The sequence below is a fragment of the Carassius gibelio genome, chromosome B19 (assembly GCF_023724105.1).
Source record: "Carassius gibelio isolate Cgi1373 ecotype wild population from Czech Republic chromosome B19, carGib1.2-hapl.c, whole genome shotgun sequence".
Lineage (NCBI taxonomy): Eukaryota > Metazoa > Chordata > Actinopteri > Cypriniformes > Cyprinidae > Carassius > Carassius gibelio.
In genome coordinates, this window is record NC_068414.1 from 8,254,277 (window position 1) to 8,542,634 (window position 288,358).

The 288,358-nt window shown below is 40.2% G+C and overlaps 12 protein-coding genes, 2 long non-coding RNA genes, 9 other non-coding genes and 1 pseudogene across 35 annotated transcripts in view; 9 read left to right on the forward strand and 15 right to left on the reverse strand.

Annotated features, from left to right (window-relative positions):
- The window catches only part of LOC127979581 (uncharacterized), a 15,920-nt gene extending 5,359 nt beyond the window's left edge, over positions 1-10,561 (forward strand). The window contains exons 5-7 of the mRNA XM_052585120.1: positions 9,089-9,298; positions 9,627-10,030; positions 10,478-10,561. Coding sequence (XP_052441080.1) covers positions 9,089-9,298; positions 9,627-10,030; positions 10,478-10,561 — 698 coding nt within the window. The remainder of the gene's footprint in view (positions 1-9,088; positions 9,299-9,626; positions 10,031-10,477) is intronic.
- Positions 3,817-3,890, forward strand: trnai-aau (transfer RNA isoleucine (anticodon AAU)). The gene has a single exon. It is a non-coding gene; the product is annotated as a tRNA-Ile (tRNA).
- Positions 10,562-29,343: 18,782 nt separating the features above from the next.
- On the forward strand, positions 29,344-34,915 carry LOC127979236 (sperm acrosome membrane-associated protein 4). Its single transcript, XM_052584572.1, has 3 exons — positions 29,344-29,509; positions 33,526-33,636; positions 33,722-34,915. The coding sequence occupies exons 1-3, from the start codon at positions 29,458-29,460 to the stop codon at positions 33,946-33,948; spliced, it is 390 nt and encodes a 129-aa protein (XP_052440532.1). The 5' UTR covers positions 29,344-29,457; the 3' UTR covers positions 33,949-34,915.
- Positions 34,916-38,011: 3,096 nt separating this feature from the next.
- On the reverse strand, positions 38,012-39,980 carry LOC127979246 (uncharacterized). The gene is made up of 3 exons (XR_008158763.1): positions 39,834-39,980; positions 39,065-39,346; positions 38,012-38,889 (listed from the first exon to the last, which is right to left on the reverse strand). It is a non-coding gene; the product is annotated as an uncharacterized LOC127979246 (long non-coding RNA).
- lye (lymphocyte antigen-6, epidermis) lies at positions 39,406-47,491 on the forward strand. Of its 3 annotated transcripts, none has more exons than XM_052584549.1 (4): positions 39,407-39,989; positions 40,052-40,277; positions 40,356-40,745; positions 44,855-44,911. In XM_052584549.1, exons 1-3 carry the CDS (start codon positions 39,859-39,861, stop codon positions 40,740-40,742), a joined length of 744 nt encoding a protein of 247 aa, XP_052440509.1. In that variant the 5' UTR covers positions 39,407-39,858; the 3' UTR covers positions 40,743-40,745; positions 44,855-44,911. The 3 variants fall into 3 exon arrangements, with proteins under 3 accessions (XP_052440508.1, XP_052440509.1, XP_052440511.1); XM_052584551.1 differs by adding exons at positions 46,106-46,216; positions 46,755-47,491 and having other exon boundaries at positions 39,920-40,745; positions 44,855-45,012; XM_052584548.1 differs by having other exon boundaries at positions 39,406-39,989; positions 40,052-40,745.
- Positions 47,492-53,293: 5,802 nt separating this feature from the next.
- Positions 53,294-58,687, forward strand: clic1 (chloride intracellular channel 1). Its single transcript, XM_052584553.1, has 6 exons — positions 53,294-53,603; positions 55,628-55,737; positions 55,906-56,031; positions 56,125-56,231; positions 56,840-57,021; positions 57,095-58,687. Exons 1-6 carry the CDS (start codon positions 53,565-53,567, stop codon positions 57,254-57,256), a joined length of 726 nt encoding a protein of 241 aa, XP_052440513.1. The 5' UTR covers positions 53,294-53,564; the 3' UTR covers positions 57,257-58,687.
- LOC127979235 (protein Bouncer) lies at positions 58,571-62,944 on the reverse strand. Its single transcript, XM_052584571.1, has 3 exons — positions 62,519-62,944; positions 60,753-60,875; positions 58,571-59,528 (listed from the first exon to the last, which is right to left on the reverse strand). The coding sequence occupies exons 1-3, from the start codon at positions 62,571-62,573 to the stop codon at positions 59,314-59,316; spliced, it is 393 nt and encodes a 130-aa protein (XP_052440531.1). The 5' UTR covers positions 62,574-62,944; the 3' UTR covers positions 58,571-59,313.
- Positions 62,945-65,221: 2,277 nt separating this feature from the next.
- On the forward strand, positions 65,222-73,006 carry ddah2 (dimethylarginine dimethylaminohydrolase 2). Of its 3 annotated transcripts, none has more exons than XM_052584545.1 (6): positions 65,222-65,372; positions 66,765-67,282; positions 67,349-67,537; positions 68,645-68,764; positions 68,845-68,988; positions 72,413-73,006. In XM_052584545.1, the coding sequence occupies exons 2-6, from the start codon at positions 66,992-66,994 to the stop codon at positions 72,527-72,529; spliced, it is 861 nt and encodes a 286-aa protein (XP_052440505.1). In that variant the 5' UTR covers positions 65,222-65,372; positions 66,765-66,991; the 3' UTR covers positions 72,530-73,006. The 3 variants fall into 3 exon arrangements, with proteins under 3 accessions (XP_052440505.1, XP_052440504.1, XP_052440506.1); XM_052584544.1 differs by having other exon boundaries at positions 65,328-65,467; XM_052584546.1 differs by lacking the exon at positions 65,222-65,372 and adding an exon at positions 65,422-65,761.
- An 863-nt stretch (positions 73,007-73,869) lies between these two features.
- Positions 73,870-73,999, reverse strand: LOC127981073 (small nucleolar RNA SNORA3/SNORA45 family). Its single transcript, XR_008160054.1, has one exon. It is a non-coding gene; the product is annotated as a small nucleolar RNA SNORA3/SNORA45 family (small nucleolar RNA).
- An 8,726-nt stretch (positions 74,000-82,725) lies between these two features.
- On the reverse strand, positions 82,726-82,855 carry LOC127981076 (small nucleolar RNA SNORA3/SNORA45 family). Its single transcript, XR_008160057.1, has one exon. It is a non-coding gene; the product is annotated as a small nucleolar RNA SNORA3/SNORA45 family (small nucleolar RNA).
- A 209-nt stretch (positions 82,856-83,064) lies between these two features.
- Positions 83,065-83,194, reverse strand: LOC127981080 (small nucleolar RNA SNORA3/SNORA45 family). The gene has a single exon (XR_008160061.1). It is a non-coding gene; the product is annotated as a small nucleolar RNA SNORA3/SNORA45 family (small nucleolar RNA).
- Positions 83,195-87,126: 3,932 nt separating this feature from the next.
- LOC127981074 (small nucleolar RNA SNORA3/SNORA45 family) lies at positions 87,127-87,256 on the reverse strand. Its single transcript, XR_008160055.1, has one exon. It is a non-coding gene; the product is annotated as a small nucleolar RNA SNORA3/SNORA45 family (small nucleolar RNA).
- Positions 87,257-87,465: 209 nt separating this feature from the next.
- LOC127981081 (small nucleolar RNA SNORA3/SNORA45 family) lies at positions 87,466-87,595 on the reverse strand. The gene has a single exon (XR_008160062.1). It is a non-coding gene; the product is annotated as a small nucleolar RNA SNORA3/SNORA45 family (small nucleolar RNA).
- Positions 87,596-90,709: 3,114 nt separating this feature from the next.
- LOC127981075 (small nucleolar RNA SNORA3/SNORA45 family) lies at positions 90,710-90,839 on the reverse strand. Its single transcript, XR_008160056.1, has one exon. It is a non-coding gene; the product is annotated as a small nucleolar RNA SNORA3/SNORA45 family (small nucleolar RNA).
- Positions 90,840-93,699: 2,860 nt separating this feature from the next.
- Positions 93,700-93,829, reverse strand: LOC127981077 (small nucleolar RNA SNORA3/SNORA45 family). Its single transcript, XR_008160058.1, has one exon. It is a non-coding gene; the product is annotated as a small nucleolar RNA SNORA3/SNORA45 family (small nucleolar RNA).
- Positions 93,830-94,038: 209 nt separating this feature from the next.
- On the reverse strand, positions 94,039-94,168 carry LOC127981078 (small nucleolar RNA SNORA3/SNORA45 family). Its single transcript, XR_008160059.1, has one exon. It is a non-coding gene; the product is annotated as a small nucleolar RNA SNORA3/SNORA45 family (small nucleolar RNA).
- Positions 94,169-101,491: 7,323 nt separating this feature from the next.
- Positions 101,492-103,549, reverse strand: LOC127979201 (zona pellucida sperm-binding protein 4-like; annotated as a pseudogene).
- LOC127979239 (uncharacterized) lies at positions 103,118-111,311 on the forward strand. The gene is made up of 2 exons (XR_008158754.1): positions 103,118-103,248; positions 111,011-111,311. It is a non-coding gene; the product is annotated as an uncharacterized LOC127979239 (long non-coding RNA).
- LOC127979200 (zona pellucida sperm-binding protein 4-like) lies at positions 109,248-111,317 on the reverse strand. Of its 7 annotated transcripts, none has more exons than XM_052584489.1 (9): positions 111,053-111,317; positions 110,726-110,926; positions 110,469-110,656; positions 110,303-110,400; positions 110,074-110,231; positions 109,808-110,000; positions 109,588-109,735; positions 109,436-109,508; positions 109,248-109,357 (listed from the first exon to the last, which is right to left on the reverse strand). In XM_052584489.1, exons 1-9 carry the CDS (start codon positions 111,288-111,290, stop codon positions 109,281-109,283), a joined length of 1,374 nt encoding a protein of 457 aa, XP_052440449.1. In that variant the 5' UTR covers positions 111,291-111,317; the 3' UTR covers positions 109,248-109,280. The 7 variants fall into 7 exon arrangements, with proteins under 7 accessions (XP_052440449.1, XP_052440447.1, XP_052440448.1 ...); XM_052584487.1 differs by having other exon boundaries at positions 110,726-110,968; XM_052584488.1 differs by having other exon boundaries at positions 110,726-110,884; positions 111,011-111,317.
- Positions 111,318-112,767: 1,450 nt separating this feature from the next.
- On the forward strand, positions 112,768-114,454 carry LOC127979229 (zona pellucida sperm-binding protein 3). 2 transcript variants are annotated; one of them, XM_052584562.1, is made up of 8 exons: positions 112,768-112,951; positions 113,027-113,308; positions 113,393-113,516; positions 113,588-113,762; positions 113,858-113,978; positions 114,058-114,139; positions 114,197-114,288; positions 114,356-114,454. In XM_052584562.1, exons 3-8 carry the CDS (start codon positions 113,510-113,512, stop codon positions 114,392-114,394), a joined length of 516 nt encoding a protein of 171 aa, XP_052440522.1. In that variant the 5' UTR covers positions 112,768-112,951; positions 113,027-113,308; positions 113,393-113,509; the 3' UTR covers positions 114,395-114,454. The 2 variants fall into 2 exon arrangements, with proteins under 2 accessions (XP_052440522.1, XP_052440523.1); XM_052584563.1 differs by having other exon boundaries at positions 113,190-113,308.
- A 3,801-nt stretch (positions 114,455-118,255) lies between these two features.
- On the reverse strand, positions 118,256-126,828 carry ppt2b (palmitoyl-protein thioesterase 2b). The gene is made up of 8 exons (XM_052584543.1): positions 126,479-126,828; positions 123,281-123,434; positions 121,230-121,325; positions 121,043-121,150; positions 120,250-120,333; positions 120,082-120,166; positions 119,905-119,959; positions 118,256-119,388 (listed from the first exon to the last, which is right to left on the reverse strand). Exons 1-8 carry the CDS (start codon positions 126,617-126,619, stop codon positions 119,245-119,247), a joined length of 867 nt encoding a protein of 288 aa, XP_052440503.1. The 5' UTR covers positions 126,620-126,828; the 3' UTR covers positions 118,256-119,244.
- Positions 126,829-128,263: 1,435 nt separating this feature from the next.
- Positions 128,264-141,830, reverse strand: cratb (carnitine O-acetyltransferase b). The gene is made up of 15 exons (XM_052584471.1): positions 141,527-141,830; positions 141,059-141,277; positions 139,590-139,708; positions 139,339-139,392; positions 138,990-139,155; positions 138,249-138,423; positions 137,962-138,052; positions 137,760-137,847; positions 137,245-137,345; positions 136,898-137,017; positions 134,342-134,464; positions 134,112-134,247; positions 133,048-133,110; positions 132,830-132,967; positions 128,264-129,006 (listed from the first exon to the last, which is right to left on the reverse strand). Exons 1-15 carry the CDS (start codon positions 141,575-141,577, stop codon positions 128,803-128,805), a joined length of 1,848 nt encoding a protein of 615 aa, XP_052440431.1. The 5' UTR covers positions 141,578-141,830; the 3' UTR covers positions 128,264-128,802.
- A 7,737-nt stretch (positions 141,831-149,567) lies between these two features.
- LOC127979206 (SH3 and cysteine-rich domain-containing protein 2-like) lies at positions 149,568-222,830 on the forward strand. 2 transcript variants are annotated; one of them, XM_052584524.1, is made up of 12 exons: positions 149,568-149,763; positions 150,417-150,717; positions 151,825-151,919; positions 152,857-152,929; positions 154,575-154,637; positions 170,851-170,963; positions 171,275-171,350; positions 186,477-186,523; positions 187,695-187,774; positions 187,921-187,972; positions 213,666-213,803; positions 221,803-222,830. In XM_052584524.1, exons 1-12 carry the CDS (start codon positions 149,701-149,703, stop codon positions 221,899-221,901), a joined length of 1,200 nt encoding a protein of 399 aa, XP_052440484.1. In that variant the 5' UTR covers positions 149,568-149,700; the 3' UTR covers positions 221,902-222,830. The 2 variants fall into 2 exon arrangements, with proteins under 2 accessions (XP_052440484.1, XP_052440485.1); XM_052584525.1 differs by lacking the exon at positions 154,575-154,637.
- Positions 222,831-249,928: 27,098 nt separating this feature from the next.
- 42sp43 (P43 5S RNA-binding protein) lies at positions 249,929-252,761 on the reverse strand. The gene is made up of 9 exons (XM_052584527.1): positions 252,469-252,761; positions 252,286-252,386; positions 251,980-252,076; positions 251,795-251,880; positions 251,631-251,704; positions 251,157-251,237; positions 250,820-251,049; positions 250,568-250,621; positions 249,929-250,353 (listed from the first exon to the last, which is right to left on the reverse strand). Exons 1-9 carry the CDS (start codon positions 252,604-252,606, stop codon positions 250,114-250,116), a joined length of 1,101 nt encoding a protein of 366 aa, XP_052440487.1. The 5' UTR covers positions 252,607-252,761; the 3' UTR covers positions 249,929-250,113.
- Positions 252,762-288,358: the final 35,597 nt, after the last annotated feature.

Consider the following 288,358-nt stretch of genomic DNA (forward strand, 5'->3'; position numbering starts at 1 on the left):
TGTGGCAGAACCTGGACAAATTTGATAAAGACAGGGTGGTGTATGCTGCTCGTCATCAAGACAGGCTACTTACAGGACATTTTAGGTCCCCAAAAAAGAAAGCTGTCTTCACTCCTGGTGTCGACAGCACAAAAAGGTGTGTTTTGGGTTCTAGCGGCTCTCCAGCACAGTGGCCTAATTGCTGTCGCCTTGTTGAAATGATTTTCATAAGGTTATGTAACATCCACCGAAGCACCAAGAAACAGCTGACAGAATCTCTGTCTAGATGGGATCTCATTCTTCGTGATTACAGAAAAATTCGGCAGCTAATCCTGAGCAATGGAACGGTGATGAGTGACACAACCCTTCAGCTAGTTGAGGTAAATCAGAGGACCCTTACGACATGGCACAATATCCGTTTAAAGGGTCAGGAGGTCTACTTGCTGTTGCAAGGGCTGGACCTTCCAGAGGCACGTCCAGTGGCTTTGGATGCTTTGCCTCCAGCACGAGTACAGCCTGTTGTGCCTCCACAATATAGCCACCAGTTGCATACCTACCAGATGCCACCAGACACAGCTGGACAGGCAAAGACAAAGTTTAGAAAGATTGCGCCCTCAGCTACCTGTACATCTGCCACAGCAACTTCAATCTGGCCATCAGCCGTACACCCTCAGCGTTCAGCCACGTCCAGCCAGCTAAGGACAATTTGTCCCAGGCCGACAGCACCACACCCATTGGTTCCTGACACACCCACTGCCCCTGTTGTTTCTCAGATGTTTCTGGTGCCCTGCCCAGCCCCATTTTCCACCATTAACCCTGGAGCAATTTCCTCTGACCCACCTGCAAATGACACAGCCACTCCAACCAAACGGTCGTACAATCGCACTGTAAAAGCAAATTCATGCAGAAAGTGTGGCCAATTTCGTACTCAAGAAACTGGCCATAGCCAGTACAAAGGCAAAATATATTGCCCTAATAAAGAAACAATTACGAAGGAGCAGTGGTTACAGATTATGAGAAGATAACTCATTTATTTATGTGTGATACATTCATTTTGTTCTCTTGGTTGGATCTATTCTGTTTTTTATCTTCCAGCCATATTTAATGTTAAAGAGTTATACTGTGCACTTTTTTTATCGTGTATTATTATTATTATTATTATTATTATTATTATTATTAACATGTGGGTATGTATATGAATACACTATAATACATATGGAAATATATAATACATATTAAATAAAGTTAAACTATTATTATTATTATTATTATAGAAAGGTTTATGTGTAGAGGAAGCAGTATAAAGTAAAATACCAAAATGTGTATATTTTGATGTATATATTTATATTTTTTGTACTTATTTTATATAGCGTGTGCACATAAAATTCTTAATTTTATATTGAATTTAGTACTATTCCTACATTTTTTAAAATATGTATATAGTTAAAAAATATATTTCTCTTTGACTGGTGTGTTGTATTTATTTGTTTTATTGAATGTAAATGGCATTCAGTTTACAGTTAAATTCAGTGTCACATGTAGCTTTGCAGTAAGTAATATGATACAATAAAGTGTGAATGCCGTAATAAGGAGGTTAATTTGTCCCTACTGCCACAGGAAATGATTGCCTTAATAAATGCACTTGGACTAATGATAATGATAATGAGGATAAAATAAAAATCAATCTTAGAAACGAAAGAATCATTAAATCAAAAACATTACTGTCAAAATCAATCTTAGAAAAGAAACAATAATTAAATTAAAATACATTACTTTTAAAATCAAACTTGGAAACGAAACAATCGATTTACGATTTTTAACAAATAACTTTAAATAACTTTATGTGACAGCGTGGATTCGAACCTGCGATATCCTGAATTTCTCGCACTTCTCTTCCTCCCTCTCCCCTCTTCTCCCCCTTCTTATAGAAACATTTGTACCCCAGCTTTGGTGGAGTTTGGAGAGTGTTTGACTGAACGTCTAAAGGTCCCTGGTTCGATCCCGGGTTTTGGCGAAATCTCCCACTCTTTTCCGTTTTTTGAGGCAGGCCAGTGATCAAAAATCACTGGGTTCCAACTTTTCTGAACGACTGCTTCCCCGCTGCCACAGAACTATCTGTTTCCCAGTTGGCCACAAGCCAAGCGGTTTTGTTTCCATGGTGTAATGGTCAGCACTCTGGGCTTTGAATCCAATGATCTGAGTTCAAATCTCAGTGGAACCTGTTTTGCAACCAATTTGCGCAGGACCGTGTCTGAAATACTTTTTGGCAGCTGTGAGCCCCAAAAAAGCTAACGTGGGAGTGTCGCAGCCTTGCGTCAATACTCAGTCGGTCTCTTTAGGGCAATGGTTTTCAAACGTTTCCTGGAGGCACTCCTGTCCTGAACATTTTGTATGTCTCCCGTATTAGACACACCCAAATCAGGTCTTGCAGTCTCTACTAAAGAGCTGATGATTTGAAACAGGTGTGTCGGATGAGGTGAAATGCCAAATGTGCAGGGCAGGGATGCGTACAGGACAGGATTGTAAACCACTGATTTAGGGATGTGTGAGTAAAAGGGCAGGAGCCAACTTGGAGAATGCGGGCATCGATCCCGCTACCTCTCGCTTGCGCCTACTGCTTTCCACCGACTGAGCTGAAGTAAGCCCAAAGTAAGCCCACATGAGCCAATCGCGTTTCGCCTGTGGCTTACTTTTGACCAATCGCGTTTCGCCTGTGGCTTACTTTGGACCAATAACGTTTCGCCTGTGGCTTACTTTTGATCAATCGCGTTTCTCTTCCGGGGCTTACTTCTGATCAATCACGTTTCTCTTCTGTTGCTTACTTTCCTCCAATCGCGTTTCTCTCCTGTGGCCTCCTTTTGACCAATCGCTGGTCGTTGTTATTGTCATCTTTGTTAAAGGTAAGGCTGTTACTTCATTCATTGAAAACTGGTCATTATTTGTTTATATACAGTGTGTATTTTTGGAAAATGAATCGTGTCAGTATAGCTAGCTAGCATGTACAGTTCATGCTTTCTTCAGTACCTGTGAACCTGTAACTTTTCACGTGATAAATGATCAGATAAGTTAAATTTATCGACCGTCAGCTAATTAAGCTATGCTACTGTCAACAATGATGTGTGTATTGTCTAAGAAGTCGTGGTTTCTATGCCCTATGAATGAAAATAATGATTAAACTATTTACATTTATATTTGGCCATAACACATAATAACAGACACACATTTTAATTGTAAAAATCGTTACCAAATTGTTGTGGAGATATGGAAAACTGCATTTACCAAGAAATAAATTTATATTTTCTAAAATAATGTAATAATAATGACTTTTTTATAAATAAATAAAAAACGTTGAGAGTCTTAACTAAAAACAAAACAAAAAAGGACAAATGTATCCATATGGGCCAAAGTATGTGGGAATAGTGCTAGAGATTTTATGAGGTAAAAGCACCTGGTGTAAACCTGGGGTAAGATGACCACATTTAAAGTATGACATATTTCATGTAATATTTTGTAGCCTGGTGTGTGTGTAGTCATGGTTTAAGATGACAGCATTGGAAATAAAAATTTCAGCTGTCCTCCCTAACATCCCTCTACATGTTAGATACAGCCACATTTTTAGGTCAGTTAAGAGGCCAACTTGCATTCGTTAGCCTTTCACACTGTCTCGAGGCTTATTGGTCTAGGGGTATGATTCTCGCTATGAGTGCAAAAGGTCCCAGGTTCAAATCCCAGACAAGGCCTTGGCCAGGTTTAAACGTGAAGCTTTGTTCTCTCATTGCGTTCACAAACATTGAGGCAGGTTTTTATTCAATCGGGTAGAGGAAGATGGCTAAGCCGGGCCGGTTAGCTCAGCTGGTTAGAGCATGGTGCTAATAACGCCAAGTTTGCAGGTTCGATCCCTGTATTGGCCAGCTGTTTTTATTGTCTGGGGGCTCTGCTCTGCTCTTCTCCTCTGACAAAGAGTAGGGTGATCTCACTGAAATCCCTGCTTGCTAAGCAGGGGTTTGTTGTGGCCGAAATAGCCCTACCTGACAACCACAAGTCTGTAAAATTAATCCAATAGTATGCCGACTTCTATCTTTTATAAACCAATCACATTACGACTTCTATCTTTTTAAAACCAATCACGTTACGACTTCTATCTTTTAGAAACCAATCACGTTGCAATCTCTATTTTTCCGCGTCCAATGAAATGGCAAGGTCTTTTTCTCACACACCAATCATGCACGTCCTCGCAAATTGCATATAATCTCCGCTCAGTTAACATTAAATTATTTACATTTCGCTCATGTATGTTATTTATATCTTGATATGAATGAAATGGTTTAAGATTTTTGTTCTTTAGGAATAGCAAGATTGGCCATGTAAATTAGCCTATGAATACCGCTTGATAGACTACGTATGATAGTCACTGATGTGTAAATACTATTACGACCGGAGCTAACGTAACTGTAAATATGTCAAATTTAACCGATTAACAAGTTTTCTCTCTGAAAAAAAAAATGCTTTTTATTTAATTGTCATAAGGTTCCATAACTTTTTCCACATGCGGCATCTGAACACACAAAATAAATCTGGATAATGTTAATGTTTTGTTTAACTTTTACACATATGTTATATGTTTATACATATGTTATGACCTGTCAAAAGAAGTGAATGGATAAGTTCAGGTTCAGGTACATTCAGGTTCATGCCCTTATCACATGGACACAGTTGAAAGAGCACAATATGTTTAATCTGAGTATTTGTTTTAGTCAAATTAATCCATAATGCTATATATATATTTATTTATTTATATTCAAAAACGAGTTGTATGAGCCTAGGTCATTGAGACATACAGCCATAATAGAAAGATCTATAGCCCCTGCTGCTGACATGGCATTAAATGATAAATAAATAAATCACAACATGTTATATGTAAGATAATATATGTATTATAATGGATTTATAATCTGCTATATTATGGCGGTCGTTCTGGACCAGGAACACAACTAGCTATCATGAAATGAACACAACAGGAGGGTAAATGCTACAGGCTACAATGGCAGTTAGTGTAACGTGTTATGTAGTGTTTCAGGCAATGACATTGCTTCAGCTAAGTCTCACAAAGGCATGAGTAATGCTGAATGGCTTGCGCGTCTGGAGAGTTTTGCCCAAACAGGAGTTTGGCCATCTACGCAGGGGAATAGACCTTCTCCCCGACAAAAAAGATGGCATGAGATATATCAGAAGGTAAGTTATGCAGCTAGATTCATGGGCAAACTAACAAACTTTTTTGACAATACATTGTGGTATTTTTATTTATATGTATGGTTAAGTAAATACATACCATGTAAATACAATGTTATATTGATATAATTATGATGACTTATGGCTGTTTTGAGATCCAGTGTCAGAGGTATAATTCATGTTCACAGGTAGAAAAGTGCCCTCTGCAAATGAGGGGACAGACCACTCTTCTGAAGGAAGCACAGACATGTATTTGTGGATTTCACAAGGTAACTTCAATTAGCCTGGTTCAAGTTGCATAAATAGATAGATGTGTTTGCAACATCAATGTGTCTTTATATCTAAAATCACATTAGGAAGATTTTTTTGTACTTTATGCATGTGTCACAGGTTCATCCACCAGTCACAGTGGAAGCATCACAGAGCACCCCGGCCCAAAGCACACCCTCTGTCAGTGATGTGTTGTGTCCTGCAAAGAGACCTAAACTGACATTGTCAATGGTAAGCAGACCACACTATTGCATGCATCACTGCAGATATTGAAACATCTCAACCTTTAACTATAGTGTTAGGGTTTTGTTATCACTAACCATGACAAATCTTTTTAGTTTGAAAAGTCAAGGTTTGGAGCACCCAGAGGAAAACCTCTCAGGTTAATATTAAAAGACATCAAGACTTTTATAATGACATCATGACTTTATCACTATGTAATTTGAATGTATTAAAAACACGGCAATCCCCTTAATAGATTAATCATAATGTTTGACTCCACAGATGTTAGAGCACTCCAGTTCAGCTACAGTTTCATGTCCACCCTCTGATCCTCATCCTCCTCCATCCCCCAAACCTCATCAGCCCGTCATCCAGTCCTCCTCTTCCTTCTTCCTTCCTCCACCTCAGAGTTCACAACGCATCAAAAAAACAGCAACGCCATCAACTGTTTCTGAGAATACTGTTGTGAGGAGCCCAGTAAGATCTCATTCAAAATATATACATGTCTTCATCATTTAATGCTCTCTTAGCTTTTATTTAAACCAGTGTTTTTGATAATATCACTAGGTCTCATCTCAGCCAGAAGATCTCCCCCTTCTGTGGCAACAGACAATGCCACAGCAAGACCAGAAGTGGGTGTCGGAAGCACTTTTTAGGGTTGGTGCAAAGGGAAAGCTGGAGCTGTGTGAAAACCTACAGTTGTGGTATCAATCAATCAATCAATCAATCACCTTTATTTATATAGTGCTTTAAACAAAATACATTGCGTCAAAGCACTGAACAACATTCATTTGGAAAACAGTGTCTCAATAATGCAAAATGATAGTTAATCAATGATAGCAATCAAGTCAATGATATCGCTGTAGATGAAGTAACCCCAACTAAGCAAGCCAGAGGTGACAGCGGCAAGGAACCGAAACTCCATCGGTGACAGAATGGATAAAAAAACCTTGGGAGAAACCAGGCTCAGTTGGGGGGCCAGTTCTCCTCTGACCAGACGAAACCAGTAGTTCAATTCCAGGCTGCAGCAAAGTCAGATTGTGCAGAAGAATCATCTGTTTCATGTGGTCTTGTCCTGGTGGTCCTCTGAGACAAGGTCTTTACAGGGGATCTGTATCTGGGGCTCTAGTTGTCCTGGTCTCCACTGTCTTTCAGGGCAGTAGAGGTCCTTTTTGGGTGCTGATCCACCATCTGGTCTGGATACGTACTGGATCCGGGTGACTGCAGTGACCCTCTGATCTGGACACAGACTGGATCTGGTGGCCACGGTGACCTCGGAACAAGAGAGAAACAGACAAATATTAGCGTAGATGTCATTCTTCTAATGATGTAGAAAGTACGGTGTTATGTGAAGTGTTTCCGGTTCCGGTTTACCTAATTAATGCAGCCTAAAAATCCTTTAACGGATTTGGATATTAAAAGCATATTAGTATGTTATGTGTATGCCAGGTTAAAGAGATGGGTCTTTAATGTAGATTTAAACTGCAAGAGTGTGTCTGCCTCCCGAAAAATGTTAGGTAGGTTATTCCAGAGTTTAGGCGGCAAATAGGAAAAGGATCTGCCGCCCGCAGTTGATTTTGATATTCTAGGTATTATCAAATTGCCTGAGTTTAGAGAACGTAGCGGACGTAGAGGAGTATAATGTAAAAGGAGCTCATTCAAATACTGAGGTACTAAACCATTCAGGGCTTTATAAGTAATAAGCAATATTTTAAAATCTATACGATGTTTGATAGGGAGCCAGTGCAGTGTGGACAGGACCGGGCTAATATGGTCATACTTCCTGGTTCTAGTAAGAACTCTCGCTGCTGCATTTTGGACTAGCTGTAGTTTGTTTACCAAGCGTGCAGAACAACCACCCAATAAAGCATTACAATAGTCTAACCTTGAAGTCATAAATGCATGGATTAACATTTCTGCATTTGACATTGAGAGCATAGGCCATAATTTAGATATATTTTTGAGATGGAAAAATGCAGTTTTACAAATGCTAGAAACGTGGCTTTCTAAGGAAAGATTGCGATCAAGTAGCACACCTAGGTTCCTAACTGATAATGAAGAATTGACAGAGCAACCATCAAGTCTTAGACAGTGTTCTAGGTTATTACAAGCAGAGTTTTTAGGCCCTATGATTAACACCTCTGTTTTTTCTGAATTTAGCAGTAAGAAATTACTCGTCGTCCAATTTTTTATATCGACTATGCATTCCATTAGTTTTTCAAATTGGTGTGTTTCACCGGGCTGCGAGGAAATATAGAGCTGCGTATCATCAGCATAACAGTGAAAGCTAACACCACGTTTCCTGATGATATCTCCCAAGGGTAACATATAAAGCGTGAAGAGTAGCGGCCCTAGTACTGAGCCTTGAGGTACTCCATACTGCACTTGTGATCGATATGATACATCTTCATTCACTGCTACGAACTGATGGCGGTCATATAAGTACGATTTAAACCATGCTAATGCACTTCCACTGATGCCAACAAAGTGTTCAAGTCTGTGTAAAAGAATGCTGTGGTCAATTGTGTCAAACGCAGCACTAAGATCCAATAAAACTAATGGAGAGATACACCCACGATCAGATGATAAGAGCAGATCATTTGTAACTCTAAGGAGAGCAGTTTCAGTACTATGATACGGTCTAAATCCTGACTGGAAATCCTCACATATACCATTTTTCTCTAAGAAGGAATATAATTGTGAGGATACCACCTTTTCTAGTATCTTGGACAGAAAAGGGAAATTCAAGATCGGTCTTTAATTAACAAGTTCTCTGGGGTCAAGTTGTGTTTTTTTTATGAGAGGCTTAATAACAGCCAGTTTGAAGGTTTTGGGGACATATCCTAATGACAATGAGGAATTAATAGTAGTCAGAAGAGGACCTATGACTTCTGGAAGCACCTCTTTTAAGAGCTTAGATGGTATAGGGTCTAACATACATGTTGTTGGTTTAGATGATTTAACAAGTTTATACAATTCTTCCTCTCCTATAGTAGAGAATGAGTGGAACTGTTCCTCAGGGGGTCTATAGTGCACTGTCTGATGTGATACTGTAGCTGATGGCTGAATGGTTGCAATTTTATCTCTAATAGTATCGATTTTAAAAGTAAAGCTGTTACCTGTATCCAAGACCCTCCAAATGTGCCGCTCTATACTGAAACTGGAACTACAAACAAGGGTGGGGTGGTTCTAAAAACCTATCGTTGTGCCAGAGGCTCCACATCCCTGGAATCATTTCACTGCCACCTAAGCAGATTTATTCCAGGTTTGTCATGTCAGAATATACCACATTTTGTCATTAATTCCTGTTTATCAAGATATTTGCAGATTAAATTTTCTGTTTTGCATTTTCTCAAAGCAATATTTGGCTTTCTATTACTTTTTCTAGGGAACAGCGCAAACAGCCTGAACTTCCAGATTTATCTCCTGGAAGGTTTATTACGCTGGAATCAGGACCGGGCTGAAGCTGCTGTTGCAGATGGAGGTTCAACTCTGCGCTCTTACACATGGGAGCTGGTTTCCTCTGTCAATAAGAACTACAATAAGTTGTATGGCAGGAAATTGGTCCCTAGCTTCACTCCACCTGCAGTATACACAGGTAAAAATATTTTGATAAATGCAGCTCATGATGTAGCATGTTTTTGGTAAAATTACAAGTGCTTTTGGACAACAATAATGTAATTTTGACATATCAGAGAAAAATTATACCACCAGAATATTTGTACATTATTCTGTGTTCTAGGTTTCAGGGCAGAAAATAAAATACATAGTAGAATATAGAGTAATCCTGTCTTTTTATGATACCCTCTGAATTATATATATATTGTTCATACAGAAGTGGACAACAAAATATTTACTGCATTTCTAAATAAACCTTTCTGCATAATTTCCATTAAAAATATTTCCTGTTACAAATATTTCCTCAGGGGAGCTCATTGGAGTACAGTACTTGTTGAGGCAGAATAGTCAGCCCCTGGAGGACATGTGCCCTACCTCTGATAGGACCTCTCAATTGCTGGAGGAGATAGATGTGGAGGAGCAAGTGGAAAAGGATAAGGGCTTCATTGATTTCTTTGGAGAGGAAGCCACAGTGGCAAATCTTGTGGCATCAGATGACTTAGTCCTTTCAGGTCCACCAGTTCTACCAGCTGCACCAGTGCCCAGTGTCCAGGCTCCTACAGCTGCACCACTGCCCAGTGTCCAGACTCCACCACTGCACAGTGTCCAGACTCCACCACTGCCCAGTGTCCAAACTCCACCACTGCACAGTGTCCAAACTCCACCACTGCACAGTGTCCAGACTCCACCACTGCACAGCATCCAAACTCCAGTGTCCAGACTCCACCATTCCCCAGTGTCCAGACTCCACCACTGCCCAGTGTCCAAACTCCACCACTGCCCAGTGTCCAGACTCCACCACTGCCCAGTGTCCAAACTCCACCACTGCACAGTGTCCAGACTCCACCACTCCCCACTGTCCAGACTCTACCACTGCACAGTGTCCAAACTCCACCACTGCCCAGTGTCCAGACTCCACCACTCCCCAGTGTCCAGACTCCACCACTGCCCAGTGTCCAAACTCCACCACTGCACAGTGTCCAAACTTCACCACTGCACAGTGTCTAGACTCCACCACTCCCCACTGTCCAGACTCCACCACTGCACAGCATCCAAACTCCAGTGTCCAGACTCCACCATTCCCCAGTGTCCAGACTCCACCACTGCCCAGTGTCCAAACTCCACCACTGCCCAGTGTCCAGACTCCACCACTGCCCAGTGTCCAAACTCCACCACTGCACAGTGTCCAGACTCCACCACTCCCAACTGTCCAGACTCTACCACTGCACAGTGTCAGTGTTAATTTCGTTGACGAAGACTATGACGAAATATATTCGTCAACTAACCTTTTTCATGGATGAAAACTAAATAAAAACTAAATAAAAAGTCAGATATGATGACAAAAAACGTGACGAAATATAACTGACACTTTAGTCAATGAATAAAAATGAGACGAAAATATATGGGAGGGACGAATGGAGAAGAGATCCAATCAGAGGGAATCTTTGAGGGTAGGTTGATCTATTCAGAAGCAGCCGAGCCATTTTAAAAAGTCACGGCAAATGCAAGCGCAACAGCTAAACAAACGCAGCAGCAGTTACACAGAAAAGATAACAAAGATGAGTTTGCAGAAATTCACAGTTTCGAGGACGTTTTCATAACAGTTAAGTACACAGGGAACTACACTGCGACCAAAATGGTCGCAGATGCGACCTTTTGAAATGCCATTGCGACCAAAATTTTTATGGGGTCGTAAATGTATCACTGATTATTTTTGTACCTGCTTATGTGTAATGCTATGTTTTAATACGAGCATTTATTAAAACAGAAATGTGTATTTTAAGAATATGTTTTATAACGTGCTCCGAGCATTCAACACATCAAGTTGGCTTCAGCCCCGCGATGCGGGAAAGTTGAACTGAGCAGCTGGTTACTCGCACAACACTGAACCGAGCTCTCCTTCAGGACGTTTGCGTCCTCCTGCACCTGAACGAACAAATACAAATCGCATTTTAAATAAACATAAGAAAAAGAGTGAAAAGTGAAAGAGCTCAATTCAGCAGCCCGGTGGTCTGGTGTTCAGGGAGCAAGCAGAGACGTGTCTCAAAGTCTTCTTGCTTTTGTACCGACAACAAATACATACTAAATATGTTGAAATACCCGTCTTGGAAAGTGTGTTCGAAAAAGTCTGTGGTTATGTCTTCAGTGAAAGTAAAGAGTTGGAAAGAAATCGGATGTGTATCAATCAATCACCTTTATTTATATAGTGCTTTAAACAAAAAATACATTGCGTCAAAGCAATTGATTGATGTGTATCTCTATAATGGATGCATTTGTCTCTTAAAGTGACCGCGCCTAATTTACTAGCTCTGCTGTCAGTGTCTTTAATGTATGAAAATGAAAGTAAATCACTCACTGCTCTTGATTGAATTACTTTGTAGTTTTAACAAGAATTTATCCAAAGTCAATCCAAAAATCAGATAGAATAGATTATAGACGGTTTCATCGGGCGCACGCGCCTGGCCCTAAGTTAACTTCAGGTCTGTGTTGTGTTATATCGGTCTGGCTGCGGTGCCATCTACAAACACAGTTAAAGCCAAGGTGATGAGTAGACTGAAGTTGGGCTCAGGTGGTTGTGCTGCGGGATGTGTTTCCCATACATTTATTTATTTTTGGAGACTCGCCACAATTTTAAAACGGATCGATTTTCAAAAAGGCTTTGTTAAATAAACATGAGTAACGTTATGTTACGTAACGTACTGCACGTTTAATAATAATAATTCCTTACATTTATGTTTAAATATCAAAACGAGGCACGGGTGTTTTTATATCGCTGTATTTCTGAAGGAAAACTTGCATGTTATATGCCTGATAGCAGCGTATGAGCGTAGCTCTGCTTTGTTTACAGCTGTTACTGGGGAAACCTCTATTTCTCGCGCTTTATGTCTATGCTTTAAAACATCTCCTGTTGGCAAATAATGAATTTGCATTTTCATTAAGTCCGCCTGATCCACGCAGCAAACATATTTTGTTTGTTATCAAAAAATATCTACTCTAGAGGGACTTGGCTGTTGTTATTGATTCTATTTGGAGTCTACCGGAAGTTAAGTTAGGTCCACAAAAGCGATCACGCTCATTAACTATTTGTTTATGTTGATGCCGTTGAAACCGTCTATATTGTTTTACTAGTGACAAAAAAAAAAAAAAAAAACAATTATTAGGGACCTGACCATGTTTTGCTTAAGTGTTTCTTTCTTTAATTGCTAATGCAACCTTTTCACACCACAGACTGAACCAAATTAAGCATTGCATCCGACATTATCAAGATGAATTTGTTGTTCTGACACAGTTTAACCCTGAGTTATTGTCATATTTTATTACCAATTTCTAAACTACAGCAAATAAACTGTGATATTGTAAGAAACGTTGAAGGTGTCTGAATACATTTTGGTTTGATTGTGTATTTTATTTTACAGTGAAGACTATGCAGTGCTATTTTAAATGAACAAAAACAAATGTAAAAAAATGTAAACTTTGTTTAAATAGCACAAATAAAGAAATAGAATGAACATACAATACAAATTAAACCCTTTTAAACAGGGCCCACTGCACAACCTGCACCGGGGTCCCTCTAACCCCAGCTACAAGACGGAGCAATGCACTGTGTGTACTGTAAGAAATAGAACAAGGCATGTGGTTTAAAAGATGGTAAGTAAAATAAAAAGCACATCTGTATGCAATACAGTTTCATTATTGTTGATTGTTATCCAGTAATTACTATACTATAACTAATTTGTGCGACCAAATCATGTTTTGCGCCATTAACTGAAAAAGTTAGTAGCGCAAGTGCCACCAATGGAAAAAGTAAGTGTAGTTCCCTGTTACATTATATTTAGTTGTGGTTGCACACGTAGTTACACAGCTTTGGGTGATTTCAGTTGACTTTTTTCATTAGCAACACGCTAACGTTTTACCGTGCACCTGGTCCAAGAGCAATGACAGAACAGAAATGTCAGAGCTAATGTTAGGTCTAGGACGAAAACTTTTTATTGTTTTTGAGAATTGTACTTTATTTTTCTTAATGTTTTTGATTTTGCACAGACAGTAGAAGACAGTAAGTTTAGAGTTAGGTGGTTGTCTATTTCAATAATACTGTACTTCATCTTGAAAGAATGTCATATGCATTGCATATCATTCAGGACGAATGCATATCTTTTTCAGAGAGCATGTATATTTTACATTGAGAGCAGGCCTTATGTTTATTTTATAAATACCATTCCATAACAGACTGATGGAAACATTTTGGTCAAATCAACTAAGTTGACTTTGTTCTACTAAAAAAAAAACTAGACTAAGACTAAAAGACTTAAGACTAGACTAAGACTAAGGGCCCTATCTTGCACCCAGCGCAATTGACTTTGCACACCGACGCATGTGTCATTCCTATTTTGCACCCGCGCAAAGCGCGCTTTTCCCTCCACAGAAGCACGTCGCTAAACTAGTGAATGAACTTGCGCTCCCTGGGCGGTTCAGCGCAAAAAAGGAGGCGTGTTCCGGCGCAAACAATCCCTGGTGCTATTTTGCTGTTCCATTAAACAATTGCGCCACTGACCAGAAAAAACCTAGTCTAAAGTCAGTGGCGCGTTGCGCGTTGTTCATTATGCTATTTTAAGGGCGCATGCTTGACCATAATGTATAGCGTGCACAACGCGCATACACTTTGCTCATGTAATCTACACAGATGCAACAGTTATTTTTGCAAATCATAAATTGTTACACTAAAAAAATATTAACACATGAGATGACGGAAATCATTGTGGTGTGCCACGAAGATGTGACAAAATAGGCATAAATCTAGCTTACAAATTATTCAGGCTAATTGTAGTAATTAAGGATCAGACCTGTTTGAGGTCATATATGTATATAAGGACATCTGACAAATTGGTTTGTCCGTTAAGAACCAGGAAAAAAAATCGATGAAACAATTGTGGCTATTTCCTCCCACGCCAGTTTAACCGACGCTATTTTGGGTGGGTTTCTCCCATCGCCATACAACACAACTTCTCTGTCTTTCACTGCTCTTACAAGAACATCAGTCTCCTCGGCTGTGAACCGCTCCTGGCGTGCGCCTGGTAAATACGCCATAATAATAGCAATCCATAATGGAACTTGCGCACCTGCTTTTAAAGGGAATGTTGGATGACGCTCTGATTGGTTTATTTCACGTTACGCCCAAACCACACCTATGAATAATGAAGCTACTTCAGACCAACCCATTTTAGATTTGCGCCGGGCGCAAGAGCCATTTATCCCGCCGGGAAAATAGCAACAGCGCCGAGACCCGCCCACAAACTTACTTGCGCTTTGCCCTTTGACACTTGCGTTTCAGATCGTTAAAATAGGGCCCTAAAACTCTTATGATATTTAGTCGACTAAAACTAGACTAAAGCCCTATTCGGACGGGACTAGTTTTACAGGGGGTCGTTAGAGAAATCTGCGTTTCACAGACGTACTTGGTGATTTTAATCCCGTCTGAATCTGCCACGTCTGTGTTTTTCTCACACAACCTCTGTGATAATTCCAGAGCAAATTACCTACCGTTTTTCAGCAAACTCTGTGATCCTCTGAGAAAACTAATCCCGTCCGAATGCGAATGTCTGTGATTGCCGGTGATATTTTATTTCACAACGCGTTTCCTTGTGTGTTTTGGCCAACGTGAATTACCGTAGATCGATGCTCTTACCACGCGGATGTTTGATATATTTGCTTAGCGGCAAATAAATAATAATAAAAAAATAAAAATAAAATCAAGAGCAAGTTATTGATGCAACAGTTATTACAGTTAATACCGGCTACTGTAATATCAGCATCAGGTAAGATTACTCAGGCTCATTTATGTACTCAGTTACATAATGTTTTAATTACATTTAATTAAAAAAAAGGAAAACAAGTTAATCTAAAGGAACCACATATTAACATGGTTTTGTTATACTAGCCATTTAGTATTGATTGTGTAATAATACTAAGGCAATCATTCTGAATGAATGCAATGCACGCATACATCACATGCGTGATCTCTGTGACGCCCAGATGCACAAATCGGACCCTCCCACCTCTGTAATAAACACGGCGATGTTAGTCCCGTCCGAATTGGTACATGAAAATCACAGACGTCAGGTAGTAAGAATCGAAACTCAAACGTAGTTTAGAAAACTAGTCCCGTCCGAATAGTGCTTAAGACTAAAACATTTCAGATGACTAAAATGTGACTAAAACTAAATGGTGTGTTATTCAAAAGACTAAGACTAAATCCGAATTTGCTGTCAAAATTAACAATGCTTTTTATGTTGTGTGTCTGCATGTGCATGTTATTTTTAATAAAACATTTTGTATATATTACTTAGGCCCACTCTTTCACATTATCCTTTTTATATTGTGTGTATGTACAGTATGTGTTTGTATTCATTTTAATAAAAAAAAAAAATTTGATCAGATAAAAAAATCTGCTAAATCATATCAATCAAATCATATCCACACACACAAAACATATTTAAAGAAACGTTTTTATTAATTTTATTTAAACAAAAACACGTAAAATGCTTTTTTAAAATAATACACACACACACAAATCTATGTAATATAAAATCAATCAATGGTATGTCATAGATAACAAAATAAAAGTATCAGTTTATTGCACGCTTAACAATACACGTCATGGACATATGACTTCACGGCTCATCTGAGAGAGTACGGGTTCGAATCCAGGCCACGGAGGGTAGAGTTGTTTCACATGTAATTACAACTCTTCAAAACGCAGAGAAATAATACCCCCAGTATTGCAGCAGGGGAAATCCTTCGGCGTTTTCACGTGTTCTGTGTCTTTTTCACTTGCGTGCGGGGCTCAAAGATTGGACCCCTTCCTTTGCGCAGCGAGCGCTCTACCATTTGAGCTAATTCCCCTGGCCTTTCAAGAATGACGAGCATAGCTGCAAAAGACACCTTCAAAGAGCGACCCTTATCCTAACGGGCTTGATGCAAAGAGGCCGTCCCTCTTCTGGGCTTACACCTTTGCACTGGCATTGATTGTGTTGTCAAATGAACAAAGAGATTTTTCTTTTGTTTTTAAGGACCTTCTCGGTCTTGTTACGCCAGTATCTATGTGTGGATTCTTGTATTATGTAGGCTACCTTGGATTACTCGGGTCACGCAGACAACTTCTCACCTCTTTTTCTCACACTGACTTAAAGTCTAAGGAAGCGGTTCTCAATTCCAGTCCTCGCTCCCCAAAGGTCTGCATGTTTTGCATGTCTCTCTTTGTTAGCACACCTGATTCAGATAATCAGCTCATTAGAAGTGAGCTCCACTGCGACTGACATGGTCCCTACACAGTGTTCATTGCTCCCCACTCCCTGAGCAGGGGAAATCCGTCGAAGTTTACTTCACTTTGGAACATTGGTTCACGGATTTGCGCCGCGCAACATTTTCACACATGGAGAAGTGTGACATCATATACCTCTATACACCTCTGTATTACTCACTTTGAATTGAACGTATACATACGCTTTGAACTTGAATCACCGAGGGATGTCATGTGATGTCCACTTCTCAGGGCACTTACGTTCGAATGGAAGAAATGTCTGAAGCCATACGAGAAACATACAAAATGTGAAGAGCATGAGGCGCGAGGATTGGAATAGAGACCCACTGGTCAAAGCGACATCTGACCGTTTCAGCTGTCCTCCCTAACATCTCTCTACATGTTAGATACAGCCACATTTTTAGGTCAGTTAAGAGGCCAACTTGCATTCGTTAGCCTTTCACACTGTCTCGAGGTCTTTGATTGCTTCCACGTTAGTTCATGTTCCTTCTTTTGTTGTTGCTGGAATAGCTCTTTTTTCTTGGCCTTTTTGCAAGTGAAAAAGGAAAAAAGAAACACCAGATACTAACACATGTAACACAATCATCTGACATGGAACAGCATCAAAACTGTAACTTTATGGAATAAAATGTTGACTGATGAAGAGGAAATAATTACAGTCAAGCTTTGGGATGTTGATTGACTCCATCTACATTTTGATTATCATACTGGATCCAATTCATAGTCTTTTGTCAGTTTTTTTTTTTTTGTTCAAAATGTTATTTCTTTATTTTTTTATGAAACACATTAAAGTGTTTAAAAAAATAATGCCTGAACTACAATAAAACGTTTTTGTTTACAAGCAGATACCCTGTTATTTATCTGGATATTTTGTATGTTCAGATATTCATGTAACAAAATATATACACATTAAAACCTAAATAAGGACATAGTAGTATACTTAAAGTATGATGTAAAGTTCACTTAAAGAAAACTTATGAGTATACTTGCAATATAAAACTACTAAACTAGTAGTTTACTGAGAAAAGTTTACTTTTAGTATTATTGCAGTGTAAACTACAAACAGAGGTAAACTAGTTGTTGTCACAACCACACCTGCTACACTCCCAGGATCGGACACTCACACCACACCCACTCGTCCCCAATCACCAGAATTCTAAACACCTGTGCATCATCACCAGCACCACATATAAAGCCACCAGTCACCATCACTCAGTGTCTGGTCTTGCACCGATCTCCTCACTACCTGATACGCCTTTCATCTACCTACCTGATCTGCCTTACCCTCTTCGTCCTCATCGGAATTCCCTCCACCATCGTCTTCGTCTGAGTCACCATCTGTACCACCATTCACCTAAGGAAAGTTGTGTTGTCTCAGTGTCTTCCACGTGTCAAGATTCACCTGTGTCTGAAACCTCTGATTTATATTAAATACTGTTTCACTGAATCCTCTGTGTCCTCGTCTGTGTCTGATAGAAGACCAGACCAAATGCAGAGCTCTCCAGATACAGGCGAGGACCGCACCGCGGATCCCTTCACTGAACTGGTTCACGCTGTACGGTCCTCACTAATACAAAAAACTCAACTTTCTGCACCTACTCTCAACAGTTCTATCACCTCGACACCGCCGGTCACTTCTTCAGTTGCCCCTGCGAGTCCCATGGCCAAACCTGCGACATACAGCGGCACGGCGGAGGATTGCAGCGGGTTCCTACTACAGTGTTCCCTCTACATGGAATCCAACGCTCATTTATTCACCACTGAATGCAGTCGAGTCGCATTCATCATCAACCTGCTCTCAGGTAAAACTCTTCAATGGGCTCAATCTCTCTGGGACTCTAACTCCTCAGCCATCGGATCAGTCACAAATTTCTGTTCTCAGTTAAAATCCGTCTTTGGAACAAACTTCGGCATTATCTGTCCACGATCAACTATTTACAATTCGCCAACAGAGAGATTAATCCGTGAGTGATTATGCCGTACGCTTCCGTACACTCGCTTACATAAGCGGCTGGAATGAGACTGCCTTAATTACAGCATATCGCCACGGTTTGTGTGACAAAGTACAAGGGTTGATTGTGGTATATGAAGACTCACTGGGACTTGAGTGTCTAATCCAAAAATCCATTAGAGTTGCCCAGAGACTCACTGCCTGTCATCAGCTCACTCCCGCTGTACTTCCTCCGCCCGCTATACCATCTGTCGCTCCTCCAGCACCTGAGCCCATGCAAGTGGATTCTAACCACCTATCCACATCGGAACGTCAGCGGAGGATTAACACCGGGCTGTGCCTCTACTGTGGGGGAGATGGACACCTCTTACCATCCTGTCCAGTACGACCTCCACGCCCAGCGGTGAGTACCATCCATATTCCACCTCTAACTGCTCCTTTGACTAAAACCTGGGTTACTCTAAGACATCTCCATTCTTCCGTTTCAGTACAAGCCCTCATCGACTCCGGTTCGGCGGGGAACTTCATCAACCGGCAAACATTAACTCGTCTAAATGCCAAACATCATCGAAGCCCCGTCGAACTCAAGATAACGACGATACAGGGAAAACCGCTGGGCAAGGGTCGTGTCCACTATTTCTCCCCCACAATCATCCTCCGCGTGGGACTCCTGCACGAGGAAGACATCACATTTATGGTGCTGGAGGAATCCACCGCAGACATCATCCTGGGACGCCCCTGGCTAAATCAACACCAACCTCACATCCATTGGTCCACTGGTGAGATCCTGAAATGGGGGCAATCCTGTCATCTTACCTGTATCACTCCCCCAGCTAAAATTCCCAAGGTCGTTCCTCCCATTAAGAAGTCATCCCTACCGGTCCAGTCCACATCAGTGGAAAGCCCCGACACCAAGGCTGATCATATCATCCCTCCTGAATATCGGGCGTTCCAGGATGTGTTCAGTAAGCGGTTGGCAACGAAACTTCCACCTCATAGGCCATGGGACTGCGCCATCGACCTCCTGCCTGGAGCAACCCTTCCTAAAGGACGAGTCTATCCACTGTCCATCCCGGAGCAGAAGGCCATGGAGGAGTACATACAGGAAGCCCTCGCTCAGGAGTTCATCCGACCATCTACTTCCCCTGCCGCTTCCAGCTTTTTCTTCGTGGCCAAGAAGGACGGAGGCTTGAGGCCGTGTATCGACTATCGCCACCTCAACTCTCAAACCATCAAATTCAGCTATCCTCTTCCCCTGGTCCCAGCGGCATTAGAACAACTACGCAGAGCCAAGATCTTCACAAAACTGGACTTGAGGAGCGCCTACAACTTAATCCGCATCCGGAAGGGGGACGAGTGGAAGACGGCTTTCATCACTCCTTCCAGGCACTATGAATACAGGGTCATGCCGTATGGGTTATCCAACAGTCCATCCGTCTTCCAAAATTACATGAATGAAGTCTTCAGAGAATACCTTAACCAGTTCGTAATTGTCTACATCGACGACATCCTCATCTACTCCACTTCCAAGGAGGAACACATTCAACATGTCACACTCGTACTCCGAAAACTCCGGGAACACCACCTCTACCTCAAATCTGAAAAATGTGAGTTCCATACACCCTCAGTCCAGTTCCTGGGATACATCATCGACCCACAAGGCGTGAAAATGGACCAGGGGAAGGTGGACGCCATTACACACTGGCCTCAACCCGGTTCCATTAAAGAACTCCAACGCTTCCTGGGCTTTGCCAACTTCTATAGAAGATTCATCAAGGACTACAGTTTACTCAGCTCCCCTCTAACTTCTCTCCTCCGGAACTGGCCCAAGTCTCTGTCCTGGAACCCCGACGCCACAGAAGCCTTCCACCTACTCAAGCAGGCCTTCAAGACTGCTCCGATCCTAGTCCACCCTGATCCCAAGCAACAGTTCATTGTGGAAGTGGACGCCTCATCAACCGGGGTCGGAGCAGTCCTATCCCAGCGGCAGGGGGATCCTCCAAAACTCCATCCATGCGCCTTCTTCTCAAAGAAGCTATCCCCGGCGGAGCAGAATTATGACATTGGTAACCGTGAACTACTGGCCATCAAGCTGGCTCTGGAAGAATGCCGTCATTGGCTGGAGGGAGCCCAGTTCCCTTTCGAGGTAGTAACAGACCACCGGAACCTGGAATACCTCCGTGATGCTAAGAGACTGAATCATCGCCAAGCCAGATGGGCCTTGTTCTTCACGAGATTCAACTTTAAGGTCACTTATCGTCCTGGCTCCCTGAACAATAGAGCCGATGCCCTCTCCCGTCTTCATCAAGCAGATCCTGAACCCGAATCTCCGGAACCAATCCTCCCTCCAGCCATGATTGTAAGTCCTATCCAATGTAATATTGATCATCTGATTGAACAAGAAAACCTTCAACACCCTGCTCCGCCGGGAGGTCCAGGAGGGAAACTCTTCGTCCCTCCTCAACATCAGATTACCCTCCTGGACTTAGCTCATACCTCTCCGGGATCTGGACATCCAGGCAGGAGGCGGACCCTCTCGCTCCTTCAACAACGTTACTGGTGGCCATCGATGGCTCGGGATACTGTCCGCTACCTCAAGGGATGCTCCGTCTGCGCCATAGCAGACACCCCTAGAAGACTCCCGGAGGGTAAACTGGTGCCTCTTCCCATTCCTGAACGGCCATGGACCCATATAGGTATAGATTTCATGACTGACCTCCCTCTTTCACAAGGCTGCACCTGTGTGCTGGTAGTGGTTGACAGGTTTTCAAAGTCATGTAAACTCATCCCTCTCAAAGGGCTTCCCACTGCATTTGAAGCGGCAGAGGCACTGTTCCACAATGTATTCCGCCACTTTGGCATTCCTGAGGACATCGTCTCCAACCGGGGTCCCCAGTTCATCTCCAGAGTCTGGTCTGCTTTCTTCCGTCTTCTAGGGGTGTCCGTCAGCCTCTCTTCTGGATACCATCCACAGACCAACGGCCAGACGGAGCGTAAGATACAGGAGCTCGGGAGGTTCCTGAGGATATACTGCCACCGTAACCAGGACTGTTGGAGCCAGTACCTACCCTGGGCCGAATACGCTCAGAACTCCCTCCAGCAATCCACCACCGGGCTCACCCCATTCCAATGTGTCCTCGGATACCAGCCTCCACTCTTTCCATGGTCAGGTGAGCCCTCGGAGGTCCCAGCGGTAGATCACTGGTTCCGACAGAGCGAGAGGGTCTGGGACTCGGCTCACGTGCATCTCCAGCGGGCAGTGCGGAGGCATAAGGAGCAAGCGGACGCTCGTCGAAGACCTACACCGCAATACCAACCTGGACAGCGAGTCTGGCTCTCGACGAGGGATATCCGCCTCCGGCTGCCCTGCCGTAAGCTGAGTCCCCGATACATCGGACCATTCACAATTGAACGGCAACTGAATGAAGTGACCTATAGACTCCAGCTACCTGCACAGTACCGCATCTCACCCTCATTCCATGTTTCTCTCCTCAAACCCTTCACTGAACCTTTGTCTCCTCCATCCACAGAGCCTGGTGATGATGCCGTACCTCCTCCTCCAGCCATCGAAGAAGACAACGACATCTTCCGGGTTAGAGCTATCCTCGACTCTCGATGACGGGGTCCTCAATTGGAGTACCTTGTAGACTGGGAGAATTACGGCCCGGAGGAGCGTTGCTGGGTTAATCGTAACGACATCCTGGACCCCAGCCTTCTCACTGACTTTCACCGAGACCATCCAGACCGCCCCGCTCCCCGTGGCCGAGGTAGACCCCATCGTCGTACAAGATCCCAGCCGTCAGGAGCCGCCCGTGGAGGAGGGGGTACTGTCACAACCACACCTGCTACACTCCCAGGATCGGACACTCACGCCACACCCACTCGTCCCCAATCACCAGAATTCTAAACCCCTGTGCATCATCACCAGCACCACATATAAAGCCACCAGTCACCATCACTCAGTGTCTGGTCTTGCACCGATCTCCTCACTACCTGATACGCCTTTCGTCTACCTACCTGATCTGCCTTACCCTCTTCGTCCTCATCGGAATTCCCTCCACCATCGTCTTCGTCTGAGTCACAATCTGTACCACCATTCACCTAAGGAAAGTTGTGTTGTCTCAGTGTCTTCCACGTGTCAAGATTCACCTGTGTCTGAAACCTCTGATTTTATATTAAATACTGTTTCACTGAATCCTCTGTGTCCTCGTCTGTGTCTGACAGTTGTGTACTCAAAGTTTGCTACTGTTATACTTAAAGTATACTTAAAAGTATACTTTTATATAGTAGAAATTGTGCCAAATTAGTCCCACGGAGTACTGAAACAGTATACTTACAAGTATACCACAAGAACACTGATATTTGTATACCTGCTACATAAATTATACTTAAAGATATACTTGAACTTTACTTAAGTATACTTTGTAAAATAAACTTGAAGTATTTTACTTTTTGTAAGGGTAAACAGACCATGGGATCAATCACAGAATCAATGATGCAAAAATAGATGAAAACCCATGCTGGATGCTCCCTGTTAACTGAACAACAGTTTCTAATGGAAACATATGAAGAGGTTAAACATATAATATATAAAAAATGGAAATACAGCTGCTATAATGAAACAGAGAGAGTTTAATTTATAGATTAGATCAAATTAATTAGATTGGAAAAAAAAACTAAATAGAGATATAGATGCTGTTCATATAATTAGAATATCATCAAAAAGTTGATTTTATTTTACTAATTCCATTCAAAAAGTGAAACTATTCATTCATATCACACAGACTGATATATTTCAAATATATCAGTCTGTGATATATCCCAATACTGAAATCCCAAATTCAGTATCTCAGAGTATTACAGCCAGTGACCCTCTGATCTGGATACAGACTTAATCTGGTGGCTATGGTGACCTCAGAACAAGAGAGAAACAGACTAATATTAGCGTAGATGCTATTCTTCTAATGATGCAGCAAGTACATCGGGTGTTATGGGAAGTGTTCCCGGTTCTGGTTTACTTAAATAAATCGTGGCCTAATGGTGAGAGAGTTGGACTCACAATCGAAAGGTTTTGAGTTCGAGTCTTGGGCTGGCTGGAATTGTAAGGTGTGGTGAGTGAATGTAAAGTGCTCTCTCCACCCTCAATACCACGACTGAGGTGTCTTTGAGCAAGGCACCAAACCCCCAACTGCTCCCTGAGCACCGCAACATAAATGATGAACACTGCTCCAGGTGTGTGATCACTGCACTTTGGATGGGTTAAAAGCAGAGCACGAATTCCTAGTATGGGTCACCATACTTGGCTGTATGTCACTTTCAGCTTCTTCTTTGCTAACTGTGTGAAAAGTTTTGACATTGTGACTAATGTTTTTTTGGAGATGAATTTAAAACCAAATGTTAGCTAAATCGGACAAAACTTTTTTTAATTGTAAAAAAATGCAAGTCTTCTGTTAGGGTTGGGATGTGGATTACACCTAGGTTGCAGTATTTATAACTATATATAAAACATTGGAATTCCATGGAATGTCCCTATTTACATAGCTAAGTACATGTTTGCTTGTGTGTGTGTGTGTGTGCGTGCGTGTGTGTGTGTGTGTGTGTGTGCGTGTGTGTGTGTGTGCTTGAACATTCCAGAAACCTGCAGACATGTAAAAATCATGCTTTAACATGCTTTATTATCTGAGACAAAAGTCAACTCAGTCAGTACATACTTAGATATATTTTCCACAGGTATGAACTAGGCTGTGTGTGTTATAAATGGTTGATTTTTATTTTTATTTCTGGACTGCTTAAATGCATTGGTTAAAACTGACGTCAAAGCTCTCACAGTCAGTGATATAGTCATCTTTGGACAAAACTGTGAATATTTTTTGGTAAATGGTTTCCATAACCACAACTTAATTGTCCTTTCATTCAGAGTAGAATAGTGATTTTACATGTAAAATGCTATATATATATATATATATATATATATATATATATATATATATATATATATATATATATATATATCATATATCAACACTTTGAAAAGCTTTTAAAACTGTTAAAACACACTAATAATATAACAATAATATAACTTGAAATAATAATAATAATAATAACAGCTAATTGTAAACTAAACTGAAAACCTACTCAGGTGTCATCTTTGCCATCTTCTTTTATAAAAGGGAATGGCTTTAAAATGATTTTAGATCCTCAGGTTGGTGGGGAAAGAAGAGTAGGGACAGGGATGATCAGAATCCTTTCAGTACTCTACAGAGTCCCAGCAGTCCCTTAGCATGGCAGATCCTTTGAGGTTTACTTTACTTGACAGAATGCATTCATTCAAATCACTCTGTATTGTCTTCACACACAGATGGAACTCCAGTAGCGCTCATTAGAAACTTTTGAGGTATGATGACACTTTTACAGAACAGAACTTTACATAGATCTCCTTACCAATTTTCCATTTGGAACAGCAGTAAATGTCACATCCAAATGGCACCAAAACCAAAAGTTATTCTTCCATAACATGTTTTCACCCAAGAAAAATAATTGGTCACTCATAAAACACTAAAACACACTAAAACACTAAAACAGGAAGCATTATACAGTGTTTTCTTCTATAAAATATCTTTACAAAACAAGGATGATACACCTCTGTAATGTTAGATTTCACTGCATTATGTTACACTACACAATGTCACTGGCTTCCTTATAATCAAACCCCATCTGATTTTACCCATTACAGCTCCTTAGATTCCATGACCTGAAAGGGATGGATCAGATAAAGGAAACATCCAAAATATGTACAAAATGCCTCCAGGGAAATGGTTGGGAAACACAATAGAAAAATGTAAGATAATAGCATCATGGGATGGGCTGACATGCCCTGCACATGGGACACAGCATTGTCCTGTTCAGTTGTTCAAATGATGGCCTATATTTCCTCACCGTCTTCCTTTACCTGACAGAACATGACCACTTTTTCCTCAGTCTCTTTGGTGCATTTCTCAAATCAGAAATGAAATTCTCAAAACTACTTGTACAACCTCCTCATCATCTAGTCATTTATACACATCATAAAACAAGTTTTTCATTCTTTTGAACAAGTTCCTTTTGTACATTCATGTACATTTATCTGCAGTTTCCTACATTATCAGTTGCTCATGTCATGTCGCTCAAAATGTATTATTCAGTTTTCTGTGCAATAGTCTTACCCCTCAAAACATAGTCTTTAGTTCATCGTATAAGTCATTAAATGCAAAATGGTTAATCTAGTTGTCATAATCTGCCAAGCACACTTTTTATTTTTATTTTTACAAATTATTATTAGACTTTTTGTCAATTTGGCATAAATTGTGTAAGTGAATATTTACTAATGAAGAGAATGTAGATGATAAACCACTGATAAACCAGTTCTCTGAAATAGCTCACAGGTTCATCTCATGAATCTTCAGTTGAAAAGCTTATACTGTAAAGACAGAGGACAACACAAGAGTTACAAATTCTGAAAATTGACTTATTTCCATCTTTGTGCCCATATTTCTTTTTCCTTTTCTATATCACAATGGCATTGTAAAGGTGTTTTTTATTGTTATTTTTTGGGTCAGACCACTGGTAAAGATGTAACTGGGAATTCAATCCAGTCTCTTTCAATCAATATCCCACATACAGTAATGTGTAAATTTGTACTTTTGAAATGGATATATGGCATACATAAGCATATGGCATACTGTTCAATACAGTAACTGTCATCCAAAATGTTGCCATAGTTTACATCAGAACATCCCTCCAGAGTACACTGTTATATTGACAACATGACCAAGCAATTTGACTGTCTTATCCGTAAACTATGATACAAGGACTTGTCATTCGATGGCACTGACATGTTCATTGACACAGATATTTACTTTTGAGAGATGAACTAAGGATTTTGAGCAGGTAATCCATGGTGTTTTGCTAGTTGTACGAGTTGTTTTGAGAAATGCGCTTACTGTTTTGCAAATCTCAAGGATGATTCGAGAAATGTTCCTAACTGACTGAGAAAAACTGTAAAGAGATGGAATAGATGGTGTGCTTGTATTCACCTGAAAAGGGAACTAATGGTTGTAGAACTTGGTTGTTCATATCAATGTTTTACCTATACTTCATTCAAGCAATTCAGAGTCTTTGAAAGGATGGATTCGCCATTTGAGAAGATTCTACGTCCGCTGTTTTGCAAGGAAGGACCTTGACTATGATATGGCCATAACCAGCTATATGAAGAGATGATTCTAAGGTGTATTTTACTCTTCTCTGCAAAGGTTTATATACTAATGTATGATTGTCAGTGCAAAATGCAGTCTAATTGCAACAATGTACTTAAAGATTCTACAGTGTGGGGAGAAATAAATATTTTCGTGAATGTGAAGTGCTTGTCTCATATGTTTTGTTTGGTCAATATATTCATGTACTTTAACATTATCTATATTTAAAAAGAACTGCATCAAAATGAGAAATGTTAAAAGTGTTTAACACAGACACAGGGTCTAACACAGTGCTGTGCCAAGCAGTGTCTAAGTGGTTCAAATGGAATCAACTGTATGAACCATATGTGTGCCATATAGTACCAACATTGGGTTTTGTTGAATTATTGTAAAGTTTTGAATGAAGTGCTAAGTCTTGCAAAATATTTTACATGTTATCATACTTGTGTGTGTGAATGTTAATTATTTGTAGTGTTTTGACAAAATGAGCCTTGTTTTTAAAATTGTGTCTAAGCAATTGTAAAACTGATGACAGACAGGTCAGAATCTCAGGATAATATGAACAAGAGCACAGCTTATTGTGACTTTTGGAATGGGAATCATGGTAGTGGGAGACAAAGAGGAACTGGAGAGGAAAAATAAAAAAGAATGGTAGGAGGTCAAAGGTCATTTGTTCCTGGTGAAATACAAATCACTATATTTGACCATGTTCTGCATGGACTGACCATGAGGGAAGTTGGCATACAGGTTCATCTAAAAGGTTTCAATACTACTTACACAATACACATACAATATAATTACACGTAGCAGCAGTACTTCAGATGAGAGATCTTTCATTATTCTATTTACATTATTCCCCCAACTGAGCCTGGTTTCTCCCAAGGTTTTTTCTCCATTCTGTCACTGATGGAGTTTCGGTTCCTTGCCGCTGTCGCTTCTGGCTTGCTTAGTTGGAGACACTTCATTTACAGAGATATCGTTGACTTAACTGCACAGATACTATTTAAACTGAACTAAGCGTATTTATGACATCACTGAATTCAGTGATGAGCTGCCTTTTTGCTTTATTGACATACTATTTTCCTATTTAATGTTGTTCATTTGCTGTCACAATCTTTATTGTTAAGTGCTATATAAATAAAGTGGCGACTTGACAAAAGAGAACATGTTTTTGACTAAATTATTTGATTTTGACGTGGAAGTTTGCATAAATTGGTGTATAGTTTTGAGATTTGTTTATAGGTGTGAGAAAATATTGAATTGTTTAATTAATTGTGTGTTAACAATCGAGAAAAAAGCGTTGTTACTTTTGAGTTACATTTTGAATCTGGGCAGGGCTTGCTTAATTTGTATTGTTATTATATAAAAAGTTAACAAATTCAAAAACACCTTTTCACATCAAAAATGAAATTAAATGTAAATGAATGTCTGAACAAAAGAAGGAGCAGTTAAAAATGCATTAAGAATATGATGCAGCAGAAGACATTTAGACACTCAACAATAAAAAAATGAAACAGATGTGTCCTTTTTTCTTATTAGTATGGTTAAATTGGATCATCAAAAGTCAGTAGCAGAGACACTGGTTAATAAAATGGGATCAATTCAACATAACATTTTTAACATATTAAGATAATGTTAGTATTCTATATAATAGTAAGATTATGTTCACACACAACACTCTGCACTTCTGATTTCTCTCAACATGAGAACATGAGAGCTGTCAGTCAAGACATGGGAAGCAAAGTAAATGAAGTTTCTTGTTTGAAAAAAGTACCTCTGATATTTCCTTCTAAATTAAAAGGAATGCATTAATTTACTAGTTTCTTAAAGTAAAAGTAATCTGGTTTAAAATTAAACCTTAAACTGAATAACACAGACAAAATACATATTATATTATATTAAATTATAACACATTTTAATACTATAATATTTTATTTTCTTAAAAGGCAATATGTATTTTATAAAACATTTCATTTAATTGTTTGTTAAATCAAATCTTACATTTTTAACTACACTAACCGTGAAATACATGTAGCCTATTTACAAGTGACAAGTGATTTACTATGACATATGCTGAGAACATGCAAATTAGGTTACATATGAAAAAGTGTATATATAAGTTTGTTTATTCGCTCTTATAATACATCTAGGACCGTTAACGGTTTATTTAAACTTTTGAAAAGGTTTTTTTTTTCTGGAAACTCCTTGTTTATATATATATATATATATATATATATATATATATATATATATATATATATATATATATATATATATATATATATATATATTGTTAACAACTTAGTTGAATATTTTGGTGGGGCGCTAACCCACCTGCGCCCCTATAGAGGAACAGCGGTTGCCCTTAATTATCAGTCCATGGTTTAATGTTAGTATTCCCACAACAAAAAGGGCATGTGTGGGAGAGTGTTTTCCGACAGCAGCGGTGTTTTGTCGTTTGTCATGTTCACCGCGCCCTGGAGCCTCAGGTGTCCGCAGGGCTGCGCTCCATCGCTTCCTTGTTTGGGCGCGTAGTGGGCGGCTGTTTGGGTGTGGATCTATAAATATAGCGGATCACGACAGTCTGACGAGAGTCTAACGGTCCTCTGCATCAACTCAGCTCACATACATCAGGAAACATGAACAAAATCTTGCTCGGAATCTTTGCAGTTGCGATTTGTTTCGCAGTCGGTAAGATAGTTTTTACATTATTTTCCTTCGAGTCAAAGCCTACTAAACGATATTTAATAACTTCACACTGTGAATGTAACTTCGAATAGCAACTAGAATTTTTGGTAGATTATTTTTAATTGAAGATTATTTGTAATTGTAGATTATTTGTTGCTTATTTCTGTTTGTTTTATTTGTGTGATGAATGAGCTTTTTCATTCGACATTGTTCCAGTCATTGTGGGACACAGGGATCTGTGAGTCACGAACATATTACATTTAGAAGCCTGTGGTTTATGAGTCATTCTCCTATGATTATTTAATTATTGCTTCTATTGGGTCTACATCAAGCTTCTGAAAATAAATATTCTGGATTCTGAGCACTTCTTTTTCTTAATAATGCAGTAGCCTAATGTAACTTATTAGAACATTGTGTTTGGAAAGCTTGTTTTATTTTATTATTTCATGCTCTTTGTGTACTTGTTCTGTAGAGAGACACAGATTAGTTTAAGGCGGAGAGACCCACCCAGTTGACAAAAGAACTTGACTCAACTTGCCCACTGTTTGTTCTTTTAAAATCTTGCATCATATCGCTGTAGATAATGTTATCTCATTTTGTGTTTTGGTTCTGGTCCCTTTTCTTGGCTGAAATGAGAGCTGACAAAAAAAGAAAAAGAAAAAAACACGAAATATCTGCCTAACTGCAGGTTATCACACACCCAAAAGCACATAACATTTCCTTACATAATGACATAAGCACACTTCATCATTTGCACTCCATTAAAACAAACAGTGAAGCTTTTTCAGTGCTGGTCCTTCACAGAGATTTGATTAAGGATGGTCTTGTCCCTAACCAATTTTAGGAAAGTCAAATGTGTAATTCTGGCAAAATAGAATAGGAGTGAAAAGCAGAAGAAAATTAAATTGTGAAACCAAATGCCAACTTAAAATACCAGGCGATGCATTATTTTTCTCACAGATAAAAACAGAAAATGATGGAAAATGTACTCATTCTGTCATACTGAAGGATTATTTGTAGAGTACCCTCATGGGAAAATGGGTTCAAAATAACATTCCATATAACAATACAGCGAGTGTTTACACCAGGGGGCGCTGTTGGCTCAGTTATCAGATGAAAAAATAAAAGTTACCTTTTAGAGAGAGAAAAAATGGATCGCCCATACAAGCTGCATGCACTAGTAGAAAGGCAATGTTTTTTTGTTTTTGTAGTTGATGTTTTTCTTGGTCATGAACCATGTTGCCTCAAGGAGTATGACAAGCTTTATACTGTTTGCATTGTCTTAGTAAATATAATTTGACAAACTGATGCTGTATTGTTTGTTCACTCCTCCATTTTAAGCTCAGTCATTATGGAAAAATACCTTAATAGTTAAATAGTCTAAACCAGGGCTGGGCCGTCCTGTTCCTGGAGATCTTTTTTTTGTTTGTTTTTTTGTTTTTTGCAAAGTTCAGCTCTAACCCTGTTCAAACTCAACTTAACCAACTAATGAAAATCTTCCGGAGCACTTGATCATCTCAGACAGGTGTGTCAGGTCCGGGCTGGGGCTCTCCAGGAACAGGACTGGGCAATCCTGCTCTAAACAATCACGTTAAATCACTTCGAAACTAAGTTTGGGTTGCTTTCCCTATCCAGTCTTCAAAGAGTAGAAAATGTGCACTTATTTGTTAAACAGAGTCCCTGTCAATAAATATTCTGTCATAAAGATGTATAATGAACAATTAACTGTATAGCATTTGTTCATATTTGATATATATTGATTATTTTATGAACCAGACTCCATCCTCTCATTGCTATGCAAAAATGCTAATAAATAAATGGTCTGATGCTTCTGATAACGTTGAGCTTCTGAAATGCAAGCAGCACCTTCGGGCCCCAGCTGGGACAACACGCTTTCAGTCACTGCTTCTGATCTTATCTGTGACTCAAAACTGTGAGTCACTGACTGTGGAAAACTGTTTGCCAGCACATTTTCTATGGCTTTTATTTTCCGTATTGAATCTAGAAATCTTGAAGAGATGACGCTGTCTCAGCAACCGCTAGGTTGGTAACCAAAGGACTGTTTGTTTTGAACAGTATCGGGCAACTTTCTGTGTCAAAGTCTCTGTAACCTCCACACACCCTACAGCTCTAAAGAAGATCAAAAGATCCAGTGCAAAACAGGCTGGACAGAGATTTATGAAAGGCATTTCACAGAAAACTGGGATGAACATCATAATTATCTGAACTGTCACAAAGTTAGGCTAATGCTTGCCCAGATCTTACAAAACCAAAAATAAACCCCAAGTACACCTGAATCATCCTGCATGTTGGAGAATGACAAATTATGTGTTTATTTATCTCAGTTAGTAGTAACTCATTGTGAAGCAAAGTGGTGGTTTGAAGAGTTTAATGGTTCAGAGAATTTGCCTCTTCACTTTGTCCTGTGCTGCCTTTAACCCACTTGAATGCTTTGCTTTAACTGCTTCATGTTTCAGAAACTGTTAGTGAAATGGGACTGGAATTCCTGACTATACAATAAGGAGCATTTGCTGTGTGATATGAATGTCTTCATTCTGTAGAATGTAACGTGTACGTGTGTGTGTAGACAGAGGGTTAGTGTAGTGTGGGTGAGGTGAGAAATTGTTTCCAGAATGAAAAAGTCAGAAAAGGTAAATATGTATATATATATATATATATATTACATTTTAAAAAAATGTAATATTGTGAAGTATTATTACAATTTAAAATAATTGTACATTTATTATACTTTAAATGATCATTTATTTCTGTGATGCAAAGCTGAATTTTAGGATCATTATCACATGATCCTTTAGAAATCATTCTAATATGATGATTCATTATCAAAGCTGGAAACAGTTCTGCTGCTTAATATTGTTTCAGAACGTGATACTTTTTTAGGATACATTGATGAATAAAAAGTAAAAAAAAAGAAGAAGCTATGTTTTTAAAATATAAATATTTAGTAATAACAATATACACTACTGGTCAGTAATCTGGGGTCAGTTTTATTTTCTTTTTTTTAAATAAAATCTATTCTTTTGTTCAGCAAGGATGTGTTAAATTGATAAAAAGTCATAGTACAGAAAATATTTTAGTAGAATATATATTATTATATATTATATAAAAATAATGACTAAATATTGGTAAATAATGTTTTGGTCTACTTAGTGGTTAGTCTGTAATTGTTCTCTTAAAAACGACTGCACAAGAATCCCTGCTGTAATGATGAAGGTAGGTGTGGTGGAAAGGAAGGGTCGCTTCTGTAATCCTTGATCCTTAAAAGGCTTTAACTTCCACCCAGGGTGTGACCGAAACCAGTCTGTGAAGATTTTCATTTCTTTCATAAGACTGTCAGCTATATTCAGTTTCTGCTTGTGAGTGAGTGAGTGTGTGAGTGTGTACCAAATACCCTCACAAAGGGGGATAGGTTTAGGTTTAGAGGGATAGAGATGACTGTTTGTACAGTATAACAACCATTACAACTACGGCTGTGTTCCAGATATTAAAGTATGTAAAACGGTTATCTCATTCCAAAATGAAAATTGTCAACATTTCCTCTCACTCCATCAATGGGTTACAAAATTAAACATTTATAAACAACTTTTTGTATGTTAGGCTGAACTAATATTGTTGATGAACCCTTGAATGCTTAAATGTAATGTGTAATTCTTCATCCCTCTGCTGCTGTGAATGACATCATTTAGCAGAGATGTGTATCGCCCCAAAGAAACCAGACCAATCCAGCAAGGATTTATAGTGGTTTTCTTCTTTTTACATGAATATTTCACAGAATCTAGAGCACACAGATAGGAGAAAGGGCTGTTGAGAAATGTTGAGAAGTTTACTTATGTTCCTTATTTGATCTATGTGAGAAGCATGCGCAACAGGCATAACTTGGTCTATAACTTGTGTATTAATTTTTATACAGCAGAAACGTTTCTTTTTTTCGTGGTATTTGAATACATTTCATGATGTTACTGACAGTTTGAATTTTCCATGAATCTTTTATCTCTCAGGTCAAGCTCTGCAGTGTTATGAGTGTAAACTGGGAATTTGGGACCTTTGCATTACATCCGAAAAGAAGTGTAATGATGGTGAGCATTGCTTCAGCGGAGTAGGGACAGCTGGTAAGTTTATGCTCTTCAAAAGCCATCGAACACTTTTTTATGGGATTTTAAAGCTTCATCTGTTTTTCGTATATCTCTGTTTCAGTTGGTTTAGTGGATATCAAGACAAAGGGATGTCTGGAATTGTCCAGATGCAACAAAACTGAACAGACGAATTTCCCGTCCAATTCAAGCAACAAGGTGTACCAGCTGACGAAGACGTGCTGCTCTGCTGACCTGTGCAACTCTGCTCCGGCTCACTTCCACATGTCTGCCGTCAGCGTGGCCTTCGCTGCCATCAGCGCGGTGTTCACGGTCAAATACCTCATCTGAGGAGGCTTATTTCAGCTCACACACCATATACAGTATATATATATATATATATATATATACACACACACACACACAACATCGCTGAGCAAATCCTGTGCACTAAACAAGCCAAATTAATTTGTTGAAAAACAGTTTATGGAATAATTACTCAAAATAGGTCACACACTGGAATGTGTAACATTTTCAATAGATTTCCAAGTAGTGACACGTTCAACATATTAACAATTTACAATTTTTCTGCATATAACATGGCAGTAATTTTTTTTATGTCAGCAATGAAAACAATTCTGGCTATAGATAAGCACTTCACCCAGCTAACCTTCAATAAAACCAGCAATATACCCAGGTTGTTTACATACAATTACACACACACACACACACACATCATCATCATCATCATGCATTCAGACAGATTGTTTTACTATTTAGGGGAGTTTGAATGATACCCTAAATAATGAATAATACCCCTAATAAACCTTTTTTCGATAGCAGTTTGCTGTGTATTTTTAATATTTTATTTCTCCTGTCTGCATTTCACTTATAATACACGGTCTGCCAATAAGACCAGGGGGTTTGACTGTCAAATCATAATTGCATTAATTGCATGCTTATGAAATCATTTAGTTTAATGTTGGGGTGGGGGGTTATCCACTGTATCGTGCATGCCTATTCATTTACACAGGACATTCTTCATTTTCAAACATAAGGTTTATCAAAGCCATTTTGGTCAAATTTCTAAAGCTGTCAACATGGTGTTTTATATTTTGTGGATTTGTTTGATAAAGATGATTCTTTATTGAAATAAATGTACGACAAGGGCAAGAAGGAATGTGTTTCTAGAGGTCTGCCGTCAGTAGTGTCCACAGAACCCCTGTGGCCTGCTCTGACAAATGACCTGTTTTAGTTGCCGTCACAATGTGTGTATAAATTGCAGATATAAGACCAATAAAACTGGAATTAAATTGTTGATCTCCTGTGGTTTGTTATTGATGTCTGTGTCCTTCATGAGTTTCGCAGTGACCAGACGAGTCCTGCAAGTTCTGTTTGAATATATTCATGAACTGACGAATATGACCACTTACATTATAAGACGTAATACTTGCGCAAGGCATCCTTAATCAGCAATCAGCAGGTATTCATTACATCAGTTTGTCAGCCACTGACGTTTTATACAATGGCTCAGATCCACTTAAGCTACGACGTTTTGTTGCCTACATTGACAGAAATCAATGTGAAAACTTTTTTATTTTACATCTTATTTTATAATTCATTTTATTTAAGATGCAAGACTGATAAGTTGAATCATGTGATGAATGACAGTATTTTTCGTTAGCTCTCTCCACGTGAGTTGAAGATGGATTGACGATTGTGACATACACATTCTAATATGCAATCACATGATTACGTTTGTTTATGGTTTCTTAGATACAGGGAGTGGCTCATTTAATCTCTTTCTCAATTTACCTCATTCTCCCCTACAAGAAAAAATGGAAAAACACTTTACAGTGCACTTTAGACAGGAAGTGCCTCCGTGTCAGCTAGCAGTCACTAGAGTATTAGCAGACTGTCTGCTTGATATCTGCCAACACTTTATTGTGATGGGTCCACACCAGTGGTGGACGAAGTACACAAATCAAGTACTTGAGTAAAAGTACAGATACGTATAGTAAAATAATACTCCAGTAAGAGTAAAAGTACTCCTTTTTCAATTTTACTCAAGTGAAAGTACAAAAGTACTCGATTTTTTATGTACTTAAGTAAAAAAGTACTGAAAGATAGATGTTTGCAATTTTATATAGGCTACTTAATTTAATTTTATATTAGCACATATTTTTTTTTAATAATCCTACTGCTCAAAATACCTAGGATTTTTTCCAAAATAACCACTATATGGAGTCAAGATATATGTTTGTTGTTGATATGGACTACGCTGAAGAGAGTAATGTTAACTGTGAAGCTTACACTGTGATTTACCTGAGAGAAAACAGAGATGACCCTCTGATCTTCACCAGTAAGAACAAAGTATTTTAAAGTTTGTTGTTTTACAGAACATCACAGTTATATACAGTATTGTTCAAAATAATAGCAGTACAATGTGACTAACCAGAATAATCAAGGTTTTTAGTATATTTTTTATTGCTACGTGGCAAACAAGTTACCAGTAGGTTCAGTAGATTCTCAGAAAACAAACAAGACCCAGCATTCATGATATGCACGCTCTTAAGGCTGTGCAATTGGGCAATTAGTTGAAAGGGGTGTGTTCAAAAAAATAGCAGTGTCTACCTTTGACTGTACAAACTCAAAACTATTTTGTACAAACATTTTTTTTTTCTGGGATTTAGCAATCCTGTGAATCACTAAACTAATATTTAGTTGTATGACCACAGTTTTTTAAAACTGCTTGACATCTGTGTGGCATGGAGTCAACCAACTTGTGGCACCTCTCAGCTGTTATTCCACTCCATGATTCTTTAACAACATTCCACAATTCATTCACATTTCTTGGTTTTGGCATTTTTGATATCACCCCACAAGTTCTCAATTGGATTAAGGTCTGGAGATTGGGCTGGCCACTCCATAACATTAATTTTGTTGGTTTGGAACCAAGACTTTGCCCGTTTACTAGTGTGTTTTGGGTCATTGTCTTGTTGAAACAACCATTTCAAGGGCATGTCCTCTTCAGCATAGGGCAACATGACCTCTTCAAGTATTTTAACATATGCAAACTGATCCATGATCCCTGGTATGCGATAAATAGGCCCAACACCATAGTAGGAGAAACATGCCCATATCATGATGCTTGCACCTCCATGCTTCACTGTCTTCACTGTGTACTGTGGCTTGAATTCAGAGTTTGGGGGTCGTCTCACAAACTGCCTGTGGCCCTTGGACCCAAAAAGAACAATTTTACTCTCATCAGTCCACAAAATGTTCCTCCATTTCTCTTTAGGCCAGTTGATGTGTTCTTTGGCAAATTGTAACCTCTTCTGCACATGCCTTTTTTTTAACAGAGGGACTTTGCGGGGGATTCTTGAAAATAGATTAGCTTCACACAGACGTCTTCTAACTGTCACAGTACTTACAGGTAACTCCAGACTGTCTTTGATCATCCTGGAGGTGATCATTGGCTGAGCCTTTGCCATTCTGGTTATTCTTCTATCCATTTTGATGGTTGTCTTCAGTTTTCTTCCACGTCTCTCTGGTTTTGCTCTCCATTTTAAGGCATTGGAGATCATTTTAGCTGAACAGCCTATCATTTTTTGCACCTCTTTATAGGTTTTCCCCTCTCTAATCAACTTTTTAATCAAAGTACGCTGTTCTTCTGAACAATGTCTTGAACGACCCATTTTCCTCAGCTTTCAAATGCATGTTCAACAAGTGTTGGCTTCATCCTTAAATAGGGGCCACCTGATTCACACCTGTTTCTTCACAAAATTGATGACCTCAGTGATTGAATGCCACACTGCTATTTTTTTGAACACACCCCTTTCAACTAATTCAACTAATTGCCCAATTGCACAGCCTTAAGAGCGTGCATATCATGAATGCTGGGTCTCATTTGTTTTCTGAGAATCTACTGAACCTACTGGTAACTTGTTTGCCACGTAGCAATAAAAAAATATACGAAAACCCTTGATTATTCTGGTTAGTCACATTGTACTGCTATTATTTTGAACAATACTGTATGAGATGATAAGGCCTGAAGTTAGGAAGAACATTTTAAGGAAAATATAATTATATTTTCATAATGATTTTTTCCCTCTCAAATCTTGTCTGTGGTGTAAAAACACCACTGGCCAAACGGGGTGCATCTCTTCCCCTCTTTGATAATTACTGTAGTTACCATGTTCTGAACATCACATCCTTACTTTTCTCCCTAGATGTAATCTATATATATATATATGTATGTTCTGCCCAACTATGGCTACATGTTTGATGACAATTATTGTAAATTGTAGGTTAACACCGTAGTGTATGTGGGAGTTTGATTGCAAGAGACTGGACAAGATTCACATTTATGCTTTTACTGTTTGTATTGTAATTCGTTGACAGACCATGTCTTTGCGATACAGAAAGGAAAAGACAGCACTGCATAACACAAGGGAAAAAACTAAAGTAGAAATATGTCCATAGTCTCCTTAAGGAAAACTGTACAAAACTGTACAAAAATGTACACAAATTCTCATCCACATCACAATGAATATCTTCTCTTGTGATAAAATGTAAGCCACTCTGTATTGTATGGCCCAATAAAGGGAATATGCGTTAGCACACCATTCTCAGAAATAGCTGCACCCATGGTTATGTTCCCGCCTCGTTGGCCTGGCACATCAACTGTAGCTCTGTGGCTGATGATACTTCCATCACGCCTTCTGCGTTTCGTTAGGTTGAGGTCAGTCTCATCCATGTAGATGAAGCTGTGCGGTGGTTCACTTGCTTCCAGTTCCATTATACACTATATCCAGAAGACACAAAATTAGATTTATGAATGACCTTCACTTTTTATTTTGGCCAAGATACAGTTACATCAAATGTATACAGCACATATTACATCTTCGTTTTTACAGCCATAGCAAATGTGTAAAGGTCGCACTTACTGTACTGTATATCACTATAGGATGTTGTACTGTTTACTGTGAAGTACAGTTGCTGCATGCTCATACATGTTTTACCTGTACATACTGCTAGCACATCTCCTTCACTATTTCACACTTTCTTTCATATGAGACCGTGTACAGCTGTTTCACATTCATTTGGTGTCTTTTCAGCACCCGGTCAATGGTTGAGATGCTGACTGTTTGGATGTTTTTAAAGATGCTGTTGTCCTCTATAATGGCACTCTTATCTCCATTAGTCTTATATGACATGGTGCAAAGAGCCTCCTCCTGTTCAGGTGTGAAGAGGGGCCCTCCGCCACACCTGTGAAGTTGCCTTGCAGTCCTATATGGACAAAAATATAGTAATGCAAAACACAAAATTGAGTAAGAAAACATTTCACTGTTTAAAGTATACTTACTGTATGTTGTAAAATGCAAGTGGACTGTTGTAATATTGTATGAAGCATAACAGAAAGTATACAGTATTACAGTACAGTGCCTATTGTTAGATTACATACCCGTTCTGTCGACAAAAAGTCTGAATGATTGAGGACATAGTTGTTCTCCCAACATTTGGCTGCACCCTTCAACCAGTGATTGAGGACGAGTGTCTCTTATCTCATCAGGAACACACATCTGTCCTCTTCCTCCTCCACCACACAGCCTCACTCCTCTTCCTCTTCTTCTTCTCTCTGGCTGTTGATCCTGTCCTATTCCTTGTACTTCCATTGTCAGACACTGAAACATTGTTTTGGGCTGTGGCTATATATACTTGCCAGTTGATGGTTCGTGAGATGCACCTTCATTAGAGAAAATCAAGATTCACCTGGGAGCAATTTAGCAATGCAGGACTGATTTAGAAAAAAAAGCCTAATGGAAATCTATAAAAAATATGATTGACATATTATGACAACTTTTTCAACCATTTGGCATATAAAGACTTATACTAGGCCTACTGGATGAACTAAAAGCGTTTAAACCCGTCGTCACTTCCTGTTTGTTGTTGGCGGCTGTACTGCGTTTGAGCTCCGTCACTATATTCTTTTCATTGACTACTTTTAACTTAAAAATCTATTTTATACATCATCGTTTCCGTTTATATAACGTGTGAATATATCCTCTATTGTATTCTACAACAAAAACAATCAGAGCGCCTCGCCATCACTAGTTTTATTTTGATCTCCCGCTATTAGCTTTTAGCCCGTTAGCATCAGCAAGCGTGGTTGCTGCTAACTGCGCTTACATTGCTAATACTCTATTCTCACACATTACCACTGCTGTACTCACTGTTACTTGCTTTAATGGCGGATGAATGTCTCCACTCTGTGCAGCTCGAGCTCGAGGCCGTGGGGAAGCAGATTCGCGACCTGGAACAGAGGCAGGACCAGCTGAGAGCGGAGAGCCACGCTGGAATCATCCCGGGCTGATGCTCACAAGTCCGGGGTAAGTATACAGCGTGCTGTTAACAGTCCCACCACGTCTACTCCGTGTGTTTCTCTGCACAGGCCCGGTGCACCCAGGACGCGATCTTCCCAGATGTCCTTCACTGCGACGCCGGGACACCACGGACACCACGGACCCTGGGTGCATCCACAGCGGAGGACGCGAGCTGGGTCCCGGGCGACGACTTCTCCCCCTCCTGCCTTCGAGATCTCCATCCAGAACCGCTTCGCTCCCCTCCGCGAGACAGGACGCGACGCTGTGATCATCGGAGACTCCATCGTCCGACACGTAAGTGCTACGTTAGCTGAAGGTAAAGTGCACACTCATTGTTTGCCTGGTGCTCGTGTTCTCGATCTTTCTGCGCAGATACCCGCGATCCTGAAGGACGACGAGAGCCCCAGAGCGGTCGTGCTTCACGCCGGGGTTAACGACACCACGCTGCGGCAGACAGAGACGCTGAAGAGGGACTTCAGCAGCCTGATCGAGACGGTTCGCAGCACGACGCCCGCGGCGACGATCGTCGTGTCAGGACCACTGCCCACGTATCGACGAGGACACGAAAGGTTCAGTAGACTTTTTGCTTTAAATGAATGGTTGTTGTCATGGTGTAAAGAACAGAAACTGCTATTTGTTAATAACTGGAATCTTTTCTGGGAGCGTCCTAGACTGTTTCGCGCTGATGGATTACACCCCAGCAGAGTCGGAGCGGAGCTGCTCTCTGACAACATCTCCAGGACACTTCGCTCCATGTGACTAGTACGTCAATTCTCAAATAACTATTATGATGAGTTTTGTTCCACCCGCTTAAATTATAAAAGTACTTGCGCTGTAAAAACTATTAAGACTGTGTCTGTTCCCCGAATAGTGAGGTCAAAATATAATGTAGGATCTAGAAAAAATCTTATTGTGATTAAACCAGAAAAATGTAAAGTAAATGAACAAAAACTATTTTTAAAGTTTGGGCTCATAAATATTAGATCACTCACACCAAAAGCAGTTATTGTAAATGAAATGATCACAGATAATAGTTTTGAAGTACTCTGCTTGACTGAAACCTGGCTAAAACCAAATGATTATTTTGGTCTAAATGAGTCTACTCCACAAAACTACTGTTATAAGCATGAGCCCCGTCAGACTGGTCAACAATATATAGTGATATTCTCAATGTTACCCGGAAAACAGGATACAGGTTTAACTCTTTTGAAATACTTCTGCTAAATGTTACTCTGTCAGACATGCAAAAGAAATCTAATGTATCTCTTGCTCTGGCTACTGTGTATAGACCACCAGGGCCGTATACAGAATTCCTAAAAGAATTTGCAGATTTCCTCTCAGACCTTCTAGTTACAGTTGATAAGGCGCTAATCATGGGAGATTTTAATATTCACATTGATAATGCAAATGATACATTAGGACTTGTGTTTACTGACCTAATAAACTCCTTTGCAGTCAAGCAAAATGTCACCGGGCCCACTCATCATTTTAATCATACACTAGATTTAATGATATCGCATGGAATCGATCTTACTGCTATAGATATTGTACCTCAAAGTGATGATATTACAGACCATTTCCTTGTATCGTGCATGCTGCATATAACTGATATTATCTATATGTCTCAGCGATACCGTCTGGGCAGAACTGTTTTTCCAGCCACCAAAGAAAGATTCGCAAATAACCTGCCTGATCTATCTTAACTGCTATTTGTACCCAGAAATACACATGAAGTAGATGAAATTACTGACAACATGGGCACTATTTTCTCTAATACATTAGAAGCTGTTGCCCCAATCAAATTGAAAAAGGTTAGAGAAAAACGTACTGTGCCATGGTATAACAGTAATACTCACTCTCTCAAGAAAGAAACTCGTAGTCTTGAACGCAAATGGAGAAAAACTAACTTAGAAGTTTTTAGAATTGCATTGAAAAACAGTATGTCCAGCTATAGACAGGCTCTAAAAACTGCTAGGGCAGAGCATATACACAAACTCATTGAAAATAACCAAAACAATCCAAGGTTTTTATTTAGCACAGTGGCTAAGTTAACAAATTACCAGACGCCACCTGATTCAAATATTCCACCAACGTTAAATAGTAATGACTTTATGAATTTCTTCACTGATAAAATAGATAACATTAGAAATACAATAGCGAATGTAGATTCTACAGCATCTAACACTTCAGTTTCATCCATCGCACCCAAAGATAAACTGCAGTGCTTCACAACCATAGGACAGGAAGAGTTAAATAAACTTATCACTGTATCTAAACCAACAACATGTTTATTAGATCCTGTACCCACTAAATTACTGAAAGAGCTGTTAGCTGTAGCCGAAGAACCGCTTCTCAATATCATTAACTCATCGTTATCTTTAGGTCACGTCCCAAAACCATTCAAGCTGCCGGTTAACAAGCCTCTTATTAAGAAACCAAAACTAGATACTAGTGTACTGGCAAATTATAGGCCTATTTCAAATCTTCCATTTATGTCTAAAATTTTAGAAAAAGTTGTGTCTGCTCAATTGAGCACTTCCTACATAAAAATGATATGAAGAATTTCTGTCAGGTTTCAGGGCCCACCATAGCACAGAAACTGCACTTGTTAAAATTACAAATGACCTGCTCCTTGCGTCAGATCAAGGCTGCATCTCATTTCTAGTCTTACTTGATCTTAGTGCTGCGTCCGACACCATAGATCATGACATACTCATAGATCGATTACAAAACTATACAGGTATTCAAGGGCAGGCTCTAAGATGGTTAAGATCCTACCTGTCCGATCGCTACCATTTTGTTTACTTAAATGGGGAGTCATCTCATTTATCATCAGTAAAATATGGAGTGCCACAAGGATCCGTCCTAGGTCCCCTTCTATTTTCAATATATATGTTGACCCTTGGTAATATTATTAGAAAATACGGAATTAGCTTCCACTGTTATGCTGATGATACTCAGCTATATATCTCAACGAGACCAGATGAAACTTCCCAATTATCTAAGCTAACAGAGTGTGTTAAAAATTTAAAAGATTGGATGACACAATTTTCTCCAATTAAATTCGGATAAGACAGAGATACTAATTATTGGACCAAAAAACACTACACAGAATCTTGTAGATTACAATCTGCAACTAGACGGATGTACTGTTACTTCCTCTACAGTCAGAAATCTGGGTGTTATATTAGACAGCAATTTGTCTTTTGAAAATCATATTTCCAATGTTACAAAAACTGCATTCTTCCATCTTAGAAACATTGCCAAGCTACGAAACATGTTATCTGTTTCTGATGCAGAAAAGCTAGTTCATGCATTCATGACCTCTAGACTGGACTATTGTAATACACTTCTAGGTGGTTGTCCTGCTTCGTCAATAAACAAGCTACTGGTAGTCCAAAATGCAGCAGTTAGAGTCCTTACCAGGTCAAGAAAATATGATCATATTACCCCAATTTTACAGTCTCTGCACTGGCTACCTATTCAATTCTGTATCAGTTACAAAGTATCATTACTTACCTATAAGGCCCTAAATGGTTTAGCTCCAGCGTACCTAACTAGCCTTCTACCACGCTACAACCCATCACGCACCCTAAGGTCACAAAACGCTGGACTTTTGGTCGTTCCTAGGATAGCAAAGTCCACTAAAGGAGGTAGAGCTTTCTCACATTTGGCTCCCAAACTCTGGAATAGCCTTCCTGATAATGTTCGGGGTTCAGACACACTCTCTCTGTTTAAATCTAGATTAAAAACACATCTCTTTCGCCAAGCATTCAAATAATATATCTTTTAAATTGTGGATTTACAGGATTTACATCCCGTGTAAAGTTGCTTTGTAACAATTTGTATTGTAAAAAGCGCTATACAAATAAACTTGAATTGAATTGAAAAAACTAATGCCTAAATTTTGTGGGGGGTGAGACTATTAAACAGAGACCCAATATCATACATTTTGACCAACATAAGCAATTGATAATGTAGGAAAAAGCAGAGAATTGTGCCAAATCATTTGCATGGATGTACCATGGCATTTGCAACTTGTTCAAAGAAATGAGAAACTGCTTTTTTGATGAGCACAAGTGACACGATGTGAAGATTGAACAGGTCATTCTGAGATTTGAAATGTCCCAAAGTGACTGAGAAAAACTGTAATAGCATCAATAGCATTAACCTAGTTAATTCAAATATACAGATGTCAATATTTGCTTGAAAAAGCTTCTAATGGACATCAATTAAAACTTGAAGGTGGTCCTTCATTCATGCTTGTTCTTTTTTATTTATTTTTTTAGTGGGTGCTGGGAAAATGTAATAAAAATACTGTATGTATTTGTACATTCAGTGTTGAGGCTTCAACAACACTACCAGCGTGTTATCAACCTATCACCTTCCACCTGTGTGTACTTTATAATCAGATGATTATTGAGACAAAACAAAAGATCTTGATCAAGGAACACAGTGTACAAAATCACAGTGTGTGTGTGTACCTACTGTATTACTGCTTCATAATATTAGCATGTTTGTATGTTAGACGATGTTGTATTTAGAAGTGAACTGATTCTGCCAAAGCCTCTCCAAAACTTCTTTTGAGTACATTTATTTTCATGGTAAGAATATGTTCTTTCAGGGTGTGGGTTAGGGTTGGTTACAGCATTTATAACCAACTTCAAAAAAAAACAAACATAAAAAACAATTGACGTCTACAAAATGTACTCATAGCTAAGTACACATGTGTGTTTGTATGTGTAAATAATGAGGTATCTCTTAACTCCCCAAACCAGATTGCTCTGTTCATTCTTCACATTCAAATGCGTCTTTCCACCTGCATATATCCATTGTCACCCCTATGTCAAAAACCCCACCCTCTCTATCAGCGCCATATATCTGGACAGATTGAGACCAGCATCCAGTGTGCTTGCTGTCCTCCCAAGAGCTTCTCTGCAGTCAGACTTCAGTTCTGTTGGACACGTCGTCAACATGATGATCAGGATTGTGCTTGGAGTCGTTGCAGCCATTGGATTCCTCACTCTCAGTAAGTCCACAGAGAAACAGGGTTTAATTAATTACATCCTTCTGATTCTTTAATGTTTTTAAAGAAGGATCTTCTGCTCTCCAGGCTGCATTTTCTTGATTAAAACAGAATAAAAGCCATAATGCTGAAAACTATTGCTATTATTTAAAATAACTTTATATTTGAATATTTTTTTAAAATGTAATTTATTCCTGTGATGGCTTAGCTGAATATAGTACATTATCCATGGCTGGTATTTGGCATTACTTTGTTGTAATGATGGCAATTTATTTTTCAGTGTGTGTTTTAAGTGTATTTGTAAAAGAAAAAAGAGGATCAGTTAAATTAAAAAAAAAAAAAAAAAAAACATTGTTATGGTTATTAAGGAAGACTTTAACTGTAATGTTTTTGACTTAAAACACACCATTCACCAACAGAGCTTTTTGTTAACACTTTAGATCAGGGAACACTATTCATTTAAGTAGTTATTTATAATCAGGCATATTAATAGCATATTAGCAGTTTATTAGTATTACAAAGCACATATTAAAGTGACACTCCGCCCCAAAAGGAAAATGTTGTCATTAATCAGTTACTCCCATGTCGTTCCAAACCTGTAAAAGCTTTGTTCGTCTTCAGAACAAAATTTAAGATATTTTGGATGAAAACAGGGAGGCTTTTTACTGTCCCATAGTCTGCCAAGTAACTTACACTGTCAGTGTCCAGAAAAGTCTGAAGAGCATTGTCAGAATATCTCATCCGCCATCAGCGACTCAGCTGTAACGTTATAAATACAATTAAAGTAAAAGAAATAAAGTAGATATTGTTGAAGCATCAGAAAAATGCTTGTGATAGAGGGTGGAAATATGTTTAGGTTACCCACACTGACACGTTTGGTTTTCAGACAGATTTCAGGAAACTCAGCATCAACATAGTAACATTCTGACCGTGCTGTGCTGCTCTGTTTGAAGAGCTATCACATTTCTTTAGCATTTCTATATGTAGTTACTGAATTACTCAATCAGGATAACCCAGACCTTTTGGGGGAGGGATTTGCCCAGAAGTTTACAATAATGCTAATTATATTTCCTGTTGTCGTTCTGTGTTTCTCCAGGTGAAGCCCTGACGTGTAATTCCTGTAAAGTGGGCATTCTAGGCAAATGTTTATTCAGTTCTCAAGTGTCCTGCGCTGCCTCCGAGAACAACTGCTACACTGCCAAAGCAGGTCAGTCAACACACACACACACGAACGCACACACACACACACACACACACGCACACACACGCACACACACACGCACACACACACACTTCATTTAGTGATATTTTTGGGTTTATACTGAGATGGTGATATTTGCTGAAGCCTAACCCTCACTCAACCCAATCCTAGGCCTAACCCTCACACAAACCTGTTGGTATTAGTGAGGTAGATCAAATAAAACATGATTTAGCAATTCATGATATTTCCATATAGTTAGGGGCCACTTTAGATGCCTTCACAAGTCAGTTTCAGCAACATGCTCACACATATAGTAGACATTTTAATGGGGAGAGCCTTCCACATTTTATTCCTCATTCCAGTTTGTTTATTATCACATAAAGCTATAAAGACTACAGACCTATCTGTAAAAGAAAATCAAAGTCAGGACTGTCACACATTGATGAAAGTTACTAACACAGGCTTCTGGAAAACACTACTGGTTTTATTAGTAGAATAATCAGTCCTGACATCTTGCTTCTGCTCCTCTCTAATGCTCTCGCAGAGTTCAATGTGACTGGGTTTTTGAGCCTGTCCTCCAGTGGCTGCACCTCTGATTGCAACAACACGGCCGGAAGTGTCCTGGGTGCGGGCTACACCGTGACCAAAAGCTGCTGCGCTGTGGATCTGTGCAACGGAGCGAGTGCTGCGCAGCTGTCTGTGGCTGGAGCACTGCTGGCCTCCGTCTGGAGCAGCTCCTTCCTCTAGATCTCACACCTCCGTGTCTGTGATCAGTGTTAGGTTCACACAAACTGAACCGGAATCAGTGAAGATATCAGCTCTAGAATGTATAGATGCCATAACTTTAATCGTTTACTCCACTGTGTTTAGCTGTCTATATAAATAAACATTCAATTACAATATAAAACATATTTAAAATTTCAAAACTTATATATATATGTGTGTGTGTGTGTGTGTATGTGTGTATATCTAACCTACATTTGGATGCACACTGTGGAATAAGGTGATGATATTTTTGAGGTGGAACTGAATATATTTCACAGCAGTGACTCTGGGTTAGGTACTGTACTTGCTCTGCTTTTTTATATCTTTTAGTAAATTATGTCAGTTTGAATTTTTGGATGAACTCTACCCTGACTTTATCGTATATTCTAGCACATTGTAACATTAGTCTAGATTAATAAATATGAACTGAAAAAAAAATTATTTTCGTTATGTTTTTGTTTACTAGTGCTGTCAAATGATTAAAAGCATCCAAAACAAATGTTTTTGTTTACATAATATATGTATGTGTACTGTTTACTTATTACGTATACATAAATACACACACATTCAGTATATGTGTGTGTGTGTTTTAAGAACATATATTTTTCTGAAATATATAAATGCTTGTGTTTGTGTGTGTGTATATATATATATATATATATACAAACACAAGTCACTTTTTTTTTATATAGAACCAGTATTTTTTTTTTTTTTTTTTGATGTGATTAATCTTAATTCATCGTTTACTAGTATTAACTGTTATTGTTAATACTAGTAAACAATCTTATTGTAAAGAGTTACCATTAAACAAACTTAACATACTTCAGCCTTTTTGAGAAGATATTTTATATACATTTTTAATTCATCATAAACTTTAATATAAGTCAGACATTTGTTTAATCTATAAAATTAAATATTCAAACAATACTTATATTATTTATACTTATAAAAAGGTAAAGGTAAGGGTAAAGGTAAAGGATTTTATTGTCATTCCAAAGCATGTACATGAGCTGGAACGAAATTAGACACTGAGGCCCGGTTAAAACCATTCACAAAAAATAACTAACTACTCACTCATCAATAAATACAATAGATAAAATAACAAATAATACAAGCCCATATAAATATATGGGTACAGTCTCTCCACACACTAAAAACCCTTAAAAATTAGCAGCATAGTAATAAAGTTAGTGCAATCTAATTTAGGACAGCAAGTTCAGTTCATCAATTCTGTAGTTATCAATATTAAAAAGTCTCACGGCTTCTGGATAGAAACTGTTTTTTAACCTTGATGTCCTAGCTCTGATGCTGCGCAGCCTCCTACCTGAAGGAAGAGGGTCAAATAGTCTATTGGCAGGGTGAAAGAAGTCTTTCATGATACTTGCAGCCCTAGTCTTGCATCTGTTGATGTATATATCTCCAATTGCAGGGAGACTACAACCGATGACTTTCTCTGCCGTCTTAACCACACGCTGTAGGGCCTTCCTCTCTGTTACAGAGCAGTTTCCATACCACACTGTTATACAAGATGTTAGGACGCTCTCCACCACACACCTATAAAAAGATGTGAGAACTGTAGTTCCCAAGCCAGCCTTTTTAAGCCTCCTCAGAAAATACAGCCTTTGATGAGCCTTTTTTACGAGACTATTACAGTTGGATTTCCACTTTAAGTCATCGTTGATATGTACTCCTAGATATTTGTAGCTGGAGACAACTTTCACCTCAGATCCCTCAATACAAATGGGAGGGGTGTGCCTCCTATTTGTTTTTCTAAAATCCACAATAATTTCTTTAGTCTTTTCCACGTTAATCCATAGGTTGTTGTCCTTGCACCAGGCCACCATTTGTTCCACCTCTGATCTATAGGCTGACTCATCATTCTGAGAAATGAGTCCCATCACCACAGTATCATCTGCAAACTTGACAACATGATTATATTATCTTTAGTCAGATATATGCATGGTCTCCAGTCCTAGCATTCGTGTTGGGTCTGAGTCGAGTCCTAGTCTTTAACCAACTGAGCATAAGTGAGAGACATTTTTATCTTCATTTTATTTATTTATTAAATAAATAAAATGAATATTTATTTATTAAATGTACATTAATCGGCAGTCTTGAATGTAGATGTACCCAAATTAGCCTGAAGGCTACTTATCATTGCTAGTATCTTTGCCAGAAGTTATTAAAACCTAAAAATAAAAAATAAAAATAAAAACCTACAAAAAGAGAAAAGAAAGAACTGTAACAATGAAATAAAACCAAAAATATAAACAACTCTATAAAATACAATTAAACAACAGATTATACAAAATGACAATAAAAAATAAATAAAGAAATAAAAAATAAAAAGAAGCTTATCAAAATAGATAAAGCAACATTAATGTTCACAATAATGTTGCTTATGAAGAAGCCATTTCTTAAAATTATACTTAAGAGAAAAAAAAGCTTCTATGTTGCTTTTATGTAGTGACTTGGTTTTATCTGTACTGGTATGTTCATAGTGACATAGACTCGTCTGTACTCTGAGAAGTGTATTCTATCATTACGAGTTCATCCTAGTATCTCAGCTCTAAACAGCTGATACAGATTCAGGCTTTCCCAAACAGAGGCGTCTCTGTCAGTGGACTGTGTCGGTGGAAAAGTGGAATGAGAGAGAGAATAGGAAAATCCCTGTTAGCTGTAACTCAGTTTGCTGGTAAACACAGAAAGACATGCACAGGGACAGGGAATGCACGTCTGTATTAACTCACAGTTTCCACTCCTACTAATGACTTCACCCTGTCTGAGTGCTCTCACCACACCTAAAACACCCCACCTTCCTTTTACAAGCTTGGTGTGTTGTGTCTTCACACAAATAAATGACAGCTTGTCAGATGGTGGAGATAGTAAGAGTAGAGTGCTATTCGGAAATCAGACAAAGGAATGTATATAATATGTATGTAACACAGCCTTGCTTTGAACAGAAAAATAGTTTATCTATCCATCTATCTATAGAAAAAGGCACCACGTCCAGCACCATGGTCACAGAGCCCACTTTTTTTTCTATGGTTACATCCTGTCAGCTAGTGGGAGAAAAGTGTTGGTTCCCACATTCTCAAGAATAGGCCTAGCATGAAGCAAGGAACGGGGGAGAACATCAATAAAGAGACTTAAATAACATCAGGGAAACCAGGAAAACACAGGTAGCAGATACGGTGACCACCTGCTAATAAGCCCAAGGGGGGACAAGGGGTATGTTACTGAGGGACAATTTAGGACACTGTTTGCGCGGTGGTGCCCCCACCCCATGGGCAGACTCACTGATAGTGGTTTACCCATTTCTAGCACATACCACCTTACATGGTATATTAATAATGCCCTATTCCCCTAAACGTGTAACTGCTGATGTATGTATGCTCATGACAGAATTGACAGATGCACTTCCACTTATGATTTACTTTAGCTATTTAATTTTATTTATTTTTATTACAATTTATTCACTTTAAATAAATTATAATATAAACTTATAGGATTAAAATGAATTGTAGTTGCTCAACACCACAGGAACAGTTAAAAAAAAGTCTAAACTCACAACTCCACAGAGGTTCATGAGGAGGAAGGATGGTGAACTTGCATGTTAGTAAAGGAAGGGGCATGAGAGAAAACAAACAGTTTGAAACAGGACACACCTTCTCTTTTTTAATTGATGATGGCGGTGCCTCAGAGTCTCTTTCTCCATTTTTTCGAATCGTAAAGCGTGCATCTAAAGTTCCTTCCCAGTGTGTCTGGTATGCACGTGCGTGCGCTGTCATGACAACAGCCTAGTCAGCAGTTCAACTGAGGGGTGTGTGTGGCAACAGTAGCGGGCTGAACTCTCAAGTAATGTTCGTTTGGCTGCCTGGGACTCGAGGATATAGAGCGACCAACTCTTTTTGAGCAAGCTTTGATTATGCGTGACACAGTCTCAATTTGTGGGACGCATGAATTGGGCTTCAAACGCCAACGCTGGACGGTTGGTCACCCTAGTAGCAGAGGAGGTTGACAAACCATACCGAAGGATAAACTGAGATCAGGATACACTTTATATATACATGACATGATGAGAAATGTTAATATTTCATATTATTACCATGTATATTGCTATGATCGCAATTCATTTTGTGACATGCTTTAATGTAGACACAAACTATGCCAATAAAGTACATTAAACTGAATAGAAAATCAGACTTAAAACGCACACATCATGTAACTGTGCAATAAAAAAAGATATTGCATTGGGTTTTCCATTTATTTTTATAAAGAACAAATCAACCAATAAAGAGTGAGTGTATAAAGTATACAGTCTGTAAGAGAAACGTAACAGATAGACACATCATGTAACTCAATCATAAGAATGTATTACAGATGTGAAAAGAGCAGTACCACACTAGTCCAAATGATGATGCACTGCAGTATCAGTCCTCTCTGGCAGAATATAATAGTAGTGTGAGGAGCTGGGCATGATTTAAGTTGTTAAATGCTGAAAATACTATCCTGATCCACTCTCTATTATAGATCAGTGTGTGTCCCATAGTAAACCAAATAAATATTACATGATAACTACTCTCTCTCTCTTTGTTTTCATGTAAGGATTCTAAGATTATTTGTACCAAGAATAATAATATAAAATGTAATAAAATTATAATTTAATGCACTTGACTGATTTGCTCAATTTTTAAATGAAATGTTTCATTCTGTTTTGACTTGCCATTTCAAAGACTACATTTTAGCAATACTACACTTCATTAAAATGTATGTGATCATTTAACCATTATCATGCAATATAGTATTTATCTTGTTTATCATGGGTCACATGATATGCTGCCAGATCTTAGCCTGACCTGGGCCACACTCCTCCCATCAGCTATCGGCCCTGGTGTTGTTTGCTGGATCCCCGCCGGGCGTGCGGTCCTTGGGCTGAAAGGGTACATGCCATTGCCGACAGGAGGCCAGCAGTGCCACCTTCAGGCCACATGTGAGCCAAGTCCGTTCGCTATGTGGGCAGTGGCATCCTCATCCAAACCACCCCAGAAACAGTGCTCCACCGCTCAAGGGAAGTCTGCTCAGAGCAGGAGAGGAATTCATGGATATACTCTTCCAGGAGATAGCCGTCTTGATACACGAAACATAACCACTCGAGGGGATACATTTGAGAAAAAACAGAAGAAAACATTGAGAGAAAAACAGGAAAATAAAGGAACAGAGAATTGCAGTCAGGGAGAGAAGATGAAGCTTTTCTCTGTCTTTGAGATGAATCTGATGTCGCTAACAGCGGTGATTAAACTTAACAACTGCTTAGCTTATATCACATCAAACCGTGACAATCTTACATTTCTTTCTTTTTATTTTTAAATGCTTAGACACCGTTTTTGAAACTCCATTTCTCAAACTGTACACACAAAACCACAAAACATACAAAATGTCACACACATATTGCAATAGTAAACACTTACTATGAAAACTGTTTAAACTTTTCTAAAAATGTATAATTATTTATTTATTTATTTTTCTTTGCGTAGTAACTCTACACACAAACATAAAATAATTAACCACATACATGCCAAACTACACACAGATGTGAAAAATGTCAAACACTATGTGTGTCTTTTGCTTGTCCAGTGCGCAGTGGAGAACAGGAGTATATATATATATATATATATATATATATATATATATATATATATATATATATATATATATATATATATATATATTTATATAGTATTTTATTTTTTTATATTATATTATTATTTGACTCATCATTCTAATACTGCCTAATTAGGGTTAGGGTTAGATTGATAATGTACTCATTTGAAATGATCATGTTTGAGTTTTCTTCCACTAGGTGTCAGAATGACGTTGGCTGTTGAAGTGATACTGTCCCTTTAAGCCAGAAACAGTTAAAGCAGTGGTTCTCAAACCTGTCCTGGAGTACCTCAGACAGACCTACTGTCCCAGCTCGGGATGCCATTTGATCGAAATAGTTACTTAAAATTAAAACTAAATAGACATTACAATTAGGTTAAAGTAAAATAATAAGTTAAATGTACTAAATTATTTTAAACTACTTAAAATTAATTAAAAAATGCAGTTCTCATAAAATATCCAATACACGAGTGTCTTTATGCTTATTGATCAGCTCACTAATTTGTGTGCAAACGTTTGACGTAGCGGGTTAAAAATAGCGCAGACGGAACAAAAGAAGCTGAGCGCTGTAGCATCACACAACAGTTATAATATGGTTACAAGTTAGAGGAAGTTCAAATCAGGAACTGAGAGAGAGAGAGAGAGAGAGAGAGAGAGAGAGAGAGAGAGGAAGTAAGGCTGATCTTGCAGTAGGCGTTATTGATTTCGATACTTAACGCGAACAGCAGACATTCATACAGTTTATAAGATACTCGGATATTCAGACACTTCTTAGCGGCGTTTGTTTGGACTTTCTCCAAATTCGAAATCCATAGCTCGAGGGGGTAAAGCTGCACACAGTTTGAGTGTTGAGGGTCCAGCGGAAGTGCGCTCGGAGGAAGAGAAGGCGCTCGTCGGTGAAGCTGTAGCTCGGAGTGAGTCCAGCATGAGTGAAGACAGACCTGAGGTGGAGCTGTTCGTGAAGGTGAGTGTCTGGACCACTGCTGCTGCTGCTGTCCATCCGGGAACTAACCTCAGTCTAATAAACAATGCGTTACTCACATAATAACATGTCCATGTATTGATTGGCTTAAACATGACAAAATCGCGAGCGTATAACCTAATAACCTTTTTTTTTAAAGTGATATGAAATCACCAATGTGTTTTATGAAAAAAAGAAAAGAAAAATATATTAACAGTGGTTTTCCTTTCTAAATATAGTTTTAAACTACCTATGAAAAACTCAACAGATTTATATATTCATTCATTTATTTATTAGTATTTTTGTTGACGATGTTGTTGTTTATTTTATTATTTCAGGTTTATTTGACAGGGTCAATGCACATTAATAATACTAGTACATTGTGCCAGAAGGCTAATTTGCATCCCTGGACTGATGGAAAATTGTCACCCTAAAAATATAAAATAGATAATATTTACTCCAAAATACATTTGAATGTTATTAGTAATAATAAAATTTCCGTCAAGTCATCTTTATTTATATAGCACTTTACACAACAACACAGATTGACTGAAAGCATCTTTCGGGCGATGACCTCCACGTGTCGCCGGCACAGCTTCAGTGCTGTTCTTCCACGAGGTCTGCTTCTGTGTTTGATGATGATACTGAAGAGCACGGTCTAACTCAGTCCATAATCTCCCATAAAGATGTTCAACTGGCTTGAGATCTGCTCAATGCAAAGATCATTTATATATCAAAGCCTTTGGTGACCCCTCATAGCTCTGGATTCTGGAAGAGTTCACTCTCGTGAGGACAGACGTGTCACATGTATAAAGAGTCAGAGAGTAGCACAACATCACAACTGATCTGCGGTGCACATCTCCTATCACATCTCGTGTGGGCCTAAGCTGTTTCCACCACGGCAAGATGGTGAAACGTCAAGAGCTTGCGTTAGGTTTAAAAAGTCAACTACACTTTACTTCTTTGTTTTAAAACGTTAAATCTGTTTTGGGGCCATAGCAAAATAATACCACAAAATTTGTGTAATTTGTATAAAACTCTTTGACTTCCCAATATAGCTTAATGTGCTCTTCAGTTTTTGTTGAGAGAAAACAGTGTTCAACATAAGTATACTATAAGTTGCTACCATGTATTTAAAAATTGTTTTACAAAATAATCTGTTAAATCTCATTATTCAGATGATAAGTCCCGATGAAGTGGCTTGATAAGAGCAGGTTTTTATTTAGCATTTATAACTAAAATGTGGCAGTTCCTCTATAGTGCTTTAAGATCCAGTGTTTTAAAGAGCACAGCTGCTGTGGTTGACCTGAACACCCTCCAGGTCACAATATATATCACCCCATATCTCTCATTTAAACTGTGTGGACAGTAGATCTGAGTGCAGTCTCATTCGTAGCAGTTCTGTCTGATAGATCTGATGGGGAGAAAAAATATGGGTGCTAGAAAACCCCCTAAATCATAATAATAATAAAAAGAACATGAACTTTATACAACATCAGAAAAATGTGCACATCTTCATCATTTTCAGAAGTTTACACCCCTGCTCCTAATGCATAATGTGATCTATCTGAGCATGAATCTTTGCATATTTTGTGGTATTTGCGTTGGAGCCCCTCAGCAGTCCTCGGTGTGTATAGACGGATCTCAGAAACTGCAGTCACAGCTGCGAAGGGTTCGAATAAACAGAAGATGCTGGAAAACCAAAGAGTGTGCAGCACCCGGAGCACTGGACGCCTCGAGACAAACAAGAAACTCACACAAAACATGGATCATGCAGATAATGATAAACACTGTGAAGAAACAAGCTTATAAACCATCCCTCTTATTTTGTTAAAATAACATTTTGCGTGGTATAGATGAAATGTTTAGTTCTATGTTTATTTGTCAGTACTTCAGTTTCTGGGTAACTTATCCTTCCTCATGAAGGAATCCGACTTTTTTAAATATACTTTATATACTGCCTCAGGTGTTTAAACAGGTGTTTCCCATGTGATGTGTTTTAAAGTGATCCTCTGTTGTGTGTGTAGGCAGGAAGTGATGGTCAGAGCATTGGGAACTGCCCGTTCTCTCAGCGGCTCTTCATGGTCCTGTGGCTGAAGGGCGTGACCTTTAATGTGACCACCGTGGACATGAAGAGGTGGGGGTCTGTGCATTCATGCATCTAATGCAGTCACATTCAAGTAAACCTGTACTCCAGTTCTGTGCAACATTGTATTGACACTGTATTCCAAAGAGAAACCGGTGGTCCTGAGTAGCGTCTGTAAACAGGTGATGTGCTACTCCTCTTTCTCTGTGTTGTGAGCAGGAAGCCAGACATTCTCAAAGATCTGGCTCCTGGCGCTCAGCCTCCTTTCCTGCTGTACGGCACCGAGGTGAAGACGGACACCAACAAGATCGAAGAGTTCCTGGAGGAAAACCTCTGCCCTCCAAAGTAACTCTCTTCATCCACACATGTGCTATCTGCTGTTGTTTGTGTCTTCACGCTTGGTTTGCCATATCCTCTTCATCCCTCTATCCACCACAGATACCCTCGGCTGGCAGCTCGCAACCCTGAGTCGAACACCGCAGGTCTGGACGTGTTCTCCAAGTTCTCCGCCTACATCAAGAACTCAAACCCGCAGATGAACGACAGTGAGTGTTTGCATGCTTTTAGATTTGTTAGAAGACTGTCTAAGGTCTGAAAATCCTAAATCCACACACATGTGATTGTGTTTCATAGGTCCTGCAGTCTCCTTTTTAAATCCATATTTCAACATATAATACAAACATTCAGTCTACTCGGTTTTACTCAAACAATGCATTATTATATTCAGCTAAGATGTGACAGAATGACATGTTGATACTGTGTCGGTCACTTGTCTTCAAGTGTTGTGGATTCACAGCTCGGTTCATATTTGTTCTCGCCAATTCACATGAATATAAATGGAGTCAAAGAAACATAAAGTGTATTGTGAGTGAAACAACAGAGAGAAACAGTTTGAATGAGTTTTGTAACTGATTGATTGTGTTGCATCACATTTTCGTCCACATTGGTCTAAACGGATAAATCTTTGTGAATATCAGATCCTTGTTGGTGTGAACAGGCCACCAGCATAGAAAATTATGGTTTAACAGGCTTTTTAAAAATAGGACAAGCCCCTACTCAAACAGGAAATCCATCATCACAGGAAATTGCGCCTGTCAGGTCATGTTGTGGGTTCTTGACTAAACGAAGCTGTGTGAACCGTTTGCTCGCGCAGATCTGGAGAAGGGTTTACTGAAGGCCCTGAAGAAGCTGGATGACTACCTGAGCTCTCCTCTGCCGGACGAGATCGATGAGAACAGCGCTGATGATGATGTCACTTCCTCCCGGCCCTTCCTGGACGGTCAGGAGCTGACTCTGGCCGACTGTAACCTGCTGCCCAAGCTGCACATCGTCAAAGTGAGTCAGACCGAGCGATGCTTTAGCAGAAGAGCCGAGGGACGCGGCTGATCTTCTCTTTCCTGGCTCTCAGGTGGTGTGTCTGAAGTTTCGAGGGTTCTCCATCCCTCGCTCGCTGACGTCTCTGTGGCGGTACCTGGACGCGGCGTATGCCCGAGAGGAGTTCTCCTCCACCTGTCCCAGCGATGAGGAGATACACGTGGCCTACTCCTCCGTCGTGAAGGCGCTCAAATAGAAGAACACACACTCACACACACACACACACACACTCCTTCCAGATTGTCCCAGTGTTTCACTTGTATGTTCCTCATGAGGTCTCACTTTTCAACTAAACCTGGTCTAAATCATGCTGCCTTCACATGCTCTCTGAATTATGGCAAATATGAGTTTCATAGAAAAAGAGAGCACATGAATTCAATTATTCTGAAGGATTTGGGCTGTGTGTGCTTTATTAGTAGATTTACCTGCAACAGCTTCATTGCCTTGTCATTAAAGTAGTAGCTTATCTAAATATTAATAATCCTTTAAAGCATATTCTATTTTTTATACACAGCGAAAATAGCATGCGTTTCACCAATATTCCAGAATAGAATAGAATAGAATAGAATATCTAGGTGCAGTAAAACTATACGGTGGGAAACTATGTCCATTTCAGTCTGAAAGCAACCTTAACTTGTCTACATAATGCTTTAGTTGTGAATGTGGTTATTAACAATGGCATCCTCAATTCTTGACAACAAAGCACCTGAACACAACAAGCTCGTAATCAAACTTAAGAAGTGCGCATGATCATATTTCCAATAGCGTGTGAAGGCAGCATTATAGTTCATATTTCCTTGAAGCAGCTGAACACATACAGTACAATAATCATCAAATGTTTCAGCTTACCAATAGTGGGTGTTTTTCAGTGGGTTCTGGACGAGTGCATTGCTAGCCGTTACAGACAGGAAGTTGTTGCCTCATTCCTCCCATTGCTGTCCCTCCCTCTCGCTCTGCCGCTCTGTAATGACAGCTTTTTGCTCACAGCTGCTTTGGTCACGAACATTTCAGAAACTGTTTTAAGCTGCTTTTACATTCCATATATGACGTTACAAAATCATGAAGAAATCATAAAAGTAGCCCAAATGAATCCTGTGTAAAGGTTTATACTGGTTTATATGTGAGAAGTAAAAATCCCAGTCGTCTCATCTCGTAGCTATATGATCCGATGTATTTCAAATTTGAGTCACTAGAATATTCTTCCATCTCTAATTATGACTGAAACTTCCACATTGAGAAAACTCGTATTTATTGTCTGGGGAGAGTTATGAAAAACATGCACATTTATTGTCTTCTGAAAAAATAGGAAACCAGTGACAGCAACAACTGCTGCCTTTTTAAGTTGATTCGGCCTGTTTCTAAGATGACCTTAACACAATATTTCTCTATGCAGTATCATGCTTTATCCCCAGTCCTCTCCCGTGCACTTCTGTTCTCACTTCCTCTGAAACACTGGTCCTTTCCAGATCTCTCTCTCACTCAGATGGACAACACAACATCAGGCCAGATATTGATTAGTTAGGATTTTATTGATTAGAGGGATGTTACAACAAAGTCACTTTCTTCCTGCATTTCTAACATTGTTATTCAGCAATACAGTTTATAATAAAGTTCAAATAAAAATAAATGCTGAGTACATTTTTTCTTGAGCCTTCATTTTTAGATCAGGTTTAATATAATATATATTGTTAGATTAATTCAAAGAGTAAAAAAAAAAACTTGAAAAATAAGTTTCAAATATAGTTATGTGCTCCACAGCCTCTGGAACACAGTCTGTCCATATGAAAAATATGCATTAATGTTTCTAGAATCAATAAAAATGACAAAAAAAGTTACTGTCATTAGTATTTACAGCAAAAATTAAGCAAACTGTTAGATTTAGCAGTTGTGTGGGTTTTATATTTAGAAGAAGAGTTTCAGTATTTTGAGCATGCATGACTCATTCTCATGAGCCTTGACTCAGTGGGTGTGTGTGTGTGTGTGTGTGTGTGTGTGTGTGTGTGTGTGTGTGTGTGTGTGTGTGTGTGTGTGTGTGTGTGTGTGTGTGTGTGTGTGTGTGGTTGCAGGCACTTCCCTTCAAGCAAGGCGTTTGCAAGAAAGTGCGTAGAGGGACTTACAGTTTCAGTCTTGTGTGCATGTCAAATTTGAGTGGATGCATTGGTTTTAAACCGACGGTGTTGGTATGTGGTGGTGTTTCTGAACGTCATCCTTTGCTGATGGTGTCGTAGCACCTCGTGTGAGAGCCAGAGCTGCTCATCCCAGCTGGAGCAGGAGAGCCAGACCACAGAGGCGCAGCACTGCTCCGGTCCAGCGGGGGGAGCTGATGGGTGCAGCAGTGTTGCAGAGATCCGTGTCACAGCACTCATTGGTGTAGTTGAACTTTATTCCTGCGGCCTGTTTCTCTCCGCTCTGGTCACACTGTGAGGGCAGGGCACAGCTCCGCTCGTACAGGACAATGGACACTGACCCTGGACACACACAAACATCATATCTCAGTCAAGGGACGAGGATCACAGTGTGCCATTCACAACAGTTAGCACATGATAGTATTAACATCACTGATGATCTGGTTTTGCACCAACAAAGTTACCAAAAAAATCAATAAAAAATGCAAGAGGTCTTGCAGAAATATTAGAGCAGACATGAAGCTGAATGCCACATGCAAGTGAGAACTACTCGTGATGTAGTTTCCAAATGCTTCTCGAGTGAAATCAGAGTAAACTACCGTCTGACTTCACCGAGCGAATATTCAGACTCATGTTGTGATTATACAGCCAGAGCAGAACTAAACTCTTTCCACCACCACACATTTACCTTTTAATGTTATTTGCTTCATAAATGGATTTGACATAAATTCTGAAGTACATTTTATTACAATACTTATGACCTAATTTCAGATCTTGTACACGTTTGTTTTGATGCTGAAATTAACATCTTCAGTGTTGCTTGCCTGTTAAATGTCACACAGGTAATATTTTTTTACAACTAATCTACTTTGTCCCCTGAGCATCGTGTAAATCTGTGAATTTAGGTAAGAAAAGTGTATGTGTAAACAGAGACAGCGTCCAGAAGTTCACAGATTACAGGTGTTTTGCAAATCACTTGACTCGGTTATTATCAAGAAAATGTCAACAGGACATGAAAAAAAACTGCTGTATGATTATTTGAACAAGCTACAACATGCATCATGCTGGACTGTTATTGTGCCTTCAGCAGCCACAGGTTTTCCTGCCACAAATAAATCACCTGTCGCTTATCATTTCACATATTTTTCTGATCATCTATTTAATTGGCAATAAAGTGACAAGATGTACTCAACTTTGTTGATAGTAAAGACCCTGCTTGCAAAACTAAACTTGTGACGCAGTGTTACATCAGGTTTGCAGAATCCGGTCCAGTCAGCTTTATTAGGGAACACCCTGTTACTCACTCACGAGGACAGAACTCGCCTTAGAAACAAGTCCACGTCCAAGTCCTCTAACTCCTACTCAGAATACACCTCCACTCCTACTTTCCCACACCTTACATAACACACACACACACACACACACGCGAGATGTAAGTATCATGTGTGTGTGATGGTGTGGGAAAAAAAATCAAATCAGGATCCCACATTCCCACAGACTGCCGATTCATTCTTGTGCTGTTTTTGTTTCAGTCAGCAGAACAGTGCAGTGTTCGGTTCAGGTGACCTTTAACTCCTACAGCTGTGCTGGCAAGACATCTCTGGCCCACGGGACACTCCTGGGGGAACTTCAGACAGTCCAGAGGAGAGATGGCTGGAAACATGCATGTGTAGCATGTCAAGGACAACACTGCAAGAGAGGGACGACAGTCAGTGAATCTTTCAGAATCAGCATCGGATCCATAAAACGCAGACTAGTCCTCTAATGTTTTTTCTTTAAAGGGGTCGTGAACTGCCTCTGTTTTTATTTGTGTACTGTTCTCTGATGTCCACTAAAAATATTATCACATTTTTACATAAAAAACACAATTAAGAAGTAGTAGTCTATTATCTGTCCTGTTTTAACCCTCATCAGACGCTGTGTTTGAATAGTCATGGAGGATTGTAGACTCTGAAGTGTTGTGATTGGATAATAGTGTATGATTGACAGCCTTCATCCTTCACTGATGGACGCTGCTGTGAATTAGGCTAAAAATGCATAAATATTCCTATCAACAAACTGATTAACAGATAAAGCCATAGTGATCACTTGTGTTTTGCGACATTTTTGCGACTTCTGAAATGAAAAGGATGTTTTAATAGTACATTGACCTCTTATAAAAGATGAAGGGAATTTTGTTTTCTCAGTTCATGACCCCTTTAAACTGGTCAATTGACGTTGGTTCCCTAAAAACTTTCACTTGTGTCATCTGAATAATAAGACTCACTACCCCTTGGTGAACTGCGAGTTGGTAACATTACTTCTTAAGAAAATCTTAGCATAGAGACTATAGGACTTGATTTACTCAAAACAAAAAGGCAAATTAGCGTGAGAACACAGTCTGATAAAAGCGCTGACGGGAGTGGAAAGTCCTGCGGGTTACTTACTGAGAACACGGATATCATTTCCATAAAGACCAATGCAAAACAAAGAGCATTTGCATAAGATTTGTGTAATTATATGTTCAGATAATGTCTTCCTCTTGCACTCCAAATAAATTCATTATCTCCCTTCAATCATGTCTCTGTCCTCTGTGGAGCCTCCTTCTGGCATCAACAATCACAGCCGTGGGTTAACGCAGGATTTGGGCTGGTGAATAATGGAGCAAATACCAGTGAATTAACTTCTGCCAACCATAGATAATCAGGTTGTGTGATTCCTGTAAATACTCTCTGAAAGGGCGTCTGAATGGGCCACTTCTACAAATGCATATCCAATAAGGTCAGCCACACAGATGTCTACATGGCCTTTGCATTGCAAATTTTTCACTACACATCTTTAGTAAATCCTGACAGTATTTTATTTATTTTTTTTTACGGCGAAGAGGGTTTGCACTGGCAAAGGCTGTTAGAAAATCAGGCTCTAAATTTATGCAACTGATCCCGTTCACCCTTCCTCACCCATGCTCTTTTAGTTCAATTCAGAGGTTTCTCCTGACACAGAGTTGAGAGTCAAAGCAGAGGAGATTCTAGAGGACACTAGATCTGAATAGCCACATGCAATCTTTAGCAGTTGTTATGGGATAGAGTTGTGGATGATTCAACTAAGAAGATATTGATGAAGTTAGGAATATATGCAAATCTTAGTCTGTACTCTCTTTCATTAGGCCTTGAATGGCAGAAACATCGAAGTGATGCTTTTATACTCAGAGAACAGCTCCAGCTTAAAGCAAGAGGCATTCAGCACTGCTCCAACCAAGCACATGTCTTCAGTGAGGCGACATAAAAATGATTCGAAACACAAGTGTCTTTGGTTGAATGAATTCTAATCTCCATGTTCAGATGAATACTTACCTGCTAAAGGCAGACAGCCGATGAGGATGAGGAGGGATCCGTTAGATTTCATCATGATGGTCTCCTCTGATCACCAAAAAGACATAAGAGTCTCCCAGATCAAATTGAGAAGATTCCCGTTCCTAATCCCAGGCATGTAATACTGAGTATAATGGAGTCCGAATCTAAATGACTATGAAACTCCCACATTTTTTAGTTTGCTGTTGTCTAGAGCTGAATAGATTGTGGAGGGCTTTGGACTCCACCCTGAGAGTTTGATTAGATTTGGTGAATAGAGCTAAACTGAAGTCAGGACATCGGTTATAGGCCAATACACACTGCACTGACAGACACAGATCCAAGTCCCCACAAACACAGACTGAACATGATCAATCAATGAAAACAAATGCAGATCAGACAAAGCCCAGCAGACGTCTGCGTCTGTCAGTGCAGTGTGAACTGACCGTAAGAAAACATCTGACATCTTCTTTTGTAATTGTTCTGATCTGGTGGTGCCACTACTATATTTTAAGAAGGAGTGTATATGTGTGTTTCTGAGCACAACAAAGAACAAATGCACAGCCTGTTTGTACCAAATTACAGGCATGCAGAGCAGCAGGGAAATCAAATGACAGCAACCTTGTGACACAAGCGTGACACACAGTCACGATAAACGGTTTACTACTGATTATGGCATTAAGGCACACACACACACACACACACACACACACACACACAGCAATGCAAACCTCAGACAGAGCATGGAGATATTTCAGGGTCTCTACTGGACTGACGGCTCACTCCCAACAGAGTCCTGCACATACATGTGCAGCCGAAGAGGACATGCCTGTGTGGCTTTCGTGAGGCTGTGCATACGAAGCTGGTTTAGCTTCAGAAACGAGGGATGGACAGATGGTCTGTTCTTTAATCCCGTCTATCCTCTGCTAGTCTTTGTCTCGATCTGTTCTCCTTTCCTCTGCAGTCATGGCCGTGTCATCTTGAGCTGTCTGTGGATCAGTGGCCTTACACAGGTATCACGTCACAGCTCCTTCAGATCCTAAAAACAAACTACACTCACTGCGGTACTACTACAGACAAATCATGATCTTAAGCTTAAATCACAGGCAGAATCATTAAAGTGCTGGTGTCCAGAACACTGTGGTCAGATGTTTTTAAATGATCCGCAGGAAACAGTGCTCATGAACCGCTGTTGAGATAGCATTATTAGCATACCTCACAACCAGAGCCACAGCACGGCTTGCTCGTGTATTGCTTTAGCAATCCAATAAACAAGTTAGTGATGAGAGAAACAAAAGATGGCAAAGTGTCTCAGTGACACACCACAAGCGTGTCAGAACAGCTTAAACATGCATAGAACATGCTTTATTGAAAGCTATTCTCCTCAAGCTCATTAAAGCAGGATGGATTCTGATTAACTGATTCTCATCAATGTTTTTATCATTCATTAGCTGGGGTGAAAAAAAATTGTTTTAAAAGTGAATGCAATTATATTGTTCCTATGTGCAATTATCATTATAGTTGTGGTGTGGCCTCTTCTTTTAAATTAAGAAAGATTTTTAAAACTATATGGTTAACACTGTAGTAATTGTTATGGTGTTAATGGACCTTCAGTCACTAGATGCCACCTCCTGGCACAATGATGCAACTAGCAGAAAAAATCACCTGAACCTCCAAAATCACCATCTTCCTGTCTGAAATGTGCAAACATAAAACATGGAGTGATACAAACAGCACAGTCCCGGTGCTATCGGACCGTATCAGCACCAGAGCTCACTGTTGTGTATAATACAGCTCTTTCAGTGACTGACTCGTTTCATTAAAATCACCTCAACAGGTCTTCGGTTTACTGCAGGGTGTTCAGATCTCCAGCGCTGCACACTGAGGATGTTTTCCTTCTCAGACTCTGATCTGATCCTGCTGAGAGAAATGCATTTCCTCTGAAAGGGTGCGACACTAAAGGACTAAGAATTAATTATATAAGATTTGGTTTACTTCACAGCCATGAAGCAAGGTTGCTGCTTGTGGGAGTGATATTCCTTTGTGAGAACTTTTTATTGTACAAATTTAGACACACCCGCAAGTGCATGAGTGAACATGAGAGAGCATTGTAGAAGATTTCAGGGAGAGAACATGATACATGAGAAATGCTGTGTATCATCACATTGAAATGTGTTATCTGCTAAAAGCATTTTTATCAGCGTAGATGAACCTGGGAACTAATAGCCACAGAACCCATATATGCATTTCATGTGGTCTAAAAACTTTACTATTTCTTAAAATCCACCCATTCCATGTATGAGGATTGATGAAGCAGAAAAAAAGCAGAATTCAGTGACGTCATCTCAGTTCAGCTTATACAGTGTCTGTGCAATCATTTGCAATCATCAAAACAAAAGTGTCCTACAACATTGGGTTTTTAGTGAGAAATCAGCTTTGTAGAATTAAAACCAGTTTTATTATTGAAGGAGGTATGATCTCTTAATTGTGCTCATAAAATGCACCAGAAAGATGCATTTAACTAAAACAGACAAACAGAAAATGATTTCATAGGAAAGCATTCCACCAAATCCTCCTGAGGGTCTGAGGTCACCCCACCACACCAGCCCATAACAGCAAAACAACACATTTATGAGGCCGAGGACACAGCTAAACCTGACCTACATATTAAAAGAGTGGATTAGGGAACAGCTGCAGACAACAGAACACAGACGAGGGCTGCTTAACTGTGTCACAGCTCAGAATCCGCTGAACACTCAGTATTTAACATGAATAAAAGAGTGTGCCTCCATACTTCCCCCATCTTTAAGTTTCCAGTCCGGGAGCGCTGGGGGTGTGGCTGTAAACAACAGGGCTGGTGAGTGGAGGATCCTGAAAGATGGTCGGGAATGACTTTAATGTGGATCAGAGTTGGGCAGATTTCTAGAAGCGCTGTGTCACTTTGACTCAGAGGTAGGCTGATGTTACTAAACCAGTGTAAAACCAGTGTAAGTGCGCTTCCCTGACATCTGCTCCGAGTGAACAAAGTCGCGATGAGTAGATCCAAGGATCGCTTATGGTCAGACAGGAGGGAAGCACAGGGACTGGACAGGATGGATGGATGGACGGACTGAGGGGGAAGGGAGAGAAAGAGAGAGAGAGAGAAAGAAAGAAGAGAATAACGGTGTGTGTTTGTGCGAGGCGGCCAAAACTGCTCAGCGCGTGCACCGAAACAAACCGAGTTAACGCGTTTCATCGTGTCATAAGGTAGGATTTTGGGTTCTAGAGTTCAGGGCGTCAACTTTGGCAGCGAGACACTTTTGACAACTGTTGAACCGCTTTTGTGTAGTTCATCGACCACTTCACTTCACACAAACACTCAGTGTCTTTGAATCTCGGGAAAAGTGCGATGAATTGGTGTTTTCTGGAAGTTTGACCGTTAGGTTTGTGTGCTGCTGCTCTGTAAACACCGACATCGACTGTAGAGATGTTATTAGCACAGTTACCCAAACAAACGTGTTGTTCCTAGGGTGTTCTCGTCTGTTTGGAAACTAACGTTACAGTAGGAAATATTTACTGGTAATACTCTACACTTCCAGATTCAGCCGTTTTATCAGTTTTGTTTTCCCTGAGCAATGTGGATACAGTTGTGCTCTTATCCGCAGTAACTTTTATATGATTTGTAAATTATTTTAAAATACAGATTATTTCCTAAACTGTTTGTTGTTGAACAGAACTAAAGTATGAGTGATCTGAAATGATACCAGGAATTCTCCCACATTCTGTTGTTGTTGTTGGGATAAGTTATACACACACACACACGTTACATAATTTGTCACACGTAAGTTATGCCAAAATATTCTCCATACCATTTACTCGAAGTTCAGTTGACAACATTTAATGTGCATAATCCACTGACAGAGCTGTTTAACTTTTTTTTAAAACATATACAAGGTTTAAAAACAAACAAAAACCGTTAAATTATTTGTACAGTGTAGTTGAATGGTTTAAAGCTGCTAACTTGATAAATGTGGAACATCAGAAGATCTTTGAGTCCGCTTTAAAGTCCAGGTAAAAGACATTATTTATTAATTATATGATCCGCTGAAGGTTTTTAATTTAGCTCTCAAGTGGCATCGAGTTGATTAGTTTGACTTTAGATCTAGAGGTTTCCGAGACCCAAGGATTCACACATGATTTGGTTTGGTCTATAGCTCTTTAAAATGTTTTTTGTTCTCTCTCTCTCAATTTTGTATTTTCTCTGTCTCAGGCAGTATTAAAGGGATGATGCTCCTGGAGGTTTCTTCCCTGGGGATTCAGAGACATCAGGAATGATTTGCTGATCCAGTTGCTGTTGCCAAAAGTTTCCAATCACTTCCACTCCAAGACTATCCTTCATAGACTTCAAACCTGCACACACACACACACACACACACACACATACACACACACACACAGTTGAGCCTACACAAACATACCATTCATATACACGCCGTCATGGCCAACATCTATCCGTACGGCTGCTTCACGCATGCTGTGGTCAGAGGTATCCCAGAATCCTTTGGGAAGTTGGCGGAGGGTGGTGAAGGGCTTCAGACGGACCTGGCCAAGGCCCAGCGTCAGATGGGGGTGCTGACGGGTGCTCTGAGACAGAAGGTGGGGCTGCAGCTGATCGAGATCCCAGCAGTGTCCGAGCTGCCCGAGAGCTGGAGGATCGAAGACGTGGCTGTGATCCAGGGCGACACGGCGCTCATCACCCGACCCCTCAAGCAGCAGAGGCGCGCGGAGGTAAGGGCCGCTCGCGGGCTGCGGGACACTCAGACGTGACTGGGGCTCAGAGCTGTGTCTTCACAGGCGGAGGCCGTGCGGCGCGTCCTGAACGAGCTCAAGCTGACGGTGCTGGAGATGGGCGACGAGGAGGGCCGGTCTGCTGGAGCCACTCTGGAAGGAAGTGATGTCCTCTTCACCGGAAAAGAGTTCTTCGTGGGCATTTCCAAACACACCAATCACCGTGGGGCAGAGGTTTTGGCCGACACCTTCAAGGTGAGTGTCGTGATTCGGTTGAACTGGGAAACACAGAATCTGTTAACAAAATAGAAAAACTGAATTTAATCATCATAATAATTTAAAAAAAAAGTATTTGAAAAGAGCCCTAAAAATTTTATCTTTGTTAGACTTTTAGTAAAGTGTTTTTAACTTTCATTATTTTAATCAATTAGACATGGTTTTTGGTTAATAAAAATGTCATTTAACCATTTAAACCGAGTCCAGAAAAACAAAAGGAAACTTGGAAAATTGAAAACACTTCATAGGGTCCTGATTTTTACACCAACTACTTAAAGCTCTTTCAACTCGTATTATATTTAATTTTACATTATATTTTACAGTTTGTCAATTGATTTAAGATTTTGTAGGCTCTACATACATGTGTTCACCCCACAACAATTATTTTATACTTGCATTTAATAATTTAGCAGACACTTAGCTCATCATCGTCAGTTCAGTTCAAGTTTATTTGTAAAGCGCTTTTTACAATACAACTCATTACAAAGCAACTTTACAAAAATATTACGTTCTACAATATTAGTAGTAGCTTATAAGTGGTGACTGTCAGTTTGTGCACGTATGACAGGATTTTAAAAAAATTAATACAAGACATAGTCACCCAGACGATGAAGATTATTAACAGCAATTATTATATGATGCAGTCACACTTGGAGCAATATCTGTTAGTTCTGTTTGTTGATTCAGGGGTAGCGTCATTATTGTTTAATAATGAGTTTAATTTCTTTTAGCTTTGAATTGAATTCTTGCTCTTTAACTTTAACTCTTTATTGCAGTAGTCTACTCATCATAAGAATGTCAGCTCACAGTCATTAGTATCACAAACTCTTTATTTGGATGGTCTCCTCTTTGCAAGTGCATTCTACTGTTATTCTCCCTAACCTTGATCATCTACTGACACTCTAATGACATGGAGTCAGACTCACTTATAGTATGTGTAAAGTGGATTACTGCCAGAGTATAACAACATAGAGTAAAACCACGCAGCATGGGATGCTAAGATTCAGTACTTGGGGTTTGCACTAATAATGAGAGGAGATGCCAGCACAAGGCAGCTAACGGTGCTGTGGTGCGGCGTGTGTTCAGGACTTTGCGGTGTCCACCGTGCCGGTGTGTGGAGGCTCTCGTCTGAAGAACATCTGCTCCATGGGCGGCCCTGACACCATCATCATCAGCAGCAGCGACGGGGCCAAGAAGACCCTCCGAGTGAGTGTGTGTGCATGTCAAATACCTGACACAGTCGCTTCGTGACGGACGGCTTTTCTGAGGAGTGCTTGTGGTTTCAGATGATGGAGCAGCTGACTGACCATCACTACGAGATCTTGACTGTGCCCGAGGATGTGGCTGCTAACTGCGTTTACATCAGAGGTCCTGCTAAAGTGGACTTCCTCCTGCACCCCACGGCCGAGGAGTGTCCCAACAGTGTTCCCGTGAGTAACAGAGCGTGCACAGTAAAACAGACCATACTCAGCAGCTCTCGTTGGCATTATGTCATCCCACTGTGATTTCAGTGTAACATATTTTTGGTGGAAAGCATACTATGTTACCATTCAAAAGTACCATTAAAAAACACACTTTTATTTAACAAGGACAAATGAAAATGATCAAAAGTGACACTAAAGGCATTTATGTTACAGAAGATTCATTTCAAATAAACGCTGTTCTTTAAGACATTCTACTTCCTATCAGTAATTTACAGTCATTACAGTGTGTGCATAATTATTATTATTAGTTGATTTTCTCTGTTTTCTGAGGTCATGCCTTAACTCTACAAATTCCAGTATTGCATTAGTTTTGAACATATCTCGTGGCATTACATTTTTTCTTACTTTACCATCTGAGGTGTATCTATTTTCGGCTCATTTTATCTGTAAAAGAGACCCTGCTTAATAATTATTCACACCTGAATACAAGGTGTTTTTCACTTTCAACCTTCATAGGCAAATATATACTGTATGTGACCATGGAGCACAAAAGCAGTCTTAAAGGGTTAGTTCACCCAATAATCAAAATTATGTCATTAATAACTCTCATGTCGTTACAAACCCGTGAGACCTCCGTTTATCTTCTGAACACAGTTTAAGATATTTTATATTTAGTCCGAGAGCTCTCAGTCCCTCCATTGAAGCTGTGTGTACGGTCTACTGTCCATGTCCAGAAAGGTAAGAAAACATCATCAAAGTAGTCCATGTGACAGTTTTTTGAAGCATCGAAAATACATTTTGGTCCAAAAATAGCAAAAACTAAGACTTTATTCAGCATTGTCTTCTCTTCCGTGTCTGTTGTGAGAGAGAGTTCAAAACAAAGCAGTTTGTGATATCCGGTTCACAACGAATCATTCGATGTAACTGGATCTTTTTGAAACAGTTCACCAAATCGAACTGAATCGTTTTAAACGGTTCGCGTCTCCAATACGCATTAATCCACAAGTGACTTAAGCTGTTAACTTTTTTAATGTGGCTGACACTCCATCTCAGTTAAAACAAACCAATATCCCAGAGTAATTCATTTACTCAAACAGTGACTGACTGAACTGCTGTGAAGAGAGAACTGAAGATGAACACTGAGCCGAGCCAGATAATGAACGAAAGACTGACTCTTTCTGGACATGGACAGTAGACCGTAGAGTTGGGTCCGAGTCCACCTTTGTCGAGTACGAGTCAAGACCAAGTCCACAAACATCGAGTCCAAGTCCGAGTCCGAGTCCAAAAGTGGCCGAGTTGGACTCAAGTCCGAGTTCTTAAAGGCCGAGTCCGAGTCGAGTCCGCCCGAGTCCAGAAAGTAATTAAATTAAAAAAGATTATAAATTGGTATTGTACATTTTTACATTCTATTAATATTTTAACCTTTCAACCCATTAAACCAATGGCAATATAAAAATGTAATTAAAAAAATACCATTGTTACATAGTCATTGCCATTGAACATTTTTATTTTATGTCAACAGAACTAGTTTCCTATCAAAAAAGGTTTCAAAGGTTTTATTGTATTACAAGTGCATGAAAATACAAATTAACCTATTTTATTATTGTATCACACTATATTGTCCTCCAGTTAAAGATGACATTTCAGTTATTTAATGCCTCTCCCCCACATTTGACAGAGGTAAAGTGCAGCCAATGAGGAGATCCTTAATGATGACATTAGGAATTTCCTGTTGTCTTGGGAGAACTTGCATCATAAAGTAGCACTGCTTGTTTGGTCAAATCTAGTCTTGCAAATCCTGCAATGCTGAGCTGTGCAGCATCTGTTGGTTGCTGCTGCTGTCTTTGGTAGTCGGTTGCATCGGTTTTCGGATCACCAGTACACTGAACCGAAAACCGTTTCTTTCGGACGCGTCCGATTCGAGAACCGAGGAGCTGATGATACTGCGCATTCGTGATTCAGCATGAAGCCGACTGACTCACAGCGCGTCTGAACCGAACTGATTCTTTTGGTGATTGATTCTGAACTGATTTTGTGCTAATGTAATGAGTGCGGGTAAACCGAGGGCTTGAATGAAGGGCAATCTGACGAAACGTAAGTTCATTTAATAACAAATACATCGCAATGGATTATGTATCCCGTGAACTGTTTTTTTTTTCAACCGGTTTATTGAATCAAACCGTCCGAAAGAACCGGTTCGCGGAAAAGAATCGAACTTCCCATCACTAATCCACACTGATATCCAGTGAGTGGTGCGTGTGTTTCGTCTGCAAGCAGGAGACTTCTGCCTGCCGGTGTGGTGCAGTAAAATGACAGAAGGGGAGACATTCATTAATTTATCATTTCAATTTTATGCTGGTTTTATTGTTACACACGCGGACTCGACTCTACTCGGAATATTTTCCGAGTCCAAAATGTTCAAGTCCGTGTCAAGACCGAGTACAAATTCACCCGAGTGCATGACAAGTCCGAGTTCATTCAAAATTGGACTCGAGTCCGGACTCGAGTCCGAGTCCAAGTTCGAGTACCCCAACTCTAGTAGACCGTACACACAGCTTCAATGGAGGGACTGAGAGCTCTCGGACTAAATCTAAAATATCTTAAACTGTGTTCAGAAGATAAACGGAGGTCTCACGGGTTTGGAACGACATGAGGGTGATTTATTAATGACATAATATTCAATTTTCGGTGAAATAATCCTTTAAGTGTTTGGGGTATAGTTTTAGCAATAGCCAAAAATACATTGAATGGGTCAAAATTATACATTTTTCTATTCTGCCAAAAATCATTAGGATATTGTAAATTGTATTAGGAGTAAAGATCATGCTTTATGAGGATTTTTTGTATATTTCTTACCATAAATTTATAAACTTAATTTTTTATTAGAAATAAGCATTGATAAGAACTTAATTTGAACAACTTTAAAGATGATTTTCTCAATATTTAGATTTTTTTGCTCCCCCAGATTCCAGATTTTCAAAGAGTTGTGTCTCAGACAAATATTGTCCTCCGAACAAACCACACATCAATGGAGAGATCATTTATTCAGCTTTTATTTCTATTTTTTTATTTAAAAAAAAATCTCACTTAAGGATTTTTGTGGTCCAGGGTCACATATCACTTATAATACACAACTGATTGAAGTTATTAAAATTGATGTTGATTTGGCATTGGAAAATTGTGCTTGGTAAAAATATGATCAGAATATCAACTCGCCTAAGAATAATGCATGCACACAATGAGTTAACTGAAGCGTAGTTGAAAAGCTACTTCTAGTTAGTGGGATGTCTACGGACTTGCCTTTCCTGTCAAAGTATTTGAGTAAATGCAGATCTCACGGTTGATTGTCCCATTGGCTTCAGCTGTCAGCTGTGTTTCTAGAAGTAACAGAAACCTGTTTTCTTGATAGCGTTTGCATCTTCTGTTTCAGGCTTTCCAGCGCTTGACCGACTACACCCTGCTGCCCACCGCCTGCAGCGAAGCCTCCAAACTCGGGGCGGCGCTGTCCTCCCTTTGCCTGCTCATCAACAAGAAGCCCAACTATTAAAGATATTCTCCTACAATCACCGCATAATCATTCACTTTCTATACCTCTCGCCTTTTCTTGTGTTCCCTTTAGCCTGAGTTTTAAGGGCTGCAACTGTCCATATGTTTCTCTTATGCTTTAATTTCTTGGCTGTTTTATGCAGGTTCCTTTAGATTTGGATAATGGACACACATTACGAGAGTATTATAATAAATGGCCTTGAAAATAGTTTTATTTACTCCTGTTCCAATCCAGGGGGTTTTAATACTGCCCAAACACACGGTCTTTACAGCAGTCCTGAACACTTCTGCTCAGGTCCGCTAGTTCATATGTGTTTGAACAGGACGGGGGACCTCGAGGTCTCAAGAGTTTAGAAGACGTGTCGTTTCATGGCTTCTCTGCGTATATTCTGCTATTAAAGCTAGTCATGTACAATCATTTTTTAGTATATTGTGTTTTTCCCTCAACTGTATTGACAATAAAAATAAATAAAAAACATTGTTTGCTCTTGTGGTTTCGAACAGGAGCGGTTTAGTTTTACATGATTCATTTAAAAGAAAATAAATGCCTTCCTCTCCAAAAACTCAGTTTTGTTTGGACACATTCAGAAACTGCCCACAGGTGTGAGACAGATGGGTCATCGGTCTGTCCAGGGGGGTCCTCACCTGCGACCCTACAAAGGACAATTCTGCTGTGAGCTAACTTCAGTTTCTGATTAGTGAGTGGATGTTATATTGACATTTTGTATATAAATGCTGTTCTTATTAAACAAGAACAAAAGTTAATGCAGTGGTACAGACAATGAGGTAATCTTTTTTTAAACATGCTGGAGTAGACGCCTTAGTTTGGTTAAAAAAAATCAATTTATTTTTTATTAGGAAAATACCAGATACATAAATGGGCTTTTTCTATACCACATTTCACATTTTATAAAAATGACTGAAACTTCACAAACCTTTCAGTACAAATGAAAAACACCACCACCCTGTGAACATGCAATGCTAAGATAGCGCTTACATGTATGAGGTTTTTAAACATTGCTAAAATACCTCTTGTTGTTGCACGGAGTAATTATACACACACAAATATATCCTAACACATGATAATGGGCCTGTTGTGCTGTTGCCTCCAGTATATTACAAGAGGGAGTACAGCTTAAACCACACCTGCACAGCACACAATAGCTGTGTGTATATATTCCATTAAACATTTCAGTTATATCATGATTTATTCATGCTTCTAAAACAACAGATGTTCAACAGTTGGGCTTCACACTTTCCAGCTCATCTTCAGTGGTTTGATGATCCCTGAGACAATAAAGAACAGCTGTTAGACATCAGCCTGTGTTTGTATGAGGTGATGCATGTTTCTGAGCTGGTGATTGGCTGGGCAACAGAAAGCAGCAGCCAATGAATAAGCAGAGAGTTACTCTGCGAGGACTATAGCACACCAGGACCACGAGCAGCATCAGGGTGTGACTCTAGTCTCGCTCTTCACACATTAAAGCAGGAATCATTTAGATCTGAGTAATGGACCGCAGCAGCAGTACCTTCAGTGTGTGAACTCTCCTGCGGTCATCAGCTGCTGTTATCTGTGTGTGTCTGGAGCAGCCGAGTGGAGAAAGCAGCTGGCGCTCTTCTCATTCAGGATTACATCACTGTCAAAGAAGAAGAAATAACTGTTTGATCCAATCAAGAAATGAGTCACTACAAACCAAGTTCAGGAAAATACAGAGAAGCTCAAGCTCAACCACGTGCAACAAATGACCAGAAAATAAAATAAGTACAAACCCCATCTCTTCTAGTAATCTGAATCTGGCTTTAATCAACAAACCACAACAAGCAGCAAGAAGGGTTGGGTATCATTTGAATGATCAATTCAGATTCTGCTTATTGAGCAGATTAATCCTCAGTTTTGATTCCAATACAATAAATAAATAAAAATGAAGTCAAACCTTTAGATATCCAACATTAGTTGCAGTGGAATACCATGATCAAAAATCAGCTCATTTAGGAGCTCTTTGTGTGCAAAATAGAGCTGCATGACTCTGTGAATCTAGGTTTACTTGTTACTAAAGACAGACTGGTGTAATCATGTAATCAATAAATCTTCATTTGAAGCGTCAAATTACTTATAAAAGGTGACTTTATTTTGACTGCTACTGTATACATCAGTGTTTAATTCTGAACTATAAACTTTTATTGTAGTAACTACTGTGTACTGTACTGCATTAGCAAATCTGTGATTATTTGAATGTAACAAATACAGGTCCTTCTCAAAAAATTAGCATATTGTGATAAGTTCATTATTTTCCATAATGTAATGAATCTAAAATATATGAAAGTTAAATTTTTATCATTGCAGACCAACTGAAATATTTCAGGTCTTTTATTGTTTTAATACTGATGATTTTGGCATACAGCTCATGAAAACCCAAAATTCCCATCTCAAAAATTAGCATACCATGAAAAGGTTCTCTAAATGAGCTATTAACCTAATCATCTGAATCAACTAATTAACTCTAAACACCTGCAAAAGATTCCTGAGGCTTTTACAAACTCCCAGCCTGGTTCATTACTCAAAACAGCAATCATGGGTAAGACTTCTGACCTGACTGCTGTCCAGAAGGCCATCATTGACACCCTCAAGCGAGAGGGTAAGACACAGAAAGAAATTTCTGAACAAATAGGCTGTTCCCAGAGTGCTGTATCAAGGCACCTCAGTGGGAAGTCTGTGGGAAGGAAAAAGTGTGGCAAAAAACGCTGCACAACGAGAAGAGGTGTCCGGACCCTGAGGAAGATTGTGGAGAAGGACCGATTCCAGACCTTGGGGGACCTGCGGAAGCAGTGGACTGAGTCTGGAGTAGAAACCTCCAGAGCCACCGTGCACAGGCGTGTGCAGGAAATGGGCTACAGGTGCCGCATTCCCCAGGTCAAGCCACTTTTGAACCAGAAACAGCGGCAGAAGTGCCTGACCTGGGCTACAGAGAAGCAGCACTGAACTTTTGGACAAATTGTGCATGTCATTCGGAAATCAAGGTGCCAGAGTCTGGAGGAAGACTGGGGAGAAGGAAATGCCAAAATACCTGAAGTCCAGTATCAAGTACCCACAGTCAGTGATGGTCTGGGGTGCCATGTCAGCTGCTGGTGTTGGTCTGCTGTGTTTTATTAAGGGCAGGGTCAATGCAGCTAGCTATCGGGAGATTTTGGAGCACTTCATGCTTCCATCTGCTGAAAAGCTTTATGGAGATGAAGATTTAGTTTTTCAGCACGACCTGGCACCTGCTAACAGTGCCAAAACCACTGGTAAATGTTTTACTGACCATGGTATTACTGTGCTCAATTGGCCTGCCAACTCTCCTGACCTGAACCCCATAGAGAATCTGTGGGATATTGTATTGGAGGAGATGATGAATGTCCCCGCCCGAATATACAGTATTGTTCAAAATAATAGCAGTACAATGTGACTAACCAGAATAATCAAGGTTTTTAGTATATTTTTTATTGCTATGTGGCAAACAAGTTACCAGTAGGTTCAGTAGATTGTCAGAAAACAAACAAGACCCAGCATTCATGATATGCACGCTCTTAAGGCTGTGCAATTGGGCAATTAGTTGAAAGGGGTGTGTTCAAAAAAATAGCAGTGTCTACCTTTGACTGTACAAACTCAAAACTATTTTGTACAAACATTTTTTTTTTCTGGGATTTAGCAATCCTGTGAATCACTAAACTAATATTTAGTTGTATGACCACAGTTTTTTAAAACTGCTTGACATCTGTGTGGCATGGAGTCAACCAACTTGTGGCACCTCTCAGCTGTTATTCCACTCCATGATTCTTTAACAACATTCCACAATTCATTCACATTTCTTGGTTTTGCTTCAGAAACAGCATGTTTGATATCACCCCACAAGTTCTCAATTGGATTAAGGTCTGGAGATTGGGCTGGCCACTCCATAACATTAATTTTGTTGGTTTGGAACCAAGACTTTGCCCGTTTACTAGTGTGTTTTGGGTCATTGTCTTGTTGAAACAACCATTTCAAGGGCATGTCCTCTTCAGCATAGGGCAACATGACCTCTTCAAGTATTTTAACATATGCAAACTGATCCATGATCCCTGGTATGCGATAAATAGGCCCAACACCATAGTAGGAGAAACATGCCCATATCATGATGCTTGCACCTCCATGCTTCACTGTCTTCACTGTGTACTGTGGCTTGAATTCAGAGTTTGGGGGTCGTCTCACAAACTGCCTGTGGCCCTTGGACCCAAAAAGAACAATTTTACTCTCATCAGTCCACAAAATGTTCCTCCATTTCTCTTTAGGCCAGTTGATGTGTTCTTTGGCAAATTGTAACCTCTTCTGCACATGCCTTTTTTTTAACAGAGGGACTTTGCAGGGGATTCTTGAAAATAGATTAGCTTCACACAGACGTCTTCTAACTGTCACAGTACTTACAGGTAACTCCAGACTGTCTTTGATCATCCTGGAGGTGATCATTGGCTGAGCCTTTGCCATTCTGGTTATTCTTCTATACATTTTGATGGTTGTCTTCCGTTTTCTTCCACGTCTCTCTGGTTTTGCTCTCCATTTTAAGGCATTGGAGATCATTTTAGCTGAAGAGCCTATCATTTTTTGCACCTCTTTATAGGTTTTCCCCTCTCTAATCAACTTTTTAATCAAAGTATGCTGTTCTTCTGAACAATGTCTTGAACAACCCATTTTCCTCAGCTTTCAAATGCATGTTCAACAAGTGTTGGCTTCATCCTTAAATAGGGGCCACCTGATTCACACCTGTTTCTTCACAAAATTGATGACCTCAGTGATTGAATGCCACACTGCTATTTTTTTGAACACACCCCTTTCAACTAATTCAACTAATTGCCCAATTGCACAGCCTTAAGAGCGTGCATATCATGAATGCTGGGTCTCATTTGTTTTCTGAGAATCTACTGAACCTACTGGTAACTTGTTTGCCACGTAGCAATAAAAAAATATACGAAAAACCTTGATTATTCTGGTTAGTCACATTGTACTGCTATTATTTTGAACAATACTGTATATGACCATTTGTGCTACAAGCATTCCCTCAGAACGCGTGTTCAGTGCTGCAGGTAACGTCGTTACGTCTTTCAGGGCCTCCCTTAAACCTGACAAAGTGAACATGCTAGTTTTTCTAGCAAAAAATATGAAGGCTGTTATGTAAACCATAGCGCATTTCATTTTGCCAGCACTTTTTTTCTTATTCTAAATGTGAAATAATAAATGTTAAATAAACGTGTTCCTTATGCTCAATTGCCTTAGCCTCTGTGTGCGCAAAAGTCGTTATAGTTTAATAGTTTATCTGATATCGCCCCCCAAAAATATGAAGGCTAGGGTAACCTCGCCTATTATTTCGTTTTGCAGAATTTGTATTTCAGACATCATTCCATATCTGTTCTAAATGTAAAAAAAAAGAAAAAAGAAAAAGTGAAATAAACCTTTTCTTTATATTCGTTAGCCTCCCGTGTGTGTGCGAAAGTGAAAGTCCATCGATCACGGTGGCGTGGGGTGGGGGGAGTTTGCGGTTTACCGCAATACCACGGGAATTTATTGCTTTTCAACCGCGGTAAGAAAAATTCAATACCGTCCCAGGCCTAATCCTGGGCCTCCATAACACCTCAGCAGTGCCACAGGCTGATTGCCTCCATGCATTGAAGCAGTCATTTCTGCAAAAGGATTCCTGACCAAGTATTGAGTGCATAACTGAACATAATTATTTGAAGGTTGACTTTTTTTGTATTAAAAACACTTTTCTTTTATTGGTCGGATGAAATACGCTAATTTTTGAGATAGGAATTTGGGGTTTTCATGAGCTCTAGGCCAAAATCATCAGTATTAAAACAATAAAAGACCTGAAATATTTCAGTTGGTGTGCAATGAATCTAAAATGTATGAAAGTTTAATTTTTATCATTACATTATGGAAAATAATGAACTTATCACAATATGCAAATTTTTTGAGGAGGACCTGTAATGGTACGGAGAGGTTGAAAAAAAACTTGCTCTCTTTAGGTCAGCCTAAAACAGAGTTCAAGACTCAAATCACAGTAGGGCTGCATGGTGTGTTGTTTAATCATCGATATAGCGATGTTCGAATCCACGATAGTCACACTGCAATGTGTGATGTAGGCTGTCGTAGTTGATCCGTTATTCATTAACTGTATGGGCCAGCTGCTCCCCGGCCCTTAACGCTTGTGATTCGCGGAGAGTGCGAAAGAGAGAGAGCGTGAGAGAGAGAGAGAGCGAGCGAGCGCGCTTCAAACAACACGAGCGCTGTCTTGCTCTCTCTCCCTCGCGCATATTAATCAATTGACACGATGGTGTCGGTTTAAATCATTTAAAATGAGAATGTGAATCTGCTCACCCCATTTTTGTTTGCAAGAAAAAATGACATTGCGATTTCTGCGATTTATATTGCGATATGAAATGTCATTTTTTCCCAATACCGTGCAGCCCTAAATAACACTGGTGTCATCTTTAACGACTGGTTGAATTAAAGTGCTTTATGTTGTTGGTGACACTTTGCTTGCAATATGTTTAGCATATTGCAAATATTATACTTAGATTTTTTGGCTTCTGATCGCAAGTAGCCAAACATGATAGTATTTGGATTAGCCAGCAAGGTCCTCACAGATAAACACAATAAAAAAGCTGCAGGCAGGAATAAGTTTGTGAAATGGGAATTAAAATTTCTCAAGTCTCTGATTCCTGACCTTAAAGTTCCCTGAAGTGGCTTGAAAAACAGGGTTATTCTATAGCCCCTTTCACACTGCCATTCCGGCAAAAACAGGGGTAAAGTGTTCCTGTAATTGCTCCCTGGTCGCTAGATTTGGCACTTTCACACTGCCAGTGATGACCCGGTATATGTGCGTACTTTCATACACAAGCCCTGAAGATCCCGTAACGACACGTGACATCAGCGTGTGACGTGTAATGTACGAGTCGACAACGCTTGGCACGTTATACTTTCACTGAAGCAAGCAAACGATCTCTGCGTCAGCGCGGAAAGTGAGGAACTAACTGATCTCTGCTTCATTACAGTTTGCACATATGTTTTCGTCGCGAATGTTGATCTTCCTTCAAAACAGCCGGTAAAAGAGTCGCGCGATAACGCGCGTCATCACTTCGATACCGAATTAGATCTGGCTTTTGTTCACACAGCGCTCGTTCCGAATCGATTACCGCAATGTTACTATGTGCCCGACCCGGGTTCGATTCGGTAATCAATTTCCGGAACGTGGTTGCTTTCACACAGAAGGCGACCAGGCAATGTTACGGGAATATTGCGGGTCCGACGTGCAGTGTGAAAGGGGCTTATGTGGTGACGTCATTTCAACTGAAACAGGAAGACAGGGCGGGACATAGAGAAGCCCCACCCCCTTTTGGAATTAGGCAGTAGTGTTTTGTCTATATCTGCACTGGTCAGAGTCGTTGAGCTTGGTAAAGCCATATTTGACAGCCAAAGTATGATAGATTACCTCCTTAATATTCAAGATGAAACTAAGTTAAACAATAGTGATCATAATCATGCTGAGGCTGTGTAGTTTTAAAAGTGTTTAATATCCAGACTCACACAAATGAACCGCTCTGTGTGATCTCGTCTCTGGACCGGTGTCCTGATATTTTATCCGAACTGTCAGATTGTCCCGCCAGGGTTTACTGTGCATGAGCACATCAATATTGTGATCTGACTTTGAATTTGTTCAGCTACCATCATGGTACAGGCCCCAGGTGCGACGCTACAAGTTTGCAGAGTTACAGGATTTGTTCTGAGTTGACAAAACCAAAACTCCAATCCAGCTTTGTTGGTACCACGATGCTGATCATCAACTTTCTTTGTCAACTCAGGCTTTGATCCTGAGTTTGTGGAGCGCGTGCACTAGGGCTGTCAATGAATATTCTGAATTTGAATATGTATTCGAATAGTAAAAAAAAAAAAAACTAATTTCGAAGGTGAAAATTAATATTCGATTTAAGTGGAAAAAAAGTCTGTGGTAGTAGAGGCGTGGTTGTCTGCTTTGCGAGTGGGTGCGCTAGCGCGCCTGAGGGTTCAGGGACAGGTCACAGGATTCTGGCACAGCATCACTGCTGAAAGTTGACGCGTCTTCATGGAAGATGGCAGCAAGTGCAGAGCCCAACACGACCGCAGCAGAGAAAATGAGGTAAAATTGTTGACCCGCGAGATAAAGTTGTATGCAAGCTATTTAAGATACAGTTAGCATGCCATTCGACCAGTAGCAACATGAGGTCACATCTCAAAAATGTGTACCCACATGAGCATGGCATAATGTGTGGAACTCCAGCTAAACAGTCACGTCTGTTACTTTGCATCGCCCGCCGTAAGCTCTTGGTCTGCAACACGACAAGAGGCCATAACTGATAATATAATTTTGTTCATTTGTAAGGACGAGACCGATCAGTATCGCAGATGGGGCACGCTTCGGGGAGTTCTGTCAAGCAATGGATCCGAGGTTTGATTATTATTTAATGTCAAGGAAAAGTTCCATGTTCACCACAGCACAGCTCACTCTGAGCATTCAATGTCAGTTTTATATGCTGTAAAACTTCAATTAATATTAATAATATTTGTTTCAATCACTGAATGAAGCCGGCTATATATGGGACAACAGTCGCGACCATAAAGCTGCGGTAGGTAACTTTTGACGCTCTAGCGGTTAATAAACAGAACTGCTTGCGTCTTGCGGAAGAACATCGTAGCCGGAACTACTTCTCTCTGTTTATGTCTATGAAGAATCACAAAGGTACTGGGTTACTCGGCCGCGGTATCCCCGAAGCAATCTAAAATAGTCCAAATATAAACACTTATTATAGGTGCACCCTAGTGATTCAGGACAAGCTAAAAACACGGTTTGGAAAATGGATTCATGGTGTACTCGCTTATTATATACATTGGCATATATACATATATACATGCAAATGGCAATAGGACCACTGGGAGGAACCAGAGGAGCTTGATTTTTTTTTTTTTTTCACAGATTGTCTCATATTCTACTGTCAGGACATAATGACAGGTTTAACATGTAAAAAATATTTTTACAAAAGTTACCTACTGCAGCTTTAAATTGCTTGCACAAAAATGTGTTTGTTCATTTAAACCGTTATGCACAGAGAACGTGAGTGTGAGAGAGCGTGAGGTCTGCAGTCTCGGCCATTAGTTGATTTCCTTATTTTTGTGTAGGTAATATGTTGTCATATGTTTAAGCTTAAATAGACTTTCTATACAAGTAGTTATGTCTCTTTGTATTATTTTGGCCTGTTATTGACGTAATGCGCGTCATTGACAACATGCGCAACCAGATGTTCGAATAGTTCGAATATTTAGGTGTTTTTTAGAGGGAATATTCGAACATCATTTGAGCAATTTTGACAGCCCTATCGTGTACATGAACGTGACATCACTGGCGAGCAGCCAATCACAAGCCTTGCAACACACAGCAAGTTTGATTTACTTCTCGCGAGAGACCCAGAGATTCAAAACTGAAGGATAAAGGTTTTGCTAAAGGTTAAGAGATTGAAGAATGACATGTTTAAATGTCATATGAAAAATGAAGTAGGACAAATAAAATAAATGATCTTGCTCTATCAGTGCAGTGACAAGTGAAACTTGTTAACTTAGTTCATACATCTGAAAATATATAGTGATAGAGACTCGAACATGTAAGGTCAAATTTTTATTTTTAAATAGCGCAGTCTTTTGATACTACGGCTTATTTATATTACATGAGCTGTATACATTTAAAATAAACAATTCATAATAACTGTTAAACTAAAATTGCTAGTGTGTAAAAGATATATAATATAACATGAATCAAAATTATATAAATCATAAAATGACTAATGATTAAAATGATTATAATTAAAGCCAGACTTTTTTTTATTTTTTAGCATTAGTGACCTTTGATTTGGAGCAAGATAAACTGGAGTGACTGTGTCAACATGTCACTTCTCTCACATCTGATTGGTCCAGCTTCAGTCTGAGATCAGGTTATCCGTGAAGTGTAAGTTACTATGGGAATGAATACCGCTAAAGCCAAGCCACTTACGTGGTACCTAAAACCCAGGATTGATGCAAACTAACCTGAAATGACCTGGCTAGCCAGCTAATCATGGTACAGGCCCCTGGTTAAGAGAAATGGCAGGCCACAGTATGTGTCATGTTTCTGAGCTGGTGATTGGCTGGGCAACAGAAAGCAGCAGCCAATGAATAAGCAGAGAGTTACTCTGCGAGGACTATAGCACACCAGGACCACGAGCAGCATCAGGGTGTGACTCTAGTCTCGCTTTACTTGATCAAAAACATACAAATCACAATCAGTCAGTCAGAATCAAACTCACGCTGACAGCACTGTTGAGCCGGTGGACGCTCCTCCTGACCGATACGCCATTAATGACCTCATTCCCCAGCATCTGCAGGGGCTTCGAGAGACAACCACACATTACACTTCAACCACTGCTGAGCAAGTCACACACACAACAGTCTGATACACAGGGGTTTGTTTCTGAGCTGGTGATTGGCTGGGCAACAGAGAGCAGCAGCCAATGAATAAGCAGAGAGTTACTCTGCGAGGACTATAGCACACCAGGACCACGAGCAGCATCAGGGTGTGACTCTAGTCTCGCTCTTCACACATTAAAGCAGGAATCATTTAGATCTGAGTAATGGACCGCAGCAGCAGTACCTTCAGTGTGTGAACTCTCCTGCGGTCATCAGCTGCTGTTATCTGTGTGTGTCTGGAGCAGCCGAGTGGAGAAAGCAGCTGGCGCTCTTCTCATTCAGGATTACATCACTGTCAAAGAAGAAGAAATAACTGTTTGATCCAATCAAGAAATGAGTCACTACAAACCAAGTTCAGGAAAATACAGAGAAGCTCAAGCTCAACCACGTGCAACAAATGACCAGAAAATAAAATAAGTACAAACCCCATCTCTTCTAGTCATCTGAATCTGGCTTTAATCAACAAACCACAACAAGCAGCAAGAAGGGTTGGGTATCATTTGAATGATCAATTCAGATTCTGCTTATTGAGCAGATTAATCCTCAGTTTTGATTCCAATACAATAAATAAATAAAAAATGAAGTCAAACCTTTAGATATCCAACATTAGTTGCAGCAGAATACCATGATCAAAAATCAGCTCATTTAGGAGCTCTGTGTGTGCAAAATAGAGCTGCATGACTCTGGATCAATTTAATACTTTTTTTTTTTTTATTAAATGGAGTTTGGGTTTTTCCTTGGGACTAAAGAAATTTGTATTTTTTAGATAACCAAGTGAATGATTCAGTGACTACGTTTACAAGTTGTTAAAATTCGGGCTATGGTCGGGTTAAGGTCACTATTCGGGTTTCTGAAACATTCGGGATAACCCGTTTACATGCGTGAGCAGAGAGAGTTACTCCTGTATACATGGAATGTGTAATCAGTCGCCAATATCCCGATGTAAACGGCGACGCACGGTTAGCGTCTGGACGTATGACGCAATATGCGTTATTTCCGATTCTTCTTCCTGTATCCAAAGACTCAAAAGACCAAGATTCCTTGCGAACAGAACATGCGCAGAATACACATTTTGATGGGGATATGCCGAAACGCGTTTACAAGACCAAATATTCGGGTTAGAAAAGGGGTACCCCAGGTTTAATATCCCGTTTTGAACGGGTTATTGGCTGCATGTAAACGTAGTCATTGACTCAATCTAGGTTTACTTGTTACTAAAGACAGACTGGTGTAATCATGTAATCAATAAATCTTCATTTGAAATAATGGTACGGTGAGGTTAAAAAAAAAAAAAAACTTGCTCTCTTTAGGTCAGCCTAAAACAGAGTTCAAGACTTAAATCACACTGTGTCATGTTTAATGATTGGTTGAATTAAAGTGCTTTATGTTGGTGGTGACACATCGCCTGCAACATGTTTAGCATATCGCAAATATTATACTTAGATTTTTTGGCTTCTGATCGCAAGTAGCCAAACTTTAGAGTGTTTGGATTAGCCAGCAAGGTCCTCACAGATAAACACAGAATAAAAAAGCAGCACGCTTGGATCAATTTGTGAAATGGGAATTAAAAATTTCTCAAGTCTCTGATTCCTGACCTTAAAGTTCCCTGAAGTGGCTTGAAAAACAGGGTTATTCTATGTGGTGACATCATTTCAACTGAAACAGGAAGACAGGGCGGGACATAGAGAAGCCCCGCCCCCTTTTGGAATTAGGCAGTAGTGTTTTGTCTATATCTGCACTGGTCAGAGTCGTTGAGCTTGGTAAAGCCATATCTGACAGCCAAAGTCTAATAGATTACCTCCTTAATATTCAAGATGAAACTAAGTAAAACAATAGTGATCATAATCATGCTGAGGCTGTGTAGTTTTAAAAGTGTTTAATATATCCAGACTCACACAAATGAACTGCTCTGTGTGATCTCGTCTCTGGACCGGTGTCCTGATATTTTATCCGAACTGTCAGATTGTCCCACCAGGGTTTACTGTGCATGAGCACATCAATATTGTGATCTGACTTTGCAAACTTGTAGCATTGCACCTGGGGCCTGTACCATGATGGTAGCTGAACAAATTCAGAGTTACAGGATTAGTTCTGAGCTGACAAAACCAAAACTCTCCAATCCAGCTTTGTTGGTACCACGATGCTGATCATCAACTTTGTCAACTCAGGCTTTGATCCTGAGTTTGTGGAGCGCGTGCACATGAATGTGTGACATCACTGGCGAACAGCCAATCACGAGCCTTGCAACACACAGCAAGTTTGATTTACTTCTGTAAAAATTTACTTAAATGATCTTGCTCTATCAGTGCAGTGACAAGTGAAACTTCTTAACTTAGTTTATACATTTTTAAAATAAATAGTGATAGAGACTCAAACATGTAAGGTCAGATTTTATTTTGTATAAATAGTGCAGTCTTTTGATACTACAGCTTATTAATATTACATGATCTGTATACATTAATATTTAAAATAACCGATTTATAATAACTGTTAAACTAACATTGCTAGTAAGAGATAGACCGGTAATAATAATAATAACAACAACAACATGAATCAAAATTATATAAATCATAAAATGACTCCATAATTATCATTAAAGCCAGACTTCTATTTTTTTTTTTTTAAAGATAAACTGGAGTGACTGTGTCAACATGTCACTTCTCTTATATCTGATTGGTCCAGCTTCAGTCTGAGATCAGGTTATCCGTGGAGTGTAATAGAGCCCGACCGATATTATCGGCCGATATGAGCTTATTGCATTTTAAATCGGCATCGGCGTTTATAACGGCCGATGAAACATGAGAAACAGAGTCTCATGCTTCTCTCATGTTATGAGTGTTGCATAGTTTGCCCACCAGAGGGAGCTCCGCAGTTGCAGAGAGTCTGCAACTCCACTATAGAAGAAAGCGATCAGCCAAGCCACAGAGATGTACTGTTTTGACGGCAAGTCTGTCAATCGTCATGTGAGATGATTTAGTTCATACACTGTATATAAAAACGGTGTGCTAGTTCTAGATAACGGTCCTATCATCACTTCTAAATATTCTGTAACATCACTTACAGCCGCTAATGCATTGCTATATTAGATTAGCCACAAAGCCAATACCATGTTTATCAGTGGAAGAGCGCAAACGTTAATAAGAGGTCAAACTATAACGTTAGCATTTATCTTATTCTAAATATATCTGTAGTGTTTCCCACATAATGACCGCGTAATCAGTCAATGACTAGAAGTTATGAAGTTATGTACAGCGTGCATTAACTTGTTTGAAGGTGGTTCTTCTCAAAATTGACAGCGGTGTGTTCATGACACTAACGTTAACCGTTCAACTTCGAATTGATTCGGTAATCTTCCGGTAACAGTAGGCAAGACGCGGTTTTGATTCAGACTGCACAAAGAGAAGAAGAGAAGATATACGGGTCCGTTGTGAATGTGTCTGTGAGAGCAAATATAGTAACTACAGTAGGTGCATCAGAAATGATTAAACCAGAGGGGACATGTAAATAAATATGAGCTGAACACACGCTTTTTTCTTTTTTACAGATCGTTTCAAAGCAGCTTTACAGACATAACTGAAAAATGTTGTAATAATATGGTTAAATATAAGTAGGTAATAGGTCATACCTGATCATTAAAAAATATATTCTTTTGATGTGCAATTGTTTAGTCATTGAGACCGTAATCTAAGGCTTTTTTTAAAAACATTAACCCTTTCTGGAAAATGGTTTATACAGCCCACATACATAGAACAGGCAGATATTTTGCTATTGAATGTTGTGTAAGTGCAGTTTATAGGAAATGGGTCTAATATCCAGTTCAAAATATCGGCTTATAAATCGGCTCTTTTTTAGTTAATATCGGTTTCGGCCCCCAAAAATCCATATGGGTCTGGCTCTAGAGTGTAAGTTACTATGGCAATGAATACCGCTAAAAGCCAAGCCACTTAAGTGGTACCTAAAACCCAGGATTGGTGCAAACTAACCTGAAACTTACCTGGCTAGCCAGCTAATCATGGTACAGGCCCCTGGTTAAGAGAAATGGCAGGCCACAGTATTGGGCATGTTTCTGAGCTGGTGATTGGCTGGGCAACAGAAAGCAGCAGCCAATGAATAAGCAGAGAGTTACTCTGCGAGGACTATAGCACACCAGGACCACGAGCAGCATCAGGGTGTGACTCTAGTCTCGCTTTACTTGATCAAAAACATACAAATCACAATCAGTCAGTCAGAATCAAACTCACGCTGACAGCACTGTTGAGCCGGTGGACGCTCCTCCTGACCGATACGCCATTAATGACCTCATTCACCAGCATCTGCAGGGGCTTCGAGAGACAACCACACATTACACTTCAACCACTGCTGAGCAAGTCACACACACAACAGTCTGATACACAGGGGTTTGTTTCTGAGCTGGTGATTGGCTGGGCAACAGAGAGCAGCAGCCAATGAATAAGCAGAGAGTTACTCTGCGAGGACTATAGCACACCAGGACCACGAGCAGCATCAGGGTGTGACTCTAGTCTCGCTCTTCACACATTAAAGCAGGAATCATTTAGATCTGAGTAATGGACCGCAGCAGCAGTACCTTCAGTGTGTGAACTCTCCTGCGGTCATCAGCTGCTGTTATCTGTGTGTGTCTGGAGCAGCCGAGTGGAGAAAGCAGCTGGCGCTCTTCTCATTCAGGATTACATCACTGTCAAAGAAGAAGAAATAACTGTTTGATCCAATCAAGAAATGAGTCACTACAAACCAAGTTCAGGAAAACACAGAGAAGCTCAAGCTCAACCAGGTGCGACAAATGACCAGAAAATAAAGTAAAAAACCCGTTTCTTGGTTAACTAATGAGGTATTATTGTAAAGTCATACCTATGGGTCTTTACAGTTCTTTTGCACATTAATCTGTGTAAAACTTAACTTTATATATTTTACTGTATTGCTTTATTGTATTAAAATGTTCAGTTATTTAACCTGTTACTGTATTATGACCATTATGTCAGAGAGAATACTGGTCAGAGTCGCTGAGCTCGGTAAAGCCAAATGTGACAGCCACAGTCTAATGGGGCGTTCACACCAGACACGACATGCAAAAATAAATTGCGCTATTCGTGTGTAGTTGGACGCTTGAACATTGAGTTTATTCGCTTCATTCACTCGTGAAATTTACTTCACAACAGACACAAATTCACGTCATGGAGAGGCTTCTGCCAGTTGAGTTCACGCAGCTTTGTGACTTCAACCACCATTTATTGTTTCCAAAATATTTTTTGTGTGTCATGAAATTTAATTTTAAAAGTATTTCAGGTGAGAAGGTAGTTGTTCAAAACTCAAATCTGCTGTTCATTTATAATGACAGCACTATTAAAAAATGAGTTTCGCCGAATTTCGAAGATCATCAGCTCCACGCGAACAGTCAGAGCTCAGTGATCATGTATCCGCCGAGAGCAGATCAAATGCGATTTTCACTCCTGTGATTAGAAGTACATCCCCAGCACACGAATCGTTCTCGTTCACGTAATCCACTGACTCATATTTCTCGTTCACTTAAGTTCCGTTAAATGAATGGATACATGTCGTTTGTGAATGAAATGAACTGGCACATAGCTTGCGTGAACGAAATGAGTAAACCGGTTCAGTTGGCCATTTATCAGGTCAATCTTACAAAATGCAGAGCGCAGTTACAGGTACTGAGCACGTACGCTTGTTTTCCTATTTAACATACAGAACATAATTCCACGTTTAATCCACGATTTATGAACGTGATTATAAAGGCTAATATATGAACTGTCTGACCAAACAATTAAAATGATATTATGCAAGGAAACCTTGTGCTTTGTTCATCTGAACAACTTAATTAGACTTTATATACTGAATGCGATTATGCACACATTTTAATGAAGCCAAATCAGTTTTCGTAACAAGTCAATACGTTCGTTGACTTAAGACACTCTTTTTCGCTACCTGCTGGCATATTTTGTGTAATACGCAGAAATGGTCACTGAACGAATCGAATCATTTTGGTGAACGAACTGAAAATGAACTAATCTCTTGAAAGAATCATAATTTCCACCACTAGCTCTCTCGCAGCTGCAGACGGTAATGTTTTCTCTTGGTTCATGTCAAATTAATTTTGATAAGTCACACCTGACTATAAGTCGCAGGATCAGCCAAACTATGAAAAAAAGTGTGACTTATAGTCCAGAAATTACAGTAATATCATACAGCTCCAGGTATCTACTAGGGATCGACGATATATCGGCCGGCCAATATATCGGGCCGATTTTAGGATTTTACGCGTATCGGTGGCTGCTGTGTTCGCCGATAGTTTTTTCCCGGTATTATTTACAGACAGGCGTCCACAGACAGCTCTGTGTTGAGTTCACATTGAACCTCCCCCATGAGCAGAGTGCTGGAAGCCTGCTCTGGTACTTTTTCAAAGCATCGTTTAACTGTTTGACTCGGCTGTAATATTGCCACACACTTGGAAAGTGGAAACACGTTGCTCTATGTGACTGCAACTATAGCTAAGAAAGTCTGTGGGTCAAAATGGAAAATGCCTCATCTACAAAACAGCTTGCCATTGTTATCTAGGGAGCTGCAAATAGCTAAGTAATGGCAGCTGTTACAAACATTGGTCATAGGATTAAATAATGGCGAGTTGCCAACGTTGTTCTGTGATTCCGTGGTTTTTGTAGGAGTTTTATTCAGCGACCGTCTTGCTGTGGTTTGAACGTGTGCTCTAAATCGCGGTTGCGATGCGCATGTTTGTCTGTCCATGCTTTTGCCATGGCCTGGTGAGATAAAACATCGAAACATTTCAGACTGCCAAGCGAACGCAGGTCATGTGATAAAAACAACCAACTTTTCCATGACAATATCGAAAGCTCAGCTGACCATAGCTGATGCTTCCTCATCATTGTGGAGAGCGCAGTTCATGGTTGCATAGCAACGACAGATGCCACGGGAGCGCAAGCACTTGTGAAAAGGAGAACGCATTTTTAGACGTGATTTGTGAACTGCCACAAATTTATAATAAACTGCGAGTCTATGTTTTAAAATCGTTTTTGTTTTGTTCAAAACTACACAGAATAACATGTTCCAGTCGATTTAAAAATAATAATAATAATCATTTGAATCATTAATTCAAACGCGCTTAAAATTCCTGTTTAATTAATGGATGATTCAGTTTTTTTATTTTTATTAATCGAGTTGTCTTGAATAATTCATGAAAAAAAAAAAAAAAAAGTTGTTTTTGCCACCTACTGGAGTAATCAACAATCTTTATTTGAAGAGACTCCTTTCACTTAAGCCATTTTATTGGTTATTCCTTAAAATTAGCAAGAATAAAAGAAACATTTATTCTTCAAGTATTTGCACACACAAAAAAAATCCATATCGGTCGATCCCTAGTATCTACATACAGTGACAATGATTTTGTCCTCCATTGTTGTTTCAGATTTTCCTTCCACTTGCTATGTTGTAATCACATCACTACTACAGCAAGCTCCTGAATGGTTAATGCAGCACGAAACTTCTCCAAAGTTCAGATTTTTTTATCTATTGGCATCTTTGCATTTACTAAACATGTAAATCACTCACGTTAAACTCTTTATTCACATCTGGTATGGCAGGCCACAGTATTGGGCATGTTTCTGAGCTGGTGATTGGCTGGGCAACAGAAAGCAGCAGCCAATGAATAAGCAGAGAGTTACTCTGCGAGGACTATAGCACACCAGGACCACGAGCAGCATCAGGGTGTGACTCTAGTCTCGCTCTTCACACATTAAAGCAGGAATCATTTAGATCTGAGTAATGGACCGCAGCAGCAGTACCTTCAGTGTGTGAACTCTCCTGCGGTCATCAGCTGCTGTTATCTGTGTGTGTCTGGAGCAGCCAAGTGGAGAAAGCAGCTGGCGCTCTTCTCATTCAGGATTACATCACTGTCAAAGAAGAAGAAATAACTGTTTGATCCAATCAAGAAATGAGTCACTACAAACCAAGTTCAGGAAAATACAGAGAAGCCCAAGCTCAACCACGTGCAACAAATGACCAGAAAATAAAGTAAAAAACCCGTTTCTTGGTTAACTAATGAGGTATTATTGTAAAGTCATACCTATGGGTCTTTACAGTTCTTTTGCACATTAATCTGTGTAAAACTTAACTTTATATATTTTACTGTATTGCTTTATTGTATTAAAATGTTCAGTTATTTTACCTGTTACTGTATTATGACCATTATGTCAGAGAGAATACTGGTCAGAGTCGCTGAGCTCGGTAAAGCCAAATGTGACAGCCACAGTCTAATGGGGCGTTCACACCAGACACGACATGCAAAAATAAATTGCGCTATTCGTGTGTAGTTGGACGCTTGAACATTGAGTTTATTCGCTTCATTCACTCGTGAAATTTACTTCACAACAGACACAAATTCACGTCATGGCTTCTGCCAGTTGAGTTCACGCAGCTTTGTGACTTCAACCACCATTTATTGTTTCCAAAATATTTTTTGTGTGTCATGAAATTTAATTTTAAAAGTATTTCAGGTGAGAAGGTAGTTGTTCAAAACTCAAATCTGCTGTTCATTTATAATGACAGCACTATTAAAAAATGAGTTTCGCCGAATTTCGAAGATCATCAGCTCCACGCGAACAGTCAGAGCTCAGTGATCATGTATCCGCCGAGAGCAGATCAAATGCGATTTTCACTCCTGTGATTAGAAGTACATCCCCAGCACACGAATCGTTCTCGTTCACGTAATCCACTGACTCATATTTCTCGTTCACTTAAGTTCCGTTAAATGAATGGATACATGTCGTTTGTGAATGAAATGAACTGGCACATAGCTTACGTGAACGAAATGAGTAAACCGGTTCAGTTGGCCATTTATCAGGTCAATCTTTCAAAATGCAGAGCGCAGTTACAGGTACTGAGCACATACGCTTGTTTTCATATTTAACATACAGAACATAATTCCACGTTTAATCCACGATTTATGAACGGGATTATAAAGGCTAATATATGAACTGTCTGACCAAACAATTAAAATGATATTATGCAAGGAAACCTTGTGCTTTGTTCATCTGAACAACTTAATTAGACTTTATATACTGAATGCGATTATGCACACATTTTAATGAAGCCAAATCAGTTTTCGTAACAAGTCAATACGTTCATTGACTTAAGACACTCTTTTTCGCCACCTGCTGGCATATTGTGTAATACGCAGAAATGGTCACTGAACGAATCGAATCATTTTGGTGAACGAACTGAAAATGAACTAATCTCTTGAAAGAATCATAATTTCCACCACTAGCTCTCTCGCAGCTGCAGACAGTAATGTTTTCTCTTGGTTCATGTCAAATTAATTTTGATAAGTCACACCTGACTATAAGTCGCAGGATCAGCCAAACTATGAAAAAAAAGTGTGACTTATAGTCCAGAAATTACAGTAATATCATACAGCTCCAGGTATCTACTAGGGTTCGGCCAATATATCGGGCCGATTTTAGGATTTTACGCATATCGGAATTGGCCGATACATTTAAAAAAATATGTTTTTAATATTTTTATTTTTATGTTTGAGCTTATATCTCTATTATTATAACAGTCTGAGTGATTCTGATTCCTGAACAGTAAACTTTGTGAAATTTCTTTGATTATATATCTAGTCAGAAAGAATCATGAGCAGAAACCTTTTTATTTTGGGTATGTCATTTCTGTCTCCATGCCAAAAAAGGGGGGTGACTAGTAAGTGGTTACAGGTCATGTTACTCAAAGAAATGTTTGCAAAAAAAAAATAAAAAAATCGCTAATATTTTGAGACGTCATATCACTACAGACTGCATGATAGTGCAACAGCATGTGTCTGATCAGGGCGATAACTGCCGTAGACATTGATGGGGGCTAATCCCCCCAATAATTTGAAATCGCTAAACCATTTTCTCAAATATTGCCTATTCGACAGAGAAAGAGGGAGAGAGAGATAAAGAGAAATGGAGGTTGTGTGTATTCGTGTCTGTGCGTTTATCTTTTTAGAGTGAGTTTACTTAAAAACAGCGATTGTATCCCTCATCACTGGAAAATATAATGTAGTGATTCAGTATTTATTAAAAGTCTTGGGCAGCGTTGAAAAGTTTATTTTCTCCTTGATGTGTGAGCTGCACGATTTCCGATGTAGGTGTGTGTCAGTAAGCAGCTCATTACTACAGAACGATAATTAAATGCTCTAATGGACACCAGTATGTGTGTGTATTGTAAGAGCTAGAAGACGGATGATGACGCATGACGTCATAGTAGTGGTGTCCCAATCCTTAGAGGAATATTTTCTCCCCTACCGGTCATCGGCTAAGGCTGATGGGAAAAAAAATTGGTATCGGCACTAAAAAAAAAATCCACATTGGTCGATCCCTAGTATCTACATACAGTGACAATGATTTTGTCCTCCATTGTTGTTTCGGATTTTCCCTCCGCTTGCTATGTTGTAATCACATCACTACTACAGCAAGCTCCTGATTGGTTAAGTTCAGATTTTTCATGCCACAGGATATCTATTGGTGTCTTTGCATTTACTAAACATGTAAATCACTCACGCTAAACGCTTTATTCACATCTGGTATGGCAGGCCACAGTATTGGGCATGTTTCTGAGCTGGTGATTGGCTGGGCAACGTAAAGCAGCAGCCAATGAATAAGCAGAGAGTTACTCTGCGAGGACTATAGCACACCAGGACCACGAGCAGCATCAGGGTGTGACTCTAGTCTCGCTTTACTTGATCAAAAACATACAAATCACAATCAGTCAGTCAGAATCAAACTCACGCTGACAGCACTGTTGAGCCGGTGGACGCTCCTCCTGACCGATACGCCATTAATGACCTCATTCACCAGCATCTGCAGGGGCTTCGAGAGACAACCACACATTACACTTCAACCACTGCTGAGCAAGTCACACACACAACAGTCTGATACACAGGGGTTTGTTTCTGAGCTGGTGATTGGCTGGGCAACAGAAAGCAGCAGCCAATGAATAAGCAGAGAGTTACTCTGCGAGGACTATAGCACACCAGGACCACGAGCAGCATCAGGGTGTGACTCTAGTCTCGCTTCTGAAGTGATCAGAGAGATCACAGACACTGAAGATGAGCAGTGAGAGGCACCTGGCAAACACCCGAGTCCTGAAGCAGAGAGAGATCATCCATCTGATGGAGCAGCATCTCCTGACCAGCACACTGTCAAACAAGAAACAACTAATTAACAACAGCTGAATCATTCCTTCAGTATCTTCTCTGTGTGTACCTTATACTTAGTAAGAACAGGAAAGACAATTTTGTAGCATAAATGCTTGTCTTCATGTACATAGAGACCAGTGGTTATTTCATTTGTACAAACCACTCCAATGTGTTACTAAATATTGTAAACTGCCGTTTATCACATAACTTTTTAATTATTGAAATGAAACAATATAGTTTTCTGTACGGTGTTGTATTATTACAGTTATCTGTAGCGAATCAGGAGCTTAACACATTAACTGAAAATAACAACGTTGCATTTTTTTATGGATGCACTAAATTAAAACTATTTGCATTAGCCAAAAAAAATTAAGCACTGGGCCGTAATACCGAAAACTTCTTTTTGGCAAATGTTTTTCAGCACTGCATGAATTAAACTTTGAAAGCATGAGCTTTATAAAATAAAAAATCAATTACAAAACAATTTAGAAATATTTACTTTTAAAATAAAATATTTACAATTAAGACTTTTTTTATTATTATTTCGTGTGTGTATTAGAACACAACACTCTGCAGTTTGTGATTTAGGCCACTTTTCTGATTTCACTCATCATTCAACATCTTCCTCTTCTCAGCGGACAATGAACTCTTTAATTATTTTTTCTCGGACAGTTTTAAATGTTTCCACACTGTATGTTCGCGCCTTTATTTGATCACGACACGTCATTGCTCAGTACACTTTATTCGGACGATCACGTAACGTTTACATTCCTAACAGTTAACGTTACCTTTTGTACACTTTTTTTGTTGCAAAAACCTTTTTTTTTTATTGTCCATGTTTTAATGGTAACGTTACTAGTTTCACATGCCGTTAGAGAATTCATGGCCTTACTCAGTGGATCAAACTAATGCACGTGGTTTCGCGTAACGTTAGTCAAATCATTTTTCTTAACAGTGAACAGATACAGGTGTTCGATTAATGTGCGCCAAATATTGTTACAAAAGTATATAACGCATGAAATGATTAATCATATCAACATTTTCGGTGAAAAGCAAGCGTTATGTCTCACTCACATGTCTACGCTGCCGCACTCCACGTCGCTCCGAACCGGAAGAGACAGTGCTGCCTGCGCGTGTCCTTGACGTCATCATTTCACCGGAAGAGCCGCCGGAGCCTGCTACTGCGCATGCTTTCCCTTTTTGCACAAGTTTGACAACAGCTGGCCTGGAATCTTTTTTTTTTTCTTCCAATACATTTATTTAAACTTCAAACCATACAAAACAGAAAGACATACAACATAGCGAACGACTATTTCACATTACACCTTCATACAAAAAATCTTAGAAGAAAAAAATTCTCCCTAACCAAAAATGTAGTAAGCACCAGTTATTTAAACAAAATAGTTTGACCTTATCGGCTATAATGTATTTAAATTAATAAGTACATAAAACAATAACAACTTAACCAAAGAAATATAACTAAAAATAAATAAACATAAGAACAATTCAAATTCCCTAACATAGGAGTTTATATCAACTGATATTCTGATATAAGTGAGAAGAGGTTAATAGCAGGGACTGTATCAATTTCCTTTAAGGATTTACAAAATAAATAAAAGTCATTTTTTAATGCATTCACATTTGGAAGATATTTTGTGAAACAACATTTGTGGATATAGAATTTAACAAATAGTATTATATTATTTATCAAATATTCAACTTTTTTATTCTTCATTAAAAGTCCATATTTGATCCCATTCCAGGAAAAAAAAAATCTATTTGAATAGACTTTGAAATCAGCCAGTTATGTATTTCCTTCCACAAGTTATGTACAATCTCACACTCAAAAACAATATGTTCTGTTGATTCTGACAATGATTTACAAAAATAACAATTCTCCGTTTCAAATTTGAATATTTTTGAATAAATTCTTGTGAAGGATAAATTTCGTTTACCATTTTAAAATGGATTTCTTTAAATTTGGGAGGAATAGGAAATTTCAAAAACTTAGTTCTAATTGATGTTATTTCTTGTTTGTTTAAGTTTTTTTAAATAATATGTTCTTTTAGAGGACCCAGGATAGATCTCATCAATTAGAAATTTTCTCAGCAACCGGTTATTGCATTTTTTGTCATGAAAATTTATACCATTGATCTGTGCTTTATGTAATTTCGGGTTTAGGGACTGATCCAAATTATTCCTTATTATATTAATCATAGCCAGTGGAATGTGATCAACTACATTTCTGTAGTCCTCCAGCGTATAAATTATTTTATATTTATTACTAAATTGCTCACATTTTAATAGATTTCCTTCTTCATTCATCATATGAACAATGAACCAAATTAGTTTTTCCAACCATCCTTCCAAGAAAATTGATTTCTTCCTTCTTAAAACACCCTGTTATTCCAAATCGGGACGTTATGTGGACTAAAGTTATGCTTGTAAGCCATTTTCCAATAGAGCAGCACTTGTTGGTGGAAGGCAGAGAATTTCACGGGTAACTTTGAAACCTCAAAATCACGTCAATAGAAAATCTATACCGCCTAATTTTTTAAACACAAACTTAGGTAAAGAGAACCACAAGTCTTCACTACAATTCAAAAACGACTGGAGCCATTTTAGTTTAAGTGCACCATCCATGGTCTTAAAATCAATTGCATTTATTCCTCCCTCCTCATATTTTTTTATCATATCTGCTTTTCTAATATAATGTTGTTTATTTTTCCAAATAAAGTTAAAGATAAGAGTGTTTATTTCTTTTAGGTTTTTAATGGAAAGCGGTAATGAGTATGCTGGGTATATTAGTCTAGAGATACGTTCAGTTTTTGTCAATAATGATCTTTCAAATAACGTTAGGTCTCTCTGCAACCAATTATTTAATATTTTTCTGGATTTTTCAATAGGCTTCTGGATGTTCTTGTTGTTACTTGTTCTAGAGTCTTTGGAAACCCATATACCCAAATAACGAACCTCCTTTTTCATTGGGATGTTATACAACAAAAAAATATTTTCCAAATCCAAAGTATTCTAATGCGTGATAAATAAAAGAATGTTCAACCGAATCAAAAGCTTTTTGAAAGTCAAGAAATAAAATATAAGCATCATCTTCCACCAAATAATTGTAATCTATTAGATCTAAGACCAATCTGATATTATTATGAATTAATCTCCCTTTCATGAATCCTGATTGCGAGTTGCTTATAATTTTAGAGAGACCTACTTTTAATCTAAATGCCAATGCCATGGTAAGGAGTTTATAGTCTGTATTGAGGAGAGTGATAGGCCTTAAGTTATTTAATATTTGTTTGTCTTTCTCTGGTTTGGGTATTAGTTTAATTAATCCCTGTTTCATCGTTGTCATCAATTCTTTTTTATCAATACTCTCTATAATTGCATCAAATAGTAATCCTTTTATGTTTTCCCAAAAATATTTATAGAAATTAGCGGTTAATCCATCTGGACCAGGCGAACGATCAGATGCTATTTTTTTAATAACTTCATCTAATTCCCCTAATTTTAAACCTTCTTCACATAACGTTTTAAAGTCATTATCAATTTTTGGGATCTTATCCTCTATTGTTGGAAAAAAAAATTTTGACTCGTGTTCATTGTAACAAGGAGAGTAAAATATACTATAAAAGTTATAAATTTCTCTCGCTATTGATTTGGATTCTGTGCAGTCTTCCCCATTAATTAATAGACAAGAAATTGTGTTTTTTTTCTTGTCTTCGTTTTTCAAGCCTATTAAAATAGGCTGAATTTTTTTCCCCAACCTCTATCCACTTCGCCCGTGATCTAACAAATGCCCCTTGGGCTTTGTTAAGGTAAAACTGGTCTAATTGAGTCTGTATATTTGAAATTTCTATTTTATCCTCTTCTGACCAATCCAATTTAGACTGGCCTGGCATCTGATATGTAGTTTCATATTGCCATCTATCCTTCCTATTTACTGTAAATTAGTCATCAGTTATTTTCTGTCACAAATTAATTTCTCACATAACTTAAAAACACGATCACATCATCCTGTCGATTGTTTTCCATTGTGTGAAATCTGCTATATAACCTCATTCTCAGCCTGCCTATCATTATCTTATATTTGTCAGCTCTCGTTTCTCTTAAAACATCTATCTTCTTTGATTGAGTTTACTTGTCTCCCTTTTATTTTTTGACTGCTCCTTTGCCAGTTTGTCTGTTTTCTTATTTCCCAGAATTCCCAAAAGCAATTATATTTCCTTGACCATCATGCCTATTCAGTTAGCAAGTTTTCATAAAGCAGCTCCTGATAGTTTCTGGCCAGATCCAGAATCACTACATGACAAATAAACCAATTAAACCCACTCCGTCATTAATAAACCTTTTAAAGGGACCTGCTGTGAGCTCCCTTTTTTAGGAGTACTGTATAGGTGGAATACATTGCCCATGATGCTGTAAAGGGAATTCTGTTAATTGGCACTTGTGCCAAAAGAGTTATGTGTGAACGTCCACTTCCTTGAAGCACTGCAAATTTTTGCATGCATCTTATGCAGTGAACTTGATTTTCTTCGTGTTGGTAACTTCAAATGAGCAGTTTAATTTCCTCCTTGCATCCCCCAAATAGGTTTGATCAGTTAAATTTGTTTCCTAATGCTGTTCACATCTCTCTCATGCTTTTTAAATCCATGTACAATAGAAGCGCACTCCCAGTATCAACACTGGCACCACATTTTCCACCTTCAGATGGGTTATTTTATAGGCTTTACATTTTAGGAAAACGGCAGGCATCACTTAAGTTTAGTATTTGGTGTGCCAAACTTGCAGAACCTGTACTGACGTAAGGGGTCTTTTGTGCAGTAGCAGGTCCGTTAGAATTCTGAAAAATCATTGACGAATTGACTCAGTGAATGACCTTTTTTGAAAACTGTTGGTTTGTCACTTGTGCAACATCTTGGGCGGTTTCAATACTAAAGGGATACTCCACCCCAAAATGAAGATCGTCATCACTTGCCCCCAAGTCGTTCCGAACCCATAAGAGCTTCGTTCATCTTCGGAGTACCACTTATTTTAGATGAAAACCAGGAGGCTTGTGATTGGCCCACAGGCTGCCAAGTAAAATGCACTGTCAAGGTCCAGAAAAGCATCCTCGGAGTAGTCAGACTGTGTACGTTCTTCTGTGTCAGCCGCGCCACAAGCATATGTTCTCATCGCTTCCTAACGTTACGGTTCATCCACTGATGGCAGATGGGTAATTCCGATGGTGCTTTCCTGGACCTTGGCAGTATATGGGATGGTCACAGGCCTCCCGGTTTTCATCCAAAATATCTTTAACCCCTTTGCTGTCAAGGATGGTCACCGGCCCGAAATTATTGTTTTACTTTCACAGCACGTTAAACCTCAATCTCTCACTTGGAGAATGTGCATCAGTTGAAAGTTTAAAGACTCTAGCTTCGATATTTGACCAATGTTTTGCTAAAACTTTGCTGCAGTGACCGTCATTTATGTCAGGAGTACAAAATAGGAGTCATTTTTAGAATAGAAACTCACCAAGCATTCATATTCAGTCACGTCTGCAGTGGTTTGTGTTCTCATAGATTCACTGAAAAGCGTCAAATGGGGTTTATTGTCAAAAGTTGCATATACACAGAGATATGTTTACTTCAGTCAGAATCCTCATTTCTAATCATTTTCCACTGATTTACGCGATCTGATGATAATGATCCGCTCCCAGTCCTGTCTCTGTGTGAATAGTTTTCCGTGTGCGCGCTGACAGAGACCGGATTCGCCCGTGTCTTGTCCATCATATCCCGCCCCATCCTACCCATGATGCATTTCCTGTACACATCTGTGTTGATATCTGACCACAACAACACAGAGAAACCTCTGTACCCATGAAATATCCAAATAATAAACACGTTAATGGTTGGTATGTGATTTTGGGCGTTTTTATAACAATATTAAAAATGTACATCTGAAATGCTAACTTGTGCAGCGACGTAAAAGGCTATAAGTAGCATATTTTTACAGCAGTAAAATTCCACATGTGATCGCAAAAGGAGTTTATTACAAACAATCGGTTAATTTTCATGAATAGTTTTATGTAGCTTGATGCTAACGTTAGCTCTAATGCAGCTACATAGCAGGTGCAGCTCTTCTTCATAATGCATTTTGTAATCATTTTGTCAAAGGTTGTAAGAAAATGTTTTGTTGTATTTTTATAGTAAGGTTTTTTATAATAGTGGGGTAAATGTATACTGGAATAATGATAAATGAAGAATCAGGATTTTGTGTCATACCTGGCCCATGTGTGAAAGGCTCGTTTCGTAACAATAGAATCATGAATGGGGCAGTTTTGCCAGTCCAAACAAAAAAATTGCGTTCCAGGAGTCATAAATCAATTTTACTAGCCTTCTCTAAAAACACACATGACACGGTCTTAGAAAAGGTTTCATAAAATTCACACTTTGTGGGATTATATTCTGAAATGTCAAAACGAAGTATTAGTAGACTGGTGGCTTTAGCTTCATTATGTATCTAAAATCATATCCTACAAATCACTTTTAAATAGGTTTTTAATATTTTTACAGACATGTTTGAGCTTACATACATCTCTATTATAAGAGTCTAAGTAATTCTGATTCCTGAACAGTAAACTTTGAGGTGTCAGCTGTGTGAACAGATGTTGATTATGTATCTAGTAAGAAAGACTCCTTAGCAGCAACCTTTTAATTTTGGGCATGTCATTCGTGTCTCCATGCTGAAAATGGGGGGGGGGGGGTGACAAGTAAGGGGTTCAATTGTGTTCCAAAGACGAATGAAGTTTCTACAGGTTTGGAACGACACGGAGGTAAGTGATTAGTGACACCATTTTCATTTTGGGAGGAGGATCCCTTTAATAGCATTACTTTGAGTTGAGGACAATTGACACGGTTTCGTGTTTGCTTCGAGACAGTCGAGAATGACTTCCATTTAAAACTTGAGCTCAGCAATTTGAGTTGGATTTAAAGCCGCAAGTAATCCACATAAGTTTATATTGTGAATATCGGGAGCCAAACTACCGTTTGGAAGACAAATTAAAACAGGGGAACCTTGAGCTGCCCCAGGTTAACAACTGGACGATGGATAGAGGAATGCCTTGGTTTAATAGTGCGAGGAAAAAACAACTGGGAAGAGGCATGTAATCCCGGATTCTGTCAAACCAAAACAATAGACAAAGAGATACCTCGGGGTTCTGCACGGTTTATTAAAAACACTAGATTTACATGACCAGAGTAACTTCTCCACTAGAAACCACAGTCTGCTCCCCAGAGATAGCCTTGATACGAGTGTCTCTTCCTGAAAGAGAAGTGTTAGAAGTGAGAACGCACTTCTAAAATGCTCAGTTCCTTTTGTCGAGAGAAAGCAAGAACTCACGTTTCCTGGTGCAGCTTTGCTCACAAGAGCCAGATGATGGATGGCACACCTCTGTACTGCAGTGGATGAAGACCTGACAGGGAAGAAAGAGGCTCAAGTCATAGAATCCACAAGTAGTAAATACACAATAGTTCAAGTAAAGGGGGGCATACGGTTTCCTGCAGAGCAGCCAGTGAGGCTGGATCTACGAATGTGAACATCTTCACAACAAAGCGCTTGTAGTGGTTTGGGAACTGAAGACCAGACGATCCAGTCACTGGAACCAGTGTGGTCAGATAGCGGTCGTCCTGGTAAGGGCATCTGAAGACAAAAGAGAAGGTTAGAAAGGGTCTCCCAGCAGACTAAGAGGATGAAGATTGGCTGTACACTCACCCGTCGATCAGAAGGTCCCACTGGGGGAGACTGAGTGGACTGGGGGTTGAAGTAGTCCAACAACGTCCCAGCATCAGGACAATGTTGGGGTCAGTCCTCTCCATAATGTGCACCTCAACATACACAGGCTCTCGCAGGACTTTTGTGATGGGATAATCAGCGTCACTGTAGTAGGACGTGTAGGCTTCATCCCCTGAGGATCAACACTGGGGTTTAACCAGACTCCAGTTTGAAAGGCTTTAGGCAGACACAGGACAAGACCTTACCTTCAGCACAGCCTTTGGTGACACATTGGCCATTGGCCAGTCTGATCTCCATCCTGAGAGGTCCAGGAGCGGCTACTGGTGGAGGTGGAGGAACAGAGTTGACCTCCACAACCAGAGCTTCCACAGAAGTTCCCGAATATCTACACTGGAAGAGAAACCTGGACGACACACAGCAAACTTGTAGCATTTATCAGGGATTAGTGGTCACACCAAGTCATGGATCACCTACTCAACATGACTGTCCCTTGTGATGGAACCATATGGTCCAATCCCCACTTCATACGATGAGGTCATTCGGTTTTCTTACACCACATATCCACCGTCCTCCTGTCAATAGAAACGGTGTCAGCATCCAGTCCAAGCGATGCAGAATAAAAGCAGTAGCAGCTGCTTACCATCACGCTCGTGCCACATGCGGTCACAGGGAACTGGTATATAGCAAAGGAAGGTGTAGACCCCACAGGAGCACAAGGTGGGTCGTTTCCACCCAGTAGTTGAACAGAATCCAGACTCAGTCGAGGCAAGGTAACGTCTCGAGACACCACTACCACAAACTGACCATCTCTAATACACTGGACAGTCACTAGAACAAGAGCAGGTTAAATTTAGAGAAACTGTTTAACAAACAGAATAACATGGAGAATGTTTACCTGCCCTCCCATAGAAACACTGCTGTCCATTAAAGCAGCAGTTGATAGCTTCACACTCAGCACCACTGATCCCAGGTAGACCACATTGGATCTGCTCAGAATCAGCTACAGCACATTTATCAAGTTGAACTGGCTTCTGAAGCGGAAACTGCGGCTTTGGTTGTGGAACTGGCTTCTGAAGCGGAAACTGCGGCTTTGGTTGTGGAACTGGCTTCTGAAGCGGAAACTGCGGCTTAGGTTGTTGTGGAACTGGCTTCTGAAGCGGAAACTGCGGCTTAGGTTGTTGTGGAACTGGCTTCTGAAGCGGAAACTGCAGCTTAGGTTGTTGTGGAACTGGCTTCTGAAATGGAAATTGCGGCTTAGGTTGTTGTGGAACTGGCTTCTGAAATGGAAACTGCTGGTTAGTTAGCTGTTGAACTGGCTTCTGGAGCTGAAACTGCTGGTCAGTTTGCTGGATCATCAGAGCTTGAGTATCCTGAAGCGATTGACTCCACTGTGGGACAGCATGACAGAAAGCACAGACCACCAAAATCTGAGCCAAACACCAAATTCCAGCCATTGTTTAACAGCTAAACACAAAGTGAAGCTATTGCCCTTTGGTCTTTTTGTATTCTACAGATTCCAGCTAATTAATGATAGCCCCTCCCTCTTCATTAACAACTGGGTGATTCTCATTGAATCTCGAGATTCAATTCTTATTAAGAAAAAACGCGTATAAAAGCAACACAGAGGCTGCGTCCACATCTTCACTGACAACTCTCTCAAGACTCGTTCACATGGACGCTAAACATTCTTTCCAAATCTTTATCTTCGTCTGATACAGGCTCAAACATATCAGGTTGGATGCCTAATCTCGCCATCGTTCACGCTGGACAGAAGAGATCCACGCTGTGAAACATCCAATCAGAGCAGAGCTCAACATTATTGTTCATGACCCTTCCAAATAATTCTAGGGACAAATCCCAGGGTTGTAAATGGACATGTAAAACCGTTCCAGAGAATTTTTGCCCATACCCAAGCCACGTACCTTTTATGTAGATCTCATTTAAAATATTGTATCAATGCATTCTATGGCACCTTTAATTGGGATTATGAGCTCATATTTTGGCCGGAAGCAATCATTTGAATTTCTCAAAGATGGATTTGTTTCTTATAAACAGACAGCCTTTCCCTTCACAAGACCGTAATTGATGTGAATTACTTGTGGATTATTTTGATATTTATAATAGCTCTTTGGACTTTCGTTCTGATGCCACCCAGTCACTGCAGAGGATTCATTGGGGAGCAAGCGATGTAATTCTACATTTTTCCAAATCTTTTTTTGTCAGGAGTACAAAATAAATAGGAGTCATTTTTAGAATAGAAACTCACCAAGCATTCATATTCAGTCACGTCTGCAGTGGTTTGTGTTCTCATAGATTCACTGAAAAGCGTCAAATGGGGTTTATTGTCAAAAGTTGCATATACACAGAGATATGTTTACTTCAGTCAGAATCCTAATTTCTAATCATTTTCCACTGATTTACGCGATCTGATGATAATGATCCGCTCCCAGTCCTGTCTCTGTGTGAATAGTTTTCCGTGTGCGCCCTGACAGAGACCGGATTCGCCCGTGTCTTGTCCATCATAACTGTGCATCATATCCCGCCCCATCCTACCCATGATGCATTTCCTGTACACATTTGTGTTGATATCTGACCACAACAACACAGAGAAACCTCTGTAGCCATGAAATATCCAAATAATAAACACACGATTACGTTAGTTAATGGTTGGTATGTGATTTTGGGCGTTTTTATAATATTAATAATGTACATCTGAAATGCTAACTTGTGCAGCGACGTAAAAGGCTATAAGTAGCATATTTTTACAGCAGTAAAATTCCACATGATCGCAAAAGGAGGTTATTACAAACAATCGGTTAATTTTCATGAATAGTCTTATGTAGCTTGATGCTAACGTTAGCTCTAATGCAGCTACATAGCAGGTGCAGTTCTTCTTCATAATGCATTTTGTAATCATTTTGTCAAAGGTTGTAAGAAAATGTTTTGTTGTATTTTTATAGTAAGGTTTTTGATAAGAGTGGGGTAAATGTATACTGGAATAATGATAAATGAAGAATCAGGATTTTGGGTCATACCTGGCCCATGTGTGAAAGGCTCATTTCGTAACAATAGAATCATGAATGGGGCAGTTTTGCCGGTCCAAACAAAAGATAATTACATTCCAGGAGTCATAAATCAATTTTACTAGCCTTCTCTAAAAACACACATGACACGGTCTTAGAAAAGGTTTCATAAAATTCACACTTTGTGGGATTATATTCTGAAATGTCAAAATGAAGTATTAGTAGACTTGTGGCTTTAGCTTCATTATGTATCTAAAATCATATCCTACAAATCACTTTTAAATAGGTTTTTAATATTTTTACAGACATGTTTGAGCTTACATACATCTCTATTATAAGAGTCTAAGTAATTCTGATTCCTGAACAGTAAACTTTGAGGTGTCAGCTGTGTGAACAGATGTTGATTATGTATCTAGTAAGAAAGACTCCTTAGCAGCAACCTTTTAATTTTGGGCATGTCATTCGTGTCTCCATGCTGAAAATGGGGGGGGGGGGGTGACAAGTAAGGGGTTCAATTGTGTTCCAAAGACGAATGAAGTTTCTACAGGTTTGGAACGACACGGGGGTAAGTGATTAGTGACACCATTTTCATTTTGGGAGGAGGATCCCTTTAATAGCATTACTTTGAGTTGAGGACAATTGACACTGTTTCGTGTTTGCTTCAAGACAGTCGAGAATTGACTTCCTTCACCTTTATTTATATAGTGCTTTAAACAAAATACATTGCGTCAAAGCACTGAACAACATTCATTAGGAAAACAGTGCGTCAATAATGCAAAATGATAGTTAAAGGCAGTTCATCATTGAATTCAGCTATGTCATCTCTGTTCAGTTTAAATAGTGTCTATGCATTTATTTGCAATCAAGTCAACGATATCGCTGTAGATGAAGTGACCCCAACTAAGCAAGCCAGAGGCAACAGCGGCAAGGAACCGAAACTCCATCGGTGACAGAATGGAGAAAAAAACCTTGGGAGAAACCAGGCTCAGTTGGGGGGCCAGTTCTCCTCTGACCAGACGAAACCAGTAGTTCAATTCCAGGCTGCAGCAAAGTCAGATTGTGCAGAAGAATCATCTGTTTACTGTGGTCTTGTCCTGGTGGTCCTCTATGACAAGGTCTTTACAGGGGATCTGTATCTGGGCTCTAGTTGTCCTGGTCTCCGCTGTCTTTCAGGGCAGTAGAGGTCCTTTCTAGGTGCTGATCCACCATCTGGTCTGGATACGTACTGGATCCGGGCGACTGCAGTGACCCTCTGATCTGGATACGGACTGGATCTGGTGGCTACGGTGACCTCGGAATAAGACAGAAACAGACAAATATTAGCGTAGATGCCATTCTTCTAATGATGTAGAAAGTACGGTGTTATGTGAAGTGTTTCCGGTTCCAGTTTACCTAATTAATGCAGCCTAAAAATCCTTTAACGGATTTGGATATTAAAAGCATATTAGTATGTTATGTGTATGCCAGGTTAAAGAGATGGGTCTTTAATCTAGATTTAAACTGCAAGAGTGTGTCTGCCTCCCGAACAATGTTAGGTAGGTTATTCCAGAGTTTAGGCGCCACATAGGAAAAGGATCTGCCGCCCGCAGTTGATTTTGATATTCTAGGTATTATCAAATTGCCTGAGTTTTGAGAACGTAGCGGACGTAGAGGAGTATAATGTAAAAGGAGCTCATTCAAATACTGAGGTGCTAAACCATTCAGGGCTTTATAAGTAATAAGCAATATTTTAAAATCTATACGATGTTTGATAGGGAGCCAGTGCAGTGTGGACAGGACCGGGCTAATATGGTCATACTTCCTGGTTCTAGTAAGAACTCTTGCTGCTGCATTTTGGACTAGCTGTAGTTTGTTTACCAAGCGTGCAGAACAACCACCCAATAAAGCATTACAATAGTCTAACCTTGAAGTCATAAATGCATGGATTAACATTTCTGCATTTGACATTGAGAGCATAGGCCGTAATTTAGATATATTTTTGAGATGGAAAAATGCAGTTTTACAAATGCTAGAAACGTGGCTTTCTAAGGAAAGATTGCGATCAAGTAAGCACACCTAGGTTCCTAACTGATGACGAAGAATTGACAGAGCAACCATCAAGTCTTAGACAGTGTTCTAGGTTATTACAAGCAGAGTTTTTAGGCCCTATGATTAACACCTCTGTTTTTTCTGAATTTAGAAGTAAGAAATTACTCGTCATCCAATTTTTTATATCGACTATGCATTCCATTAGTTTTTCAAATTGGTGTGTTTCACCAGGCTGCGAGGAAATATAGAGCTGAGTATCATCAGCATAACAGTGAAAGCTAACACCATGTTTCCTGATGATATCTCCCAAGGGTAACATATAAAGCGTGAAGAGTAGCGGCCCTAGTACTGAGCCTTGAGGTACTCCATACTGCACCTGTGATCGATATGATACATCTTCATTCACTGCTACGAACTGATGGCGGTCATATAAATACGATTTAAACCATGCTAATGCACTTCCACTGATGCCAACAAAGTGTTCAAGTCTATGCAAAAGAATGTTGTGGTCAATTGTGTCAAACGCAGCACTAAGATCCAATAAAACTAATAGAGATATACACCCACGATCAGATGATAAGAGCAGATCATTTGTAACTCTAAGGAGAGCAGTTTCAGTACTATGATACGGTCTAAATCCTGACTGGAAATCCTCACATATACCATTTTTCTCTAAGAAGGAATATAATTGTTAGGATACCACCTTTTCTAGTATCTTGGACAGAAAAGGGAGATTCGAGATTGGTCTATAATTAACAAGTTATCTGGGGTCAAGTTGTGGTTTTTTTATGAGAGGCTTAATAACAGCCACTTTGAAGGTTTTGGGGACATATCCTAATGACAATGAGGAATTAATAATAGTCAGAAGAGGACCTATGACTTCTGGAAGCACCTCTTTTAGGAGCTTAGATGGTATAGGGTCTAACATACATGTTGTTGGTTTAGATGATTTAACAAGTTTATACAATTCTTCCTCTCCTATAGTAGAGAATGAGTGGAACTGTTCCTCAGGGGGTCTATAGTGCACTGTCTGATGTGATACTGTAGCTGACGGCTGAATGGTTGCAATTTTATCTCTAATAGTATCGATTTTAAAAGTAAAGAAGTTCATAAAGGCATTACTGTTGTGGTGTTGGGAAATGTCAACACTTGTTGAGGCTTTATTTTTCGTTAATTTAGCCACTGAATTGAATAAATACCTGGGGTTATGTTTGTTTTCTTCTAAAAGAGAAGAAAAGCAATCAGATCTAGCAGTTTTTAATGCTTTTCTATAGGATATGCTACTTTCCCGCCAAGCAATACGAAATACCTCTAGTTTTGTTTTCCTCCAGCTGCGCTCCATTTTTCGGGCTGCTCTCTTTGCGAGGGTGCGAGTATGCTCATTATACCATGGTGTCAAACTGTTTTCATTAACCTTAAGCGTAAAGGAGCAACTGTATTTAACGTGCTAGAAAAGAGAGAGTCCATAGTTTCTGTTACATCAAGTTGTTCTGAGGTTTTGGATATGCTAAGGAATTTGGATACATCAGGAAGATAACTTAAAAAGCAGTCTTTTGTGGTAGAAGTGATGGTTCTTCGATACTTGTAACAAGTAGAATTTACAATTTTGGCTATATGAAGTTTACACAGAACTAAATAATGATCTGAGATATCATCACTTGGCTGAATAATTTCAACACTATCAACATCAATTCCATGTGACAGTATTAAATCTAGAGTATGATTTCGACAATGAGTAGGTCCTGAAACATGTTGTCTAACACCAATAGAGTTCAGAATGTCTATAAAAGCTGATCCCAATAAATCTTTTTCATTATCGACATGGATATTAAAATCACCAACTATTAAGACTTTATCTTCCATTTAAAACTTGAGCTCAGCAATTTGAGTTGGATTTAATAAAGCAGCAAGTAATCCACATAACTTTATATCGTGAATATCGGGAGCCAAACTACCGTTTGGAAGACAAATTAAAATAGGGGAACCTTGAACTGCTCCAGGTTAACAACTGGAAGATGGAGAGAGGAATGCCTTGGTTTAATAGTGCGAGGAAAAAACAACTGGGAAGAGGCATGTAATCCCGGATTCTGTCGAACCAAAACAATAGACAAAGAGATACCTCGGGGTTCTGCACGGTTTATTAAAAACACTAGATTTACATGACCAGAGTGACTTCTCCACTAGAAACCACAGTCTGCTCCCCAGAGACAGCCTTGATACGAGTTTCTCTTCCTGAAAGAGAAGTGTTAGAAGTGAGAACGCACTTCTAAAATGCTCAGTTCCTTTTGTCGAGAGAAAGCAAGAACTCACGTTTCCTGGTGCAGCTTTGCTCACAAGAGCCAGATGATGGATGGCACACCTCTGTACTGCAGTGGATGAAGACCTGACAGGGAAGAAAGAGGCTCAAGTCATAGAATCCACAAGTAGTAAATACACAAATGTTCAAGTAAAGGGGGGCATACGGTTTCCTGCAGAGCAGCCAGTGAGGCTGGATCTACGAATGTGAACATCTTCACAACAAAGCGCTTGTAGTGGTTTGGGAACTGAAGACCAGACGATCCAGTCACTGGAACCAGTGTGGTCAGATAGCGGTCGTCCTGGTAAGGGCATCTGAAGACAAAAGAGAAGGTTAGAAAGGGTCTCCCAGCAGACTAAGAGGACGAAGATTGACTGTACACTCACCCGTCGATCAGAAGGTCCCACTGGGGGAGACTGAGTGGACTGGGGGTTGAAGTAGTCCAACAACGTCCCAGCATCAGGACAATGTTGGGGTCAGTCCTCTCCATAATGTGCACCTCAACATACACAGGCTCTCGCAGGACTTTTGTGATGGGATAATCAGCGTCACTGTAGTAGGACGTGTAGGCTTCATCCCCTGAGGATCAACACTGGGGTTTAACCAGACTCCAGTTTGAAAGGCTTTAGGCAGACACAGGACAAGACCTTACCTTCAGCACAGCCTTTGGTGACACATTGGCCATTGGCCAGTCTGATCTCCATCCTGAGAGGTCCAGGAGCGGCTACTGGTGGAGGTGGAGGAACAGAGTTGACCTCCACAACCAGAGCTTCCACAGAAGTTCCCGAATATCTACACTGGAAGAGAAACCTGGACGACACACAGCAAACTTGTAGCATTTATCAGGGATTAGTGGTCACACCAAGTCATGGATCACCTACTCAAAATGACTGTCCCTTGTGATGGAACCATATGGTCCAATCCCCACTTCATACGATGAGGTCATTCGGTTTTCATACACCACATATCCACCGTCCTCCTGTCAATAGAAACGGTGTCAGCATCCAGTCCAAGCGATGCAGAATAAAAGCAGTAGCAGCTGCTTACCATCACGCTCGTGCCACATGCGGTCACAGGGAACTGGTATATAGCAAAGGAAGGTGTAGACCCCACAGGAGCACAAGGTGGGTCGTTTCCACCCAGTAGTTGAACAGAATCCAGACTCAGTCGAGGCAAGGTAACGTCTCGAGACACCACTACCACAAACTGACCATCTCGAATACACTGGACAGTCACTAGAACAAGAGCAGGTTAAATTTAGAGAAACTGTTTAACACGAACAGAATAACATGGAGAATGTTTACCTGCCCTCCCATAGAAACACTGCTGTCCATTAAAGCAGCAGAGGATAGCTTCACACTCAGCACCACTGATCCCAGGTAGACCACATTGGATCTGCTCAGAATCAGCTACAGCACATTTATCAAGTTGAACTGGCTTCTGAAGCGGAAACTGCGGCTTAGGTTGTTGTGGAACTGGCTTCTGAAGCGGAAACTGCGGCTTAGGTTGTTGTGGAACTGGCTTCTGAAGCGGAAACTGCAGCTTAGGTTGTTGTGGAACTGGCTTCTGAAGCGGAAACTGCAGCTTAGGTTGTTGTGGAACTGGCTTCTGAAGCGGAAACTGCGGCTTAGGTTGTTGTGGAACTGGCTTCTGAAATGGAAATTGCGGCTTAGGTTGTTGTGGAACTGGCTTCTGAAATGGAAACTGCTGGTTAGTTAGCTGTTGAACTGGCTTCTGGAGCTGAAACTGCTGGTCAGTTTGCTGGATCATCAGAGCTTGAGTATCCTGAAGCGATTGACTCCACTGTGGGACAGCATGACAGAAAGCACAGCCCACCAAAATCTGAGCCAAACACCAAATTCCAGCCATTGTTTAACAGCTAAACACAAAGTGAAGCTATTGCCCTTTGGTCTTTTTGTATTCTACAGATTCCAGCTAATTAATGATAGCCCCTCCCTCTTCATTAACAACTGGGTGATTCTCATTGGATCTCGAGATTCAATTCTTATTAAGAAAAAACGCGTATAAAAGCAACACAGAGGCTGCGTCCACATCTTCACTGACAAGTCTCTCAAGACTCGTTCACGCGGACGCTAAACATTCTTTCCAAATCTTTATCTTCGTCTGATACAGGCTCAAACATATCAGGTTGGATGCCTAATCTCGCCATCGTTCACGCTGGACAGAAGAGATCCACGCTGTGAAACATCCAATCAGAGCAGAGCTCAACATTATTGTTCATGACCCTTCCAAATAATTCTAGGGACAAATCCCAGGGTTGTAAATGGACATGTAAAACCGTTCCAGATAATTTTTGCCCATACCCAAGCCACGTACCTTTTATGTAGATCTAATTTAAAATATTGTATCAATGCATTCTATGGCACCTTTAATTGGGATTTTTGAGCTCATATTTTGGCCGGAATCAATCATTTGAATTTCTCAACGATGGATTTGTTTCTTATAAACAGACAGCCTTTCCCTTCACAAGACCGTAATTGATGTGAATTACTTGTGGATTATTTTGATATTTATAATAGCTCTTTGGACTTTCGTTCTGATGCCACCCAGTCACTGCAGAGGATTCATTGGGGAGCAAGCGATGTAATTCTACATTTTTCCAAATCTTTTCCAATGATAAACTAAAAACTCTTTAAAAAAGAGAGAGATTTTTATGAATATTCTCTATTATTTGAGTCATATCAGGCACTTTTTTAATGACATTCTTTGTCTATCATAGACACACTGTCAAACTTTAATTGTAAAATTGTGAATAAGTGTAGATGAAAATCTCAGATGCTTATCAAGCCTTCCACTGGCTAGTGACATTCCAGAACGTTCTCATTTGTTAATTACAGGCCCAGAGACCTTTGGAGGTCCAAAGGTAATCAATCAAGCTGAAAGGGGAGGAGCCGCTTAAATTCAAAGCTGTACTTAATGGCAAAGACGAGCACTGGTGGGTATTGTGTTAACGTTTGTCAGGATGGGTCCTCTGCAATGTGTGTTAGTGCTGGTTGTGCTTGTGGTGTTTGATCTGAAGAATGTTTTTGGAAGTTTGAGTTCCAGTCAAAGTCCAAAAAGCAAGAAGCATCAATCATATCCAGCTTCCAGAGTGACTGTTTCTTCTCAAGTGCTCGGGAACACTTTGCAGAAGGCCTCTCTGTTTCAGAGTCTCGACTACAGAGGATTTGCACAAGAGCCTCTTGGTCTTCAGGAGAAGCAGGTGTTGCAGGGTCCAGTGAAGCCTTTGGACTGGAGGTTTCCCATTGTTCCAGAAGTGCTGGGTGAGATGGCGGTGGACTTCCATTTGAGGCAACCTGTGACCCCCCCCCCCCCCCCCCAGTAGTGTAGCTATTCAATGCGGTGCGAACCGGATTCATGTGGAGGTACAGCAGGACTCGTTTAGCAATGGTGAACTGATCCAGCCATCTGGTCTGACTCTGGGAGGATGTCCTGTTGTCAGTTTGGTCCCAGGCTCTAAGGTGCTCTTCTTTGAGAATGAACTGCAGGACTGCAACAGTGTCTTGATGGTAAGAGCTGTTAAGTGTTCCTAGATTTATTGAACCCTACTAAAAATGGGGCCCTTGTTTTGGTATATGTTCTAGATTCAGGGAACCATCCATGGGACGGTTGTCTTTTAGTGGGAAAGACTCTTAATAACTGCTTACTCGGGTAACCAAGTGTTATGGCATGACTTGCTAAGATGCCTTTTGGAATGGGTTCTCTTTTTCGGAGAACCCTCTTGGTAACAAGGTCAGTCTCCTATAGATGACCTAGGATGAGCTTGTCTACACCTTTGCCCTTACCTACACTCCTGAGGTGTTTGCTGGCACTCAGATTACCCGTGCAGGTGGTGCAGTTATTGGAGTTCAATGCCACTATCAAAGGTAAGCGACCTTTTTGTGACTTGTGGCATTGCTTGCAGTGGTGGAACTGGAAGCCCATTTAATTGGTCACTTCTTGAACTGCAGGTTTCAAAATGTCAGCAGTAGTGCCTTGAAGCCAACTTGGATCCCTTATGCCTCACTGGAGGCTGAAGAAGTCAAGAAGTCAACACTCAAGAAGTCTTGGTGTTCTCCCTGAAGCTCATGACTGGTTTGTGCAGTTTCTCTAGACCTTCTGCCTTGTGAACGAGGCTGTGCCTAAGCAGTTCTTCCCTCTTGCAGATGACTGGTCCTATGAGAGGCCTTCAAACTCTTACTTCCTGGGTGACGTTATTAATGTCGAGGCATCTGTGAAGGTATACAACCACGTCCCTCTGCGTGTGTTTGTGGACCGCTGTATGGCCACCCAAGTACCTGATGTGAACGCCCTTCCGAGATATTTGTTCATTGAGAATCATGGGTGTGTTCATGTCACCAGATGCTGCAGAGTTGACTTGTTCTCGAGTTTGCTCCTTGTAACAGCTTTGTCCCTGACAACTACTTTTTACTCCTTGGATGTCTTGTGGATGCCAAGGTCACAGCTTCCAGCTCGCGCTTCGTGCCTCGATCCCAGGAAGACAAAATCCGGTTCCAGCTGGAGGCCTTCATGTTCCAGGGGGGATCCAGTCCTTCTGTCTGTATTATGAGTGTTGGAGAATGACCTCTCCCATTTGCTTTGGTTCGTGTCCCCTTACCCGTGGTGTCTCTTGCAGATCTACATGACGTGTGTTCTGAAGGCCACTCTTGCTTCTGCACCTAGTGACGCGCTCCACAAATCCTGTTCTTTGCCAATGGGTATGTTCATGCCACTTACGAATACATTAAAGGTGCCATGTCTATTTCGTATTGCAGGTGGCTTGCTGCTGATGGGAACAACCAGGTTTGTGGTTGCTGTGACTCAACATGTGGTCCTGATGGTGGAACTGCTGCTTCTCCTTTTGGAGGTAGGAAGGTGTTTAAGCTTGGTTTTTGACCCTTCAAGCACTTAACTTTGGTGTCTGCTTTTTCTAGGCCTTCAGTGGGAAGGGAAGGCCTCGCTCAGTCCTGTAGTGGTTCAAGAGCACAAGAAGACTTTAGCTGGTCTTCAATAAATGTGGGGGAGCAAACTTATTCTCGTTTCAGTTTTTCTTGTCTAGTTTAACCCTTTCGAGTCGATTAACGCATATGCGTTGAGTTATTTTCTCCTGATAACCCCAAAAAAGAACTTTAAATTACACTCTGTTTTAATCATACAGATAAGAGCAATACATCAATCGAATCTGTAAAGGGTTTAGTTTTTTTTGGATCCAGCCATAACAAAACCTTTTGTGCACTTATAAAATAAAGATAACAAACAAGATGCGCTGTCTGCAGCCTTTGTCTCCGCTGATCGTCATGTACAAACATTTCAGTAAAATGAAATGAATATCTATAGAAAGCCTGTAATGTCTACTTTTAAACTAAACAAGTGCTGCCGAAATATTCTGAGATAAAGTAATCCATATGAAAACAACGCGATGTCTGTTTTACATGTCTCCTTTCATTATATCTAATGTGACCGCGCTGAACACGCAATTCAGATTCAAACTGAAGTGCGCAGCTTGAATACGCCCATAACAGGGAAAAAAAGCAGCCAGACTGTTCAAGTTTTTATTTTACTGTTTGCTTCGATGATAGGAATAAGACCTAATTCACCCAAAAAAGATGTGATGTGGTTGAGGATTTGAGAAATGGATTTCCTCAGAAAAAAAGAATGAAGCACTTTATTCAGCAGAGATCATAAACATGAGTACGTTTCTTTTTATTTATTTGTACTAGTTTTCACATAACGTGTAAACATTTTTACTTTTAGACTTTTTCCAAACTATAATTCCTGACTAAATGTATAATCAAGTGAAACATTATAAAGTTTCAATAATATACTATACCATTCAAAAGCTTGATGTAAATAATATAAATGTAACAAATAGATAACTCTAACAAATGTAAAAACAATGCAGTTCTTTTAATTTATTCCCCCTAAAAAAAAAAAAACTGAAAAATATTCTCCGCTCTTTTCAACATTAGTAATAATAAAAAATGATGATAATAATGGATTTTCTTTTTTTTGGTAGAAAATAAGATTGTTAAAAGGATTTCTGAAGGATTGTGACTGGAGTAATGGTGCCAAAAAAATTGTTTGAAAGTCAGCTTTGATTGTTCCTAATAAACTGTTTAACTGCTCCCCCAAGTGGATATTAAATTATGTTGTGGGATAATTAAATATATTCTTAATAAACTACAAACATAAAATTATATACTTTTATTTTGTTCTCACATTCTTTCTTGTAACTCCTCCCTCTCAGTGGCACAGCTGAATGAGAGGCTCATTATGCAGCTCATTATGCAGCTCATTATGCAGGCCTTTGTCTTCTCAGGTGTAAATCACAATGATATTCATGATAGTTGTCGCCTACTCGCATATGACTTTTACCAACAAAAAGTGTCTTAGAAAATTTAAATCAATATATTGTTTTCTGTGAGCGAGTAAACAAGATGATTTTCACATAATTTAGAAAGAAAAATTCTAGGCTACAAGCCCCAGTTCTCAACAGTCCCGGGAACCAATGTTCTTTGTGTTTTATTGCCTTATTCAAGTGATTTAACATTTTTTAGTTTTTCACTAACCATGCATAACATTTTTATTTCTCCAAAATACAATCATGTACATGCATGCATTTCACATATTATTATAGCCCAGTTTGTGCTGATTACAGTGATATTAGACCCATTTAGATATTTATAAGAAACTGAAAAAAGCACAAATAACAGGGCATGACAAAACTTCTCCAGGCCACAAAAATACCCTTAGACTCCAGAGGGTTAACTTTCATGCATATTATCTTTAACATTGGAAGTGGAAACACAGAAACAGTCTGATGTGATTTACTGAAAGGAAGACCAGCTCCCCTTTGATCCATCTGTGAAAATCGGAGGATTGTCTGTTTCCTGTCTCTATATCTTTGATATTCATTTGTCAGCAACCAGACCACACCACAGTTCATAGTCCTTTATTACCATATACCACATGAACATCATATCGTAAGGGTTATCGATGAGGATTTTGGACAGTACAGTATCACTTGTGCTTGTAAACTTGCCCGGGTATGTTGTATAACCTGCTTTCTTCCCTGAACTCAGAGAAACATGAAGAAGTGACTCTCAGATCAGTGGCACATAAGAATGAACTGCACTCGAGTGCTTTCAATCATTCAGATGGTTTCTTCTTCTGGACTGAAGCAGGCTCACTAACACAACACTAGGCGTACAGATCCAAGGGCAGGTTACACTCACAGAACCCCTCGTGGTTCAGACCAGCGATCCTCAAACCTGGCCCACAAGATCCAGATCCTGCACAGCGTTGTTTTGGAGAAAGTTACTTTTAAAAGTAATGCATTCAAATAGTGCCTTACTCCCTAAAAACGTATTACGTTACTTGGTCACTTTTTTATGGGAAGAAATGCATTACGTTACTTTTGAGTTACTTTTTAAATCTGGACAGGGCTTGCTTGTTTGTTTGTAATATATAAAATTATTTTACAAATGTAAAAGTGAAGTGAATGAGGCAGGCTGAAGGAAATGAACGTCTGTACAGTGGAGGGCGCAGAAGCTAGTTCAACACTCTTCAGCAATAACATCACTCAAACAAATGTGTCCTTTCTAGTTTTGGATGAACCATCGAAGGTCAGTAGCAGACGTTGGTTAATAAAATGGGATTGAAATAAATGGCATTCATATTAAAGAATACTTAATCTGTTTTTGTGAGGGTGAGATGAGTCAATAAATGTTCATATTTATGTTCCTGGAGCACAAAACCTTAAGTTGCTGGGGTATATTTATCCCAATAGCCAAGAATCCATTGTATGGGTCAAAATCATTGATTTTTCGGTAGCACTTTAGAATAATGTTAATGTTGGTTAACTACTGTAGTTAACATGATCCAAGCAAGAACAATCCTTCTACAGCATTTATTAATCTTAGTTGATGTTAATTTCAACACTTACTAATGCATTATTCAAATCAAAAGTTGTGTTTGTCATTAGTTATTGCACTGTGAATTAGCATGAACTAACAATGAATAACTGTATTTTCATTAACTAACATTAACGAAGATGAATAAATACAGTAATAAACGTATTGTTCATCGTTTGTTCATGTTAATTAGTGAATTAACTAACATTAACTAATGAACCATTATTCTAAAGTGTTACCAATTTTTCTTTTATGCCAAAAAACATCAGGATATTAAGTAAAGACCACGTTCCATTAAGATATTTTGTAAATTTCCAGCTATAAATATATCAAAACTTCATTTTTGATTAGTAATATGCTTGGCTAAAAACTTAATTTGGACAACTTTGTTGTTTCTCAATATTTAGTTTAGTTTATTTTTATTTTTATTTAGTGGAATCCCTCAGATTCCAGATTTTCAAATATAGTCCTCCTAACAAAACATAGGAAATTGATAGGAAATCAAAGGAAAGAGGATTTATTCAGCTTTCAGATGATGCATAAATCTCAATTCTGAAAACATTTACCCCTATGACTGGTTTTGTGTCCAGGGTCTCGTTTAGTCTAGATCTACAGTAACAGTGCTCTGAACATGAGAGCAGTCAGTCGAGACGCGGAAACTAAGTTAATGAAGTTACTAGTGTGAAAAAGTAACTCTGAGATTTTTTTCTAAAGTCAAAAGTAATCTGATAAGGTAACTTGGTGCGTCACCCCACACTGTTCCTGCAGAGCTTGTCTATCAGTGTGTTCAGGATCATTAGAAGATCACAGGTGACCGAGTGTGACCTCTGCAGCGCTCTGGGTCTCGGGGGAAAGATTCGAGGAACCCTGCTTCAGATCACTGCACTTATGCAAAATAACGTTTAACAATAGACAACACTGTAAATTTCATAAAATGGCAATTTTATTCTGAAAGATGGCTTGAGTACAAACAGTAAAGCACACTGGTATGAAGCTCAAGTCCCTTACAAAATCTACATCTGAAGATGTTCACGGTGTTGAAATATTGAAAATTGTACTTCAGTATTAAAGAGTTCTCTACTTCAGACACTATACTTACAGTATACTTTATGGTAAACTATCCGATAACCCCCAATGTTAGACATTTAATTAAAAATAGTTCAAGCAAGCCAAAACATAAAACCAAGCACATAACACTGCTATGATAACAATAAATATGTTTTGTACAGTACTCATCTGTATAGCATGTGTTTATCTCAGCCAGAGGAAATAGATTTCACAACACATTCTCTCAAATTGTGCTTCTATTAAACCCTTTTCTCAATCTTTCTAAAAATGTTAACACTATGTGACCTGAACACCTTGTTAGAGCAAGATGACCTTCAAGCATAAAACACCAGGTTTCCATGATTATAAAATAACAGTAAAAGTATTTCATATGAATGAGCGGTTCAGAGTCGGGAAGTGAGAGGTAATGCTTTATCCTACAAATGCAATTCCCTTTCCGCTTTCTTTCACGCTATCCCTTTTTCTCCTTTCTCCCTTATTCTCTCCTTTCTCATTGCACTGTTAGCACTTGGATTAGAGACAAAGTCATGTCCAAACACATCATATGTAAGGCATAAATGTTACTGCAGCAGCACAGTCCACATCAAACACACCACATAATTCAAGAGGAAATAGAAACTATATCTACACATTGAAAAATAGAGCTTCAGATCTTTCTGCAAAATGAGAAATGTATCCCTCAGGCACTGATGGTTATTCCTTATATTTAGAAGTCACCTCTCTACCCCTGTATTTCACTGAATGTGTGTATGAGGCCATGCATTAGTGTCCTGTAACGACATGTATACAACGAATAGAAAATAGAGAAAGATCTGTAGTCAAGTGTGGGCACTTGTCAGTGTCTACGTGAGCCATTTCTCAATGCAGGTTTTATAAACGGTTTCATTGGAGTGCCAGAAGACGTGAGCGACACCTGCCATCGAACACAGAGCCAGATCTCCTCGAGCGTACAGCGTCTTCAGCCCGAAGATGTCCGTCAAAAACACCTGGAAAACATGAGGAGTCATGAGGAGGAAGTCCAATCTGTCGAGGGTCTGAGGTCCTGAGCTGGCTCTCATTACGGAGAACCATACATTTGTTTAATGGGGTCTCTTTTATGACTAAAGTGAGTATCACTGATGAGGTCTCAGATTTATAATAGATATTTTCCCCCTAAATATCACTAAAGCCTTACACTACTACTGAGAGCGATCAATTTTAACATCTATTGTTATTTGGATTGGCATTCTTTGACTATGGTGATAGGACAGTTTGGAGTTTCTTTCACGTTTAATATCAAATGATAAGGCTACAGCGTGCATCCTCGTGTGTGTCTGTGCAACTGAAAACAGTGATGGAGGCCTCTGCATTAGCGGTGTTAAACAGTTTAAACTGGAAAAATTATCCACCTGCGTTAACGAGCTAATTTTGACAGCACTATATACACATATACACATGGTATTTGTTGTCAGAGTCAGAGGACACATTACTCTGGACTTACAAAGAAATGAAATGATACTTACTTTCTGGTTTTTCATCTCAACGACCGTTTCATTCTCATCGTAGAAACCGAACTGACTGAAAAGCAAGAAAATGAGGCATCATAAGAATCTCTTAACAACAAATAATGGAAAACACCCATCACAAGCGTTTGTGACTCATAGTTGAAGATGACCGAGCTGACCGGTGACTGGACCAACCTCGACTGCCACGGCGTGATGACTCCATCATCAGCTCCACCAATCAGCACCAGCTTCTTAATGCGCAGGAAGTTTTGTTTCCAAGCTGTGTCAAGACAATACTTCATCACACAGCAGCTCTAACAGAACTAGTGTTTCGCTGGAAGCAGGTGATGTGCGTCTCCTCACCTGTAGAGTTGGGATTTTCTTTCTCGTTGTTCAGTATGGCCAGGTAATCACTGCTGTTGATGTACATGTCTCTGTGATGAGGGTCTGGAGACAAAACACACACTGAAACATCACCGCATGACTCGCCAGACCACAGGAACTCACTCGTCTTCTTAATAATACCACTATTGAAATAGAAATGGTTACAGGTATATTTCCTCTTGAGCTTAGTTGGACACAGCACGAACCGTTCTGTCACAGTTCACTGAAGAATCTGATTAGTTAGGCGAACTCAAAAAAGTTAAGTAAAGTGAATTACTACTAGACAACTGTTTAGTTACACAAGAGTACTAGTAACTACAAAAGAACTGTAGGGGATCCTTTGCTTTAGGTTTACTCATTATACTCACTGACTCCCAGAGTGCATTGCGGCACAACTACATTATGCAATTGCTCTGTTTTCCTGTTGTTGTTTTTATTTGCTGTCTTGGCAGGAGTAGCAAAACAAAAAGAGCAAATAAAATGGCTACAGTTACAATTAATAAAAATTAAAATCCAACTGAACTGTTACCATTGTTGTGATGCGTGCACTGAATGAAGAAGTCTGTGTGTAACTCATATTAGCACAAACATTAACATATTACAGCAACCCAGGGCAAAGCTTCTCAAGGGGTTTACGAAAAACTAGTTTTAAAGTCTTTAATAAGACAAAAATACACAAATGATTTAATTAGAAGATAGATCACCTAAAAGCAACCGATGGCTCATTAATGGTTTGAGTACCAGGATGATGTTGCTCCAGTCGTCCACTCACCGTTCCAGTAGTTACAGATCGAGATCTTCTGGCCCACTGCGGTGTAGCACACATGATACAGGTTGGATTTGACGAACTGAGGGAAGAGGTACTTCAGATAGTCTGTGTCTACAAAAGAAGAGCAAATATGAAACATGAGCAAAACCAGATGATTCTCAGCAGTCTGTAGATGTGTTTCTGAGCGTACCTCCATACTGCCCGGCCTGCGGAGCAGACAGAGATATGAACGAGTGCACGTTATGATCTGGAAGAGTGGACAGGATCCCTCGACACACCAGGCCACCTGCAACAGATTCACACATGCCCTGGCGTTAACCTCAGAGAAGACAAGTCACGCTTACAACAACAGGAGTGAGAGCAGAATGAGCACCACCGCAAAAATCTGTACGTTTATTAAGTCAAAAGCAGAACTTATTAAGAGTCTCCCATTTAAAAAAATGTTCACAAAATGCAAAACATAAAACTTTAGAACAGAGTTAAGTTATAGCAGTTAGCTTTAGCCCCTGATGCTCCTCACCTCTGGATCACACTCATGGGCCAACAAACACATTGAGTCTAACATTTCACATCAATCTACTACATTTTACTATGTCAATATTTTTTTATTAAGATTTTGTATTTTGAGGGGATTTTACTTAACAATATTTGTATTGTGTCATAAAAAAATATATATTTAAAATATATAAAGACATATTTGTATTATTATTTTTCTCCCATTAATGCATTTTTTAATATTAAAACAGAGAAAAAGGCATTTAAAATCGAGTGTGAAGAACTATCTGGGCAGATAAATGATCTCCATATGTAACACCAGGGTGTAGCCACTAGAGGCCGGTACAGCTCTAGTGTAAATGTACCCGTATGTACAGGACTGGACTAGTCACCAAGCTTCAGAACCTTACAATTATAAATGATTGAATGGAACAAAAATATCTAAACGTAAATAGCTGATCTGGAGATTGGAAGGTCTGGTATTAAAATCGGTTAACTTTAGCTTTCTTTGTTGCATTATATCACAAATAATAAAAAAATAAAGATTATACTTCATGAGGTGCATGCACAAACTTAGGAAAAAGTATATCTGTGGCACTGTGGTTATGTTCTATGCAATTGTTTTGATAGCTGAAAAGAATATAGATTTAATCAGCATTTGTTCTTGAGACGTTCCTCTTTAAAAGAAAAAAAAAAAAAAAGCATCATCCGTGTGCAAAAGTTTAGAGAGTGGGACTCCCAATCGAAAGGTTGTGAGTTCGAGTCTCGGGCCGGCAGGAATTGTGGGTGGGGGGAGTGCATGAACAGCTCTCTCTCCACCTTCAATACCACGACTTAGGTGTCCTTGAGCAAGGCATCGAACCCCCAACTGCTCCCCGGGCGCCGCAGCATAAATGATGAACACTGCTCCGGGTGTGTGCTCACAGTGTGTGTGTGTGTGTGTTCACTGCTGTGTGTGTGCACTTCGGATGGGTTAAATGCAGAGCATGAATTCTGGGTATGGGTCACCATACTTGGTTGAATGTCACGTCACTCACTCACAAGTTTTGTGAAAAAGAGAATTATTTCAGTTTATGATTTCTTTTTTTCTCTTTTAATTTTCGTTTCTAAAAATCTCACTGTCACAATATTTAGCTTTGACTATATTCACAAATGCCATGCAAAAAATGCTAGTGTCCAATTTAACCCATCCTCTTTGGTGGCACAGAAACCATGCCATAAAATCTGCCCAAGGTCAAGGGTTTATGAAAAACACTGCGACTGTAAAATAGGGGTTTAAATGTGGATTTCTCTAGAGCAGTGTGCCATATTGCAAGGTCTTCGGTCTGTTTAACGCATGCCACAGAAAGGGCTGTAGCTCTGTGTGCATCGTCCTATAAAACATAAACTATGACCTTACCTTCAAATCTCAGGTCAAAATTGTCAGTTTGGCCCCTCGCTACAAAACAGTGGATTACTCACTAAATATACTGTAATATTTTGGCCTTCCACTTCACATATTTATTTCTTCAGAACAAAAATACACGAAGACCTCTGTTTTTGTCCGTCGTGGTGCTGTCTAGTGTTTACTGCAGCTCCTCCGCCGTGCTCAAACCTCAGCACAGCAACAGATAAAAGAACAACTCGTTTCCTCTCTCTGCTCAGCAGACCACAGCGTAATGTCATGATGTTGCAGAGCACATCATGCCTAACAGCAACGGCCTCTAGTAAAGCACACAGCTGAACACTATTGTGTGGGCTACTAACCTTGCGAGTAGCAGATGAGGTGGACGCCATCGGCTGCGTGCTGCATGATGGGATATATGGCTTCTTTAAAGCCCTCCACCTGTTTCCAGAGCGGCTGCAAGCTGGCGCTGCGGTCAAACAGGTCTAGGACAGTCACATTAGTGCCTGGATGAGACTGTCACCAGACAACACACAAAACACACACACATCATTTACAGATCACCATAATACACACACACAGACACACACCAGTTACAGATCACCAGACAACACACACACACACACACACACACACACACCAGTTACAGATCACCAGACCGCACACAAAACACACACACATCAGTTACAGATCACCATAATACACACAGACACACACCAGTTACAGATCACCAGACAACACACACACACACACCAGTTACAGATCACCAGACAACACACACACACACACCAGTTACAGATCACCAGACCACACACAAAACACACACACATCAGTTACAGATCACCATAATACACACACACACACACACACACACACACACACACACACCAGTTACAGATCACCAGACCACACACAAAACACACACACATCAGTTACAGATCATCAGACAACACACACACACACACACACACACACACCAGTTACAGATCATCAGAAAAACACACACACACACACACACACACACACACCAGTTACAGATCACCAGACCACATACAAAACACACACACACACACACCAGTTACAGATCATCAGACAACACACACACACACACACCAGTTACAGATCACCAGACCACACACAAAACACACACACACACACACACACACACACACACACACCAGATACAGATCACCAGACAACAGTAATGACTTTATGAACTACTTTACTTCTAAAATCGATACTATTAGAGATAAAATTGCAACCATTCAGCCGTCAGCTACAGTATCACATCAGACAGTGCACTATAGACCCCCTGAGGAACAGTTCCACTCATTCTCTACTATAGGAGAGCAAGAATTTTATAAACTTGTTAAATCATCTAAACCAACAACATGTATGTTAGACCCTATACCATGTAAGCTCCTAAAAGAGGTGCTTCCAGAAGTCATAGATCCTCTTCTGACTATTATTAATTCCTCATTGTCATTAGGATATGTCCCCAAAACCTTCAAACTGGCTGTTATTAAACTTGGCTGTTTCACATCCCTCCACACTGGTGTTTTTCCCTCATCATTTAAACAGGCTCGTATAACTGCACTACTTAAGAAACCCAACCTCAACCCATCTCTTTTAGAGAACTACAGACCAGTTTCCCATCTTCGTTTCATTGCAAAAACACTTGAACGAGCTGTGTTCAACCAAGTCTCTGAATTTCTCACACACAACAATCTCCTTGACAGCAAACAATCTGGCTTCAGAAGTGGACATTCAGCTGAGACTGCCTTGCTCTCAGTTGTTGAAGCTCTAAGACTGGCAAGAGCAGAATCCAAATCTTCAGTACTTATCCTGCTTGATCTGTTCGCTGCTTTTGACACAGTTAACCACCAGATCCTCCTATCAACCCTACTGGCAAATGGCATCTCAGGAACCACACTTCAATGGTTTGAGTCTTCCCTATCAGATAGGTCCTTCAAAGTATCTTGGAGAGGTGAGGTGTCCAAGTCTCAACATCTAACTACTGGGGTGCCTCAGGGCTCAGTTCTTGGACCACTTCTCTTCTCTGTCTACATGGCATCATTAGATTCTGTCATTCAGAAACATTGCTTTTCATACCACTGCTATGCTGATGACACTCAACTCAACTTCTCATTCCATCCTGATGATCCGACGGTAGCTATTCGCATCTCAGCTTTTCTAACAGACATTTCTTGCTGGATGATGGACCATCACCTTCAACTCAACCTTGCCAAGACAGAACTGCTTGTGATTCCAGCAAACCCATCGTTTCATCACAATTTCATCATCAAGTTAGGCACATCAACCATAACTCCTTCAAAAACAGCTAGAAGCCTTGGAGTTATGATTGATGATCAGCTGACTTTCTCAGACCACATTGCTAAAACTGTCTGATCCTGCAGATTTGCTTTATTCAACATCAAGAAGATCAAGCCCTTTCTTTGGGAACATGCTGCACAACTCCTTGTTCAAGCTCTTGTTCTGTTCAGGCTGGACTATTTCAATGCCCTCTTGGCAGGTCTTCCATCCAATTCTATGAAACCTTTACAATTAATTCAGAACACGGCAGCAAGATTAATTTTTAATGAGAAAAAAAGAATACACGTCACACCTCTGTTTATCAATCTGCACTGGCTTCCAATAGCTGCTCGCATCAAATTCAAGGCATTGATGTTTGCCTACAAAACTACCACTGGCTCTGCACCCATTTACCTAAATGTGTTACTTCAGACTTATGTGCCTCTAGAAGCTTGCGTTTGTGTCATCCCAAAGAAGCACAAAGTCACTTTTACGGACTTTTAAATTAAATGTTTCCTCCTGGTGGAATGACCTCCCCAAATCAATCCAAGCAGCTCCTTTCCATCTTCAAAAATCGGCTTAAAACACATCTCTTCCATCTTTATTTGACCCTCTAACTTTAGCACTCCCTATTCTAATTCTAATCTTAAAAGAAAAAAACATTAACTACCTTTCTAATCGTTTTGTATTCTCAAAAAGACCTCTAACACTAGCTTGCTCTATTCTTTTTCTATTCTGTCGTTTTCTTTTTATTTACTATATTATTTAAAAACCAACAGACAACACATACACAGCAGTATGGCTTCTCACATGGCATTATCTGTCATTGCTTATTCCCATCCTCAGTCATGAGGAACTACAACAAAACACGTCTACAGCAATAAATGATGGAACATTATATGATTTTATTTTGTTTCAGTATCTTTCCTTCCTTTTTTAAATAACTGAAGATAAGACCTACAGTATTTTTATTAATTTATTTTTGGTAATTGATAAAAACGTATGCTTTTAATTAATAACCCTAAATGAATGGACAGAATTTTAGGTAGATTATAAAAAAGATGGAATCACTGTTTTATACTCTCAGTGTCTGTATCGTGGTAGGAAGGAGGTTTTTGTCCTCTAGTCGTCTCTATTGTGGAGTTATTGTCTGTATATTGACCCTGTGCACACGGACAGATTTGATACTCTTGGTGACAGAGTAACGAGAGGAAACATATAATAATGTTATCAGAGGAATGCTTTACCAGGTTGATGAATCGGTGAAGGTTGATAAAATCCGCAGAGGTGTCGAAGAGCCCGTGAATGATGATCACAGGTTTATACGCGACACACACACACAACACACACACAGTGACCAGCGACCACACACACGCACCCTTCATCATAACAAAAACGATAAAACAAAACCACGTCTAATTTAGATTAAAATTAGAATAAAACCAAAACAGTGAGGTCAGAAGTGATCTCCAGGGCGCTCCTGTGTGAGTTTCTGTGTGCGCTCGGCTCCCTCGATCATATTTAGGGCGACCTGCATCTGTTTATGTTGCTTCCGGTTAGTACATCAACAAGCGTTCGTCATATCCGTGCTCAGCTGCCCTCCCAGACGGACATCTACACTCCCAGACATTATGAAGCTTTCTGCCCATCACAGTGTAGCTTCTATGAAAAATAAGAGGTTTGATTCATAAGTTTTGTGAAAAGGGAATTATTTCAATTTAATATTTATTTTTTTCTCTTTTAATTTTCGTTTCTAAAAATCTCACTGTCACAATATTTAGCTTTGACTATATTTACAAATGCCATGTACTGTAAATACATTTGTAAACCATGCATCACAATCTGAGGTAAGAAACGCCTCTCAAGTCTATGACCATGTATGAAACTAAATAATCTGGACTACTCAGATTGCACAAATTAAGTACTTGTTTGATTAAATTACATTTTAAAATATTCGTAATCAGACTATTTATTGGTAACACTTTATTTCGATAGTTTACTTTAGACATTATACTAACAGTAAGTAACTTTGCAACTCCATGTCAGCTAGCAGTCATTAGAGTATTAGTCCTGTGTCTGCTTAATATCTTCTAACACTTTATTGTGATGGATCCACAACATGCAACATACTATGAGAACCATATCCTACTAATCCTAAACCCAATCTAAGTCTCTTAGAGTTAATAGACATAGTCACAAAGTTTCTTATAGTTAGTAGAATGTCTGAAGTGTCAAAATATCAAAATAAATTTAGTTTATTTTGCCTATAATAAACTATAACTATATATTCACACAATATCAATAAATTATTCAGAATTTATTGATTCTCCCCAATTACGTTTTCTCTTTGCTTTCTAAATCAGCCTACGGTTTAAATACACTTAAAAAGTCTCCCAGTTCTATAAACATTCACACAATAATCATTAGTCAGGATTTGCACAGCATTTAACCAAAGGATTTACGGAAATGCTAGGGAATCAGGTAGTGATTTCAGTTAGTGTGTAATAGTTTGGCAGGGGGACAAAATGGACACAACAACGACCTACAGTTTCAGATTACATGTAATCCACCAGCTCTGCATGCCAGGACACTCAAAACTAGGTCTTTCCTCGAGGCAGCAGGCCATGTGGGACCTGACAGCTTCAGTCACCGCTCCGGAAACCCTTTCGGCTAAACTAGCAGCATTTACCCCTTGTCCTGCCTGATTTTGTACAAAAATTGGTGCAGAACGTTCACTGTGAAAAATGTAAGTTTGTACATTTCCAGCCAGCAGTGAGTGAGCAAATCTTACAAAAGCATATTACGTGGAAGAGCATGGCTCTGGAGTGACTTTACTGTGTGCAGTAGGTAGCACTTCAACATTTATACTGAACCAAAACTGGTTAGCACTACTGACAAGAAGATACAGCTTGTGAGAAAACAGTAATTGGATTCTAATGAAATGGTTTGCAACTTGCTTTCAGAACAAACCAACCTAACTATTCATATAATCAGACAGAGCGAAGGGACATTTGGAGAAGAAAAAAAAAAACTCATGTTACCACTTGATTTATTATCAGAAAACACTTTTTTTTCAGTACATCATGAGCAACAGATATCTCCCATATATTTAAATAGTAACAATTACTGATTTTGTAACATTTAATGATTTCCAAAAATATATAAATGTGTGAGTTTTGGAAATATTTGGTCACTTTCTGACAAAGCACACAGTTAATGAAGCGTACATCAAATTGAACTGCTGGGATTTAACATGTCACATAAAATCTGACTTATTTGAAACTCCATGCTGCAGAGGGACCCAAATGCACAATTAGAGAATATCACATTTTAAACACCTTTAAGTGTTGCATTACATTGGATTACTGGTTTAAGCTTTAATAGTTGTTCTTAAAATACCAAAAATAACCATGTATTTCTTATTAGCAAATGGTCCATCATATGTGTACAGGTGCATCTCAGGTGTAAGCTTCCATGAAGACCATTTGTTAAAGCCTGGCTCTTTCAGGAGTGCATTCTGTCTTCCTGAAGCTGTCACAACGCTGGAGTAGTGTTAAAACCATCTGAGTGTCTAGACGGTGGGCTGAAATAACTCCTGGAGATCCCGAAGCGATCGTTCCAATGTGAGAGCCAGCTTCTCTGCGTTGGTTTCCTCACAGCAGTTGAAGGCAGTGATGGAGAAGTGGACGTGATCTGGCTGTGGATTGTAACAGACTGCATATCCATCTGGAACCAGCGGTCCAAAACACATCACACTGTCTGTGTTGGCAGGCACCTGAGAGGAAGATGCACAGAAGATACAATGGTAAAATACATTTACAACAGACCTGCAATGCACTCAAGATGGGGATGAAATACGAGGAGGGATGTAACCATATCAAAAACGAGATACAGTAATTGAAGGTAATGGGATCCAAGATGGCGGCACTCTGTGGTGTGCAGCTACTTCCGGAAGGACAGAAATGTTATATTGTAATAAAAAAATAAAAAAAAAAACACCAATCGCAAGCGCAGTTGAGGAAGAATTTAGTTTAAAGGCGCAATATGTAATTGTTTTGCTTTAAAAATAGCAGAAATCACTATATCTATGTTATATATATATATTTTATTTGTATACTTACATTATCCCGACAGTTTCCACGAACTTTCAAATCCGGAGAAAATTATAGTTTAATTAGAAGACACGGCATGTTTCTTTATTTCCGTTTTGTCACCCGTCTATGGCGTCATATAAACTTTGACCCCTCTAGTTTATCTAACTTCCTGCGGAACTGCCAAATACAAAGGTGAACAGAAGCAAAGACGAGACGAAGAAGAAAAAGTAGTAGCTAGCCTTGATCGAGACTATTATATTTTATATTTATATTGTTTATATTCGTATTTATACCTCAATCAATAACTTCGTTATGGATCATGATTATGCTTTGCCTGCACGTTCTGTGAAGCGCAAACGCACGGGTGAAATAAATGACCCGAGATGGTTTTGGGACAAGAGAAGCAACAAGACACAGGTAAATATTGGAGTTGCATTTCCAAGATAGAGAGAGCTTCGTGACAAGCTGAAACTACAGAGAGATGCCCAACTCGCTTGCATTCTGATAAACAGGTATGCATCCATTCAGCTAACTTTATCCATCCATATATTTTGTGAAACGATGATTTCTTGTGTAAAACGCAGACGGACTAGCTCTCATGTAAATCTACATTTGTTCTATATCTAACTGAATAAAGTAGCTTCAGATGCAGTTCTCTAACTTGTTCGATATCATAGTATAACGTAATTATAATTATTAACGAAAGGCGACCGTGTTTTAACATATATTACTACTAGCTAGATGGAATATTGATTTGATAGGGGTCTCATAATTCATATATCTCTCTGTTCAAAAAGACGTGATTGTCAAAATACTAAGTTAGAATGAGTAAGGAATGATAGGGAGCGACAGAGCGCGTGTTCCAATGAACAGCAAGTCCCATGAGCCTTACGCTCTTTCCCGACGTCATCGAAGTACGTCTTGTTATTATTTTGATTGAGTGACCCCTGGTGGCCAAAAATCCCATACTGTACGTTTAAATTGATTAAAAAAAAAAATCATAGAAACATGAAAATAAAGTGGACATTATCAATATGACATCTAAATAGCTGTAGTCTTTTAAAAAATGTATTATACATTAAGGATTGTGTCAGTTTAATATATTTAAAGTTATTGCCGTGTCGGAGACATGGCTTTATAATGAGAAAACGACACCGCTTTAAGATGTAATTCGATTAAAAGTATGTTAATGATTATAGATGATATTATGGAATGGGTAACCACAGAAATCAAGTCTGAAAGATCAAAAAATACAATTATTAGTTGTGTGTATAGATTACCGGGAACATGTACTGATAATTTATTTGGTATGCTTGACAAATGGAATGAGAACAAAGTACAAATTGTATGTGGAGATTTCAATATCGATTTGTTGAATCCAAATGGAAATGAGATGATAACAAATTTTATTCATACAATGTATAGTAAAAGTCTATTTCCTGTGATTACAAAACCTAGTAGAGTAACGGTAGATACGGCTACATTAACAGACAACACAAATTAAATATGAGGGGAAATAGTAGAAAGTTATTTATAAATAATATGACTGATCATCTTCCAGTTTTTGGGATCTTTTAAAGGTTATTTGAAAAATAGTTATTCAATGCCTATTTGACATAGAACACCAGAAGTTATTGCTGCTCTTGGTGAGGACTTAAAGAAACAAAACTGGAATTAGGTTTATGTAAATAAAGATCCTAATGGAGCGTATGGTGCTTTTTGACAATATTAACCTGATAAAATGATAAACATTGTTTAATGTTAGGAAAAATAAAAAAATTTGGATAAACCATGGATAACTGAGGGAATATAGAAGGCATGTAAAAACAAAATGGTAGAAATTGTAGAATTAAAAAGAATACTGGAAAAGTAGATTACCCAAATTATTTTATGAATTATGATAAAATAAGTATAAATACAATGAATGGCAGTGTCAATGAATTCAATGAGTATTATGTAAATATTCGGTATAAGTTAGCAAAGGAGATTGTGGAGCAGAGAATTGGGAATTAGGTAGATATTAGGCAATATTTCTATTAATACTTGTTTTAGGCGAGTTGATGAAAAGGAAATAATTGACATTAATAACTGTAAGAATAAATATTCCATTGACTGTAATGATATTGACATGTCATTAATAAAAAACATTATAGAATATAGTAAAAACCACTTAGACATTTGTAATCAGTCATTTTTAACAGGCATATTCCCAAGTAATATGAAAACAGCTAAAGTTATTCCTATTTTTAAAAGTGGAGATCGGCATATTTTTTCCAACTACAGACCAATTTCTCTTTTTTCCCCCAGTTCTCAAAGATTTTAGAGAAATTTATTTTATGCAGGCTTGATAATTTTATAGATAAACACAAACATCAATATGGCTTTAGAGCAAATAGGTCAACCTTAATGGCATTGATGGAACTGGTAGAAGACATTTCTACTTCAGTGGATAATAATGAATATACTATGGGGCTGTTCCTAGACTTAAAATAAAGCTTTTGACACTATTGATTATGGCTTATTAATGATGAAACTAGAGAGATATGGTATAAGAGGAAAAGCCTTCCCTTGGATGAAAAGTTACCTCAGAGACAGATATATGTTTGCACAAATAAATGGTGTTAAATCAGATTTAAGTTACATGTGGTGTTCCACAAGGTTCGGTATTGGGCACTAAAATTGTATTTATTGTATATAAATTATATTTGTGAAGTACTGAAATGGCCAGCCTGCAGTCCAGATCTTTCCCCCATAGAAAAACATTTGGTGCATCATAAAGAGGAAGATGAGACAAATAAGTCCTAAGACAGTTGAGCAACTAGAAGCCTGTATTAGACAAGAATGGGACAACATTCCTATTCCTAAACTTGAGCAACCTGTCTCCTCAATCCCCAGACGTTCGCAGACTGTTATAAAAAGATGGGATGCTACACAGTGGTAAACATGGCCTTGTTCCAACTTTTTTTGTCTTGTGTTGATGCCAATAAATTTTAAATCAACTTATTTTTCCCTTAAAATGATACATTTTCTCAGTTTAAACATTTTATATGTCATCTATGTTGTATTCTGAATAAAATATTGAAATTAGAAAATTCCACATCGTTGCATTCCGTTTTTATTCACAATTTGTACAGTGTCCCAACTTTTTTTTGAATCAGGTTTGTATTTTATTTATTTTTTTTACCTCTGATGCACTGCAATGCTTGAACCGTCTGAACTGTGTAAGTGCCTCCTCAAAACACAGCCTGTGCATGAGGTGTCTTATTCTTGCTTGGCGGTGCTTATCCAAACTATTACATCATTGAGTAGAAGATTCCACAAACTGTGGTTTTGGCAGACTGCCTTCAGCTGTTTTTAGACTAACAAAAAAAGTTTTGAGTTCTGAAACTTGCAGATGTTTTTTTTAACAGTACAATGACTTCTATTTCAAAATATCAAGGGACTTTTGGTTTCTCAGTTCATGGCCCCTTTAAGGCAGCTTTTGTTTGAATGTAACAAAGTTACCTGTCCTGTTCTGAGTTTCCAGTGAGTGGCAAGTCCATAGGCCGTGTCCATGAAGATTCGGGGCACGCTCAGTCCCTCCGCGATGGCTTGAAGTTTAAGACCCAGCAAGTGGCGATCTATACCCTGCCCCTTCAGCGACTGATCAAAAATGACACTCATTATGCAGTCAACATAAATATGGATGTGGGCATAGAGTCAGAAGCTTCCATGCTATTCACCTGCTCTGTGAGGATGCTGTACGCATCAACAGCCTCTCTCAGCAGCTGCACCTTAGCTTCTCTCTAAAACACATGCCAACACAAACACACATTTAATGATCAGCATTACTTATGAATGTGACATGTCACATGGTGTCCCTCTCCATCATGCTAATAGACCAATTTTGGTGTTTGGAGCCTATTTGGTGACAGAAAAGCCAGTTTTAATGTAGCAGTCTATAGAATAAAATGATTAAAAAGAAAAAGATAATTTCAAATTTTTCAAAATTATGACTTTTCCCCCCTCACTTTTCCGGGATTATAGCTCACAATTCTGATAAGAAAAAAATCAGCTTCTCAATCTCTCTTTATCCGTTGGTTCAGAATCATGAGTTTAAATCCAAAACTTTAGCCTTTTTTTAATCAGAATTGACAAAATCACAATTGTAAATCTAGTCATAAAGACTAAACTAGGAAAAATAAACAAGGATTTGTGAAAAAAAGATATTGTGAAATATATAAAAGAGTTAAATTTTATGTGAACTATTATAGGTTTAAAGAGTATTTCATGCTGTAAAATGGAAATAAATCGTCCCCTATGAACTTCATATAGACCTATTGTTTAAATTTAATTTATGCTTTAAAGGTAGAGTAATAATCATTGCATGTTATCTCCATAATTTTTCTGTTTAAAAAAGAGACGCAAAAAGGTAAGGGGGAGAAAAGTGAAAACATTGTGCAGATCAGAGCATGCTTCTCACGGCATTTCTTTTAAAGATTTTTGCTTTTGCATTTGTAGTTACTTTAAGGTATTGAAGTATTTTTTTTTTCAACCTTATTCTTATATATTTAACATCTTGTTCCAACATTTTACAAAAATCAAGATTGAGTTTATCTGGTCAAAATCACATCTCATAAAAGATGAAGTGCCTTGAAGGCTATTTAAGACAATGTTGGCTTTTTAGATGATCTATATAAGAAAAGCATGATTTGCTTTCGGACTCCAAAGGCAGAACAATGCAACCAGTTCCCAGTGTTTTTCCACCACCACAATGTGTGCTCCTCCAAACTGATCCATTACTCACAGACATGGCATCATCGTCAAAGGCCTGTATGAAGCTCAGCATCTGATTGGTCGGAGAGCGGATGTAGTCAGTTCTCCCTCCCTGGAACATCCTCAGAGAGGCGATGTCGCAGGCTGCACATACTTCACTGTGGACTCTAGCAGAGAACATGAGCCAAACGCACACTTTATTCTTTCACTTTTATCATCTGTCGTTACTGGATGATGCAGAACTTCATCTAAAAGCCTCACCGGTAGTAGGCCAGCTGAATCGCCACCTGGATGAAGGAGTTAGGACTCAGCTTAAGTTGCTTGACAAACTCTTTTCCAAAGCGCTGGAAGTTAAAACAGTTGATGTCCAAATCGTTGATGAGACTGGGGGAAATTTAGTTTTAAAAATACAAATTAGCATTTTATTATCAGCATTCAGTTCTTTATTTCCTCCACTTATTCATAAATGTAAAAGACAAAGTCATTCTCAAATTTTGCCTGGGTTAAAGTCGTACCAGACCTCAACAACTGCCAGACAGTCTAGAGGGTTTTCACACATTATAGCCTCAAAATACTGCTGATGCCAAGATTCTTTAAACTGCAAATATTTACACATACAGACTTATGTTTGACTGGCTTTGGCTTTTATTATTCAAACACAGCTGATGGATGTAGAATAATTGACCAGTAAATACTATAGTGTTTTGAAATCATACCATACTGTATATATTATAGTACTTACAACACTGTTAATGAATACTACAGTATAGTGTAGTATTAACTATAGAGAAATGATCTGTGTTGTACTTAAATTATGCTATTTAATATCAGTTTTCTCTCTTAACGTTAACTGCATTGGATACCAGAAAAAGCAGCGGTCTTCTGATAAAGAGACTGGATCCAACATTTTTGCTTTTTCTGACATGTTGGAAGAATCGAACACAGTGCTGTGTGTTTTTCAAACATTAACTTAATGGGAGCACCATTATGTGCAGAAACATCCATCTAACGCAGATGTACATGGAGCAAAGAAATTATACTACAAGTGGTGAAGATGACGCAGGAGCTCAGTCTGTACGTAGAGATGGAGACGGTAAAGAAGACTGCATGGGGAGCAACGGCGCTGTTTTTGGTAAAACATGATTTTGACGACTTCATTAAGTTTTGTTTTGTAGAAAACTCTTTTTAAAAGATTTTTGTTTTGTATAAATTGTATCTTAATTTTGATCAATGTTTTATCAATCAGTTGCCCATATTTAATAAATAAGAAGCAAATATGTAGCCTAGCAGACAATGTATATAGGCGCCGGCACTCAGCGTGTGCCTCACAGATTTGAGAAATATAGGCTATATATAACAGAAAGCTTAAAATGTCTTCTTTTAAATGAAAATATTCAAAACAAAATAAATGGGCCACTCTCTGATGATGTAATCCATATGAAATGTGCATTTCTCTCTGGCGTTCATGCATCGTCAACTTTATCTTTGCAGTAACACAGAAAAGACAAGTTTATTACTAAACAATTAAATGACTCCTTGCATATTTTCGGACCAGCAGGTCATTCTGGGTTGAGCGAGACCCCAATGAATGAGCGAGCGGAGCGGGATATTCAGAATTACGCTCTCCGTTCACGAGCTCGGATCGGAACAAACCCGAGCCTCGCTGTCCGCTGACCTTGGAGAAACATACAAATAGACATAGCCAGACTAGACTATTTTAGTACAAATTATGAGCTTACTGACGATTTTTTATAATTCTTGACAAAATCATAATATATTAAGGTGTTTTTTTTGCCTAGTTAGTTTTGCCAACGTTCCTATGGCCCAATGACGCTACGATGAGCATTTACTGCTTTTAAAAAATGCGGGTCGGGTACAATATTTTATTTTTATTTTTTTGAGGTCCGAGTTGCTGCTTCTGAACCACATACACATAACTTACTGTATACGCACTGCAGACGTAGTACGTGTGACCCTTGGGCAATAAATATATTGGGCAAAACATTTAACACCTGAGGCACCGATACTGTGAGTTTTATGACCAATGCAAAAAAAAAAAAAAGAGGAAAACAAAATCCCTGAACACGGTTTTATTTTTATTTTTTTCCGTATGTCTTAACATTTTGTTTGACATCTTTACCTAGTGATTATTTTGTTCTAGAGACATTTGATAAAGCTCTCATTGGTTTTCTTTTGGAAATATGTTTAAAATTTATGCATTTATGACTGTAAAGCATGTCTGTGTGTGTCAAAATCGTGATTAAAATCGAAATTGCAAAATTGATCCAAAAATCGTGCTGGTTTTTTTTGTCCATATCACACAGCCCTAGTTTCGACTGCTTCTATTGTAATCAATAGTAAGTCACTTTGGATTAAAAAAAAAAGTTTGCTAAATTAATAAATAGGTTAAATAGGGACCTTTTAGCACTCTCCAGAACAGAGTGTTCCTGCAGCTCAAGTGTAGAGCATTGCGTTAGCAGCGCAAGGTTGTGGGTTCGATTCCCAGGGAACACATGTTAGGTAAAAAAAAAAAAAAAAAGTTAGCCTGAATGCACTGTAAGTTGATTTGGATAAAAGTGTCTGCTAAATTCATGAATGTAAAAAAAATTTAATGTATTGAGATAATCCTATTATGTAAATGTAGACTGGCAGCTACTGATAATAAAAGTTCCTGTGAGCTCAAGACTGGTCTACTGCAATACTACATTTGGCCAATCTCCCAGCTAGCCCAGCTAAGCCCCTCCAGCTAAAGAAAAGAGTACACAACAGTTCACCAAAGAGCCCAAAACAGTAACAGTAACAGGCATTTGAACTCACATATCCAGGTTTTGCTTGGCCATCTCTAGATCCCATTTGATCTCAGAATTGATGTAGAAGTAGAGTTTCTTGGGCATGGGCAGAGGAATCAAAGGAGCTCGCATCCTGTCTGGTTTCTTACTAACAGAGAAAAACATTGTCCATTATTGTTACCACACTAAACTCTTTTAAGGCCAGCATCTCTCTGGCCGAGAGTCCTCCAAGTTACAGACGAGGATTCATCAAAAACATTGTAGGACTGACACCATTAAACAAAGCAATTTGGCTAGTGAGATGCTGCCTAAACAATGCAGAGATCAGAAATGCATGGAACAGCTTGTCTTAAGGCATGATTATTAAGTTATTACCAGTATTCTAGTACATGATCCAACAATGTGGCTATAGGTGGACCTTCAGCTGTCGCATGTTCATACAAGAGACCCCAAGACCCATCCTCTCCAACAACAAACTGAACACAGAGCAGAGGGGAGAAGAAAGAAAAGAACAAATAAACAGATACGGGGGGAAAAACAAATAGGTTAACAATGAAAATTAAGAAAAGCTGAAACTGACCAAGTATTTAAACAAAATTAATCATGGTTTACACAATTTTAAGAAGACTAAAAGAAGGCTTTTTACATGTATGAAGATGCGGTCCTCCACTGGGATTTAACATTAACTATATGAATGACAGTTTTACACATGTTGAGTAATGATGATTATTATATTATCCATACACAAATTACTTTAACTGTGACATCAGGGTTTTCTTTAGAGATACATTTCCTGAAAAAGGGTCATTCATCACCCTTAATTATAAACGAGAGCTGGTCCTAGTTTAAGTGCCAGAGCAGTAAGACCGAGTCATGGCCATGTAACTCACCTGAAGCGTCTTGTCAAACCAGCGATTGCCGCTGTTTGAGAACGTGCCACCCCCATGCAAAATCTGTGCTGCCATTCGACTAGAATATCTGCCAAACAACCAACATCCTTAGCACCACATCAAACCATCACCGGTACACATCAGATGAGAATAGCAACTGTCAGGATCATCCACAATCAATCAATGTGTGAACCATTCTTACTTCTCATCAGAAATCATCATAACCGGAGAGTCCAAGCACAACGTAAAGATCGATTTCTCTATCAGCCTCACAGACTCTTTATTGATTTTATCTAAAAAAGGGGGTAAAAAAAAAAAAAGTTTAAATCAAGCATAAAACTCAAGAAAGTTGAAATATGCAGCTAGATGGTAAAGAGTGGAATATAACCACAGCGGGTCACATGAGTGAAGCCAGAGGCTGGCCTCGTACAGAGCCCTGCTGTGCATCACTCTTCCCTGGTGTCGTGTGTAACAGTACTAGAGGTTCACCTCTGAGCAAGCGTGTGTAAGCCTGACCCCAGGTGTGACGATGCTCGCTGGTCAAGATCCCCATCGGCTGCTTATCGGTCTTCCAGGACTGAGAGCGGATCCGCAACAGCTGAGCAAGGATCTGACTCTCTGTCAGTGGTGTTCCATCACTGTTGTAAACATCCAGCTGGAAAAACTACACACAACCACGCATTAATCACGAAGATTTACATGTTTGTGGGCTTTAAAGAAACTGTATGCTCACATATAACAAAACACAGGTTTATCCAGGCTCATGTGTGTTTCAGAAATTAGTGAGTGTGCTCTAGCCACAATACAAATACATTTTCACACATATTTTTTGTCCCGTCCATTGCTCTTTCGAGTGTGAATCCTGCATTAATATGCGGATGTCATTCCCCAAACTTTGCAGTGTGAACGTATGCGAAAAAGATTTAATGTGAGCAAAAATGCATTCAAGATAGATATGTCTGTGACATTGCTGAATGCTGCAGAAAGCCATCTTTATATGTACTGCTACGTGTACTGCGTTAAGCTAACTGAGGCTGAGATTGCTTCTGTTGTAATCAATAGTAAGTCATATTGGATTTAAAAATAATAATAAGTTGTCTGCTAAATGAATGAATGGAAATATAAAAATTAGTAAATAAGGCCTTTTGACACTCTCTAGAACGCAAACTGGGTTGTAGAATCATGGCTATCTATTTTGCTAATATCATCTTACTAGGTAATGTAGGTTACCTGGTAGTTCCTGACCACTGTAATGTGTGCTTGGCCATAGCGTGGACGTCCATAGTGAACCACATGGTCATGTTTGGGGCCTGGGATTCGACAGGAGGAGAACAACTGAGGAAACAGCTCCATACACAACGGGTGTCCGCGCATGTACTCCGGCGCCAGCCTCCCACTGGAGGAGCGAGAGAGGAATCAAGGAGAAAGATAAAAAGAGAGGGAGTCACATTGAGCTAAAGACAGCAACAGTATGACATATTTAGAAGTAATATCATGATATTAAGTTCCAGTGTTTGGCACTGCTTGGAAAACATAAATGTGTAAATCTGCCACTGTGTTTAAATAATATTATGCAGACCTGTCCACCTGAGCTTTGAAGTCCAACACTCCTGCAATCAGCTTTGATGCAAACCTGCACAAGAAACAATGTAGACATACAGACATTACGCAGATTAAATACGCAGATAGAAGAGCATATCAGATAAAACAGCTTGTTCCATGCTTTGATTTTACTGTGCAATCAGTTATCTGAACCGTCCGAAGGGAAAGGACAGTATATCAGTAGTTCTATAAGGGTGTTTGTGTGTGTTGATCTTGGCTGTCACATACACTAGTTGACCTTTCCAGTCAGTGAAGTCTCGTTTGGGCAGAGAGATGGCAGGGTTCGAATGCACTGCCAAGGGCTGTCTGCACTCCAGGTACGCCCACTGCACCCACCAGTCTGAAATCTGGGAAAAGTCATGACACACACTCACCAAATGCTCCAGACCAAACTAAACACACCAGCCTGCTAGTGCGCCTAAAACACAGATTATGGTTCATCCTCATCTCCTTTTCTTAGTAAGACCCAAGAAAAGGATGCAGTTTTTTTTTATATGCTCATAAGTTAGCTTATGTCAATAATGTTCTTTTACACACACAAAGAAAGAAAATCAGAAAAGTGATTGTGTTCAACCCTCATTCTGACAACCAATGTTTGTGAACGCTCCATGACACCGTGACTCATTTACAACACAAAATGCTCCGATCAATCCTCTGACATGATCCGGGATGCCATTAAACAAACCATCCACTTGTTCCTTCTTCTGGGACCCTTCTGATATCTGTACAAAGACGCGACCGAGCGGTTTAAACCAAACGCCTCAAAGCAAACGTTCTTTCACTCCATCCGTCCTGACAACAGACTCAAGTGAGAGGACTGTGTCTGAGCAAGCACACATCTGTATACTCTATCCAGTCAAGACAAGTGATTAAGTCATTTCTATTTGCTTTTGACACGACAAAACACTTGCATTCAGCGCAATCAGACTCCGAGACGATCCTCACTATTGACAAAATACACAAGCTGTGTAGGGCCCCTTTGCTCTCAAACATGATTTACCTTTACCTTTGTTTTTTAATTTGGCCAGCGGTTATGAAAACAAATGATCGTTTATTTTTAATGCGGTACACTGTCGCCCTTTCTACATAAAAATCTGCCAAATTATGTAACGTGAATGTCGTACAGTCTTGCTTGAGACTAAAACAACGAGCTGAAAGTGTACCGAGCCGCAGAAGAGACACTGTCTCTCAAGCATTTTCCACAAGCGCAATTCGAGATGGAGTGAAACATTCAGCTGCTTGTAACTTTAACTTTTATTATAACTTTTTATTATTACTATTATTCATTTTTAATTATGTTTAAATATAGCCTATATAATTTAATATAAATAACTAAATATATTTGATATAATTGTGACGCATCAGGATATCAAGTTTAATTGAATCACGGGTATGGTAATTGAAATTGAATTGTGAAACCAGTGATGGACGATTCACTCTCTAAATGCTTGCTTTGTTTATAATTAGGAGGTTTTAAGATATGAAACTTGCAGACTGTTTGAATGGTACAAGGACCTCTTACATGCCAAAAGATCAAGGTAAATTTGATTTCTCATGTCATGGCCCCTTTAAGAAACTGAAAGACAGCTAGGCCTATTATGATACTTTTCTAATTAAAAAACAAAACAAAAAAGTAGCCCAGTACTGAAGACTTAACACATAAATCCTGATATTGACATAGTTCGCGCAGTTCTCACCCAGTTGTGTGAGTGCTTGGCTCTCTTAATCAGCTCTCGTTGCAGTTTCTCGCCCAGACCTCCAGGGCAGCCGAACTTCTGCACGATCCTGCGGGTGTGCTCGAGCTCGTCGGGCGGCAGGAGCGGCTCCAGGGCCGTGAGGTAGCGCTGCAGCGTCTGGAGCAGCGGAGGCACCGGCTGCGGCGGCACCGGCGAGGAGTGGGCCTGTCTCCGCGCGGCCTGGACGGACAAACCGGGACAAACGAACCACTCAGGCAGCTTACACTTCAAATACACTGCAAAGTCACTTCCCTCATGCCCTTAAGCAAGACCCCTCAACTCAAAGACAGAAGTTTGCATCTCATATGTTAATATATGCATGTTTATATTTTACAAGTTTTTCTAATAATCAGTCCTTTTAAATGTGAATGTGCTTAACACTTATAAAAACACGCGTACAATATGTGCGTCATACTACACAGGACTTACCCCGAGCATGAATAAAGAGCATATTCTTGGAGGTATTCTCTCTAAAATCATTGTTTCACGCTGTCTGTTGTTCACATCGAAGTAGTAAACTAACGTTAGTGCTTAATCTTGCGCAAACATGAACGCCACGGAGACTCTGAATCTTCATCAATGATATTACGGCAAGATAACGCGTTATTCTAATACACTAAACAAGACAGCAGGAAACTCCTTCGACAGCTGAAGTGTCGAGTCTGTTAGAAGTCGTCAAAGTTCGGCTCGAGTTCGTGAGCGTCCGCACGCGCTTCGGGTGTGGAGGCTGAACCACGTGCGCACTGTTTAGTGTGGACTGCCGAGTTATTTCGAGTATGTGCGCATTAACAATCACACGAGGACAAGGAAATAATTCATCCAGAGCCTGAAGAGAAGTGTCTCCGAGGTTAACATAAAATTTCATGCAAGCAGTTAATTCTTTTTTTTTTTTGAGATAGTTGATCATTAATCATTAATCATAATCGATCAAACTTGCAGGGCTATTTAGTTCTGCAGAGTATTCTATACACATTTTTTTTAATATTGTAGGGGAGAGAAGGGGCGAAAGTACCATTTTTCAGAAAAACATCATTTTAAAAGATAATGTTGTAGACAGGGATATATTTCTGCTGTGGCCAGTAACTCAGAAGTGTGGTCTATCAATACCAGGTGGTATTTTGTAGAAATGTAGAAAGACTTTAGTATAATTTCACTTTGAACATAAGTTGCACATTGTTACTTTCGACCCCATCGGTTGGGACAAATGTAACACAACATTATAAGCTAGATTTTTTTCTGTTACTCTTATTTTTCTTAAGTATACCTGATTGTGACCTTGTTAATATGTAACTGCAAACATATTGTATCCTTTATCTATGCAAAAAAAATTATTAAATTACATTTTCATATTTTCATTTAAAATTTAAGTTTCATCAGATGTCTCAAAACCTGACTGTATTTTTTTTTATTGTCAATTTCAATGTATTTTTATAAAACATTTTTTTTTGTACAGTATAAAAATTGAATCAAAAAATTTAAAAATTAAAAAACCTCTAAACATAATGTAACAGTAGGCCTATTTATGTTTCCATTCAGTTGTTTTTTATGCATGAATTGAAAATGTGCATTAAAACATCTGGAAACACTGCAAATTCACAGGTGGAGGTGTTAAGGCTAAGATATGGCTAAAAACTAAATATAAATGTGACGTAGCAGCTGCCCAGAGAGAGAAGTTCCTCTATGTCCAGAAACACCCTCTCAAAAACATCTGGATAAAACCAGACCTCTGTCTGTCTGTCTGACCCTCACTCAGACATATTATTTTGGTATAATATGACATAAACATTTTAATAAATAATGCAAGACACAGAAATTTACAATAGAGCATGCACTGGAACAAAATAAATACTTCTTGTCACTGTAGCGGGACAAAAATAACAACTGTTACTTTCGTCCCGACAGGAACTCCTGACATTTAAACTCGATTTAATTTTATACTGAAAAAATCTGAAAATGCAAACTTTAGGATGTGTTAAAGCACTAAATAACCTGTAGATTGAACATTACTGTGACACATGAAACAAGAAAAACAACACGACTAATTTGAAAAGATTACCGCTTCAATAATTTACTTTTTGTACTCGAAAACAGTTTTACGGTCCTAACTTCGGGAAATGATGAGGAAATCACGTGATATTTCTCAGCTCCGTCAAGGATTGCATGCTGAACATGCTGTCATAGCTGGGAATGCAAATGCAGAAAGAGGCTCGGAGAAAATCGCTTTGTTACTTTCGTCCCACGTTACTTTCAACCCCGCTCTCCCCTATATTAAAATAAAATGAAAGGTCATAAGGGATCTTGCTTTCCTGACAATTTAAAATGAATGAATGATTTGAAATGTCCTAAAAATGTGACCCTGGATCACAAAACCAGTCATAAGGGTCTTTTTTTTTTTTTCAGATTTATACATAATCTGAATAATGCTGCATACAAGTTTTCCCATTGATGTATGATTTGTTAAGATTTGTTAAGATATTTTTAAGACAATATTTTAAATTATGGAATCTGGGGGTACAAAAAAAACAAAAAAAAAAAAACAAAAAAAAAACAGAGGTCACACCTCTACTCTTTTTCGAAAGACATCCTGGGATTTTTAATGACCAGAGTCAGGACCTCGGTTTAACGTCTCATCCGAATGACGGTGCTTGTTGACAGTATAGTGTCCCCATCACTACACTGGGGCGCTAGGACCCACACAGACCACAGGGTGAGCGCCCCCTGCTGGCCTCACTAGCACCTCTTCCAGCAGCAACCTAGTGTTCCCAGAGGTCTCCCATCCAGGTACTGACCAGCTCAGACCTGCTTAGCTTCAGTAGGACACCAGTCCAGGGTGATATGGCTGCTGGCAATATATTCAGTAAATTTACAAAACATCTTCATGGAATATGTTTTTAACTTAATAATTTTGACCCTGTACTGAATTGTATTGCTACAAATATACCTGTGCTTTTTGAATGCTTTCATTCTCCAGGAACACATATGTTCCCAAAGCCCTGTGTTTCCCATGATATATATATTTTTTTTGTATATTATATTTATTGTATCATTTTCAGAATTTCAAACAAATAGACAATACAACCACAGGACAGAACCAAACACAACTACACACACACACACACATACACACACACACACACACACACACAAACTCCTTCAGTTAGATTCAAGTTTGCAGATAACCACATTACCAGGCACAGGCAAGGAAGGTCAGAACAGATTTTTTGGCTAGTGTGACATTAGCCCAGGTGAGATTGTATAACTGAACCACATGAGATATACATGGGTATCTTTACACTGAAGACATAAAACAACGGAAATTACAATAAAATTTGAATAAAAATATAAGAATAATAAAAATAAAATAATAAAAATACATTTTAAATAGCCTCATCATTATTGATTTTTAACAAGTGGTTGAAAAGAGGCCTCCAGGAGGCCAAGAACGGCAGTCGCAGGATCTAAAGGAAGTTCACAGGTATAAGCTTCAGAAAGAAACTGAAAAATTCACCCAGTTTTGGGCATGCCCAGAAAAGATGACCAAGAGAGCCCTCCGCAGATTCACATTTGTTGCAGAGAGGGGAGATAGTAGGATAGAAAGAATTAAGTTTAACCCTTGAGTAATGTAATCTGTGTAACACCTTGAATAAGTTGGTGCCTGGCATTAATAGAACAGGTGTATATATTTTTAAGACATTTTTCCCAGTCCTCCTCAGAGAGCTGAACATCTGGATCCTCTTCCCAAGCATTTTTCAGATGAATAGTGGAAAAATCTAACTGACTTGTGAAGAAGTCAACAAATTTTGTAACTAATTTTGGAGTGTTGGGAACGCCAGTAAGCATTTTATATAATTCATTATCGGCTGATAATATTTCAAAATTTGGCACAGTGGAACGAACGTAATTTCTAATTTGTAGGTATCTAAAGAAGTGTGAAGCAGGAAGATCATATTTCTCTGCTAGTTGAGTGAATGTGGCAAAATTATTGTCAATATATAAATCTCTCAAGGTAAGGATTCCTTTTCTTGCCCAACCTGAGAACACTGGGTCTAGTAGTGAAGGTTTAAAGGCATGGTTACGACAGACAGGAGCAAGAAAAGAGGTATTTGGCAATTTAAATGCTTTACTAATCTGAAGCCATATCCTAAGAGAGTTATTAATCATAAAATGGGATCCTACTGCAGCTTTAAAAGACGCTGGGTTAGCAAAAAGTAATGAGGAGAGTGACGAATTTGAGGCACCATGCTCTATCATAAGCCATGAAGGGATGTCAACTGAGGGACTGTCGGGACACGTGTCCTGCCAATAAGTTAAGGCTCTACAATTAGCAGCCCAGTAGTAATGTTGAAAATTTGGCAAACCCAACCCCCCCAGCGACCTAGGCTTACACACATGTAATTTAGATATTATATGTGCTTTGAAGCCCCAGACAAAAGGCAACACAATAGAATCTAAGGTTTTGAAGAACTTTTTGGGTAAATAAATCGGCAAATTCTGGAAAAGATACAAGAATCTGGGTAACGTCACCATCTTAATAGCATTCACACGCCCCATCATTGATAGTGGTAAGGTCCTCCAGCATTTTATATTGTCCTTTAGGTTTTCAAGCATTGTTAAATAATTAAGCTTATATATATATATCCTTAGGGTTTCTAGATATATTACCTCAGAGATATTTCAAACAGTTTATGGTTATTTTAAAAGGTAAGCTACGCATAAAAATTGGATCGATGTTGTTAGTCACAGCCAAGAATTCACTTTTTTGCCAATTCACTGAGTAACCGGAGAGTTTACCAAACGTTTCCAAAAGATTTAGTAAGGGTGGAATAGACTGTTCAGGATTGCTTAGATACAGAATAATGTCATCTGCGTAAAGGGAAATATGATGGTTGATTTGGCCTAAATTCAAGGGCGAAATTAAAGGGTTATTTTTAATTGCAAGGGCAAGAGGTTCGATTGCAATTGCAAAAAGCAAAGGCGAGAGAGGACAGCCCTGTCGAGTGCCTCTGTGTAATTGGAATTGTGATGACTTGTTAAAATTAGTAAGAACTGAAGCTAAAGGATGGAGATATAACAACTTCACCCAGGAGGCAAAAGCATCACCCATATCAAATTCTTTAATAACAGCTAAGATATAATCCCACTCAATTTGGTCAAACGCCTTTTCTACATCTAAGGCAAGAATTGCAACACTAGCCTTAGATTCAAATCTAGTGTATAATATATTCATTAAATGCCTGACATTAAAAAAAGAAAAACGGCCAGGAATAAAAACAGTTTGGTCAGAGTGGATTATTTTACCTATGCAGTTATTTAATCTATTAGCCAGAATTTTAGTAAAAATTTTAAGGTCAGAGTTCAAAAGAGATATGGGTCGATAAGATGATGGGTCAGTTTCTTCTTTGTTTTTTTTTAAGAATCAGCGAAATATTTGCGTCATACAAGGACTGGGGAAGTTTATGTCTGTCAAAAGAATGATTAAGCATCCTCAACAGCAAAGGAGAGAGCACCTGTGCAAATCTTTTGTAGAATTCAATCCCGAAACCATCTGGGCCAGGCGCCTTGCCACTGGGGAAAGATTTAATCGCAGCTAATATTTCCTCTACCGTTATGTCCGCATTCAAAGCTGCCTGCTCTGTGCAACCTAACTTTGGAAGATGTAATGAATGAAGAAAATCTGCTAAAGCGGAGGGGTCAGAAGAAACCTTTGATTTGAATAAATTTTCATAAAATTCTTTAAATGTATCATTGATTTCACCGGGAGTTGTTAGAACGACACCATTTTTGTTCTTGATTTTATGAATTGCTCTAGAGGCTTGTACCCCCCTCAGCTGATGAGAAAGCAATTTGTCTGGTTTATCCCCAAGTTCAAACTGTTTTTGCTTCACTTTTAACAACATATTATTAACTTGGTTTGAAAGAATCAAAGTGTCCAAAGTGTCCAAAGTTAGTGTCCTCCAGCCGAGTAAGACGGTTATCAATTTCTGAAAGGCGTTTTACCCTTCGCTTTTTTAGACTGGACTCGTATGAAATAACATGTCCTCTCAGGACAGCCTTTAGGCTTTTCCAAAGTGTCGAGTCAGAAACCTCGCCTGTGTCATTAAATTTGAGAAACTCCGCTAACAACTCTGTTAATTGTTCACAAAATTTGACATCCGAGAGCAGAGTAGGATTAAAACGCCAGTTATAGGTGGGCTTAATTTCTATGAAATCTTGGGAGATTGTCACTGCTGAATGGTCAGAGATGATTCTATTGTGATGCTTCATTGATTTTACACAGGGAATAATTTTAGAATCAACTAAAAAGAAATCTATCCTAGAGTATGATTTATGAACCTGCGAAAAAAAAGTATACTGCATGTCCGTTGGGTTTTTTAGTCTCCAAATATCAACGAGATCAAAAGAGGTAATCAGATCGTTAAGAACAGAGGTAGCGTTGGCCAGGGGTATTCCAGAGCGAGAAGGAAATCTATCAACAGTGGGATCCAACACCAAGTTAAAATCACCACCTATTATCAGGTGCGTGTTCAGAGTGCTTGGTAAAAGATTAAAGACTGCGAAAAAAAGCAGGGTCATCAAAATTAGGTCCGTACACATTATGCAGAGTGATATGAATTGAGGAAAGTAGGCCAGTTACAATTAAATAGCGGCCGTTAGGATCGCTGATAGTGGATAAATGCTTAAAAGGGGCTGACTTACGTAACAGAATAGCTACTCCTCTGGCCCTGGAAGAGAAGGTAGATTGAAATACCTGGGAGATCCAATTGCATCTCAGTCGCCTTGGTTCAGAATTCCTAATATGCGTCTCTTGTTTCCCATAATATTTATGGGGAATAACGAACAAACAATAAAGGGTCCTGGGTCCCCACATTTAGGGTTAGGGATGGTCTAACGTTGGAAAACAGGGCTAAAGAAACAGTTCACTCACATAAATAAATACATATTGAAGTTAGTTTAATTACCCTCTAGCCATGAAGATACAGGTGACTTTCCTCAGCAGAACACTAAAGATGATTTAATTACTTGGTGATTCATAACATAGAATCAATGGACACTGTCACACTGAGAGTCAAAAAACAATATATATATAGTGTGTCCTCTGTAATTTTACAACTCTGACCTTTCTTTTATTTAAATGTCTCATCATCTATCCTGTTCATCTCTTGAAAGATAACCTTCTTAAATCCACCTACACTTTGGGAGAATGTATATGCTGAAGTCATTGAGATGAAAAACCACCCAACAATGCAGGGAATGAGGAGAGGGTGACATCTTCTGTTTCAAGGTTTTCTATTACATCACACCGAATTTTCTGCACACTTCACCATCAAGGCTCAAATGAGCATTGTGAATGTACAGTATAGAGCCTCACACTACATTGTTTCACAATTGTATTTCAGGGCAGTTCGTGAAGACAGATAACCTGGACAGAAGTCAGTTCCAGATCAGCCTCCACACCAGACGTCTCACTCTCAAGGATTGTCTACTAGATATTATTTGTACTCTTCAGACTTAGGTGCATGCAGATATTATTATTCAGGGACATGAACACTTGAACATTGCAAAAATAGAGAATACTTTTTAAAGAATTTTATGTTAATTGCATAAACATTTGTTCAGAACATTGTTGCTGTTGTGACTATATATCAGGGAGGAGTTTACTATACTTTTGTTAAAAGATTTTGCTAGTCAATATTTACTTACTATAAACAAAGACACATATGAAGACCATAATGTTTATTGTGACATATTGTAATGTTTATCTTTTTTTAATGCCCCATATTTTATGTAGGCTACAAACAAAACAAAAGAGTCAGCCTGTGTGTCAAGCAACAATACAGTTTTCTGATGTTGCTTTTTTCCAGTAGCCTACAGAAGCCAGGTAGGGATTAGTTCTCTGCCGTTTTAGATTTTTTTGATTCAAACATATATGGACACACGCACACACACACACACACACACACACACACACACACACACACACACACACACACACACACACACACACACACACACTACGTTAAGGTGTGCATTCTATGAAACTAGCCTGCATCATTAGAGTGCCCCCTCGGGCTGAATTATGCAAGGACACTACACCTCTGCCACGATGTGTTCAGTCATCTGTAACCTATATAGGTTAGTCATGTAGACTACGATGCGACCCAGAATCTGTCCCACCTAAATTCAGGATACTGGTTACTGGGTAGACTTTTAATTTCCAATAGTTTTTTTTAGGGTTTTACAATATAGCCCCAATCTTATCTATCTAGCCTACAGAAATATAAAGGTATCAATATCTTACTGCATTCTATTTCATCACAGAGAGATTGGTCATGGCTTCAGCTGAAAGTATAAGAATAGCTGGTAGGAGTGGTCTGAAGAAAACTGGTTCATTTATTTAAAGGCGACTGTAAGTTAACTTTAGTCTTTACATTAGCTGCATTCCATTCAGTGCAGTGATGCGCCTTGAACGCACACGCAGCGTTGATATATGTGAGTGTTTCAGCGGTGCTCTCTGAGTTTCCAGTGAGACACACTGAGCTGAGGGTCCAGCTGCCTGCTTCTCTCTCTCTCTCTCTCGCAGAAGTGTTGAGCTCGGATCGTGGATGAGCTTCAGCAGCACAGAGCGCGAGCTGCGGACCGCAGACCCCGGGACTCCCGCGGAGAAGGTAAACCCAATCACATTAGTCAAAGCAGGGAAGCGACTGCCTCTCAAGGGAGTCAAGACATTGATCTTTATGGTCTCATTGCACCAGGATTATTATTTTCTTTTAACTAAGAAGAGGCAGAAACATATCCTATCAGACTATCTTAATTTCAATACCTACCGCATATTTGAAAGCAATTGCTAATCTGATGATATATGTAATGATTATGAACTCTTTTCCCACTATGGTGAATATACTTTTAAGTTTAATATATATATAAATCAATTAAAAGTCAGTGAGTGAAAACAGAATTGCCGATCTGTAGGCCTGAAATTTTAACTAGTCAAACTAATCAGGCATATACCGTGAATTATTATTAGTAAGCTATAGGCCTAGTAATAAAGCAGGGATTATTAATGCTTAATAAACTTCCTAGGCCCTATTTACACTTTAGCAAAGTCAGATTGAGCAGAAGACTGTCCTGGTTCCTATGTGTGTGGAAAGACATTAGTCTCCTGACAGTTCTCTCACAATTGGTTCCTGCTTTAAGTCTGGGAATGATTCAAACGGGCTATGTAACACATGTAATTATCAAGACATTACTTCTCTTTAAAAGTATTGGTTTAATAATTCTAATGTTTGTTGATCTTTCTCCCTCTCTTTCTAATATGTAGCTGCTGCGTCTGAAACGCTCGCTCACATTTATGCGGAGTAAAAGTGTGGAGAACTTCTTCCAGCGTTCTCAGAGCGATGCTTACCTACCAAAAGAGCTCTTCTCTGGTGCCATGCCTTCTTCCCCGCACCTGTTTACTGGGCCTGCACCTGGTAACAGCAGTGCTGTTTCGCCCTCCCCCAGCATCAGCCCGAGACCTGCTCCATTCGGTGTGCAGCCGCGACCAGCACAAACACACTCCTTCCTCGAGCATGTGTTCCGGCGACCCACCAGCTGCAGTCTGTGCAAGCTCATTATTGCAGGTAAGCAGGGAAGGAAAAGTTTTTCTATTTTTGCACTCGTGTCCTCTTTTTAGCAACTCTTGCCAGACTTAGCATTTCCTCCCACCTTTCTTTGTCTTCTCTGTATGATTCTCATTTATATTTGCCTGCATTCATAAGAAGTAACTGGAGAAGTGCCACAATTAAAAGTTCCAGAATTGCTCATAAAATGTATGAGATACAGTATAAAGTATAAAGCAGCTGTCAGAATAAAGTAAGACATCATGAGACAATATTAGGAGTTTCAGTTTTAGTGGGGGACTATGTTATGATATATTGAATAGCTGGACTGTTTGGGATGACTAGATTGAGTGGGTGGTTATCTATCATCCTTGCTGAGATACCTTCCAGTAAAGATGAGTTCTGTGCAGTCATTGTGGGATAATTTTCATGCTGAAATGAGAAATAGAATTGTGTACCTTTAGGATTCCCGGAAATACCCACGTGGCTGTATGATAGGTCCCAGTAATTTTGTTTATATCAAAAAATAAATGGTCCAACAACTAAGCCCTGAAGCACTTCCACCATGGACACTTATCCTCTGCAAGATTTTCTGAAGGATCATTGAAGTAAAATTAATTCTGGGGATCTACCGAGGGCTTCAAACTGGTCTAATGAACGACCTGAACAGTGAAAGAGACCTGATTAAAAACAATTTGTCCAAGTATTTCCACTGTGACAAGAGGAACGTGTCTGGTCTATACTTTTCTAATAGTATAGGTAATATAAGGTTGAAAGTTTCAGACCTCAAAAAAAAAAAAAAAAAAAAAGGATTGTTCTAACCAAGCTTCCAAACCAATTATTTTTACTTCTTCCACAATGTGATATCACACTGTAGTAGAAATTTTAACCTGACCATCTCTACCACAGCACATCACCAGCTACTTAACATTTCCATTCCCTGCCCAGCAGTTAGGTGACAAGGAGAATGACGCAATAACAAAAAAAGTCTGAGGGATGGAAAATGATGTGCAAATGCAAAATTTACTAACACTGACTGAACCTTAAGGAACATATCAAAACAAAAAAACTACGTAATAACCCTTTTAAATTCTAAAGCACATGAGTCTCTTTCCCGTGTCTTTTTAGGAAACTCTAAACAGGGACTGCGCTGTAGAACATGTAAGATGGGAGCTCATCTTTGGTGTGTTTCTGAATTCACAGAGAAACCATGCCAAGGAAAGGTACGTTTGATGTGTGCTAGTTCATATCTGCAGTAAAGTTTCCCTTTTCTACTGTATTATTGTCAGTTGTGTGGTACTAAAAAATTATTAGCAAAAAAACAAACAAACAAACAAATAAATAAATAAACAAATAGAATTTGCTTGGTTGGTCCAGGCTTGTAACAGGAAACCCATGGAGCACAGAGATGGCAATCCTGGTTATGACAGGGTGAACAGATGACTAAGGCGACTCCGGGGCTAGAGAAGATTATAGAGAAGGGCCATGACCACTGAACTCCATAGAATTAAATTTGGCTGGTATAGCTCACAGAAGTGAGACAGTCTTCTTTATGGATTTGTCTAGTCCCAGCCAAAACATAAACTATAAACTTGAGCTCATACAGTCCAGTTGCAATAGCAGCCTTCAAAATTTAACACAGCAATCACTGATGCGCCTAAGTCTCTGGTGGAAACTCCTGATTGATTAAGTGCCACAATTCAAAGTTCCAGAATTGCTCATAAAAAGTATGAGCTACAGTAGGAAAGAGATTAAAGTAGGACAGTTTCAGTTTTATAAGTTACATTATTAAATTGTGCATTCACAGCCAGGCATTTATCAGAGATATGTTACTTGAAAATTGTGGGGGCCCCAGTTCAGATTTGTTGACATACTGGACTAGATAGAGTAATATCAAAACATTCATTTTTATATAAGATAAAAGCAACAGTACAAGAAACAGAAACCCATGATATATATTATTATATTATATACAGGCAAATCTTTACATCCGCCCATCCTGATAAATCTATCAGTAATTGTGCAGATATTTAACAATATAAAAATATTGTTAGTATTAATATCATGAACTATTGAGATATTTAATAAAATAAAATTTGATAATAATGTAAACAGAAATTAATTATTTCTCTTTTGTGTATTTCTCTTTCTCTCTTCAAGTCTGGCATGTTCAAGAGGAACTTAAGCACACCTGTGCTGACCAATGATCAGTTATGTGCTGTAAAGACACAGGGTATGTGTGTATGAGTGATAAACTGATTTAATGTGTAAAATAATGAAATAGCATGATTAATTAAGCTAAAATTAAGGGATAATTTTTAGTCAACTTTTATGTGCTTCAAAGATATATCAGAGATATATAAGTGGCAAAGTTGTATTTAAATGGCTATATTTGGCTTATACTGACAAGTATACAAAAAGTCTTTGGGGCAAGTGCATGTTATCTGTTTCCAGTTATTTTAGCTGTAAAAATAAGACTCCATTATGCTGCTGGTATTTGTTGTGATATTATTTTTTATTATTTAATTGTAATCACAAGAACGCTGGTTTGCAGCTCAAATGTTTTTTAAATTTGCCACATTGTTATTCTTAGTTATTATTAGTTATTAGTTACTTAGTTATTTACCTACGATGATCAATAACTTGAAAATCTTAAAGAAAATAGTTTTAATAGGGATATACTAAACAAAAATATTATTAAGTATTCTATCTTTTTTTGATAGAGTAGCAAGTTAAATTATTATTTTTTCCTCACATCTTAGTATGCTTTACATATGAATTCTAAATAAAATTTGACGTGTAGTCCACAGAGGCATTGGACAAAATAATTTCAACACTATATTAGGGATTACAATTTTTCTCGATTGCTAAATCACAATTCATGAAACAATTCACCATTTGCTCACAACTATAAACACAATCTCAAAAACTACACACCAACTATCACAGTCTGCCTAGTGCAGGAACGAGGAGTGAGGAGCTGGAAGTGGGGACTGGAGTAGAGGTCTTCACAGTGCACCCGAGACCCGTCGACCTGGGACCCGACCTGGGACCTGTACGGGTTCGGATCTGAATCTATTACTACGGGTCTCGGGTCTTTTTAACACTGTGTGTAATACCCGTGTGATCGGAGTCAACTGACTCGGGGAACACCCGGCCGTGATCAGACACTGCTTGTGCTTTTTGTAACTTGCAACTTGTAAAATAAAAAAAAATAAAAAAGAAAGGATCCCTCTCTCTCCCTCTGCCGTTAGAAACATAGGGCGCAGACTCAGAGTTAATGCAAGTGCACGCACGGTAATAATGCTTGCAGACTTAACACACTCATATTTAATATATTTCAAATCAGCAACAAAATCTGTGGTGAACTGTCACATGAATGTTTTCTATGATGCTCAAATTGCATTAAAAAACATATTTTAGGTTGATCCAGCTAGCACGCATGTGCAGTGTCAAGCGTGTCATGTTTCTATGGCAACCAGTGATGGACACAATGACTTCAACTGCCAAACCATTTAAATTTTCTCCCATTTTTATAATAATATAAATGAACCGTTTTATCTTAAAGTATTAGTGGCCAGAATTAGACTCGACGCAGAGGTGATCAATAACTTGAAAATCTTTGCTACACAGAAATAGTAGCAAATTGATAACGTCAGTGGGCATGGCACTGAACGAGCAATCGTTATTATAGTTCAAAAGGCCAAACAGTCAAAGTTATTATGCGAGTTAACTCGAGTCAGAATGTACATGTGCACAGTTGCATTTTTTTCATCTGTCACCATGACATCAAGTGGACTTGTGAAGCTGAAATAATGAGTGGATAAAGCTTGGACTTGGAATAATGAGAGGAATAACATGGATAACTTTCTTTTCAGAGGATTGTAATGCATCACAGGCAGTCAGGTGCAAGGATGAAAGACTACAGCTTCTTAAATTAGGTAAGACAAAAAGTTGTATTTTTCACAACAGGTTTATGGACTTGTAATAGCATTTTAAGGTAGAATATGTGACAATCGGGTCTAGACAGGCCTGTGTCTTCCCGGCGGGTTCAGGTACAGCTTTCAAATAATAGGCAGGTCCGGGTCAGGTCTGGGTAGGCATTTCTCTACCCAGGTCAGGGTCCAGTTTTTGAAATAATAGACGGGTCCGGGTCGGTTTAGTGTAGTACATTACGGGTCTCTTTCGGGTTCGGGCATTAATTTTTGGACCTGTGAAGACCTCTAGACTGGAGCCATCTCTGGGCTTAACTTGGGAGCAGGAGGCCTCTCTGGGCCTAACGTGGGAACTGAGTTCTTGCCTGGGTTGAACTTGGGAACTGGAGCCCTCTTTGGGCTGGACATGGAAACTGGAGCCCTTTTTGGAGTGGACTCAAGGGCTGGATTCGACATTGGAGTGGACTCTGGGGCTTGAGCTGACACTGGAGCGATTTCAGAGGCTGGAGCCGACACTGGAGTGATCTCAGGGGCTTGAGTCAACACAGAAGGAGACTCAGGTGCCGGAGCTCTCATACTCCTTTTTTGGATTAAGGTGAGGGACACAGCAGCTGTCAGCTGAAGGCTTGGGGGTGAACTGGTTGGCAGGCTTGACAATGGAGTAGCCACAGACTTGACAATGGAGCGGCCAGGGCGATGGTAGTTGGCCCCAATCCAGAACAGAGAATTCAGTGTGACATCATCCATCGCTGTCTTAATGGCAAGCCCACACAAAATGCAGATCAGAAAACAAAACACTTTCTAAAAATTAACTGATTCCAGCAGTTCTTTAGGCAGACATCCTCCTGCTGCTACTTACCCAAAGACACTCCAGAGGTAACCTGCTGAAGGAGATCAGAGTATACATCAACATTAGTACTTTCTGACTCACCCAAAATATGTTTGTGTCCCTGTGCAGATTTAGGCAGCGACCCTATCAAGTCCATGACACTGGTGAATGGGACCTCAATGAACAGAAGCGGGATTAGGGAGTGTCGTTTTCGTGCAGGAGCCTATTTATTGGCAAGCAGGCAGTTCTGTCCGGCATAGGAATTGCACCAAATCAGGCCAGTTTTTCCCCAAGAGCAAGAACACTCACTTCCACCGACCAGGTACCTGGAGCATCAGAGATTGACACTGTCTGAGCTGGAACATACCTAGTGTCCCCATGGACACAAGCGATTGGAAGAAGAACCCGGCCCAACTTGGTTGTTCCCTGCACTTGAGGGCAGACCAAAGTGACACTGCTTCCAGTGTCCAACACAGCCTGAAGCCATCTGCCATTTATCCACACTTCTTGTTCCAGGACACCTTCAGGCACAGTCTAATGAATAATGCAGCCCGGCATCCACGTTCACCCCACCGGAGGATTAAGATCTGTAAGCATGGGTTTGTCCTTTTGTGTCCTTCGGAGAGTCAAGTCAAGTCAAGTCACCTTTATTTATATAGCGCTTTAAACAAAATACATTGGGTCAAAGCAACTGAACAACATTCATTAGGAAGACAGTGTGTCAATAATGCAAAATGATAGTTAAAGGCAGTTCATCATTGAATTCAGTGATGTCATCTCTGTTAAGTTAAATAGTGTCTGTGCATTTATTTGCAATCAAGTCAATGATATTGCTGTAGATGAAGTGACCCCAGCTAAGCCAGAGGCGACAGCGGCAAGGAACCGAAACTCCATCGGTGACATAATGGAGAAAAAAAACCTTGGGAGAAACCAGGCTCAGTTGGGGGGCCAGTTCTCCTCTGACCAGACGAAACCAGTAGTTCAATTCCAGGCTGCAGCAAAGTCAGATTGTGCAGAAGAATCATCTGTTTCCTGTGGTCTTGTCCTGGTGCTCCTCTGAGACAAGGTCTTTACAGGGGATCTGTATCTGCGGCTCTAGTTGTCATGGTCTCCGCTGTCTTTCAGGGCTGTAGAGGTCCTTTCTAGGTGCTGATCCACCATCTGGTTTGGATACGTACTGGATCCGGGTGACTGCAGTGACCCTCTGATCTGGACACAGACTGGATCTGGTGGCTATGGTGACCTCGGAATAAGAGAGAAACAGACAAATAGTAGCGTAGATGCAATTCTTCTAATGATGTAGCAAGTACATTGGGTTTTATGGGAAGTTTCCCCTTCTGGTTTACCTAATTAATGCAGCCTACAAAAACCTTTAACGGATTTGGATATTAGAAGCATATTAGTATGTTATGTGTAAGCCAGGTTAAAGAGATGGGTCTTTAATCTAGATTTAAACTGCAAGAGTGTGTCTGCCTCCCAAACAATGTTAGGTAGGTTATTCCAGAGTTTAGGCGCCAAATAGGAAAAGGATCTGCCACCCGGAGTTGATTTTGATATTCTAGGTATTATCAAATTTCCTGAGTTTTGAGAACGTAGCGGACGTAGAGGATTATAATGTAAAAGGAGCTCATTCAAATACTCAGGTGCTAAACCATTCAGGGCTTTATAAGTAATAAGCAATATTTTAAAATCTATACAATGTTTGGTCATACTTCCTGATTCTAGTAAGAACTCTTGTTGCTGCATTTTGGACTAGCTGTAGTTTGTTTACTAAGCGTGCAGAACAACCACCCAATAAAGCATTACAATATTCTAACCTTGAGGTCATAAATGCATGGATTAAAGGGGGGGTGAAATGCTATTTCATGCATACTGAGTTTTTTACACTGTTAAAGAGTTGGATTCCCATGCTAAACATGGACAAAGTTTCAAAAATTAAGTTGTACGTTTGAAGGAGTATTTCTGTTCCAAAAATACTCCTTCCGGTTTGTCACAAGTTTCGGAAAGTTTTTTCCGAGTATGGCTCTGCGTGACGTTAGATGGAGCGGAATTTCCTTATATGGGTGCTAAGGGTGCGTCTGCCAGAAGAGCGCGTGCTCCCGTATAGCAGAGCAGAGAGAGGCTGTGCACAGACAATCACTGATCAGAGCGAGAGCATCGCAAAATGTCACAAAAGGAGTGTGTTTTTGGTTGCCAGGGCAAGACAACCCTGCACAGATTACCAAAAGAGAAACAGCATTAAGGGACCAGTGGATGGAGTTTATTTTTACAGAGCATCAACGGAGTTGGGCAAGTGTTTGTGTTTGTTCCCCTGCATTTCGTTTATTTCTTAAGGATAATGCAATCCCAACGAAAAAGGGTCACGATCGTGTGTTGGAACCGCAGGCGGTGAGTAAAACTGCTTCAAATATCTCTGTGTTGTTAACTTAGCTATCGGCGCGTAAGCACATCAAGTAAACAACATGCGATGTTGTCATCAAACTGCATGAGTAAAACTGCTTCAAATATCTCTGTGTTGTTAACTTAGCTATCAGCACGTAAGCACATCAAGTAAACAACATGCGATGTTGTTATCAAACTGCACTTTTCACATGTACAGCTTAAAAAAAAAAAAAAAAAAAGACGACAAAGTGGAACTTAGTCATTTTCCAAAACCGCTAAGCAAATATATACAGTTTCAGTACATACCACATAGAGAAGCCTTTGCTGATGCTGCTCTTGTTAAATTTCAGCCTCTGGATCTGTGTCACAGCTTCCAGACTCGCTCAACACAAAATCCTACTCGCGCTCGTGATTCTTTAGCTCCGCCCACACGTCACGCCTCTAGGCGCTCGTGTTTTTCCGGGAAAAATCGGTACAGACTATCTTTCTCTTATGAATATAATAAAACTAAAGACTTTTTGGAGTTATGAAGGATGCAGTACTACTCTATAGGTACTCAAGATTAACAGGATATTGAGTGAAAACGAGCATTTCACCCCCCCTTTAACATTTCTTAATTTGACATTGAGAGCATAGGCCATAATTTAGATATATTTTTTAGATGGAAAAATGCTGTTTTACAAATGCTAGAAACGTGGCTTTCTAAGGAAAGATTGTGATCAAATAGCACACCTAGGTTCCTAACTGATGACGAAGAATTGACAGAGCCACCAGGTTTACTAGTGTGTAGTTCCCATCCATTCCTATCCACTCTCTGATGATGCCCCTACGAGTACATAGAACATCTCTCCCCTTGGTCCCTTGCTAGAGATGCTTTTGAAAGCTTCACTGCTTCCACAAGTTGAGCAATAGTGTTGGGGTTGGTGAGTCCCACAGCTCAATGATGAGGATGAAGAAGGGACTGCAACAGCAGTCTAAAGTGACTCTTTCTACTACAAACCTGATTCTAAAAAAGTTGGGACACTGTACAAATTGTGAGTAAAAAAGGAATGGAATAATTTACAAATCTCATAAACTTATATTTTAGTTACAATAGAATATACGTAGATAACATATGTTGAAAGTGAGACATTTTGAAATGTCATGCCAAAAATTGTCTCATTTTGGATTTCCAGAGAGCTACACATTACAAAAAAGTTGGGACAGGAAACAATAAGAGGCAAGAAAAGTTAAATGTACATATAAGGAACAGCTGGAGGACCAATTTGCAACTTATTAGGTCAATTGGCAACATGACTGGGTATAAAAAGAGTCTCTCAGAGTGGCAGTGTCTCTCAGAAGTCAAGATGGGCAGAGGATCACCAATTCCCCCAATGCTGCCGTGAAACATAATGGAGCAATATCAGAAAGGAGTTCCTCAGAGACAAATGGCAAAAAGTTTGAAGTTATCATCATTTACAGTGCATAATATCATCTGACATTCTGGGGGCAGCTGTGGCCTAATGGTTAGAGGCTTGGACTAGTTACCCGGCTTATTTAAAATGGATTGTGGCAAAGTAGAAAACTGTTCTGCGGTCAGATTAATCTAAATTTGAAGTCCTTTTAGAAAAACTGGGACGCCATGTCATCCGGACTAAAGAGGACAAGGACAATCCAAGTTGTTATCAGCACTCAGTTCAGAATCCTGCATCTCTGATGGTATGGGGTTGCATGAGTGCGTGTGGCATGAGCAGCTTCTGGACAGGCACCATCAATGCTGAAAAGTAAGTTCTAGAACAACATATGCTCCCATCCAGACATTGTCTCTTTCAGGAAAGACCTTGCATTTTCCAACATGACAATGCCAGACCACATACTGCATCAATTACAACGTCATGGCTGCGTAGAAGAAGGGTCCGGGTAATAAAATGGCCAACCTGCAGTCCGGATCTTTCACCCATAGAAAACATTTGGCTCATCATAAAGAGAAAGATGCAACAAGAAAGCTGAACAGCTAGAAGCCTGTATTAGACAAGAATGGGACAACATTCCTATTCCTAAACTTGAGCAACTTGTCTCCTTAGTCCCAAAATGTTTGCAGGCTGTTATAAAAAGAAGAGGGGATGCCACACAGTGATAAACATGGCCTTGTCCCAACTTTTTTGAGATGTGTTGATGCCATGACATTTTAAATCAACTTATTTTTCCCATAAAATGAGATGAGAAAATTGGATGATTTTCTCAGTTTAAACATTTGACATGTCATCTATGTTGTATTCTGTACAATACAATTGAAATTTAAAAACTTCCACATCATTGAATTCTGTTTTAATTCACAATTTGTACAGTGTCCCAACTTTTTTGGAATTGGGTTTTTACATCAGCTTCTGTTGCTTGGTCACGTAGCAGCCAGTGTCATATGATGTGATTTCAAGTTTTCCTTTCTCATTAGAATTTTACAAGCTGTTTGTAAATAGATAAGATCCCTAAAGTTGCAAAGACTAAAGTCTCAAACCCAAAGAGATATACTTTATAAAAGTTAAGACTTGACCACATGTTTACACAAAGAAAGAGTGCTTTATATTTTTTTTTACTGTATTATTGCCACTACCGCCCTGACATGGAGACGCTGTGCTTTTCGTTGTGAAATTGCTTTGTTTGGCCTTCCAAAAGAGGACACAACTAGAAATCAGTGTTTAAGTTGTATTTACAACACTGTTCCAGTACAGATATACCCAAATATTCAGATATGTGCAGCGCATTTTATGGAGGACAGCATCCTGAACCTGGGGAAGTAGCCAACAATGCTGTCTACACACAAAGTCTGTTTCTACAGTATATAGTGGGCAGTTCCAACTTTGTAAGTACAGTCAGGCGCTTCTGACTCACAGCCTATAAGTACTTTTTCATATTAAAAGTATTTCCCACTGACGATTCAAACATGAGTTTTGAGCATTGTAGAGTAGCACTTGTTGTTTGTCATTTCTCCAATCACAACATTGTTTCATGTTTACGTTGCGAGCTATGTAACGCAATGTGTAAAAAGACAGTATAAGTCATTATAATAAGTAATTATGTCCCCACTGGATGCAACAGATGCCTTGTTTGCAATGGGTTTTCTTGGTTTTGTATTGTTGCGATGGGACACATCATCACAGCATGGTAAGGGGCGTGACTTTTTTGTCAAACACTTGAGGCATTCTTCCATTAACAATGCATTGGTTTAGCTGGCCAATCAGCATACACCTCTCTTTTCAGACCAATGAGCTGTGTAAAAATGATACATTTCAGAAAGGCAGGACATAGAGGATAAACAATAGTGTACAGTATGTGGAAAATAATGTGTTTTTTAAACCCTAAACCGCATAAACACATTGCATTATACCAAATACACAAACAAATGTTCTTTTTAGCAATGTCCTATTGTGACGGTTGGGTTTGGGAAAACACAAGGAGAGGGTAGGATCCAATTGCAAGTATGGGTTTTATTTACAGAAGGGTAAAAAATACAAAATAAACAGTCATGAGAGACAAACCAAACAAAAAAGGGAACCGGATTAAACGGATAGGAAACTCGGAGGAACAAGAAGGTAAAGGGAAAACTCGGGAGACGAGCACAACTCACACATAGGGTAAGGACTCCATACAGATGACAGAGAAAGACAGCTATACATAGGGAGACTAATGACAGAGGATTGTCAGCACCTGTGCGATTCTAATTGGAGTGCAATTACTGTGAAGACAGAACCAGACTAGAGGAATTAAAGTGCCTATGGTGAAGTGCCTAAGGAGAAGTGAGCTCACTAGGGAACACCCAGGAAAACAGAGACTGACAGCGTGACATTACCCCCTCCCCTACGGAGCAGCTCCCAGATGCTCCACCTGAAACCCCGGAAAACCCAACAGAAAAAGAGGTAGGAGGGAGGTGAAGCGGCGGCGGACTAGGGGGAGGGACGGAGGGTCAGAAAACAGGGACAGGAGAACCAGATAGAATGGACAGAGACAAACAACCAGGTGGAAAGGAGAGACAAAGACAGGACAACCAGGTAAAATGGAAAAAACAGAGACTGAACAACCAGATGGGATGGAAAGGCAGAGACAGGAAGGTGTAACACAAAACAAGGAGTCCAGGAGGGTGGTGGACCGGCGGAGGGAAAAAGGGGAGGGACGGAGGGCCAGGTCCAAAGGAGGAAAATAGACAAACAAAGGCAAACAAAAACATGGGTAGTTGAGGACATTAGGTGATGCCCACCCGGGCGGAACAGAGGGCCATCACACCCATGTGGTCAAGGCAGAAGCCCCCCCAGGGCGGAGCGGAAGACCACCACGTCCTCACGGTCAAGGCCGGAGTCCCCCAGGGCGGAGCGGAAGACCACCACGTCCTCGCAGTCAAGGCCAGAGTCCCCCAGGGCGGAGCGGAAGACCACCACATTCTTGTGGCCGACCCCATGGGAGGACGAAGATCACCGGTGACTTGACTCAGTCCTCGAAGATCACCGGTGACTAGCCTTGTCTCTGGAGAGTTCATGGGAACCTGACTCGACTCTGAAAGGTCAATAGTGACAAGCCCTGACTCTGGAAGGCCATCGGTAACTAGCCCTGACTCTGGAAAGCCATCTGTGACTAGCCCTGACTCTGGAAGGTCATCGGTGACTAACCCTAGCTCTGGAAGGTCGACGGTGACTAACCCTGACTCTGGAGGGTCCACGAACACCTGACTCGACTCCGGAGGGTCAACCGGGAACTGAATCAACTCTGAACAGTCAATGGGCACCTGACTTGACTTAAGACTGCCTGTGGAGACGTGAGACACCTCTGCTTCGGGCACTGCCTCTGGAACGGCCTCGGGCACCGCCTCAGTCACCACATTGGGAACGGCCTCGGTCACCGCCTCGGCCTCCGGAACAACAGCGGGAACCGCCTCGGCCTCCGGAACAACAGTGGGCGCCGCCTCGGCCTCCGGAACAACAACGGGCGCCGCCTCTCGAACAGCATCGAGCGCCTCCTCGGGAATGACCTCGGGCACCGCCTCGGCCTCGGGAACTGCATCGGGCACCGCCTCGGCCTCGGGAACTGAATCGGGCTCCGCCTCGGCCTCGGGAACTGAATCGGGCATTGCCTCGGGAACTGCATCGGGCACCGCCTCGGGAGCTGCATCGGGCACCGCCTCGGCCTCGGGAACAGCATCGGGCACCGCCTCGGCCTCGGGAACAGCATCGGGCACCGCCTCGGCCTCGGGAACTGCATCGGGCACCGCCTCAGGAACTGCATCGGCACCGCATCGGGAACTGCATCGGGCACCGCCTCGGGAACTGCATCGGGCACCGCCTCGGGAACTGCATCGGGCACCGCCTCGGCATCTCGAACAGCATCGTGCACCGCCTCGGCATCTCGAACAGCATTGTGCACCGCCTCGGCATCTCAAACAGCATCGTGCACCGCCTCGGCATCTCGAACAGCATCGGGCACTGCCTCGGGAACGTCCTCCTGGACGGCAGCGGCCCGCTCGGGAACGTCCTGCTGGACGGCAGCGGCCCGCCCGGGAACGTCCTCCTGGACGGCAGCGGCCCGCTCGGGAACATTCTCTGGACCTTGAGGAACGGCAGACGCCTGTCTCCTCCTCCGTCCTTTATGATGGCGAGTCGGTGGCACCTTATCAGGAGACTCAGGCGTTGAATCGGCCATCTTGTGCTGTGGTGCTAGGCTGGCGGCCATCATGGGTTGTGGCGCTGGACTGGCGACCATCTTGTACTGTGGCGCTAGACTGGCGGCCATCTTGTACTGTGACGCTGGACTGGCGGCCATCTTGTGCTGTGGCGCTGGGTTAGCGGCCATCTTGTGCTGTGGCGCTGGGTTAGCGGCCATCTTGTGCTGTGGCTCTGAGCGGGCGGTCATCTTGTGCTGTGACACTGGGTCGGCGACCATCTTGTGCTGTGGTGCTGGGTTGGCGGCCATTTTGTGCAGCAGCACAGGACTGGCGGCCATCTTGTACTGTGGCGCTGGACTGGCGGCCATCTTGTACTGTGGCGCTGGACTGGCGGCCATCTTGTACTGTGGCGCTGGACTTTTTTCCCCTCTCCTCTCGGGACATACTGGGGAACTGGCAGCCCCCAACCGAATCCCGGGTCGACGGGCGCCCACAGTGGAGATCGCTGCCGGACCTCCTCCCGACTGTTTGTTTCCGGAGCGACCTCCCCTGGTTCCCCGGAACACCACTAGGCGAGAGCCCTCGAAGCCACCTTTCTCCCGCTTGCTGGCTGGGGAGAACATGGCAGCAGACATACCGCTGGATCTTTGTGGATGGAGTCCTTCTGTGACGGTTGGGTTTGGGAAAACACAAGGAGAGGGTAGGATCCAATTGCAAGTATGGGTTTTATTTACAGAAGGGTAAAAAATACAAAATAAACAGTCATGAGAGACAAACCAAACAAAAAAGGGAACCGGATGAAACGGATAGGAAACTCGGAGGAACAAGAAGGTAAAGGGAAAACTCGGGAGACGAGCACAACTCACACATAGGGTAAGGACTCCATACAGATGACAGAGAAAGACAGCTATACATAGGGAGACTAATGACAGAGGATTGTCAGCACCTGTGCGATTCTAATTGGAGTGCAATTACTGTGAAGACAGAACTAGACTAGAGGAATTAAAGTGCCTATGGTGAAGTGCCTAAGGAGAAGTGAGCTCACTAGGGAACACCCAGGAAAACAGAGACTGACAGCGTGACACATATGACCCCTTTAACAAGTCGAGCAAGCTGAGTGGCCTGAATTTGTACTGAGATGCCTGGCTCAAAAGTCTATTCATGCACTTTCTGTGGTCATATAATGCCCATTTTCCACAAGTTGATAAGATTCTTTAGGCTCTTAATGAAAAGTCTGTAAAATAGTTTGTTAAAAATTTCTCAATGGTAGTGTAGAATTTCGTTTTTTACCCTGTAAAAAAACTGCTCTTTCCAAACACGCTGGTTTGTGGAATTCTCATTTAATGCTAATGAGCTCTGCTGGCCCCGCACCTCTCTTCCATCTGCTCTCTGAGAGACGGTTTACTTGTACCACATTCATAGTGAAACTTGCTAATTAGCACATTATTAGAAAAGTGTTATGTGGAGGGGTTGGGATAAACTCAGATGCAGACTGGAAATACCAAACACAGGATTTATTAATCACAAAAAGGGAAAACAAAACCCACGAGGGGGAAAACACTGACTAGGGTGGATACAAAATAACTGAACAGGACTGAGTTAACAAGATAAACAAAGACTCAAAACATGAGAACACTAACTACAAATAAACACTCACGGATATACAAAGACTTCTCAAAGGGGTGACAAGGATACACTCTCTCTCACAAGGCTGACAAGTAGAAACACATATAAAGAGACAATGAACCGACAAAAGACAGAGCACACTAGGGGATCTAAATAGGGGAACTAATTAAGAAACAACAGGTGGCACAGATAAGGCAATCACGACAAGACTAGGATAACAAGGGGGGCGGGGCAAGGGAACGAGATAACACAAGCACATGGCCCAAAGACAAGGGCATGTGCTTGTACACAAAACACGGGTCTGACATGGCGATTTGCAATGATTCATTTAAATACATTATACTCACTGCTTCTGTAGGTGAGGCTGGATCATGAATGATTCACATGAACATAAACGCATTTAAGTAGATGAAGGGCACATTTCTTTCAGATCCAAACGTAAATTAATCCTCTGTGATTTCAGTCACTCAAATGTCGAGAGTAAATGACTACTCCTATGATCAGTATTACATCCAACAACAAAACACTTAAATCATTTAGAAGTCATGCTTGTCTGCATCTTGGACTGATGACGGCTCACTCAGGGCAGGTCTGTGGTAAGAGACAAGTCCAGTCTGTGCTGAAACACTGCTGTCAATCAAACAATTCGTGGTATCCGAACATGTGGTGGCTCGATTTGACAAAGGGGAATACAATAAAGAGATTACAAAAAACACTTGTTGGATTTTTATCATTATAGGGTGGTTGTGTACACAACTGCCAACACGCATGTCGGTTCAAGCAACTTGTAAAAGTGCATGTAGCAGTATATGGCCCCTTTAAGAACAATATTTTTTGCCACGTATTGAGTCTGAGCCATCATTTCTTGTGAATTTCTTGTTCAATTTCCTCTTTCAACACAATTGAAGCAATTTGCAGATTTTCTGAATGAAGATTCCAATGGATACTACTTAAAAGTTGTATAAATCTATTATAAGATAGTAAAGCTGTATTAAAGAGATAGTTCACCCAAAAATGTAAATTCTTCTAATCATTTACTCACGGTTAAGTTATTTATGATTCTTTTGTTGACCACAAAATATGATGTTTTGGTAACCATGCATGTGAAAGTACTTCATAGTGTTCATAGTGTTTTTTCTTCTTTTTCCATAATATGTAAGTCAGTTGTTACCATTGACTGTTTGGTTGCAAACATTCTTCAAAATATCATCTTTTCCTTTAAAGGCAAATGGTGGTGAAACAGCTTTTAAATAATCTTAATAATGAAATATTACCAGTTTTCCAGGATTTAAAATTATTTTATCCAACCCCCTTAGTACGTGAGGGGAACTAAACATGGTCTTTTGTACACAGTGCTTTTAACACACAGAGAAGCAAATAAATAATAATAATTGTATTGACATTTCTTCTTCTCACACAAAGGTATGTAGGTATTGTAACATGTTTCATTCACACTGGCTTCTATTATGAGCCACCACCAGAATAAATAATTTAAAATCTCAATACAAGAGATTTAAAGCCAGCAGTTTTACCGTGCAGCCCAAGACTGACCACTGAAGCTAAGCAGGGTTGAGCCTGGTCGAACAGATTTGTAAATTCGTGCAAGAAGACGCAAAAAATTGGGCCAGATGGCTAGCCCATCTTATTCGCTGTGTGCGAGGTCCCACAAGCCCCCACAGGGGTTTCCCCCTTTGAGTTTCTTTAGGGACCCCAGCCCCGTGGGGTGTTAGACGTCCTAAAAGAAACTTGGGAAGACGGATGCTCAGATAGCAAAAATGAAATTCAATATGTCATGGACCTGAGAGCAAAGCTCCATACACTGGGGCAGCTCTCTATGGAGAATTTGCTTCAGGCTCAAGGAAGGCAAAGCCGGTTGTATAACAGGTGATCTAAGCTTCGAGAGTTTGCACCGGGAGATAACGTGCGCAAAATGCCCAATGGTCCAGCGCCACGACCCAAGATGGCCACCAGTCCAGAGTCATGGCACAAGATGGCTGCTTGCCCAGCTCTTCTGCACAGAATGACAGCCACAGGTGACCTTCCAGAGTTGAGTCAGATTCCCGTGGACCCTCCAGAGTCAAGTCAGGTTCCCGTTGACCCTCCAGAGTTGAGTCAGGTTCCCGTTGACCCTCCAGAGTCAAGTCAGGTTCCAGGTGACCCTCCAGAGTGGAGTCAGGTTCCAGTTGACCCTCCAGAGTGGAGTCAGGTTCCAGTTGACCCTCCAGAGTGGAGTCAGGTTCCAGTTGACCCTCCAGAGTGGAGTCAGGTTCCCGTTGACTCTCCAGAGTCGAGTCAGGTTCTCGTGGACCCTCCAGAGTTGAGTCAGGTTCCCATTGACCTGCCAGAATCGAGTCAGGTTTCGGTTGACCCTCCAGAGTTGAGTCAGGTGCTCGTGGACCCTCCAGAGTCGAGTCAGGTGCTTGTGGACCCTCCAGAGTCAGGGTTAGTCACCGTTGACCTTCCAGAGTCAGGGTTAGTCACCGTCGACCTTCCAGAGTCAGGGCTAGTCACCGTTGACCTTCCAGAGTCAGTGCTAGTCACCGTTGACCTTCCAGAGTCAGGGCTAGTCATCGTTGATGCTCCGGAGTCAAGTCAAGTCCCCGGTGAAATTCATGGACAAAGACAAGTCACCGGTGATCTTCATGGGCAAAGTCCAGTCACCAGTATTCTTCATGAACAAAGTCAAGTCACCATTGATCTTCATGGGCAAGGTCAAGTCACTGACTATCCTAATGGGCAAAGGCAAGTCACCGACTATCTTCATGGGCAAAGGCAAGTCACCAATATTCTTCGTGAACAAAGTCAAGTCACCGTTGATCTTTGTGGACAAAGTCAAGTCACCAGTGATCTTCATGGGCAAGGTCAAGTCACCGACTATCTTCATGGGCAAAGACAAGTCACCATTGATCATCATGAACAAAGGCAAATCACCATTGATCTTCATGAACAAATGCAAGTCACCAATGATCTTCATGAACAAATAAAAGTCACCAATAACCTTCATGAGCAGAGTCAAGTCAGCATTGATCTTCTGGAATCCAGTAGAAACACCATGGGATTACCAGAGTCTCTTCAGGTCTCTGTGGAACTACCAGAGCCTCCGCACATCTCTGCTGAACTAATAGAGCCTATCCACGCCTCTGTTGAACTACTAGAGCCTTTCCATGTTTCTGCTGAACTACCAGAGCCTCTCCACATCTCAGCTGAACTACTAGAGCCTCTCCTCGGCTCGGCTGAACTACCAGAGTCTCTCCTCGCCTCTGTGGAACTTCCAGAGCCTCGTCACACCTCAGTCGAACTCTCTGAGCACCCGACTGATCCTGTTGTGGCCACAAAGGCTACCCTTAACTTGTTCATGTTCTCTGTTTCAGACTTGCCCAACCAGACTTGCCCTCCTGTTTATTCGGCTGTCTGTTTCGACCGCACGGATGTGGTGGTCTTCTGCTCCGCCCTGGTGGGCGTCACATTATGTCCTTCCTGGACTTGTGTTTTTGTGGTTGCTTTGTTTTTGTTCTTCTGTCTGTTTTCCACCTATGGACCTGGCCCTCCGTCCCTCCCTCTAATCCTCTGCCGGTCCACCTCCCTCCTGGACTCCTTGTTTTGTGTTGCACTTCTCTTGTCTCTGTTTCCTAATTTTACCTGGTCCTCTTGTCTCTGTTTTCCCCATTTTACCTGGCCCTCCGTCCCTCCCCCTGGTCTACCGCCGCTCCACCTCCCTCCTGGTCTCTTTGTGTCTTTGGTCTTCCCTTGGGTTTAGGTGGAGCATCTGGCAGCTGCTCCGTGGAGGAGGGGGTAATGTCACGTTTTCTAGTCTCTGTTTCCCTGGGTGTCCACTAGTGGGCCCACTTCCCCTTAGGCACTTCACCATAGGCACTAGAATTCCACTAGTCTTGTCCTTTCATCACAGTAATTGCACTCCTGCTAATTGCAGCAGGTGCCTTAACTTAATTGTCATTAGCCTCCCTATATTTACCAGTCTTTTCCTGTTGTCTGTATGGAGTCCTTACCTTTCATGTTCCCAGTCTTCTCGTCCTCCGAGATTCTTCATTGTCTTCCCGTCCTCCGAAAACCCCTTGTTTTCCTAGTTCCTGTTCCGTTCCCTTTCCTGTTCCTTCCTTTGTTTGTTTGTTTTGGACTGCTTTCTGGTTTTGCCCCTTGCTTGTTTTTACGACGATTTGGATTACCCCTAATAAATATCATACCTGCAATTGGATCTATCTCTCTCCCTGTGTCTCACTGGAACACGATCGTCACACTCACTGACATCATAGGTTTACAATCAGAATTTGCAGATGTGTTTCCGCCCCTGCCTGGTCGTACTAATTTGATTCAGCACCATATTGAGATGGAGCAGGCGTGGTAGTTTGAAGCCGGCCATACAAGTTACCTGAACACAAAAAAATGGGAGTAATCGAGGTGTCCCACAGTAATTGGGTGAGAGCGATAGTTTTGGTCCCTAAAACGGATGGCTCGGTGCGGTTTTGTATCGGCTATCACAGGGTTAACGCAGTGTCGAAATTTGATGCATATCCAATGCCACGGATTGACGAGCTACTTGGTTGGTTAGGTACGGCTCGTTTTTATTCAACACTGGATTAACGAAAGGATACTGGCAGATCCCCTTATCCCCCATGAATAAAGAAAAAACAGCCTCCACCTCGTCGTTTGGATTACACCGATTTGTGACACTTCCTTTTGGCTTGTTCAGGGTCCCAGCCACATTTCAGCTCCTCATGGATAGAGTCCTGCGGCCCCATGCTGTCTATGCCACTGCCTACTTGGATGATATCATCATCTACAGTGGAGACTGCCAGTGACATATGGAGCATGTGCGCAGATGGCTGTGGCCAACTTCCTTTCGAAAGGGGGGAGGGGGGGAGGTAGGACTGCAGGCCATATGGAAATATATGCGTGTGGCATGATTTGTTTTATTTTATTAATAAAGTACCCACGAGCCTCAGAACGCTGACCCTGATCTCCTTCCTTCTCACTCAAACGAACTTGAGATAATTAAAAAATTTAAGGAATTATTATTATTATTACAAAACATCAAGTCAAATTTTTTTCATTTATTTAAAATTTATTTAATTAATTATTTAATTCATAAAACATTGTCATAAATCATGTATTCATATTTGTCCACTGGAAATTTACTTCATATACAGAACAGTGAGATGTATTTCAGGTATGAAACATGAATACCTATAGGCACCTTACTCTATAGTAAATGAACACAGTATTTATTTAAATACACCCCCTCCATAAATTTTAATTCTAAAAGGAAAACTCCTATAAGTGCATAAGCAAATAAGGTCTCAACAATAACTGTCCATGCCTTTCACAGCTTTTGCAGCAGCACATCTCTCTGGAATAGTGTTAGTTTATTTCCTGAAAACATCAACAAAAATGTTATCCCATGGCTTCTGCTACTCAAGCCAGAAGGCTTTCCTTTGAATTTACAACAGATCTGTCCTTGCCACAAATTTGCTCCATGAGGTTGAGGTCCGGACTATAAGGTGACCATTCCATCATTTTCAATGTTCCAGCTGATTTCTTCCATCACAAAAAGTTCCAACAATAGTTTGTTTTATGGATATTGTAATGGCCAATTCAACAAAAACAACTCAAACTTCTTAAATATGCCAAATATTCCACAGTTTTGCCCACCACTGTTAACATTAAGTAAAAAAAAAAAAGTTAAGCATGAGTATATGTAAACAGCTATTTTTTTAGCATATTTGTTTGTGATGTGATAGAGTCAAAAGCTCAGCTGGACCCTGTGTATGCTACACTTCGCTTCGGAACTTCTCTGGCCAGCACCAGCCGATCTAGCTTTGGGAGTTTCTGTGAATCTCAGAGCCAAAGCCTGGTGTGTACCACATATACCATAAGCAAGTTTGGGTTTCATGGATGTTGTTACTGGTTAGATATTTAGATTTAATAAAGGTGTATTGAACATAAACCTAGAACTTATATATTTTTTTTCTGATGACTAAATGTAAATTATGTTTTACAAGCATTTTTGAGCCGTTAAACTTGCAAACTGCATTCTAATTATTACTGTATTTGCTTTATCATTGTTATTTTTTTAATAGATCAGTTACTGAATGTAAGCTTATATTTTAAACATTCACATTTTTATTGAACATTTTTGTTTGAAACTCTTTATGTGCCTTTGAGGATGAAGAGGATGGTCAGCAGAAGGACGAGTATGTGTCCACTGAGGAGGAAAAAATGACTGAAAACCAGATAAAGGGTAAAATAATCAAACTCAATATATACAGATATACAGTACATTGCACAGTAAGAGATCAGTGGTTCTCAACTGGTTTTGCTTTAGAACAGATATTTTAACCTGTTAACTGTCACTCACATTTTTGAACATAGACTTGAAAGTGCACGATCCAAACCTCAATTTTAAAATTCATGACTGAAAACATTTTGTAACATGTTTTGATGTACTATTTTCATGGTAATGCAATGTTTGAATTTAAAATGGGTGCAAAGGATGAATTTTAAGATTTTAAGTTATATCATTTCTGATGATTTCTAAAGTGTGATAGAGAAAAAGGCAACAAAGAAGACTTTTTTGACAAAGGTCAGAACTCCTGTTATGATGCAGGCTTTTGAGGTGCACTCTTGCCATAAAATTAATCTATTACTTTTTCTACATAATTCTTAAGAAAAAATATTGCTAAACTATCTATTTAAGAGTCTTAGACCTTTCCAACAATATATAGTTTGTCATGATTAGATTAGGATTTAATTGTAATATAGTGAAGTAAACGTAGGGTGCCCACAGAGTGCCCAGTAACAGTTAATAAACTGAACTTTAACGGATGACTCAGTATTAAGTGCTTTATCAAGAATGGTATTTCTTTTATACAGCAGTGCTATAAAGGAATTGGTTGCACTTTATTTTACAGTAAATGCACTTACATGTACATGTATTTACAGTGTACTAACCTAAGAAATTACTTATAAGTAATATTTTGTAGCTAAATGGTTTATGGTTAGGTTTTAGGTAGGTTCAAGGTTAGTACTTAGATATTGTAATACAATAATAATTACATAGTATGTACTACCAAAAATGTATATATTAACTTAATTTTCAGTCCAAAATGAGCTGTTTTTATTATTTTGTATATTACTGTGTGCACATGTAAGAGGCATGTATGAGTGGAGTAGACAACAGAGATTTTCCTTTGCTACCAAAATATTTTGTAACCAGTGCTTCCCAGCCAAGATGTGCACAGAGGAGTCATAGGTGCACATGAGGCTGATGAGTGTGATGTTGTCTGCAAACTTCAGGAGCTTGACAGAGGAGTCTTTAGATGTGCTGAATGTGAGTTTTCCCAGCCTCACTTGCTGCTACCTGTTTGTCAGGAAGCTGATGATGCAAAGACAGACAGAGGTGGGCTCAGAGAGCTGAGTAAGTTTGGCAAGGAAAAGGTTTGGGATGAAAGTGCTGAAAGCCTAGCTGACGTGAATTGAGTCCTTAGTTTTTCAGAATAATTCCTCTTTGCCACTCTGATCTCGTTTTCCAGTGTGAATTTGCTTTATACAAGACATTGTTCCTCTTTCTGTAAGCATGTTCTTTGGCCTGATGGAGCTGTCTGAGTTTTGCAGTGAACCGTGGTTTTTCAATGTTTTAAGTTAGATGAGTCCTGGTAGGAATGCACATATCTCCACAGAAACTGATAGAAGATGTTACAGTCTGTGAGCTGGTCCAGTTCAGTCACAGCTTTGAAAACACTCCAATCAGTGAGGTCAAAACAATCTTTTAATTCCTGCTCTGCTTCATTAGTCCATCTTTTGACAATCCTCAATAAAGGTTATGCTGATTTCAGTTTCTGCCTGTATGTATAAGATATACCAAACAGTGATCAGAGAGTTGCCTGTTGAACAAAGTGATACGCAAGCTTTTTTGTGATGTAACAGTGATCAAATATATTACGGTCTCTGGTGGGACACGAGATTTGCTTTATTAAAAGACAGGAGAGATTTGCTTTATTAAATTCAAGTCAAGTCACCTTTATTTATATAGCACTTTAAACAAAAAAGATTGCGTCAAAGCAACTGAACAACATTAATTAGGAAAACAGTGTGTCAATAATGCAAAATGACAGTTAAAGGCAGTTCATCATTTAATTCAGTGATGTCATCATCTCAGTTCAGTTTAAATAGTGTCTGTGCATTTATTTGCAATCAAGTCAACGATATCGCTGTAGATGAAGTGACCCCAACTAAGCAAGCCAGAGGCGACAGCGGCAAGGAACCGAAACTCCATCGGTGACAGAAGGGAGAAAAAAACCTTGGGAGAAACCAGGCTCAGTTGGGGGGGCAGTTCTCCTCTGACCAGACGAAACCAGTAGTTCAATTCCAGGCTGCAGCAAAGTCAGATTGTGCAGAAGAATCATCTGCTTCCTGTGGTCTTGTCCTGGTGGTCATCTGAGACAGGGCATCTGTATCTGGGGCTCTAGTTGTCCTGGTCTCCACTGTCTTTAAGGGATGTAGAGGTCCTTTCTAGGTGCTGATCCACCATCTGGTCTGGATATGTAATGGATCCGGGTGAGTGCAGTGACCCTCTGATCTGGATACAGACTGGATCTGGTGGCTACGGTGACCTCGGAATAAGAGAGAAACAGACTAATATTAGCTTAGATGCCATTCTTCTAATGAGGTAGCAAGTACATTGACAATGTTAACAAAGTGTTCTAGTCTATGCAAAAGAATGTTGTGGTCAATAGCGTCAAACGCAGCACTAAGATCCCATAGCACTAATAGAGAGATACAACCATGATCAGATGATAAAAGCATGTCATTTGTAACTCTAAGGAGAGCAGTCTCAGTACTATTATACGGTCTAAATCCTGACTGGAAATCCTCACAGATACCATTTTTTTCTAAGAAGGAATATAATTGTGAGGATACTACCTTTTCTAGTATCTTGTACAGAAAAGGGAGATTTGAGATCAGTCTATAATTATAATTAAAGTCCCCAGGAATTATTAAAACAGAGGCCGGGTGTTGTTGTTCTGTCTCTGTGATCTGATCAGCTAGTTTCTGTAAATCTGAACTTGTGGAGGAATGTAAACACTCACAAGAATAAATGAGCAAAACTCCCGCAGCAAGTATAAAGGATTACAGTTAATGAAAAGCAGTCCTAGATTGGGACAGCACATCTTCTTTAATACTGAAACATCTGAACACCACCTTTTGTTGATATAAAAGCATGTCCCGCAGAAGTGCAATTGATTTCCCTGTTGATTCTGCATCACGGTCCACTCTGAACAGTTGGAAACTCTGCAGATTTAACCTGTGGTCATTCAGCCAGGTTTCTGTGAAACACAGAGCAGTAGATTGTGAGAAGTCCTTATTTGTCCAGGACAGCAAAAGGAATTTGTCCATTTTGTTGTGTAAAGAGTGGAGGTTTGCCAGATAGCATGCAAGGAAACGACACTCAAAATCTGTACTGCCTGAGCTTCACAAGGGCACCGGCTCACTTTACTCGTCTGTGCGTCCTGAAGCAAGCACATGCTTCAATCAAAGTTAAAGAAGCCCAGGAAGAAGGCAGAAGGCAGAATGGACAGGAATCAGGGGAGGGATGGCGTGCCAGGAAGAGGGCCTGGACACAGAGGTGGATCAAAAGACCAGACAGGGCAGGAGGCCAGGGCAGGGCTGGCAGAACAAACCAGCGAGGCTTTGGCCAAACAGGATCAACAGCAGACCACCAGGACAGAGCCTGAGAGACAGAAATGAACCCACCTCGGGAGGTTCTGCAGCAGAATCCAAGCCACCACCTCAGTAGGAACTGGAACAAGCTCAGGACTCAACTCATAAACTTGAGTAGGCTAAAGAGTGGGGACACATGAACTAGAACAGGTTCTGTAGAGGACTCTGGGGACTCCCGGACTGTAGCAGGCTCTGGAATTGACTCTGAGGGCTTCCGGACTGGAGCAGGCTCTGGAGTGTACTATGAGGGCTTCAGGACTGGAGCAGCTCTGGAGTTGACTCTGAAGGCTTTGGACTGGAGCGGGTTGTGAAGACCAGCAAAACAGAGAGCTTAGGTGTGGCCGGTAGGGCAAGGAGCTTGGTTGGAGCTAGTAAAGCAAGGATCAGGGGTGGAGCTGGAAAAACAAGGTTCATAGATGGAGCTGGCAAAGCAAGGATTATGGGAGAGACAAAGAGAGCTGGCTGCTCAGTAAGTTTTGGGACCACCAGAGTCGGGTCCTCCAGGACCACCAGACTTGGGACCAACAGTTAGGTCCTCCAGGACCACCAGACTTGGAACTAAAAGTCGGGTCCTTCAAGAGCACTGTACTTGGGACCACCAGAGTTGACCATGCTGTCCTTCTCCTTCTCTATGTTGGGGAAAAAACTGAGTTTTTCTTGTGTATTACCTTCTCCTCCTGATGAACCTGTAAGTACCCGGAGAAGTTCCAGAAGTCCAAGGATTTTAACTACATTTACATTTACATTTAATCATTTAGCAGACGCTTTTATCCAAAGTGACTTACAAATGAGAACAATAGAAGCAATCAGACCAACAAGAGAACAACAACAGTATATGAGTGCCATGTAGCTATGTTTTTTTTTTTTTTTAAATAATACGATAGACAATAAAAGGTAAGTGCTAGTATTAGTTGGTCAATTGCTGGCGAAAAAGGTGATCCTATAGATGTTTTTTTAAAAACAAGTAAAGACTTGGTTGTTCGAATTAAGATTGAGAAATCTTTCCCACCAGCTGGGCACAGTACAGGAAAGGTAAGTGAGAGCGATTTTAACCTCTTTGGAAAGGCACCAAAAGGCATCGTTCCCTTGCAGGACACAAGGGCACATAAGTTTGAAACTGTGAGTTTAGGTATATAAGTGCCGTGCCAGTGGTTGTCTTGTAGGCAAGCATCAGTACCTTGATTTGATGCGAGTGGCTACTGGTAGCCAGTGTAACCTGATGAGGAGAGGAGTAATGTGAGCTTTTTTTTTTTGGCTCATTCAAAACAAACCTCAATGCTGCATTCTGGATCAGTTGTAGAAGCTTGATAGTACATGCAGGAAGGCCCTACAGAAGAGCATTACAATAGTCCAGTCTGATGATCCCTCACAACTCCTAGGTTTCTGGCTGTCCTGGAAGGAGTTATGGTTGATGAACCCAGTTGTATATAGTAGTTGTGATGAAATGATGGGTTAGCTGGAACCACCAGCAGTTCTGTTTTATTAGGGTTGATCTGAAGGTGATGGTCATTCATCCAGCTAGAAATGTCACAGACAGGCTGCAATGCAAGCAGCTACAATCGGATCATCTGGTTGAAATGAGAAGTAGAGTTGAGTGTCATCAGCATAGCAGTGATAGGAAAAGCCATGCTTCTGAATGACAGATCCTAATGATGTCATGTAGATGGAGAAGAGAAGTGGTCCAAGTACTGAGCCTTGAGGAACCCCAGTAGCAAGAAGTTGTGACTTAGAAACTTCAACCCTCCAAGACACCCTGACGGATCTATATCTGAGAGGTAGGACTTAAACCACAGGAGTGCAGTTCCAGAGATGCCCAACTTTCTGAGGGTGCACAGTAGAATCTGGTGATTAACTGTATCAAAAGCTGCAGACAGATCCAGCAAGATGAGTATAGAGGATTTGAAAGCTGCTCTTGCCAGGTGCAGGGCATCAGTAACTGAGAGCAGGGCAGTCTCAGTTGAGTGGCCGCTTTTGAAGCCAGATTGATTGTGGTCCAGGAGTTTGTTCTGTACAAGAAACATAGAGCTGGTTGAACACAACTCGATCATGCGTCTTTGCAACGAATGGAAGAAGGGATATAGGTCTGTAGTTTTCTAGAAGTGCTGGATTTAGAGATGGTTTCTTAAGCAGTGGGCTTACCAGAGCCTGCTTAATTGCTGAGGGAAATGTACCAGAGTGAAGAGAGGTGTTGATAATGTGAGTAAGTAAAGGTTCTTGTCTTATTTGTGAAGAAAACTGCAAAGTTGTCGGCTGTAAGAGTCGATGAAGGAGGAGGCGGGGGTGGACTAAGAAGAGAAGAGAAAGTTTTGAAAAGTGTGCGAGAGTCATAACATTTGTTAATTTTGTTGTGGCAGTATGATGTTTTCATAGTGAAAACACTTGCAAAGAAGGAAGAGAGGAGAGACTGATACACACTGAGGTCAGTAGAGTTTCTTGATTTATGCTATTTCCGCTCTGCAGACTTGCGTTTAGAACAATGTTCACAGAGAACATCGGACAGCCAGGGGGCAGTTTGGGTGGTGCGTGCTGGTAACTGATCCATCTCTCATAGAGGAAGGGGTTCATCCAGAGAGAGTTTAAAGATGTCCTTAATATCCAGCCCCTGACAATCCAGCCTCTTTTTCCTCATTCAAACCTACTGGTTGAAGTCCTGCACCTCCATTCCCTGCAGGTGAAGAGCAGCCAGACTCTGAAGAAGGACTTGTCCGTCTTGCATGTTTACAGGGAGCAGTCTTCTGTCTCTCATGCTGCTGGATCTGTAGTGTGGCTGCATTATTCTGTCATGGAATCACTCTGTGAAAACATAGAAGATCCAAGTGCAGTTTAATAATCCAAAAACTATATCCAAAAACAGGGTGATAGGCAGAAAGCAGAGCTTAATGTCACTTTCACTTTTTTCTTTTTTCACTTGAAATTAATGTCATTGTAAATTGGTCTGATTCACTGAGTACATCTAAAGTCTAAACTTTAAACTTATTAAAGATGCACTTTAAAGGCGCGTCTAATGGAGATGGCGTGTCAGAATCGGCAATTCATCCTTGCGACACAGAATCAGAAAACACTAGTTTATTAATAAATAATTCAAATATCTCCGTACTATTTCCCCCTGTCACATTTATGACCATTACTTTGGCCGGTGCTAACTGCTGACGGCACGCACTGCTGCTGCGGGACACTAAACACCATAGAGTCGCTCTTCACAGTCGTGGTAGCATGGTCTCGTGTTGTTTCCATCAGGGCGGCAATTATTATTATTTTTCCATCATGGATATATGTATGTATAAAATATAAAAATAAGGAGAAGCCTAAAACAGACAAGACCCGTGTCTGAACTATGATGTGAAAATTTGCCAGGAGGAAGGGCGTCCACCATATGAGGTACAAATTAAGCCCTGGATATTATGAAAACCTATCGTGAGGCATGATAGGTATGATAGTATTAAGGTACTAACCGTAGTGCCAATTAAACACTCACAGTGTGTAATGCTGTTTGTGGAGCTGTTTAATTATCCTTTGCTGAGATCTTGAGAGATTTAATGGCTTGTATTTCAGTTCATTTCATTTAAGTCAGTTGGAGCTTTTGTTGTTGTTTATCTTTCCTTCAGTTATTCTACTTGTAAAAAGTAGGTGTTCAAATGTTAAAAAATAATGTTTTGGGAATATCATGCTAAACCTTAAATGATGTTCTATTAACATAAATGAAATGTTTATATTCTTGGAATTTATTGGAATTCCTAGAAAATGTAGTTCTCAATGAAAAAAATAATTAAAACACTTCCCTAAAAAAATTCTACTTTAATGTTTTTTCATAACCAAAAGAGAATGTTTGGAAAATGTGCTTATATTAAAAATTTGTTAGCATACATTTTTTTAATTCACAGTGGGGGAATATTTATTTGTTTAGGCAAATAATGATATTCTAGGGAATTGTGTGCTTCTATTTTTATAGCAATAGTGTGGACAGGGCGTTTTGTACTCTGTTTACAAGGCAAGGTTAAAAAAGAAAGGATTGATTTAGTCAGTGTGGAAGATATTGACTAGTCTGCAGAAAGCAAAGTCCTAATACCAGTTTAACTCCTCTGGTGTGATTTTAAATGCAGACCTTAAAGGGTTAGTTCATCGAAAAATCAAATTATGTCATTAATAACGCACCCTCATGTCGTTCCAAACCAGTGAGTCCTCCGTTCATCCTCGGAACAGAGTTTAAGATATTTTAGATTTAGTCCGACAGCTCTCAGTCCCTCCATTGAAGCTGTGTGTATGGTCCATGGAAGGTACAGTATTGTCCATGTCCAGAAAGGTAAGAAAAACATCATCAAAGTAGTTCATGTGACATCAGAGGGTCAGTTAGAATATCTTCAATCATCAAAAATACATTTTGATCCAAAAATAGCAAAAGCGACGACTTTATTCAGCATTGTCTTCTCTTCCATGTCTGTTGTGAGAGAGTTCAAAACAAAGCAGTTTGTGATATCCGGTTTGCAAACGAATCATTTGATGTAACCGGATCTTTTTGAACCAGTTCACCAAATCGCACTGAATCGTTTTAAACGGTTCTCGTTTCCAGCATCAATCCACAAATGACTTAACCTTTTAACTTTTTTAATGTGGCTGACACTCCCTCTGAGTTCAAACAAACCAATATCCCAGAGTAATTCATTAACTCAAAAAGTACACTGACTGAACTGCTGTGAAGAGAGAACTGAAGATGAACACCGAGCCGAGCAAGAAAAACCGAACAAAAGACTGACTCGTTCTCGAGTCAATAACCGTTTCTGTCAGACGCGTCCGATTCGAGAACCGAGGAGCTGATGAAACTGTGCATGTGTGATTCAGCGTGAAGCAGACTGACACACAGAGCGTCTGAACCGAACTGATTATTTTGGTGATTAATTCTGAACTGATTCTGGGCTAATTTTATGAGCGCAGGTAAACCAAAGGTTTGAATCAAGGGCAATCATCACCAATGACACCATTACGTCGAGCGCAAAAGAACCGGTGAACCATTTCCTTCAACCGGTGTATTGAATCGAACTGTCCGAAAGAACTTCTGGTGATCCGAAAACCAATGCAACCGGTTCTTGACTCGTGAAAGAGTCAATCTTTCGTTCATTAACTGGCTACGGCTCGATGTTCATCTTCAGTTCCATCTTCACAGCAGTTCAGTCAGTTTGGGCACCCTGGTATAGATAATACAAACAGTTTACTTAAATTGAGCAGGAAACCAAAAGTTTCTCAATCAGGACTTGACTTGTGGTGATGCAGCAGGGAATTCATACTTTCCTCTGCCCAAACAAATCTATCTCATTTTAGTACATACCTGACTTTAGCACCCTCTTATGGAGCGTAGTTGAAGCATGGAAACTCTTACCCCAATCAAAAACACCTGAAGCATTTGTGTTTGCTGTTAGATTAGTTGTTAATGTTATCGTATCTTTTGTATCAATAGAAAAGGACTTCTTGATACATTTTGTCAACTGATTTCTGGGTAATTCATTCAACTCAGAGATCAAATGGATTCCTATTAATGAACTTTACTGACACCACTTATGGATCCAGTTGGATTTGGTGTACAAGGATTAAGAACAACTTGGAATGTGAATCACCGATGGACTTTTGTTGGGGGACTTATCTTCTCACTTTACTATTGCTCTACGAGCAGAGGTCTTGTCTTTCCTTGATTTCAAAGGACACTTTCATGCATTTACGGATAATCCTAAAGTTTTTGACAGGATTTTACAGATTTATATTGGCAAAATGAGAGGCACTCATCCTCTGCCCAAATAGCCTACATGCCAAAGCCATAAAAATAAAATTTCCCAATAGATTAACAAAATAACATCCATTCAAACAAACAAACATGGAAGGGGGAACAAGAGACATATTATCAATAATTTACAATCTGAAAAAGAAAAAAAGAGGAGAAAATATATTGTTATTCCTTTATATATTCCAAAATGTTGGAAGAAAAACATTAAAAAACATGAGAGATAATATTACTAGTTAAGACTGATGTCTCAGGTGAGTGGTAAAGTGTCTTAATCATAGTAATGTAATGTTCACCAAAACCAAAACATTGCAAAACTGCCAACACATAGTTCACAGTACACACAGTAGTTCCACACATATTGTTTTCTTTAGTGCTTTACTATGCCAAACTTAACGAGGCCTCCAATTAATGTTTATCCATCTGTTTGATCCGAGGCAGTTCTAATTTATCCAATTTATATCTATCCAATTTTTATCTAATTTATATTTAAGTACTCTTTACAAACTGACTTTCGGTTTTGTTTTATACATATTTGTGTAAAAACTTTTAAATATGTTGTTAATTAACACTGTTGTTTTATTTCACTGATGTACTGTATGCCTAAGTGACCTGACATTCAGCCAAGTATGGTGACACATATTAGGAATTCATGCTCTGCATTTAACCCATCCAAAGTGCACACACAGCAAACACACAACCAGAGCTGTGAGCAGCCTTTTTTTTTTTTTGCTGCAGCACATGGGGAGCAGTTGAGGGTTTGGTGCCTTGCTCAAGGGCACCTCAGACATGGTATTGAGGGTGGAGAGAGCACTCTACATTTACTCCCCCAACCTACAATTCCTGCCAGCCCAAGACTCAAACTCATAACCTTTGGATTACAAGTCCAAATCTCTAACCATTAGGCCACAACTTCCCCTAAAGGTGAGTGTGTAACAAGTCCATCATCTTCTTCTTGAGACTCTGTCTGTCGTCCTCTTCCTGGGAGTCAGTCCTATGCTATACTGTCCTATACACTCTGCTTACCTTCCTGCCAGCCCTTTGCCATCCCCTGTCACCAGCCCACATCCGTTCTAAGACTCACATTCCCTCAGCACGAGGGCCAATAAGTGGCCTCCCTAATTTGAAATAATATTATTGGGTTGTCCTATGTAAAATAAACTCTACCTTTGATTTTGAAAGTAACTTTGCCACACTTTGTAATTTCCCACAATATTTGATCAGTATCAATATTTCATCCTTCTCTTGACTCACGGTAATCAAAGGGACAAAACGGCCTGACATCCTGGCTAGACGACCATGTAACGGGTGAGGTTTTCAGTTCAAGCAGCTCAAGGCTCTGTTAGCATGGGTGTCCCTCTATGCACCCTTCCTGGACCCATGAGAACAGCAGCGTGCATGCACGGGGAAGAGACCGGTCTCTTGGGGAGATGAATGCTCAGCATTTTTACAGTGGTGCTTTGGGTGTGCCTCATCACACACTGCCAGACCTGCCTTATTATGTGCCCCTGGTCTCTCACACACCCACATTTGTCAGAAGCATGGTGAAGGGCGGAGCTTAAGGGACAGAGTGTGATCCCTTCTTTTGTCTTTCTTTTTTGGTCCTCCTCTGTCCCTCCCTTTGTTTTTGTCATGCCTTATGGGGTGGGTGGTTGGGGGGGGGGGTACAACTGTCACACATGAACACCTCATGTGTTCTGTCAACCAGTTGTTTCACATGTTTGATTGTGTTCACATGTGTCCTCATTAGGTGATCCTCCAGACCTATCTTTAGTTGTAGTCTGTTTAGTTGTCCCTGATCAAAACGTTGATTAAAATTTGACCCAAGCTTAGAAGAATAGGACAGAGACAGTGTTATAGCTCTCTTAGAAAACACAGATAGCAAATTTCCAGAATGAATTGATCAAATGAATATATCAAATGAAGCAGAACTGGCAAAAATCTGGCCACATTGATTTTAATTCTGGCCCAGATCCAACGCCTTGCTCTGGCCCACATATTGTAAAGAATGATGGCATTGTGGTCTGCTCCCGTTTGCCAGATTTGAGCAACAAGCAAGCTAAAGGAAGGTGAAAAGTAAGCCATGAATAAACCAAATAAAGCAGAACTGGCCCAAATCTGGGCCACATTTATTACGCTCCTGTTTGCCAGATTTCAACCACAAGCAAACCATAGGAACGCAGCATGTCAGCCATGGCAATAAATAAATAAATGGGTTGTCCGGTCCTGTTTGTCAGGTTTTGTCCTCAAGCAAGCATTAGCATTCCTGCATGTAAGCCAATCAAATAAACCAAAACAGGCCCTAATGTGGACCGCAGTTGATTTTTATTCTAACCCTGCACAACAAAATCCTTCCTAAATGTTGATAAAATCATCCAACCCAAGTGTTGCACAAGCAGCAATTAAAATATCACAGATAAATATTCAAATACACATTAAAATACTTTAAATCTGTTCTTTACAAATTTTTTACTTAAATGGTTCTTACTCAGACTCTACCCAGACAGCTACCCATGGATTTCATGTGGGCCAGATGTGAGCTGGATCTGGGCCAACACTATGTTGCTGTCTTGGTAGAGTCTGAATGGGAAGACTGGCCCAGATATGTTTGAGGATAAGTGGGCCAGATTTGTGGCATCATATGTGGGCCACTTTAGGCCCACAGTTACATTAGCCAGTGCTCACTGTGCCATATCTTGGCCAGAACTGGCCCGCATAAGCTTTAATGTACCTGGGCCATATTTGGTTTACACCCTGATTAGCCTTTGTCGATAATGCCATGTTTTTGTCAATGGTAGCCCACATTTGGTTAGAACTATTCGGGGCATAATCACTGTTTACCACATGGGCCACTACATTCAGATTACACTCGTGGATTATTAAAAAACTATTTACCTTTATCTTCTTTGTGTGTGAGTTTATCTTAGACACCTGTTCCGTGACAGTAGTTACTATAGCTTTGAGTTTTATTTCCTTCAGACACTGTGGTACTTTTTTCACAAAGTAGCTTGTTTCTCCATTTATTCTTTTAAATGTTCAAAATAGCTTATATCTTTTTTTTATGAATTTTTTTAAATAAACCTTTTATTTTTTTATTTTTTTATTTTAAATAATGTTAATCTTGATAGCCAGAAATCACCCCATAAAGCATACTTTATATATATTTTTTTTATCTATGTTGCAAGTGAACAAATATTTGATGACATTTGTGTTTTATTTTATTTAAATTTGCATAGTTTTATGGTCTTCGACGGATCCTCAGATCTTGCCCATGAGATCCACTTTCCTGAGTTTAGCTTTAACCCTTTGGTTAAATCAATCAATCAATCAATCAATCAATCAATCAATCAATCACCTTTATTTATATAGCGCTTTAAACAAAATACATTGCGTCAAAGCACTGAACAACATTAATTTGGAAAACTGTGTCTCAATAATGCAAAATCATAGTTAAGGCAGTTCATCATTGAATTCAGGTATGTCATCTCTGTTCAGTTTAAATAGTGTCTGTGCATTTATTTGCAATCAATCAATGATATCACTGTAGATGAAGTGACCCCACCTAAGCAAGCCAGAGGCGACAGCGGCAAGGAACCGAAACTCCATCGATGACAGAATGGAGAAAAAAAACCTTGGGAGAAACCAGGCTCAGTTGTGGCCAGTTCTCCTCTGACCAGACGAAACCAGTAGTTCAATTCCAGGCTGCAGCAAAGTCAGATTGTGCAGAAGAATCATCTGTTTCCTGTGGTCTTGTCCTGGTGGTCCTCTGGGACAAGGTATTTACAGGGGATCTGTATCTGGGGCTCTAGTTAAATGTGAACAGTTTATTGTGATTGGTTGTTCTGTGCTTGGGTCGAGGGCTGCTGGGCAATGGGGATGCATGCAGGGTGCTGCTGAAGGCAATACTGAGTTCCATAAGTTGTGTGCTCCCTGTATCATGACATAGTGTCAGAAATAAAAGTTCTCCGCACACTTCTCTGATCTGTGAAGGAGGATGGAAGAAAAGTCCACGTTTTATGCACCCATAAGTTGGCTGGCTTGAAGGCAGTGTTTTGCATTTTTCAGGATTGCAACAAAACTTGTATGCGATTGGCAAACAGGCTGAACCCATATAAGAGTCGTGCACGGGTCCATTTTTGGAGACCCGCCCCCTCCCGTACCCGCAAAGTTCAGCACCAGATCCGACCCGTCACCCGTGATAATATCAAAATTAAGTTCAAGATCGATATAGGTGCAGATTTCATGTCATGTCTAAGCAAACATTTCTGAAACTTCCTAATCGCCCTCATCTTACAAAAACATTTGTCAGCTTCTGGACATATGTATTTAAAATAAGTAGGAGCTAATTTAGTTTCTCCAAGAGGGTCTTGCACTTGCACTTGCACTCTCCAGACTTGCATTCTCAGACTTGCACTCTTAGACACTTGCACTTCCGCTAGTGACAACACTTGCAGTCTTTATTTTTTATTTTGTTGAATTTTTTATTACTTTTTGTTTGAATTTCTCAACATTCTCAACAGTAGCCAGGTGGCTAAGACAAGAAAAAAGAAACTAAATTACAATGTCATTTGCAATCGCTGCTTGCACTCTCTGCTACCTGTGATGTCACTTGCAATCAACACAAATCGTGCATGTTGCCAATGGAGACAAGACGCTGTGGTGGAGATTAAACGATTAAAACTAATTTAGTACCCCCAAACATACAGGATCCTGCAAGAAAAACACAAGACCGGCAAATCCGTGGTCAGAACACCAGAATATGAAGTCTCTCGCTAAGTGTTTTCCTCCAGTAGAAAAAACATTACACTTAATATGGCATAATGTATTAAGATGCTATTAAAATATCAAATTAAATATACAGTTTAATTTGAAGTCTGGTCTCCATTGCCAACATGCACGATTTGTGTTTATTGCAAGTGACGTCACCACCTGACTACTTTTGTAAAATGTTGAGCGATTTAAAAAAAAAGTTATCAATAAATAGAACAAAACAAAACAAATAAAGACTGCAAGTGACGTCGCTAGCGGAAGTGCAAGTGTCTGAGAGTGCAAGTCTGAGTCTCCAAAGTCTCCAAAATGGAGTTCCTAGAACTAAAACCATTCCTAGTGCCTGAAGGGACATGCCAAAAAGCGGATATTTCCGACAAAAGTTCTAGGAACAATGAAAATTTCCCTGGTGCAAATGCTCCTAATCTGTCCTTGGTATCTGCACAATTTGCCTAAAGATAGATGAAATTACATGAAAAAACATTTGGAAATAATTTGGATTAACATTTCTCCTCGCAGTTAAAAGTTGATAAGCTTACAGAATTATATGGCTAGTTGTATGGTTTAGGGGCAGTCATGGCCTAGTGGTTAGAGACTTCAACCCAAAGGTTGCAGGTTCAAGTCTCAGGTCCGACAGGAATTATCAGTGGGGGGAATGAATAACCAGCACTCTCTTCCACCCTCAATACCATGACTGAGGTGATACCCTTGAGCAAGGCACCAAACCCCCAACTGCAGCAATATGGCTGCTTACTGCTCTGGATGTGTTTACTAATGTGTGTGTGTGTACTTGGATATGTTAAATGCAGTGCACAAATTTCAAATATGGGTCACTTCACCACATTATTTTACTGACATTTGATTGTTGTTGTTTTTTTTTTTCTTTTTCCCTGCTGTTAATGAACATTACACAAAATTTTGGGTTGCAACTCCCCAAATGAGAACCACTGCCTCTGAACAATACAAATAATTGTAATATTTTTTGAGATCAACCCTGACAGATTCTTAATGTTTTAGATAAACAGATTAGGCATTGTTGAACTGACAACTTAATGTCCAGCATTGCTTGATCACAAGATAGTTATACTTCCTGCCACTATTTTTAAATTACAGATGTCTCAACTGAGAATATCAACTCTGAACTGGATGAGATCTCCCAGGTATAGTGACATTTATGTATATTTGTGATGGTTTTTTAGTAGTTTTTGTTTGCAGAGATCAAAATTACAGAAGAACCCACAATTTCCAAAAAGTTAAGTAAGTGCTAAGTCCTATTTGAACTTGTCCTAATGGGTAGAATGGTAGTTTTTTTAAGCATATTACATAAAATAACTGTATTCTGAAGTGCGGTATAAAAAAGTAATAATAATAAATCTGGCACCTGGTCACAAGCACACAGCAGGCTGTCTTGATGAAGGCCAAAGGGGTGACCCTTTAAGCCATAGCAAGATGGGCTGGTTATTCCAAATCTGTGATTTCTAGAATATTGCAGGTTTACATTGACCCTAATTCATTCAAGTCCCCCCCCCCTCCAAAAAAGGCTGGTCATTGAGAAACTGATGAGGAATCATTTCAACACTAGGGCTGGAGATGCTCTCCAGTTCAGTGCTGAACAGTCTAAGGATATGTCTCAAGTAATTTAAGAGAAGTTGGACTGTTTAAAGAGAAGTTTGTCAAGTTTAATTTATTTGGGTCCAATAGAAAACATTTTGTTATGCATCAAACCGATGAAAGACTGAACCTCGAGTGCATAAGTAAGTCGGTGTAAGGTGGAGAAAGAATGGTTTGGGGGATATTTTCCTGCAGCAGCAGTTGGGCCTCTTATACAGATACATAGCAGGATAAAGCAGTTCATTGAAGCTGAAAACATTTAAATAATGAAATGGCCAGTCCAGAGTCATGATCTTAACCCGATTGAAAAATCTTGATGAAAAAAAAAGTAATTGCTGAGAATCCCACTACAGTCACCAAATTGTGGAAGAGACTTGAAGAAGAGAGAACAAAGATCACAGCCGTACAGTGTGAGAATCTAGTGATATCTTGCTGCAACAGATGTGCTGAAGTCATTCAAAGCAAGGGCCCCTCCACAATTTCTACAAATTTTTGACAGTTGTAAGCCACCAAAATTTTAGTTGTAAACTTCTTTCATGCAAAAGTGGTTAGGGATCTCTAATTTTGATCACTGTGTTTTTAATAAAAAGACAAACAAAAACATTTTTGTTGAAATGCCGTGGTTATTTTGTCAAATGTTAGTAGAACAATAATATACCACAGCTGGCAATATAAAGCAATAAACTACTGATTAGATATTGATTTTTGTTTTCACTTAAGATTCCTAAAGTTCACCCCATTCACACTTACGTGGCACTTTACAAGTTCTTCCCTCAAGAGCAGAATGACTTAGAATTACAGTAAGTAAACAGTTTGTGTGTGTGAGACGGGGGGGGGGGGGGGTATATGTTTGTGTGTTTAAGTGTATTATTAACACATTCATATATCCAGCACACATATGATTTGGAAACATCACATTTGGCTTTTCTCTCTGTTTTAATCTCAGACCTGGTGACAGAGTTATGGTGATTGATGACTCTAATGAAGAATGGTGGAAGGTGGGTATTTATCTTCAAAGAGCCCTATTTCCTCAGTGTCACACCCTTGGACTGCCCCTGTGTTCTGTTTCTTATGTTTTGCTCCCTATGTGTTCCCTGTGACCCAGTTTCTCCCATGTTAATTTTATTTATTCCAGTGTGTTTCTCTGCAATTCCCTCGTTTAGTTCCTGTATTTAAGCCCTGTGTTTTCCTGAGTCCTGAGTCCAGTCTTAAATGTAATCTCCATGTCCTATGTGTGCATTTACCCTGGTTCTGTTTATTTAAAACTTTTCGATCCTTTTCTCCACGCTCCTACACAGTAGACAGATTGTGACAGAAGACAGGACCTACAAACAGTAAGAGGGACCCTTCTCCCCATGTTTTTGTTTGCTTTTTTTTTTTTAATCAATCATGGTAAATGCCACAAGATTCGCCACCCTGGCCTGGAAGAATCTTCCTTTTGTGGAATTCTGAGGAGGAGAGGGATTATGAGAAGGAGGGGTAGATCAACTCTACCTTCATGAAATGTTTTTTTTTTTACTAAAATGTATTTGAAATACATTTATTTAGTGCTAAGTATACGACAAATACATTTACAAATTTATGTTCTTAAAAATACATTGTGGTTGTACATTTGGTTTAATAAACTGGATTTAATTTTGTTCTTTAATGTACTTTGTGTGGAAATAATAATTGGGCCAAGCTAAATATATATTGAATTATTGTCAGGGACCAGGCAAGCCCAGTCCAAGCCAATCCACAACGATCATGCTCCACTGAGTATTAATCACTCTCACCTGGTCATCATCAGCGATCTCATCAAGGCACTATAAAACACCTCAGCCCCAGTTCACCATCAAGCCTCCAACAGGAATAGACCTCATGTTTCCATCCCCTGCTTGCTTCGCATCCCGTGGTTTCCAAGACGTAACGTATACCTGTTACCTGATTCCCTTACAATCTCCTGTATCTCCTGTGTTCCCCTCAAGCTCGTTGGACAGTTGCCTCTCCTGTAAAATAAAAGGGACAAGCATTAGTGAACTGTGATTGTGTGGCATCTTTTCTATGGATGCACTCACCTGCATTCAGCCCCTCACTGAGTTATCTGCACAGTATCCGCACCTGAAATCACCTTCTACTCACCGTGCACTTAATCTTGTGAAAAATAAATGTTGTGTTGAATTCACTTACCTCTGCCTCCAATGACTATCCTGACAGAAGGCTTGACTAACACCGACATGAATTCAGCACAACCTGAAGATGGCACTTCCGCAAACACCGGAACAAAACCCCAAACATACTCCCTTGAATTCCGGACTCTGACCGCAGCGAGTGGATGGAACGAGAAAGCACTTCTGACGGTATACCGAAGAGGATTAAATCCCGTACTTTGACTGCTGCCCGCCATCTATGATGATAATCTGGGGTTAGAGAAATTCATGCAACAAGCCCTCCGAGTTCACTTGAGATCCCAGTCCTGTTATCGTTATCCTGTTATCCTGTCATCCTGTCCTCCATGTTGCAGCCACCGCCATTGTTGACCCCGGATCGGCTGGCAACTTTATTTCAGGAAAACTCACCAAGGCACAGAACCTCCGAAGGACCCGAACCACGAAACCGTACTCTATCTATGCAGTGACTGGCGAGATGATCAACAAAAGGTATGTGACATCACAAATAGCACCCATCACCTTCTGTGTAGAAAATACCCATCATGTATCATTTGCTCCATTTGTTCTCACAAATAGCCAAGCTGATTTAATTCTAAGATGCCCTTGGCTAATCCGACATCAACCCACAATAGATTGGGCAAAGGGGAAAACTCTGAACTGGGGCTGCAACTGCCAAGCCACTAATCACTTGTATCCCGTACAATCCGCTAATGATCAATGTCAGTGAATTCTACATCTATTGAGAGTCCCAAGGAAAACTTGTCTGTCAATGTCTCTTCATGTTATGCCTCTTTTGCAGACATCTTCGTTCCAATTGCAGTCTCCAAGCTACCGCCACATCGACACTGGAATTGTGCCATAGACCTGATTCCTGGAGAAACCATTCCCAAGGGTCGAATCTACTCCTTGTCCATCTCTGATCAAAACGCCATGCGAGAGAATGTTGAAGAGGCTTTGAGACAGGGGTACATTAGACCTTCCACCTCAACGGCTGCCACCAGTTTCTTCTTCGTCCCCAAGAAGGATGGAGGCTTACATCCTGTATTGACTATAGAGCCCTAAACATGATAACGGTGAAGTTTAGTTATCCACTTCCCTTGATCCCATCCTCCCTGTAAACAACTCTGTGCTGCCCTTTTTAAAAAAAATTGGATCTGAGAAGCACATACAACCTGGTCAAAATTCAGAAGGGATACGAGTGGAAAAAGGCTTTCATTACACCCGCATGGCACTACGAATACCTTGTAATGCCGTATGGTCTAGTAAATGCCCGCTCAGTGTTCCAGAGTTTCATGGATGAGATCCTCCAAGAGTTCTTGAACTGTTTTGCCCTCGTCTACATTGATGACATACTCATTTTATCTCGCAATGAAATTGAACACTAGCATCACGTTTCCCAAGTGCTCCATTGACTCCGAGAGTTCTCTCTTTTTGTAAAGGCTGAGAAATGTGTCTTCCACCAGACCTCTATAGAATTCCTGGGCTACCACATCAGCGCGAAAGGGGTTAAAATGGATAACTGAAAGACACAAATGATCACATCTTGGCCTACTCCCAAGTTAATAAAAGATCTTCCTGTAAAAGAGGTTCCTGGGCTTGCAAACTTTTATCGCCACTTCATCGACAGGTACAGCATGATAACCACACCACTTGCATCTCTCCTCAAGGGGAAGCTGAAAACACTGCAATGGACCCCAGAAGCTGAGCAGGCTTTCCAGAAATTAAAGACTGCCTTCACAAGAGCCCCCCTTGCTTCAGCCTCCAGATTAAGAGAATACATTTATTGTGGAGGTAGACGCCTCTACAACAGGTGTGGGAGCCATCCTGTCCCAGTACTCCGAGAGCGCATCCAAAGCCATGCCATGTGCCTTCTTTTCTAGAAAAATATCCCCAGCCGAGAGAAATTGTGATATTGGCAATCCATAACTCCTTGCTGTGAAACTTGCTCTGGAGGAATGGAGACACTGGTTGGAGTGAGCCAGACAACCATTTCTCGTGCTTACAGACCATAAAAATCTCCAGTACCTAAAAGAAGCTAAAAGGCTCAATCCTCACCAGGCCCGGTGGGCCCTGTTCTCTTTCAAATATCCTACCGCCCCGGATCCCAGAACACGAGAGCCGATACCTTATCACGCCTCCACATCCTTGAGGAAGCCCCAGAAGAGCCAGAGACCATCTTGCCCACTTAACAATTCATCAACCCCATCCAGTGGGGTTTAGATGAACTGCTCCTCAAGCAATCACGACACCGGCCCATTCCACCCACTTGTCCAGCTGGCAAGATCTATGTGCCCGAAGATCATCATACGTCCTTCATCTCCGATACTCACTCATCTGTGGGAACAGGTCATCCCCGGAATCAGTAAGACACTCACCACTCACCACTCTGAGTGGCTCAGTGTTTCATGTAGGATCTACAAACCGGAAGGTTGGCGGTTCAATCCCCGGCTCCACCTGACCAAGTGTCGAGGTGTCCTTGAGCAAGACACCTAACCCTAGCTGCCCACAATGAGCTGGATTGTGCCTTGAATGACTGACACTGCAGTCAGTGTATGAATGAGTGAGTGAATTGGTGAATGTGAGGCAACGTAAAGCGCTTTGGATGGCCATGTGGTCCGTTGAAAGCGCTATATAAATGCAGACCATTTACCATGCAGACCATATCAAAGAGTCTATCCAGGGGTGTTCTCTTTTTGCCATGACCAAGGTACCTCGGCAACTACCTACCGGAAAACTACTCCCATTACTGACTTCCCATTGCCCTTGGACATTGGAGTGGATTTCGTCACCGATCTCCCAGTCTCGGACGGTAACACCTGCATTCTTGTAGCCATAGACAGATTTTCTAAAGCATGTAGACTAATCCCCCTGAAAGCCAGGCCCACTGCCTTTGAAACAGTCGAACTCCTGTTTGAACATGTATTTCGTAACTTTGACATTCCAGAGGATATCATGTCGGACAGAGGGGCCCAGTTTATCACCAGTGTATGTTGGTCATTCTTCGCCCTTCTCAATGTAACAGTAAGCCTCACTTCTGGTTACCACCCACAAAAAAATGGTCAAACAGAACATAAGATCCAAGACATCAATCGCTTCCTCAAAACATTTTGCCATCACAATCAGAACCTCTGGAACCATTACTTAATCTGGGCAGAATATGCCCAAAACTCCCTCTGACAGACATCTACCAACCTCACCCCATTCCAATGCATCCTGGGCTATCAGCCTCCCCTGGTCAGGTGAGTCGTCCGAAGTTCTTGCAGTGAATACCAATTATTCTGATTGTGCTGAAGTGGAACTATTGCAAGTATACTTCAGGTACACTTTAAACATCTTGCATTTAAACACTGATATTTTACAGATATTATAAAAGTAATGTTAAAACACATTTTAGGCATAATATTAAGAAATGTGCATTGTGCAATAAAGTAATACTCCAATAAAGCTTGTATTATTTAATTACAATTTTATATCTGTAAGTCTTCATTGATTTGTCAATAAATGTTAATAAATTTGAAGTCACTTAGTATGAAATAATGTATTTCAAATAAATTATGGCATAGGATTTTTACTTTGGTAAATATATTCATAAACTAAAGCAATTGTGTTCGTGTATTCAGAGTTGTTCACAGTGTTAAAGAGATGGATTATCATGCTAAACATGGCCAAAGTTTAAAAAAATATATAATTTAGAAGAATGACTGAGAATTTCTGTGCCGAAAAACTTACTTCCGGGTTGGTACAAGTTTCCGCAGTTTTTTTTTCCGATCATTGATCCAATGATGTAGACGAGAACGGAAGTCCTTATATGAGCATTTCTCTAGGACTAGATTTACATTTAGTCATTGTTGATCTGAAATTAAGCTTCGTCTCGGTTATGGTTGAATCATAGGACCGGATACAAGTTGCATTAGGCATTGGAGAGAAACTTGTTGTCTTTGTGCTAGCTGTATGCTTTTCTCTGGGACATTAACAATGAACATAGCTTATATACCACTGACTAAAGGATTTGTAATTCCTTAAAAGGTAAAGAAACATGTTGGTTTGTTTTAAAATAAAATATATAATTCATGCATACATCGGTTGAGATATATATTATGGGTAAAAACAAAAAAATGCGCTCGGACCGCGGTTCAATTTAAATCTGACAAAGCATCTGTAATATGGTTTGCTATAAATAGCACGTAAAACAAACAGGGTTCATCCAATATATGTTTGTGTTGATGGATGCGCATTCTGGATTCCCAGACATTACAACAACAGTGATGAGGAAAATAACCCTGGAAAAATCATTAATTCTTGTTCAATGAAAATGCCTTATGCTGGAATATTTTTTATATATTTTTTTTTTGTTTCTACTCATTTTTCTACACTTGTATTCGTTTTGTTTCCATTTTTTCTCTCTTTCTGACTTTTAATATATTTTCTCTGGTTTTTCTTCTCTTCGCTCTAGCGCCAGCTGATCTCGCTCAGCAATCTAGGCTGCGGCTTTTCTGATGCACCTGTTCTCTCTATGTCTTTACTCACCATATTTATTTTGCTTGATTTTCACTCCTCGTCAGTGTGTTCTGTGATGTTTTGGTGTTTGGCTTCGGTTCTCTCCTGTTCCTCCGTTCTGGTCAGTTTGCTCTTTGGTTTGTCTGCCCGGTTGGTGTAATGTGTGCTTTGCCCTGAGAGAATTTCGGACTGCTCTTCTGGTTATCGACCTGGACTGTTTTTGACCCTGGTACTGCCCGCCGTTCTCAGCCCTGTCTGCACCTCGCTTGACCTCTTGTCTGTTCGACCATTCTCCTGCTTACCATTTTGGATTTGTTGCTCCTCCTCTCCTGGCGCTCTTGGAGGCTGAGCGCACGACGTGCCCGCTGTGCAGTTGGAAGTTAAGACTGCGTTTTTTACCGAGTTTTTTTGGACGTTAAGACGTTCCTTTTAATAAAGTTACCATTTTCAGCCTCATCCGCTCATGGATCCTTATCTGTCCTGACACCACACACTGAACATGAATGGACCCAGCAAAAGGCTCAACTTGGCAGTCGGCTTTGGAGCATCAGGGAGCGATGTTGGGCCATCACAAGATGGAACTGTCTTCCACCCGTCACTCTGTGGACGCCTTGTCGGCTCAGATCGCGGATTTGGTGGGTCGACTCGATCGTCTCACTCGAGAGGATTTCCCTTCACCGCCTACCTGGCCTCTCCCGTCCTCTTTCTCCTCTGAGCCGAGAGTGAATAACACCCACCCCCCCCACCCCCTGTGTATTCCGGTGAGCCTACTATTTGTAAAGCTTTCCTTATTCAGTGCGAGGTGGTGTTTTCTCTACAAGCTCGAACCTTCGCATCAGATGTCTCCAATGTGGCGTATGTCATCTCCTTGCTCTCAGGTAGAGCACGTGACTGGGGGACTGCTGTATGGGGATCACAGTCAGGATGCTGTTCTGACTTTAGTTCTTTTAAGAAGGAGATGATTAAGACTTTTGATCAGTCTGTTTTTGGCACGGAGGCGTCCCGACTGTTAGCGCATCTTCAACAGGGCAGACGTTCAGTGGCAGATTACTCCGTGCAGTTCCGCTCCCTGGCCGCTACTTGTGGATGGAACACCGAGGCCCTTAATGCTCGTTTTTAGAGGGTCTCAATGACTCAGTCAAAGATGAACTGTTTGCCCGCGAGGTTCCTGAACGGTTGGATGACATGATCAGTCTGTCCCTCCACATAGATGCCAGGAGAGAGCTGTGCCGTCGAGTTCGAGCGGACTTTGAGCCAGTCACGTTCGCCCCTCCTTCCCAGAGTGCTGAGGAGTCTTAGCCTATGCAGGTGGATCGCTTGCGCCTCACTCCCAAGGAGAAACAGCGCCCCCTGTTGGAGGGTCTGTGCCTATATTGCACGACTCAAGGACACCGAGCTCACTCCTGTCCTGCTAAGGCTGCTCGTTCGCCACAGAGAGTTAATTTGAGTGGTATTGCCATTTCCCCCACTCACAGGTCACGCACTCATCTATCTGTGTCTCTGTTCACTAATCACTCTTTGTTTAAGGCTTCAGCACTCGTTGATTCAGGAGCAGAGGGCCTCAGATTCTTAGTCTGTAAATCTCCGTCTGTCCCTTTGGTATTGGGTCATCCTTGGCTTGTTCGTCACGGGCCGAACATTAACTGGGCAGACAATTTAGTTTTGTCATGGAGTCAATATTGCCATACACACTGCCTTCTGTCTGCTCTCTCCCCAGTCTCTGTTTCTGTTTCCCTACTGGAGGAGGAGGCGGATCTTTCTCGAGTTCCTGCTTGTTACCATGATCTGCGGGCGGTCTTCAGCAGGTTCCAGGCTGTATCTCTTCCTCCCCACCGACCGTACGATTGTGTCATCGATCTGCCCCCTGGTACTTCTCCACCTAGCGGACAGCTGTACTCTCTCTTCGTGCCCGAGAGCGGAGCGATGGAGAAGTATTTAAGTGATTCTCTGGCAGCCGGTATTATTCGTCCCTCTTCTTCTCCGGCCGGAGCGGGGTTCTTGTACCCCTGTATAGACTATCGAGGGTTGAATGTCATCACAGTTAAGAACCGGTACTCTCTGTCGTTGATGTTTTCGGCATTCGATCTCTTGCAGGGGGCCGAGTGCTTCACGAAATTGGTTCTTCGCAATTCTTACTATCTAGTGCAGGTCAGGGAGGGGGACGAATGGAAGACCGCGTTTAACACGCCTCGTGGGCACTTTGAATATTGGGTTCTCCCCTTTGGCTAATCCAACACCCCAGCTGTCTTTCAAGCACTTGTCAATGACGTGCTGAGGGACATGATCGACAGATTTGTTTTTGTTTATTTAGATGACATCTTAATTTTCTCTTCTTCTTTTCAGGATCATGTCCAGCACGTCCGACAGGTGCTTCAGTGGCTGTTAGAGAATCAGCTGTTCGTTAAGGTGAAGAAGTGCGAGTTCCACGTTCAGTCAGTTTCGTTCTTGGGACACATCATCTCGGTTGGGGGGATTCGCATGGACCCTGCGAAGGTGAGGGCCATCTCCAAATGGCCGGCACCCGATTCCCACAAGGCGTTACATCGGTTCCTGGGTTTCGCCAATTTCTAAAGGCGATTCATCAGGAACTTCAGGCAGGTGGCGGCCCCTCTGACCGCGCTAACCTCCACCAAGGTCAATTCACATCAGCCTCCATCCTGGTGACTCCAGATACTTTCCGGCAGTTCGTGGTGGAGGTGGATGCGTCAGAGGTCGGTGTCGGTGCCATGCTCTCCCAGGTATCCTCCTTAGATAACAAACTGTATCCTTGTGCTTTTTTTCACACCATTTGTCTCCCGCAGAACGAAACTACGACATCTGTGATCGCGAGTTGTTTGTGGTTCGACTGGCTTTGGGAGAGTGGCGTCAGTGGCTGGAGGGAGCGGCCGTTCCATTTCTGGTGTGGACTGACCACAAAAATTTGAGTACATTCGGTCTGCACGCTGGCTAAATGCCAGACAGGCTCGGTGGGCGCTCTTCTTCGGGCGCTTTGACTTCACCCTCTCTTACCGACCCGGGTCCAAGAACGTTAAACCCGACGCGCTGTCACATCTTTTCGCTTCTCCAGGCGATCCGCCCCCGACACTATAATACCTCCGGGGTGCGTGCTGGGGGCGCTTACCTGGGGAATCGAGAAGCTTGTCAGAAGAGCGCAGGGGGGTGTTGGAGTGCCTGCGGGGTGTCCCACGGGTCTGCTCTTCGTGCCCAAGTCAGTTCGCTACGCCATTCTCAAGTGGGGTCACTCCTCCAAAATCATGTGCCATCCAGGAGTGAGGAGGTCCGCCAGCGGTTTTGGTGGCCTGCCATGGCGGAGGATGTACGCCGGTTCGTGGGGGCGTGCCCAGTCTGTGCTCATAATAAATCTTCTAATTCTCCTCCTGTTGGTCTGTTAATGCCGCTTCCCATCCCGCCCCTGGTCCCATATTGCCCTGGATTTTGTGGTTGAACTCCCTCCATCCAGTGGCAATACTGTAATTCTCACCGTAGTGGATCGCTTTTCCAAAGCGGTCCACGTCGTTCCCCTTCCTAAACTCCCCTCGACTAAAGAAACGGCCCGGGTGGTCATTGATCACGTTTTCTGGATTCACGGCCTTCCAGAGGACGTGGTTTCTGACAGGGGGCCCCAGTTCGTTTCGCATTTTTGGAGAGAGTTCTGTCGACAGATTGGAGCCTCCGCGAGTCTGTCGTCAGGCTTTCATCCACAGACCAACGGCCAGACCGAGCATGCCACCCAGGATCTCGGTCGGAGTGATCAACTCACTTGGGCAGAATATGCTCACAACTCGTTACCGGTGCCGTCTACAGGTATGTCTCCGTTCATATGTAGTAGGGTTATCAGCCTCCTCTGTTTTCTTCCCAGGGCTCCGAGGCAGCTGTCCCCTCAGTTCAGGCTTTTGTTCAGCGTTGTCACCGCACCTGGAGGAGGGCCAGGGAGGCACTTATCCGAGCTAGGGGACGCGTTAAGACTAAGACCTAAGTTCGTTGGGCCATACCGTATTTCCAAGGTCATCAACCCAGTGACGTTCTGTCTCCTGTTGCCCAATTCTCTTCGTTGTGTGCACCCTGTCTTCCATGTGTCCAAAGTTAAACCTGTCTTGCGTTCTCCCCATTCCCCTACTGTCGCACAATTTTATATGAAGTCATCTATATGAAGTTTGCACAAAACTAAATAATGATCTGAGATATCATCACTTGGCTGCAGAATTTCAACACTATCAACATCAATTCCATGTGACAGTATTAAATCTAGAGTATGATTTCGAAAATGAGTAGGTCCTGAAACGTGTTGTCTAACTCCAATAGAGTTCAGAATGTCTATAAATGCTGATCCCAGTGCATCTTTTTCATTATCAACATGGATATTATGAAAATTGTTGTTTACCATCGTGAACAAGCTTTCAGCAATGCAATGGCCATTGTAATCGCTGCTACAAGGAGAACAGTAGTTTATGCTTATGTTACAGTCATTTATAATACTATGTTAGTCAAGACACTGGACACTGAATATTTCTGTATTGTTTTATTACAGTGTTCACCGCAAATGTTAATGAGAAACTGTGACAGGAAATTATCAACCTTATTATGACTCTGTCTTCATTGGCTATGGTTTTACTTGGTGTTTAGTCAGAGTTTCGACACGGTGCACGACTGCTTCATTAGTAAATTGCGAGGTCCCGGAACAAAACGGGGTAACGGATCTGGCATGTGATTACATAAGGGAGAGGTAACGGAGCATTCGCACAATCACATTGGTGGACCAGTTTAAGTGATTAAAAGCATGCATCAGATCCTTTTAAGGTCTGTAACGCCACGAATAACCTGGAAATGCCATGCAATTTTAAAACAGCAAATTCCAGGCCTAAATAGTTTAGAAAAAGTAGTGGAATTTTATTTTATAAATCTCTGTATAATAGAGTTATATTTTGTCAGGTCCTAAATTTAGGTGGGGGAGTGTGTGTAGCTATATCGAATGGTTTAATAATTATCTAAGCTTTCAAGTTCATAATGAGGGAAATACTGCATTTTTTTCAATAAATCCACACAAACTATAAGATTAAATCAGTCATTCGAAACCAGATTCTCATAAGCGCATCTTGTCTTCACTACAGCGACCTGCTGCACGCTGCGATTGTAAGACTTTCTCTAGCATTTCGGGACAGCTGACAGAACTGTCACTTGACTAATCAGGTCATTGTTGCATTACAGTTCAAAGAGGGAGTGTGCTGGATGTGAGGGGTCCAGAGTGATTTTGACAGCCCTTTTTCTCACTCTGGATAAGTACAGTTCTTGAATAGAAGGGAGGGTTGTACCAATGATTCGCTCAGCAGTCCGGACTACCCTCTGTAGTCTTCTGAGGTCAGATTTAGAAGCTGAGCTGAACCAGACAGTTACTGATGTACAGAGGATGGATTCGATGATGGTGGAGTAGAACTGTTTCAGCAGCTCCTGTGGCAGGTTAAACTTCCTCAGCTGGCGAAGGAAGTACAACCTCTGCTGGGCCTTTTTCACAATGGAGTCAATGTGAATGTCACACTTCAGGTCCTGAGAGATAGTGGTGCCCAGGAACCTGAATGACTCCACTGCAGTCACAGTGCTGTTCATGATGGTGAGTGGGGGGAGTGCAGGGGGGTTTCTCCTGAAGTCCACGATCATCTCCACTGTTTTGAGCGTGTTAAGCTCCAGGTTGTTGAGAGTGCACCAGACAGCCAGCTCGTTTACCTCCTGTCTGTAAGCAGACTTGTCACCGTCCTGAATGAGGCCGATGAGTGTGGTGTCGTCTGCAAACTTCAGGAGCTTGACAGAGGGGTCCTTAGATGTGCAATCATTAGTGTACAGGGAGAAGAGCAGTGGGGAGAGAACACAGCCCTGGGGAGCTCCGGTGCTGATTGTACGGGTGCTGGATGTGTATTTTCCCAACCTCACTAGCTGCTGCCTGTCTGTCAGGAAGCTGTTGATCCACTGACAGATGGAGGTGGGCACGGAGAGCTGATTTAGTTTGGGCAGGAGGAGGTTTGGGATGATCGTGTTGAAGGCCGAGCTGAAGTCCACAAACAGGATCCTCACATAAGTCGCCAGTCTGTCTAGGTGTTGCAAAACATAATGCAGTCCGATGTTTACTGCATCGTCCACAGACCTGTTTGCTCTGTAGGCAAACTGAAGAGGATCCAGCAAGGGCCCAGTGATGTCCTTCAGGTGGCCCAGCACCAGTTTCTCAAATGACTTCATGACTACAGACTTTAGAGCCACAGGCCTGTAGTCATTTAGTCCTGTAATTTTGGTTTTCTTAGGGATGGGGATGATGGTGGAGCGTTTAAAGCATGAAGGGACTTCGCACAGCTCCAGCGATCTGTTGAAAATCCGTGTGAAGATGGGGGCCAGCTGGTCAGCACAGGATTTTAGACAAGCTGGTGTAACACAATCTGGGCCCAGTGCTTTTTTCCTTTTCTGCTTCCAGAAGACCTGGCGCACTGCATCCTCACTGATCTAACAAGATTGTAAATCCTGCTCTGCTTCATTAGTCCATCTTTTTACAGTCCTTGATACAGGTTTAGCTGATTTTAGTTTCTGCCTGTAGGACGGTATAAGATGAACCAGAAGGTGATCAGAACGTCCCAAAGCTGCTCGTGGAACAGAGTGAAATGCATCCTTTATTGTGGTGTAACAGTGATCCAATATATTACTGTCTCTTGTGGGACAAGTAACATGCTGTCTGTATTTTGGCAGTTCACGGGAGAGATTGGCTTTATTAAAGTCCCCGAGAATGATTAAAACAGAGTCCGGGTGATGTTGTTCTGTCTCTGTGATCTGATCAGCGAGTTTCTGTAAAGCTGAGCTCACATGCGCTTGCGGAGGGATGTGAACACTGACCAGAATGAAGGAGTGAAACTCCCGCGGCGAATAGAACGGCTTGCAGTTAATGAAGAGTGTTTCGAGATTTGAGCAGCACGTCTTCTTTAACACAGTTACATCTGTACACCACCGTTCATTGATGTAAAAGCATGTCCCGCCGCCACGCGATTTCCCCGTTGATTCTGCGTCGCGATCCGCTCTAAACAGCTGAAAGTCCGGCAGATGGAGCGCGCTGTCCGGTATGGTGTCATTCAGCCAGGTTTCCGTGTAACACAGAGCAGCAGAGTGTGTGAAATCCTTATTTGTCCGAGAAAGCAGAAGGAGTTCGTCTGTTTTGTTGGGTAGAGAGTGGAGATTTGCCAGATGGATGCTAGGCAACGGCATTCGAAATCCGCGCTTCCTGAGTCTGACGAGCACTCCCGCTCGCTTCCCCCGTCTGCGCGTCCTGAAGCGTTTGATCAGCGCCGCTGCTTCTCCGATAACAATGTTCACTAAAACGTCTGAATAATTGAAATCCGGAAAAACATCTTGTGGTTCGTTCTGCCGAATGTTCAGCAGTTCATCCCTGGTGAAACTGATGGCAGGAATATAACTAAAGACAGGACAAACTAACAAAAACACAAAAACATATGCGGAGCACGTCACAGAGGCAGCCATCCTGTATCGGCGCCACAACTAAAAGCCGAAGAATGGACACTGAGTTGGAAGTCTATTCTACAACGCTACAACAAAAAGCTGATGCAGCCACTGTGGAGGCACAAGTGTTGGAAGATGCTGAATTAACAATGGATGCTGCAGTTGAAAGAGGTTGATCTGAATCAGAGAAAAATAAAATTGAATGTACCAGTGAATTTGTCAATTTTCAAGATCCTCATGATCCTACAGGATCATGCTCTCCCTCCACTCTTATCAGCCTTACCTGTCGCTCCTCCATTTCATGCTGACTCACATACCAGCTTCATAACATGGAGTCCAGATCTGAAAGACAATTCAGAAGCACAGTCTATCAAAAATGAGCCAAAGTCTGAGAAAGGTGAGATGCACTTACCTGATCTGTTTTCAGGTGTGAATAAATGCGAGGTTTGGAGGACCACTCCCATCATGAATGCACCGGCTTCCAGATCAAATTACTTGTACTCGGGTATTTGCTTTTGGAAATAACAGGTCTAACAGGTCTGTCATACCTTGACACTTCACTAGGAATCAGTACAATTGAAGATAAGCTTCCATATGGGCTTCTGGACAAGTGGGTGACTTCTGGGTCATGGTACAAAGAAGAAAATCCCGGTAGCTTTCCTCCCTTTGAGTTTTTCTATAACTTTGTGTGGTGTGAAGCAATGCAGCGAAATGACCCTAGCTTTATGCATCAAAGCGGTGCTATAACAACTGCAAAATCAGACAGATCCAATGTAAAGAGTTTCCAAATGTGCAAACCCATAACAGTTCACAAAACAGATGTGTATGCAGCCAGTGATGACCCTAACAAAATATATCCACTACACAATAAACTACAACCACTGAAAAATGCAGACCATTCAGAAACAGACTCCTTGTTGACAAAAAGGTCTTCCTCAAGGAGAAAGGAATGTTTCAAATGCTTCTTCTGTTTCTCAACTTGCCAAGGAATGCAAGTCTTCTGTGAAATGCTCTGAATGTGGTAGCACCCATCATGATGCAGCCATGCACCCTGGCCCATCTCCACAAGTAGTCAAGGCTCCTTCACAGAATTGTCAGACCAGAATTCTTTGTGCTGTTCAATGTGGAGAGTGAACAATACTCATATCATCTCAGAACTTGCTCTGATACCATAGAAACATCTGGAAAGAAAGTAAAAGGATTACTGATCGAGTCACTGGACAGAACAGTTCTCATTTCCCTTCCACCCTTCATTGAGTGTCATGACATCTTGAACAATCGATCTGAGATTCAACGACTAGACTTGGGATGAGTAGTAATAGGATTAATAGTGGTAATAGGAGAGGTGTGCCTGGGTAATGTACATAGGCCAATGGTCAACACTTCAATAACAATGTGCTGGAAAGAGGCCGCCATTAATCTTTTCAACCCTGTACTAGCTTTATACAGGTCAGGGAGATGCAGAAAAGTGGTAGCACGACTACCAAAGCAATGAGAACAGGATTGGGCAGACAGTGTTCAGTAGAACTGAACATGACAACAAACCTGCTCCATCCATGGAAGACACAGCTTTCCTAAAAATAATGGACACCAACATCTACAGAAACAGCGCTAAAAGTAGGGATGGGTATCCTTAAGGTTTTAACGGTATTACTACTCTTACCGATATTGCTTAACGGTCTGGTACTTTAACGGTATTCTTATCGGTACTTTGTTTTTGTGTTACTGTGTTACTTTGTGTTGTGTTTAGGCAGTCGAAAACTTTGGAAAACGTCTAAAACGTCTAAAAACATGTGGAAAACGTTAGGCACACAGCTTTCTGATTTTTTCCCCCCCCAAAGCCTTCGGGCACTTGCGCTCCTGAGGCTTCTGCCATTGTTAAACAACCATGACCTGCTCTCTCCATGAAGACGTGGAAATTTCAGCAATGGATAAATGGATTTGCAGCACAAAAAACTGCTTGCAGTAGCACTGCTACTAAATTAATTTAAAAATCCACATACAGCTATCAGCCGTTCCTTCATCTTGGCTGAGCTTTCAACATTGTTACAGAAAAGGTGAGGAAGTTACATGACCTGCGGTGTGCTTGCAGCATTCTGAAAAATTGAGATGTTTTTAACTCGATTTGGTGCAGACACGCCTGGAAAAAACGAGTTTGTCGCACCGCATGTGCGTCTCGACCGCGTCGCTTCAATTATGAGCACGCATACCGCGCACCTGCATTTGAAATGACGAACTTGAGCGCACATAATATGTGAACGGCCCCTTATGCGTATGTGTGCTCCATGCTCGTTATTGTTGTGTGTGTGTGACTGACGGACTGCCTCTGCTGCGCGCATGAGAGATCTCGCAGATTTCACAGACAAACGTCTTAATATGATCGCACATTAGAAATGTTTGGTAAGATAGAATGTGCACGATAACATTATTAAGCAAATCTCTTCGCCATCGTCACTCTTTATTATTAAGCGGGAGTTTACATACTGTTATGTCTGTGCGTGCGCCGTGCTTGTTGTGGTGTGTGTGTGTGTGTGTGTGTGTGTGACTGACAGACAGCCTCCGCGGCGTACATTAGAGATCTCGCAGATCTCACAGACAAACGTCTTAAAATGATCACACATTAGAAATGTTTGCTGACATAAAATGTGCACGATAACATTATTAAGCAAAAATACATAGTACATAAATTTTTTCCCCTCCAGTACCGAAAGCAGGACCGATACCGTCAGATCTTACTGATACTACGGTCTTTCATAATTTAGCCCCGGGGCCATTTTAATACCGGGTTTCAGTACCTATCCAGCTAAAAGCTGGGTAGCTCCTCGACCAGTCAGAGAAACATGCCAGTCCTTGCCAAACAATAATGGGTGAGTTGTTAATTGTTTCACATGCCTGCAACGAACCCTGAAGAATAAACCTGAGATGCAGCAACAGTATGTGGCATTTATGCAAAAGATCTTTACCAATGGACATGCCGAGGTAGTGCCACCATTGAGAGAAGGGGATGAATGCTGGTATCTTCCTACATTTGGGGTCTACCATCCCCAAAAACCCAATCAGATCAGGATGGTCTTTGATTCCAGTGCTCGATGCTCTGGCATCTCTCTCAGTGATGTGCTCAGTACACAGGCCCCTTGTCGGTGTCCTTCTAAGACACCGAAGGTTGCAATCCTAGCAGACATTCAGCAGATGTTTCATTGTTTCTTGGTGTATGAAGACCATTGTAACTTCCTCCGTTTTCCGCACAGGGAGAGTGATGTCAACAAGGAAATTATTGAGTATCGGATGAAGGTCCATGTCTTTGGCAATTGGCCATCTCCTGCTGTGGCCATTTATGGGCTGCAAAGAGCCATCAGAGAAGGTGTACAGGAGCATGGTGCCAATACCGTCAAGTTTGTGGAAAGACATTTCTATGTTGATAATAGCTTGGTATCTGTACCATCAGAAGCTGAGGCAATTGATTTGCTCCAACGAACACAGGCTTCACTAGCTCAGTCCAACATCCATTTACACAAGTTTGCTTCAAACTCTTAGACAGTTATGGAAGAATTCCCTCCTGAAGATTGTGCTCCTGTAATCAAGGACCTAGATCTGAGAAACCTCACCCACACAACAGAGTTTAGGTCTGCTATGGGAGATAACAACTGACACATTCACTTACACGCATTGACCATTACCAGGCCATTTACCCACCGTGGAGTCCTTTCCACTGTCAACAGAGTTTTCGATCCTCTGGGTCTATTTGCACCTGTCACGATCCAGGGAGCAGCCCTTCTCAGAGAACTTACCTCTGAACAGTCAAACTGGGACACATTCCTCCTGGAGGACAAACTAAGCAAATGGGAAGCCTGGAGAGATTCTCTCCAAGGCCTACAACAGCTACATGTTCCACGTACATATACAACTACCTCACTAACTGAAGCAGTGACACAGAACTGTGTTTATTCTCTGATGCATTGACTAAGGCCATAGGTGCTGTGGGGTATATGAAAGCACTTCAGAAAGACTGACAAGTCAAAGTAGGATTTGTTATGGGAAAGGCAAAACTGGCACCCCTGTCTGAACCTACAATACAAAGGCTTGAACTCTGTGCTGCTGTTTTAGCAGTAGATATGGCAGATCTCATTGAAGATGAGCTAGATCTAGTGTTGAACGACATTTAGTTCTTTACAGACAGCAAAGTGGTGCTCAGCTAGATTTATAATGAGTCAAAGTTAAGTCAAGTCACCTTTATTTATATAGCGCTTTAAACTAATTACATTGCGTCAAAGCAACTGAACAACATTCATTAGGAAAACAGTGTGTCAATTATGCAAAATGACAGTTAAAGGAAGCTCATCTTTGAGTTCAGTGATGTCACCTCTGTTCAGTTTAAATAGTATCTGTGCATTTATTTGCAATCAAGTCAAGGATATCGCTGTAAATGAAGTGACCCCAACTAAGCAAGCCAGAGGTGACAGCGGCAAGGAACCAAAATTCCATCTGTGACAGAATGGAGAAAAAAACATTGGGAGAAACTAGGCTCAGTTTGGGGGCCAGTTCTCCTCTGACCAGACGAACCAGCAGTTCAATTCCAGACTGCAGCAAAGTCAGATTGTGCAGAAGAATCATTTGATTCCTGTGGTCTTGTCCTGGTGGTCGTCTGAGACAAGGTCTTTACAGGGGATCTGTATCTGGCGCTCTATTTGTCCTGGTCTCTGCTGTCTTTCAGGGCTGTAGAGGTCCTTTCTAGGTGCTGATCCACCATCTGGTCTGGATATGTACTGGTTCTGGGTGACTGGAGTGACCCTCTGATCTGGATACTGACTGGATCTGGTGGCCATGGTGACCTCAGAATGAGAGAGAAACAGACTAATATTAGCATAGATGCCATTCTTCTAATGATGTAGCAAGTATATCGGGTGTTATGGAAAGTGTTCCCGGTTCCGGTTTACCTAATTAATGCAACCTAAATATCCTTTAACGGATTTGGATATTAGAAGCACATTAGTGTGTTATGTGTAAACCAGGTTAAAGAGATGGTTCTTTAAAACAAACAATATTGGGTAAGTTATTCCAGAATTTAGGCGCCAAATAGGAAAAGGATCTGCTGCCCGCAGTTGATTTTGATATTCTAGGTATTATCAAATTGTCAGAGTTTTGAGAACACAGCGGACGTGGAGGATTATAATGTACTGTAACAGGAGCTCATTCAAATTCTGAAGCGCTAAACCATTCATGGCTTTATAAGTAATAAGCAATATTTTAAAGTCTATACGATTTTTGATTGGGAGCCAGTGCAGTGTTGACAGGACCTGGCTAATATGGTCATACTTCCTGGTTCTAGTAAGAACTCTTGCTGCTGCATTTTGGATAAGCTGTAGTTTGTTTACTAAGCGTGCAGAACAACCACCCAATAAATCATTACAATAATCTAACCTTGACTAATCTAACATAGATTAACATTTCTGCATTTGACATTGAGAGCTTAGGCCTAAATTTAGATATATTTTTTGCAGTTTTACAAATGCTAGAAATGTGGTTTTCTAAGGAAAGATTGCTATCAAATAGCACACCTAGGTTCCTAACTGATGACGAAGAATTGACAGGGCAGCCATCAAGACAGTGTTCTAGGTTATTACATGCAGAGTTTTTAGTTCCTATAATTAACACCTCTGTTTTTTCAAAATTTATCATTAAGAAATTACCAGTTTTTTATATCGACTATGCATTCCATTAGTTTTTCAAATTGGTGTGTTTCACCGAGCCGCGAAGAAATATAGAGCTGAGTATCATCAGCATAACAGTTAAAGCTAACACCATGTTTCCTGATGATATCTCCCAAGGATAACATGTGAAGAGTAGCGGCTCTAGTACTGAGCCTTGAGGTACTCCATACTGCACTTGTGATCGATATGATACCTCTTCATTCACTGCTACAAATTGATGGCTGTCATATAAGTATGATTTAAACAATGCTAATGCACTTCCATTAATGCCAACAAAGTGTTCAAGTCTATGCAAAAGAATGTTGTGGTCAATAGTATCAAACGCAGCACTACGATCCAATAGCACTAATAGAGAGGTACACCCATGATCAGATGATAAGAGCAGGTCATTTGTAATTCTAAGAAGAGCAGTCTCAGTACTGTGATTTGGTCTAAATCCTGACTGGAAATCCTCACAGATAAAATTTTTTCTAAGAAGGAATATAATTGTGAGGTTACTACCTTTTTCTAGTATCTTGGACAGAAAAGAGAGATTTGAGATCAGTCTATAATTAACTAGTTCTTTGGGGTAAAGTTGTGGTTTTTTGATGAGAGGCTTAATAGCAGTCAGTTTGAAGGTTTTGGGGACATATCCTAATGACAATAAGGAACTAATAATAGTCTGAAGAGGATCTATGACTTCTGGAAGCACCTCTTTTAGGAGCTTAGATGGAATAGGGTTTAACATACATGTTGTTGATTTAGATGATTTAACAAATTTATACAATTCTTCCTCTCCTATAGTAGACAAAGAATGGAACTGTTCCACAGGGGGTCTATAGTGCACTTTCTGATGCGATACTGTAGCTGACGGCTGAATGGTTAGAATAATATCTCTAATAGTATCGATTTTAGAAGGAAAGTAGTTCATGAAGTCATTACTGTTGTTATGTTGGGAAATTTCAACACTTGTTGAGGCTTTATTTTTTGTTAATTTAGCCACTGTATTGAATAAATACCTGGGGTCATGTTTGTTTTCTTCTAAAAGAGAAGAAAACTAATTGGATCTAGCAGTTTTTAATGCTTTTCTGTGGGATAGGTTACTTTCCCACCAAGCAATACGAAATATCTCTAGTTTTGTTTTCCTTCAGCTTCGCAACATTTTTTGGGCTGCTCTCTTTAGGGTGCGATTATACCATGGTGTCAGACTGTTTTCCTTAATCTTCCTTAAGCGTAAAGGAGCATGTGTATTTAAAATGCTACAAGAAAGAGAGAGTCCATAGTTTTTGTTACATCATCAAGTTGTTTTTGGGGTTTTGGATATGCTAAGGAATTCGGATACATCAGGGAGATAACTTACAAAGCAGTCTTTTGTGGTAGAAGTGATGGTTCTACCATACCTGTAACAAGAGGTAGAATTGGCAATTTTGGCTATATTAAAATCACCAACTATTAAAACTTTATCTGCAGCCAGAACTAACTCCGATGTAAAATCACCAAACTCTTTAATAAAGTCTGTATGTTGCCCGGTAGTCAGTACAGTATACAGTAGCCAGTGCAAACATCACAGGGGATTTATAATTAACATTTGTTTCTCTGGATAATGTTACATGAAGCACCATTACTTCAAATTAGTTATACTTGAAGCCTGCACTCTGAGAAATCCTGAAAACATTGTTATAAATTGAAGCAACACCTCCCCCTTTGCCTTTTTGGATGTGGCTCATGATTATAACAGTAATCTTGGAGGGTGGACCCATGAGTCAAAATTATTCTACGTGTATTTTCACAATGCATCCATCAGTCTTTGAGACCTGAGCAGTGGCATTATGTACATACAGAGGAAAGCCCTGCAGATCATATATGGTACCTATATAGGTACATATATGCACGTATATATGCACCTATATGTTCACCTATCATAGTAAAATTAAAATCCATAGCTGCTAGACAACATAAATAAAAGTCCAAAATATAGAAATGTACATTATGTATTTAGAAGAACAGTCAAATAGTACAAAAATAAGACAAAAAACTGAACAGAAAAAAAACTCTATTATTCTTTGAAGGTCTGTCGTGAAGCGCCTCATCCTCCTCTTCCTCCTCTGCCGCCGCCTCCTCTTCCTCTTCTTTCCTGCACTATCCAATGACGTTTGATAGGGTGTCCGAGATTCGGCACACACATTTTTTAGCGCATAGGCAGTTTTTGTCCACACGGATCTGCCATTTTGGAAGAGTGAAACCGATGTTTTGAAACCGGGCAAGAGGGTCTGGCTGCAGACTTGCACTTGCACTCTCAGACTTGCACTCTCAGACACTTGCACTTCCGTTAGTGATGTCACTTGCAGTCTTTATTTTTTATTTTATTGATTTTATTGATTTTTTTACGTTTTGTTTGAATTTCCCAACATTTTATAACAGTAGCCAGGTGGCGAATACAAGAAAAAAAAAAAAAATTACAATGTCACTTGCAATCGCTACTTTCACTCTCTGCTACCTGCGACACTTGCAATCGACACAAATCGTGCTTGTTGCCAATGGCAACTGTGGACAAGCTGTGGTGGTGAATAAACGCAACGCGCAAAGTTTCGCGTTAAGCATTTTTCCATATAAAATAAACTGTCTACAACTCGTTTATATCACTGTCTTTGTCCATTAAGCTACATTATGTGTTTTATTTATAATGATTTTCTATAAGAGGAAAACATTTAATATACAATTTAACGCACTGTGTTGTGTACTCGTCTGCCTGCCTGTACGGAGCTGATCCTTTTAAAATCACTTAATGCATTTCATAATGCACGTTCATATTTGCTTGTCTGTATATACTTTGAGTCAACAACAAGACATATAGGCTATGCCTATTGAATTGTCTGTTACTGGGCCACATTAAGTGTTCGCATTGTGTTCATAGCCATCTGCTTGCCTTATTGTACATTAAATAATAACTATATATAGAATTTGGTCTTTTAATTGAACTTAACGTATCCTAATACATTATGCCATATTAAGTGTTTGGTTTTTTTTCTACAGAAGGAAAACGCTTAATGAAAAACTTTGTGTATAGTAGTAGGCCTACTAATTTAGTTTTAATCGTTTAATCACCACCACAGCTTCTTGTCTCCTTTGGCAACATGCACGATTTGTGTTGATTGCAAGTGACGTCACAGGTAGCGGAGAGTGCAAGTAGCGATTGCAAGTTACATTGTAATTTAGTTTATTTTTTCTTGTCTTCACCACCTGGCTAGTGTTGTAAAATGTTGAGAGATTCAAAACAAAAACTTATAAATAAATAGAACAAAAATAAATAAATAAAGACTGCAAGTGACGTCGCTAGCGGAAGCACAAGTGTCTGGGAGTGCAAGTAGCGATTGCAAGTGACATTGTAATTTAGTTTCTTTTTTCTTGTCTTCACCACCTGGCTACTGTTGTAAAATGTTGAAAATTATCAATAAATAGAAATAATAATAATAATAATAACAAATACAGCAAGTGACGTCGCTAGCGGAAGCACAAGTGTCTGGGAGTGCAAGTCTCAGAATGCAAGTCTGAGAGTGCAAGTGCAAGTCTGCAGCCAGACCCTTCTCAAACCGGGTCCCAGAGTGGATATATTTTGAAAACGCCGCCTTTGCGTTTCGTCTGGACAGCGAATCTGTACATTTTCTGAAAATATAACATCATCAGCCCACATCTCGGCCCTAGTCAAACACCACTACATCACGTAACAGCAACAAAAACATGATTAAACTCTGAACAATTGTCTTTTTATTAACTAAAATTAACACGGATTAATAAATGTATTGTACCATGTTTGTTTGTGTACCACGCACAAGTTTTATCAGCATGTCCATGTCTTCTCCGTTTTAAGTGTATCTCTGTGGCAGAATTACAGCACCACATGCTGGTCTGGCATGTATACTACATCGGTTTCGTGTGGACGCAGATATTTCTTGAGACGAGGGAAAAAAAGATCAGGGGTCCGTCTCCGTGTGGGCGGGGCCGAAGAAGTAACGGGTACTTACGGTTATGGATAGAAATGTAGCGGAGTAAAGATTACAATATTTGCCTCTCAAATGTACTTGAGTAAAGTCACGAGTACTCCCAAAAAATTGTACTCGAGTAAAGTACAGATCCCTCAAAATTGTACTTAAGTACTGTACTCAAGTAAATGTACTCCGTTACTGTCCGGCTCTGTATCATGTATGACAGTCAAAAATTAGATATGAGCTCCAAAATGACCAGATTCTGCCATTAGCTATATAGAAGACATATCTATATCTGAATATGAAGAAGCAATACAGGATACCTATATTTCCTGTATATGCACATTTATGCACCTCAAATTTGCCGATATGTGGCATATATATGCATATATATTATATACTATATATTATCATATATGCGCATATATCCACATATAGGTTTTTCCATGTGGGTCGCAATCCTTACTTGCATCCTGCCTGGTGCAGCCTTCTTGGTTTACTGGTCCCTCCTTCCTGCGCCAGCCACCTGCAGAAAATACTCAAACTACTGAGACATTTGAACTAATTGAACCTGAAAATTACTCAGAAATCCGAACACAAGTACAAACATGTGTTTCTAACTTGAAAGAACCTGAGCTTACCTCTAACCGATTCCAAAGGTTCTCCACCTCCCAGGTAAGATGAGTAGCATTCCCAGCTCACATGGCAAAATCCTTCATGCAAGGAATGTTATCCTTAAAGCAACAACAAAAAAAATGCATTTGCAAAAGAACTTCAGCTCTCCAAGCTAACCAAGCTGTACCCAAAGATATCCACATATCCCTTCTGCTCATTCGACACAACATGAGCAAGTGAAACATCAGGGCTGCCACTTGATGAAAGAAGCAATCAGGGCAGCAGGATTGTGCCCTTATCAGTTCAGTACTCCATAAATGCATAACCTGTTGTAAGTTTAGTGGAAAGCCTGAAGAACAACACATGGCAGACCTGCCATCTGAACGTCTTAAAATCTACCCTCCCTTTACGTATGTGGGTCTCAATGTTTTTGGACCCTGGTCCAAGCAGAAGCACCAGAGGAGGACAGGCAGAGAGCAAGCGGTGGGCCATCATGTTCTGCTGTATGAGTAGGTCGAGGTCATTGAGTCGATGGAGGCATCAAGTTGCACAAATGCTCTAAGACGCTTCTTTGTACTTAACATGCCCTGCTAAACATTGATTGTGGTACCAATTTCAAGAGCATGCAAAGAGCTTAGGATGGACAAAATGGTCCAGAGGTACCTCAGTGAGCAAGGATGCAGCTGGGAATTCAACCCACCACACAGTTCTTACATGGGAGGCTCAAGGGAGCACCTGATAATGATTCTGCAGCTGAAAACTCGCTTAACACACAGTCCTTTGCACAACAATGGCAGAAGTTACTGCTATCATTAATGCATGACCACTCCTACCTGTGTCTGCAGACTCGGAACAACCTTTCATACTTTCACCGTCAGTGCTCTTTACATAGAAGAGAGGAGTTCCACCTCCTCCTGGAGACTTCTTGGACAAGGACCTGTACACAAAGAAATGGAGACAAGTTCCGGCTCTTGCAAGTTCTGGACCTGCTGGAGCCACAAATATTTACCTTGCTTGCAACACAGACAGAAGTGGACAGTACCTCACGGGATCCTTCCTTGGGAGATCTAGTTCTGCTCAGGGACAAGTCTGCAATTATTGACCCATGGCCAGAATCAGGATGGTTGAGGTCACAACAACTGACTAAGGCAATATAAAACATTTTTACAGCCAATTGTGGAAAAAAAAATCTGGAGTAGGTTATGTTCAGAGAATAAGGATGCTATGGCTACTTACATACTATGAAAGTTATCTCCATTTTTTTAACCAAAAGCTGAGTTTATCCTCTAACTTGCCTTAAACAGACGTCATACGACCTGTTTTGTGGAATACCCCCCAGGTCTTTGACTTACTTTAAATCCAAAGTGAAAGATTTGCAATAAAAATTGTCACAATGAGGACACTAACAACTTCTTTTTTGCCCTCCCTGCTATGAACATGCTATTTAAATTAATGCAATTTCATAAGACAGTATTTTATATTCTTAATTTTGCTCTTGCTCTCCATTGGGTTGTAGTCTGTCTGTTGTGATGACAAAAATAAGGAGGTAATGTTTTAGTCTGAGCTGTCTTAGTGGTCAAATATCAGTACTCATCAAAGTCAATATGACTAAGATGGCCAATCAAATCAAAGACAGCAAGCATGAGTTCTAGTTTTATGCTTCAGTTTGCATGGGGAAGGAGAATGAAGGTGCAAGCAGCTAAATATTTAATCGTTATATCCTATGTTACATAAGTTAAAAAGGGTGGCAGGCAGAGGTGGGACCAAGTCATTTATTTCATGTCACATCATTAATCACTAATCCACAGTCATCACTTAATTAGTCAACTTACTTAGACCAACACTATTTAGCAAAGTTGTGGACTTGATTCACATGATTCAAGACTTGACTCAGACTTGAGTCCCAAATTTGAGGACTTGGTATTTGATTCAAGACTGGCTTGTGAATTAAAAGCAATGACTTGGTTCTACCTCTGCTGTCAGAAAAACTCGCAAATACAGATTTCACAGGTGAACTTGAACATAATATTTGAGTACATAAGTTATTATAAACGCATTCTGTGCACATTCTGGGAAGCTGTAGCATCTATGTCCTTTGTAGCACCTTTCAAATAAAAAATTAAGCCTTGCATCCTAATAACTTTACAAGTGGACATGTACTTTCAAAGGTAATTCTAGGCAGTACAATATCTGCAAAATTAGGAAGATTAATTTATGTTTTCCCTCCAAATGAGTACTACATTCGCTTATGTGTGTGTGTGTGTGTGTGTACAGGGAAAATGTGGTGATAAAGTTGGATTATTCCCAGCTAATTTTGTGCAGCGAGTGCGTCCAGGTGAACGTGTCTGGAAGGTGACGCAAAGTGTCCATGGCAACAAAGACTTGGGCCACCTGGCTGTTAAAGAGGCTCAGGTAACACACACAAACACACACACACACAACACACACACTGCTTATTAATAGTAAGTAAGTAAGTTCTTAAGTTAAGATATTGGTGTAATTATTTCTATCTTTTGATGTAGTGTTTCAGTAGGAAGTATCAGTTTACATTTTCCAAACATTCATTTTTCCATTAATTATAGTAATACAGTGAGATTTTTGTTTGCACAATGAGTCTGACAACATCCACTGCTCCACACAGAGATCTGATCTCATTATAATCCAGTCTGTCTTGAATAATATGAAAAAACAGACTAAAACCCAGAAACAGACTAAAGCCTAGCTCACATTATGTGATTTTGACCACTATTTGGAAGTCTGAGATCAATTTGTAAAAATCATAAAAGATAAAATAATAATAATAATAATAATTCCTATAATCCTTGGATAAAATCTGTAGTCTTTGATAGCTGGTTTGACATTCACCTGAAGCCAATTAATGGCTGTTGTGATCAAATTTATTAAAAATGTGGCAATGGCAGAAGATTTGGTGTACAGTCCTGCAGTGTGATGTCTCCTACCACAAACAACAAACTGTCACCATTTTTCAAGACAAGCCATGATCAAAATTAATGCTAGAGATTTTTTATAACTGCCTTAAGCTCACGGAATTCATATAATTTGTTGCATTTGCTCTGATAAACACTGGTTGTGCTAGTGTTTCCTGTGGGTGTATGGCACCGCTTAGATTATTCTTCTTAAAAACGGCACTATTAATAATAATAATAATAATAATAATAATAATAAGTATATGTTTAATTTATATGGTGGCTTTCCCGAGCTCAAGGACGCTGAACATTGTACACCAAAGCAAAAAAAAATTGATAACAAGGAACAATTTAATTGGACATTTGCCCAATGCAAATAATGCAGTTGCATATAACGCAGATTATGTAGTGAAGGCATAAAAATTGAAATGGACAAATACACATGTAAAATAATGATAGTGTTGATTAAACAAATAAGTTTTAAGTTTTGACTTTAAGTTTTGAATTCACTAAAAGAGGTGACTGTTCTGAGTACAAGGGGAAGTGAATTCCAAAGTTTGGGTGCAATAACGGAAAAGGACCTGCCGCCCATTGAAGATAGGAAGAACCTCCCAGAGAACACATGTTAGGAGAAAATTGTTAGCCTGAATGCAGTGTAAGTTGCTTTGGATAAAAGTCTGCTAAATGCATAAATTTAATTTAATTTAATTTTTACCTCGGTACAGAATGCAGTTCCGAATTCGAAGACTGGAGTGTGCGAGAAGCTATATAAGAACATAGTAGGTCAGAAAAATAGGAGGCAGCAAGAGCCTTAGAGGTGAGCAGAATAATTTTGTATTGCACACAAATAGATACAGACAACCAGTGAAGATTAAATAAAACAGGAGTGATGTGAGCTCTTTTTTTTTGGAAGTTAATAATCTGGCAGCAGAATTTTGAATGTACTGCAAACGAATGATGGAGTGAGCTGGTAAGCCAGAGAAAAGAGCGTTACAATAGTCTTGTCGAGTGGTAATAAATGCATGCCCTAATGATTCTGCATCTTTTCTATTCAGAAAAGGACGAAGTTGTGCAATTCGACATAGTTGGAAAAAAGCAGCTTTGGTGGAGAGTTTGCTAATGTGGTCACCCAAGGTTAGTGATGGGTCTAGAGTGACACCTAATGCTGTAAAGTACCGGGAAGATTAGGCAAATAGTCTCGTGATGTAGGTCTGCGCACGTTTCTCACAACAAAGTAAGCTGATTTTAGATGTGCATCCTTGGTAGTTCAGACTTTGTGCATTCGACTTGGGAGTGTGATGTCTGCGATGATGCAAACTGGTAAATCTGCAAACAGCAGCGTACTTGATAACTTCAGTCAGCTGACCATGGCTACTGCAATTTTCCTCACTGTACATTTACAATAAAATTAAATAGGATATCAAATACCACTGCCTCCTTTCGTTTCCATTTAAGCACAATAATAGCTGCAGAAATGTACTTACTTCAGGGAAATGTGTATATATACAGTCATTACTATGAAAAGAAATATTATATACATTTGCCTTTTTTATTTTAATTTTAACATGTAGATAAACTGAATACAGACCAAAGATAACCTGTTAGATTTACCCAAAACAAATTATATTTTATGTTTAACCACAAAGGAGACATCAGAGCCAGCAGCACATATCAGAACGTCTAGCCAAGTTGAGAGTGCTATTGGTGGATACATGAGGACTGAGCTCTCGCTGATCGCGTGGAGCTCACGTCTCCGAAATTGGCGAATTTTTTTTTTTAAATAGGCGCTGTCTTTATAAATAAACCACAGATTTTTGTTTTAAACAACTACATTCTCGCCTGAAATACTTTTGAAATTACATTTCATGACACAGACAGTAACAGTAATGTTTTGGAAAGCATCCGAATAAATGGTGGTTGAACTCAACCAATGCTGCGTGAACCAGCATCCAGCATCCAGCAACCAATCAGGATGTTTAGTGCCCAAGTCCCTCCCCCGAAAGCTCCGGAACTTTGAAAAAGTACTACCTCGCCAGCAGGGACTTTCTGAGGGGCATTTTTTTTTACCTGGAACTTTATTTAGTTCCTGGTTCCTTTGGTGGAAACACACCAAGTACCAAATACAAAGTCCCTAGTTCCTGGGTAAAGTTCCTGCGGTGGAAACGCGGCATAAGTTTCTAACAGTAGCCGATGGAAAAATAGCACAGCCAATTACTGAGCAGTATTAGAGCAGACAGTGTCAACAACATGGATGTTAAAATCACCAAGTAAGATAACCTGGGATGACACAGCAAAGGCTAATGTTAATAATTGACTGAGTTCTGAGAAGAATTCAGTTTGTTGCTTGGGTGGTCTGTAAATCAGTATAACTATGAGGGGATTTTTTAAACTACCCTTTATAACCATAAACTCAAATGTCATAGTATTAGGAAAACCCAGTGGGGTAAGTTCTATGGAGACCACGTCCTTGTGCCAGTTGTACAAGGTTTAGATAGATACTGATATCCAGTTGGTATAAGCAAATTCAGATGCAAATAGTAATATTGTGATTGCCAAGTCTCGGTTAGAAATAACATATCCTGGTTATTGTCAAGAATTAGTTAGTTTATGTAGGAACCTTTATCCGAAATGGAGCAACAATTAAGGAGAGTACAGGGGTTCTCCACAATGCTTTCAGCGGGGGTAACATTATCCATGGAATCAATCCTAGTTGTGTTGATAAGTGTTTGCGGTGTTCGACCGTTCTTTAGAAAACGTTTCAACAGAGCCCTGTTGCTAGACCAGACGCACGGTACAATAGTGAAAGTCCTTCTAGATGAGCAATGTAAATAACATGGGTGATGAATGATATCAAGTGTACGAGAGTTTTCGTACGTCACGGGGTCGAGAGGCAGGTGCCCATTTAGAGCCTTTAGCTCGCAGGGCGTATATCCAATTTTCATGTTGGGGTTAAATCCAATAGTGACCAAAAAATTATAATGAGCCTGAGTTATTGACGTGAATGCTATTGCAATGGGAATGCCAGCCATCAGCAAAACCACGTTAGCCAGAACCATAATCATTACAGCATATACAAAAGTTCACTGAGAGGAGGGCTACCCGACCAGACAGTAAGCCAGTAGACCAACTGACAAGAAGAGTATCCGATAGAAGGAGGATAGAAGAGGTAGAGGGCTCGCAGTAAACCGATGACTGAAAAAGTTCCCAGTGGCAGCAAAACATGCCACTTTGAAGTAAGGTAGTAAAAAACAGACCACAGAGTAGTATACAAGAAACCAGAGGGACTCACAGCAGATCCAACAATGATCTGAACAGTAGCCCAATAATCCAAAACGAAAGAAGAAGTCCAAGACGGTAGTCCAAAAAATTAAAAAGAACAAAATAAAATGCAAACACAGATCGTTACAAAACAAACAAACAGCCCAGCGTGGAGCGGCAGCAAGACGCACACAGCGTACCCACAACTGGAAGTGAAGTCAAATGGGGAACACCTCTGGGGAATCTTCTATTCTATTTCTTCTAGTTTTCATTTGATAGTGCAAAACGAAGCTTTCAATCACTGACTGCCAGTTATTTTTACGCAGTTTGCATTAATTTGGTCATATGATGTTGCTAAAAAGAACATTATTTTGTGTATTTAGTGTAATCCAATGTGTTTGTTGTATAAGGTTCAAAAACAACCTTAACAACCAAAAACACATATTTTCCATATACAGGTGCATCTCAATAAAATAGAATTTTGTGGAAAAGTTAATTTATTTCAGTAATTCAACTCAAATTGTGAAACTTGTTCATTAAATTCAATGCACACAGACTGAAGTACTTTAAGTCTTTGGTTCTTTTAATTGTGATGATTTTGGTTCACATTTAACAAAACCCACCAATTCACTATCACCTAATCAGCTAATCAACTCAAAACACCTGCAAATGTTTCCTGAGCCTTCAAAATGGCCTCTTAGTTTGGTTCACTAGGCTACACAATCATGGGGAAGTCTACTGATCTGACAGTTGTCCAGAAGACAATAATTGACACCCTTCACAAGGAGGGTAAGCCACAAACATTCATTGTCAAAGAAGCAGGCTGTTCACAGAGTGCTGTGTCCAAGCATGTTAACAGCAAGTTGATTGTAAGGTAAAGTGTGGAAAATATGCACAACCAACCGAGAGAACAGCAGCCTTATGAGGATTGTCAAAAACAATCGATTCAAGAATTTGAGTGAAGTTCACAAGGAATGGACTTGGGCTGGGGTAAAGGCGTCAAGTTCCACCATACACAAACGTTTCGAGGAATTTGCTGAACAACAGAAAACATCAGAGGTGTCTTACCTGGGCTAAGGAGAAGAAGGCTTTACAAGTAAAAAGCCAGATTTTAAATATTTGATAGGGAGCCAGTGCAGTGTTGACAGAAATGGGCTAATGTGGTACAACTTTCTGGTTCTGGTAAAAACTCAAGCTGCTGCATTACGGACTAGATGGAGTTAGTTTATTAAGAGTACAGATGAGATCAGACCTTCGTGTGGAGCATTGACTCTCTCACTGAATTATTACAATTTATAGTAAAACTGTTTAGAAATAGCTGTCGGTGCAGATAGCCTTGTCTACACTTGTGCTGAAATGAGGTCGCTGCACTCAGGCTTCCCGAGTTTAAATCCTGAATGGAAAATCTGTCTAAATCTGTGTTAGTGAGCACTTCTCCTTTGCCAAGATAATCCATCCATCATTAGACACCATGATTATTGCACAGGTGTGCCTTAGGCTGGCCACAATGAAAGGCCACTCTAAAAAGTGGTTTATCACACAGCACAATGTCACAAAAGTTGCAAGTTTTAAGGGATCGTGCCATGCTGACTGCAGGAATTTCCACCGTAGCTGTTGCCTGTGTTTCGAATGTTAATTTCTCTACCATAAGCCGTCTCCAAAGGCGTTTCAGAGAATTTGACAGTACTGTAGGCCATGTGCAACCACACAATCCCAGTACCCACAATCCCTTCATCTCCAAGATCATCTGAGACCAATAACCCAGACAGCTGCTGCAACAATTGGTTTGCATAACCAAAGAATTTCTGAACAAACTCTCAGAAACTGTCTCAGGAAAGCTCATCTTCATGCTCATCATCTTCATCTGGGTCTCGACCTGACTGCAGTCCATGGTCGTAGCTAACTTGAGTGGGCAAATGCTCACTTTTGATGGCGCCTGGCACTTTGGAGAGGTGTTCTCTTCACGGGTGAATCTTTGATTTCACTGTACAGGGAAGTTAGCAGAGTGTATGGCATCATGTTGGTGAGCGGTTTGCTGATGTCACCGTTGTGGATCGAGTGGACCATGGTGGCGGATGGGTTATGGCATGGGTAAGCGTATGTTATGGACAACAAACACAGATGCATTTTATTGATGGCATTTTAAATGATACTGTGAAAGATACTGTGATGAGATCCTGAGGCCCATTGTTGTGCCATTCTTCCACGACCATCACCTCATGTTGTAGCATGATAATGCATGGCCCCAAGTTGCAAGGATCTGTATACAATTCCTGGAAGCTGAAAATATCCCAGTTCTTGCATGGCCAGCAAACTCACCAGACCTGTCAGCCACTGAGCATGTTTGGGATGCTCTGGATTGGCGTACAGTATATGACAGCTTGTTCCAGTTCCTGCCAATATCCAGCAACTTCGCAAATCCATTGAAGAGGAGTGGAACAACAATCCACAGGCCACAATCAACAACCATATATAACCAACTATATGTGATGGAGATGTGTTGCACTGCGTAAGGCAAATGGTGGTCACATTAGATACTGACTGGTTTTCGGAACCCTCAAAACAGTAAAACTGCACATTTTAGAGTGGGCTTTTATTGTGGCCAATTGCACACCTGTGCAATAATCATGCTGTCTAATCAGCATCTTGATATGACACACCTGTGAGGTGGATGGATTATCTTGGCAAAGGAGAAGTAACACAGATTCACTAACACAGATTTAGACAGATTTTTTTTAGAAACCATATTTAAGTTTCAAGATTTTTATTCATCACATACACGATTATATAGAGAATACATAATCAGCTTTGAAATGTGAGTCAGTTCAGCTCCATGGACAGTGCAATTATTAAAAAATACAACACAGAGGAAAATATACTTAAATATAGGTAAGTAGAATTAAATAAAAATAATATGTATAAGAAATAAAAAATAAGAATAAAATGTAAAATAACATGTATACTGTAGAATTAAATATAGAATAGAAAATAAAATGCATGAAAGTATACTGTAGTCTTAAATATTTACACAGGAATGTGCAAGAGGCAAATGTGAAAACATGTCGCGACACTGTCAATATACCAATATGAGGTAGAGAATAATGAATAGCTTACTGATTAAGTGAATATTAAGTGGAGACATGTAGATGTTAAAAGGCTGGATTTGACTTTAGGAGCCTGATGGGCTGGGGGAAGCAACTCCTCCAAAGACACTTGCCATCAGGCTGCGGAAATGCTTATCAGATTGGCAGCAAATGAAAAGACAGTTACTAGGGAAGTTGGAGTCCTTTATGATTTTAACGGCTCTGCCTTTTGTGTACATAGAAAAAGTCTTATATTTTTAAGTTCAGCTAATGAAAAATAGGGGCAAAAACAAAAGTCTTGCATTTACATCTATACTGTATGATTCCCCCCCAAAGGTCTCACTTTAAATATGCTTTACTGTACAGATCTAAATATTTTATTGTGTTGACCAACCTTATATTAAAAAGTTTAAAGGGATCCTATTATGCTCTTTTACAAAGTCTTGATTTTGTTTTGGGGGTGTTCTTGAAAAGGTTCTCATACTAGGTTGTTCGAAAAAAACAAAAAAATTCACATTTTACATTATTAAAACACCTCTCCCCAGTCTCGGCTTGAATAGGTTCCTGTATCAAATTAAGGACCGCCTTCTGAAATACGAAATGTGCTGTGATTGGTTAGCTGGGGCAGTGTGTGTTGTGATTGGCACTATAAGTCCGACTGCCTTGGGAAAGCTAGTGTGTCTCTGATATAGTGATAACACTTGTTGCCTTCTCTAGTGCAGCACTGCAGCTCAACCAGGTTTCGTCCCATTTGTCAGTATTTGTGATAATACAAATCCCGGAAAATTAAAGTGGATATTGAGCTTTGTAACTTTGCAGATATTCTTTATGCTCAAACGTCAACATTACAGACTAACTAAAGCTGACAAAGTGAAAAAGCATAATAGGACCCTTTTTATATTTAACATAAATACACAGATCACTATAATCCAATAATAATAAAAAACTGGATACATTTAATTACTGAACAGATGCAATACATCTCACAGATGAAAAGTTCATTTGATTAAATCATTTATTGTAGTTTTCAGTGAAATCAATAGTAGGAAAATTAAACATGGGCATATCTATTAAAGTAAAGGCTTCAGTTTTATTTTACTCTTGTTCTTTTTCATCTTCAAACCTTATTTCTTTTTGTGATAGATTTGTGTGGGTAAAAAAGAAGAAACTGATGGCTTTCTAAAACTAAGCAGCGGTAAGAAGAGAGGTCTGGTCCCGACTGATTCACTGGAGGAGATATAACAGCTTATAGAGTCGAACACAGTCATGAACAACATTTATCATGATACAGCAACATAATTTACCACATAAACCTGGTGTATTATGTCAAATGTATACGCACATATTAGCTGCATTAAAGAGCTGTGGTTTGTTCAACCTGATTGGATCATCATAATTTATGTTTCTCTACCAACATGTTCATGTTTCTTAGTTTTTTGTGATTTTTTTTCTTTTCTTTTCTTTTCTTTTCTTTTCTTTTATTTTCTTTTCTTTTCTTTTCTTTTCTGTTATTTAGGGAAAGTGATATGTTGTTGCCATATATAATTCCTAGTGTATAGTGGAATAGACATTTAACGACTCCTGGGGCAAGTTGTATAAACTGTTTAGACTAGTCTTAGAAAGTAATCTATTTTATTTCTTCAAGACCGGTGATAACTTTTTTAATTCGGTTACGAATGTCTTATTTGTATGGGAAAAGTAAGATTGATTACCCCTTGGCAACTGCTAGTTGGTCAAAATAGTTCTTAAGACAGTCTTAACATGGTGACAAAGTTTATGCAACTGCCCCTGGAGGAAATTAAGGGTTAGTCTAATAGAAGTCTAAGGGTTAAAATAGAACTACTCTGATTTTTCAAAACAAAAACTATACTTCCATTAGAATACTAACAATAAATACATGAGTAATGTTTTTAATTAATAGAAATGGTACTAAAATAATATTATGAACTGGTGATATGGTGAAAATGATTTTAAAAAGGGTTATGTGTTTATACAGTTATGAAAGAAAATTATGTCTGTTCCATGTAATACTGTATACCTATTAAAACATTTTTATGTTAAAATATTCAGTATTTTATTGCACAGACTAAACTAGTTGCTTGCTGTTTTATAGGATGTGGTTGTAAAACATGGATTGTTTAGCAAAACAAATAAATATTGATGGAATTCTACACTGGCTTTTTTTCAGATCATGCAACTACTTGCTAAACATCCAAGTGTTTCTTAATTTTAAAAGTGGCCTTAATTTCTTATAAACCACTGAATATAGACTACAACCTATTTTACACTATCACTGCTGTACATCTATTTTTGCCTGCCCTCATTCTGACAGACACGTATGTGTGTACGTGTGTATTTAGTAATCCGTACACTAAAGTAGGGCAGATTTCAGAGATGACGAAATGTTCCTAACAGTAGAGTGCAGTGAGATGTGCTCATGAGAACATTATTTATAATCATTTTCTTTTAATTATTTCATATAGCAGGTGTTTTACCTGAAACAGATTATAGACCCACAGAACATATAATACTTGAAATAAACGAGTACATCCCCTCTGAAACTTACATCCCCACGAATTTTGTTTTGAACAGCATGTAAGTGTTTTTTGTTTTTTTCCTTTGATAAGAAAATATTATTTCCTGTAGCCAAAATTTTGGCATGCTTCTTTGGTAACTGATCAAGCAAACTTGCTTAAACAGTGTATCTCCAAAGAACCCTATAATATGTCTTCTAAGTGGTACCTGAATTTGTTAAGTTTCAGAGGAGATGTACTCGTTTACAATGCTTATGTCAGCTTTCTGTACTAGACATAACCTTCAAGGGAATATTGTTCAGGTAATGAAATAAATTTCCCAGCCTATCTAAAGGGTTAGCAATTACACCATGCTGAACATAGGAAAAAAACACAGAGACCAGCAATACCGAAGGTGCTTGCCAATGGGAAGAGACAAAAAGACCACTTCCCATAGGGGCTGAGAGATGTAATAACATGGGGGAGTGGGGGATGCAACATGATGGGAACGAGGGAATTAGGATACCGCTCTACACTCAACCCAAAAGACTCATACAAGAGACTAGAGAGCTGTACGGGATTAGGATTTCACAGGACTCAATGCAAATCTACCGTTAGTGGGTAGTTTTACAATTACTGTGGGTGGTCAAAACTTAACATCTAGCACAGTAGCACAGAAAATTAACCCATGGAAAAAAGCAGCCTAATTCCGTTGAAAGCACAAGGACTTGACCAACCCTGCATTAAACATGAGCTGCAGGACTCAGATCTGACTGATCACAAGATGGTGGAGGATTTGCCACTCAACAGATCCTGAGATCATTGGCAAAAATCTTAACCGGAAAACACATGTGGTAATGGTCAGACATTTTGCAGGAGTGGGCAGGAGTCTCATGAAGGGCTCTACCAGGGAGAACTCATGAAACTTAAGATATTTAGCCCTGAGCCACTGTGACTTAAAGGGAGCCAGCGAAAAGCTAGATTAGCTCTTTCAGAACTTCAAAGATTTCCAAGGTCTCAAGTTTTTTGCACTTCTGAAGGTGCATAACAACAAGCAAGGTTCTCAAATTAGTGCGTTAAAAGAACCAAATATTAAGGCATTTTAGTAATGGGAAAGTTTAAGCTGTGTACCTAACTCTTGTTTGGAAAGCTACTTAAAGTGATCCATATAGTGGGACAGATATCTAAGCTCAACTCGGGGGAACTGCAATTCAAGAAGTGCTAGAATACAACATTTGAAACTGCAGTCCATGACCAAGATCTCAAACATTTTAGCCATCCAGTAGGTGCCTAACAGCAAGAAGGGTTCGCAAACTGGGGCAAAACACACACACACACAAAAAAACACTTCTTGCTGGGTAAAGAGATGAGCCTGAGCTCCTAGGAGCACAGAGGATTCTCCTAGTAAGGTGTCCCAACAGCAGAAAAAAAGGTTAAACCTTTGAAGGCCAGCTTCAACCTCATTATCACACAGGACGTAAAGTTCAAATTAGCTGAACACAGGGAAACAAGGACCCTACTTTAAGACCCAACAATGGGGAGGGTACTACTCTAATTTTAAACCTAACACAAGGAAGTCTCCTATTTAGGGAACCCCAGAAACTGGGAGAAGGAGCTTCAAACATTATTTCCAATGCGTGCAGTACTTAATACAGAATATTTTATTTATTTTCAACAAGTATACAATACTGCCAACAATTAAGCTAGATTAACAAACATTTAGAAGCAATTCAAGTGTCTATCTGGATAAATAAATGAAATATGGTCTTTGCAGAATATTACCAGGGGTGTGTTTTCTGAAAACGTTCCTTTAACAAGTCAAGTCAAGTGACCTTTATTTATATAGCGCTTTAAACAAAAAAAGATTGTCAAAGCAACTGAACAACATTAATTAGAAAAAGAAGTGTGTCGATACTGCAAAATGATAGTTTAAGCCAGTTCATCATTGAATTCAGTTATGTCATCATTCAGCTCAATTCAGTTTAAATAGTATCTGTGCAATAATTTGCAATCACCCACATGGAAAGAACCTATATGCAGTCTATATGCACATATACGCTGCATATATGCACATATTGGTAGTCTACATGCTGCATATATGCTGCATGTACTGTATGCGTATATATGCCACATATAGGCAAAATTGAGGTGCATATATGTGCATATACAGGAAATATAGGTCTCCTGTATTGCTTCTTCATATCTACATATAAGCCCAATACATACAAGATATGTCTTCTATATAGCTTATGGCAGGATCTGGTCAATTTGTAGCTCATATCTCATTTTTGACTGTCATACATGATGCCTAGCTCATATTTTCTATTATCAAGGCAAAAACTAAGAATTAACGAAAAAAATTATGCAAGAACTTATGTATGTGCGAACACGTGAAATTGGTTTCACATGTAATTGGCATGTTATGGAATTTAACTATGGCAATATATTAACATGATATACAGAGCCGGACGGTAACGGAGTACATTTACTTGAGTACAGTACTTAAGTACAATTTTGAGGGATCTGTACTTTACTCGAGTATCATTTTTGGGGAGTGCTCATGACTTTACTCCACTGTTGGACAGTGTTTTCTCTACTTCCTGTTGGCCTTCTGTAGCTAATCATAGCTCCGTGTAGCTGTTTTTATTTAATTTTTTCTCTAGAATCTTTATCTTACTATCACTCTCTGTTTTTTTAAAGTGGTAAGATATAACTTAATTCACACCATATTTCTGATATTATTGATCAATCTTATCAGATTAACTTTGATCGTTCACTTTTATTTTATATCCGCAAAGCGTTAGCACTCGTTAGCTTGTCCTTAGCATTTTTCTTTTCTCCTCTCCTCTCTCTCGCTCCAGTTTTTCACAAGTTTATCAAACAACAGCAGTAAGAATATTTCATCAAGCACGGTGAGTAATGGTTTCTCCTGCTATCGTTATTTGCACCTCTTGACACATGTACAGTTTATCTATCTCTGTCGCTGATGAGGGATTCACATGTGATAAATGCAGGGAAATAGTTAGGCTGACAGAGAAGATTTCAGAATTAAAAACACGCATCCAAACTTTAATTGAGGACAGTAAGAATGTTAGGACTCTAGATACGCTTTGGATGCGTCTAGCTCAGGGAATCCTGTACATTGTTCGGTTCCGGCAACAGAGCCCCTGCAGCAGGGCAACTGGGTGACGGTGAGGCAGCGTAGTCGTGGGTCAAAACACCGCTCTTCTGTTCCGATCAAAACATTAAACAGGTTATCCCCACTCAGTGATGCACCCACTGAGAAACCTGATGAAAGTGCTCTAGTTATTGGTGATTCTATTGTACGGAACGTGAATATAGAGACACCAGCCACCATAGTCAAGTGTTTACCGGGAGCCAGAACGCCTGACATCTTGGCAAATTTAAAAGTGCTGGCTAATGCTAAACATAAATACAGTAAGATTGTTATTCATGCCAGCGCAAATGATGTTCGACTTCGCCAGTATGAGATCACTAAAAATAACTTTAAAGAGGTGTGTGAACTTGCAAGCACGATGTCAGACACTGTAATATGCTCTGGTCCCCTCCCTGCTTACCGTGGTGATGAGATACAACATATATAACATAGGTTTCATAGACAATTGGACGAGCTTTTGGGGCAGACTTGACCTGTTTAAAAGAGATGGTCTTCATCCCTCCTGGGGTGGCGCCACTCTTCTCTCTAGAAATATGGCAAATAGTCTTAGGGCCCTATCTTGCACCCAGCGCAATTGACTTTGTACACCGACGCATGTGTCATTCCTATTTTGCACCTGCGCAAAGAGCGCTTTTCCCTCCACAGAAGCACATCGCTAAACTAGTGAATGAACTTGCGCTCCCTGGGCGGTTCAGCGCAAAAAAAGAGGCATGTTCCGGCGCAAACAATCCCTGGTGCTATTTTGCTGTTCCATTAAACAATTGCGCCACTGACCAGAAAAAACCTAGTCTAAAGTCAGTGGCGCGTTGCGCGCTGTTCATTATGCTATTTTAAGGGCGCATGCTTGACCATAATGTATATAGCGTGCACAACGCGCATACACTTTGCTCATATAATCTACACAGATTTTATTAAGATTCATAAATTGTTACACTAAAAAAATATTAACACATGAGATGACGGAAATCATTGTGGTGTGCCACGAAGATGTGAAAAAATAGGCATAAATCTAGCTTACAAATTATTCAGGCTAATTGTAGTAATTAAGGATCAGACCTGTTTGCCCAATAGTGGCAAGACATATATGTATATAAGGACATCTGACAAATTGGTTTGTCCGTCAAGAACCAGGAAAAAAAATCGATGAAACAGTTGTGGCTATTTCCTCCCACGCCTGTTTAACCGACGCTATTTTGGGTGGGTTTCTCCCATCCCCATACAACACAACTTCTCTGTCTTTCACTGCTCTTACAAGAACATCAGTCTCCTCGGCTGTGAACCGCTCCTGGCGTGCGCCTGGTAAATACGCAATAATAATAGCAATCCATAATGGAACTTGCGCACCTGCTTTTAAAGGGAATGTTGGATGACGCTCTGATTGGTTTATTTCACGTTACGCCCAAACCACACCTATGAATAATGAAGCTACTTCAGACCCACCCATTTTAGATTTGCGCCGGGCGCAAGAGGCATTTATCCCGCAGGGAAAATAGCAACAGCGCCGAGACCCACCCACAAACTTACTTGCGCTTCGCGCTTTGACACTTGCGTTTCAGATCGTTAAAATAGGGCCCTTAGTGTTTATACTTGACTAACTGGGTCCCAGGTCAGGAAGCAGACAGACTGGCTAAACCGATCGTCTGCTAGCTGCCTCCCATCACAGAGGTCAGTTAATTCTCAGCACATAGAGACTCTTTCACCTAGATATCACACAATAGAGACTGTCAGTTCCCCGAACTAGAAAATACAAAAAACGTCCAAACCAAGTTAAGATTAACAATTTAATTGAGGTTCAGCAAATAAAAAACAAATGCAATATGGATAAACAAATGATAAAGCTTGGCTTATTGAATATCAAATCCATTTCTACGAAAAAAAAAAAAAAGTGAAGTGACATTCAGCCAAATATGGTGACCCATACTCAGAATTTGTGCTCTGCATTTAACCCATCCAAAATGCACACACACAGAGCAGTGAACACACACACACACACACACACACCCCCCCACACACACACACACACACACACACACACACACACCCGGAGCAGTGGGCAGCCATTTATGCTGCGGCACCCGGGGAGCAGTTGGGGGTTCGATGCCTTGCTCAAGGGCATCTAAGTTGTGGTATTGAAGGTGGAGAGAGAGCTGTTCATGCACTACCCCCACCCACAATTCCGTCCGGCCTGAGACTAGAACTCACAACCCTTCGATTGGGAGTCCAACCCTCTAACCATTAGGCCACGACTTCCCCACTTTTTGTAAATAATATGATCACTGATCAAAATATAGATGTACCCTATTTGACAGAAACCTTGCTAAAACCTGATGATTACATTATTTTAAATGAGTCCACCCCCCAAGATTACTGTTATAAGCACGAGCCACGTCTAAAAGGCAAAGGGGGAGGAGTTGCTTCAATTTATAACAAAGTTTTCAGGATTTCTCAGAGGGCAGGCTTCAAGTATAACTCGTTTTAAGTAATGGTGCTACATATAACATCCAGAGAAACAAATGTTAATGATAAATCCCCTGTTATGTTTGTACTGGCTACTGTATACAGGCCACCAGGCCACCATACAGACTTTACTAAAGAGTTTGGTGATTTTACATCCGAGTTAGTTCTGGCTGCAGATAAAGTTTTAATAGTTGGTGATTTTAATATCCATGTCGATAATGAAAAAGATGCATTGGGATCAGCATTTATAGACCTTCTGAACTCTGTTGGGGTTAGACAACACGTTTCAGGACCTACTCATTGTCGAAATCATTCTCTAAATTTAATACTGTCACATGAAATTGATGTTGATAGTGTTGAAATTATTCAGCCAAGTGATGATATCTCAGATCATTATTTAGTTCTGTGCATACTTCATATAGCCAAAATTGTAAATTCTACTTCTTGTTACAAGTATGGAAGAACCATCACTTCTACCACAAAAGACTAACTTTTAAGTTATCTTCCTGATGTATCCAAATTCCTTAGCATATCCAAAACCTCAGAACAACTTGATGATGTAACAGAAACTATGGACTCTCTCTTTTCTAGCACTTTAAATACAGTTGCTCCTTTGCGCTTAAGCAAGGTTAAGGAAAACAGTTTGACACCATGGTATAATGAGCATACTCGCACCCTAAGGAGAGCAGCCCGAAAAATGGAGCGCAGCTGGAGGAAAACAAAACTAGAGGTATTTCGTATTGCTTGGCGGGAAAGTAACATATCCTACAGAAAAGCAATAAAAACTGCTAGATCTGATTACTTTTTTTCTCTTTTAGAAGAAAACAAACATAACCCCAGGTATTTATTCAATACAGTGGCTAAATTAACGAAAAATAAAGCCTCAACAAGTGTTGACATTTCCCAACACCACAGCAGTAATGACTTCATGAATTACTTTACTTCTAAACTTGATACTATTAGAGATAAAATTGCAACCATTCAGCCGTCAGCTACAGTATCACATCAGACAGTGCACTATAGACCCCCTGAGGAACAGTTCCACTCATTCTCTACTATAGGAGAGGAATAATTGTATAAACTTGTTAAATCATCTAAACCAACAACATGTATGTTAGACCCTATACCATCTAAGCTCCTAAAAGAGGTGCTTCCAGAAGTCATAGATCCTCTTCTGACTATTATTAATTCCTTATTGTCATTAGGATATGTATCCAAAACCTTCAAACTGGCTGTTATTAAGCCTCTCATCAAAAAACCACAACTTGACCACAAATAACTAGTTAATTATAGACCAATCTCGAATCTCCCTTTTCTGTCCAAGATACTAAAAAAGGTGGTATCCTCACAATTATATTCCTTCTTAGATAGAAATGGTATATGTGAGGATTTCCAGTATCATAGTACCGAGACTGCTCTCCTTAGAGTTACAAATGATCTGCTCTTATCATCTGATCGTGGGTGTATCTCTCTATTAGTTTTATTGGATCTTAGTGCTGCGCTTGACACAATTGACCACAACATTATTTTGCATAGACTTGAACACTTTGTTGGCATCACTGGAAGTGCATTAGCATGGTTTAAATCGTACTTATATGACCGCCATCAGTTCGTAGCAGTGAATGAAGATGTATCACATCGATCACAAGTGCAGTATGGAGTACCACAAGACTCAGTACTAGGGCCGCTACTCTTCACGCTTTATATGTTACCCTTGGGAGATATCAGGAAACATGGTGTTAGTTTTCACTGTTATGCTGATGATACTCAGCTCTATATTTCTTCGCGGCCCGGTGAAACACACCAATTTGAAAAACGAATGGTATGCATAGTCGATATAAAAAAACTGGATGATGAGTAATTTCTTATTGCTAAATTCTGAAAAAACAGAGGTGTTAATTATAGGACCTAAAAACTCAGCTTGTAATAACCTAGAACACTGTCTAAGACTTGATGGTTGCTTTGTCAATTCTTCGTCATCAGTTAGGAACCTAGGTGTGCTATTTGAACGCATTCTTTCCTTAGAAAGCCACGTTTCTAGCATTTGTAAAACTGCATTTTTCCATCTCAAAAATATATTTAAATTACGGCCTATGCTCTCAATGTCAACTGCAGAAATGTTAATCCATGAATTTATGACCTCAAGGTTAGATTATTGTAATGATTTATTGGGTGGTTGTTCTGCATGCTTAGTAAACAAACTACAGCTAGTCCAAAATGCAGCAGCAAGAGTTCTTACTAGAACCATGAAGTATGACCATATTAGCCGTATTAAAGGATTTTTAGGCTGCATTAATTAGGTAAACCGGAACCGGAAACACTTCACATAACACCCTATGTACTTGCTACATCATTAGAAGAATGACATCTACGCTAATATTTGTCAGAGGATCACTGCAGTCAACCGGATCCAGTACATATCCAGACCAGATGGTGGATCAGCACCTAGAAAGGACCTCTATTGCCCTGAAAGACAACGGAGACCAGGACAACTAGAGCCCCAGATACAGATCCCCTGTAAAGACCTTGTCTCAGAGGGCCACCAGGACAAGACCACAGGAAACAGATGATTCTTCTGCACAATCTGACTTTGCTGCAGCCTGGAATTGAGCTACTGGTTTCGTCTGGTCAGAGGAGAACTGGCCCCCCAACTGAGCCTGGTTTCTCCCAAGATTTTTTTCTCCATTCTGTCACCGATGGAGTTTCGGTTCCTTGCCGCTGTCGCCTCTGGCTTGCTTAGTTGGGGTCACTTCATCTACAGCGATATCGTTGACTTGATTGCAAATAAATGCACATACACTATTTAAACTGAACAGAGATGACTGAATTCAATGATGAACTGCCTTAACTATCATTTTGCATTATTGAGACACTGTTTTCCAAATGAATGTTGTTCAGTTGCTTTGACGCAATGTATTTTGTTTAAAGCACTTTAAAAATAAAGGTAACTTTGACTTTGACTTTACTCAAGTACATTTGAAAGCCAAATATTGTACTCTTTACTCCGCTACATTTTTATCCATAAACCGTAAGTACCCGTTACTTCTTCAGCCCGGTCCACACAGAGACGGACCCCGATCTTTTTTCCCCTCTTCTCAAGAAATATCCACGTCCACATGAAACCGATGTAGTATACATTCCAGACCAGCATGTGGCGCTGTAATTCTGCCACAGAGATACACTTAAAACGGAGAAGAAGACAAGGATTTGCTGATAAACCTTGCGCATTGTACACAAACGAACATGGAACAATACATTTATTAATCTGTTTTAATGTTAGTAAATAAAAAATACAAATTTTCAGTGTTTATTCATGTTTTTGTTGCTGTCACGTGATGTAGTGGTGTTTGAATAGGGCGAGACGTGGGCGTTATATTTTCAGAAAATGTACGGATTCGCCGTCCAGATGAAAAGCAAAGGCGTCGTTTTCAAATATATCCACTCTGGGACCTGGTTTCAAAATATCGGTTTCACTCTTCCAAAACGCCAGATCCGTGTGGACGAAAATGCCTATCCGATAAAAAATTTGTGCGCTGAAAAAAAAGGAAAAAATAAGAATCTTGGACACCCTATCAAACGTCATTGGATAGTGCAGGAAGGAAGAGGAGGAGGAGGCGGCGGTGGAGGAGGAGGATGATGAAGTGCGTCATGACAGACCTTCAAAGAATAATAAAGATTAAAAAAAAATTCTGGTCAGTTTTTTGTCTTATTTTTGTTCTTGTACTATTTGATTGTTCTTGTAAATACATAATGTACATTTCTATATTTTGGACTTTTATTTATGTTGCCTAGCAGTTTTTTTTGTCTTATTTTTGTTCTTGTACTATATTTTTTGTTTTGTACTATTTGATTGATCTTGAGTAAATAAATAATGTACATTTTTAAAATTTGTGACTTTTATTTATGTTGCCTAGCAGCTATGGATTTAAATGTTACTATTATAGGTGAACACATAGGTGCATATATAGATACATATATGTACCTATATAGGTATATGCATGCACATCTATATGTGTACATATATGTGTAAATATATGTGTGCATATATGTACATATATGTATGTGTGTGTGTGTACATATATGAGTATATATATGTGTACATATAATATAGCAAAACGGTCAATTATATATATGTCACATATATTAAAAACCTATGTCAAAACCTATATTGAAACATATATGTTTATATAGGTTTTTTCCATGTTGGTGTATTAATGACTAGTTAGACTTTTGATTGATGACTACAGCGCCATGCAGAGCATTCTCAATAAATAGTCTCCTGGTCTTCTCTTCTGAGTTTCCAACATGACAAAGAAACACTTTTGGACACTGGACACCGCTTCACTGACCTGTTTCAGGACACTTTATCCTCCAACCCATTGTGGCCATCTGAGATTCTCCAGAATGCAGAGATGATCAATGGCCACTTGAATAACCAACTGAGGTGACGGATCAAGAAACACAGTGGGAAATGCACTGGAATTCACAACATAATGAGGAAAAAAGCTCACAGTCCTCCTCTACCGAACATTCTGCTCGCCAATGTCCAGTCTCTGGAGAATAAGATAGACAATCTTAGAGCCAGGATAAGTTTCCAATGTGACATAAATGACTTTAATTCATTAGGCTTCCGGCTTTGCTACCGTTCGAACGTTCTAGCTTACTGCTCTGCACTTTGCTTCTTATTTCTGTACTTTTCTCTGATTTTTCTAAGATTTTTACTTCAGCAGATCAGCACAGTGCTCAATCAAAAGATTTTTGCCACAAACGCTAAAACTAAAAACAATTGGGACTGGAATAATACTACAAAAAGAAGACTTTGTCTCCCACTGCTAACAGCTTACATTCCTGTGACGGGATAACAACTGCCTACATTCAAACAGAAGAGAGAGAAAATGCCTCCTGTTGGATCTACTTGTTGCATGAACTGCTGCAAACTTCTACAAAGGATTGTGATTCTTGAAACAAAGTTACTTTCTGGACTTCCAAAACAGACGGAACACTTAGCAGACCATCGTCATGGACCCCCTCAGCACACAGCCGGTGAGTCCCATGAATCTTCTGAATCTCAACAGTTTTTACCAATTGTAGAGGAACAAGCCGAAACTGATTGCCACACTAATCTATGGCACAAACAGGGAGCGAGACCCAAAGGAACACGAAATATCAGATTGTCACGAGTTTCTTGTATTGCTGCCATAGCTTCCTCTACCCCAGATTCGACTATGACAAGGCTTGTAAATATTGGTATTCTACCACCCCCTATACATCTGGACATGCATACAACAACATGCTGCCTTCCTCAAGCAACGGTCTCTGATGTGAACAAGGAACTTCAGAACATTCTGATGAAGCACAAGACTGCAAATCGAATCATCATCCACATGGGGAAGAGCTGTCAGAACTCCTTGAGAAGGATTTCATTGAACTCTTTGAAACACTTCAAAGACTCAAAGTTCAGTCGTTCATCAGTGGACCACTCCCAGCAAGGGGAACAAATATGTTTTCACGGTTGCTTGGGCTGAACACATGGCTACAAAGATCTTGTAATATAAAAGGAGTAAATTTCATCGACAACTTCAGTCTTTTCTGGGGCCATAGACAATTGTTTAAACCGGATGGCCTCCACCCAAACAAACTTGGTGCAAGAGTGTTTAAGGACAATATCTACTTCTCCCTTCGTCATCCTTCAAGCAGAGTGTGTCAATCCATTCAGCACACACACACCGGGTCTGAGTCATCATATGGTTAACATATCCCACAAGGACACTGATAACACCATGCAGCCAAAACAAGCACTGCTGATAGACACTATCCCTGCTGAGCCCTGCCCACAGAGCTCCTCACAGACTGACTGTGATGTATCAAAACAGCTACAAAATTCACCACCCAAGGACGACTTTCTGGAAAACAGCCAGGGAAGCCAGGACAATATATCACAGCCACCGGAAACACTAGACACATTATCACTCTCTCCAGCATCTCCACTTCTGTGCTTCTAACAGAAAATGGAGGAATTGGTGTATGTCGGGACTAAACTCTCCCACTCATTCGCTGCTAGCCCGCAGATATCAATAAAAAAATGGCGGGCCACCCAACCATCAAAGCCTGTGTGCCCTATGAGAGCTCTCCGACCGCTGCACCAACGCCAGGGCCCAAACCCTCAATCTGTTGAAGGTGAACCAAAAACAACTGATAGCAGCTCTCAGTGATATGTGTCGGGTCCCCGCTATAATAGCAGCAACATTCACAAATGCTTACAGAACAAGCAGGAACCCAGTGTGCCTGTAGCTTTCTCTATTTCAGTTTTATCAAGTGATAGAAAGTCTAAGGCCTTCTCAAGCCGAAGGGCAAACTCATCTAATCTGCGGCCTATTATGCATCAAACTAAGATTAACGTAAAGACACAAAGCACTGCCATCAAGTTAGCACTTTTAAATATTGGCTCACTAAAAAATAAATCATTTCTAATCAATGACTTTATAATCACAAACAATCTGGATTTTATGTTTCTAAATGAAAAATGGCTAGAAGACAGCTGCACTGCAACAATCCTAAATGAAGCAGCCCCTCCTAACTTCACTTAAAGCTGCGGTAGGGAACTTTTGACGCTCTAGTGGTTAATAAACAGAACTGATTGCGTCTTGCGGAAGAACATCGTAGCCGGAACTACTTCTCTCTGTTTATGTCTATGAAGAATCACAAAGGTACTGGGTTACTCCGCCGCGGTATCCCCGAAGCAATCTTAAATAGTCAGAATATAAACACTTATTATAGGTTCACCCTAGTGATTCAGGACAAGCCAAAAACTCTGTTTGGAAAATGGATTCATGGTGTAGGGTTAGGTAACAAAGTTATGGACCGCAGCTCTGATTGGTTATTTTTTACCGGGAGCGATGGAGTTTCTGCAAATGGCAATAGGACCACTGGGAGGAGCCAGAGGAGCTTGATTTTTTCACAGATTATCTGTCTCATATTCTACTGTCAGGACATAATGACAGGTTTAAATAGAGCAGCTACACCCCCACCTCTCCTAACAGTCCTGCAGACACTCATTTAAAGGTGCTGTAGGGAACTTTTGTAAAAAAAAAAAACTATTTTTTACATATTTGTTAAAGAAGTCTATCAATGCAAGCAAGTGTCATTTGGTCAGTACTTGTCTATTGAATATTTAGGGATTGTGCTGAAAGGTGCTCCACGCATTCTGTTTATTATTATTTACAGGCCTCCAAAATACTCTCCAGCCTTTGTTGAAGAGGTCACAGAAATGTTATCAATAATTTTCTCAGAGTTTGACTGTTTTGCAATTGCAGGGGATTTTAATATTCACATAGATAATGCAAAAAACAAAACTACAAAAGAAATGATAACGATTCTAAACACTTTTGACCTGATAAAGCATGTGCATGGACCCACGCACAAAGGTGGACACACTCTGGATCTAATCATGAGTAGGGGTCTAAACATTTCATACATTGTTACTGAGGACATAGCACTATCTGATCACTTCTGTATTTTCTTTGATATATTGATCTCTGCTACCACTGAATCTACATCTGTCTCTGTCAGAAGGAGATGCATAAACGAGAACACAAGTGTACTATTTATGGAGGCTATATCTTTAACACCAAGCATTTCTGCAGACTCTGTTGATATTCTCCTTGATTCCTTCAACTCAAAAGTTAAGAATGTTATTGATCATATTGCACCAATAATAGTCAGTAAGAAAACAAACAGACAGAAATCAGTTTGGAGAAGATCAACAACAGTTCAGACTATGAAAAGATAATGCAGAAAAGCCGAGCGGATATGGAGGAAGACTAAACTTGAAATTCACTACAGCATCTATAAAGACAGCCTTCATGCTTTTAATGTGAAACTAGCCACAGATAGACAGAATTTCTTCTCAAACCTCATAAACAGTAACTTAAATAACACTCGTACTCTTTTTGCCACTGTTGAGAGACTGACAAACCCCCCAAGTCAGATTCCCAGTGATATGCTCTCAGACAGCAAATGCAATGAGTTTGCTTATTTCTTTTCTGAGAAGATCATAAATATCAGGAAGGCCATTAGCACATCCTCAAGTAATGCAGAGTTCAGACAGATTCGGCCAACATATCAAAAAGATACTATGTCTATTTTTAAAACAATTGATAGCAAAATTCTGGAAGACATAGTGCAGCAACTAAAATCGCCAACCTATTGTCTTGACACACTTCCCACATCTTTTTTCAAAAGTATGCTTGACTGCTTAAAAGCAGATCTCTTAGAAGTGGTGAATGCTTCAATTTTTTCTGGGACATTTCCAAACTGCAGTTGTTAAGCTCCTCCTGAAAAAGACCAATCTTGATAACACAATTTTGAACAATTTTAGACCAATATCTAATCTTCCTTTTATAGGGAAAATTATAGAAAAGGTAGTTTTTAATCAGCTGTACAAATACTTAAAGTCAAACGGATACCTGGACAATTTTCAATCTGGTTTTCGACCGCATCACAGCACAGAGACAGCCCTCATTAAGATAATAAATGATATTCGCTTAAATTGTGACTCTGGAAAAATATCAGTGCTGGTATTGCTAGATCTCAGTGCTGCGTTTGACACTGTCGATCATAACATACTACTAGAGAGACTGGAAAACTGGGTCGGGCTTTCTGGGATGGTACTCAAATGGTTCAGATCATACTTAGAAGGGAGAGGCTATTATGTGAGTATAGGAGAGCATAAGTCTAAGTGGACGTCCATGACATGCGGAGTCCCACAAGGCTCAATTCTTGCACCGCTCTTGTTTAGCCTGTATATGCTTCCACTAAGTCAAATAATGAGAAAGAACCAAATTGCCTATCACAGCTCTGCTGATGATACCCAGATTTACCTAGCCTTATCTCCAAATGACTACAGCCCCATTGACTCCCTCTGCCAATGCATTAATTAAATTAATAGTTGGATGTGCCAGAACTATCTTCAGTTAAACAAGGAAAAAACTGAAGTCGTTGCATTTGGAAACAAAGATGAAGTGTTCAAGGTGAATGCATACCTTGAGTCTAGTGGTCAAACAACTAAAAATCAAGTCAGGAACCTTGGTGTGATTCTGGAGACAGACCTTGCTCTCAGTAGTCATGTCAAAGCAGTAACTAAATCACAGAGATGTATAGTAACGAAGTAGAACTACTTCACTACTGTACTTAAGTACTAAAAGGCGGGATCTGTACTTTACTAGAGTATTATTTTTTTCCCCTACTTCCACTTTTACTTCAGTACATATTTTCGATGAGTTTAATACTTTTACTCCGTTATTTTTGTTATGTGCTGCATCGTTACTCGTTACCCACATTACCACTGCCAGAACTGTAGATGGCAGGTTTGATGAAGCTGGCACATCATTGAGCGAATCAAGCGATTAAGAAGACTGCGCGTGCTGACTGAACTGCTCTGATGAGAGAGATGAACACCGAGCCGAGCCAGATAATGACTCGTTCACAAGTCAAGAACCGGTTGCATCGGTTTCCGGATCACCAGTAGTTCTTTCTGACAGTTCGATTCAATAAACCGGTTGAAGAAAACAGTTCACCGGTTCGTAATGACATCATTGGCGATGATTGCAAGCCTTCGGTTTACCTGGGCTCATAACATTAGCACAGAATCAGTTCAGAATCAATCACCAAAAGAATCAGTTCGGTCCAGTGCTCTGTGTGTCGGTCTGCTTCACGCTGAATCACACGCAGTATCATCAGCTCCTCGGTTCTCGAATCAGACACGAATTCGTAAACGGTTCTTGACTCGTGAACGAGTCAGTCTTTTGTTCATTATCTGGCTCGGGGTTCATCTTCAGTTCTCTCTTCACATCAGTTCAGTCAGTGTACTGTTTGAGTAAATGAATTACTCCGGGATATTGGCTTGTTTGAACTCAGAGGGAGTGTCAGCCACTTTAAAAAAGTTAACAGCTTAAGTCACTTGTGGATTAATGCGTATTGGAGACGCGAACCGTTTAAAACGATTCAGTTCGATTTGGTGAACTGTTTCAAAAAGATCCGGTTACATCTAATGATTCGTTCACGAACCGGATATCACAAACTGCTTTGTTTTGAACTGTCTAACAACAGATACGGAAGAGAAGACAATTCTGAATAAAGTCTTAGTTTTTGCTATTTTTTATATTTAACTTACCCCTACTTTGATGATGTTTTTCTTAACTTTCTGGACATGGACAGTATACCGTACACACAGTTTCAATGGAGGGACTGAGAGCTCTCAGACTAAATCTAAAATATCTTAAACTGTGTTCCAAAGATAAACGGAGGTCTAACATGTTTGAAACAACATGAGGGTAAGTTATTAATGACATAATTTTGCAAATTGGGCGAAATAACCCTTTAATCTGTTTTTTGTTTACAAGAAGTTACAGTCAAAAGGAATTGTGATTGTCCTTTAGGCTAATCATTTGAAATAGTAAAAACAATATGTTCAAACTTTTGTCTACTTTCTTTAATAACTACATGACACAATACTTGTACTTTTACTTTCAGTACTTGAATAGTAAATTTTAAAATAGACTACTTGCAATACTTAAGTACAAAAAATGTTGAATACTTTAGTACTTCTACTTAAGTGTGGTGCTTAAAGAGCACTTCAACTTCTACTCAAGTCACTTTTTTGATAGAGCACTTGTACTTTTACTCAAGTATGGGTATCTAGTACTTTATACATCTCTGCTAAATCAGCATACTATCATTTAAAAAACATTGCAAGAATTAGATGTTTTTTTTCCAGTCAAGACTTGGAGAAACTAGTTCATGCCTTTATAACCAGCAGGGTGGACTATTGTAATGGGCTCCTCACTGGCCTTCCCAAAAAGACCATTAGACAGCTGCAGCTCATCCAGAATGCTGCTGCCAGGATTCTGACTAGAACCAGAAAATCTGAGCATATCACACCAGTCCTCAGGTCCTTACACTGGCTTCCAGTTACATTTAGGATTGATTTTAAAGTACTTTTACTTGTTTATAAGTCACTAAATGACCTAGGACCGAAATATATTGCTTACATGTTGACTGAATATTAACGTAACAGAGCACTCAGATCTCTAGGATCAAGTCAGTTAGAAATACCAAGGGTTCACACAAAACAAGGGGAGTCCACCTTTAGTTACTATGCTGCTAAAACACTAGTGCTAAAACACTAGTCACATTTAAATCTAGACTCAAAACGCATCTTTTTGGATGTGCATTTATTGAATGAGCACTGTGCAATGTCCGAACTGATTGCACTATATATTTTTTTTTTATTTTTTTTTTATGTCAAATCATTTTCTAACTGTTTTTAAATGTTTTAATCATTTTAAAAGTTTTAAAATTGCTTGTTTTATTTTTGTTATAATTTTTCTTCATGATTATTTTACTTTCTTTTATGTAAAGCACTTTGAATTACTTGCCTTGCCTTGTAACATCCTTTGTTTGTCTGAAACATGGCTCACGACCTCAGTCCCGGACACTGCTGTAATGAATTCTGATAACTTCTATGTCTTAAGGATGGATAGAACAGCCGAGGCTGACAAATCCAAAGGTAGAGGAGTGTGTTTCATGATTATCAAGAAATGGTGCCAGGAATATCTCCACTCTGTTGCGCTCCTGCTCACCTCATCTGGAACATCTATCCATTATTTGCCGCCCATTCTATTCCGAATTCCGAATACATTGGATCATTGCTACTCTCAGTTTAAGAATGCCTACAAAGCTCGCTCACTACCGGCTTTTGGCAAATTGGATAATGCCACCATTTCCCTCACACCGGAATATAAATAAAGGCTTGTTCAAGAACCCCCGTTGCAGAGGGTGTTGACGCACTTGTCCACCCACTCAAAAGCAATGCTACAGACGGCTCTTGATGAAGTAGACTGGGACATGTTTTGGTAAAGTTCATCTGACGTCAGAGAGTTTACAGTTTTTTATTCTTGTATTTTTATTATATTCATTATATTTATATATAGTATCCTTTAATAATTGCACTGTCCATGGAGTGCACCTGACTCACATTTCACTGCTGGTTATATATTCTCTACATAATCATGTATGTGATATAAAAATCTTGAATCTTGAATTCAACAACTTTAGTGAGAGTAAATGACAAATTTAATTATTGGGTGAACGATCCCTATAAGTCGTGCTTCAATTAATTACATTAAAAGTGATGTAGAATGTGGGATTTTATTTTTATTTTAATTTTTTTTATAACGTGTAACCATTTCATTTAGATTAAGCTTTATTATGGGTCTTACTCAGATATTTCCAAATACTGACAATATATTATTGCAACATACCTATCCCAAACTGGAAAGATGACATGTTAGGAGGGGTTTGATGTGTTGAGAATCTGAGAGGATACTGCAGATCACAAGTAAAGAGTTTTTTTTTTTTTTTTTTTAAGTATTGTATTGGTTAACACTTCACTCACCCATTGGATTCATTACACTTTTGTAATCATGCTCCTCCTACACCAGCACTCTCCATTTTTACATCTAACTTACTGCTTTTTCTGCTCTACAAACACCAACTTTTTACGCTAAGTCTAGCATGAATTAAATTCTCCCCAACTGCACTGACAAAAATCTTGTCGCCTATAAGTTGTAGGAACAACAAATAATAACTTGACTTCTAGTTGATCATTTGGAATCAGAAGTGGCTAATATGAAAGGCTTATTTTACCAAAAAAACAAACAAAAAAAAAACTTATCATGCCTTGATTCTTTATTTAATTAGGAAAGGTCAGACTTTGTTTAGACAACAGTCTTGTCACATCTTTAAAGGATTTAACCAGTCACAGATTAGAGCATCACCTGTGAAAAATACTGTAATTAACACATTCACAGGTGTGTAGAAGAACCCCAGCACACCCAACCTTCATTTTAAATGCATCCTGATCTCTGACAGCATGCCAGAGATTCAACCACAGACCAGAGTGCTGATCATCAAGAGCTTGGAGATCAAGTCTTTTACTGAGGTGGTCAATATCTTTAATGTATCTAAACGTCAAGTGGAGAGGATAAGACATTTTTTTAAGAATGTAGCAGAAATGAGTCGAACCAGACAAATCAAAGAGTCTATCAGAGCTGTGTACATTGAAACGAGAGCCAAACTCCTCAGGAAGTCATAAATCAGTTCTAGTGCCACAAGAACCAAGCAAGATAACCAACCAACCAACTTGTTCACACAACAGCTTTCAACATTAACACCAATAGAACAATTATTGACAATTTTAATTCGAAGAAGAGATTGTCAAATTTATTGTTCGTGATTGAAATGCAATGCTGGACATCACATGTAAACCCAGGAGATCAAGTTAAATACTTGCATTGACTTCCCCCATCCAGCAGAACCAGACTGAAATTCCTAAGGGGGAAGGGCTTTAAACCTTTGTCTTCACAGAAAAGTCCCTTTGCCAGAGAATGGCAAAGAAACTGCTTTTTGTACATTATATATGGACCAGAATGAACTCAAAAAGACTTATAAATGAATCATTCCATTGCTTAACTCCATATTCATTTATGTGTAACCCACACATTTGACTATCATGTATAATCACTTATTGTGTATGTCTTTTGATAACTATAGGATACATAGTCATGTCTAGTATTGATATAATCGAATTTTCTTGCTTGATGTTGTCCTGACAATCATTTATTTGTAAAATATATCATAATCGTGTTATAGGAATCATGTCCAAACTTAGATCCTGCCAGGCAGGAACCACATGCTTGGTAAGATAAACAAATGATTTATGATACCCCCCCCCCCCCGAGCCAAGACCATATCTGATTGGTCAAGGCAACATTTGAGGGGTGGCCAACAAGGAAGTTTAAATACTTTGGACACCATGAAATTTTGCTTTTAGTCCCTAGCTGCGGATATTAGCCATGTCCGCTTTTAGTCTGCTTTTAGTTCCAGCCTTGCTCATGCTATCAATCATGCTATTAGTCATGCCTGCTCTTAGCTTCTAGCTTGTAGCTTTGCTACCTAGCTTTAGCTTGTAGCATCTAGCCATGCGGTTAGTCATCATTGTTCTTTGAGCGCGGTTCCAGCGTGCCTGCCTGCTGCTACTATGTGTAACAACATTGAGTTTTACAGAATAATTAACTCAAATGATATATAGGCAATTTGAATAATTAATCAGGAATATGATTCATTTATATCTCAGATGACAGTTACATTAAATTTGATTGATTATGAAAAATAGCTCAATTGCCTATACCAATAAATAATCACAGGGCACTGTAACTTACTCATTAATATGTCAATATTCCATTCTCCATATCAATTGTTGTGATATGCCTTACTGTAAATTACTGCAAATCAAACAGTGGTTTGACCAGCAAACCAGACTGACCTATCAATTTCCAATAAAGTTATCACTTATTATAATTCAAGGAAAAATATTCTCTGGCCATGAAAACATTATCCTATCCTTATGATAAATTTAGTTTCTAAATTTAGAGCTTGTAGCTAAAGATCAGACATCTCAGTGACTCGTAATGTAAGTGGGGTGGAGTCCAAGCCAATCGTCAGTATATGGGTTTTTAATAACATCAACTAATAATACATCAAACTACAAATCACACAGAGTAAATATGCGTACGACACTACAAACAGTAAGCTTTATACAAGACATAACGGAATCCAAATAAAAGAGAGAGAGAGAGAGAAAGAGAGAGAGAGAGAGAGAGAGAGAGAGAGAGAGACAATAGAATGAGATCACATAAGGAGCTCAGGTATGGAAATCATAGTCAGTAACTTTTGGAAGCCAACAACGATCAGATCATAACAACACTTTAAAGCAGCATTTAAATCTCCATAGAGAAACTGATACTTGCATGGCCCAGTGTGTGTGGCGTGAGATCGACGCGTGTGAGCTTTGCGCACTTGTCCTTTTGAAAACAGCGTGCGTGGTCCTGGAGGCCATGTGACGCGTGCACGTTGCGCTGGATCTTGGCGTGAGCGTGGAGCACGTGGTCCTTTGTTCTGTCCTCGCGCGGTATTTGAAAGGTTCAACAAACAATGTTCCAGAATTCGTCTTCCTTGTGTGGAGAGGCGAATAGTCGAATAAACTTATTAAAGAAAAGAAAAGAAAAGAACGAAAGCTTTCAAAGGAAAGCTTTTTTCTCTCAGCCCCTGTGCTGAGGGGGGGCTTGCGCTATGAGCGCGGCCTAAGGCCGTGCGGAAACAACGTTGGTCGATGCAGGAGGGAAGGGAGTCCGCGTAAGAAGAGCGAGGGCGGACCTTGTTCGGTCGTTCTTATGGCTTGAGATGGTCCCCGCCTCTTTTCGCGTTAACAGCCAATGAACGTCCGCGATCTGAAGCGGAGGGAAAAGTTCCTTTGTCTCTGTGGAGACAACCCCCTGGTGATCTAGGGCTTGTCAGATTTCCTCAGGGATATTTCTAGCAAGTTTGTAATTCAGATTACATACATTTTTCATTACTTTGCTCTAGATAAATGGGTCTGTCAGAGCATGACGATCACAAAGATACTAAACATAATATATATAAGTGATCAAAACATGAAGTTACATTCAAATGCAGAATTACACATATTTAAAGATTTGATTAACACATGATAACACTGCAAATAGTCCCAATTTATATGGGAAACATCTAAATGTACCAAAAGGGAATACATAATACATTTATAAAACATAAAAACAAAAAGGTAATGAATACATTCCATAGAATGCATTGGGGAAAAGAAACCAGTGATTTGGCTTCTCTCCTCTCCTGTTGTCCAGGGTGGTCGTAAAGTTTTACGACCTGCAAAAGTGGGGGTTACATACACATGACTATTTGAGAAAAAGTTAGGCTGAGGAGAACATTTCCACTTATAAGTCAGCACTTTAACCATTTACCCAGGATTAACCATTTTTATGCAATACACAAACATTAAAAATACATATTAATAAGGACTTACAAAAGTAAGGAACTTTACGAAAGGTTTCCTTTGTCTCCAGTGTGTTTGAGGAATTTGGGGGGGTTTTCAGGTCTCCTTTGAAGCTTTGCATGGGTATCATAAATAATTTAAGTCCAGCCAGGCTGGCGCCAGGCCAGGCAATTAGTGCAAAATGGGTTTCATTTGGAAAATCTGAATTAAACACATGAATCGATGATCTGCATATCCGTTACATATGCCACGATGAGAAGGAACACAACCTAGTCTCGTCAAACTTTATTTCTTTTCTTTTCCGTTTGAGAGTTTCGTTTTCTGAGTTAAGTTTTGTAACGTCGAGTCTCCGAAGCCTGACCTCGGATGCCCGTTCAATTTCGACCAGCGCACACGACTCTGCACTTTCAGCCAACGCCCAACAACCACGGGCTTCCCAAGACGTCACTTCACTACTGAACTTCCAGCCAATCAGCGACACCGGGATACCCCTTTCAACGGGAGTCCCTTTCGCAGGAAACGAAGGCAACGTATCCCCAGATATTTGTTGTGCTGGTGTATCTAATATAATTTTAGTCACATTGAGGAACTCAATGCAAGGGCTAATTACGTGATTGATGGTTGTTCATGTCTATGCAATTTAACGTATTGCTGTAAACTTGGAATTCCATATTTCCATTCTCTTAAACTCATCTTTTCCTAACTTTCGATCTTCCTGCAACTTGTGTGAATGTGTGAGTGCGTGCGTTTATGTGTTAGATTAGTTTATATGTCTTATATTTATCTAATAAAGCCTTATTCATATTGAAAAGAGAAGTATCTTGTGTTTTGTGCTTACAAGTTAATGTCTTAAACTGCCGATCTTGTTACTGTGCTAATTGATAGTGTTTTCACTATAGTTTGGATATTAGTATCCAGCGCAGATTTGATGTTAAACGGCTCGTTCACTGAACCGCAGGCGCGTCTTCGTGAACAGCCGTGAAACAGTGATTCTGTTCAAATTCCCTTTAAAATCTTAAATGATTCCCTTTGAGCTAAATGGACCTGTTTCCGTTACAAGAAACTGGTGAAGTTCATGACAGGCCCAGATAAGGCAAACTGTTCGAGAGAACCGTCTGTTGGTTCAACAGTCCAGGGCCAGCCCTTTTTCAACTGCAGCAGAGCTACATAAGAACTGTTAACCAGAAACCCCTGTATCAACAAGAACAGTTTTCAAATTCTCCCACGCAGTGGTCTCAATGGCTGAATTAGTGCTCAGAAACCAGCATTAAACAGAAGACAACTAAAAAAATTGTGTTGTATTTACCAAGGCCCACCGCTTGCAGGAAGGATGGACTGTGGAGAAGGTTGATTTTTCTGATTAATCATCTATTGAACTGCATCCAGATCGTCAAAAAAACTGCAGAAGACATATTAGAACCTGCATGAACCCAAGATTCAGACAGAAAACAGTCAAGTTCAGTGCAGGAAAAATCATGGTTTGGGGTTACATTTAGTATGGGGGCGTGCGAGAGATCTGCAGAGTGGATGGCAATGTCAACAGCATGAGGTAGCAAGACCTTGTTGCTGTCTATGACATTACAAACCACAAGAGAGGGGAAAATTCGGTCACACTTTATTTTAGGGTCCAATTCTCACTATTAACTAACCATTAACTATGACTTTTGCCTCAATTAACTCCTTATTTGCTGCTTTTTAATAGTTTATAAGGTAGTTGTTAAGTTTAGGGAATTGGGTAGGATTATGGATGTCATGCATTATATGTACTTTATAAGCACAAATAAACAGCCAATATGTTAATAATAGACATGCTAATAAGCAACTAGTTATTAGTGTGAACTGCACCCTATACTAAAGTGTTACCGAAAATTCTTCAGCAGAATGGCGCACCTTCTCATACTTCAGCCTCCACATCAAAGTTCCTGAAAGCAAAGAAGGTCAAGGTGCTCCAGGATTGGCCAGCCCAGTCGCCAGACATGAACATTATAGAGCATGTCTGGGGTAAAATGAAGGAGGAGGCACTGAAGATGAAACCAAAGAATCTTGATGAACTCTGGGAGTCCTACAAGAATGTTTTCTTTGCCATTACAGATGACTTTATTAATAAAGTTATCGGGGTCATTGCTGAGATGTATGGATAGGAAAATAGTGGTGTTAATAATGCAAAAAAGATAAAATAATAATAAGAAGAAATTGAATTCAGTGATGTCATCATCCAGCTCAGTTCAGTTTAAAAAGTATTAAGTCAACGAAAAGTGCAATGAAGTCCTTGAAGTCACTGGAAATTAATTGTGCCCAACTAAGCAAGCCAGAGGCAACATTTCACACTGAAGACTGAAATAATAATGCTAAAAAAACACGTCTTTGATTAAAATGGTGAGATTTAGGTGAGTATTGCTTTCCTTTTTAACCCTCAGATGGTCTTCGGAGTCTTTTTGACCCCAAATGACTTTTGCTCAAATTAAAAAAAATGTTCCCTTTGTCCATATGGTATGAAACCTTCTACGGCTCTCAACACTTTCTAGATCTACAAAAAAAAAATGTAAATTGGAATGATATCTGTTTTTATGTTAGCATGACAAAATTTGTGACACTCGTGGGCAATCAAAATATCATCAAAATCAGAAACAATGCAGAACAAATCGACACAAATGGCACAAATAAAGTGGCACACTTCCAAAATGCAAAAAACATCCACAATGCTAAATTATATTGTTCACAACACATGTACACACACACACACACACACATAGAGAAATACATTTTTGAGACTATAGAAACTGTTTTCTTATCATTTGTCAAATAAAATCATCCAAAATGCAGAACCAACACAAATATAGTGTTAACACTGACACCGACAATGTGTACACACACACACACACACACACACTTGTATTTTTAAAAAACCATGCAAAATGCAGAACCACCAAAGAGGGAGAGAGAGTAAGAGAGATGACAGGATGAGACAAAACAATTTAGCAAGCACACACACACACACACACACACACACAAACCTGCTCCAACCCCGTCTACAGAAGTCATGCGGTTTACCATGCTTACTGCCTGCAATGCATTATAATGTAACATTATTGAAAAACAGGGAAAAAAATGCTAAACTTTGACAAAAAAATATTTTATTTTTGTTATAATTGTGATTTTATAATATTTAGATATGAATCCAACTGAATCCAACTTGTGTAAATATATCTTTCAGGTAGTCAAATAGCAAATAGCATATAGTGGAGCTCTATAGCCATCTAGTGGTTAAAGTGATTTTTTTTTTTTTTTTTACTGCATTTTCCAAAAAATGGGTATAAATGTTACATTAAATCATTTCAAATTATCCATGTTATCCCCATGAATGAAAGTTAGAAATCTGGGTCTTTTATAAAGTGAAATTTACATCAAATGCTATTTTTTTGTAAAAAGCCTATTTAATAGATATAATATATAAATAAAGATTACTTAACTTGGATTTCAACCCAAATTTATATTAGCCTGATGTTGCTTCTGCCTCTTTGATTTTCAGCCTTGTTTGATGGAATTTAATGCTTGGCTGTATATGCATGGTTTTTGTGATGAGGGAACTAGAAACACTAGAGATCAGAATGGACCCTGTGACCAATATCCAAATCCGTTAAAGGATTTTTAGGCTAAACCGGAACCGGGAACAATTCCCTTAACACCCTATGTACTTGCTACATCATTAGAAGAATAGCATCTATGCTAATATTAATCTGTTTCTCTCTTGTTTCGAGGTCACCGTAGCCACCAGATCCAGTCTGTGTCCAGATCAGAGGGTCACTGCAGTCACCCGGATCCAGTACGTATCCAGACCAGATGGTGGATCAGCACCTAGAAAGGACCTCTACTGCCCTGAAAGACAGCGGAGACCAGGACAACTAGAGCCCCAGATACAGATCCCCTGTAAAGACCTTGTCTCAGAGGACCACCAGGACAAGACCACAGGAAACAGATGATTCTTCTGCACAATCTGACTTTGCTGCAGCCTGGAATTGAACTACTGGTTTCGTCTGGTCAGAGGAGAACTGACCCCCCAACTGAGCCTGGTTTCTCCCAAGGTTTTTTTCTCCCTTCTGTCACCGATGGAGTTTCGGTTCCTTGCCGCTGTCGCCTCTGGCTTACTTAGTTGGGGTCACTTCATCTACAGCGATATCATTGACTTGATTGCAAATAAATGCACAGACACTATTTAAACTGAACTGAGATGACATCACTGAATTCAATGATGAACTGCCTTTAACTATCATTTTGCATTATTGACACACTGTTTTCCTAATGAATGTTGTTCAGTTGCTTTGACACAATGTATTTTGTTTAAAGTGCTATATAAATAAAGGTAACTTGCATTGACCAATAGGTACACTCCAGATCAGAGCGGGCCCTGTGACCAATGGGAACACTGAAAATTGGAGCGGGCCCTGTGACCTATAGCAAGGATAGGCAACTCCGGTCCTGGAAGGCCACTATCCTGCAGTTTATGAGTTTAGCTTCAGCCCTCATAAAAACTCACCTGCCTGGATCTATCTAGTAATCCAGAAAACACGGATTGCCTTGTTCAGGTGTGTTTAATTAGGGTTGGTGAAATTTTCACAGTGTGATAATGCTTTGTTTTTGTCTTTTTTTTTTTTCTACATGGTTTGCATTTAGAACCAAAATAATTTAGGAAAATCTGAGGTCTCTGATGTTATTCATCCCTTATATCCACCAAGTTTTACAAAACAAATTTTGTCCAAAACACTTATACGTAAGAAAATGGAGCATTATAGTTAACCGTTCCTAATTAGCCTAGTTTGTTTAAGCCCTACCTAGTATTACCAAACATAACACACCGTTCCCATTTCTAGATAGCAAATGCATAAAGCTGGTTCATGTTTGGGGGGCATTTTGCTGCATTTACGGTCATGTACAGCCAGTCTCAGTAGTGTGGTTTTGATCTCATTGAAAAATGATAATGATAGCTATGCAATTGCAACAGTTACAGAAGCAGGAAAGTTAAAGGACTAATATCTGAAGTGAAGCTGTAAAATGTGATGTTGTACAGTAATACCCAAAACAAATGTAATTTTCACTCAAAACATTCAGCTCTTCACAAAGAGTGCCAGCTTCCAAAAACGCAAACAGTGCATCAAGTACCACAGACCCAGCTACTATAAAATTATGCAGAAGTCAGACTGACAAAACTAAAGCTTTATTTTTCCATCATACAGAATGAACTTAACTTTTTTTTTTCCCTGAATTTTAAACCAATTTCTGTACCTCTAGTACACACATCTGAAACAAAACATTTTCTCTAAACCAAATGCATGCAAGCACATTTGTACACAAGAAAAAAAAAAACAAACAAACAAAAAAAAAAACTATTTATCAGCCACCTTAGTTGGACTGATACTGAACAGATCTCGAAGGTTTACTTCAGGATCAACATAGTGAGGAATTTTACGCTCATTAAAGAGGCCAGTCAGATCAGCTTCCAGTTTAGCCCTCTGAGAGATCTTCATGCGCAGTGAAAAGAGAGCTCTAAGGTCTTCAATCAGAGGACGCCGATTTCGCCCTTCCAAACGTTTATGCCAACTCTTGCTGCTCCGCTTATGTTGGTGCTGAACACAGAAACGGAGTTAAAATTAAATCAAAGTGATTTAATTATACAAACACCAATGGACTTTAATGCGCTACCACATTTATGCTGTTAATCAAGCAGCTTTTAAAAACGAGTCAACATTTGAAGAGGAAGAAAAAATATTAGCTTTAAGTCAACTTTGAAAGGCCATGATCCACTTCAAATTTGTAGAGTACTACAAGGGACAGAACTACCTTGAGTTTGGCCACATCAGGTTCGTGACGCAACAGGTGGCGGATAAGGCTTTCCTGTTGAAACAAGTGAGGCATGGGTTAACTAGCACACTACACCTCCACACATACGCAAACTTGAACATGAAGTCAAAACTGTAGTTGTGACTTACAGAATTCAACCACTTTTTTTTTTTTTTTTACACTGTTACTTGGCTTCAAGAGACAATGTCACAAGACCATTCTACAATCCTTTCTACACTCATATATACTCACACGCATGGCAAAACTCTTGCTGCAGCCAGGAAAAGAACAACGGTGTGAAAGCAGCTGTAGATGGATCTTCCGAATATGGTGTTGCAGGTTGAAGGTGGTGGAAAAGTAAGCCTGGCAGCCCTGACTTGGACAGAGCAGAACTGGCTTCTGTAATGCATGGGTCCGCTTGTGTCTCCTCAGAGAATCTCGCTTTCTGAAGGCTTTTTTACATACCATACAGGAGAATGATGCTGTTGACAAAAGGAAACCTCTTTAGAGCTATGGTGTAAACAATAATAGCACTAAAAGCTCACCACTTACAGAAAACAGAAGTAATCAAATGGATTCACCAGGTTACCTGGGTGACTTGACATGTGTTTTTGTAATTTCCTCCAAGTGTGAACACTGATTGGGCATTCAGCATGAGGACAGCGATAACCTGAATATAAAAAAAAATACTGGTTGGGTGTTGAAGTGCTCATTGTAGTGGTCTCACTTAAGCACTTCTGATACTACACACATTGGAGAAACCTAACTGAAACTAATGCATCTTAATGGTTTTGGGACAAATACTCTAATTCACAGAAAACCGATGTCACACCCAATTTAACGTTCAAGTTCCAGTACAGCTTTGCCAATAATCTAAACTCCAAAGCATTTAAAAGCTTGTACCTCAAGAGTTTGGGAATATGCACTCCACTTCCCTGCATTATATTGTTTACATTTTTTACAAAAGTTCATTACACAAGGAAGAATTCCTTGCAAAAAAAAAAAAAAAAAAAGTCAGGGTACAACGCCAGGACATGAACACTTCGCCACAGATGAACCTCACCTGAATGTCTTCGGTCATGCGCTTTCCGCATAATGTGAGACTCGAACCTCATTCCACAGCCGCTCTTCAAGCATCTTAAACAGGACAAATTAAGATGTTTCCACTGTATTTTACTTAGTGGTTAACGTTGTTTCATTGGTTGTTTAAACATTATGCAGACGGACCTGAAACCGGATGTACCGTGCGTCGCCAGGTGCAGTTTGAACGCTCGCCGTTTCCTAAACGTCTTTGCGCACTGTGGCTCTTTACACTGAAAACAGACTCCGTGTTGATTACGAGTATAACGAGAGTTAACGCGAACAGCAAAATGTAACTAGTAATTGTGTGGTGGGAAAGAAAGGAGTCCTACCTTGAAACATTCGCGTTGTTCGCTGTGAGCGTAGCGCACGTGCCTCTTAAGTTTGTCAGCAGTGAAGAAGCTCTTGCCACATGCAGCGGCACTGCACCTGCTCCACGGGAACCACAAACAGATGTACAAGGAGTAAGTGGTTATTCACAGATGTAGTTAAACTATCCATTTTTTCTACCCCCATGCCAATCATTTTAAACAGACAACAGGACACCTCAATTAATACTAATTAAACGTAAAATTACTAAGCTTATACAGGTCTCATTACAGTATATACAAAATATAAGCCGTTTTTAACGACGTTACTTCAAGTCTTTCACCCCGCTGTGAGTTAAAGCATGTCGGCCCAGGTGCGATTTACGAGTGAAACTGCGTCCACATTCGGTTACAGCACACTTGTGAGGTCGCTGAAAAACAACAACATTGCGATCAAACACAGAAAAGAGAATTTTAAACGCGTCTTTTCAAGAAAACAATAACGGAACTCACTGCACCGGTATGCACGGTCTCGTGCTCACGCAGACGCCAATGACGAGTGAATGTCGCTCCACAATCAGTGTAAGCGCAATTAAACAGCTGCTGGCGCGGCACAACGTCTTCTTTCTTAACCACCTGTGCGTTCATCATCTTCAAATGCGTATGCAACTGTATCAGTGCCGTTTCAATGTGATTATTATTACTTTGCTTCGTCCAACTCACATTAGTAAGTAAGAAAATTTCTCGGCTTTGTGAGCTATATACACTCCGGTCACCTGCAGATGGTTACACTAATGACGTTTGGTAATAAGACAAAGGTTATCCAATGTAATGAGAACACAGTCGTGTTAAAAACAAATTGTTCTGATTAAAGATTACATTAGATGAAAGGTCAATGTGCATTTTATCTAGTGCTTAATTAAAAAAAAAAAAGATACCAACACTACAAATTCGAGTTCCTATATAAGGCTTTTGCTCACTATTATACATACCCTTGGTAAATATGATCAAAGAACATTGTGAAAATAAATCTGTATCATTAATCCTTTTGATTTTAATGTAAAAAAAAAAAAAAAAAAAAAAACCTTTTCACTGGAGATTTTAAGGCAGTGGGGGTGAGTGGTATGATTGGCCACAATTTATCACACTCTTTATCCAATAGGTTGTGCAACCACCTGATGCCGAGATAGCAGTTCTGAATCTTCACCTATAATGCCTGAAGAATTTGGAAAACATTTGACAAGAGATCAGAGACCATTCCTTCATCCAGAATCACTCCAGACCCTTCAGATTTCCAGATCATGTTGGTACTTTTCCTCTGTAGGTTACCCCACTCATTTTCTATAGTGTCTAGCAAATAAATATGTTGGAGTTTTGGGATAAGAGCATTTTCTTTTCTGGATTTTTCCTAAATCACTCACAAACAACATGTGATGTACTGTAGATGCTGCTTGATATATCTATCTATCTATCTATCTATCTATCTATCTATCTATATATATATATATATATATATATATATATATATATATATATATATATATATATATATATATATATCAGCATCAAAAGAGCAATTAAAAGTGTTGTTTGTTGGGATGCACCAACAAACATGGGAGTCTCCATATGTCACAGTGGGTTACATTTAATTTTCAAACGAAATTTTATTATCTAATCTGACTCCATTTTATTATGACGTCGAATTTAGGCTGAAAGGCAAATTGGTTGATTGTCTATCTCTAATTATTACTATTATTATTCTGACATTTATTTTAATTTACTCTGTTTTTTATGTACTCGTTCATTAGGATCTATGTCACTCAGGGTGTATCATGCAGGCAGATGTACGTGTACCCCACAATCATAAACAGTTATTAGTCAGCGGTTATGACTAACTATTTAATAGACCGCCTTATGCTTGTCATTCCTTAAATAGTGGTTCTGTTTAGCCCCCTACAGTCAAATATGGAACAACTTATTTAAAGCTCAAACAATAATCAGAGGTTATGGCTAGTACTATGAAGTATACCCCCAAAATGCTAATATTCTAATAGTATTTTGTCTAGCCCCCCATAGTAACTGCAACTGCATAACAACTTAACTAAAGTCAAGCAATTAGTCAGAAATCTATAATCTCACCTGATGGGCCCCATGCTCCATTTTACCTGAGATTTAGTATTTACTAACCCTTGATGCAGATTTGTGGTATCATATGCCTTCAATTAATCTACTTGAGAAAATAATTTCAGATTAAATCAAATGTAACAATTTATTATCAGTCAGGTAAGAATTATGACAATTTAATAGCAAATTCACAAATATATAAAATCAATACAAGACATAAAATTCTCAAAGATGAATCTAAGAGTAAAAGATGCATAGCTGACTTTTAGTGAAATACATAATATGAAGTTTGTCAACACACTTCTTACCATGGGCTCATTCTGGCTACAAGAAGGCACCATAATGTTTTGCCACTTCGCGAATATAACCAGACCAGAACAAAGAAATCTTCAAATCAGTCGTAAAAACTTAAAATACCTTTTGGTAGTTAGGGTCTCGTAACAGACCTAGTTTTCGGGATGAAAACAAATGGTTATCAAAGATAATCTCCCACATCAGAAGAATGGGTTTTGTTGTATTTATTCTTGCCTGTTCTGTTAATGTGAGAGTGAAACCACCTTACCAGTTGCACCTAATGTATTTAGAGACAAGGCAAAAAATATCCGCACCATTGGTAAATATGTTCAAAGAAGGCTGTGAAAATTCATCTGCATTGTTAATCCTTCTGATCTTTTATTTAAAAAAATCACAAAAATCTATTATTTCATTGGATAATAAGAATTTAAAATGGGAGGAAATATCATTATGAAATAAATGTTTTCCTCTCTAATACACATTGGCCACAATTAAGTGTACCCTTTTATTCAATCCTTTTTGAAACCTCGATTTGCCAGTTTAACATGTCTGAATTTTCTCCTATAATTTCTGTTAAGGTTGCATGATGAGAACACCTGACAAGAGATCAGAGACAATTCCTTCGTCCAGAATCACTCCAGAACCTTTAGATTCTCAGCTCCATGTTGGTGCTTCTTCTCTTCAGTTCACTCCTCTCATTTTCTATGGGTTCAGGTCAGAGGACTGGAATGGCTATAACAGAAGCTTGGTTTTGTGCTCATCTATCCATTTCTGTGTTGTTTTTGAGGTTTGTGTTTGGATTATTGTACGTTTGGAAGATCCAAACTTGGCCCATTATAAGATTCCCTTTCAAAAAAGTAGTATACTTCAAGTTTATTTTATTAAGTATACTTAAGTAAAGTTTTTACAGTTATTACACTAATGATTATTTTGAATGGCACAGAAAATCAAAAGATAAGGTGATTAATACGTTTGGTCGCTGTCTTTTAGATATGTGCTGCAATTTAAATATTAACGGAAGAGTTGGTAAAGATATTGATGGAGAATTCACATTTATATCAGCTGCAGGATGCAGTGTGATCGATTATTTTATTATCTCTAGTGAACTCTTTACACATGTTAAAGATTATTAGATCTTACACGTGGATATTTCTGATCACTTCCCATTACTGTAATGTACTGTACTGTACTATGAGGATAAATAGCGTTGAATCAAGAACAAAAACGAAGACAGATGGTAATGTAAAACCCTGGATAAGATTTAAATGGGAAATAGATAGTGAAAGGGAGTTTGTACAAAGGTTATCTTATATATTTAATAATAATTTTATATGTGAGTTTAGGAAAGCAGTGGAAGAAAACACTAATATAGCAACTAAAATGCTGACAGATTGTCTACATGAGGCAGGCAATTTTTTTATTAAAAAATCTACACTTAAAAGTAACCAACCACAATGATGGGACGAAGATTGTTCACGCCAGAAATATGCTAAATATACTGCACTAAATCTTTTTAGAAGAATAAGTAATGAGAGAAATCTGAAGAGTTATAATTATGTGATAGAAAGAAAAAAACAGTACAATTACAATACCTTAGGTAATATGTCGCAGGGTGACATGCAAACACAACAACTGTGGAAGAAAATTAAGAGCTTTAGATGGGCCAGCAAACAATCTAATAACATTGAACACTTTAAGTGGTTAGAATATTTTATGCAGTTGTTATCTGAGTCAAAATGTAACTTAGATGTTGATTTTGAAATCTTTGTTACAGACTGTGTAAATAATCATGATACTACAGTTTTTAATCGAGATTAAATTTTGGACAGTTATATTATGTATAATGAAGTCTTTAAAGCTATTATGTGAATGAGTAATGGAAAAGCCCCTGGACCGGATGGTATTATAATTGAAATGATAAAAGTAGCTCTACATACGCTATGTCCCATAATGCTTTCTTTATATAACAAAACATTAGAAACAGGAGATTTCCCAGAGTCCTGTTGTGAAGCTGTGATTTGTCCTCTATATAAGAATGGTGATAAAAATGATGTGGAGAACTATAGAGGAATCTCACTGCTTAACATACTAGGTAAAATTTTTACAAAGATCCTGAATACGAGGTTAGTGCACTATGCAGAAATGAATAATATACTCTTTGAGGAACAAGCAGGGTACAGGTCTGGTTAGTCCACAATAGATAATATTTTTATTTTACAGTCAATGGTTCAGAAATATATTACAAAGCAAAAAGGAAAGATTTATTGTATTTTTATTGACTTCTCTAAAGCTTTCGATAGTGTTCAACATTCTCTTTTGTATTTTATTCTCATTAAGAATGGTATTGGTGGGAAAGTATTTAATGTATTAAAATCTATGTATTCCAAACTTCATGTGTGAAAGGAAATGAAGGTTTAACAGAATATTTTGATTGTACCATTGGGGTGAGACAGGGTTGCATGGTGAGCCCTTTTTTGTTTGTTCTTTTTCTAAAAGACAGAAGTGCAAACATTGTTGTATGCTGATGATATGGCACTGTAGCAGATGTTACAGAGACAGATTGAACGGTTGGAAAAATTCTGTACATTTTATAGTATGAGAGTGAACTTGAGTAAAGCAAAAATTATGGTCTTTAGAAGAGGGGGGCATTTGAAGAAAAATGAAAAATGGTATTTTGCTTAAGAACAGATCGAAGTAGTTAATTGTTACAAGTATCTTGGAATGTGGTTTACACCAAAATTGTCATGGTGGAAAACCCGTCAGCATTTAGCAAGCCAAGGCAAGAAAGCAATGTTTTCCTGGCTAAAGTTAATCCGTAAACAAAAAATTAGCTACACGCAAGCTCTGTTTTTGTTTGATCGCATGGTTGAACCTATATTGTATTATAGTTTGTGAAATATGGGGCTTCGAACCAGTTGAATGTATTGAGAATGTTCAAATGTCTTTTTGTAAAAAAAAAACTTTTGTGTGTCAGCACAAGTGCAAGTAATGTAGCGGTTTTGGGTGACCTGGGAAGATTTGCTTTGTCGACATCCTATATGAAAAGATGTATTATGTATTGGATAAAAATAGTGTCAATGCCTGATCATCGCTATCCAAGAAAATGCTACAGTATGCTTTTAGAATTAGATAAGGTAGGTAGAAATACTAGGGAGGCTCAAAGTGTAGGTGATATAAGAACATTTACAGCTGTTCTAAATCAAAGATTGAAAGAAAAAGCACATGAGGCATGGTATGCATCAGTTTTAGAAAATAACAAACTAAACATATACTCACAATGCAAGTCTTTGTTAATACAAGAGAGCTACATTACGTCTGTGTATAATAGGCAACTGGTACGATCATTATTCTTGTTCAGATGTTCAAGCCATCAGTTAGCTATAGAAACAGGTAGATGTATTTATTTATTAGTATAACAGTAGCAAGTATGCTCATAAGTTTTCTTTAAGTGAACTTTACATCATACTTTGAGTGTACCACTATGTCCCTGTTTAGGTTTGAATTGTATATATTTTGTTTTATGAATATCTAAACATCCAAAAGATCCAATGAAAGAACAGGGTATCTGCTTGGAAACAAAAATGATTAAAAATGATTACCTCTTCATCCGTCAGCATTTTATTCCATAACGTTACAGTTTTGATGCTGTTTCATGTCAGATGATCGTGTTAGATAACGTGTTAGTATCTGTTGTTTATTTTTTCTTCTTCACTTGGGTTTTTTCTTTATTCTGTGAAGAAGATGTGTACTAGTACCCTCTATTGTATAATAATGAAAACACTGGGATTATAGCTCAAATATTTTTAGACTTTTTGTAAGTATACATCAAGTATACTTAAATGTCATTTTAAGTATATTTCTGAGGATTACATAAAGCGCATTTCTGAGAAGTACATAAAAAGTAAACTAAAAGCATACTTTCCTATTTATAGCACACTTGAATACACTTATTTTTCATAAGGGTATCTAACATAGTCAGTCACTTACTGATTTTTTATTTGTTGGTACTTTATAGAATCCATGATGCCATACCATCTAAACAAGATGTCCAAGACCTCCAGTAGAAATATAGGCCCCCAACATAAAAAAATACAGCAGTAAATTTCATTGTACACATGGGGTACTTTTTATCTCTTTGTTTACCAAACCCATCTTGAGTGTTTGCTGCTAAAAAGCTCATTTTTTTAGTTTCATTTCACCATAGAAGCCAGTCTCATTTGAAGTTCCAGTCATGTCTGACAAATGAATATGCTTGTTTTTGGATGAGCTATGATAATTTTTCCTGAAACTCTCCCAAACAAGAGGGTGATGTGTGTTCTGTCTGACAATTTTTTAAAAGGTTTTCTGCACCCAAAACTCAACTGTTTTCTGCGATTCTCCATCTGTGAGTCTTAGCCACTCAAACTCTCCTTCTCACTGTGCATTAGTATGATATAGACACACGTCCTCTTCCAGGCAGTTTCGTAACATTTTATGTTGATTGGAAATTCTTAATTATTGCCCTGATGGTGGAAATAAGAATTTTCACTGCTTTAGCTCTTTTCTTTAAGCCACTTCACTAATTTTTGAAGCTCAATTATCTTTTGCTGTAAATTTAGAAATATATTATTTGGTTTTTGTCATTTTGATTGATGATTAAGGTAATTTGAGCATTGTTTTCCCTCCAATTCATATTTCTGTGAAACAGGAAGACATGGCTGGATAATTTCATGTTTATAATCACGCTGGAGTTCCTTAAAATTGTGAACATGAATGGGAATATACTTAAGAGATTTTTTACTCATAAGAATTTCTAGGGGTGCCAATAATTGGGTCCAACAAGTATTTAAGAAAAACCTTCATTTTCATAATGATATATTCCCCCTTTTGAAAGGATACATTTTTGTAATTTAAAAAAAAAAATTAAAGATCAGAAGGATTAACAATGCAGATTAATTTTCAAAGCCTTCTTTGATCATATTTACCAAGGGTGCTGATATTTTGGTCCATGATGACTGTATATTGATCACACATAAAACAGCTTGAAACAATAGATTTGTGGAAGTTGCATGACTGATTGAGACCTGAGGGGAAGAGGAGGGTGTGAGGAGTAAGGAAGGGGATGAGGAGGAACCGAGCATACAAGTCATGAGATTGTGTCAAAGCAACTGAATAACATTACTTAGGAAAACAGAGTGTCAATAATACAAAATGACAGTTAAAGGCAGTTCATCACTGAATTCAGTGATGTCATTATTCAGCTAAGTTCAGTTTATATAGTGTCTGTGCAATCATTTGCAATCAATCAATGGTATCGCTGTGAATTAAGTGTTTCCAACTAAGCAAGCCAGAGGCGACAGTGGCAAGGAACCATAACTCCATCGGTGACAGAATGGAGAAAAAAGCTTGTGAGAAATCAGGTTCAGTCGGTGGGCCAGTTGTCCTCTGACCAGACGAAACCAGTAGTTCAATTCCAGGCTGCAGCAAAGTCAGATTGTGCAGAAGAATCATCTGTTTACTGTGGTCTTGTCCTGGTGGTCCTCTGAGACAAGGTCTTTACAGAGGATCTGTATCTCGGGCTCTAGTTGTCCGGGTCTCCGCTGTCTTTCAGGGCCTTAGAGGTCCTTTCTAGGTGCCGATCCTCCATCTGGTCTAGAAATGTACTGGATACGGTTGACTTCAGTGACCCTCTGATCTGGATACAGACTGGATCTGGTGGCTACAGTGACGTCAGAATGAGAGAGAAACAGATTAATATTTGTGTAGATGCCATTCTTCTAATGATGTATAAAGTATATCGGGTGTTATGGGAAGTGTTCCTGGATCTGGTTTACCTAATTAATGCAGCCTAAAAATCCTTTAACTGATTTGGATATTAAAAGCATATTAGTATGTTATGCGTAAACCAGGTTAAAGAGATGGGTCTTTAATCTAGATTTAAACAGCAAGAGTGTGTCTGCCTCCCGAACAATGTTAGGTGGGTTATTCCAGAGTTTAGGCGCCAAATAGGAAAAGGATCTGCCGCCCGCAGCTGATTTTGATATTCTAGGTATTATCAAATTGCGTGAGTTTTGAGAACGTAGCGGATGTAGAGGTTTTATAATGTAAAATGAGCTCATTCAAATAGTGATGTGCTAAACCATTCAGGGCTTTATAAGTAATAAGCAATATGTTAAAATCTATACGATGTTTGATAGGGAGCCAGTGCATCATTGACAGGACCAGGCTAATATGGTCAAACTTCCTAGTTCTAGTAAGAACTCTTGATGCTGCATTTTGGACTAGCTGTAGTTTGTTTACTAAGCGTGCAGAACAAACCACCCAATAAAGCATTACAATAATCTAACCTTGAGGTCTTAAATTTATGGATTAACATTTCTGCATTTGACATTTAGAGCATAGGCCATAATTTAGATATATTTTTACGATGGAAAAAAGCAGTTTTACTAATGCTAGAAACGTGGCTTTCTAAGGAAAGATTGTGATCAAATAGCATACAGAGGTTCCTAACTGATGACGAAAAATTGACAGGGCAGCCATCAAGTCTTAGACAATGTTCTAGGTTATTTCATGCAGAGTTTTTAGGTCCTATAATTAACACCTCTGTTTTTTCAGAATTTAGCAGTAAGAAATTACTTGTAATTTTTTATATCGGCTATGCATTCCATTCGTTTTTCAAATTGGTGTGTTTCACCGGGCCACAAAGAAATATAGAGCTGAGTATCATCAGCATAACAGTGAAAGCTAACACCATTTTTCCTGATTATATCTCCCAAGGGTAACATATAAAGCGTGAAGAGAAGCGGCCCTAGTACTGAGCCTTGAGGTACTCCATACTGCACTTGTGATCGATATGATACCTCTTCATTCACTGCTACGAATTGATGGCGGTCATATAAGTACGATTTAAACCATGCTAATGCACTTCCATTAATGCCAACAAAGTGTTCAAGTCTATGCAAAAGAATGTTGTGGTCAATTTTGTCAAATGCAGCACTAAGATCTAATAGCACTAATAGAGAGCTACAACCACGATCAGATGATAAGAGCAGGTCATTTGTAACTCTAAGGAGAGCAGTCTCAGTACTATTATATGATCTAAATCCTGACTGCAAATCCTCATATACCATTTTTCTCTAAGAAGGAATATAATTGTGAGGATACCACCTTTTCTAATATCTTGGACAGAAAAGGGAGATTCGAGATTGGTCTATAATTAACTAGCTATTTGGGGTCAAGTTGTGGTTTTTGATGAGAGGCTTAATAACAGCCAGTTTGAAGGTTTTGGGTACATATCCTAATTATAATGAGGAATTAATGATAGTCAGAAGAGGATCTATGACTTCTGGAAGCACCTCTTTTAGGAGCTTAGATGGTATAGGTTCTAACATACATGTTTTTGGTTTAGATGATTTAACAAGTTTATACAATTCTTCCTCTCCTATAGTAGAGAATGAGTGGAACTGTTCCTCAGGGGGGCTGTAGTGCACTGTCTGATGCAATACTGTAGCTGATGGCTGAATTGTTACAATTTTATCTGTAATAGTATTGATTTTAGAAGAAAAGTAGTTCCTAAAGTGTCGTGCTGTGATGTTGGGAAATGTCAACACTTGTCGAGGCTTTATTTTTCGTTAATTTAGCCACTGTATTGAATAAATACCTGGGGTTATGTTTGTTTTCTTCTAAAAGAGAAGAAAAGTAATCAGATCAAGCAGTTTTTAATGATTTTCTGTAGAGTAGGTTACTTTCCCGCCAAGCAATTCGAAAATACCTCCAGTTTTGTTTTCCTCCAGCTGCGCTCCATTTTTTGGGCTGCTCTCTTTAGGGTGTGAGTATGCTCATTATACCATGGCGTCGTACTGGTTTCCTTAACCTTCCTCAAGTGTAAAGGAGCAATTGTATAAAAATGCTAGAAAAGAGAGAGTCCATAGTTTCTGTTACATCATCAAGATGTTCTGAGGTTTTGGATATGCTAAGGAATTTGGATACATCAGGAAGATAACTTAAAAAGCAGTCTTTTGTGGTAGAAGTGATGTTCTACCATACTTGTGTGACGGCTGGTGAAAGGACAGTCTGGAAACAATAGCGAGTACAAGTATTTAATGAGATGATGAGATAATGGTACAAAGACACACAAAGACGATGATACAGCAACACTCCAGAGGGATGGTTAAGGCGGTGAGAAGTCCAGACGGTAGTGGAGAGCAGGTGAGGAATCCGGGTGTTGACAGCGTGAGGCAGCAGGAGAGAGTGGCACAGGAACTGCGGGGAACAGAGCCGAAGGTAAGTGTCCGTGGCTGAGTGATCGTGCGGAGAGTGGATGAGGTTCTGGGGAAACACAGACATCCAACGCAAACTACACAGAAGCCAGACGGGGGTAAACACAACGACATGAAACAACGATCTCACAAACACAGGACGTGAGACAAGCCATTATATAGGAGATGGGTAATGAGTGGCAGCTGTTGCTGATACAATTAACAGAGACGCCCACAACTAATCAGTGCAGACGCGGAACACACAGAATTCACCACAAAGTGTAAACAACCCGAGATCACGGTTTACCAACCGTGACAGTACCCCCCTTTCTAAGAACTACTCCTGGAGTTCCCAGAAGGGCCTACCTGCTGATTGAATTCATCAATAAGGGAGTGATCCAATATGTCCCTAGCAGGTACCCAACTCCTCTCCTCCAGACCGTAACCTTCCGATAAATTTGGGAGCAAGTTTATTCGAAACGGATCGCAATGGAATGTTACTGGTAGAAAGCCACACTTCTTGACCCATGACGTAGATGGGAGGCTTTGACCGGTGGTGATCGGCCATGGCCTTAGTGCGCTCCCTCACCCGGAGCAGAGTCTCACGGTGCGGTGGCACCTCTGGACAAACGCGTGGGCGGAGGGGACCGCGACTTCAGATTCCAGACTGGCAAACGCTGGTGGCTGGTACCCTACACTACACTGAAATGGAGAGAGGCCCGTAGCTGACACTGGCAATGAATTGTGGGCGTACTCCACCATAGAGAGTTGTTGACTCCAGGAAGAAGGATTCTTGGAGACCAAACATCTCTACGTCCTCTCTAAATCTTGGTTGGCTCGCTCAGATTGTCCGTTGCTTTGGGGATGATAACCCGACGACAAGCTAACTGACGCTCCTAATAACTTGCAAAACTCTTTTCAAAATTTGGATATGAATTGGGATACCCTGTCTGAAACCACGTCTACCGGGAGGCCATGAAGCCAAAGACGTGATCTAAAACAGTAACCGCTGTCTCCTTGGCTGTCGGTAATTTGGGCAAGGGAATGAAATGTGCTGCCTTCGAGAACCGGTCCACTTCAGTCAAAACGACTGTCATGCCATTAGTGGGCGGGAGGGCGGTGACAAAATCTAGAGCAATATGTGACCAGGGTCTCGAAGGGACAGACAGCGGTTGAAGGAGCCCATCAGGAGGTCGGTTAGATGATCGCGGACATCGCGAGCCATACGTGGCCACCAGAATCGTTGTCTAACCAACCCATTAGTTCTACTTATCCCTGGATGACAAGCCATGTTGGAACAATGACCCCACTGGACAACTTCGGACCTTAACTCCTCCAGCACAAATAAGCGGTTTCGGTGGGCAACCGGACGGAGGCCTTCTAAGGCCGTCTTGACCTTCAACTCGAGCTCCCATATGAGTGCTGAGACTACTAATCTCTCAGGCAAAATACACTCGGGAGTAACGGGATGGGCGGAGGGATCAAAAAGACGTGACAAAGAATCGGGTTTTACATTTTTGGAACCCGGGCGGTACGAAAGGGTAAATTCAAAACGGGCGAAAAAAAGTGCCCACCGAGCCTGCCTGGAATTGAGTCTTTTGGCAGTTCTAATGTACTCTAAATTCTTATGATCGGTCCAAACAATAAAGGGAACCCCTGAACCCTCTAACCAGTGGCGCCACCCCTCCAATGCAAATTTGACCGCCAACAACTCTCTATTGCCAATGTCATAATTACGTTCGGCAGGAGATAATCGATGAGAGAAAAACGCGCAATGGTGGACCTTATCGTCTGAAGCAGCACGTTGGGACAACACTGCTCCTACCCCCACCTCTGATGCGTCGACCTCCACCACGAACTGCCGTGTGGGATCAGGGGCGACAAGGATGGGAGCCGAAACAAAGCAGTTCTTCGGCTCCAGAGTCCAAAAGGGCTTGGCATTCATGATGGAGATTCTTCCACCGCAGTTTCACCGGAAGGAGGGTCGATGATGTGGGTGAGGACTTCTCAGCGGAGATCCCACCCAATAGTAGCCTCAGGTTTACTATCGGGCTGACTCTTTTACCGGACAAGAGTAGTTGTTATGGTCAGAGCCTCCACAGAATAAACATAGTCCTTGGGACCTCCGTCATTCCCTCTCCCTCCGGGACAGCTGAGCTCGACCCACCTGCATGGGCTTGTGATCGTCGACAGAACCAACCTTGTTCTCTCGACTCAAGCGCCCTCTACTGGGAGAGAATGGAGGTCTGGAAGGACTGTGTTGGCGGCCCAGGTGATTAAACCTGGCCTCCACCCGCAACGCCAGGTCTATGAGTTCGTTGAGAGTAGGGGGCAGCTCGAGGAGGTAGATCTCCTGCTGAACGCGGTCGGATAACCCATGCAGGAATCTATCCCACTGCGCCGCCTCGTACCACTGGCACGCGGCCGCCAGGGTACGGAACTCGATGGAATACTCGGTGACAGATGAATGTCCTTGTCGGAGTTCCGAGAGGCGATGGGCGGCCTCCCTGCCGGTTGCGGCCCGGTCGAAGACTCTCTTCATTTCGTCAGATAGGAGGTGGAACGAGGCACAGCACGGATGTTGATTTTCCCACACCGCCGTTCCCCATAAGGCAGCCTTGCCGGAGAGAAGTGTGAGCGTGAACGCTACCTTGGATTCTTCCGTAGCGAAAGTGCGGGGCTGCAGAGCAAAATGCATCGAGCACTTGTTAAGGAATGTTCTGCAAAAAGTGGGCTCACCAGCGTAGTTCTCCGGCGCCGGAAGTCGCGGCTCTGGCCGGAAGTGGTCCTGGGAAATCCCCGGGGGAACGGTCGGCGCAGGCGGTGCGATGGGCGCAGTGGGAGATGTGAGCTGATGGATCTGCTGGGTGAGCTCGGACACCTGTGCCACCAGCGCTTGGACAGCACGTCCGGTGTTCGAGATGCTCTCCTGCTGCTGATCCATCCTCTTGACGCTGTGGTGCATGAAATCGGTGAGGGTGTTGGTGCTCGCTGCTTCCATGTTGGTGAGATCGTTCTGTGACGGCTGGTGAAAGGACAGTCTGGAAACAATAGCGAGTACAAGTATTTAATGAGATGATGAGATAATGGTACAAAGACACACAAAGACGATGATACAGCAACACTACAGATGGATGGTTAAGGCGTTGAGAAGTCCAGACGGTAGTGGAGAGCAGGTGAGGAATCCGGGTGTTGACGGCGTGAGGCAGCAGGAGAGAGTGGCACAGGAACTGCGGGGAACAGAGCCGAAGGTAAGTGTCCGTGGCTGAGTGATCGTGCGGAGAGTGGATGAGGTTCTGGGGAAACGCAGACATCCAACGCAAACTACACAGAAGCCAGACGGGGGTAAACACAACGACATGAAACAACGATCTCACAAACACAGGACGTGAGACAAGCCATTATATAGGAGATGGGTAATGAGTGGCAGCTGTTGCTGATACAATTAACAGAGACGCCCACAACTAATCAGTGCAGATGCGGAACACACAGAATTCACTACAAAGTGTAAACAACCCGAGATCACGGTTTACCAACCGTGACAGCTTGTTACAGTAAGTAGAATTTACAATTTTGGCTATATGAAGTTTGCACAAAACTAAACAATGAACTGAGGTATCATCACTTGGCTGCATAATTTCAATACTATCAACATCAAACACGGCCCACAGAGGTGTCCAATCCGGCCTGCAGGAGGATTTCAACAATAATATAAAATAATAAATTAAACCTCAGTTTGAAAATTAAATAAAGTGTGTTCCCTACAATATTTTATTTTGAATTTAAAGAGGAACAAATTACTAATGAATTTACCTTGATATTAAGCCTCGGGAGTCTGGACACTTAACATGCGTATTTTAAAGCGGTGCCAGAATCTCGAGCAGCATGAGGATATGATGATAGCTAGCTGCATTGAAACTAATGCTTGTGTCGCATTTTCTTATGATTTTAAACATGTCCAAAAGAAGAGATTTTAGCTCAACTAAAAAGATGCTGGTATTAAGTGTGTTACATTAGTCACAGTGCTGTCGATCTCGGTTTCAGCAAGGAAAAGTTTTGAACAAGGCCAAAGTAAGACCAACTGTGTGTCTCCGTACAGCACTGAGTATTTTGTTACTGAATTAATCTTTGTTTCTGAACAAAGCATTTGAATCTATGATTCAGTGGCCCATTCATAAAGACAATTACACTAACTTAATTCCTCCATAAAGTCCTTTGTTTTTTTGGGCGTCCATTCGGGTATAAGTTTGACGGCTCGTGTACGTGGGTTTGAGGGACCTGTGAACTGACCTGCGCATTTTTGCCGGACACGGCGTCGGCGTCTGCCGGACCGTGCCGGCTGACGGGACACCCCTGACCGGCGCGGGGGGATCTGGACCCCCGAGGGGCCTCGCGGAAGCCCACCCAAATTTCGGGCCCCCAAACGCCGTTCAGCACATTTCCACAAGGTGGCGCACGGAGCAGTCCACCTCAGGTTTAAAACAGTGGCATTTACCCGAATGGGGGGTGGACAATTTTTTTTGTCTGTAACTCCCCCAAAACAGGTCCAAACTGCACCAAATTCGGGTCAAAGTCAGACCGTGGGGCCCTCTATCCGACTCCACCGGCCCCGCATCCCTGAACCCCAGGACGCGGAGATACGGGGCCCCAAATTTGGTGTCCATCCAATATGAATAACTGGCAAGTGGGATATGTGTCCACCTGAGGTTTAACTAATGGCAATTCCATTACATTTGAATTAATTAAATGTATGAAATATTGGTGATCAAAACGCCTGCAGTGTACTCAGACATCTCAGCAGAGTCCATTAATGTAGGATCTATCCCATAATAATGTAGAATTTCCATAGAAAAAGTGTTGGATTTTGGTTAATTTCACCACATATGGTGCATGTCCACCATCAATTTATTTGACGGCATAAGTGTCCACCTGCAGTTTATTAAATACAAACTGTATTTAACTTTATTTATTTTAAATGTGTGCAATATTGCTAATGGAGACACCACTACTGTGCCCAGCACGCTCAGCAGAGTCCATTCACATAAGTTTCATCACATAATACTGTAGAATTTGCATAAAAATTAATGTCCACGGGAGCATTACGGAGGTCCCGCTGAATAAATTGTAAATGGACATTTTTTTAAAAAAAAAGTCCCATTTGGCAATTATTCAGCGCGCCCTCCATAATGGTTCCGTGGACAGATCAATTTTAGCGATTTCGCGGTTGAAGTCTCATCAGCTGTACTCTGCAAGCTTCGAGGAATCCATTTTTGTAAGTTTTATCCCATAATACTGTAGAAATATGCATAGAAAAAATGTTGGATTTCGGTTAATGTCACCACAAGTGGTGCATGTTAACCAAATTTCACAAATCTTTGCCAAGCTGTAACTCCCCCAAAACGGGTCCAAACTGCACCAAATTCGGGTCAAAGTCAGACCATGGGGCCCTCTATCCGGCCCCGCGTCCCTGAACCCCCAGGACGCGGAGATACGGGGCCCCAAATTTGGTGTCCATCCAATATGAATAAGAGGCAAGTGGGATATGTGTCCAGGTTTAACGAATGGCAATTCAATTAAATTTGAATTAATTAAATATATGAAATATTGTTGATCAAAACGCCTGCAGTGTACTCAGACATCTCAGCAGAGTCCATTAATGTAGGACCTATCCCATAATAATGTAGAATTTCCATAGAAAAAGTGTTGGATTTTTAATTTCACCACATATGGTGCATGTCCACCATCAATTTATTTGACGGCATAAGTGTCCACCTGCAGTTTATTAAATACAAACTGTATTTAACTTTATTTATTTTAAATGTGTGCAATATTGCTAATGGAGACACCACTACTGTGCTCAGCACAGAGTCAGAGAGGGCTGAGGGAGAGATTTTGTGCAGGAGGCTCCGAATTTTCCTCTCGCCTCAGGGCCCCGCGCTTTCGGCAGCTAAATCGAGGTGGCCCCTGGACCCAACGATCCGAATTTCGGGCCCCTGGGTCTTTTCTAAAAAAGTCCCACCCAGCCCTCTCTGACTCTTATATGATCAGAGCCTTTTGAGAGATTTCAGGGTGGCGGATGGGTATTTTTTTTCAAGGTCCTACAGCTACGTGCTTCGGGGACATGGGAGAGGGGCCCCTGAGATGCGAGAATCTCAAATCTGGGGGCCCTACGACCTATCGTCTCCGAACTGTGGACGTCCCACCTCCCATCGAAACGCGTACCGGTTTGGTGGACGTGGGGTCACTTCTGTGACCGTTTGACCCCTAAAGAATGTCGTAGGGCCACCAGACTTCTGTGCCCGGTCGAGGGAATCCCCATGAGACACATATCCAAAATTCGGCCCGATCGGAACCCGGCGAGTCGTGTCCACGAAACCACTAGGCCGAACGCATTGAAGTAAATGGCAGGTGGGATTTTTTTAGAAACGTCCTAGGGGCCCCAAATTTGGAACGGTGGCTCCTGAGGGCCCCTAGAACGTGCTGTCAAAAGTGCGAGGACCTAGCGCGATGCACTTTTTTTCCTTGGGTCCTACGGCTACGTGTTTCGGGGCCCTGGTTGAGGGGCCCCTGAGATGCGAGAATCTCGAATCTGGGGGCCCTACGACCTATCGTCTCCGAACTGTGGACGTCCCACCTCCCATCGAAACGCGTACCGGTTTGGTGGACGTGGGGTCACTTCTGTAACCGTTTGACCCCTAAAGAATGTCGTAGGGCCACCAGACTTCTGTGCCCGGTCGAGGGAATCCCCATGAGACACATATCCAAAATTCGGCCCGATCGGACCCCGGCGAGCCGTGTCCACGAAACCGCTAGGCACGGGACCCCGGGGCCCTCGGGCGACGTGTCCACGAATCCGCTAGGCCAGATGCAAGGGAATAAATGGCAGGTGGGATTTTTTTAGAAACGTCCCAGGGGTCCCAAACTTCACAGCGGGGTCCGTGGGGCCCCCCCAGCGACCCCACAGAGACCGCGGGCCGATCGGAGCGACTTGCGTCAGCGACCCCGAAATGGCCACAGGTGGCGCCGTTGAGCGCCCGTGGCGCGGTGGCGCCCGCCCCCCACCTCTGGGACCCTATTGGGAACGTTCTGTAAAAATAGTGGAAAAGTGGACAAATAGCGGTTCCGAGGGACCGGGGTTCCGTGTTGGTGGTCCTTGGCGATCGAGGGTCCAATCCGCGACAATAATGGTTAAATGGACAAATAATGGGTCCGTGGTCATGGGGGTCCGCACAGCGAACCCGTATGGCGGGCGGACAAAACGTGGCTCGCTGGGATGCGAAGACCACCCTAGAACGGCCCCGGCCATTCGTTTAATGGGAAAAAGGCCAAATAATAGCGTTCTGGGAGCGAATACCCCCATTGGCCAGCGAACGATGGAAAGGGGACATTTATAGGGTTCATGGGAGTGGGGGTGGGGGTGCTGGGGGCTCTCCCGGTGGTCAAGACCACCCCCTAGAGGTGTCCGCACTAGGTTTACTGCGGATTCCCTATGGAAAAGGGGGGGTAGCCGACTCGTCCCGTTGGCCAGTTTTCTAAAGGACAAAGTGGATCCAAATTGAGAGTAAAATCCCTTTGTACCATTATGCGGTATATGGCAATTTAAATGAATGGGGTTTTGTCCACGAACCCACTAAATGTACTTCCTAAATTAATCAGCTGTTTTGAATGAGTCAGTTGATCACTCATAAAGACAGAGATTTCTGCCACCTACTGGTGGCTTTAGTGTCATATATATATATATATATATATATATATATATATATATGTGTGTGTGTGTGTGTGTGTGTGTGTGTTTGTGTGTGTGTACACATATGGGAAATTTATTTTTTAAATAGGTTATTTTATAGGTTATTTAGGTTATTTTAGGGGTTTGCGATATTGACATTTACATTTTTGTAAATTATATTGTAGTTTGTATGGTTAATATCAATGTAATTGCAAGCGAACTAGAGTTTAACAAAAAGGTAATTCGGCCCGCACAAGGGGACATTTTCTCTGATCCGGCCCTCAACCTTAAATGAGTTTGACACCCCTGCTCTAGAGTATGATTTAGACAATGAGTAGGTCCTGAAATGTGTTTTCTAACCCCAATAGAGTTCAGAATGTCTATAAATGCTTATCCCAATGCATCTTTTTCATTATCAATATGGATATTAAAATCACCAACTATTAAAACTTTATCTGCAGCCAGAACTAACACGGATGAAGTGAAGTGACATTCAGCCAAGTATGGTGACCCATACTCAGAATTTGTGCTCTGCATTTAACCCATCCAAAATGCACACACACAGAGCAGTGAACACACACACACACTGTGAGCACACACCCAGAGCAGTGGGCAGCCATTTATGCTGCAGCACCCGGGGAGCAGTTGGGGGTTCGATGCCTTGCTCAAGGGCACCTAAGTCGTGGTATTGAAGGTGGAGAGAGAGCTGTTCATGCACTCCCCCCACCTACAATTCCGTCCAGCCCGAGACTAGAACTCACAACCCTTGATTGGGAGTCCAACCCTCTAACCATTAGGCCACGACTTCCCCTAAAATCATCAAACTCTTTAATAAAGTCTGTATGGTGCCCTGGTGGCCTGTATACAGTAGCCAGTACAAACATAACAGGGGATTTATCATTAACATTTGTTTCTCTGGATAATGTAATATGAAGCACTATTACTTCAAACGAGTTATACTTCAAGCCTGCCCTCTGAGAAATCCTGAAAACGTTGTTATAAATTGAAGCAACACCTCCCCCTTTGCCTTTTAGAAGTGGCTCATTTCTGTAATCTTGGGGGGTGGACTCATTTAAAATAATGCAATCATCAGCTTTTAGCCAGGTTTCTGTCAAACAGAGCACATCTAGATTATGATCAGTGATCATATTATTTACAAAAAGTGTTTTCGTAGAAAGGGATCTGATATTCAATAAGCCAAGCTTTATCATTTGTTTATCCGTATTGCATCTGTTTTTTATTTGTTGAACCTTAATTAAATTGTTTCTCTTAATTTGGTTTGGACATTTTTTGTATTTTCTAGTTCGGGGAACAGACCGTCTCTATAGTGTGATATCTAGGTGAAAGAGTCTCTATGTGCTGAGAATTATCTGTGACCTGAGGCAGCTAGCAGATGCTCGGTTTAGCCAGTCTGTCTGCTTCCTGACCTGGGGCCTCATTTATAAAGCTTGCGTACGCACAACACGGGGCTGAAAACATGCGTACGCCAGTTCCTGCGCAAAAGATGGGATTTATAAAGAAAAACTTGACATGAAAATATGTGCACCTACACGCAAACTCTGACCCATGCGTACGCACATTTTGAAGACAAAGCAGTTTGGCGACACTGATGGTGAGTTGAGGAACTGACTGCGGATAAAGGGAATTAACCCTTTTGCAAAAGGGCAAAATTTACTTGACATATTTCAATATTTACAATATTTACAAGTTGCTCATAGGACCCAGTTACAACAAAAAATACAAATAACATTAAATCACCATTATGGGTCCTAAAGATACATACATGCATGTTTAGTTTAAAGACATAAAAGGAACTATATGTATATATCTTAAATGGATGTAGGCCTATCACTCATTATGTGATTAATGTGATAAGGTGTAAATGATTAAATCTGATAGCTGAAAACATAAATAGCCTACTGCAGCAACACCTAAGTGCATATTGTATGATGGATGCACTGGCACTGCTGGAAGACTATGCCAATGGCAGACTTCGGAGGGAAAGAGTATTCAGGGACCATGAGGATTTCCTAGCCCATGATGATGAGTGGCTAATAAGCCGCTTTAGATTTCCTAGAGCCATGCTCTTTGATCTGTGTGCTGAACTTGGCCCAGCATTACAAAGACCAACAACACGGAACCGCGCCCTCCCGGTACCAACCCAAGTACTTTCAGTTTTAGGATTTTTGGCAACCGGGACATATCAGCGGGAAATATGCGACAGGTAACTAAGTGTACTTTTTTTTTAATGCAAAACCTTATTGATTTTAACATTCCTATTAATTTGTCATAGGTCTGGGATTTCACAGCCATCCCTAAGCTCATTAATGCCTGCAGTTTTGAAAGGGATTATTCAAATGACCAATCGATACATAAAGTTTCCTTACACTGTTGGAGAACAGGCCAATATCAAAAGGCAATTTGCAGCCTTTTGCATATCCGGTTTCCCAAATGTAATCGGTGCAATCGACTGCACTCATATTGCTATAAGGGCTCCATATGTAGATGAATTCATTTATGTGAATCGCAAAAATATGCATTCAATAAATGTGCAAATTATATGTGACGCCAACTTGACTCTAAGGTATGTTGTGGCACGATGGCCTGGTTCTACACATGACTCTTTTTTTCTAGCGCACAGTAGTGTAGGGAATCGACTTAGGGCAGGTGCCGTTCGCGATGGCTGGCTTCTGGGTAAGTAAATGCATATAATTGTTTTTACATAACAGTTAAAGCCTATTGTACAAATAATCTGTTATACTTTACAGGTGACAGCGGTTACCCGCTCAGGCGGGTTCTCAAACGCTCAGAGCGCAGAAGAAGTGCGCTTTAATGATACCCACGCTAAAGCCATTGGCCTCCTCAAGTGTAGATGGTGTTGCCTTGATGCTTCGGGTGGTAGACTTTTATATCAACCAAAAAAAGTATGCCAGATCATCATGGTGTGCGCTATTTTACACAACATTGCACTGATGAATGGTATCCCTGTTCCTCCCGACCTACCACAACACCAGCATGAAGAGCCTGACCCACACCCCCCTCCCCAACAAGAAGGACATCATCAGGGAGCAAGGCTCCGTCAGGAAGTAATGCGCCATTTGTGAAGAACAACAGTGCAAAGGTTCATTTTTTAACAAGATCTTTTAATGTAGATGCAATGTCACCCAACACAACCCTTATTTGCTTAAGCTCATCTGCGATTACAGTAATTGCATTAATGGTGTCTCTCTGTGTCTGCAGAACAGCCTCAGTCAGCACCCGGCCACTTCCTGCCGTGCCATAAGGTCGGGACGCACTTGTGCTGGGGACCACGGGAAACTCCATAGCCCCTGCAGACTCTGCGCTGGGAGTTTCGTCACACTGGTCTCCCGCAGACTCTGCAAGTATAAGGACTAAACCAATTTATTTTGTTTCATTGAGCACACAAGCAATAAAATTATTTACCTGGTTCCCCTGTATCCAGCACATCTGTGTCTCCCTCCCTCTCAGACACAATGCCACACACACTGGTTTGGCCAAGAATCGAGGCCATTTGGGTCTCCATTGGGGACAAATCGTTTACCGCAGCAGTGATGTGTTGCCACTCTAAATATTTTTTTTATTGGTAATTCCACTGCTGTGGCCACCAAACAAAATAGCCTTCCTTTCATCCACCTCACTCACAAGAACCTCTATTTCTGCCTCAGAGAAATTTCGCTTCTTGCCCTTGCTCTCCATTGATGCCATGATTTTGTTTTTTAAAAACACAAATTTCCTTGCTCATTTTAATATGCACGGCCAATGAGGTAATTTGCATTGTCTATATATAGTTGAATGTGGGCGGATAAATGGCGGTAAATGATCTTTTTTTTTTGCGTGTGCAGGCTGTGATTTATAAAGTGAAAATTGCGTGCAGGTGTGCGTACGCATGGCTTTATAAATCTGAATATTTTTTTGCGTACGCTATTTTTGGCTTTTGTGCGTACGTAGAGTTTTAGTAAGGATCCTACGCACAGTTTTATAAATGAGGCCCCTGGGCCCCAGTTAGTCAAGTATAAACTCTTAGACTATTTGCCATATTTCTAGAGAGAAGAGCGGCACCACCACAGGAGGGATGAAGACCATCTCTTTTCAATAGGTCAGGGGCCTAATGTACAAAGAGTTGCGTTGAATTCATACTAAAACATTGCGTACGGACAAAGCTGTAAATGTGCGTACGCACAAAAAAAAAACAGATATATGAATCTCTGCGTACGAAGCATTCCACGCATAATCTCTTTGTACATACCAATTAACGTAAAAAAGAGGGCACACACACGAGCACAACAACCCACCCAGTCTCCTCCCCTAATTAAAGCAATTTGAATATGGTAATGAGTCCACTTTGGCAAAGGATAGCTGTAAGAATATGGCTAAAGCAAACGGCAAGAAACGACACTTTACGGAAAGTGAATTGGAGGTTCTACTATCGGAGGTAGAGACTGGAAAAAATATTTTATTTGGAACGTTGTCCTCTGGAATTAATAACAAAAGGAAAAAATATGAGTGGGAGAGTTTGGCTGAAGCCGTCAATGCGGTGGGATCTGAAAGTCGCACTGTAAATGAGCTTAAAAAGAAATGGTCTGATATAAAGGTGGACGTAAAAAAAAAAAGAGTCTATAAAACAAAACTTAATGAAGTCGTCAAAATCATGTTTTACCAAAAACAGCAACGTTGCTCCCCATGTGTCTAGTACTAGGACCCGACCGACCGCGACGCGAATATCATTAAAAATATTTTTGAATGACTCATAACCGCGGGTGACCGCAGGCACCCGCTCATTTTGGATCAACCCGCGCATCACTGACTTGGGTATAAGCTTGGTAATTGTCAAAAAAGTTTTTCTCACTTGTCATCCTTGCATAATGTTGCCTATTCTTTTTTTTCTTTTTTCTTTTTCTTTTTTACAGTTAAAATAAAATAACATGAAAAATATATTGCTGTGGACATTGTTTACTTCATTAATGTGTTTTACTGTGTTAATGGAATATGCGAGTAGGATTCGGTATTCGGTTTCGGATTCGGCCGAATCTTAAACAGTGGATTCGGTAAAATCCCCAAAAATCTGGATTCGGTGCATCCCTAGTTTCATGTGCTGATTCTTTGTGTGAGTCAAAAAGACAGCTCAAATTATTTATTATATGATGAAAAAGAAAAATCACAATATTTGATTGTCATAACATCACAACATTCTCAGAAATGTGACCATTACATGATTACTGATTCATCATCACCATCAATAAGTAACATAACATAACATAACATAACATAACATATATGCTTAAAAACAAAGAATTTGCAGCAGTCAGAGATAAAACAGAGGTTAAATATTCAAGGGTAAAGAGCAAAGATTAACCATATACTTGTCAAGTTACTTGATTATTAAACTTGATTATTTTCATCAACATCAACATATAAACCTCAGTTAATTCTCAGTAAGAAGTTTAGTATGAAAGAAATAAAGTCAGGCTGGATTATTATAAGCAGACCACTGCTGCACAAAGTGACTGGTGCATGCCATCATATATTAGTGTGTGTGTGTGGGGGGGGGGGGGGGGGTTAATAGTTCAGTGGTGCCTGGGGAAGAAAAGGGGAGGGGAGGGGGGGCAAGTTTGGGAGGGAGTTCAGCTTCCTGACAGCCTGGTGGATGAAGCTGTCCTTCAGTCTGCTGGTCCTGGCCTGGAGACTCCGCAGTCTCCTCCCTGATGGCAGCAGACTGAAGAAGCTGTATGACAGGTAGGTGGGATCACCTGTGATGCAGAGGGCTTTGCGGGTGAGATGGGTTCCATAAATGTGCTCTCACTATACGTTGCATAGTCTCTCGGCAGGACGCGATGCAAGCGCCATACCACACAGTGATGCAGCTCGTCAGGGTGCTCTCGATGGTGCTTCTATAGAAGGTGTACATGATGGAGGGTGGGGCTCTGGCTCTCCTCAGTTTGCGGAGAAGAAGTAGAGAGGCTGTTGTGATTACTTGGCCAGTTCTGTGGTGTTTTCAGTCCAGGAGAGGTCTCCTGTGATATGCACACCCAGGAACTTGGTGCTGCTCACTCTCTCCACAGTCGCACCGTTGATGATCAGAGGAACGTGCTGAGTGAGTGCTATCCTGAAGTATATAACAATCTCCTTCATCTTCTCCACATTCAGAAAGAGATTGTTGTCACTGCACCACTTGGCCAGGCGGCTCACCTCACTCCTGTAGTTTGTCTCATCTTTGTTGCTAATGAGACCCACCACAGTCATGTCATCTCCAAACTTAATAAAGAGGTTGGAGTTGTGTGACAGTGTGCAGTCAAGGGTCAGCAGAGTGAAGAGGAGGGGGCTCAGCACATACCCAGTGTTCAGTGTAATGGTGCTGGATGTGTTGCTGCTGACCAGTACTGAGGTCTTCCAGTCAGAAAGTCCAACATCCAGTTGCACATCGAAGTGTTGAGCCCCAGATGAATCAGTTTGTAAATGAGCTGTTGAGGGATGATTGTGTTGAATGCTGAACTGAAGTCTATGAACAGCTTTCTGACATATGAGCCCTTTTTGTCCAGATGTGTGAGTGCTGAGTGTAGGGTAGTGGAGATGGCATCATCTCATATGCAAACTGGAAGGGGTCCAAGGTGGGGGGCAGACTTGATGTGGTGCATGACTAGCCGTTCAAAGCACTTCATGAGGATGGGGGTAAGTGCAACAGGACGGTAGTCATTGAAGCAGGATGGAAATGGCTTCTTTGGAACTGGAATGATGGTGGTAGTTTTCAAACATGTGGGAACAACAGCCTGACTCAGTGAGATGTTGAAAATGTCTGTGAAGACATCAGTGAGTTCTGCTGCACAGTCTCTCAGTACACGCCCAGGGTTGTTGTCAGGACCCCGGAGCTTTGCGTACATTGATCCTGCTGAAGGATCTCCTCACACTGTCTGAGGTCAGCATCATCACCTGGTTGCCGGGAGGAGGTGGAGTCTTCTGTGCTGTGGTGATGTTTTGTTGCTCAAAGCAAGTGAAGAAGGTGTACAGCTCGTTCAGCAGAGAGATGTTGTTGTCACAGGTCCGTGGTTGGGGCTTGAGACCCGTAATGGTCTGTATCCCCTACCACAGGTTCCTAATGTCTCTATTGTCACTGAATTGATGAGCTATCCTCCTGGAGTGCTGTCTCTTAGCCTCTCTGATGCCGCGGGACAGGTTGGCCCTGGCTGTTCTCAGGCCCACCTCATCTCCAGCTCTGAAGGCAGCGTTCCGTGTCTTCAGGAGTCTGTAGACCTCCCCTTTCATCCATGGCTTCTGGTTGGCCCGGTCAGTGATGACGTTAGCCAGTACGATGGTGGGGATAGATGGCTTGTGTGGGTTAGCCGTTAGCCTAGCCCGGATACCTCCGCGCTTACCCCTCTTCTGCTTCCTCTCACATCGCTTCTGGTGCCTCCACTGTGGGCGAGATGCAGTAGTGGGGGTCGGTGTTGGTGAAGGCCTCCATAGCAGACCTAGATCCCGCAGCTGTTCCGCGTGCGCAGAGTTTAACTTTAAAAATGCGGTTCTGCTGACATCGACATTCACTCATTGAAATCACTGTTTGCAAGACATGGCTGATGTGGTAATATCAGATAATGTCAATATGTAGTATGCCACAATATGCCAGCCAAGAATTCAAGTCTTTCAAGCAAAAAATGTCTAGTCTGTGATATGATCAGTGAAACAGACAAGCAGAAGGAATGTGGAAAGTTTAAACCATCAAGAGATGATGGAGAATGGAGATCCATATGTTGCAATACTCTACTAGATGGCAGCAAATGTCCTCGGCACAACTTCTCATGGGAAGATTGCTGACAACCAAACTACAGATTTCTACTAAATTGCTGACTCCAAAAAGGAACTGAAATAATTCAAGAAAAACTAAAACAGAGACAGTCAAAGCAACTATTGTATTATGACAAAAACACCAGACAGTTGCTACAAATATCACAGAGTGACAAAGCTAGTGTACAGCAAGGACAACCCTTACCAAAAAGTGTATTCAAGTGTGCTTCTTTAAAAAAAAAAAAAAATTGGAAAGAACGCTTTTAGTTTACTTCTATGTTGTTCTCAGAAATTGACTTTTTGTACTATTCAGAAATATACCTGAAATGATATTCAAGTATACTTGACTTATACTTACAAAAAGTCTAAATATATTTTTTTTTTACTAAACTTACCCAAGTTAAAGTGTTTAAAAAAGAATGCATAAAGCTAGAATATGACAGAAAGCTAGAACATGTTTTTGTTTACAAGCAGATACCCTGTTCTTTCTTTGGATATTTTGTATGTTCAGAATCAGATATTCATGTAACAAAATATATACAAATTAAAACCTAAATAGAGACATAGTGGTATACTTTAAGTATGAGGTGAAGTTCACTTAAAGAAAACTTATGATTATACTTGCAGTATAAAGCTACTAAACTAGTAGTTTACTGAGACTCTACTTCAAAGTGTACAAAGTATTTCATTAGTAAATCAGTATACCTATAATTCACTTTTAGTATAATTGCAGTAACAATTACAAACATAGAAGTAAACTAGTTGTGCACTCAAGGTTTGCTACTGTTATACTTAATATATACTTTTATATACTAGAAAGTGAGCCAATTTTGTCCCAAGGAGTATTGAAACAGTACACTTACATGTACTACATGTACTACATGTACTACTTTTCACTGTACTACTAGAACACTGATATTTGTATATCTGCTACATAAATTATACTTAACTTTACTTATATATGTTTAATAAAATAAAGTTGAAGTATACTACTTTTTGGTAAGGAAAATCTGGAATTCTGCAATGGTTCTGAATAAACTTGATTCACCAAGATCATACATTCTTTGCACCTCAAATGGAAAGATCTACGGAAGAAACAGAAAGTAACCTGTTAAAATCAAGGGGAAAAAACTTTCCACCGGCAAATGATCAAGATGACTTTGACAGTGAGCCTTACACAAGTGCAGCACTCCAGAGAGAAATGAGTCCAGACTTACCTTCTATGATGATGCAAGCATCTCAAGAAGAACTGAGGGACAAACAGAGCAAGCCAAGCATCATCACAAGATCAGGAAGGGAGGTTAAAGTTCCTCCGCGATTCAAAGACTGTAAGATGTACTTGAATAGTTACTAAATAAAATACATCAGAGTAAACGTTTGTTTATATACATGTAGCATTTGGACCAATCAGACACAGGACTATTTGTTATATTTAACAAATAATATTGAATGGCCCCTGTGACGAGTGGGGCGGGGCCGAGAGTCGTGGGAAAGGGCGAGGCCGGTGGAGTGATCTTCTTCTCGATGATCATGGAGTTTTATAATTACATTGGTGCCGAAGCCCGGGAGAAGGAGGGACGTGCTGCTGAAGATCCCTCGCCGCTGTGGTGAATCCGCAGTGCCATCGAGCAGGCGAGGAAGTGTGCCGCCATGGACGCACGAGGCGGTGGGCTGGAGTGAGTTGCCGGGGACGGGCGAGCTCGCTGCCGGCTGCCCGTGATGTGGAGGGGACGGCTGCCGTCCGTGAGGGAGCAGAGGAGTCGGTGCCATTCGCCAGAGAGCCGGAGCCTGCTGCCGTCCGCCTGAACGGGGAGGAGCAGGGAACGGGGGATTCCTGCCGGCTGCCCAAAACCGGAAGAGCCGTCGCCGTCCACCGGGCGGCGGAGGAGTGTCGTGCCGTCCGCTGAGGGCCATCCAGTGCCACCGCCAGGCACCGCGGAGGAGATCACCCAGGAGGGCCGAGCAGCAGTGCGTCTGGGATCCAGAATTTTTTTTTTGCTCCTCTCTCCCCTCTCTCGTCTCTGTCGCTCCTCCTTCCATCTCCTTTTCTCTCTACACCCAGGTTCCCGCAGGTCCCCGTGAGCGGTCCCCCCGGAGGGAGGGGGGGGGGGTAGAGCGCAGTCTCGTGGGTACCCCCAGGCCTACGATGGGCGATGGGGGTATGTGACGAGTGGGGCCGGGCCGAGAGTCGTGGGAACGGGCGAGGCCGGTGGAGTGATTGGAGATGAGCGACACCTGCTCGAGCCACCGGTCTTGAGTCCCACGGAAGAGATGGAAGGATATAAAACTGGAGTGATGACAGTGAAGGATGAGAGAGGACCAGGCCAGGGGCCCGTTCTTTGTACGTCGCTTATAACATCCGAGATCAAATGACACATCCAAGATGATATCATCGTGTTAATCATGATCCGGCTAATTGGGTTCTTCGAACACACCTGTTGTGTATGATTAGTATTAGTAGCCTTAAAAACCATGCTACGCTTGTGCCAGGCTTCGGTCTTGACTTTCCATTCATCAAGATCCTCTGATTCAAACCGGTCTCATAAACTCACTTCAGCAGAGACCAACTGGAGCCCTAAAGTGCATCAGGAGTCTTTTTCAAACAGGCAAGAATTGCAAGTATCAAGCTTAGTCTTATTAATTGATACATTGAGTATCATATGAAACTTTTAAAAAGGTTTGAACCAAGAAACCGATGTTTCCTTCAGGCTGTAGATCTGCTGAATATCAAATTGTATGATAGCGTCTTTATTTCTCTTCTCTTTACTGCTTAAGCTTTAACCCTTTTTCCTATGCCAACTGTATGCATGTGTGTGTGTGTGTGTGGGCATGTTTTTGTGACATATCAGGACACAATTGTGTATAATGAAATGGGTATGACACAGGTATTACAAGGAGAGGGTGACTTATGAGGACATAACCCATGTCCCAATTTTTCAAAATGCTTATAAATCATACAGAATGAGTTTTTTTTTTAGAAAGTAAAAATGCACAAAGTTTCCTGTGAGGGTTAGGGTTAGGGGTAGGGTTGGTGAAGGGCAATAGAAAATACAGTTTCTACAGTATAAAAACCATTACGCCTATGGGATGTCCCCACTTTTCACAAAATCAAACGTTTGTGTGTGTGTGTGTGTGTGTGTGTGTGTGTGTGTGTGTGTGGACGTGTTTTTGTGACATATCAGGACACAACTTTGTATAATGACATGGGTATGGCACAGATATTATAAGGAGAGGGTGACTTATGAGGGCATAACCCATGTCCCCATTTTTCAAAACACTTATAAATCATACAGAATGAGTTTGTGACCTCTGATTGAAGTCAGCTGGCCACGCCTCACTATTTAGCAGATCGAAACTGGGCAGTCCCGCGATAGGCAAACGCAAAACCAAGTGCCACTTTCAGCACGTATTTACCAGGGTAGGACACACACAATTTAAACCCAAAACTTTCCTAGCAATGACAATCACACAGTAGTCTAAATGAGAAAACGACACAAAACACTTACAAGCTGCTGTCCTTCTCTGTTGCTCGACTGTTTCTTCACTCTTCAATACTTTCTCTTCTTTTCTTAATCCGCCGCCACCACCTCCTCCATTGACTCTTACAGTGGACGACTTTGCAGTTTTCTTCACAAATAAGACGAGATCCATCAGTGACCAATTCTCCACACCGCAGACTGAGGACAACTTCACAATGACTGATGCACACTCTTTCTCCTCCTTCTCCCCACTCTCAGAGATGGACATCTCCAAACTTCTCCTGTCCAATCATCCTACTACTTGTCCACTTGATCCGATCCCCACTCACCTCCTTCAAGTGATCTCTTCTTCAGTCATACCTTCGCTTACTCACATTATCAACTCCTCTCTTCACTCTGGAACATTTCCCTCAGCATTCAAGCAGGCTCGGGTAAGCCCACTGCTCAAGAATCCATCTCTAAATCCAGCGCTTCTCAAAAACTACAGACCGGTATCCCTTCTTCCATTCATTGCATAGACACTTGAGCAAGCTGTGTTCAACCAGCTTTCTATGTTCCTTGTACAGAACAACCTCCTGGACAGCAACCAATCTGGCTTCAAAAGTGGCCACTCAACTGAGACTACTCTTCCCTCGGTTACTGAAGCCCTGCGACTAGCAAGAGCAGCTTCAAAATCCTCGGTACTCATCTTACTGGACCTGTCTGCTGCTTTTGACACTGTTAATCACCAGATTCTCCTGTCCACCCTCAGAAAGATGGGCATCTCTGGAACTGCAATCCTGTGGGTTAAGTCCTGACTCTCTGACAGATCCTTCAGTGTGTCTTGGAGGGGTGATGTTTCAAAGTCACACCACTTTGCTACTGGTGTTTCTCAAGGCTCTGTACTTGGACCACATTTCTCTTCTCCATCTACATGACATCATTAGGATCTGTCATTCAGAAGCATGGCTTTTCTTATCACTGCTACTCTGATGACACTCAACTCTACTTCTCATTCCAGCCAGATGACCTGACGGTAGTTGCTCGCATTTCAGCCTTTCTGAGTGACATTTCTAGCTGGATGAATGACCATCACCTTCAGCTTAACCTTACGAAGACAGAACTCCTGGTGATTCCAGCTAACCCATTGCTTCATCACAACTTCTCTATACAGCTGGGCTCATCAACCATTACTCCTTTGAGGACAGCCAGAAACCTAGGAGTTGTGATGGATCATCAGTTAAGCTTCACAGGCCATATTGCTACAACGACCCGGTCCTGCAGGTTTGCCTTATACAACATTAGGAAGATTAGACCCTTCCTGTCAGAGCAAGCAACCCAACTTCTTGTCCAAGCTCTTGTTCTCTCCAGACTGGACTATTGTAATGCTCTCCTGGCGGGCCTTCCTGCATGTACTGTCAAGCCTCTGCAAATGATCCAGAATGCAGCAGCGAGGGTTGTCTTCAATGAGCCAAAAAAAGCTCAAATACTACTGTAAATCTTTCTCGCTTCTACTCTCCACAGTTTGGCACAAATTTCAACTTGTGTTTTGCTGATTGTTGCTCACAGTTGCACTTAGATCAACCGTTATCTGACTTGGATGCTGATCAACATCTTAGCCTCTTGAACTCTGCCTGGCTTAAGGCAGCAAATGCCCCCCTTAAGCCTCACAAGCAAAAAACTAAATCTATACTGTGGCAAAACTCTGATACCCGTCTCCTAAGACAAAACTGTAGAAAGGCAGAACGTAAATGGAAAAAAGACAGGCTGCATATCTCTCTTCAATTGTTCAGAGACTCTCTTACTTCATACCAGTCTGCAGCTAAGTCTGCAAAAGCTGCATACTTTTCTAACATAATTGAATCTAATCACTCTAAACCTAAGGTTTTATTTTCAATTATTCAGTCTGTTACCAATCCTTCTGTTAACACCTTGCCTGTGGCCTCTGATGCTCTCTGTGAAAGCTTCTTGAGATATTTTAGTGACAAAATTACTAACTTAAGACTTGGTGTCTGCCCCACTTTAACTTTAACCATCTCTCCTATCATGTCACCTTCATCTGCATTTTTGGATGCTTTTGAACCCATCAGTCTCCAGGAATTGAAGGAGGTGATTGACAATCTTAAGCCCTCATTCTGTTCTAGCGATATCATTCACCCCAAATTTTTTAAATTAATTATTGATTCGATTGGGCCAGGTCTGCTGTCTCTTATTAATAAGTGTCTCCAAACTGGCTCCGTTCCTGCCGACTTTAAAGTTGCTACAGTCACTCCTCTTCTCAAGAAGCCTTCACTGGACCACACTGTTCTAAAAAATTTTCGTCCAATTTATGTTTTGCCTTTTATTTCAAAAGTTTTAGAGAAAATTGTGCTGAATCAACTTCAACACTTTTTGACCAGTAATTCTATTTATGAGGTTTTTCAATCTGGTTTTAAATCTGCTCACAGCACTGAGTCCGCCCTTTTGAGGGTGTTAAATGATATTTACCTCTCCACTGATTCCGGGGACTCTGTGGTTCTTATTCTTTTAGATTTATCAGCCGCTTTTGATACCATAGACCACTCCATACTATTATCTAGATTAGAGTCTTGGGTAGGTCTAAAAGCAAATGATCTAAAATGGTTTCAGTCATACCTATCTGACAGAAGGTTTTTAGTGAAACTGGGAAATTTTTTCTCTTCCCCTGCTCCTCTGACCTGTGGCCTTCCACAAGGCTCTATTTTAGCTCCCTCTCTATTCTCTCTGTACATGCTGCCTCTGGGTTCTATACTAAGAAAACATGGTGTGTCTTTTCATTTCTATGCAGATGACACTCAAATCTATCTTCCAGTTAAGAAAAACAACTCCACTGCGATCACTTCTCTTCTCCAATGTTTAGAGGAGGTGAAATTATGGCTAGCCCAAAATTTCCTCTTCTTAAACGAGGCCAAGACCGAGGTAATTCTTTTCGGTCCTAATGACAACTCTCAGTGTATAAGCCCTGAGCTAGATAGTTTATCCGTTTTTAAATCCTCACGGGTGAAGAACCTAGGTATTACTATTGACCAACACTTAAAATTTGATAGACATATCTCTTCTGTGCAAGGGAAACAGGTCAATTTAGCTCAAAGGGAATCATTTAAGATTTTAAAGGGAATTTGAACAGAATCACTGTTTCACGGCTGTTCACGGAGACGCGCTTGCGGTTCAGTGAACGAGCCGTTTAACATCAAATCTGCGCTGGATACTAATATCCAAACTATAGTGAAACCACTATCAATTAGCACAGTAACAAGATCGGCAGTTTAAGACATTAACTTGTAAGCACAAAACACAAGATACTTCTCTTTTCAATATGAATAAGGCTTTATTAGATAAATCTAAGACATATAAACTAGTCTAACACATAAACGCACGCACACACACATTCACACAAGTTGCAGGGAGGTCGAAAGTTAGGGAAAGATGAGTTTAAGAGAATGGAAATATGGAATCCCAAGTTAACAGCAATACGTTAAATTGCATAGACATGAACAACCATCAATCACGTAATTAGCCCTTGCATTGAGTTCCTCAATGTGACTAAAATTATATTAGATACACCAGCACAACAAATATCTGGGGATACGTTGCCTTAGTTTCCTGTGAAAGGGACTCCCGTTGAAAGGGGTATCCTGGTGTCGCTGATTGGCTGGAAGTTCAGTAGTGAAGTGACGTCTTGGGAAGCCCGTGGTTGTTGGGCGTTGGCTGGAAGTGCAGAGTCGTGTGCGCTGGTCGAAGTTGAACGGGCATCCGAGGTCAGGCGTCGGAGACTCGACGTTACAAAACTTAACTCAGAACACGAAACTCTCAAACGGAAAAGAAAAGAAATACAGTTTGACGAGACTAGGTTGTGTTCCTTCTCATTGTGGCATAGTAGCAGCAGGCAGGCACGCTGGAACCGCGCTCAAAGAACAATGATGACTAACTGCATGGCTAGATGCTACAAGCTAAAGCTAGGTAGCAAAGCTACAAGCTAAAAGCTAAGAGCAGGCATGACTAATAGCATGACTAATAGCACGAGCAAGGCTGGAACTAAAAGCCCGCATGACTGATAGCACAAGCAATGCTAGACTAAAAGCAGACTAAAAGCAAAATTTCATGGGGTCCAAAGTATTTAACTTCCTTGTTGGCCACCCCTCAAATGTTGCCTTGACCAATCAGATATAGTCTTGATTCTGGGGTATCATAAATCATTTGTTTATCTTACCAAGCATGTGGTTCTTGCCTCACAGGGTCTAATTTTGGACATGATTCCTATAACATGATTATGATATATTTTACAAATAAATGATTGTCAGGACAATATCAAGCAAGAAAATTTGATTATGTCAATACTAGACATGACTATGTATCCTATAGTTATCAAAAGACATACACAATAAGTGATTATACATGATAGTCAAATGTGTGGGTTACACATAAATGAATATGGAGTTAAGCAATGGAACGATTCATTTACAAGTCTTTTTGAGTTCATTCTGGTCCATATATAATGTATAAAAAGCAGTTTCTTTGCCATTCTCTGGCAAAGGGACTTTTCTGTGAAGACAAAGGTTTAAAGCCCTTCCCCCTTTGGAATTTCAGTCTGGTTTCACTGGCTGGGGGGGAAGTCAATGCAAGTATTTAACTTGATCTCCTGGGTTTACATGTGATGTCCAGCGTTGCATTCCAATCACGAACAATAAATTTGACAATCTCTTCTTCGAATTAAAATTGTCAATAATTGTTCTATTGGTGTTAATGTTGAAAGCTGTTGTGTGAACAAGTTGGTTGGTTGGTTATCTTGCTTGGTTCTTGTGGCACTAGAACTGATTTATGACTTCCTGAGGAGTTCGGCTCTCGTTTCAATGCACACAGCTCTGATAGACTCTTTGATTTGTCTGATTCGACTCATTTCTGCTACATCTGTTATTGGATCCAGTTTCTATCAGCTTCGTTTAGTGTCTAAAATTAAAAACTTTCTCACTCCAAAAACTCTAGAAATGGCTGTTCATGCATTTGTTACATCGCGTCTAGATTACTGCAATTCTTTATATTGCGGTATATCTAAATCTCAAATTGCACGACTTCAGCTAGTCCAAAATGCTGCAGCCAGACTTCTTTTAAACTGTCGTAAACATGAACACATAACCCCAATTCTCAGATCCCTTCACTGGTTGCCAATTTCTCAGAGAATAGACTTTAAAATTCTCCTCTTCATTTATAAATCCCTTCATAACAAAGCTCCTGTCTATTTATCTGAACTTCTTCATCCTTATACTCCATCAAGAAACCTACGTTCCTGTGACCAGGCTCTGTTGGTGGTCCCTCGTGTTAGGCTAAAGCGTAGAGGGGAGCGTGCATTTGCAGTGGCTGGGCCACGACTCTGGAATACCCTGCCTTTAGAGATCAGACTGGCCCCTTCCTTGTCTATTTTTAAATCCTTGCTAAAAACTTTTTTATTTTCCTTAGTGTACTGACTACTGTGTTATGCTACATTTTGAAATGGGTGGTTTTAATTTTTTGTCTGGTCTATTTTATTTTTTATTTATTTTATTTTTTTATTTTTTTATGTATGTGTAATATTCTTGCTCTTATGTAAAGCACTTTGGTCAGCCAGGAGGCTGTTGTAAATGCGCTATACAAATAAATTGAACTTGAACTTGAACTTGAACTCATGTTACTCCTCTCCTCATCAGGTTACACTGGCTACCAATAGCAGCTCGCATCAAATTTTAGGTACTGATGCTTGCCTACAAGACGACAACTGGCATGGCACTAACATACCTAAACTCGCTGGTTAAATCTTATGTGCCCTCCAGAAGTTTGCGCTCTGCAAGTGAACGATGCCTTGTGGTGCCATCCCAAAAAAGTTCAAAATCACTCTCACGGACCTTTTCCTGGACTATGCCCTGCTGGTGAAATGACCTCCCAATCTCAATTAATACAGCTGAGTCTTTACTCATTTTCATGAAACATCTAAAGACTCATCTTTTTCGCCTGCACTTAACCAACTAATACCAGCACTTTTACTTTTCTTGTCTTTTCATAAAAATAAAAAAAAACCTGGAAGTTGCAAACGACTTTTCTCCAGTGTTGTGACCTATTTCTGAGAGAAATGGAATACTAAATGAGGAAATAGTGGGCGTGGATTTATTTTTCAACTAGCACCTGATTGGATCCAGAAGAGTAGGGGTTTTATAAAAAAATGGAGGCAGATCTAAATGCAAGTTTACAATCGGTTGTTGAGAATTACTCACCACCTGAAATACTGCCACCAGTCCCCTTCAATAGTGAGGCACCAAAGGTGTACACTGAATGGGCCACGTTGTCTGTTATGACAGATATCTCACAAACTCCAATTCATGTTCGGTCCAATTTTTGAAGCATTTGCGTGTGAAGTGCTTCGAGCACATCCATGACCTCTCTGTTATCCCTCCTTTTTCGAAATTAAAAAATTCTAGCCATCTGGACCATAACGAGGGAATTTTAGGGTTTTGTGAGTGCCACAACAGTACAATTACTGAGCTGCTGTGAAGAGAGAACTTTTTTCTTCAAGAAGATTGACTCTTTCTCAAGTCAGGAACCGGTTGCATCGGTTTTTGGATCACCAGTAGTGAAGGGAAGTTTGGTTCTTTTCCGCGAACCGGTTCTTTCGGACAGTCCGATTCAATAAACCGGTTGAAGAAAACGGTTCACCGGTTCTTTTGCGCGCCACGTAATGACGTCATTGGCCATGATTGCCCTTGATTAGCCTTCGGTTTACC

Bases quoted from the DNA above. Each gene is read 5' to 3' on its own strand.
- cratb (XM_052584471.1), bottom strand. From the start codon at position 141,577: ATGATTTTAGAGAGAATACCTCCAAGAATATGCTCTTTATTCATGCTC. The intron at 137,848-137,961 runs GTAAGAATGGTT...GTTGTTTGGCAG, and splicing joins ATGATGATTTCTGATGAGAA to ATATTCTAGTCGAATGGCAG. The intron at 134,465-136,897 runs GTGAGTTCAAAT...AATTTCCCCCAG, and splicing joins GCCAAGCAAAACCTGGATAT to TCTCATCAACGATTTGGACA.
- ddah2 (XM_052584545.1), top strand. From the start codon at position 66,992: ATGGCCAACATCTATCCGTACGGCTGCTTCACGCATGCTGTGGTCAGA. The intron at 67,283-67,348 runs GTAAGGGCCGCT...GTGTCTTCACAG, and splicing joins AGCAGCAGAGGCGCGCGGAG to GCGGAGGCCGTGCGGCGCGT. The intron at 68,989-72,412 runs GTGAGTAACAGA...CTTCTGTTTCAG, and splicing joins AGTGTCCCAACAGTGTTCCC to GCTTTCCAGCGCTTGACCGA.
- 42sp43 (XM_052584527.1), bottom strand. From the start codon at position 252,606: ATGATGAACGCACAGGTGGTTAAGAAAGAAGACGTTGTGCCGCGCCAG. The intron at 251,705-251,794 runs GTCCGTCTGCAT...GTCCTGTTTAAG, and splicing joins CACGGTACATCCGGTTTCAG to ATGCTTGAAGAGCGGCTGTG. The intron at 250,354-250,567 runs GTAGTTCTGTCC...TTCTGTGTTCAG, and splicing joins CTGATGTGGCCAAACTCAAG to CACCAACATAAGCGGAGCAG.
- lye (XM_052584548.1), top strand. From the start codon at position 39,859: ATGTCTCCACTCTGTGCAGCTCGAGCTCGAGGCCGTGGGGAAGCAGAT. The intron at 39,990-40,051 runs GTAAGTATACAG...TTCTCTGCACAG, and splicing joins CTGATGCTCACAAGTCCGGG to GCCCGGTGCACCCAGGACGC.
- LOC127979229 (XM_052584562.1), top strand. The intron at 113,979-114,057 runs GTCTGTATTATG...TGTCTCTTGCAG, and splicing joins AGGGGGGATCCAGTCCTTCT to ATCTACATGACGTGTGTTCT. The intron at 114,140-114,196 runs GTATGTTCATGC...TTCGTATTGCAG, and splicing joins ATCCTGTTCTTTGCCAATGG to GTGGCTTGCTGCTGATGGGA.
- clic1 (XM_052584553.1), top strand. From the start codon at position 53,565: ATGAGTGAAGACAGACCTGAGGTGGAGCTGTTCGTGAAG. The intron at 55,738-55,905 runs GTGGGGGTCTGT...TGTTGTGAGCAG, and splicing joins ACCACCGTGGACATGAAGAG to GAAGCCAGACATTCTCAAAG. The intron at 56,232-56,839 runs GTGAGTGTTTGC...TTGCTCGCGCAG, and splicing joins AAACCCGCAGATGAACGACA to ATCTGGAGAAGGGTTTACTG.
- LOC127979200 (XM_052584482.1), bottom strand. From the start codon at position 111,290: ATGGCTGGAATTTGGTGTTTGGCTCAGATTTTGGTGGGCTGTGCTTTC. The intron at 109,736-109,807 runs GTGAGTGTACAG...TTTTGTCTTCAG, and splicing joins TGGGACCTTCTGATCGACGG to ATGCCCTTACCAGGACGACC. The intron at 109,358-109,435 runs GTGAGTTCTTGC...CTTCTCTTTCAG, and splicing joins GCAAAGCTGCACCAGGAAAC to GAAGAGAAACTCGTATCAAG.
- ppt2b (XM_052584543.1), bottom strand. From the start codon at position 126,619: ATGATGAAGGGTGCGTGTGTGTGGTCGCTGGTCACTGTGTGTGTGTTG. The intron at 121,326-123,280 runs GTTAGTAGCCCA...AATCTGTTGCAG, and splicing joins CCTCATCTGCTACTCGCAAG to GTGGCCTGGTGTGTCGAGGG. The intron at 120,167-120,249 runs GTGAGGAGACGC...GTCTTGACACAG, and splicing joins AGAAAATCCCAACTCTACAG to CTTGGAAACAAAACTTCCTG.
- LOC127979236 (XM_052584572.1), top strand. From the start codon at position 29,458: ATGAACAAAATCTTGCTCGGAATCTTTGCAGTTGCGATTTGTTTCGCA. The intron at 29,510-33,525 runs GTAAGATAGTTT...TTTATCTCTCAG, and splicing joins TGCGATTTGTTTCGCAGTCG to GTCAAGCTCTGCAGTGTTAT. The intron at 33,637-33,721 runs GTAAGTTTATGC...TCTCTGTTTCAG, and splicing joins CAGCGGAGTAGGGACAGCTG to TTGGTTTAGTGGATATCAAG.
- LOC127979235 (XM_052584571.1), bottom strand. From the start codon at position 62,573: ATGATGAAATCTAACGGATCCCTCCTCATCCTCATCGGCTGTCTGCCT. The intron at 60,876-62,518 runs GTAAGTATTCAT...CCTCTCTTGCAG, and splicing joins CGGCTGTCTGCCTTTAGCAG to TGTTGTCCTTGACATGCTAC. The intron at 59,529-60,752 runs GTCACCTGAACC...GTGTGTGTCCAG, and splicing joins CACAGCTGTAGGAGTTAAAG to GGTCAGTGTCCATTGTCCTG.
- LOC127979206 (XM_052584524.1), top strand. From the start codon at position 149,701: ATGAGCTTCAGCAGCACAGAGCGCGAGCTGCGGACCGCAGACCCCGGG. The intron at 151,920-152,856 runs GTACGTTTGATG...TCTCTCTTCAAG, and splicing joins AGAAACCATGCCAAGGAAAG to TCTGGCATGTTCAAGAGGAA. The intron at 187,775-187,920 runs GTAAGTAAACAG...TTTTAATCTCAG, and splicing joins CAGAATGACTTAGAATTACA to ACCTGGTGACAGAGTTATGG.